This window comes from Sebastes fasciatus, chromosome 15 (genome assembly GCF_043250625.1).
Source record: "Sebastes fasciatus isolate fSebFas1 chromosome 15, fSebFas1.pri, whole genome shotgun sequence".
Classification (NCBI taxonomy): Eukaryota; Metazoa; Chordata; class Actinopteri; order Perciformes; family Sebastidae; genus Sebastes; species Sebastes fasciatus.
The window spans coordinates 8205235-8493592 of record NC_133809.1 but is presented as its reverse complement, the minus strand read 5'-3'; the positions used below and the strand labels follow the sequence as shown (position 1 = coordinate 8493592).

At 39.6% G+C, this 288358-nt stretch overlaps 12 protein-coding genes, 2 long non-coding RNA genes, 3 other non-coding genes and 1 pseudogene across 42 annotated transcripts; 9 read left to right on the top strand and 9 right to left on the bottom strand.

The window, feature by feature from the left end:
- Positions 1-21908: 21908 nt before the first annotated feature.
- Positions 21909-45076, bottom strand: rps6ka5 (ribosomal protein S6 kinase, polypeptide 5). Of its 2 annotated transcripts, XM_074661068.1 has the most exons (18): positions 44787-45076; positions 39903-39974; positions 39545-39763; positions 39224-39339; positions 39020-39121; positions 37369-37452; positions 37116-37219; positions 36870-37020; positions 36533-36694; positions 34237-34322; positions 34167-34206; positions 32184-32317; positions 31040-31133; positions 29201-29371; positions 28714-28905; positions 26332-26491; positions 25529-25692; positions 21909-24445 (listed from the first exon to the last, which is right to left on the bottom strand). In XM_074661068.1, the coding sequence occupies exons 1-18, from the start codon at positions 44854-44856 to the stop codon at positions 24149-24151; spliced, it is 2418 nt and encodes an 805-aa protein (XP_074517169.1). In that variant the 5' UTR covers positions 44857-45076; the 3' UTR covers positions 21909-24148. The 2 variants fall into 2 exon arrangements, with proteins under 2 accessions (XP_074517169.1, XP_074517168.1); XM_074661067.1 differs by having other exon boundaries at positions 34167-34322.
- A 5369-nt stretch (positions 45077-50445) lies between these two features.
- Positions 50446-60263, top strand: hadhab (hydroxyacyl-CoA dehydrogenase trifunctional multienzyme complex subunit alpha b). The gene is made up of 20 exons (XM_074660419.1): positions 50446-50596; positions 51297-51338; positions 51434-51504; positions 51606-51739; positions 52557-52695; positions 52797-52916; positions 53287-53389; positions 53590-53712; positions 53815-53933; positions 54169-54225; positions 54322-54431; positions 56452-56586; positions 57286-57457; positions 57565-57651; positions 57728-57868; positions 58060-58128; positions 58300-58495; positions 58621-58735; positions 58960-59105; positions 59546-60263. The coding sequence occupies exons 1-20, from the start codon at positions 50530-50532 to the stop codon at positions 59689-59691; spliced, it is 2292 nt and encodes a 763-aa protein (XP_074516520.1). The 5' UTR covers positions 50446-50529; the 3' UTR covers positions 59692-60263.
- Positions 60264-62103: 1840 nt separating this feature from the next.
- Positions 62104-70108, top strand: kif3cb (kinesin family member 3Cb). The gene is made up of 8 exons (XM_074661769.1): positions 62104-63640; positions 63731-63832; positions 63991-64113; positions 64802-64920; positions 66041-66157; positions 66977-67091; positions 67506-67684; positions 68687-70108. The coding sequence occupies exons 1-8, from the start codon at positions 62237-62239 to the stop codon at positions 68808-68810; spliced, it is 2283 nt and encodes a 760-aa protein (XP_074517870.1). The 5' UTR covers positions 62104-62236; the 3' UTR covers positions 68811-70108.
- Positions 70109-73961: 3853 nt separating this feature from the next.
- On the top strand, positions 73962-92396 carry asxl2 (ASXL transcriptional regulator 2). Of its 4 annotated transcripts, none has more exons than XM_074661765.1 (12): positions 73962-74150; positions 78266-78348; positions 79457-79565; positions 79829-79970; positions 81126-81244; positions 83028-83148; positions 83460-83519; positions 84065-84225; positions 84495-84591; positions 84743-84848; positions 86074-86782; positions 87955-92396. In XM_074661765.1, exons 1-12 carry the CDS (start codon positions 74082-74084, stop codon positions 89731-89733), a joined length of 3555 nt encoding a protein of 1184 aa, XP_074517866.1. In that variant the 5' UTR covers positions 73962-74081; the 3' UTR covers positions 89734-92396. The 4 variants fall into 4 exon arrangements, with proteins under 4 accessions (XP_074517866.1, XP_074517865.1, XP_074517868.1 ...); XM_074661764.1 differs by having other exon boundaries at positions 81123-81244; XM_074661767.1 differs by lacking the exons at positions 73962-74150; positions 78266-78348; positions 79457-79565; positions 79829-79970 and adding an exon at positions 80315-80398.
- A 2331-nt stretch (positions 92397-94727) lies between these two features.
- Positions 94728-133389, top strand: dtnbb (dystrobrevin, beta b). 6 transcript variants are annotated; one of them, XM_074661439.1, is made up of 21 exons: positions 94728-95135; positions 98312-98358; positions 99946-100013; positions 100270-100350; positions 100470-100683; positions 103254-103339; positions 103626-103780; positions 103890-103995; positions 104729-104895; positions 106817-106941; positions 114335-114409; positions 119781-119871; positions 121717-121805; positions 123123-123236; positions 125320-125416; positions 125780-125800; positions 127355-127514; positions 128087-128176; positions 128405-128458; positions 128626-128649; positions 129469-133389. In XM_074661439.1, the coding sequence occupies exons 3-20, from the start codon at positions 99947-99949 to the stop codon at positions 128637-128639; spliced, it is 1806 nt and encodes a 601-aa protein (XP_074517540.1). In that variant the 5' UTR covers positions 94728-95135; positions 98312-98358; position 99946; the 3' UTR covers positions 128640-128649; positions 129469-133389. The 6 variants fall into 6 exon arrangements, with proteins under 6 accessions (XP_074517540.1, XP_074517539.1, XP_074517538.1 ...); XM_074661438.1 differs by lacking the exon at positions 128626-128649 and having other exon boundaries at positions 94745-95135; positions 103893-103995; XM_074661437.1 differs by lacking the exon at positions 128626-128649 and having other exon boundaries at positions 94745-95135.
- LOC141783856 (uncharacterized) lies at positions 97808-191971 on the bottom strand. 2 transcript variants are annotated; one of them, XR_012597371.1, is made up of 5 exons: positions 191841-191964; positions 181942-182073; positions 180560-180740; positions 179687-179832; positions 97808-98105 (listed from the first exon to the last, which is right to left on the bottom strand). It is a non-coding gene; the product is annotated as an uncharacterized LOC141783856 (long non-coding RNA). The 2 variants fall into 2 exon arrangements; XR_012597372.1 differs by lacking the exon at positions 181942-182073 and having other exon boundaries at positions 191841-191971.
- On the top strand, positions 139220-187377 carry dnmt3ab (DNA (cytosine-5-)-methyltransferase 3 alpha b). Of its 5 annotated transcripts, none has more exons than XM_074661432.1 (23): positions 139220-139343; positions 140470-140676; positions 146159-146266; positions 151257-151608; positions 157764-157810; positions 159844-159984; positions 168073-168426; positions 169289-169447; positions 169714-169821; positions 170923-171079; positions 171233-171379; positions 172612-172656; positions 172992-173071; positions 173258-173370; positions 175225-175408; positions 175530-175614; positions 177052-177197; positions 178956-179046; positions 179193-179341; positions 179715-179815; positions 183350-183419; positions 183927-184045; positions 184186-187377. In XM_074661432.1, exons 2-23 carry the CDS (start codon positions 140602-140604, stop codon positions 184325-184327), a joined length of 2973 nt encoding a protein of 990 aa, XP_074517533.1. In that variant the 5' UTR covers positions 139220-139343; positions 140470-140601; the 3' UTR covers positions 184328-187377. The 5 variants fall into 5 exon arrangements, with proteins under 5 accessions (XP_074517533.1, XP_074517535.1, XP_074517532.1 ...); XM_074661434.1 differs by having other exon boundaries at positions 139231-139370; positions 179715-179800; XM_074661431.1 differs by having other exon boundaries at positions 139231-139370.
- Positions 191972-194728: 2757 nt separating the features above from the next.
- dpysl5a (dihydropyrimidinase like 5a) lies at positions 194729-207320 on the top strand. Its single transcript, XM_074661443.1, has 13 exons — positions 194729-195274; positions 195410-195680; positions 198579-198737; positions 199209-199388; positions 199524-199592; positions 199728-199772; positions 199875-199950; positions 200606-200762; positions 200866-201007; positions 201210-201352; positions 201479-201686; positions 203283-203451; positions 205632-207320. Exons 1-13 carry the CDS (start codon positions 195237-195239, stop codon positions 205715-205717), a joined length of 1743 nt encoding a protein of 580 aa, XP_074517544.1. The 5' UTR covers positions 194729-195236; the 3' UTR covers positions 205718-207320.
- On the bottom strand, positions 195304-220596 carry LOC141783855 (uncharacterized). Of its 2 annotated transcripts, none has more exons than XR_012597370.1 (3): positions 220341-220596; positions 203280-203448; positions 195304-195691 (listed from the first exon to the last, which is right to left on the bottom strand). It is a non-coding gene; the product is annotated as an uncharacterized LOC141783855 (long non-coding RNA). The 2 variants fall into 2 exon arrangements; XR_012597369.1 differs by having other exon boundaries at positions 203280-203444; positions 220341-220591.
- trnaw-cca (transfer RNA tryptophan (anticodon CCA)) lies at positions 202509-202580 on the bottom strand. The gene has a single exon. It is a non-coding gene; the product is annotated as a tRNA-Trp (tRNA).
- On the bottom strand, positions 202799-202870 carry trnaw-cca (transfer RNA tryptophan (anticodon CCA)). Its single transcript has one exon. It is a non-coding gene; the product is annotated as a tRNA-Trp (tRNA).
- Positions 204712-204783, bottom strand: trnaw-cca (transfer RNA tryptophan (anticodon CCA)). Its single transcript has one exon. It is a non-coding gene; the product is annotated as a tRNA-Trp (tRNA).
- Positions 209029-217570, top strand: mapre3a (microtubule-associated protein, RP/EB family, member 3a). 3 transcript variants are annotated; one of them, XM_074660789.1, is made up of 7 exons: positions 209029-209166; positions 211168-211295; positions 211381-211526; positions 211642-211798; positions 212808-212950; positions 214128-214280; positions 216111-217570. In XM_074660789.1, exons 2-7 carry the CDS (start codon positions 211175-211177, stop codon positions 216177-216179), a joined length of 789 nt encoding a protein of 262 aa, XP_074516890.1. In that variant the 5' UTR covers positions 209029-209166; positions 211168-211174; the 3' UTR covers positions 216180-217570. The 3 variants fall into 3 exon arrangements, with proteins under 3 accessions (XP_074516890.1, XP_074516887.1, XP_074516889.1); XM_074660786.1 differs by having other exon boundaries at positions 211642-211834; XM_074660788.1 differs by having other exon boundaries at positions 209036-209170; positions 211642-211834.
- Positions 220597-222768: 2172 nt separating the features above from the next.
- On the bottom strand, positions 222769-244478 carry LOC141783775 (otoferlin-like). 2 transcript variants are annotated; one of them, XM_074661271.1, is made up of 42 exons: positions 244287-244478; positions 243040-243110; positions 242460-242586; positions 242309-242363; positions 241489-241620; positions 241309-241371; positions 241124-241208; positions 240884-241043; positions 240595-240781; positions 240292-240478; positions 239477-239700; positions 238934-239042; positions 238397-238580; positions 237550-237670; positions 237311-237411; positions 237126-237216; positions 236911-237027; positions 236661-236813; positions 236351-236540; positions 235032-235156; positions 234818-234949; positions 233735-233896; positions 233514-233633; positions 233262-233423; positions 232936-233098; positions 232720-232793; positions 232537-232563; positions 232298-232429; positions 232096-232168; positions 230435-230547; positions 230143-230280; positions 229798-229929; positions 228793-228920; positions 228517-228687; positions 227370-227530; positions 227075-227217; positions 226856-226944; positions 226600-226698; positions 226191-226432; positions 225852-226030; positions 225627-225727; positions 224627-224960 (listed from the first exon to the last, which is right to left on the bottom strand). In XM_074661271.1, exons 2-42 carry the CDS (start codon positions 243083-243085, stop codon positions 224780-224782), a joined length of 5379 nt encoding a protein of 1792 aa, XP_074517372.1. In that variant the 5' UTR covers positions 243086-243110; positions 244287-244478; the 3' UTR covers positions 224627-224779. The 2 variants fall into 2 exon arrangements, with proteins under 2 accessions (XP_074517371.1, XP_074517372.1); XM_074661270.1 differs by lacking the exons at positions 224627-224960; positions 237550-237670; positions 238397-238580; ... (10 more) ...; positions 243040-243110; positions 244287-244478 and adding an exon at positions 222769-223296 and having other exon boundaries at positions 237311-237409.
- A 5253-nt stretch (positions 244479-249731) lies between these two features.
- Positions 249732-257325, top strand: map7a (microtubule-associated protein 7a). 4 transcript variants are annotated; one of them, XM_074660933.1, is made up of 16 exons: positions 249732-249841; positions 250030-250300; positions 250973-251077; positions 251786-251860; positions 251962-252125; positions 252236-252335; positions 252497-252613; positions 252819-252994; positions 253148-253272; positions 253982-254220; positions 254305-254473; positions 254559-254727; positions 254844-254948; positions 255112-255162; positions 255289-255517; positions 256433-257325. In XM_074660933.1, exons 2-16 carry the CDS (start codon positions 250174-250176, stop codon positions 256441-256443), a joined length of 1962 nt encoding a protein of 653 aa, XP_074517034.1. In that variant the 5' UTR covers positions 249732-249841; positions 250030-250173; the 3' UTR covers positions 256444-257325. The 4 variants fall into 4 exon arrangements, with proteins under 4 accessions (XP_074517034.1, XP_074517035.1, XP_074517036.1 ...); XM_074660934.1 differs by lacking the exon at positions 249732-249841 and having other exon boundaries at positions 249857-250300; positions 252843-252994; XM_074660932.1 differs by lacking the exon at positions 249732-249841 and having other exon boundaries at positions 249859-250300.
- Positions 257326-257458: 133 nt separating this feature from the next.
- LOC141783561 (uncharacterized) lies at positions 257459-263164 on the bottom strand (annotated as a pseudogene).
- Positions 263165-264342: 1178 nt separating this feature from the next.
- ahi1 (Abelson helper integration site 1) lies at positions 264343-275829 on the top strand. Of its 2 annotated transcripts, none has more exons than XM_074660239.1 (27): positions 264343-264422; positions 264813-264892; positions 265795-265913; positions 266082-266662; positions 266779-266867; positions 267453-267639; positions 267960-268152; positions 268230-268325; positions 268408-268590; positions 268792-268944; positions 269778-269910; positions 270075-270198; positions 270491-270720; positions 271062-271168; positions 271510-271628; positions 271791-271921; positions 272005-272145; positions 272286-272479; positions 272574-272619; positions 272743-272795; positions 273226-273343; positions 273650-273708; positions 273787-273852; positions 273941-274103; positions 274202-274272; positions 274917-275005; positions 275144-275829. In XM_074660239.1, the coding sequence occupies exons 2-27, from the start codon at positions 264883-264885 to the stop codon at positions 275322-275324; spliced, it is 3636 nt and encodes a 1211-aa protein (XP_074516340.1). In that variant the 5' UTR covers positions 264343-264422; positions 264813-264882; the 3' UTR covers positions 275325-275829. The 2 variants fall into 2 exon arrangements, with proteins under 2 accessions (XP_074516340.1, XP_074516341.1); XM_074660240.1 differs by lacking the exon at positions 264343-264422 and adding an exon at positions 264658-264677.
- A 437-nt stretch (positions 275830-276266) lies between these two features.
- On the bottom strand, positions 276267-287722 carry slc18b1 (solute carrier family 18 member B1). 4 transcript variants are annotated; one of them, XM_074660241.1, is made up of 15 exons: positions 287440-287722; positions 287153-287301; positions 283882-283977; positions 283722-283795; positions 281588-281735; positions 281207-281366; positions 280859-280939; positions 279978-280114; positions 279784-279885; positions 279600-279691; positions 278061-278156; positions 277555-277629; positions 277329-277422; positions 276892-276944; positions 276267-276771 (listed from the first exon to the last, which is right to left on the bottom strand). In XM_074660241.1, exons 1-15 carry the CDS (start codon positions 287468-287470, stop codon positions 276717-276719), a joined length of 1443 nt encoding a protein of 480 aa, XP_074516342.1. In that variant the 5' UTR covers positions 287471-287722; the 3' UTR covers positions 276267-276716. The 4 variants fall into 4 exon arrangements, with proteins under 4 accessions (XP_074516342.1, XP_074516343.1, XP_074516344.1 ...); XM_074660242.1 differs by having other exon boundaries at positions 281210-281366; XM_074660243.1 differs by lacking the exon at positions 280859-280939 and having other exon boundaries at positions 287440-287721.
- Positions 287723-288358: the final 636 nt, after the last annotated feature.

The window sequence follows — 288358 nt, the reverse complement described above, 5'->3', positions numbered from 1 at the left end:
CCATCACTGTTGCCTTTGTGAAAGTGCAAAACATCCAAAAAGAGAGCAAGGCTCATCGTTTTGACAGCTACTACAACTACTGTCGAGCAATGAAAGACTGTAAGAGCCTCCACTAAAGCTTCAGAAAACAGAAAAAATTTCACATTTGAGCAGAAACACATGAAGAACCTTAACCAACCACAGCATGTATATGTTTTAGGGCTGTCAATCAATTAAAATGTTGAATCGCGATTAATCACAAATGAATCGCACATTTTTTGTATCTGTTCAAAATGTACATTAAAGGGAGATTTGTATTAGTAAGTATTTAATACTCTTATCAACATGGGAGTGGGCAAATATGCTCGCTTTATGCAAATATATGTATATATTTAATATTAGAAATCAATTACAAACACAAAACAATGACAAATATTGTCCAGAAACCCTCACAGGTACTGCATTTAGCATACAAAATAGGTTCTAATCATAACATGGCAAACTGAAGCCCAACAGGCAACAACAGCTGTCAGTGTGTCAGTGTGCTGACTTGACTATGACTTGCCCCAAACTGCATGTGATTATCATAAAGTGGGTATGTCTGTAAAGAGGAGACTCGTGGGTACCCATAGAAACCATTTTCATTCACATATATTGAGGTCAGAGGTCAAGGGACTCCTTTGAAAATGGCCATGCCAGTTTTTCCTCGCCAAAATGTAGCGCAAGTTTAGCCTCCTTGGCGAAAAGCCAGTATGACACGGTTGGTACCAATGGATTCCTTAGGTGTTCCAGTTTCATATGAAAAAACTCTTGCTTTAAAACTGAGCCCGCTACAATCTAAAAATCTAAAATTGCGTTAATGTGTTAAAGAAATTAGTGGGATTAAAACAAATTTGCGTTAACGCATTATCTTTGACACCCCTACAAAATACGCAACAAAAGTACTTGGATTTTGTGGATATCTGTTTATTGATATTTGATATTTTTTGAACTCTTTATGTTTGTACTCTTTCCTACGTTGCACAGCAACTGCTGCACAACAATTTCTATCTGGATAAAGAAAGTTTTAGCTCATCTTAGAGTGTGTGGGGTGTTAAAGTGAAGTTTTGCGGATCCGGACCAAAATATAAAGATTTATGTGTTTGCGTGCAAAAAAACGTACAAAGAGAACAGGTGTCCGGACCGCCTGAGAAAGTGTGTGTGCGTGTGCGTGTGCGTGTGCGTGTGCGTGTGCGTGTGTGTGTGTGTGTGTGTGTGTAAGAGACAGACAGTGAGAGAGCTCTTGTGTGTATTGTAAAAGCAGGGGGTCTCTTCCAATCTCCCAAAACACAAAGAGCTGCTCAGCATGAACCCACCAGGGGGGCTCTTAGGAAACCCATCAGCTCATAGGAAGAGGGCAGAGGAAAGACTTACATATAGGAAACGGGCTGTATAGGAGGAGCACACACACACACACATCCTCAAATCCTCTCTGATGCTACTTCAGAAAACAGCACGGTAGAAACCTGGATTGGGGACACAACTGGGAACCACACTTTTACGTACTTCCATGTGTCAGAACTGGGAAAAAGCACCAACACTGTGGACTACTTGGAGGAGAAGACTTACACCCCATGTTGCCCGTTTGACTAAGATCAACATATTAGTGTACAAACTGTCAGATCTTGCGGGGACACTCGCACACAGAGGCAGGCCGGCAGACCCTCCCACCGTGTTCCCATTGTGGCGGCCATTGTAACAGTTTTGTCTGAGCCATATGGGCTTGTTTAGGGATGTGGACCCCCGGCAGCTGAGGCTTTGTCCCCGTGTCACAGAGGTCGCTGGGATTGTGTTCCCAGCTAATTCCCTCTTTCAGGGACTGCAGATCAGAGTCTATAATGATCTGGGCGGCCTAGCACAGGGATTACTGCTGCTGCCTCTGACATCAACAGGCTGGGGTGTGTGTGTGTGTGTGTGTGTGTGTGTGTGTGTGTGTGTGGGTTGGGAATGAGAAAGAGAGCGAGATAGAGAGAGAGATGACATCTTAAGATGAAACATTGTCGCTCCTCCTTAACAACAGGAATCAATTGATTCCCCCCTCACAGCAAACCCACCCACCACACCGAAATAGATCCACCCCACCTCCCTCACACACACACACACACACACACACGCTCTGAGTTTTCCACCTCATTTCCCTCAATCCAGCTTATGCAAACATTATTAGCGGAGAAAGTGAAGGCAGCGAAGGGAACGTAACAGCTTCTTGTGTCTTCACTGACCTCCATTGTCATCATATGGTTCATAAATTACAGAGTGCTGTCTGATTTTACAGCTCTAGTGTAGCTGCTTCTGTCCTACGACAAGTAATTAATCCACCATTTAAATGTTGTGATCGGTTGTTCCTTATCTGCCATGGTGGAATTAGTATTCACCACAGTGTACAAATACTACATGAAAGAGTAAAAACCCTGCATTATAAATTCCATTAGGCTAGACACCTTTCAAACCCAGCTTTACACAATGGGTTCATGATTTAATGTAAAATGAACAAGTTTTAACTACGGATCCCTTTTCTGGTTTACATTAGGGAGAACATCCAGCTGCCCACTGCTTCTTAAACTGTTCTTTATTCCCCTTATGGGATGTAAGAATCATTACCAGTTAGATTTATACCCTTGTTATTATGAGTCTTCATTGCCTACAACTTAAACCACAATTTCTTTACCATTAATTTAGTTTGGTTTGTGTATACAAAGCTATTTTACTATAATCATTATTTATTTATATATATTTAGATTTAATTAAATTTTTTCTTTCTTTTTTCCTTATGTCTTTTTGTGTAAACTAATTTCAAAGTCATATTGTCATTTGTTGTTGTCTTTTTGTTTTGGGAAAAAAAAAAAAAAAAAAAAGGGAAAAAAAAGAAGTAAAAATAGTTGTCAGCCAAATATACTTATCAAAAGTAAAACTACTTATCATGCAAAATAACCCTGTCTGTTACAATATTATATACTTTATATCATAGTATTGATTTATTAATACAGATACTTTAATATGGTTGAAGTGGAGCTAATTTCATCTTTTTTATATTAGAGCTGAATTGTATTTGATTGAAATTTGATTAACTGCACAGCCAGTGTGTGTACATGTGTGTATAATTTGTTGTTGTTGGCGCTCGTTGCAATGTGAGAAGTATAGGTACGAGTAGGTCTTCTGTGATTGTGTGTTTTTTTTTTTTATGAATTGCCTTGTGATTGTACTGCAAAGCAATTTCCCCATGGGGACGAATCTATCTATTTATCTAAAGTAAAGTATACTCAAGTAAAGAAAAAATACTTTCCAACAACTATATTTATATCGCAACACAATGATAATCTTCGAGCATGTTTTGCTGTATCACATGTGAAATGATACAAAAACGTCTCCATCTCTTGACTTTGTGGCTCAGACACAAGCTGGAGCACTCAGGCAGAAAACCCTGAATTCAAAATTAATGGCTTATTGCAAAAAGAGCATATCAATTACTTCCAGGAAAAACTACGATGCACAATTGAACATTGTTGTTATTAACAATGCTTGCCTGACATGCTTCCAGGAGATAGGGAACCAACCTGAGTAATCAGATATATGTGTTCTCAAGAAGAGAGGCATCTATATCCTAAATGAAGAGCACTCACACACATATACATGCTGAAGACGAAGGACCCTACTCTTCATGAAGGCCTCCGTTGCTTGATACAGAGTACTTTCAACAAGGCAGCTAAAAACAAACTTTTTTGCTTTCTTTCATTCCACTTTTAATTCTCTGCTCTCATTTGTTTTTGTAAGCATCTTTCCATATTTTATTCCCTTTCTTCTTTCCCCCCGGTGAAAGGGACTTTCATTGAAATTCATGCTCTCAAGGACCGGCACCCAAGCAAGGCCAGAAGATAATAGGCCGACCTATTTACCCAGCAGTTTTATTTATCTTTTTTTCCCTCCTCCTTCCCCCCCCGGCTTTGGATTGATCATGGTCGCTGCAAGATGACAGCTGTCTCCTGTGCATTAGCATTGCAAATGAAATGGAAGAAAAAGAAGAAGTGGAGCTTCAGTGTGTTGAGCCACAGGCCGGCAGTCTGTGCTGGGAGAGAGCGGATCAGCTGGCCAACTGGTGCTAGGACGCCGTGGGACGAGGAGCAGCTGACAGTGGGACACGGAGACAGCGGTGTTGACGGCAGCTTTGGACAAAAGAATGTATTTAAAGGTTCTCTCTATGATATCCAGAGCATTAATATAGCAGCAAACAACTATTTGCTATGCAAAGATATAGATCAGTAATGTCTACCTGAGCAGAGAATGAAGCCACTCTCCCTCTGTGTGTGTAGTAATCAGAGCTTCTGTGAAAAACTACTGTGCTTTGTTGACATCGCCGGGCCGGCCATGCGTGCTTTTAGTGCGTGTTCGTGCATGTGAGGGTGCCCCACTGGCTAGCTCACGACCACTCTGCACTGCTCTCCTACGGCGGTTACAGCTGATAACAACCGATGGCGCCGTTGCAGATCCTCCCCCTTAATATGATACTTGATGAATTCATTAGTGACCAGTGGCCACATGCACATATGAAATTTAAATTGTGTTTTTTTCTTTTACTACCGCAGCAACTGCAAACAGTACAGTTCTCTGAACACAGAGGTGTCTGAGCCGATGGCTAGCAGCTAAGCGCTAAGAACTTCTACAAGTGCTGACAGAGCTAACACTTAGCGTGGGAGGGGGGAATCGGAGGGTGGCTGTTACGGTTCCGCTACAACGCGGTCCCGCAGTCGTGGGACGGCATTATCAGCGGTAACTGCTGTATGAGCGCTGGGCAGTGCAGCAGCAATTAGCTAGCCAGTGGGACACACATCCAGCTTCCATTCACATGATGGGGATTGAATGAAGTACACTATTGGTATCGGTCTCACTTTAAGGGTTGCTTCGTAATTATTTAAAAGATAACCCAGTCTGGACCTTTAAGTTGGACGTCTTTTTTGGCTCATGCGCTGGACGAGCAATCTTCATCTCAAGTGAGTGGACGGCATCTTTGAGTTTCGGTATCCAGTTCCTAAAACACATTCATAGTCTTGGAAATCACAGAAAAAAAGTATTTTTTTCTGCTACGCCTCACGGTTCATGAGCTATTAGCCAAAATCGACATTTCTGGCCACATGGGGGCGCTATTGATGGTGTTTTTAATGTCTTTTTTATAGTTCGAGAGCTAAATTCCAGGAACCCTGTGTACCAAGTTTGATCTCTTTAGCATTTATAATTTTTGAGATATTTCATGAGAAAGTGCTCGTCGTAAACATTTTAAATGATGTTCTTCTCCATCTTTCCCATTGTGGCAGTTTGGTTTCAGGTGGATGGGTTGATCATTAAAGGCGACGCACATAAATTTGCTTGCAGATGGACATATACTGAGCTTTTTGTTAGGTTCATGGGAAGGTAAATCAATGCAGGATTATTGATTTCTATTCATAAAAATCCAATGCTGCAAGGACTCGGCACACATTGTGTTGAAAAGAGGGGAGATGCATTTACTTTGGCCATGTGCTGAATGCAGCTGTATAAAACCAGGATCGATTAACACAATGTATTAAACCTTCACACAGGGCACACGTATGTTGGTACCCAAGGACAAATCTTATTAATATCACTTCTGCTGGGAGGCAACAAAGGTAGGTGATTGTTCCAAACCCCCGCAAAGAAGTATTGTCATGGTAACCGGTGAGCACTTCAGACAAAGCTGCATGCATCCACATGGAGTGAGAACTCAAACACACACATGCACATGAATGCATAAGCAGGCGTACGGAAATCACAGAGCAGCGAGACAAAGGCAGCATTGTGAGAAAGGCTGTGAAAGTTTACATGAGAGATAATTCAACATGAATGTTATGCTTTATCTTTGCTCTTGTTTATGTGCTCTCAATCAGCAGTGGTGGAATGTCAACAAGTACATTTACTCAAGCACTGAACCGAGTACAGTTTTGAGGTACAATTATGGCTACAAGTTACTTTGCAGATAGAAATTTAAAGTTTATGAAATACAAACTAGTGGTTCTCAGTAGGGGTGTAAATCCAAGTTTCATCATGATACCGCATTAAGTTAATTCTTTGGACAATGATACCATATTTTCTGATATCACAAAAAGTCTGTCACGATACAGGTTCGATTTGATTAATTTCAGAGTCCTGCGATCGATATGAGACATCATATTTCATATATATTTAACACAATCATTTATATCAACTCACAAAAAGCAACTAAAGTATGATTTGACAATTTAATTAGTGGGCTCTTCCAGACATTTAAATGAAAAACAATCTATTCTTTTTAATACAAATTAAAATAGACCTCCTGTTGTTCATGTATCGAATGTTTTCACTTTGCATCGATGATATTGGATCATTGATTATTAAATCAATCTATCGATTCAGATCGATGGATCGTTACACCCCTAGTTCTCAACCTCTTTGCCTTGTGACCACTTACAAAAGAAGCAGAATCTTTTTGGGGCTCTTTGTCACTTTTCAGATGTCTTTGAGTTTCCCCTTTTAACGATCCCTTCCAGTCATATTTTAAGATATATACACTGGGGCCATTTTTTTCAGCCAAACAAGTACTTTTACATTTAATATTTTGCCGATAATACTTCAACACTTTTTATTGAAGGAATACTTCAACACAAAAATGATTGTTTGTATATCAATTACTCACCGTGTGTTACCTTGAATTCTCTGAGAAAACGTTGTTTTTCTCGCATGCCTCCACGGTGAATGAAGAATACAAAAACTGAGAAAAGTCTTGATGAATTGAAGTAAATGGAGGCCGCGTTTAACAACAGCAAAACTACATCAAAACATTTGTTTACAAACTCTCACAAACCTCATGCAGTATAATCCAAGTCTCATTTATCCAGTCCAATGCTCACTACTTCCCAAGCACATGCATGTTAAATAAAACACTACTATTTAAAACACTTCGGAGTAGCGCGCCTGCGCAAGCGTGAGACTGTTCATGCGGAAGTGTTTTAAATAGTAAGGTTTTAGCGATGATGCATGTGCTTGGGAAGTAGTCAGCATACGAATGGATAGATGAGACTTGGATTATACTGCATGAGGTTTGTGAGAGTTTGTAAACCAGTGTTTTGATATCATTTTGCTGTGATTAAACTTGGCCTCCATTTAGCTCAAGACTTTTCTCCGTTTTTGTATTCTCCGTTCACTGTGGAGGCATGCTAGAAAAACAAAGTTTTCTTCAAGAATTCAAGGTAACACACGGTGAGTAATTGATATACAAATGGTCGTTTTGGGGGTGAAGTATTCCTTTAAGTAGGATTTTGAATGCAGGACTTTAACTTGAAACGGAACATTTTTAGTTACTCAAGTAAAGCATCAGTTTACTTCTTCCACCGCCGTCAGAGAGAGTTACCTGAGAAAGATCAGTGGTGTAGCTTCTCTTCTAGAGCCCACCTCAGATTTCACGGGGCCAAAGAGACGCACAGAGGAAGCACAAGTAAACTGGCTGGGCCTTTACAAATGCTAGAGTGGCCATCCTCCCACTGCCAGTCCCTCACACAGGACCACAATTAAATTCTTCGCCTACTCATTCTTTTCCTCTTTTTTTGTCTCTTGAGAAGACACCTCACTTGAGAAACCACTGAGGCTGCTTTTTAAAGGTCCCTGTGTGGCAGGGTGACAGAGGACACCACTCTCTGCCTTTTCTCTCATTTGGAAAGACCGAAGTGAAATTGAAAAGGGGGTCCTCAGCTCCCTCCCCGAAGACCCTCTCTAGCCCTGCTCCCCTCCACCTCTCCCCACCCGCCTCGGCCTGGGTGGACTCCCTCGGTCGGTTCTCAGACCTCCCCTGTCTGTGTGATACCAGCGGTATTGTGAGAGGCTGACAAAGAACAGGAAGCCCGGGGGTCGGCAGGGCAGGCCTGAAGGTCAGCTCAATCAGTCTCTGTATGATGGATGCAGCGCGGGGGCCGGGTCACCTGAAAATGCACCGAACAAGATGGCCCAATACACACCCGCCTGCTCTGGTCCTTTTGCAGCCTCTGCTCTTTCCCTCTTTCATTCTCTCTCACACATACATGTATAGGGCTACACAATTAATAAACATTTTATCAAAATCGCAATATGGCCTACTGCAATTGTCGAATCGCTGTATTTGTTAAAATCACAATATTTGTCAAAGGGAAATTAAATATTGTGGTGCTGCAGAGATGTTCTGGCCTACACATGATATTCTACAGACTGAAGAAAACATCTTTGTTTGGTACAGATCCCTGCTGAAATCACACTATAATCAGTTCAATATGTTTTTCAATGAAAATGAGAATAATGATGTAAAAATTATCATTCACTCTCATATCGCAAATCATATCGCAATTGCAATATCAGTCAAAAATAATCGCAATTAGATATTTTTTTAAACTTGTGCTGCCCTAAACACATATCACGGATGAAAAATGTGTTTTTTCATTTAGTGATTTGGGAAACAGACCCTTTAATTGGAGATATACTGTTGGATATTGTATAAATGTGTTTGGTGCACATATTTGTACACATTTCTTATATTTCAAATTTGTATTATTATTTATATTCCCTACATATGTTGTGTTATATATTGTAGCATTATGTACATAATTTGCATGTTACATACTCCTTTATTTCTATTTTTTATTTCATGCTTTTATATAAGAGCAACTGTAACGTCCCAATTTCCACCCGTGGATTGATAAAGTATTTCTGATTCTGATTTAAAAGATCAACTCTGAACTATAGTCATTTCACTTTTGCTCGGTCCAGGTACGTTTTTCAATGATTATCAAGAAAATTTTAACAAACAAAGTGTTTTACGGGAAGATAAAAGTGACAGAGAAGACAGAGAAAAACAAGCAGAAAAATAAAGACAGAGGGATTTCTTTAAAAAACGTACACCTGACACACTGATGTAAGTTATATGAATTTTGATAACATGAGAGTCATGTGAGAGTCCACCACTTTCTCTGGCATCCCAGCACTCTGAGCGCTGTGTGTCAGTGGGTGGGACGAGGTGTGTGTGTGTGGGGTGGTGTCCACCGTCGTCATGGAGACCCCAGTGTGTGGGAAGCAGTCCAAACATGACAGGGCTGAGTTTACTGACTCAAGGTGACTGGGCCGAGGGCACAACAGCACACAACGGGGGGACAATGGCCGCTCCATTAGTGCTAATGGGGGATACATGTAACAGGATTAGGGTGAGGACACCTGGGGGGGGGGACCACATGGGGAGATGGTACACCCGTCCCACCCACCCACCCCCAGCCCTCCCGGTCTTGTCCCACTCCATCAGACTTGCACAAAACCAGCAGGAGTCGGCTGTGGAGGGACGGCTGACTTCCCACCATGATGTTTAACCTGCAGAATGAGTGTGAGTCGACTCAGTAAGCATCCACTGATGACTGCAGGGTGAAAATCAAATCACATTTTTATGATTTAATAATGAGAAGTGACTATTCTGCTGTGCTCGGATTTATGAAACTATTTCAAAACTGGTTAGATAAGCTTGAACGCTAATGGAAATCACGCCAAAAACAAAGTTTTCACTTTTATTGAATATAGTTAATCAGTGAGCAGAGGTGGTAAAAGATCAGATCATTTACGTAAGTAAAAGTAGCGATAGTACAGTATAAAAATACTGCTAGAATCAATTGGAAGCAGGCTACCCCTCCCTCCTTTAAACATTGGATCAGAGATATATTACAACTTTTGAAGCTAGAAAAGATAAGATCTGCTCTGTTTTTTCATAAAATGTTACTGAATAAACATGAATAGTATGCGGTGAAAAAGCAACGTAATTTTTCTATGGAACAAGGACGATTTTCTGAGCTTTCACAACGCGAATAAAGGCATCAACCAATCGCGCTGTGCAGAACACTTTTGGACAATCTAATCTATAATAATGCATCATATCTAATAAAATAAAATAAAATGGCCCCTGTCAGTGTTATCTTATTAAATTATTTGTTATCATCATTTATACATTAAAAAATAAGCAATACTCTAATGTTGTAGTTGGTCAAGGTGGAACTACTTTTAACTGTTTTATACACTTTTGGGCAATTTAATCTATAACAATGCATCATATTTAATGAAATATGTTTTGTATGTAATATGTTTCCCTCTAAAATGTGGAGTTGAAGTACAAAGTAGAATGAAATTAATACGCACAAGTAAAGTAGAAGTATCTCTAAACTTGAGTAAATGTACTTAGCTACTTTCCAACAACTGTCAAAACTGGTCACAGCACTAACTGTAAATATATATTTGTCTTTTTATCAACTAAAACTGGCCGAATAGTGCTTGAATCTATACAGTTAACGTATTAGTGTAATCAGAGTAAATGGAAATCAAGAAACATTTGGACCAGTAACAATGTTCTGAAATGAAATTGGGCTGTGTGACTTTTCGAATCAGTGTTTCAATTACAGCCAAAATGTGAAACTGTTAATAATAATTTAAAAGTAATAAAAAAAGATCTTTACAACTAGATCTCCACATCACCACAACTCTCACCTTCCCAGCAGCAATGTAAATCAAACAGAAATAAATCTGAGACCGAGAGGTCAATGAATCTCCGATGGTGGACTGTGAATCCTGCCAGGTCGTCCCGCCCCTCCGTCCCTCCCAGCTCATCCCTCATCCCCAATTCTCCATCTCCCCCTTCTGCAAATTCCTGCACTCTGCCCAAGACGCCCAGTCAATTAATAAGACATTGTCTCCTCCCCTTGGAGCCCGTGCACAAGAGGCCACCCAGGAGCCAGCGGGCCTTCCCTCTAAAGCTGCTTCACTGGTGGCCCCCAGGAATGCCAATCGCTTTGGGAACAGGGCAGGATGGATGGAATGGGGGGGGGGGGGGGGGGGGTCTGGGAAGCTGGATAATAGAAACAGCCCCATCATGCTCATGTGCTGGGGCAAACCAGTCAAAAATTGGAGGGCAACAAAAGGAAATGCGTTCCACTCCCAAGGATCGGAGGCACTTCACCCCTCTACAGTCCTAAACCCCACCCTCCGAAACACACAAGCAAGCACACACACACTCATTGGTTTCACCGTACTTGAGAGAACATTGCATTAGCTTACATTCACTTCCTGCTGGCTTACCATAAACTATTAGCCCCAGCCCTAATCTTAACCAGCGAGCCAAAAATCACGATGAGACCTGGTTTAAAAACAACTGCACAGGACTGGTGGGGTGTCGAGAGTCAGTCCCATCAAGTAGAGCTAAACTAGACCACCACACACACATCCAAACCCAGCTCAGGGCTCAAACTCCTCCATCATGTCCTGTCCTATTACGTATTCATCTCTCAGCTCCCCCATCTGAGAAACACGTCCTCTGGGAGGAGGTATAGACAACGGTGAGGACAACTTGTTTTCAGCTTATGGGATTCTTGGTATTTTGTGTGTTTTAATGTGTTTAGGTTATTGGACATCTGAATTGTAAACATTTAGCACTTCAACGTAGCCTTTATTTTGGTTTCAGCATATCTATATTTGTGGTACTTTGTGTATGTTCATACATTTCATTTATATGACTGTTTTTAGTAGTTTGCTGTGTTTAATGTTGTCCTGTCTGTCCGGCACTCAACTCACCAGGGCAAAAACTCAACTCAGCCCTGCTCCAAAATGAAACTCTTCTCCACAACTGCAAACATAAAAACTACGCATCTACATACAGTAACAACTCACCTAGAGCCTCAGACAGATAGCCTTAGGTCCTCTTAAAGTGAACCTATGTAACTTTGGCCTCACACCAGCAACTGTGGCCAGAAGTGGCAGTTAAAGGATAATGATGAATGCAAAACAAAAGAGTTATAAAGTCAGCAGCTGACTCAGTAATACCTGAAGTTTGCTGATATTAATTAACATTAGCCACATAAGGTAATGGTCATACTAGACCATAAGGCTGTAGCAGCAAAACCCCTGAGTGAACTGTCCGATCTTAAGTCCCGCCCCCCTTAGTTACTGTTGCTCCGGCAGAAGGTGGAAAGCTCTGTGCCCGCCAGCAGCGGCTCCTCCTCCGGCCAGGAGCAGAGCTTGCTGCACGCCGGTCCCCACCAACACCACGCTACTTGCGGCCCAGGATTGCTTGGCCAAGTGGTGGGAAGGAAGGCAAAGGATAACCAGAACCAGGACGGTGCGGGGCAGACTGTCAGACCCTAATACTGCAGTAAAATGAGAGATTTTCTAAAAGGGACTCTGGTGCTCGGACACACTACCGCTTTTATCAACACAAAATGAAAGTTCCTCGTAGTATGACGGTGACTGTATACCATGTAATGTGTCCATGAAGGTTGTCACACTAATATAATGTGACTTACATAGTAATGTTACCTTTAAACAGACGTAGCATAACGTAAAATGTAAAATGAAGAGTGCATCAATTCCTTTCAAAAGTTAGATATAGTAGTTATCATAGCAACAGTTTGGGTAACTTTTGGTAGCTTTTTCTTGTTTCAACATGATGATGGACAAAGCGGTGTCCATAAAGAAATGGTTTTGGCGTGGAAGACCTGCAAAGACCCATGACTCCAACCCCGGGAGAAGTACTAGAATATTTTACTCAAGTAGGCTAGAAGTAAAATTACTTGCAAAAAATGTACTCAAATACATATGATGACCTATAAAGAACACCTTTAGGCTGCAAAATAAAGTGTATTAGCATGTCAACGTGTACACTAGTGGAACAACTAGCTGATCACCTCCATCTAATTTTACAAGAATGAACCAGAAAAGAGGACAAAACTCAGACAGTTACACAAAAAATTACTAACAATTAACGAAACCAGTTATGGACACCACAGCAGATGCAAGCATTATTAAACCACATAAATTAAACACGTCAACAGCAGAATAAATTATCAGCAAGACAGCCACAGAGATGTAAAGACAATATAAGCTTCAATGCAGCTACAGCCACAAACAAACATATTAAAACAAAAAGAGAGCTGAACAATTTTTGAGTTACATTCTTCAATGAGTGTGTTGTTGTACTCACCTCAGCCTCTCTGGTCCCAGTATAATCAGTCCACTCAGCCTCTCTGGTTCCAGTATAACCAGTCCACTCAGCCTCTCTGGTTCGAGTATAACCAGTTCACTCAGCCTCTCTGGTCCCAGTTTAACCAGTCCACTCAGCCTCTCTGGTCCCAGTATAACCAGTCCACTCAGCCTCTCTGGTCCCAGTATAACCAATCCACTCAGCCTCTCTGGTCCCAGTATAACCAGTACACTCAGCCTCTCTTGTCCCAGTATAACCAATCCACTCTGCCTCTCTGGTCCCAGTATAACCAGTCCAATCAGCCTCTCTGGTCCCAGTATAACCAGTCCACTCAGTCTCTCTGGTCCCAGTATAACCAGTCCACTCAGCCTCTCTGGTCCCAGTATAACCAGTCCACTCAGCCTCTCTGGTCCCAGTATAACCAGACCACTCAGCCTCTCTGGTCCCAGTATAACCAGTCCAATCAGCCTCTCTGGTCCCAGTATAACCAGTCCACTCTGCCTCTCTGGTCCCAGTATAACCAGTCCACTCTGCCTCTCTGGTCCCAGTATAACCAATCCACTCAGCCTCTCTGGTCCCAGTATAACCAATCCACTCAGCCTCTCTGGTCCCAGTATAACCAGTCCACTCAGCCTCTCTGGTCCCAGTATAACCAGACCAATCAGCCTCTCTGGTCCCAGTATAACCAGTCCACTCAGCCTCTCTGGTCCCAGTATAACCAGTCCACTCAGCCTCTCTGGTCCCAGTATAACCAGACCACTCAGCCTCTCTGGTCCCAGTATAACCAGTCAACTCTGCCTCTCTGGTCCCAGTATAACCAGTCAACTCTGCCTCTCTGGTCCCAGTATAACCAGTCAACTCTGCCTCTCTGGTCCCAGTATAACCAGTCCAGTTTAGCATGTAGCATGTTAGCCATGACGTAGCTACAAGGTGTGTTTGATTTGAGTCATTAGCGGCTCATTTAGCATTAAATCAGTGATTAATTAATGTAAATGCAACCTTTTTTTACCTGAGCATAAACTGTGTATTACATAGATGGACGACGCGTCTCCACTTCCTCCCAGTGTACAAAAGTAAAAAACAAAATATGATGAAAACATCCCGAAACACTTGAGCTGCCATCTTCACAGTTTGACGTCATTAGGAGTCGGAGTCTGCGCAGTAGAGAGCTGGACCAACGGCTCTGATCGAGGTCCCGCCCACAGAAGCCGCCTGAGCCAATCACGAGCCGAGTACGGCCGCAGGTTGCTAGCGTTAGTCACCTAGCAACCTGCGTCTCTTTAGCCCCTCTCCAGTGGCTCCCTGTGGATTTTAAAAAATGGAAATGAATAACTGTTTTTTTGTTTACAGTTTAATTTGTATTGATCATTGTTATAGGTCACAATGAGGAAAAAAAATAAATCTGAGTTTTAGAGAATAAAATCATAACTTTTCGAGAAAAAAAGTTGTAATATTATGAGAATAAAGTCATAACTTTATGAGAAAAAAATCATAATATTACGAGAATAAAGTCATAATATTACGAAAATAAAGTCTGAAGTTTACAAGAAAAAAAAGTAATATTTTGAAAATAAAGTCAGAAGTTTACGAGAAAAAAAAGTCGTAGTATTATGAGAATAAAGTCTTAATATTATAAAGTAGTAATTTTGCGTGTTATTTTCTTTTTTTTCTCGTAAAGTTATGATTTTATTCTCGTAATATTACGACTTTTTTTCTCGTAAAGTTATGACTTTATTCTCATAATATTACGACTTTTTTTCTCGTAAAGTTATGACTTTATTCTCATAATATTACGACTTTTTTCTCGTAAAGTTATGACTTTATTCTCGTAGAAACCATCTTTAACAAAAATGTATTAGACGTTGCTCTGCCCTCCTGCGGCCGAAGACACACACCAAACATCGTATGTTGCCAAGAAGTGAAAGTCAATTGTTTGTTCCATTGCAACATCAGCGCCCAGCAGCAAAGCTACGTCATTTTGGACTGAAAGCGACTACCGGACGCTAGTAAAACGTCTGTCTAATAAGTGGCGTATTAAAGTAAAACAAACTGATTTCTATTCTATTGTCATATTTAATATTGCTACTGAAATGGCCTGTGTTAAACAAAAATAAAAAAATATTATAAGTATAATACGCATTTCCAAAGGTCAAAAATGACAGCTGTTGTAAAAAAAAATACCGGAGTTTCGTCCCTGCTTATGGAATCTTTGACACAACTGCAGCTTCCTTGTTTCCGTTTGAAATGTACAAATAAAGAACAAATAAAATTACTGATTTAAAAAAAATACTAGTATATTATATATTATATAATACAAGTTCGCAAAAATACGATTTTGTGACAGTAACGAGAGTAATTTGTTACTTTCCACCCCTGCTCCACCCCCAACACCTTTTAGATCTATCTGTCTATGGTGAGCTTCAATTGTTGATTTGACTGAAGTAATCAGTAATTTTTGGTTGTTATAACTTATATAAATATGTTTTTTTAGAGGCTATTTCAAAGGTTTCTCCTCCATGTCACACTTTTTAATTCCCATAATGACAAATAACCTACTTTCTTCTCTGTACACCAAAATCAATTGGTCATAAAATGAGCAAACAGGAATTTTACTGACAGATGAGGATGAGTGTTTTGGAAATATAGTTGACAACAATGTATGTGGGCATGAATGAGAACAAAAGTAAAATTGGTTCAGGTTGTTTATGGAGCGCTTTGAAGGTGAACAAAAAAGGATTTTGCATAAATAGGCAGAATTATGCTCCATAGCACAACAAACAAAGGTTCACATTGTCTCGATTCTACCACTATTGCTTGAAAAATCTTTTTCAAAATGTCTTTTGGTCTACATTACAAAACTGCTTCAGGAATCACTCCACCATTATAAGTAATATTCAATTATTAGACCATGTATTTAGGCACAAAAAAAGAAAAAGAAATCCACCGACCACGTCTTAGGCTTTTAAAATGTTGGTCTTTCTGGGTGTATTTTGTCTTTCTTGATGTATTAGTCCATAGTCTCCCTAAAAAAAAACAACTCAGTGATGGATTTTAGAGTGCAGATCTTCCATCTGAATACTTGACCACAGTATACAACACATTGTTTAGTAATGGATCGTATTTTAGTGCAGAGAGATTTCAAAGAAAATAGATATCATGCACACACACACAGAGGACACACTGTGTAATGAGTTTCTCCTGCTGAACGTCCATATTGACATCCGCACTGCAAAAATTAGCAAGGCGAAAGTGCTCTGTGAGTGCACCATCTGTAATGTTGCCTATACTGTCGTAGCAAGCGGGGTGAAACTACAATAAGTGGACTGAAAGCCATGCATAAAAAACAAGCTGCTTTGCTTTTTAAATCTTGTGAAGAAGTTCTGTATCAAGCTGATGGTGTCATGCAGAGGCCGCGGTACACTTGGCTGACTTGTCTTGAAGTGACATTCGATTTTATGATGGAAAAATCAGAAATAAAACACAGAGTGATGTCTTTAAAGCATTTCAGCTCTCATTGACCTGGAAAAAAACAAAGGAAAACAATTCAGTAAGTTTCAATTAATTTAATAGATAACTTCTATATTTTGGGCAGTGCCTGAATTGAACCAACAAAGATGCCCTAATTCAGCAGTTGCATGACATGATCATTGCATGTATCTTGAATATATTTGTATTTATATGTATATCTTGGTAATATATCTTACTACAAATGTTTTTTTGTATGCATTTCATTACCTAAATTAGGCATACATTTCCACAGTTTATACATAAATGTATATTTGGTAAATAAACACTTTTTATGTAGCTATCAAATTGTACACAAATGTAATATTGCAAATAAGCTACAAGAAAAGACAAAAAGCTTATAATATATCTGTTGACCTACAGCTTAAATTGTATAATAAGAGGGAATACCAAAGGTATTTTCAGCGCTGTTTTCTCAGCATTGAACTATGTGTTTATACACTGTAGAGACAGTTATGCAGGTGTTTAGGGGTGCACACCTAGACTCACCTGGAGGGGATGGTACACAGTAAGAAGTAGGGGGTACTAAAATCAGAAGTGAAGTACTCAGTATTGGTGAGTACCGGCCTATTTCAGGCACTGATTTTGCGTATTTTCAGACAGGATATTTTTTTGCTGTGCACACAGGTGACCTTTGACCTTTTCGATGCATTGATGCAGACCCTCTCTGATGACAAACTACTGGTTTGGTTTGGGAGTATATTGATTTTTGACACCTAAAAAAACAGGAGTTTCCCTCCTGTGTGTTCACCTGCTCAACACCAAAAACTCCCTTATTGATATGTAACTTTTTCCAAAGAGCAGGTCTGACAGGAACAGTCCAGCTGATTGAGAGCCGAAGAGCGTCATCTCCTGTCAGTATGTGGTAGTACACAACAGAGAATAAGACAACTTGTAGCTTTATACTAGAAAAGAGAGAGAAAAGAGATGCAACTATTAAAAGTCCATTAATCGATTAGTGGATTGACAGAAAAGTAATCAGCAACTACTTTAATAATCATTTAATCTTTTTGTTATTTAATTTGAGCAAAATAAAACTGGTTTTAACTTCTTACATGTGAATATCTGCTGGTTTTCTTTGTTTTCTATAATGGTAAAATGCAAAAACAAGCAATATGAATAAGTCAGTTTTGGCTTTGAGAAATTGTGATTCCAGAAATTAATCAATTAATAATTGATAATGAAAATAATAATTAGTTACAGCCCTAGTGGAGATGATATGTTATATTTCTTTTTTTTTTATTGCAACATGTGACAAACAGTTTCATATTTTCTGGAAGGATTCAAAGACCCTAAAGCCCTTAACTTCTAAAATAAACATTTCTTCACAGACATGACACTGCAAACACAACCAATGCTCATTTATCAATACTTTACACATGATCAATATTCCCTTATGACTCATAATCACCAGAGTTCATTCTGATTTTCCTCTGAAGTCTCACACTAGTATATTTATCATACAATATTAAATATGAGTTTTAAAAGAGACTGGAAACCTTTAGTCAGGTCCACTTCATATAACTATTTTAATCAGAGCACAAAAATAATAGAACTGGACATTTACAGTACTTACAGTTCACTTTTTAAAGACACAAATCTTAATTTGGTTATAAATATGCATTTAATCGACCTGGTACATAGACATTAATCTCTAGTCCTGCTAGACAACATGAAAAATCATACTTTAGTTTTGAAGCATATTTAACACAATCTTATATTTTACTCGTCTATGAATGAATCTTAAAGGCTGAATGGAGTTCATGCTGCAAAGGAAACTGTTCTCTGCGTGGCACTTTATTAAACACTGCCATCTTGAGGCCGCTCGCTGAAACAGAGTTCCCACGTCTCCACACATGCCTTTTTTCTTTCTTTTTTTAAATATAAAAAGACCTAATTATTAGTAAAGATCAATAAATGAACAGGAAATCGCACATTTATTGTCTTTCTGACAACTCGTACACACAGATCCTGGTATCACAAAATATCTTCAGTAATACACTTGAAAATACAATGAAGCCAAAATGTCTATTAAAAGACTCGTCAGGTTATTAAATGTACAGATGTATTCAGCCACTAAGTAAAGCATTTATTGAAGCAAATTCTCAGAATATCAACGGTGTGCCTAAAGACCTGAATGATGATGTTCACAGTGCCCTAAAGAAGCAGGTATGCACATGGTGTATCCTTGCAGTAAAAGTACTATTCGGTGTTGAGGTTTATATTATAGTATCGTCTCAGAAATGTTCAACACAGACACACGGATGGATAAGTTGAACATCTGAACCTGCACAAAATCAGAGAGGACATTTTTTCTTTTTTTCTACAAAAAAAAAAAAAATCAATCGCATGATAAAAAATAACATACAAGTGCAAAGTTTTGCCTTTAAAGCTTGATTGCGTGTTTTGAAACAGTTTAATATCGACCAATCTCAAAGGGAATCACTGCTACAGTACTTTTTGACACGCTTCAGTAACAATATGACCAGGATATGACAAGAATCAATGAGAATATTGACAGGAGTCAAGCGGTAGCACATGCATGTTGGTGACGAAGAGGATGATGATGTTTAAAGTGGCAGGTTGGCATGACAACTGAATGCAAAAGCATCAATGTTTCCCTCATCAATACAAAACACTGAAACGTTCTCATGTAGCATTAATCTCTGACAACAATAGAGCAACACTGAGCTGAGTAAACCTAATAAATAAATAACAATAATTAAGAAAAAACATGTTCAAGTCTAAATGTTGCTGTATAGCTGACCATGTGTTTTGACCTCTCTGGAAGGAGTAGGAGAAAAATAATAACCCCAATATGGATCTTTAAAGGGTCAATTCACCCAAATTACCCCCAAAAAACACACAGTATTTTCTTACAAGTGGTATCTAGTTTTGGTTTTATGTGGCCGGGTTGGGTGGTATCAGTGTTTGTGATGCTCCCAGCATGGAAAAATTACATTTAAAAACTGTAATTTCTATTTGCAGAAACAATGTCCCAGTTACTTTGGATACTCCACACATCATGAAGGGGACTTTTTCATTGAGACTACTTTCTGCCACAGAAAACGTTCTTATGAAAACTGTTAACAGCGTATTTTTGTTAGTTTTTTTATTTTTATTTGAGTGAACTGAACCTTTGAAGCAGCGGTTCCCAACCGTTTTTTGTCTGAAGTTACCCACAATATATATATATTTAATCGGGATGCCCACTCTTAGTCGACTAATCGGTTGTTTTGGTCTTAGTCGACTAAGATTTCTTTAGTCGATTGGTTCTTTTTATGCTTTTTAATGCATAATAAATTATTTCTAAGAGAGTTATGAGCACATCTCTGGTAAACACAAAAAGTGGTGCTTTTGTGCGATTCTTTGTGGAGAAACTCAGTTTCACAGATCTGTTGTTTACATTCAGTTTTCCCATCTGAAATACTGTCATCAACTAAATTACAAATTGACATCTACATTACTACTTTACATTTATTTTAAATGCACTATTTTATGCTTTAGATCATTTTTGCTTTTACATTAACTTGTGTGATTTCCCCTTTTATAGCTACATATTTTATGAGCATTGTTGAAGGAACCCGAGACCAAAGATTTGCTTTGCTGGAATTGACATATGACAAATAAAGAACCTTGGTCCGGTTGATTAAATCGTATGAGCGTTAGTCGACTAAGCCTTTCTTTGGTCAAGGACAGCCCTAGTATTTAATATTCTAGTATTTAAGTGTATACAAACCTAGAAGTTATTTAACACTATTAATTATACAAAATTGAATACCGTTTCTGGTCTGGTAAGCTCACTTCTTTCTAATTTAATTTTCAAACTCTTCAGCCCTAACCGACGTCGACGTGTCAGTGACATCACTAGAATCTAATTTATCAGATTTTGCCATGAAGGCTTTATACAACTTCTTTCACATTATGAAGTAGTACTCCAAAAGACCTGTAAATATACTTTGATGTGTAAAATCAGTGGGGTTTTCCTTTAAGATCGGCCTCATACCAGTTTGTAATCCAATTTGTGTGTGTTTGTTTTCCTCATTAGCAATATTTCTAGTTCTTAGCATTACCCAGATACCCCCTGGCAACTTCACAGAGTACTCCTGGTTGGGAATCACTGCTTTGAAGGATCACATTATTACAGGTTATTGTGGAAAGAAAGCCAGTTGTGTTTTGCAGCACCACCAGAGGTTTGGTCACTTCAGCACCGCGGACAGCTCCATAAGATCCCATAATAAAAGCTGACCAAAACAAGAGCCAGCAGCATCTGTCTAAAAAAATTAGCACTTTCACAGACAAAACATGCACAAAAGCACCAAATGGAGAAGCCGTGCTTTCAGTGCAAGATCACACTTTAAGTTTTGGCACCCAAATCTGTCTCTTAAGCACATACAGAAGCACAGAAGCAGGAATATCCCAAATCCAAAGCTTTGACTTTAAAAACGCACCACAGCACTCACAGGTTTATACAAAATCAGTTCAAACTACCAGCCGCTCTGATTAATGTTGCAAAAAGCTACAAAGGATTTATCTTGTCGGGCTTACAAGCAAAAAAAGAGGAAGCACTGTACACAGAAAAAAGGATTCAATTTCCAGGGAACCAAATAAACAAAAATGCATCAAAGACAACAGGACGTCAAACCAAAACTGGCTTCCCTCCCTCGTCTCTTCCTCGTGGTGGCACACTGAACAAGTTGTTCATCAAAGGGGGGAAACCTAGTTTTAAAAATGTGCCCTCGAGAGACGTGGGTAATAAACCAACCCTTTCCTGTGATACTCTGTTATTTTCCCTACAAAGAGCAGAGAGCTGGGTCCCACAGAGGCTGTGTGTGGAGTACGGTATTTTCTTTGGAACAAACAGCACTGCAGCACATCAGCTAATAGAGCCTGACTCCCAGAGGGGAGCTCAATATAGGACACTTTTCCTCTTCCTCCACTTGAGCTATTAATACACCCAAACAAAAGAAAAGAGGCTTAATGAGGCAGCAACGGGGAACTCATGCGAACTAAGTTAGACAAGAGCTTTTGTAGTGTTCAGCTCCAAGGATTCAAGCTTTTCATACGGCCGACGGGTTCTACTTTAGTATTTCTATTGTGGCTGATGCTATGAGGGTAAAAGTACAGTATGGATGTGCAGCGTGTTGCGCCCTTTTAAGCATTATGTTTGGACCCATTTGGCGAGGTCTTTTTGAAATGGCAAAAGCAACAGCGAAAAAGAGATGCATAGTTTTAAGCATGATAATGTGCTGGATGTGGATATTTTAGACCCTATAGAGAATATCTAAAGAAACACAGTTACAAAATTATCATAGCTAAAAAACATCTGGACAAAAAACAAACAGAAACCGTGATATATATGAAGCATTTCTTTGCATATTTGCATGAAAGGAAATATCTCATGCAGCTTAGAGCAGCTACCTTGAAGTTAATGCTTTGGTTCAGATTTAGAGTGCATTAAAATGGAAGAAGATGAGGGAGTGTGTTTAAATGCACACAGTAGTCCGACTAAGAATTTGTATCCTGATTGAGCAGGAGAAACTGTTTCTAGGCAGCTTCACATACCGAACACAAATACCCCTGTACATATCAACAGAATACAGTATTTCAACTATTACCATGGAAACAGACTAACACATACTTGCAAAAAACAATTAACAGAGCGCGGCGTTTACTCGCCTAACTCTCCTATTGTAACATTGGGACATTACAATATTCAGGCTATTGTAAAAAGGGGTTTCGGTGTTTACATCCAAACACCTCAAACAGTAAAAGTCCCGAATTAAATCGGGCATATTCAAAATGTGCAAGTAAACAAACTCACATTAAATCAAGTGAGAATCTGCCCATAAAAACAAAGAAAAAGAAGAGGTTGATGTTTCAGTTTACATCATGCACTGGGGACTTAATACTAACCAGATATCTGCCTCAAAGTGAGAGCTGTCACACAGTGCAAAGATCACCATTTCAGTCATGCAGTACAACATGGTACACAGAGCAAAGGGATGGCGTCAAAAATAAAAAAGAGTTTGTTTGAGGTCTGTCCTCGGGGACTTGCCGTTTTCATAAAGGGTAGATGTTTTGCAGTAGTTTTAAGACTTTGGGCGGTGACACAAGGGGCAACTTTTTGCACTATATTGCATTACAATATCCTAATGTATCACCACCCGTAACTCAGACTCTCCATTACCTGATTTAATTGCAATTTTTGGCACATAAATCTTTCCGTTTTCAAATAATTTGATCTTGTTTCATGTGAAAAAGAAGCCACTTGAAGCTGCCCTTTGGCATCTCAGAAACTTCAACTTCCTTGACGCATGCGCCTCGCACTAAGCTGATCAGAGTTTTCCGTTTGGGATATTCTGCTCAATCCAATTGGTTGTAGTGATAATGAGACAATTAAGTCCTATACCACACAAGGCAAATCCACTGCTGGGCTAAATACTGACGTGAGGATCAGACCATGTGGAACAGCAGCGATGCTGAGTCTTGAAGTAGTCACACTCCCACAGCGGAGGCAAAAATACGTCTAAATATAGCTCTTCTTGTAGGGTCACATCCCCTCAGGCAGATGTACTCCCCATACAACAATAAAACCACAGATTTGGCTGAACATATCCACATTTGGTTGTTCCTATAAAAAGATGTTTACACTTTTGCTTCTTTAATCCTTATAAACAAGGAAATCGTTTTTTGTTTTTTTAACCACTGGACACAGCTGCAGTTCAATCCCTCCATAAAATTTGGTTACATAAATATGACAACCATTAACCAGTAGCTAATGGTGTTAATCTCTTCTTGCCTATAATAGTCTTACAATGTCTACATAACTGTGTCCCAATGACCTACTTGAAGCATTGATGATTACAAAGATGAATGAACAACCATCTGACTACATGGAAACAGTCTTTTTCAGCTGATAAAACACACACATACATAAAATGTCTTATTTTTTTTCAACTGTATCCATTATTTCTCTTCAGATCAGTCTGAACCATAAATAAGTTAACAATATAGCTTATCATAAATAAATCTCAGTCTGTAAAATTCACATATAAACACCCTGCTCCATCTTGCAGAGACTTCCCAGAAAAGAGAAGCGGGCCGACGTTACGTTGCGCTGCATCTCTTCTCTCCCTTTGACAGAAAAATACAAAGCATCCATGGTGTAAACACTACGACTTTCCCTTTAAAACCTCTGGAGGCATTGGACAAAGACAGGTAAATATAGCGGAGAGAGAGAGATTTCATGACGAGACTGAAGACGTCTCTCCATTGTCTGTCTGGACCTGGGGCAGTAGGGCAGCCCTTTTCATTTTGGACACTGGTGACGACTTCTTCCTGGTCCAGTCCCTGATTGACACAGTCTGTGTGTGAACATGAGAGAGAAAGAAAGGGATAGGCTATTGCTAGTGATGATTGATTGATATTGAGGTGACGGTTGCTGCTCCTGCTGCATGCTTGGTTTTTGGAGACGTGCGGACGTCCATGCAATTGAGCCAGAGGCAGAGAGCTGCCAGGGACAAGAGAGAAAGAGGTCCGAGCCATCCTGCAGGTCACAAAACTGTCTGAATCTCCCGTTTTCCTCTCGCTGTCTCACTGTCCTTCTGAGAAGTGAAAGGCTGGGTGCGCTGGTTGGTGCTCAGAGTCCGTTCCCAGGGCCACGGGCGTGGTGAGCGGCGTGCTGTTGGAGGGCTGCGGCTTAGCATTGCCCTCTGGGAAAGTCTTCTCAGTCTGAGACTGGGAGGAGGAGGTCGAGGAATGGGTGCTCTCACTGGAACTGCTGCGGGTCTCTGTGCTGGTACTCGTCTTTTTCATCTTCCTCCTCTTGGCTAGCGGCGCCTTGTCCACCGTCTGCAGGCGGAAACCTTCCCGCTTACATTTGTTAAATGCCTGGGACAAAAAAAAAAGGGGATTGGTGAGCGAGTTATTAAGCTTTCTCTGAATTATTCATTTTTCAAGGGATGTACTGATCCTGCTCTCTCTCCTGGTACTGATTCAGATTCCTCGACTCAGGTTATCTGCTGTTATTGAGCACTAATCCTTTACCGGTGCTTAAACTGGGTCAGCATCAGTGCTAACACTGATCCAGTATATCAGATCAGTGCATCCCTGCATTTTCCAAATCTAGTCTGCACATTTTTGGACCAAAAATGTTATGTTATCAAATGTGTTTTTACAAATGAAAATACATTTTTCATGCATGAAATACAGAACCACAACATCTATTTCAACTAGGCTGCAACTATTAAATATTTACAGTGTCGATTTATCCGCCAATATTTTCTCTTTTAAACCGTTTCATCTAAATTTCACAGTAAATTGTGAAAATTGCCTATTTCACTTTGGAGAATTAACCTCATAATACTCTTAAAATAATGTTAATATCCATCTTCAGGTCAATAGAGTGATGCAGGGATGAGGTATTTTTGTAGGCCAACCAGGGAAGTTAGAATCGCCATGGGTTCCTACGACAAAAAGCCAATGGGATTTTTCAATTGGATTATTGCAGAAAATAATCTGTGGCAAACACACATTTATGATATTTACACGTTCTGGTTCAGCAACACCACTTTTATGATTTTTGAAGTGTAAATGCAACCACCGGAACAGAAGTAATAAGGCCAACGTTAGGCTATAAACGAACTACACCACAGTCGCATGAACACGAGTATACGCAACGAGGCTGTAAAGGCGGACGAGTTGGCATGATGACGTTTAGTAGTCTCATTTAGCCACTTGAAAAAATTGACTTCCAGATGAAGGAACCGGAAGTGCTAAAATGTTGACTCATTTCCAGGTTTAGGACTCATTCCTGTAGCACTCTATTGGTGTGTGTTTAAGAGTGGCTTCTGTACAGTTCATGAGCAGCAGCAGGTTGGAAGCAATTATTCAATACAGCCCAAATTTGACAACAGAAAGCCAAAAGATCCTGACCTATAAAAAAACAACTATGCACCGCCAGTCATTTCTTACATGAAAGGTAGCTTTGACGTAAGTGTGGACGGAGGCAGTGGAGGAGCCCAGTATGTCCGGGGTCATGAGTGGGTTGGAGGACAGCTGGCTGTCGTCCTGGAGCCAGGCGTTGTAACGTAGGCCGCACATCTTAATCCTCTTGTTTGGGTCTACCGTCAGCAGCTCTGCAGGAACAAGACACGGATAATTTCCTTCAGCGCTCTAAATACGTGAGGAGGTTAGGAGGTGAGCCACAAAGAGGAAGTGATTTCCTCTTCAGGTAGCTCAGTCACTGTGAGCTACTTTGTGGGTTAAAAGTTCATCAACCAGTGATCCAAATGTTAAAAAATGGGTATAGTACTGCTAACAAAACATCCAATATTTTTGGACATGTTTCACTCCAAAACTGTCCACCAGGTCTTTTAAAACAGACACCAACTCTATATACAACAACTAAATCTAAGTTTGTAATGTTTTCTAATACTGGAGAGAGTAATTCACATCAGTTCACATCTGAAATTGGAGTAAAAGAGGCCTGTATTTTCAATTATGATTAGTGAAAAAACATGCACGTATACCTGCACTTTGTATGGTTGTATGGTTTAAATGCAGTAGAGGGCATGACAAATTCCAGTATTCAAGCCGATTTACGTAGCATACACACTATAGTGAAACAATTTCCTCTACAATTAGTAAATATTTGTCACTAATACATTAAAATGTGCTCTAAACCACAGTTTCAAGGTGACATAACATCTGAAAATAAACTTCTAGCCCAGTTCAAGACACTGGGTTTAAGAACAAGCCGGCAGCTCCGTCCTCACCTTGTATCAGGTCCTTGGCCTGCTGGGACACGTTTCTCCAGGCCTCGCCTTCAAAAGAGAAGTCTCCCTGTTTGATTTTCTTCATAATTTCCTCAGCACTGGTGTGGGTCAGGCTCTTCTCCTGACACTGAAAAGGCACCTGGCCAGACAGCATGGTGTACTGCAAACAGAGGAGAATCACACAATCTGCTGTCAAAACACCAGGAATACCGTTTCCAGGCCTTAAAGAACAGTGTGTTGGGTTTAGTGACATCTTGTGATGAGGTTGCAGATACTTCTCCCGCGCGCCAAGCGTGTAGGAGAACTACGGTGGCCAACGGGAAAATGCAAATGGCCCTCTCTAGAGCAAGTTCTTGTAAGAGTAGCGTGGGTCATTTGGAGTATGTGGGAAGTGAGTGGTGAAGCAAGAGAGAGAGAGAGTGGCGGCCAATGTGTGTGATGTTGTAAATCATGTCGCCTAAGCTGAGCCGGGAAAGTAGCTGGGCATTAGTGTAAAAACTGCTGTTCAAATAACAACACGCTTTAAAAGAGCTCTTGACCGATCACGACTGTTTATGCCACGTGTTGTTGACCGTGGTTGAACCAGCACTAAACAGAAGAGCGCTCTGTGCTCAGCTGAATGAACAGGATACACTCACCTTGGCCTGCTTCCGTCTGCCCTCACATTTCTCATTAGAATGACAGGAGTTGGGAACAGCCCTTTTGGCAGTGGAAAATCTGTCCTGATCTCTCCCTCTCTCTCCCTCCCCGTCTCTGTCTGCTCACTTTGCTTCCAGGGTATTGTGCACACAGCTTGTCAGTAGCCATTTCATCAAAGCTCCATGAGGCATACTACTCCCATACCCCCCCAGGGGGCGTCGGTGTGAAACAACAACTTGCACAGAGAGCCCAGACTCTGTACGGATGACTGGCCAAGTATAGAAATCCTCCCCCTCTGTGTACCCTCTCCTTCTCTTCTCTACCTCTCCTTTTAATCTTCCTCCTCTACACAGAAAAAGGTTGAATTAGGATGACATTTCCGCTGCTGTCGGGAAGCAACGTCTCATATTAGCGCAGCTTTAACCAGCTCTGAGAGCCGGGCTGGTTTCTCTTCATTCCGTGGTGAGCGTTAAACTGTGTCAGCTCACCACAGGATGCTGAAGGTTGTAGCGCTGAACAAGAGGGGGAGATGAATATCATGCTAATAAGATTAAACATGCATACACATGCATACATGCATGTGCCCCTACACGCACAAACACACACACACACACACACTGAAAGCCTAAACTACAGCCAAAATCAGTCAAAAATAACATCTGATTGCTTAATCAGAACGGCCTACAGCAAATGTTTCATCCACAAACTGGATAATGTCAACGAGTCATCACTGTATGGAGCTCATTTAAACATTAATTTGTTTTTTAGAAATGCTGCTTCAGTTAACATTATGATGAAAAACAACTTTAAAGTGGAGATCTGAGCTGTGGATTTATTTAATCAGGTCAGTTTCCTGGAGCATTGTGTAACGTGATGGTCTGAAGTAGTCCTATACTTGATAATCAATGATCTGTTGTTTAAACTTATTCCTGACTGAGCAGCATCAAAACATCAAACTGAAAGCCTAATTTTAAGTCTCCTCTGTAACTTTTAACCTGATAATATCAAACACTAAATAGCATAATGTATAACATTCTGTGCTTGAATTATAAATGATTTGATGTATATTATAAAGTATAAAATACTCATACACTCTGGGATTTAAAAGTTAAATCCTATTCTTTCTGCATAACTATTTGCAGACGTGGATACGTTTGTCAAGCAGACTAACATCAATGCTGCCGCTAATTAATGTGATTTTTGAAACCAATAGTAACACACATTGCACACTATATCCGGTGAAATATTACAGTATGCAACGCTGGACACTACAGCGGCATAAATACCCCACAATGCAATGCGGTAGTGACAACAACGTTCATAACAGATGGACAGCTAAGTATAAGATTTCACTTTGCTAGGCGTAAAATAGTTTTTAAATTAATTCAGAGTCAAGACTTTGATTCTCACAAATTGTCGTTTTGGTCACATGAGGTTACCGTGGTTACACGTCTTCAACCGGCAAAGGAGGCTCTCAGGAAGTGACTACGTAAATTACTGCTCAGTGCGTCCGAAAAGATACATACTGCCGTTTATTCACACCAAAGTATGTTGAACGATAGCACACATATTGAGTATGTACTGCTGTAAAATAAACTACTTGTGCTAGAAGTGCTAAGATAACAGGCTGCTGATATGTTTCTGTCCCCTCAGGATAATGTGGAGTTGAATAATGAATGATTCTCCATCAGTTCATATTTTGTTTTGACCTGAGCATGGCTCTGTCGTCCCACACCCACTCACCAGAATGACCCCCAGACTCCAGAGGTCACAGGACTCATCGTAGCCGTCGTACTTGAGTATCTCTGGTGCAGCGTACTGCAGGGTGAAGCAGGGAGTCTTCAGGAGCTGATTGTCTGGTGGTTTGAGGCGAGCAAAGCCAAAGTCTATGATTTTTATCTCGGAGTTCTCACTCTCGTCTGTGAAGAGCAGGTTCTACGAAGCAATCGGAGACACGGACAGCAATCATTTCTCTACTGCTCAGCAAAACTGGTCCACTCAAGAGCTTACTATCAAGACTTGTCTGACCAGGTACTTTTGACCCATGTTAGGGTCAAACAATTTTACTCTTGTTTTATGGAAGATTGCAGAGTCAGAATGACAACACGACAGATCATAACAAGTTCAGAAAAACACAGTAGTTCTGTTTTAAAAGCTTGTGATCCAGTATGTCATCACAAAGACTGTGCTCAGAGAACAGAGAAAAGTTTTGTGCATGTGTGTCCAATACCTCCGGTTTAAGGTCCCTGTGCACTACTCCCACGTCGTGCATGTGACTGGCGGCCGACACCAGTTTTCGCATGATGCGGCTGGCCTCGGTTTCGCTGAAGTGTTGCTTCCTGCGGATCCTCTCCAGCAGCTCCCCTCCACCGAGCAGCTCCAGAACCAGGTACGTGTGGAGCTACAGACAAACACAGAATATATTTAGACTTCTCATCACCAACCTCTGTGAAACTCAGGGTTTACGTTAGCCGGCATATGACGTTTTTTTTGCCGGTATCTTGTGTAGTTCAAATTATCCATTGGGAAATATGCCAAATTAATTAATTAATTAATTAATTAATTAATTGATAGCATATTAAATATCCTAATATTATGTGACCTATAAGATATGTTGCCAAGACAAATTATAAACTATTATTATGCAAAAGTTTACATGCCTCCTCTGCGATTCTAATAAATCGAATACACTTGTTGTCAATCAAAGCTTCTATTGAGGTTTTCGAATGAAGCGTTGAATGTCTGTCATCATATTTTATGACGTTTTTTGACCGCAGTGAAAATTTTTGTTTCTGAAAGGCTAAACGCCAACAAATATGGATTGAAGCAGAATATTTTGTTAGATAAAAACATTTTGGAAATGATTACATCTATCTCTTTTCAATAAAGACTTTTGGACTTTGGACTGAGACAATTACAGAGACAAGGAATGCCACCATGCTCGCTATGTTTTGGTTTGGTATTAATAACAATAATTGGAATGTCAACATTATAAATGAAGCTTCAAACTAGCCCTACAAGCCACACAACACTATTTTGAATTTGACAAACATGGAAATCGAACCAACCAGCCCACTATTTTATGTGTTAGACCGCTTCTTCATTTAACTTATTTTCAAGTTATGCAAAATCTATTATATGGCTATTTAAAACATTTGTCCAGTAGTTGTTCTATATGTTCGTAAACCCTGGTTACCTCCAATTCCAACTTTTATTATTTGACATGCTCTGAATTAGTACTGCAGGTGCAAACATTCCTGTAGGTTTTGCAATTAAACAAATATTGAAACGTTTGTTTTTTAATGTATTTTCATCACAGCTGGAACGGCACGTTGTATTTTTAACGTGTGAAACGGTGGACGAGAATTTTACTGTTGCATAATAAATAGAGCAAAAACAGGCCATCCTTGATCCCATGGTGTTGAGATCAAACCATAATGGTATTGAGTAAAAGTGAAAGGGGCCAAACAAAGTGGGAAGGGAATAATGCGTCTGGGCGGCGGGGTAGAGTTTCTCATTAGCGCCGGGTCTGGGGAACAAAGGCAGGACTCGGTTGAGGCGAGGCGAGGCAGCGCCGCTTTGATCTGGGTCACAGGCCTCTGAGGTACAGTAATAACCCCACTGAGCTCATCAGGACTAAAGTGGTGCTCCTGGGCCTGAAGGACCGGGGCTAATGAACCTGTACACAGTCAGCCACACGGACACACCTTCCCAATAACCGAGGTAAGCTACCGTTGGAGCACATGCACACTTAGTTTGGTTCGAGTGTGCGGCTCGATTAGCAACACGAGTAAATCTAGGTTGTTTCTATTCAGCGGTATGAAATGGATGTTTTGCGCAGCTGCAGTTTAAAAATACGTTTGGTGTGAAATATCGAGCACACGGAGAGATGTTTATGGGACAATACGTGAAGAGATAAAGGAAGACCTCGAGGGCTTCCAGCATCCCCATTAATCTGCCTTGTTCCAGTTCCAGGACTTAATAAGGCTGCAGTCCCCGCAGGCTCCACAGAGAGAACATGAAAAACAGAATTTATGGTCGCAAATGTATCCGCCGCGATTAACCTTACCTGGTCGTGGTAAATTTCATGTAGCTTGACAATGTTAGGGTGACCATCGCAGAGCTTCAGGGCTGCTATTTCCCGCTGAGTCTGTGCCTCCATCCTACAGCAAACACACGCAGGAAGTCAGATTACCGTCACGAAATACAACATAAATACACATATACACAGTGTAAGAAATGGAGCAGTTTTTGTATTATTACAGGTTTTTAATTGACATTTTTTATTGATTTATGCAGTATTGCCTTTTCATTACATATTAGCTAGGGCTGTCAATCAATTAAAATATTCAATCGCGATTAATCTCATTTTTTTATCTGTTCAGAATGTACCTTAAGGGGAGATTTGTCAAGTATTTAATACTCTTATCAACATGGAAGTGGGCAAATATGTTTGCTTTATGCAAATATATGCATATATTTATTATTGGAAATTAATTAACAACACAAAACAATGATAAATATTGTCCAGAAACCCTCACAGGTACTGCATTTAGCATAAAAAATATGCTCAAATCATAACATGGCAAACTGCAGCCCAACAGGCAACAACAGCTGTCAGTGTGTCAGTGTGCTGACTTGACTATGACTTGCCCCAAACTGCATGTGATTATCATAAAGTGGGCATGTCTGTAAAGGGTATCCATAGGACCCATTTTCACGGACAAATTCCAACTAATGCCCAGTTAGAAGAAGGAACATGTGTTTGTTCTTATTAGAGCCATAATATTTGGTGCCACACTGTCAGTGGAGGAGTGGAGGAGTGTAGTGTAGGACTGCAGTCAGCACAAATGATCAAAGCTTGTTGTTGTTGTAGCAGTTTCCAGCAAAAACAACCAGGTTTGAGAGCAGCGATGTATTTACATTTATTTAACCCACGTCTGGCACGTCCTTTAACAGAGCAATAGGGCAAATAAAATCTGGGAAATTATGTAATTGAGTCAAATTCCGACATTGTTTTGCATTCATCGGTTTAAGATAACATACTAAAATATATATATACGATTTTGTTTAGAGTTGGCTGATAAGGCTCCAAGTTCTGCCAGCGAGAGGAGGGCGGACGACCGATTCATCCAGTGAAACTATAAACATCTCACAGACAAAAACATCTGGGTTAACAAACACATGTGAGCGAGCAGGATGTGAGTTTGTACCTCTTGCTGACAATCTTGACGGCGTATTTCTGTCCCGTCTTCTTGTGCGTGCACCGTCTGCAGATGGAGAAGCTGCCCTCTCCTAAAACGCTGTCCTTAAGGTCCATCTCGTAGCTCATATAAAAAGGAGAGTCCTGCAGAGGGACAACAGTGGACCAAAACAAGTCAAATATACATTGTGACTGAGAGGCATCACCACAGTGTCCAATAATTGCAAATGACCTCAATGTTGTTAGGTCTTCAATAAAAAGGTCGGTAAGTAAAATGTATTAAATTATTTTTATATTGAAGCACTTAATACTTTAATTTAATTTATGTTGATTACAATAAATTACGATTTTGTGCACTCCTGCTTTTCAAGTGATCAAATTAATTTATTTGATTAATTTATATGATCGCAGCTCTACGGCTGCTTTTCTTTCTTAGAGAATACTGTAACTACTGCTATTTACATAACACATCATGCTTGAGCTGCAGCTTTAATTGAATAGTTGTCAACTATTAAATTAATTGTCAACAATTTTGATTATCGATTCATTGGTTTGAGTAATTTTTTAAGAAAAGAAAAATTCAAAATTCTCTGATTCCAGCTTCTTAAATGTGAATATTTTCTGGTTTCTTTCCTCCTCTATGATAGTAAACTGAATGTCTTTGAGTTGTGGACAAAACAAGACATTTGAGGACGTCATCTTGGGCTTTGGGATACGCTGATTGACATTTATCACCATTTTATAGACCAAACAACTAATCGATTAATCGAGAATATAATAAACAGATTGATCGACAATGACAATAATTGTTAGTTGCAGTCCTACATCATGTCCTTGGTACATTTTCTTTACATTCCATGTCATGTCTCATTATTCACACAAAGACACAAGTCATGAATGTGAGGAATAAATATCTTCTTTTATGTCTTCTCAAATTGAAGTCTAATCTAGAGGTTTTATATACAGTATTTATATTAAACATGCAACCTAATTCAATAACCACTGACAACATTCTCCTGAAGTCCTTTGGCCACTGCGTCTTTGTTTTTTCCCCCCTAAATATTGCTTATTCTATGGGATTATAAACTTCAAACTTGTTGGTTTTGTGATCATAAAACGTTCATCACCACACAGTGATCTGCAGCAGTCCATGGAAACCATTTTAGGAGGAACCCAGTAAACTTCTCTTGTTATGCAATGTTGTTGTTGTTGTTGTGAAACGTGGAAGTGGCAAATGTTCATAGCAGCCAAACGGTGAAAAATCTACATTATCCAGATCTGTGTTAAGATATTGAAGATCACTACAAGACGAGACAAGAAACTGTTAACTAGCTTCCTGTTAGTGACGGAAAATGGCATAAAAACCTGTAGAGCCCAGTGAGCTGAGGCTTTATTGGAATAGTGGGCCCATTTGGAGCAGATTGTTGCCTGACTGCTCGGCTGAAACTTCCCATTTCTAAAGTGTGTAAGTACTAAAAGAGTAGTAGGAAATGACCAAGCTCACAGGCAAGCCAAAATGCTGATTTTCTTTTTATGAAAAAGCAATTTAATATTCAAGCATTTTGTTGATTAATCAAACATTTGCTAAAAGCTTTTTGGATTAGACTGAAAAGCATTAACATGATTAATTATAATCCTTATCAGTAATATAACAAATCAACAACCAATATAAAATATATTTTGAAAACAGCCACGTTTGCAGCAGGTAACCAGGATGTTGATGAGAAAGCGTGAAACCCAATGAGCCCACAAAAGGCAACGCACCGCTACCTCCTCAAAAAGCATTATGTTGAACAGATACACAAGTGCATTCCTGAACAAACATCATTAAATAAACAGACTCATGCCTGCAATCTGAGTGTGAGTGAGTAAAACAAGTACAGTAGGAAAAAAAAGTTCTAGTGGAGAGGAGGGAAAACATCTCATCTGTCTGTGACAGCAGCCATTAGCTTAAGTGTGTTTGTGCAGGGGGATCCAAGTCCATCCGTCTTACCTTCATCATGGCGCTGCGGGCCACCGCAGCAGAGCCCGGCCTCTCAGAGCCCGGCCTCTCAGAGCCCGGCCTCTCAGAGCCCCCACACAGCTGGACAGGGTCGTCCATCACCACATTCCTCTTGAACAGGATGGAGGGGGCCATGAAAGAGTAGCCCTGCACACAGACACACATGAACTCTAGGTGTTTACATTTTAAAGTGAGGGTTGGTCTATAACGACGGAGGGAAAGGAAACATCCACTGCTGCAGTTTACAACCTCAGAAATAGCCTGCAGCACTAAAACTCTCCTGATTATACCTTATTTCATATATTACAGACATTTATAGACACTTAATGGGTTTTATATTTTTCCATTGGGGCTGTCAAAGTTAACACGATAAAAACACGTTATCGCAATTTGCGATTTTTAGGTTGCAGCGGCTCAGTTTTATAGCGAGTGAAGATACTGGTATCATATGAAACTAGAAAACCTAAAGAATCCATTGGTAACAACCATGTCATAATAGCTTATCGCAAAGGAGGTTAAATAACGCTCCAAACTTACCCTAAATTTTGGCAAGGAAAAACTGGCATGGCCATTTTCAAGATAGAGATACTGGCATCATATAAAAAAAGAAAAAAGAAAACCTAAGGAATCCATTGGTACTAACCATATCATACTAGTTTGTCGCTCCAAACTTGCACTAAGTTTTGGCGTGAAAAACTGTCATGGCCATTTTCAAAGGGTTCCCTTGACCTCTGACCTCAAGATATGTGAATGAAAATGGGTTCTATGGGTACCCACGAGTCTCCCCTTTACAGACATGCCCACTTTATGATAATCACATGCAGTTTGGGGGCAAGTCATAGTCAAGTCAGCACACTGACACACTGACAGCTGTTGTTGCCTGTTGGGCTTCAGTTTGCCATGTTATGATTTGAGCATATGTTTATGTTAAATGCAGTACCTGTGAGGGTTTCTGGACAATATTTGTCATTTTTTTGTGTTGTTAATTGATTTCCAATAATAAATATATACATACATTTGCATAAAGCAAACATATTTGTCCACTCCCATGTTGATAAGAATATTAAATACTTGACAAATCTCCCTTTAAGGTACATTTTGAACAGATAAAAAATTTGATTAATGTGCGATGAAATATTTTAATTGATTGACAGCCCTAATTTCCATATTTACTGTAAAACTTATGAAACTTCTAAAATTGTTGTGCATTTTCCTTCAACTGTTTCTCTGTCAAACCAGCCTGTCAGCTCCACAATAAACCCTATTCTGTTAATTTGTGAGTGACAGCGGCTGTCCAGCTGTTCCTATTGTTAGACCTGTCATTGTGGAGCGCTGCCTGCATAATTCCAGCTGTGGGGAGCCCAAAGCTTTGAGCTGGCATTAATCTCTCTCTCCCTTTTTCACCGACACACACACACACAGCTGTGTGGTACGTAGTGACAGCCATGGATGGACGGAAGGATGGGTGGTGAATGAATGAGATGCCCCAAATTGCCGGGCTTGAATATTTGATTGCTCTGCTGTGAAATTACATCTTGGCGCTCTTAATGCAATTTTAATTTTGTTTTGTGAGGCACCGTGGGGGAGCAAGTGCACGGTTTAAAATTGGGATTGCTGTCGTTATCTCAGAGATTGCTAGGCTTGCAAATTATAAAGACCACAAAATTTCAGACTGTGTGAATGGCAGCTGAGAGCGAAAAAAGCCAAGATGAAGTTGGCAATCAAAGACTGAAGGCGTAACCGAGACAGACGTGGTGATGCTCTCAAAGTGTAACCTTTTATTCCATGAGAGAAGCCCGTTAATGGATCTATTGATCTGCCGAGCTCAAGGATCCAGAAGGCAATCAGAGTTGAAATTTCATGCAATACATCAGACAGCCATCAGCTGGCACAGAGTTGTGGGCCATATTATGGTTCAAAGCTACATCAAAAATAGTCATTCACATCTGTTACTTCAATAAGAGCTGCATATGGCAGCAATTACTCCAATAAAAGACTCTTTAGTTAATTTGAATACCAGTGCACACAGACAGACTCATGTTGACTTACAGCAACCTTTTGAGGACATTCACAACTTCACTTGATTACTTCAATTGCTGTGGAGTATGTCAAATATAGTCGCAGACAAAAAGTGGATAATGTATAATGCAATTTTTCATCCGTGTCAACATTTCACACTGCCTGCAACCAAAGCCCCAGACAAACAGGAGCGTAAAAGCAAATAGAAAATGTTGTCCTGTGCAATGACCTGCAAGGAGCACAAAGGAATGCTCCACTTCTGTATGTAAACAACAAAACAATGAGTCACAACCAAAAAATAGTCTGGTTGTCTAACAAAACCCTTAACGCTCTCCCACCTGGAAGATGCGGTCACAGTTCTGCGGCAGCGCTGCAGGAGAGTAGGTGGGGTCCATCTCTGTGAACTCCTCTGCAAAGTTACTGACGTCCAGCTCGTCCCGAATCACCGGCTTGAACGGGGCAGGCACCTTCTTAGCTGCCAAGTCCTCCCAGTTTATTTTCTAAAGGGAGTTTAGAAAAAGAAAAACACTGTCGTTCATCCCCGTCCTTATTAACGCAGCTTATACAAACACTCCTACTCACTCGAAGCTGCTCCATTATGTTGAGGAACAGCCCACCCTGCCATTTAGTTTTTCTAAATATTGTGAAATATTCAAGACAAACAAAGAGATCCACCTGGTAGAACGCGTGTTTCTTTACATTCTCTCCTCCATTAGGACCTGAGCCCAGTCTCTTCTTTGGGTCTTTGATGAGGAGTCGCTGGATGACGTCTTTCGCCAGAGGTCCCATATCTTTGGGGAACGGAGGATCCTTTTTTGAAATCCTCCTGTGATGAGTGAGACAGATATGGTCAGTGTTGTAGAGGGATTATAAGGGAAGGCTAGCTTAAAATTGTGGCTGATGATCAGGGAGAATCCATACTTGGCGATGTCCGTGTGCGAATTCTCATCTCCATCAACGGTGAAGGGTGATCCGCCAGTCAAAAGCTCGTACATCAACACGCCGAGGCTCCACCAGTCCACCGCCTGGAATGCATGAAAGCAACCACCCGTGACTTTGGCCTAACTCGAAAAAATCTCACTAGAGAGCGAACACATTCAAGAATACAGAGAGAGTCTGGGCTGCTTGATTTGATCAAACAGACGACAGTATAAAACATTAAACTACAAATTACCTTGTCATGTCCAGACTCTCCTCCTTCCACAATTTCTGGAGCCATATATTCAATGGTGCCACAGACAGAAAACGCCCTTTCCACCTGTTTTAACAAACACACAAATCAATAGACACATTTTAGAATCCAAATATAACACAGTTTTCTTTGTGCCTGCAGGTGGGAAGATTTCAAATCTTAAGTATTTAATATATACAAAAAGCTTTGCCAGTGTTTTATGAGGAAGGACATGCATTCATCACGTTTGTTGGACCTCAAGGATACAAACATGTTTTAGTGAGAAACACTGAATACAAACAGAACTTTTGTTTGTTTTCAAGAAAACGCTACAGGGAACATTTAATATTCATGACTAAATGAGCAACAATTAGTCCTTTTTTTTATTCATTATTTATTAGGAGTTTAACACTCAAAAACTCTGTTCGGGCTGAGCTTTCAAGCCAGAATGAAGATATTACATATATAGAATACTGGCAGCATATGAAACTAGAAAACCTAAGGAATCTATCGGTACCAACCATGTCATACTAGCTTGTCGGCAAGAACGCTAAATAACGCTGCGAATTTACGCTAAATTTTGGCGAGGAAAACTGGCATGGCCATTTTCAAAGAGGTCCCTTGACCTCTGACCTCAAGATATGTGAATGAAAATGGGTTCTATGGGTACCCACGAGTCTCCCCTTTACAGACATGCCCACTTTATGATAATCACATGCAGTTTGGGGCAAAAACCATGCCATTTTTTGAATGCAGTATAAATATGTTATTTTCACCTATTCTAAAACGGTCTATTTCAATATTTCTGCATAGGAATCACATAAATTGGATATCATGGTAAAACTGAGACTCTTGTGGATCTAATGAGCCCAACTGTATTCATGTGTGATGATGTTAGTCCCCATAGGAACCATTTCATTGTAGTGAGACCAACTTGACCTCACTGTATAAAATTACCTTTTGTGACCTCTATAATATAGAGGCTGTGATATATAATCACAGCCTCTTGAAACATTGCAGCCAATAGATTGACAATAAGGGGGTTTCTGAGCAGTTTCCAGAACACAAGTGCTCGCCATCCAATCACCGAAAAATGCAATTCTTGCAGAAATCTTCAAATGTCAAAACCTTTTGATACCAAATCACAGCATGGCTTTTTCTATAACGTTCCTCAAGGTCTTGGTGTCTTAATGTGATATTTTGGAGGGATTATTGATAATTTTTATCAATTCTCGAGTGGTAAAAAATGGTTAAATTTAGCATTAAATCTGTGGACCAAATGTTATCACCCAAAATTGCTGCTACAATTTATGAGCCATAAGTGAGCATGGGGATGGCCATCATATACTTCCATCATCATGTTCTTCACTCTTATAGACTTTCACAATTTATTTTAATGTATTCATTATTTTTTATTTCTGATTAATGGCTAGAACAATTTGACACACAGTGCTGAGCTACATCTCAAATTAATTTTCAGATTCCCAGCTTTCAGATGACGTACACCACTTCTATGTGACATATGCTGCTGATTTTTTATCTACCTCTGAACATCCCCTGTCCTCACACCCCTACCCCTCTAAAGAAAGAGGTCGGAATGGTAAGGGGTTAAGGGTTGAGAGGTTTTAATACATATTGTCGAGACATACTGTACCTGATCGAATTCTTTACTGAGGCCAAAGTCTGTGAGAACTATATGACCACTTGAATCCAGCAGAATATTCTCAAGTTTCAGGTCCCGGTAGACAATCCCAAGCTGCAACAAGAAAATGACAAGTAAAACACACAGCATGGAAGCATCAATAGATAACTTCTAGAGCAGGCAAGAGGCCTTGGTTGTGTTGAATCTGGGGGTTACCTTGTGTAGATGTTCTAGTGCCAACACAATCTCTCCACTGTACAAGGCAACTTCTTGCTCCTTAAATCGCACCCTTTGCACCAAATGTGTGAAGAGCTCCCCGCCACTTACATAATCTGTAATAAAAGATATCATGCATGTCATGTTTCATCCAAAGCACTATAAGTGGGTTAGTTTTTCTACAGGGAATTTCAGTTTATACTAATTCATTCAGCCGGTGAAATCGTTCACGGGGTTAAAGACAATCATTAACTTTATATTTTTCCTGTATAAACATAACACAGAAGGCAGTTTCCTATAAAAAAAACAAATCATCCTAACCGAGAATGAGGTGCAGCTTGGTGTCCGTCTGGAAGGCGTAGTGAAGTGTGACGAGGAATGGAGACTGGCGGATGTGCTCCAGCACTTGCCGCTCCGACCGTGTGTGTTCGGCCGTCTTTGCCTTTTGTACAATAGTGGCCTTCTTCAAAACCTTCATGGCGTACAGCTTCCCTGCATCATGTCCACTCACTTTCCTCACCAGGAACACCTTGCCATATGCTGGTTGTTAAAATAAACAAAGACAGGGGGCAAAGTTCAGTGCAGAACAAAGGCTTAAACAGAAATGACATGCTTATATCATTCAAACTATCATCTAAATGTCACATTCTGGTCAATACAAGTTAAACGTTTCACTCACCTCCTGTGCCCAGCACCTTTAATAGCTCAAAGTTTTCAATGCCCACCCTCTCTACATGGCCCGTCAGGTTGGCTGAAGTCAGAGCAGAAATAAAAAGAGAATCAGATAAACCACTCAATTCATATAACAAAACAAATGTGGCTTGAATGATAAAATACTAAAGAAAAATAAATAACAAACACCATGTTACAGTATGTTACAGGAGATCAGTAGATGTAATCCCATAAGTATCATTTATATATTTTAACATCTGTACAAAAACACTCACTATCAATGAGTAGCTAGTAAAGAATAACAAAGAATATTTTCCATATTAGGTATTTTTCCACCAACCTGAAGCTTAATCTGGAACACAGGAAAATGTATGTTTATATTCACTACACTGACAGCCCTGCTGTTTGCGACTGCAATTGCTATTTGCATTTGCATTATAAATCTCCCACCTACCGTGATTGCTGCCACATTATGAATAGGCACAAACTGAGAGCCATTCAGTAATAATGCCGAAATAATATGTACTAAAACCAAGACATTAAAGATATGAATAGGTATAAGTTGCGGACGCAGATTGGAGTATAAAAGTGAAGGGCCTGGTTCATTAAAGAAAAGTCTTTAGCCCACCTTTAATCCTGGTCCTTTTTACAGTACAGCTGTTTCTGCTACTAAATTATAAAAAGATGAAAAGATTAGGGCTGCCCCCTCTTAGTCAATTAGTCAACTAATCTGTTGTTTTGGTCAATTAATCATTTTTTAAATGCTTTTTTCATGCTGAATGACTTGTTTCCAAGAAACGTATGAGCAAATCTCTGTTAAGTCGGTTAAGAATTTCTTTGTTTGAGGACAGCCCTAGAAAAGAAGCTAATAGTTAACCAGAAAGCCAAAGAGCTGATATTTCAGCGATAAAATTACCAGCCTCTTCAGACACTCTCATTGTCTGTTGGATACCGTGGCGTTGATGCAGCCAAGCTGTACATTTGAACCTGATCAGCTGTTTTAAGCCGTCGTTGCCAAAAGCTGGACACCAGAAGGCACATTACATCACCTTACAGTCCTGTACTGTACTTTTTGTTTTGTAACTGGTGCCCATGTTATAAATAATGTATTCTTGCATTTCTTTTTGATACAAAGAGACTCTCAGCCATGAGGCGAATGAAGTCAAACTCTGCAACGCTAAAAGGTTGCTTTAAACTGGAGGATCAGCGATTTAAAACACAGGACAAGTTAGGAAAGTCTGGGTGGTGGTTAAATGAATGCATAGCCAACAGCAGCAGACTGGGCATGTTGTACGGGTGATTTTGTTGAATTGTAAAAATGTGCGACAGAATAGATGCATAATCAATAAACTACCTTCATGTAAACAGTATGAGATAATCTTCCATGCAACTGAAGGCAAACTTGCCACATTACCCAGCAAAAAAAGGTCATTATCTTCAATCAGAGATCTTCAGCACACACTGTCAGTGACTCCTCGTGTCTTTCTAAATCATGGTCTCCCGGTACAGATGACTGAGCATAGCACGCTCTTAGACATGCATGTCCATTGTAGTGAACACATTCCTTCTGTCTCACACTGTGAAAATAGGCTACTGAGCAATTAAAGCGGCTGATTTCATCTTTTTCCACTGCTTCTCCCGTTACGCACGAGAAGAAATGCTGCAACTATCTGACACTTCGATGGTGCATAGTACTGTTTCATTTCAAAACAACAACGCTGTCCTTCAAATGTGAGGTCAGGGGTTCAGGTTGCATAACACCCTTGTCAAGCTCATCTGCCAAGGCCAAGTTTGATTTCGGTGTTTATTAATAGACTGACAGAGGATTTCCTTACTGTTAGACAAGAGGGGCCTCTTTAGTCTACAGGAGAATAAAAAGCTTGAATAGTGTATTTTGGTTGGCTTCCTGAGTAATCAAACTTAAAAACCCGACTAAATTTCAACAAACCGTTCATCCAGAAAAGTGGATATTCTTTCTTTTTATAGGGATGCACCGATCTAATTTTTTCAGTTCCGATTTTGATAGCGATACCTGGGCTTTAGGTATCGGCCGATACCGAGTACCGATCCGATACCAGTGTTTAATTAATAAGCTGTATGCCTCACTGTGTGGAAGTGACTGGGATCGTTCATTTATGTGAAAGGCAACATCAGGTTTGACTTAAACATTGCTTTCTTAACTTTGTAAAACAAAATGTAACAAATAATACATAGATGACATTTACTGAATTGTTATTTATTATTAAAATAATGAATCGTACAAATCTTCAAAATTAACAAGAATTACAATTCAAGTTTAAACCCTTTTAATGTAGCAGCAAATTGGTGAAAACTAAAACAGGAATTAAAATTCAAATCTATAATGTATATTGAATATAAAACATGGAATTGAAAAGATCGGCCCCATTGTCACCGATATCCGATCCGGTTATTTGAGTCAGTATTGGCCCGATATTCGATATGGTATTGAATCCCTAGCAAAGCATCAACACAACTATGACTAAAATTAGTCAGACCGTACCAATCCTGTCCCCTGTAGCATATATGTATATATATTTTTTTACACTTTTCCATACAAATATCATTGATATATAGCAGGAAGATTAAGACAAATGAATGGACTTAGTAGGTATCCAAAGCTAGGTTAAGTTGATACAGCGGGCTAAAAATGCTGTGTGAAAATAACTGTCAACTAGACTGACTGCATATTTAGGGCAGGGCAGTAAAATGGGGGGTGCAGCATAATCATGTTGTAGCCTGAACGGCAGCACTGTGTCATTATAAACCAGTTGCAGCTGAAGCACTGTCAAACTTCATTCAGCAGCTCTCTGCAGTGGAATCAGTAGACTTGCCACGCTAATAACACTATTTAGGAAACTGTATATATAACTTCCTGTTCATTTGGAGACATGTTACGAGATGCTGCTTTGTGCACATCAACACTATATCCCTTTGCACTATACCATTCAGTAAGATCATTTCAACAAAGCACAGCAGTCACAGGTTTACCTTGAGGATGATGCTGAATAGTGTAAAGGCTAAATGTACCCGTCTACCATTATTACAGTGCCTAATGTGACTGTAGATGTTTGATGTACGCCCCCCTGCCCTGTATAATGTGCAGAATGAAACCAAGCTAATGTGTGAGACTTGCCACTCTAATAACACTATTTAGAAAGCTGTATATATAACTTCCTGTTCATTTGGAGACATGTTATGAGATGCTGCTTTGTACATATCAACTTCCCTTTGCACTATACCATTCAGTAAAACCATTTCAACAAAGCATAGCAGTCACAGGTTGAGGATGATGCTGAATAGTGTAAAGGCTAAATGTACCTGTCTACTATTATTACAGTCCCTCATGTGACTGCAGATGTTGATGTTGATTGTGGAATGGGTTAGGTGATGTGTTGAAGCGGAGAACAAATATAAATCACTTTAAAAAGCTATACAAAAAATATATTTTTGGGAGGTATATGGTTGAGGAAGAGTTGTGTTAAGAGTTGTGTTAAGGGTTGGTTTATATCTACTTTTAAACTCCGGATGGATATGTGGGTTGTAAATAAACTTGGGATGCTGTTCATATATTTAATTTGGGATGTAAATAAATCTGGGATAGTTTATGTATTATATTATAATTCTATGATATATGAGTTATTAGAGGAGAAGTGAGAAAGGGGTAGGGAATATATAAGTTTTACTTCTACCTACTCCTTTTCAGACACTATTACTCTTGTTTTGTTTATTATTTTGTATCTGTATTTATTTATTTTTATGCTCGAAATAAAGTAATTCATTCATTCATATACACCCCCCTGCCCTGTATAATGTGCAGAATGAATTGAGGATGATGCTGAATTAAGTTAACAAGACTAAATGTACCTGTCTACCTATTATTACAGTGCCTAATGTGACTGTAGATGTTGATGACCTGTATATAATATGCAGAATGAAACCAATCTAACGTTTTACTCTTTGAGACTTGTCACTCTAATAACACTATTTAGGAAACTATATATATAACTTCCTGTTTGATTCATTTGGAGAGTTATGAGATGCTGCTTGTGCAACTTCCCTTTGCACTATACCATTCAGTAAGATCATTTCAACAAAGCACAACAGTCCCAGGTTTACCTTGAGGATGATGCTGAATAGTGTTAAGTTAACACATTGAATCAGTAGACTTGCAACTCTAATAACACTATTTAGGAAACTGTATATATAACTTCCTGTTTGATTCATTTGGAGACATGTTATGAGAGGCTGCTTTGTGCATATCAACACTACTTCCCTTGGCACTATACCATTCAGTAAGATCATTTCAACAAAGCACATGTACCTGTCTACTCATTATTACAGTGCCTGATGTGACTGTAGATGTTTGATGTCCTGTATATAATGTGCAGAATGAAACCAAGCTTTACTCTTTGAGACTTGACAGCTGTCTGCTCTGTTGGAATAAGCAGAAGTTGGCTAACAGAACCAGGCAATACCTAAAACTCATTTATAACGTGAATAAAGGTGAAGTTAAGGCGTTAACAGCAGCATCAACTTGCTGTGTCGATGCTCTGATTTAGCCTAGTTCACAACTAGCTTAAGGTAATGTTATTACCTGGGTTGTTGACCACGGTTATTAAGTAGTTATCTGTTAGATAACGTTGGTAAAATGGTTAGGTAACGTTAGAGATAGCTCTGGAGTAATAAGGAGCTAGCAGTTAGCTGCCATTTTTTGTGGACTTGTTGGTAGCCCATTGACAGCTGGCTCTTCTTCCAAGCTAGCTAGCTTACGTTTTTAACATTTCCCCTGACACGTTGCTCCTAAAATATATAATATAAATGTCAAATGACAAATTGACTGCTTTAAAAGTGAAGCTAGCAGCTAACTTACCATTTTTCAGCTCATGTTTCACAGTAAAGAGGTCACCTTCTCTGGAAGATCCCTCCATCGGGGATGGCATCGTGTCCCAAATTTATGTTAAAAAAAGATGCTTTTCAGACACCTCGCAAAGCTAGTTTACAACATTAACATGTAGGGATATTAATTATAAAGCAAGAGAGTTAAAACGCCTCCAAACTTAAGCAGATAAATGGGCAGATTGTTGCTACTAGAAGCAAAGCAGCAAGCAAAGCCCCAGAAGGAAACACTTGCTTCTTCCAGCTACACCACCACTACCACTAGTGATGGGTCGTCAAGAACGAGCAGGTTCAAAGAGCCGGCTCTTTTAAGTGAACGATAAGAGCCGGCACTTTTTTTTTTTTCGTTTTTCTTTAATTAATTCAAGGCAGAATGATAGGACGATCTTCTCCGCACCACGGGCACTCCATGCACTGATGGTACGTGTCCACAGGGGCGTTTTTATCGCGAGGGGACGCGACGCTTCCCAACATTGGACGCTTGGTGGGCGTTCCAGTAGGTGGTGACACGATAGATGATTGATAGATGATTGACCAATACTGGGCGGTGACATTTTCCTGGCTTTATTTTAAGTTTTGGAGGGATAGCGGATCATAGCCAACTGTCATCTGCCATGAACAGAAGAAGGAAACGGATCTCCGCAATTGCCCTGCTTTTTTTGCGGTACCAGAGGTACCAACTCTGCCGCCGCTGGAGATTCTGGGTTCACCCTATCCTCCAGGTCCACAAACATCGTTCGAATTTCATCGTTTGGTCGCGGAACTTCGCCTGGATGATGATCATAATGGTATGTGTCCACAGGGGCGTTTTTTATCGCGAGGGGACGCAACGCTTCCCAACATTGGACGCTTGGTGGGCGTGTCACTAGACACAAGGCTGTCCCCACTTGATTGGACGAACGCTTTCCCTCCGTTGGCTGCTGCTCCCAGCTTTCAAACCGGACACTTGGCTCGTATGGAAACTTTCTTCTCTTATTTCAAGAAAATAGTTCACCGAAATGTGTTTCTGAAAACATTTGAGGCGAGAAATAAGCCATGCAGTTGCTGAATCTGTCTTTATTTTGGATCGAAAACGTTTAGTTTAAAAGATTTCTCGGGAGGTTTCGAGAGGCGGCGAGTCACGTCGGACGCCCGTGATTTGCATAAAGTAGACGAGCCCTCAACTTTATGCAAATGAGGAGTGGGCGTTGTGACGCTCCGTTTCTCTAATCGCGACGCCACAATGAACTGGGAGCGTGGAAAGCACGGAGGTTGTGGACTCCTACCATGACTGTGACTGAATGTTGTGTTAATGACGTCTGTGCCACTAATCAGGTGATGAACAGACAAAGATCATTGCATCAAGCAGGGAGGGGCGGGGTTGCGCGAGAGAGAGGAGTGCGGTGCGCGAATAGCAGACAAGATGAGTGACAGTCGGAAACGAAGTAGCATGTAAAATTATGATATTCTGGAAATTATGAGGTTTAGTATAATTATATTGAATAATTTAAGTGATATATGTGCCAATATCATAGGTCAAAACAGCGCTAAATTTGGCTGAATTATAAAAAGGCAGAAGTGGTAAAACGAAGAACCGTTTGGGAGCCGAAAGAGCCGTCTCTTCTTGGTGAGCTGAGCCAAATGATCTGGCTCACTAAAAAGAGCCGGAATTCCCATCACTAACTACCACTACCTTCGCAACCAGACAGTCCCTCGTCGCTGATTGGCGTTGCTATGTGGGGATCTGAGCTCTGATTGGTCAGTTTTGGGGTTAGCGACACATGATCCCGCCTCCCTTCAAAAGACTGGTGATGCCTTCACTTGTCCCTCGGACACGATCATGTCAAAGGTCAGAAGTGAAAAAAAATTGAAGTGCAATCAAATTGTGCATTAAAAAGATTCTTCCAAGATAGAAATAGTCAGTGGTGGAAGAAGTAGGCTGCTCTTATCTTTCAACATAAGTACAAGTAGCAATACTACTGTGTAAAAATATACAGAATGACCGTTTTTCAGAATAATATAGCCTATACATTACTGATGCATTAATGCAGGAGTCAGCAACCTCTACTATCACAAGAGCCATTTTAGGCAAAAAAAAAATAAAAAATCTGTCTGGAGCCACAAAACATTTGAGCATTGTGATGAAGGTAACACAGTTTATAGTCTTAAGTATATAGTATATAAATCTAATGCAGTGAGGGCCCAAGTGCAAATGTACTACGGAGTATTAGGGCCACATTGAGAGAAAGAAATCTGAGATTTCGAGAATAAAGTCATAACTTTCCAAGAAAAAAGGCATAATATTGCGAGAATAAAGTCATAACTTTACGAGAAATAAAGGCGTAATATTAAGAGAATAAAGTCGTACCATAGACCTACAATGATGATAAATAAAAATGAAAATGTAAACAAAAAACAGTTATTCATTTCCCTTTTTATAAATCCACAAGGAGCCACTGGAGAGGAGCTAAAGAGCCGCATGTGGCTCGGGAGCCGTAGGTTGCAGACCCCTGCATTAATGTGTATATGTTGTAGCTGGTAAAGGTCATAACTTATTGCTTGATTTTATGTTTTGTATTGAAAATTTAAATCTGCAAAAGCTATCAAATAAATGTAGTGGAGTAAAAAGTACATTTGCTTCCAAAATGTAGTGGAGTACAACTATAAAAATAGAAATACTCAAGTAACGTACAAGTATTACAAAATTGTACTTAAGTACAGTAATTGCGTAAATGTACTGTGTTTAAGTACAATTTCGAGTAAGTTATGCGTTACTTGTGTACTACATTTTACATTACTTTGTTATTCTACTCCAGTACATCTTAAAGGTACTTTTTACTCCACAACATATATTTGAAAATGTATGATTGTCTTATAAAATATGATGCGTTATTACAGATGCATTACACAGTACTGTAACAGTAATAATAATCAGATACTATAACATTAATATAACACTTGTTACTCTTAAAGGAGCTCAGTACTTCCTCCACCTGAAAGGTAGATAGCGGTAAGACGCAGTAAATTATTTGTTAAGAAACAACTTATCAGGAAAATTATCAGTTCCTGTGTCATGAGGTTAAAACATGAGATTAAGGTCATGATTAAATCATGAGTTGAAGTGGATTTGGTTATTTTTCTATGTTTTTTTTTTTTGCTTTTTCATTTTCAGTTTTCGTTTCAGGCAACAGTGAGATGTGTTTTATAAGCTTTGACCTGCTATATAAAAAAAATGCAAAATAATGCAAAGCACTGCTGGTGATGAATGGTTGCATGGATAATAGGACTGGAGCTTTAACATCAGTCTATAGTTATTCCTGTCTATCATAAAAAAACTGGAGTAAATTTCATTAACACTCATAAATCAGCTTCAATGCACCCTATATGTGTGTAGGAGCCATTTCCCAAAGAGAAGTCAATGTAATGTAGTTCATCAATTTGTACACAGGGTGTCACCTTTGTGCTGTGATCAATACAGGATATGGGAAGGAACTTTCACAGTTTTCAGACTTTTCTTAAGATTTTCTGTTTTTTTCGAAAAATTGGATAAACTCTTTGGGGCTCAAACAGAATTTTAAAAATGGGAAATGTCACCAACAACTCATATATATTTGAATCGTGAAAATGTCCAAATGACTTGAGTTTGGTTAATTTTGTAGTATGATTTTGTGATATAATGATCTTTCAATTATTGAAAATGTTGTGCAGTCAGTCTCCTAGTATTTGCATTTTTGTGTGATTTTGTATGTAAAGGAAACTGCCTTGATTCGAAACTGTGTAGTTGCAGAAACATACTGTACAGAATTAATATCTATAGTTGTGAGAAACATCTTGCACTACTAAAGCTGAAGACTAATTTTGTACAAACCTAACAACATACTGTATATACAAAGTACTTAAACTTTTTTTCCATGTGCTTTATTGTAAAATGTTCAGTAACATAACATACAGCAATGACGTTGTATTATGTGATTTTGTGTATGAAGTTGTATTATGCATTTTTATTTCTTAAAAGCCTAACTAGGGACATGGTCTGCAAATAGCTATAGCTAGAAGTCCTACATACATTGCACCGGTTGCACTTTATTTAAATGTAACAATGCCTACATGTATTGTCCCTGTCAAATAAATTATTATTATTATATTATTAATAGTAATAATAATAATAATAATAAAGTAACATAATCATTAAGAAAGAGACAGTCCAACACACCCAGAGATAAACACATAATTATGGGAAAAGGAAAAAATTGAATAAATATAATAACATATTAAATAAGATAATCAAAATTACACATTGATGATAAATTTCACATGTCATCACAGCATTCTTTTGTTTTGTAATGAGATGGTCTTAATGTAAGATTCCATATAAAGGATATAAACTTTTCAAAGTGTACAAAGTGTTTGCCCTGAAGGATAGCTAGGGTGATTGTCAGATATGTGAAAGTTAAATTATACAACAAACATCTTTCCAAAATTTTGTAGCTACAGTTAATTTTACTCTGTGTAAAGTTTAAAAGTCTCTCAAACTGATTTCTGCCTCCCCCTTGTGGCAGCATGCTGCTATTGATAGATAAATAGATAGATAGATAGATAGATATAGTAACTTTATTGATCCTGAGGGAAATTCAAGTTTCCAGCATCACAGTTCCGTAGTGCAAAACATGTTAGTAAAAAGGCAGTAAAAAAGTTAGTAGTGCAAAGTACAAAGTACAAAAAAATATACCAGATATAAAAATACAAGGAGATGAAGAAAAACTGTTAAAACTGAATATAGTGCAGAGTAACAGCTGTGATACACGACTGTTAAAAAAGTGAATATAGTGCAGAAGAGATTGTTAAAAATGAGTATAGTGCAGGGTAACTCCAGTAGCTTAGTCTATGAAAGTGCACTGCGTGCATTATTATCTGCTATTGCTTTCATTTAGTGTGATAATTATTATTTTTACATTGCAGGTTTGCACACATTTGTAATGACAAAATTTTTTTCATATTTGTTGTCTTCCCGTCGACCATGCAACTTTTGTCTTCCCGGGTCAAAATTAACCCGGTCTGGTTTGACTTTTTATAAAGAATACTGTATAAACTATCACCCAGTTCTGTGTTACACCTTTTTGGCCAACTTCATTCCTAATTATTAGGTTTTACACTTTTTGGGAGGAAATTAAGGTTAATAAACCTAATTTCCGTGAAATTATACCTAATTCTTAAATAAAAAAGAAGCAGAATTATTTTGACTAAAGTTATTATCAGAGGAACATAATGATGATGTATTATCACATACTGGTATATGTAAACTTTTAGTCAGAATATTGATTTGAGTAGGCAACCATCCATGTTATTTTGGGGCAATTAGATTAAAGAAATCCATATTTATGATATAATGAAGTTTGAAAACGGGTCAAATTTGACCCGAAGACAACAGGAGGGTTAAATATTGAAAAAAAAAATAAAAAAAATTGAATGATAAAGTGGATTTAAAACAAATACTTTCCCCTCGTCTGCGTTCAGTCGATTTCAGGCCTGGGAAGAATCAGATGAGTTTTGTAGTCTTTGAACGACCAATGAGCTGCGAGCTCCTCAGAGTTAGCCAATGGGATCCGGGTATTTTCACTGACAGCCAATCAGATTCTGATCTGACTAATCAGGAAGTGGCCTATTCTTTACTTCCCTCTCAGGCACTTTGACAGCAAGCTAGCGAGCTTCACTTTACTCCACTGACCTCCGCTCCCAACATGGCTGGTGTACGAGCCCTTGGTGTTCTTTCCAGGTTCACATCAAGGAGATACGCTCTCTTCACAGGTAGAGACTCAATATATGTAGTGTTTAAACATTAAAGAATGGATAAAGATACTGAAAATAACATGATTAATGTGACCTAGATGGATAATTAGCCTGTTAGCTTCGGAGAATGCTATACAGAAATGTGTGTTGGTGCTTCAAACATGATCTTTTCGTTTATTCAGCTAACATATAATATATCTCAATTGAAGTTTAACCAGAATATTCATTGAAAGTGGAACTTTTTTTTGTTTTAGTGAGAAAACTTTAAGTGTAAACTAACTTATGTGCGAGCTAACGTTAGCCCATTCAGTTAGCTGATTCAACATTAAAGGTTTTAAATCAGACTTTAGACTCTTAAGATGTTCCTGTTAAGACAGTTTTAAATAAGAGATATGAAGCCAGTGATTGGCCACTGTGATGGCTACTGTCTGTCTGTCTGAATGGCAGGTGGAGAATGTAGGTGAAGGGTCATTCCTCCACTGGGTTACACAGCATGGCTGAGACTGTCTGAGGTCATGGCAACACTATCTAAAAGTCTCATTAGACATGCCATGTGTGTGTTTTACGAGGACAGCTTGTGTTTAGGGCTTATATGATATAAGGTTTATAATATAGACATAAGGATGAAGCAGCTGAAGCCATGTACAGCAGGTTGAATGAGGTGTAAAGTCTGTTACACACATGACATATGGCTTACTGTCTTTTCCCTTTTTTACAGGTGGTACTTGTCGCACCTTCTCAGTGGCTCCTGCAATGCTTGGTAATTCAAAAATTCACATTTTATATAGAATTTGTGTAAAAATAGGTGACACAATTATTTCCTCACTGAACATTATCTTCCCTTTCTATTTTTAGCCCGAACCCATGTGAACTATGAAGTCAAGGACGATGTTGCTGTCATACGGATGAATGACCCAAACTCCAAGGTGTGAGCTCCTTTTAAAAAAAAAAAATTAATGTGACCTGTTTTCACTTCTGAATTATTGCGGGTGTAATGTGAACCTGTTATGGTCATTTCTCCCCCCAGGTCAACACGCTGTCAATCCAAATGCAAAAGGAGATGGAAGAAGTGATGGAGGAAGTGTGGGCAAATGATGCTGTCAAAAGTGCTGTCCTCATCTCCTCAAAGTCGGGATGCTTCATCGCAGGAGCTGATATTAAGTAAGATACATCTCATTAGTCAAACTGCATATTAAAGAGGACCTATTATGCTTTTGTGTATAGTTTCATGTAAAAGGTCTACAAAGTTATAAAGCCAAAAAGGAGTTACTATCCTTCACAGAAACACTGCTCCTGATCTGCCTGAAACGCCTTGCTTGAAGTCCTGGCTTTTCTTCCATAACGTGGTGATGTAACACATTTGTATAATACCTGCCTAGTGGCTAGTTAGGCAAAGACGTTAATACATCCACCACGATACAGGCTTACAGCATACAGCCCATGGGTGTATTATAAGATAATAAAAGTGATGAATTACAGTCAATATGTCCATTATTACAGCCGCATACAGCTTCCAGGAAGCCTGCAGAACAGGATATGTCATATGAGCGTGCAGGAGCTCAAACGGAGCGTTTCAGACACAGGGTGAAAAGAGGTGCTGCAGCACAGCCGGTATAAGAAGAGTAAAGTGTTTTTTGAACATTAAACCATGTAAACATGTGCTAGTAGAAACCCAAAATACAAGTATGCACCTGAAAATAAGCATAATAGGTCCTCTACAATTTTTGAATGTGTGTGGCGCTTTAGTCCTGTAATTGTGACTTATTTGGTTATTTCTTGTACATTATAATTAACCGGTTACTATGTGAATCGCATCTCTTTGTCTACTTACGACTTGTCTTAAATTAAAACGTTGCTGAAACACAACACTAATTTATATTATGCATCGTCTAAATTATGATCTTTTATTATATTTGAATGAATTGTCAAAATGGCCATGCCTTGGATTTTCTTTTGATATACGTCACATCTGTTACAGTATGATCCAGGGCTGCAACAGTGTAGAAGAGGTCACCGCACTTTCTCAGGCAGGGCAGAAGATGTTCGACCGGATTGAAAAATCTCCCAAACCCGTTGTTGCCGCCATCAACGGTTCCTGCTTAGGAGGAGGCTTGGAGGTAAACAAAACGTATTTCAGCAACCAACTATATGTTTGACTATATTTGACTAGGATGATTGATAATAATGTCTTATCTAATGGGCTTCTTTTGCATTTCAGTTTGCCATCGCCTGCCAGTACAGAATTGCAACAAAGAGCAAGAAAACAGTTCTTGGTACTCCTGAAGTGATGCTGGGGCTTCTACCTGGAGCTGGCGGTACTCAGAGACTCCCCAAAATGGTTAGTACTGGATTCATATTCCCTAAATTTCCTGTTTGAATTATTTAAGTACAAAAACAACACAGAAAGTGTCCTATAATAGTATCTTGTGTCAGGACCAGACCTGAAATGGCTAGGCTGTAAAGCAAAATAATCTGGTTAACGCTCACAATTGGTTTAAGATGTTTACGCGCACCGCGGAGATCCTGCAAACAGATTATTTCCCCCTGCCCATCATGTCTAGTATTCAACAACCCCGTCTTCCAAAACACAGGATTATGACTTACCTCTGTCCATCACATGACGAAATATTATAGGCACTGTACGCAGCACAACACACTCAATATTGATGATAAATCACTTCACATATGTTTTCTTTTATTACCTGCAGGTTGGTCTACCCAATGCCTTTGACATGATGCTGACAGGAAGAAATATCCGAGCTGATAAAGCCAAGAAGATGGGGCTGGTCAACCAACTTATAGACCCCCTAGGTAAGCTATCTTGACTCGCATATAATTAAATATCATTGAACTGCTTCAAATGGGTAGTTTTAAAGTATTACCACCTGTAGAAATTGTAATCTCTAGTCAGTAATTTCACCACTCAATGTAACACTGTATGATACTGTGCATCAGTTGATTTTAAGGTTAGAATTAATTGTCAAAATGTATCTTGTCCCGCTCGTGTATAGGACCTGGACTGAAGAGTCCAGAGGAAAGAACAATAGACTACCTTGAGGAAGTTGCTATCGACTATGCCAGAGGGATCGCCAATAAGAAGATCCCTCTCAGCAAAGCGAAAGGCAAGATGGAGAGTAAGTCGTGCTGCATTTATTGAGCATTTTGATTCTTTGTAGTCATTTAAGTTCATGAATATAAAAATACCACATTAAAGCGTTAATGTTCTTTCTCCACAGAAATTCAAGACTACGTTATGAGCTTTGAGTTTGTGCGGAATCAGATTTACAAAACTGTCCAGAGTAAAGTTATGAAGCAGAGCAAGGGACTTTATCCAGCACCCCTGAAAATAATCGAAGTAAGTAAAAACTCTTTCTAAGCAATAACTCTCGACAACTATTTTTTTAAAATCTGAAAAATATTGGCCTTTTGGAGTAAACCAGCATGCAACTGTATTTTTTAATAATTGGTTTGGAAAATCTTGGTGTAGACTCTCTAATTTGCTTTCCCTGCTTTGTTAATCCTCGTAGAATATTTTTAGAAAGTTGGTCTCATATTTATTTAACATGACTTGAAATTGTTCCCCTTCTCAGTGTGTGAAGACTGGAATAGAACAAGGCCCCGTCGCTGGATACTTATCTGAGTCTCAGGTAAGGAAGGGTTGTTGGCTCACTTCATTGGCAAATTCAGTATTTACAGTATTACATTGTGTAAATGAATATCACCAATTTTCATGTTTGTCACAGAACTTTGGTCATTTGGCGAAAACCTCAGAATCAGCAGCCCTGATTGGTCTCTACCAAGGTCAGGTTGTGTGCAAGAAGAACCGCTTTGGAGTTCCTCAAAAAGAAGTAAAGTAAGTTCATATCACCTTCACATACTGAGCTTGTGTTTGTGATGTGAGACAATTAACACATGTTCAACCTTCAGACCAGTTTGTTGCAGGGTTATTATAGATCCTTAAAAGTCTTGAAGGCATCAAATTAATTAATTTAAAAATAAGGTATTAAAATGTCTTAACTCAATCATTGAAAAGTCTTAAAATGCTAAAACATGGGAAGTATGATTTTATTTAACTTTTTTTTGACATTCAAATTTAAAATCTCAAAAATAAATGGCAACATCTATTTTTTTTAAAAATAATTTACTGAATGCCTCTCACATTAACGTCACGCAGATCAGGACAGCGGAGCCAACAACACTCATATTTAGAGCTGCAATCAATTAGTTGTCAACTATTAAATTAATCAATTATAATTAATTAATTATTAAATTAAACTATTTTGATAATCGATTTGAGTAATTGTTTTAAGAGAAAAAAAAGGAAAAAAATTCTCTAATTCCAGCTTCTTAAATGTGAATATTTTTTGGTTTCTTTACTCCTCTATGACAGTAAACTGAATATCTTTGAGTTGTGAACCAAACAAGACATTTGAGGATGTCATCTTGGGCTTTTGGAAACACTGATTGACATTTTTCACCATTTCCAGACTTCTTACAGACCAAACATTGATTAATCAAGAAAATAATCAACAGATTAATCGACAATGAAAATAATCATTAGTTGCAGCCCTACTCATATTTTGTATGCGGAGGGTTAGCAACAACATTGGGAAGTGCAAATTTAAAAATTGGCTTTTCAACCTAGATTTTGCACTAATTTTTTTTCTTCAATTTTGGTTATTGTAAAGTTGGTCTTAAATTTCATTCCGAATGGTATTAAAACATCTTATGGATTTTCTTGATCGCTTTGGTTGCTTTAGTCTTAACGTGCTCTAAACTGTAAGTGCAATCATCACAGCTGTTTGATGGGACATCACAACTCTATTGCATGTTTGCAAAAGGTAGTAACTCACCCAAAACACTTCATTCATGTTTCAAAATCTAGTTATTCTGTCAGTAAGTTGGTACCAACATGAAAAGTTGTTTTGTCATCGTGTGAGCAATACTGGTCATTTTTTGTTGACACAGACTACTTAGTACGCTGTACCAGGATGTCAGTTGTGTCCAGCTGAAGGCTATTGTGTATCACTCTGAGCTGTTTAGATTCCTATTTCAACAGTAGGTAAACGTTTACCGAAAGTCAATAGTCCTATTGTGGACAGAAGGAGGTTAAACACATTTATTTGTAAAGCCACAGTACATTTATTTGTGTTGCATGTACTACAAGAAACTGAAAATTCACCTTCGATCTTTCATGTGTCGTCATTTACGGAGAGCAGAAAATTTGCCACAAAATGACATCCATGCCAAAAATAAGTAAAGCAAAAATCATCAAATTTTACCTCCTCACAGTACGCAACACCTTGTCATAGATATTTATTGAATATACGTGTATGTCTTGACAGATTTTGATAATTGAATGGATAATTTTGCATGTGGTGGCTCAAACAACAAAAGTAATGTTTAGAAGTTGTGAAGAAAGTTTCAATGAGAATCAACTGATCAGTTTTGATCAGCAAGACATGTGCAAGTAGTTATTGTACTGACTCTTTTGCACATGTGCCAAGACACGTGCAATTTGCTTGAATGAATGAGAAATTAGAATCTGTTGTGAACAACACACTTTATTGTTCAGAGATTTTAAGTTATTGTTTTGATAAAAAAACAATTCTCATTCAAGAATTGAGCCAAAGTGAATGAGAAAAACTAAATCTAACTTGCCTCAAGCTGCAAGAGCCCTGTTGTTTGGTCATGGTAAAATACAGAGGAACTAATGACAAAGCCACATCTGACACTCTTGTTGACACATTTACATGGCAAACAGCAGACTATCCTGAGGCTAAGCTTTGGTTTAAAAGAAGTATAAGAGTCTTTCTATCATCTACTATTCTCTATTGGTAGATAAATTGTCTGTTTTTGTTGTGTACCACCAGGACCCTTGCCATCTTGGGAGCAGGTCTGATGGGAGCAGGTATCGCCCAGGTGACTGTGGACAAAGGTGTGCACACGATCCTGAAGGACACCGCTCTGCCTGGACTGGCCAGGGGAGAACAGCAGGTTTACAAAGGGTGGGTTATCAGTTGTTTTGGTCATTGAGGATGTTTTTAACAGCAGGTTAAAGGAATACTTGACCTACAAAATGACCATTTGTATATCAATTTTTCACCCCGTTTTCTTCTTGAAGAAAACTTTGTTTTTCTTGCATGCCTCCACGGCGAACGAAGAATCCAAAAACGGAGAAAAGTCTTGCAGCAAAACTATATCAAAACATCCGTTTACACATGCAAACACACCGGAAGTGTTTTAAATAGTAAGGTTTTAGCAAAGATGCATGTGTTTGGGAAATAGTTAGCATACGACTGGATAAATGAGACTTGGATCATACTGAACGAGTTGTGTGAGAGTTTGTAAACGGATGTTTTGATATAGTTTTGCTGTTATTAAACGTAATCTCAATTTACTTCAATTTATCAAGACTTTTCTCAGTTTTTGCATTCTTTGTTCACCATGGAGGCATGCAAGAAAAACAGTTTTCTTTAAGAATTCAAGATAACACAGGGTAAGTAATTGATGTACAGATTATCATTTTGGGGGTGAAGTATTCCTTCAAGTATTTAATTCACATCCTGACTGTAAATTTGTGTAGATATAGTTCCAGTCTAACGACAGAATAACCTTTCAAATCAGCTATGAAATATGATATTTGAAAGTAAATTTTGTAGCACAAATATGCTGTGATCTAAAATGTGCGTCTTATTTTAAACAAGGCTCAATGACAAGACCAAAAAGAAGAACATCACGTCATTTCAGAGAGACTCCATACTGTCCAACTTGACCGGCCAGCTGGATTACAGCGGCTTTGAAAAGGCCGACATGGTTATTGAAGCTGTGTTTGAAGACATTAACATCAAGCATGCAGTCCTGAAGCAGGTGGAGGCTGTAAGTGTGACTGAAAAGAGGCTTAATAGGCCTTTGTTACAAAAAATGATTTACTCACTTAGTTGTAAATATTAGTACATGGTATTAACATAAACGTTTGTCTGCAGGTGGTTTCCCCTCACTGCATATTTGCCAGCAACACGTCTGCTCTGCCCATCAAGGATATCGCTGCTGCCAGCAAGAGACCAGACAAGGTATGGACCTGGGAGTTTAAAAGTGCTTCTAAATTAAAGAAAACAATGTTGCTGAATATTTTCTGTGTATCCTCAGGTTATTGGGATGCACTACTTCTCTCCAGTGGACAAGATGCAGCTCCTGGAGATTATAACTACCGATCAGACGTCAAAGGACACTACAGCCTCGGCTGTGGCCGTCGGCCTGAAGCAGGGCAAAGTCATCATAGTTGTCGGGGTGAGTTTAGCGTTATGTTTGTTCCTTCTTTCCCTGTGTAGTCACGAACCAATCAATCCTTTTTAAACTTTTAAAATGACAACAAATGACCAACACGTTGTAAAGTGGTAGTGGTAGAAGTAATGATGATTCATGTGAATAATTTTAACATTATTGCACTTCAATAAAATATTACATTTATTTCTTTGCAGGATGGACCGGGGTTCTATACGACAAGGTGTCTGGCTCCCATGTTTGCTGAAGTAGTACGAGTACTTCAGGTTAGTAGTATTACTACAGTTGAAAATGCAGCTGTGAACACTCTTTTTGTGTACGGTAGGATTAGGATTTAGGACCTAAGATGGACAGAGTTGTCTTACTTGAGCGAAGCATACTCATTATTCCGGGATAGTTGTCATACATATTAATAATTTATCTATTTGCACGTACAGGAAGGAGTTGACCCCAAGAAGTTGGATGCACTCACCACAGGCTTTGGGTTCCCCATCGGTGCAGCCGCACTGGCTGATGAAGTCGGTATGGACGTCGCCGCCCACGTGGCCGAGGACCTCGGCAAAGCTTTCGGCTCCCGCTTTGGTGGTGGAAATGTGGAGGTTCTGAAGACCATGGTGGACATGGGATTCAAGGGTACGGGTGGTCACGTTGAAGGATTGTGCCCAGTTTTAGTTTTAGTAGATAAAGTCCTTCAGTTTGAATATACGTGTACATGTATTAAATATGCATTAATCCTTGCTTTTTTGTTTTTTCTCAAGGCCGCAAGTCAGGAAAGGGTTGCTACGTCTACACGCCAGGACTCAAGACCAAAGAAGTGAACCCAGAAATTGGAGATATCCTTGAGAAATTCAAGCTGACACCAAACCCTGCTGTGTAAGTTGACACTGGACAATTACAGAGGTAGCAATGCAGTGATTTAAGACACACTATGCACCTCGTCTTATCATTGCAAGTATAAGTACGTGCTGTTGATTTGGACAAATTGTTCCATTTGTTACTTTACAAGACAAAAGAAGACCGCTTGAGCCCTGATATTATATTACATAAGACTGATTTTAACAAGTTTACTCTGTTCTTACTTGTGACTGTTTCTACAGTTCTTCAGACTCTGATGTGCAGTACAGGCTCATTTCCCGGTTCGTCAACGAGGCTGTGATGTGTCTGCAGGAGGGCATCTTGAACAGCCCTTTGGAGGGAGACATCGGCGCCGTGTTTGGGCTGGGATTCCCCCCCTGTCTCGGAGGTCAGGGTTCAACCTTAGTCATGGTCATCTGAGCCGCTTGTGCTCCGAGGCTGCTTCCTCTGTCAATGAAAAGAGCATAAAGGGTGTCCTTTAGTTCTAGTGAATTTGAAAGCCCAGGAATTGTAGTGATAAAGCATTTTAGGATGAAATGGGGACCAATTTAGCTGTTAATGTAGTGTTATTTATAGGTCAGTAACTCAGTCTAGCCTGAAGTGAAGCTAAGCCTGAAAACCAACCTGACCCGAACAAGGCTAGTCTGGAAGAATACATTTCCAGACTTGTTGATTTACTGAAATAAGCCCGGTTTAACTAGTAATCTGGCTTTATGAAACACCCCTCTGGTGTTCATAGAAAACAATCCTAGAGCAACATCCCTATTATTTATTTAACATGTATCCTCCTGTGACAACATTTCTAACATAGTATCTTACTACTTCCAGGACCTTTCCGTTTCGTGGACAGCTTTGGCGCTGACAAGCTGGTGGAGAAGATGAGGCTCTATGAATCCGTCTACGGGAATCACTTCACGCCATGCCAGCTCCTTCTGGATCACGCGAAGGATTCCAGCAAGAAATTTCACAAGTGACCGACTCGCCGTGTGTGCCAGTAGCTTTCAATAGACCTCCAGTCTGCCACTAGAATGTGCCTAACATTTATATCACAAGTGGGGGCAAGCATACTGAAAATACACTCAATGTTGCCAGTTTATTAGGTACACCTAGCTAAAACTAATGCAGTCTAATACAGCAGTCCTAAATTCCAACCAAAACTTAACAGTATAACCTTAATGAAAATAAGATTTATTACAGGACTGTCATATTACTAGTTTAAGCTGGTGCACCTAATAAAGTGGGTGTAATGTCAGCAAAATTGGATGTTTGTTTTTTTTGTACTTTAACATTATTGATTTGCTTGATAAGGATGTATAGATTGAAGGGCAGATGGAGGTTAAGTATTCACACATTGTAGATGTAAAGAGACTGTGGAGGCAATAAAATTAAAATATTTTCCAACCGGCAAATTAATTCTTCATTATTAATGAATGTCTACCCGTATGGTTCAGTGACTGGCTTTCTTTTTTGTACATTAAGGATGTTCTGGCCTGGTTTGAACAATGTTGTAAATGTGAAGCCTAAATAAAATTGTTATTGAATCAAACCTGCTTTTTTCTCTTCAAGGTGCATTCATGTATGGAGGACCACAAGAGTCACGGAAATAGTAATAAAGCATTTAATTGATTAATGAATAATTGTACAATAAAAATAGGCATTTAAAAAATGTATTTGTTAAAAATACATTAACAAATTCATAAATAAATAAGGGAATTTAAAATTGTATTTGAAAATGCAAGTTAAAAAGATAAATAATTGGATCCACAAATTGAATTAAGGATACAGATTTTTAATCAGGCATTTTAAATGGAAACCTGTGACCGGTACTTGGCGTTCCTTCACCAGATTTCACAATGGCGGCGACGTCACAAACTTTCTCATTTTACAGCTAAACCGTGCACTACAAGATGATTCTGAAAACATTTGAGGCGAGAAATAGGCATTAACGTAACATAATATTGATTCATATTTGATCAGCGCAGCCTAGTTTGACCGTTTGGTCGGAGTTTGCGAGTGATTGATAGCCGGCTCTCATAAACAGCAGATGGACAGCAGACCTCAGATCAGCTCTTACTGCTCGTTTTCCTCCGGTATGTGAAATATGGCAGATGCCGTTAGGAGCAACGGAGGACACAGAGGAACACGATTTTTTTCAGGTTACCCGTTTCATGTACGACTGTCACGATATAGTGACCGTTTTATAAAAATAACTTTTTTTTTATCATATTTGCTCTAATCTCGCCTACTTCAGCTTTAATACATACATTTATAAACAAATTTATTAATGCCTATTTTTTATTGTACAGTTAGTTATCAGTGGCGGCCGGCCAATAGAGGGCGCTAGGGCGCCGCCCTCCCTGAGTCACACACAAAAAAAACATTACTACTACTACTACTACTAATAATAATAATAATACAAATTATACAAATTGTCAATATTTGTGTGTTTTAAATATGGAATGCACCCAGTAATATGTGTAATTTGATTATAATGTGATTATATTTTTTATTAATAATCTGAATCTGTAAAGTAACTAAAGTTGTCAGATGAATGTAGTGGAGAAAAAGTCTAATATTTCCCTCTGAGATGTAGTTGAGTAGAAGTAGAAAGTAGCAGAACATGGAAATACTCAAGTAAAGTAGAAGTACCTCAAAATTGTACTTAAGTACTTAGTTACATTCCACCACTGAGAACATGTTATACTGTTGTGTTTTCAAAGCATTATTTATTTTATTTTTATTTTATTTTACTCTTCCTGTTGGAATAAAATAATTGTTAATTATTTAACTTCAAAGTAGTAATGTGTTTTTGATACCTTCACTTTTTTTTGCATTATATCATACCGTGATGTTTGCTGAAATTGATTGGATGTGGTACAGCCCTACCTAGAAAAATTTCCACCAGCCGCCACTGCGTTAGGAGCACCGGAGAACATAGAGTAACGTTCACGTTACATGTTTCATGCACTACTGTCACGATATAGCGACCGCTTTATAAAAATAACTTTTTTGAATCATATTTGTTCCAATCTCGCCTACTTCAGCTTTAATACATACATACATTTCTTTATTGTACAATTAGTTATTAATCAATTAAATCTTTTATTTTATTATTTCCGTGACTCTCTTGGTCCTCCATACCCAGGTGCTGGTTGGAGGGTAATTAATCTCGGTTACAGAATGAGAGCATCGCTGTGAACCAGGAGGAGATTTTGCTCCAATCAGATTGGTCGCGCAGGTCACATGTGTGGTGTCTATTGTCCGCAGAGCAGGGTGTGTACAGCAGGGAAGCTGTGTGGGCTGGGCCGGCCTGTTTCTCCTCAGCATCCTCTAACATCTTGTGACACATCGCTTCTTTTCGGAGGGATGAGGGCGGAGATGATGGAGATGAGGATGAAAGAAGCTGCTCACATGAGGTAGGAAAGGAAAGTGAAGCTGCTGCTGCACGGAGAGAGAGAGAGAACCGCGCCCTAGAAGAGGAAAATGGCTTTTTATCGTTTTTATTTCTGACTAAAAAAGATGTCTAAAAGCAAAATATGCGAGTCTGTGAGGGTGGTGGTTCGCTGTCGGCCGTTCAGCAGGAGAGAGGAGACACCAGACTGTGAAAACATCCTGCAGATTGATGACAGACTGGGGCAGATCACCCTGAGGAAACCAAAAGCACCACCTGATGAGCCAATGAAAGTATTCACCTTTGATTCAGTGTACGGCTGGGAGTCAAAGCAGAGAGACATCTATGACGATGCTGTGAGACCTCTGGTGGAGTCTGTACTCCAGGGCTTTAATGGGACCATATTTGCATATGGACAGACTGGGACAGGTAAGACACACACCATGCAAGGGGTGTCAAACGACCCAGACATGAGAGGGGTCATACCAAATTCATTCCAGCACATTTTCACCCAAATATCCAGGACTCAGAACCAGAAATACCTGGTGAGGTCATCGTATCTTGAGATCTACCAGGAGGAAATCAGAGATCTGCTGTGCAAAGACAACAACAAAAAGCTGGAACTTAAGGAGAACCCTGATTTTGGTGTTTATGTGAGAGATCTGTCCTCAGTGGTCACGAAGAACGCCACTGAGATTGAGCATGTGATGAACATAGGCAACCAGTCCAGGTCTGTGGGGTTCACCAACATGAACGAACGCAGCTCTCGGTCCCATGCCATTTTTCTCATAACCGTGGAGTGCAGTGAGGCAGGGCCAGATGGCGAGGACCACATCCGAGTTGGGAAGCTCAACATGGTTGACCTGGCTGGCAGCGAGCGCCAGAAAAAGACAGGTGCGAAAGGGAAGCGATTAAAGGAAGCAGCCAAGATCAACCTGTCCCTGTCAGCGTTGGGGAATGTCATCTCGGCTTTAGTGGACGGGAAGAGCACCCACATCCCGTACAGAGACTCCAAACTGACCCGCTTGCTCCAGGACTCACTGGGGGGCAACGCAAAGACAGTCATGATAGCAACAGTGGGGCCGTCGCACAAGAACTTTGATGAATCCCTGGCCACGCTGAGGTACGCCAGCCGGGCCAAGAACATAAAGAACAAACCTCGGATTAACGAGGATCCCAAAGATGCCCTGCTGAGGGAGTTCCAGGAGGAGATTGCACGCTTGAAAGCCCAACTGGAGGAGCGAGGGATGCTGGCAAAGGAGAGGAGGAGGAGGAGGAACAGCAAAAGACTGAGTAAAAGCATGGCTGGTGTGGACGAGGAGATGTTCAGAGAGAGGGATGCGGATGTGTGGAAGGCTTTTGAGGATGAACCAGAGGTGAGACATCATGTGAAAGATGGAGGTGACATCCCCAAAGCTCTGAGCTGCCTGGGGAACGGCGAGAAGTTAAAGCACCTGAATGAAAACAGGAAAAGTTTAGTGGACATGCAGTGGGATCAAGATGCTGTGGAGAAGATCATTGAGAAATATAAGGTACTAATAAAGCACAGTGTGTGATAAATGAGACACTGGTAGAACAAAAGAAATTAACATAAATAATTCATTGTATGTCTTTGTTCACAGGTGATGGAGAGCAAACTGTTAGTGGGAGGAAAGACTATAATTGATCACACCAATGAGCAGCAAAAGATGCTGGAGCTGAAGAGGCAAGAAATTGCAGTACAGGTATAAAACAATAATAATATAATGCTTTTTGATGTTTTTTTTATTCTCCTTTACTTTTGTGTTACCATTCATTCTAATAGAAATATGATTGTGAGGATTTTTTTAAAGGTGTACTGTTTGCATTGATCTTTTACGAGAGCTGAATGTGTGATTTTCAGATAAGACGAGAGCGAGAGATGCAGCAGCAGATGATGTTGCAGGACGAGGAGACCTTGGAGATGAGAGAGACGTTCTCCTCCCTGCAGCAGGAGGTGGAACATAAGACTAAAAAGCTGAAGAGGGTAAGATGACTCACCCGATTCACAGAAGCTATTTCATTTAATCAGTTTGAAGGGAGACGTCACCAGCAGAGGTGACACTGGTGAGTCCAGGCTTATCTGGACTGATATCATATTTTATTGGTGTTTAAGAATAACTAAATTTCTCTTTTCTTGTTGGTAGATTTTTCCACTTGTCTTCTTATATATATACATACATACATACACATTTGCATTCTGATTTAGGCCCTTAGTGTGTGTTTTATATAAACATCTTACAGCTTAAGTGACACCAGTAATATGGTAATTAGGGCTGGGCAATATGACGATATATATCCTCAAAACAATATGAAAATGTCTATCGTCTATACTTTTCTATATGGTTTCTATCGCCATATAGGCTAGGCCAATATTTAATTATTTTTCTCTATAATTTCACTTGAAACTGTTTTGTTCATTTTGCACTCAATTTCTTAAAATGAGAAAATACTTTTCATTTGTAAGTATTTAATTCACAAAGGAGTATACAAAAATAGGCTTTACCATGTTGTTATTTCATAAAGACTATTTATTTATTGAATTACCAGAAAACATGCTATATTGTGATATATATATTATTTTATCAAGATATGAAAAGACCTGTATTGGGATAGAAGATTTTAGCCATATCGCCCAGCCGTATTATTAATTTATTTGTTCCTCTTCGGTACAGCTGTATGCCAAACTGCAGCTGGTGAGGGCGGAGACGAGAGATGTCATTGATGAACACGTCATAACCAGACAGGAGCTCGAACAGACACAGACTGAACTCACCAGAGAACTCAAGTACAAGTGAGTAGCCACATTAGTGAATGTGCTCCTGTACTGTATGCAATGTCATTATATCTGTCGTCTTGTTTTCTCATCACCGTCATCATATAATTATAAAACAGGAAGATGCAACAAATCCATTTTATTCCTTTAATTATCTTAATGAAGTTTAATGGGGGGGTTATGTTTTTACTTCTCTCTGTTTGTTAGCAGATTATCCCAAAGAGTTCAAAATGTATTTGCAAAAATCGTGCAACAGTTGAGCTTTTGGCAAGAAGAAACTGATTTCACACTTAAAGGAATAGCTGACATTTTGGGAAATAAGCTTATTCTATTTTATTTACATCTTCCCCATGCATGTAAAGACAAAGAAGACACATTTTTCTGTTGTGCTGTGCAGAACGAAGAGTTAACTAAAGGTATTATTTAATCATGACAAGGTGGCATTAGCATATCGTTGTAAAATATATTTTTTTACAAATAATTTTGAGCATTGATTAAAAGCAGTAAAAGCTATGTTGTACTGTATTTGCAGAATTGTGGTTTATAATATATTGTATATTAGAAATATTCATTTGGATGAATCCCTCTTTAAATTATTATTTTTTGTTATACAGTTAGAATGAAGCTACTTTATTTGAACAGTTTATGATCTGATTAAAAAGGAGCAAACAACACACTTCACATGCCTTTGACTTTTCAGACTATACCTACTGTATAACTAAATATTGTTATGATCAAGAGACAAATCAATGGCATGTCAGAGCATTTTGTTTTTAATTAGATATATTAGATATGATATTGTTCAATCAGGGAGGGATCAGGCAGAATGTAAATTGTAACTAAATAGGGATATAAAGGTTTTTTGTTGCTTGTTAAGTGAGTAAGTGTAATGGGCAGAGGGATGACATTGTCAAGAAATCTGTGCTACTGTATTATTGGATGTTTTTTATTCATGTGTACTTTATAATTTTCCAGGCATTTCATATAAGTGAAGGAAAATATTTGTTTATTACATGTATTCTTATAGTGTGTTTTATGCTCTGGGAAGTAGTTAAAGCATTTTATTTGATTCTGTTGTTGTATTAATGGAGTGCTTCCTGTGAGCTCAGCTGACACACCCTTGTATTTCACGTTGCAGATATCTCTTGATTGAGAACTTCATACCTCCAGAAGAAAAGAACAAGATCATGCACAGGCTGCACTTTGACAGGGAGGAGGATCAGTGGAGACTCCAGCCGGTCATCCCATCAGAGAGGTCAGTGATCTAATTACACATCGCTGACGTAATGTACCGTAAGTGGTCCAGTAAAGGAAGAAAAATCCTCCAAATCAAATTGTAAATGAATCACATAGCGCATAAAACTGACCTGCTGGGTGAAGCAGCAGAGATACCAGTTTCTGCACCATCAATTACCTAAATAGACCATGATGCAATGCAGCTGTAAGGCATATTGTGTTGGTTTTTATTGCTTCTTTAAAACTGGGAAAAACTTTAACTCTGCTATTGCTATTTTGACCTTCATATATTACACCTGAATGCATTTGCAGGGCTGTCGGTAAACTTTATGGGAAATGTAGGAAATCAGTAACAGAAGTATAAATAGATCAGGCAGGCTGAAGGAAAGTGGGCATGGCAAAAGAAAACATGTAAATACAAATGACCTCCTTCAATAAAAGTCATAGATTGCTGATACAACAAAGTTTACTTCAGTATAATTGTGATTATAGCATCTTTCAAATTATTCTAATAGCTCAAGTTTTTTGCATTACTGTCAGCCACAGTGTCTATTTTGGTACATCCACTAGGAGTCACCAAAGTCAGACGTTTTTTAAAGCAATCTGACCTTCCATGCAGTATCCAAACAGATGTCTTCATATAAAGAAGACTAGACCCCCTTGGTATTTTTCTTTCCTGAGACAGTTGGAAAGCTGAATGGAAGATAACACAGGGGTTAACGGGGGATTTTTCTGATCAGCCGACCGTATATGGGGCACTTAGGGTTCCAGAAGCGTCTTAACCGTTATGTGCATTAAACTGAATCTAAATCCGTCTCTTCCCTTGTCTTTATCCCAGTGCACCCACTCAGGTCAAGAGAAGGCCTCTCTCAGCTGTGGGATACAAGAGGCCAATCAGCCAATATGCACAGATGGCTGTTTCCACGGCAACTGGGGCCCCATCTAGATACCAGGTCAGTGCTCGGACAGTCGGCAAAAAAAAGTACAGCAGAGGCAGAGATGTGAAATCGTGGTCTCTTAGGCACCCTGTTTCCACGTTCACAGCCTCCTTCTTGGAAGCTGGAGGATGTGAAGATGGTTGTGGTAGCCATGGAGACCATTCACAGCTTGCAACTTATGATAGTGAACTATCAATATAATATTGCAAATAAAAAAAAATACTGTAAAAATAATAGCAAGGGAAATAATAGCAAGGGATGCAGTCTTTTGGAATAAATAAAGGTTGGGGGCGGGGGAATTAAATTACCTACCTGTATTATAGTGATTCACATGCAGTAATTGTACTTAATTATAGGCCAACTTGCATTTGCATATGTAATTCTAATATTATACTCTAACTAAAACTTGACTTGTATGTGTCCTTACAGGCTGAGAACATAATGCTGTTGGAGTTAGACATGTCTCCACCGACCATGTTCGCCTTGAACCTTAATGGCGCTCACCTGGAGAGAGCCTTTACTCCCAGGCTGTTGGGGGATCTCCTGGTAACTGTTCCCATCAGAGAGAGGAGCGCTGCATCGTCTCGGGTCAGGAAATCACAATCCTGGTGAGAGAACGGAGAGAGAGAGAGGAAAACATGATTACAGATGCTGAAAGTTCCCCTTATTTTTAGGAGCGTTAATTCAGGATAAGACTGAACATTGCAGTAGCAAAGTTATGTGAAGAAGTTGTGAATTTTTAAAGGTGCTAAATTCGATATCCATAGCATTAATATAGCAGCAAACAACTATGTGCTATGTAAAGATATAGAAGAGTAACGTCTACCTGAGCAGACAATAAAGTCTCTCTCCCTCTGTGTGTGTTGTAATCAGAGCTTCTACTTGTTTTGTTGACATAGCCAGGCCGGCCGCACGTACTTTTAGTGCATGTTCGTGTTAGTGTCTCCCACTGGTTAGCTCACAGCCGCCGCTCTGCACTACTCTCATACAGCGGTTATAGCTGATAATGCCGTCCCGACCAATGGCCTTCGCCACAGAAGCGTAGCACCGACCCTCCGGTTCCCCCTCAGGTTAACACTGTTATCTCTGTCAGCACTTTTGCCGTTGTTTTCACTATTAACGCTGTTAGCACCGTTAGCTCACCATCGCCATGTTAAGAGCTGTTGAGAGGTGATAGAAATGCTCCCGTATCCCGTATTTAGCACCTTTAATCATCATCACTCCAATGTTGGGTCAATCCTAGTTTCTGAAATACAGTTATAAGCATGTATACGTAGTGTTAGTTAAAGGGGCACTGTCTTTATGTATATATCACAATCACAGAAACTGAGTTTTAAAGCACTATACACATGTCTTTGCATGTTTTTTTCCCCTTTAACTACATACCAAATGTACTTTACATACAAATACCAGATTTTACATGCAAATCCACTGGTATATGCCTCTTTAAAAAGCCTCAGCACTTGATTAAATACATACCGATATATTACTATTGATCAACCCCATTAAATCCTGTAGATACATTTGGTTATTTTATGATGTGGGACAATAAATATAATGCATCTTAAATGATAAATTAATCATTTTCTTTTTTTTTTAATGTCCTACAGGTATCAGGCACCGCAAGCAGCATCCATGGCATCATCCTCATCATCCACCACTCTGACATCAGCACCTCAGAGACGAAGACCGTCTTCTGCTGCCTATCTTCCATCAGATCAGACAAGCCCCTGATATGTGTCAACACAACGGTACACAGGGCTGGCCTTAGTTTAAGGTGGCACAAAGGACGAGGAGGAGACATGGGAAGAAATATTTTGCCTTGATTTTAAATTAATTTCACATCTTTTTTTTTTATAGAAAGAATCACTTTAGTAAGCATGTATTTAACTTAATCGGGAAGACAGTAGCCTAAAAACTATGTAGTTTCTCTTGGCTTAGCACAGTCCCAATGGATAGCACAGTCAAACATCTGAAACCAGACATATAGTGAATTGTTTGGAGGGTATTTACAGTTCTTATTTTTAAAGGGACTGTTTGTAACTTCTTACACGTATAAATCACCCGGGTCGGTGTCCCATGCGCGCTCGTGTGTGGCTACGCTGTTCAGACAAGACTCCAACACAATCTACACGGAAGCACCAAAACCGCAAAGTTATATCTAGTGAAGCCCGTCTGTTAAACAGTGTTGGCCGCGGTCGGAGGACACGGAGGAGACCGTAGCTTTGGTCTCCAGGGCTGGAGTCTCTGCTGTACTCTGCTCCTCTGCCTGCCTGCTTGCCTTCATTTAGCTCGCTCCATCTCACGTGCATGCGCACACACTACACACTGCAGAAGACTTCGTAGCTCTGAGAATATCTAGTGAATGTATAGTGGACGTTTGTGCAGAAATAAATGCTGCAGCTCCTCCAGACCAACAGAGGTTTTCCGTGTCTTGTGAAGTGACGGGGCTCCGCAGCGAGAAATGTTATCGTCTCCGACCGGGTGCCGGTGTCTCCCCTGTTCCCTCCGACCGCGGTCGGGAGGCTGAGGCAGGAAAGCCAACACTAGGATCAGCATTGATTCATGGAGAGACCTTCGTCTGGTCAGCTAGCATTACTGCCAAGCAGCTGAAATATAGAGTGATATTGCTCGTTCATGTCTATTTAGAGCGAGCACAAGCGTGAGCCCGACTGACTTTCGTTGACTTAACGGCCACAGGTGTCACTGTTAACAATCATTTCTGATTCATACAAACAGTCCCTTTAATTTGACACAATTTTAATTATTTTTTTGGAAATGCATCTGTTATTTGCCAAAACAGTGGAGGGTGATGGAGAAAACTGAGAGCCCCAACCACTGGGGGGCCACCTTGGTTTAGCCTGTATGCTTGATGAATTGTTGCTTCAATTTATAGCTAATGTAATTGTGAGCCAAAAAATGTGAAGAAAGCCTGCAATGCTCTCTTGATTAGCTGCCTTATTTTTTCATAGTTGTGAAATCGTGCATTTGCTTAACACATGAAAAATAAAACACTGAAGTGATCTTGAACCAAGAGCTGCGGTTATGTTGCTGTCTTCCTGTGATCCTGGCCATAATTGCAGTTTATAAATATATATGTGGGGGCAGGGTCTGAAATTGGCACCCGCAACCCACGGGTGGAGGAGGCGAGTTAGTAACGTTACCTGTTAGCCGCAGGTGGGCAGCACAGTCCTGCTTGGATAAATAGTGGAGCTACTAACGTTAACAGAGGTGCCATTGAGTTATTATTATGAGGCGTTCACGGTCTGCTCAGCAAAATGACCATTGGGTGAAGGTAAATTACAACATTATCATGATGTGCTCAAATGTAATCACGGAAAAAAGTTTTTGGCGAGAAACTTGAATAAATCCAGTTGTTTGTAGGAGATGTTTTCACATCAATATAAAATAGATAATAGAGATGGAATTATGACCTGTTTAACTTCATAACAACTTACCAAGATGTTTTTTAATCAAAGCAAATATTTAAATAATCACAATCATTTGAATTGTGTGTTTTTATGCAAATAACCCACTATAGATGACAATAACAAAGTACAGTACTTTGTACAGTACCCTCCCATGCTCAAAAAATAGTGCTCCCCCAGAAGCTACGATGTAATTTGAACACTTTAAGATAAGATAAGATAAGATAAGATGGACCTTTATTAATCCCCGGAGGGAAATTCAGGTGTCAAAGCAGCAACATCAGCAAACATCAGCAAACAGAGTGAATCACAGGAGAGGTAAAGGTATACAAAAATTCTAAAGACAATAATAGAGATATAAAAGATACAGAGTGAATGGGTGAACATAGTGTGTACAGTCCGTCAATAAATAAATAAATAAATGTAATATGTACATATGTGCAGTCAGCAATAAAGTGGTATATAGGATGTATAGTGTAAAGTGAGTGTAAAGTGCGCCAGATAGTGCATGTTTAAATTTCTTAAAAGTCCTAATAGTTGTCATATAGGGGTCAGCCTTGGTTGTGGAGCCTGATGGCTACCAGCATGAAGGACTGACCCAGGCGCTTTGTGTTGTGCCGAGGAGGGATGAGTCTGTGGCTGAAGGTGCTCCTCATCTTGACTAGCTCATCATGGAGGGGGTGGAAGGGGTTTTCCAGGATAGCGTCCAGCTTCCTCCTCATCCTGCCCTCTGCCACCACCTCCAGACCGTCCAGCTCAGATCCAACCACAGAGCCAGCCCTCCTCACCAGCCTGTTCAGTCTGTTGGCATCCCTTGTGTTCATGTTACCCCCCCAACATACCACAGCAAAAAAGAGAACACTGGCTACTACAGACTGGTAAAACATCTGCAGCAGCCTATTGCATACATTAAAAGACCTGAGCCTCCTCAGGAAGAACAGTTTGCTCTGTCCCTTCCTGCAGAGGGCCTCGGTGTTATCAGTCCAGTCAAGTCTACTGTTCATATGTACTCCCAGGAACTTGTAGGTGTCCACCACCTCCACCTCCTCCCCTCGGATGGTGATGGGAGTTGGGGGCCTCTTGCTCCGCCGGAAGTCCACCACCAGCTCCTTGGTCTTTCCAATGTTGAGCTGGAGGTGATTGTTATCGCACCACCCTATGAAGTTCTCCACCAGGGCTCTGTACTCCTCCTCGTTGTCATCTGTGATGCAGCTGACGATGGAGTAATTTACCATGTATATAATGTTTCTTTTATGTAAACCATATTGAACATTGAATGACATCAGATCTAAAATGTTATTCCCCTCATTTAGTGCAGAGATTTCAAAAGTGGCAGATAAAATTTCTGAGTGGCAGACAAAAAAAAAAATACTTGTCTGTCACAGTGGCAAGCAGTGAAAAAAGTAAATTTCAGACCCTGAAGCAGTGTTCAGTTTTTATGCACCAAATATTTGGAACAAGCTCCCAGAAACCTGCAGGACCAACTCCAACTCTTGAGTTCTTTTAAATCAAAGTTTAAAACTTTCCTGTTTGCTGCTGCTGCCTTTTATTAAACCAGATAATGATCTTATATACTGCACTATAGCTTTTACTCTTGTGTGTTATATTCTAATTTAGCTTCTATCCTATAGCTTTTATTTTTTAGCTCTTTTTCATTTTCTAATCTTTAATGTTTTTTTTTTAACTTAGTTTTTATTTCAGTTTCAGCAACTTATACAATCATCATCACATTCTTTACCACTGTATTTTCATTTTACAGCTGTCTCTTTAAAACTTAAAACAAGGGGGAGAGAGAAAACACAAAAAACAAAACAAGACTTCATCTTAAACTGTAATTTTTTATGAATTCAGAGAAAAGGGGAGGACACATACTTAAACAATCCAAAGAATAAAAATAAAATAAAATAAAACAAATAATTAATTAATTAAAATAAAATCTTTAATGTCTTTATAACTGTTTTAATTATGTCTTAATGTTCTTTTGCACTTTGTTCCAATGTTCTTGAATGTTTATGTAAAGCACAACATGCAAAGTCTCTTCTCAGAGTTATGAAGAACTGAACATATATGATGATGACCCCCTAGAGCTACTATGGAAAAGTGCAGTCTTATTATTTATTTATTTATTTATGCATTTCTTTTTTTGTTCCAACTCTTAGTTCTTTTAAATCAAAGCTTAAAACGTTCCTGTTTGCTGCTGCTGCCTCTTATATACTGCACTGGAGCTTTTACTCTTGTGTGTTATATTCTATTTTAGCTTCTATCCTATAGCTTTTATTTTTTAGCTTTTTTTCATTTTCTAATCTTTAATGGGGTTTTTTTAATTTAGTTTTTATTGCAGTTTCAGCAACTTATACAATCATCATCACATTCTTTACCACTGTATTTTCATTTTACAGCTGTCTCTTTAAAACTTAAAACAAGGGGGTGAGAGAAAACACAAAAAAAAAAAAAAAGACTTCATCTTAAACTGTAATTTCAATTGAATTCAGAGAAAAAGCGAGGACACATACTTAAACAATCCAAAGAATAAAAATAAAGTAAAATAAAATAAAATAAAAAAATAATTAATTAATTAAAATAAAATCTTTAATGTCTTTATAACTGTTTTAATTATGTCTTAATGTTCTTTTGCACTTTGTCGCAATTTTCTTGAATGTTTATGTAAAGCACAACATGCAAAGTCTCTTCTCAGAGCTTATGAAGAACTGAACATATATGATGATGACCCCCTAGAGCTACTATGGAAAAGTGCAGTCTTATTATTATTTATTTATTTATTTATGCATTTCTTTTTTTGTTCCAACTCTTAGTTCTTTTAAATCAAAGCTTAAAACTTTCCTGTTTGCTGCTGCTGCCTTTTATTAAACCAGATAATGATCTTATATACTGCACTAGAGCTTTTACTCTTGTGTGTTATATTCTAATTTAGCTTCTATCCTATAGCTTTTATTTTTTAGCTCTTTTTCATTTTCTAATCTTTAATGGGTTTTTTTAACTTAGTTTTTATTTCAGTTTCAGCAACTTATACAATCATCATCACATTCTTTACCACTGTATTTTCATTTTACAGCTGTCTCTTTAAAACTTAAAACAAGGGGAGAGAGAAAACACAAAAAAACAAAACAAGACTTCATCTTAAACTGTAATTTCAATTGAATTCAGAGAAAAAGCGAGGACACATATTTAAACAATCCAAAGAATAAAAATAAAATAAAATAAAAAAATAATTAATTCATTAAAATAAAATCTTTAATGTCTTTATAACTGTTTTAATTATGTCTTAATGTTCTTTTGCACTTTGTTCCAATGTTCTTGAATGTTGATGTAAAGCACTTTGAATTGCCCTGTTGCTGAAATGTGCTCTACAAATAAAGCTGCCTTGCCTATAGAGGTAAACATGCAGACTTTGCATTGACAGCTTCATACAGTAAAAGATGACGTTTCCTTCAGGGAGTCACATGACTCTCTTTACAGTAAGTCCAACATGGCAGACGGAGTGGATCTTAACTAAAGCAACATTTCAACTGGAACAACATTGAACACTAAACTCTGCTAGAAGACACTCAGCAGCACAATGAGGGAGAGACAGCAGCAGCAGAAGAAGAAGAAGAAGGGGAGGACGTGGGCGGAAGCCGCGAAAACGGTACTCAACATGTTTATATCTGTCGTTTTGTTGTGGTTTGCTTTTCCCTTGAAGAGCTCCTCCACTTTGTACAAACTGTGTTGATGAGTTCATGACCTGCTGGTTGGACATGAGGCCTGTGTTGTCGCTGTCACTAGCTGTCACTTTGCTCAGCATGGTGTAGTCAGCTGTGTTTGCACCCAAACATCTCTGCAAAACCCCCTCCAGTGTGTTGTGTGTCCACACAGTGAGGGTGACATGTTTGCACGACTTGGAAGTCGAGTTAATCAGCATGCTAAGCTAAGCTAAGCTAGCTCAGGTTAGCATGCTAGCTATCATGCTAAGCTCGTCAACAAGTTTGTTTTGCAAAATAAATCACATGTTTAACGGTAGTGTCTGGTGCTAATCTCATTACTCTATGTTGCCACAACTCCACAGTGTGTCATGAAGTTGTTATATTATCTATATGATGTGTTGGGATGTATGAGAATACAGGAATGAGTGTAGCTAGCATGCTAGGTAGCTAGTCTTAGCTAGCATGCTGCAACATATCAACACTCCTCAGCAGCAACTAGTTCATGATGAAAGTTATTGTTTGTGAGGACATCCACTGTGCAAAAGAACATTAAGACATCATTAAAACAGTTATAAAGACATTACAAATTTTATTTTAATTAATTAATTATTTTTTTATTTTATTTTATTTTACTTTATTTTTATTCTTTGAATTGTTTAAATATGTGTCCTCCCCTTTTCTCTGAATTCAATTGAAATTACAGTTTAAGATGAAGTCTTGTTTTGTTTTTTTGTGTTTTCTCTCTCCCCCTTGTTTTAAAGAGACAGCTGTAAAATGAAAATACAGTGGTAAAGAATGTGATGATGATTGTATAAGTTGCTGAAAATGCAATAAAAACTAAGTTAAAAAAACCCCATTAAAGATTAGAAAATGAAAAAGAGCTAAAAAATAAAAGCTATAGGATAGAAGCTAAATTAGAATATAACACACAAGAGTAAAAGCTCTAGTGCAGTATATAAGATCATTATCTGGTTTAATAAAAGGCAGCAGCAGCAAACAGGAAAGTTTTAAGCTTTGATTTAAAAGAACTAAGAGTTGGAACAAAAAAATAAATGCATAAATAAATAAATAAATAATAAGACTGCACTTTTCCATAGCAGCTCTAGGGGGTCATCATCATATATGTTCAGTTCTTCATAAGCTCTGAGAAGAGACTTTGCATGTTGTGCTTTACATAAACATTCAAGAAAATTGCAACAAAGTGCAAAAGAACATTAAGACATAATTAAAACAGTTATAAAGACATTAAAGATTAGAAAATAAAAACAAGCTAAAAATAAAAGCTAGGATAAAAGCTAAAATAGAATAATAACACACAAGAGTAAAAGCTCTAGTGCAGTATATAAGATCATTATCTGACTGGCTTTTCCCAAAGGTTTCTCATCTGGGAAACTTCTCTCAAAAGGACATTGTTTATGGACTTGTCATGGACAATAACAAAGATGACTTTCTGGTGAATAACTCTCATATATAATCTATAACTTCTCATTCTTGGAAAATTTTATTTGCACAAATCCAAGTATATGAAAGTGAAACCTAGGTTTAATGTGTTTAATTCTGAGTTTCTTTCTTACATTAAAGTCATGAAATGCAGTTTTCTGCAGCTTGTTCCAGATATATGGTGTATAAAAACTGATTCTGCATGTTTAGTTCTGACTCTGGGGACACTAAGCAGACCTGATCCAGATGAACCTGAGAGGTCTGGATGGTTCATAACATAGCAGAAGATCAGAAATGTATTTTGCCCCTAAACCATTTAGTGCTTTGTAAACCAGCAGCAGTATTTTGAAATCAATTCTCAAAGAGAGTTCCTCAACAAGTTTGTTTGCAAATAAATCACCTGTATAACTGTAGTGTCTGGTGCTAAACTCATTCCTCTACGTTGTTACAACTCCACAATATGTCACTAAGTTGTTCTATTGCATGTGAAACGTGTGGGGATATATCAGAATACAGTAGTGAATTGATGCTGCTACAACATATCAGAACTCCTTAACAGCAACTAGTTCATAATTAAAGTTATTGTTTGTGAGGACATCCAAACAGTTATTTGCAGTAACTATATAGGTAGTTAATTGATATAATGTTAGTTTCTAAACACCCATAAAAGTCCTGTTTTACTGAGATGCTACTGGGATGCACCAACAGTTAACAGCTACAAGAATGTTCAAGGTGGGAGCAGAATAACAACAACATTGTTTGCTCAACACCAGATGTGTTCTTTTTGTTTTTATGATGGAGTGAAAGTTTCTGTACTGTGAGATGTTTTTGTTGACATGTTTGGCTGCATTCCCTGTTCATGTTATAACACGGTAGTGTTTCCTATAGGAACACTCAATGTTATTGAGTGTTAATACCACTTATATACCTTTTCAAACAAAAGGTGATTTTATTCAAATTGCATTTAGACTCAACTTGACAGCATTATAAGAATGTACAAGGTGGGAGCAAAATAAAAACAACATTGTTTGCTCAACACCAGATGTTTTTATGATGGAGTGAAAGTTTCTGTATCTTGCTGCATTCCCTGTTCATGTTATAACATGGTAGTGTTTCCTATAGGAAGACAGTGCCCCAGCTATTCAGTATGTGGGGAATTATAACTTAGTAGTTAACTAAGTATTTTGGTCCAGAGAGGGGAGCAACATCGTAGCAGAATATCTAAATGTATTAAAGGCAAAAGCCACAATGTTTGTGCTGTTGATTATTCTGAGCATCACTTACACCAGGGGTTATCAAACTTTTGGGGGGTTCCTTACAGGGGAGAACTGTTTGTATTTTAAAGGTCCCATAGTGTAAAAAGTGAGATTTTCATGTCTTTTATATTATAAAACAGATTTAAGTGCTATATAAATACTGTTAGACTATCAAAAACGCTCAATATACGGAGAAATACACACAGCCCGTAGTCAGAAATTGTGCGTTTGAAACAAGCCGTTTGGATTTCTGTCCATTTGTGATGTCACAAATATACATATTTAGACCATTACATGGATTTAAACATAAACATTCTAAATGTGTCCCAGTTTATTTCCTGTTGCAGTGTATGTAAATATCATCAGTTGACAAGAAGTAAACATGGACCCAAACTGTTGCCTAGCAACGCAATTCCGTTGCAATTCCATTGAAATGCACTAAAACGGAGTGTTTCAGACAGAGGGTAAATACAGGCATTTTCAGGCAGACAGTATGAGGAAAATAAATGTCCCCGGACCCCACTTTGAGAATCACTGACTTACACAGTCAAGGGCACTACTGATGCTTTGTGGAAACTTGTTAGAAAGCTTCAGTATGTGAAATATCTGGCTTCAGCTTCATCAAGTTTTATGACAGCCACTCTCAGTTGAATAACTCAACTGTAGGGCTGCAACTAATGATTATTTTCATTGTTGAATAATCTGTTGATTATTTTCTTGATTAATCGATTAGTTGTTTGGTCTATAAAATGTCAGAAAATGGTGAAAAATGTCAATCAATGTTTCCCAAAGCCCAAGATGACGTTCTCAAATTACTTGTTTAGTTCACAACTCAAATATATTCAGTTTACTGTCATAGGAGTAAAGAAACCAGAAAATATTCACATTTAAGAAGCTGGAATCAGAGAATTAAAAAAAAAAATTCTTAAAAAAATTACCCAACACCGATTAATCAATTATCAGAATAGTTGGAGTTTAATTTAATAGTTGACAACTAATCGATTAATTGTTGCAGCTCTACTCAACTGTACATTTTTTAAGAGATGTTCCAATACCATTTTTTCCTTCCTGATGAACTGAAAAAGGATATAGCTCTTATTCTTATTATTCTGTAACAGCTGTTTACTATGAACATGTATGGACGTGATATGATTACTCTCTTTGTTGTATGGCCTGGCTCAGGTTAAACTCTTTGTAAAACATGAACAAAGAAGAAGAATTGATTTCCGGTTAAACAAGTAAATTTTTTTCCGGGTTAATAAATGATGGTAAGTGCATAGACTGGCGTACTCGCTGATACCCGATCGATACCGGTTTCAGAACAACTCTACATTGTTTTTGATAATGTTATTTTTTTATTGTAGGTTTTGGAGAAGTACCCCAACACGCCCATGAGCCATAAAGAGATCTTGCAGGTGATCCAAAGAGAACGGCTTAAGGAAATAAGGTAAATATTGTCCTGTCATCTTTACTACAGCACATGCCCTTCAGAGAGGAGACATTTTCATGAGAGCAAACCGCCTTCTCCCTTTGATATTGATTGCTCATATCATGTACTTCCCTTTTTCTTGGTCACACAGTAACAATTATTTTACTCAATTAATGACTGTTTCGTTTCTTTTTGTTTCATTGTCACTGTTCTCATCCAGAAGGTAAGAAACAGCTAGCCCCCCCACCCCTTATCTTAACAAACTCACTGCAATGCCACTTTGTTTGGTTTTACCTTTTGCATGTTATTAACAATAACATGCCCTACTGTAGGTTCAGCGGCATAAAGACAGTGTTAGACTCACACTCATATATTACCTAGACTTGCTATAGCCATAACCTGTTGCATAAAAATGACGACGTTCTAACAAAGTAAAGCATGGATGATGGTGATGTTTTTACTCTATAGACTCAAAAGTTCAACAGTTACATTATCCAAAGTATTTAGTGGTGTGTAAAGATAATGAGATAAATGATGTGGCTGGCAATATCTGGAAGCCAAACTAGTGTAATTTTCTAAATGAATAACAGATGCTTAATTTTTCTCAATCTCAATGCCTTTTATTTGTAAACATTTTGCTTAATGTACTTTAAGTAATATACTGAATGTGTAAAATAACACAAATATAAGTTGACAAATTTGAGTTTTTGCTTCACTATGTACCTCTGGATACCTCCCTTGCATGACTGCTGAGGCATTATTGTGCACTCCTAATTAACTCAAGTTTGCTTTGAAAATGTTTTGACTTAACTAGAGCAGATTTTTATGCAACAGACATAGTTATGCCAGACCAGTTTAATCTGAGAATATCAGGTTCTTACAATGATTAGATTAGTCTTGAAGCAGTTTTATGCAACTGATTCTGTATAAAACATTCAGTAATTTGCCCACAGCTACACTGATGTGAATCTGTCCTGAACTCATACATGTCCTGTTGACGCATGATAGCGGTTTCTCCCCAGATATCAGACCAGCCTTTACCCCTCTTGCGGCTTTCTCCCCAGCTGTCTGATTTATTGGGGAACAGATGTGTAATTTGCGTTGTTTTTTTTCTTTCGTGATCCAGTGGAACCTCGCCGCTGGCATGTCTGAATGCAATGCTGCACACAAACTCTCGTGGCGAGGAGGGGATCTTCTACAAAGTTCCAGGCAGAATGGGGGTCTACACATTAAAGGTTAGTTAGACACAAAGCAGCTTTCACGACTGTGCTCTGTAAGGCCAAAAATGGGGGATTGGGCCACATAAATCTTGGTTAGCATAATTTAAGATAAACGTTTTATACTCTTACACTTAAATTATGAATGCTTTGGTTGAATTCTATGAGTATGACATGCGTGTGTACTCCACAAGATGTTTTTGAATTACTGCTTGACTCTTCTTTTTCTACATCTATAACATAAAGGTAATCTGCTCTATGTACTCTATGTTTTTATGTAGAAGGACATCTCAGATGTGGTGAAGGAGCTGTCTGAGGAGGACTCTGAGGAGAGCAGTGACAATCTCTCCGACTCCCAAAGCACAGAAAACAACGGCAGTTCCATCGCAGGAGAGGGCAGGAGAGGAAGGTGGATGCGAAGAGGTACTGTGCACCGCATGCAGGATTATTGTTAACCGTTTGTACATCACTGCATCCCTTAAGTTACTTCTTTAAAGGAACAGTGTGTAGGGGGATGTGTTGGCAGAAATGGTCTTCTCTGTTTAAAGTATTAAAGAGTAAATAGGCTTCTTTCTTGTTGCATAATTGTCACTGCTGTTCAACAATCATTCAGGTAGAATGATAGAAGAGAAAGATTCTCCACCAACAGCAGTAATAACGCAATGAGTAAGGACCGTAGCTCTGCTCATTAGCTAATTGTTGCTGGTTGGTTACCGAGCTCAGAGTTAACGCCCCTTACCAGCCGCTGTTAAAAGTGCAGAAACACAGGAAACCAGCTGAAGTAGCAGTAGAAGAGGAAACATAAATAACTCCTGGAATACACTGAGCATCAAAAATGATTATAGCAAAAGGTGGGTTTTATCTTTTAAGCAAACACTCTGTGTCCATAATGACGTCTGTTTATTGTCAGAAGATGAGCTGCAGGCTGCACACGACGGTCACATCATAGCAGTTTTTGTGGGTTCATATTATTGCTATATCATGAACCGCACACCTGATTGCACCGGATTGCAGAGCAACTTCGGAGAATGAGCTTTTCCTCAAGTAGCAATTATTTTGTTTTCCTCGGGCTGTGCTCTCTCTGACTCTCATTATTTCTCTCTGCCACTTGAATATTTTAAGTGACTGTTAAAACAGGAAACTGTATTTTCTCAGCATGACCCGTGACCACTTCCTCATTATGCACAAGTTAGAAACTGCCAAGCAAATAACCTTGGCTGATATCTGAGTGGGAGGACTCGGATAATGTTTTTATTTTTGAACTAATCAATGCAAGGAGCCACAAAGTCAAATGCAAATTAAGTGGCACTGGAAAAGAAGCAAGTGGAGCTGCTACAGTATGTAGAAAAGGTGTTATATTAGAAATATAGAACATAGAGGTTGTTGTGAACAATCTTCCTATTGAGGTGTTCAGCCCTTTTTTAGTAATATGATATTTTAGCAACGTAATGCAATCTGCTTCTTTGTGCAGTGTTGGTTTCAGTTTCATCAAAACAAAAGCATGATGTGATAAAGTCTGTGCACCACCCTCAGGAAGTGTATTTAGTAACATCTGTTTTGTGCTTTTGTATTTCGTAGTTCCCTCCAAACTGCAGTCGCAGCCGTCCTCTCCGCAGCCTCGGTGCTCGTCGCCTTCCGTCCCCACCAGTAAACTCATCTCTCCCTCGCAGAAACACAGCAAGAAAGCTTTGAAACAGGTACTGATGGGTTCGTTATTCTCTACTTTTTAATTGTGTTAATAAAAGCTACTTAGTGGAGTAAATAATATATATATGGGCAAACACGTCTCAGTTAGTAAACAAGTTCCTGCCACACCCTTGTCCTCACATACACCCATATAAATCCCTGCCACCCAACGCTGCAATACAAAAATACATTCTTGTTTAGTTTAGTAATGTTTTCATGTAGTTTTTCTTGCATTTATATACCAGGTGTAGAGTTTTTAAAGGAGAGTACTACGGTCTTTTTAAAAAATATATATTTATTGATATTATTGTTATATATACCTTGTTCTAATAGTTTGTCATTACTATTATGTAATCATATTATTTTTGTATATTAATCTTGTGTTCTATATAACATTGTAAAATTTTAATTAGGGCTGTCAATCGATTGAAATATTTAATCGTGATTAATCAAAGATTAATCGCCCATTTTTTATCTGTTCAAAACGTACCTTAAAGAGAGATTTGTCAAGTATTTAATATTCTTATCAACATGGGAGTGGGCAAATATGCTTGCTCTATGCAAATGTATGAATATATTTATTATTGGAAATTAATTAACAACACAAAACAATAACAAATATTGTCCAGAAACTCTCACAGGTATTGCATTTAGCATAAAAAATATGCTCAAATCATAACATGGCAAACTCAAGTGGGCCTGTCTGTAAAGGGGAGACTCGTAGGTACCCTTGGAACCCATTTTCATTCACATATCTTAAGGTCAGAGGTCAAGGGACCCCTTTGAAAATCGCCATGACAGTTTTTCCTCGCCAAAATTTAGCCCAATTTTGAGCGTTATTTAACCTCCTTCACAAGTATGACACGGTACCAATGGATTCTTTAGGTTTTTAGGTGTTCTCTTTACTAAGATCAATTGGGTTAATGCGTTAAAGCAATTAGTGGCGTTAAAGGAATTATCGCGTTAACTTTAACAGCCCTAACTTAAACATTAATTAGTTGGAGGCTTCAACAACTAAAATGTGTTTTTTTTAAAAACAGCACTGCTCTGAATCTCTCAACTCTAAACCATGTCAAATATGCACTCACACTTTTCTGTAGATGTCACCACATTTATCTAAACTTTTTCGCTGACACGTCCTCAGTAAACATGTACATAACCCATGTTGGTGTGTCAGCAGGCGCCAACTATCCTTCCATGCCCTCTGCCTGTGGAACATCTTGTGCTGATTATTTAAAAACAATGAGGCGGCAGGGAAAAATGCCTATAGCTGGTTTTACAGTATTAATGTCCTCATAATCCACCCTGTTCAACATTTTCCTATTGGCTGCTTTGTGCTTTTGTTCCATTTAATTAGATTTCACTTGATTTGTAATTCACTCCATCTGTGCTGGTGTGGAATTTTCAGCTCTATAAGACCAATTTGTGTTCATTTATTGGGCGTAGGCAACATGAGAAGATGGCGATTTAAGTAAAGTATTAGAGCTGGAGAGACTTATTGTGTATTTTCCTGTTTCTGTTTCAATCAGTGGACTGTCTTGCATTGCTTCTTTAATCTGTTGACAATGTGTTTGTGAGGTGATCAGACTTCTCGACAGATTTACAACGCAGAGTTGATTTACGCTTGTGTTATGCAACCTATGTTTCATTGCTGCGCTGCTATTTAGCTGTTATTTAACCAGGCAAGTGGCCCTGGGGGAGTCGTTGCAAGGAAACGGAGGGTTACACACATTCACACTTTTTTTTCCTCATACCGCTGCCTATTTGTTCCTTTCTTATTTTGCTCGTATTCAGGCTTTGAAGCAGCAGCAGCAGAGAAACCAGCGCAGACAGGGGGGCATGCCAACCACCTCCAGTCCCAGACTGCTTCTGAAAACCATCAAAGATATGGCTGACAACATTACTACAAAGGCTGGTAGGTGGCAGCTATTATATTGTCAAATACAATATAAAATGAAATTAGTAGTACTCACTTTGGATATTTCACTAATGTTCATTTCATGATATTATAACACAGAGTTTAGACGATAAATGACTGATATTGATGCAGTTCTGAGGTATTGTCGTGTTATTACAGCTTTTCATAACTACACAACAAAAGGCATTGTATTATCACCATCTAAACATGACTCATGTAATTGGCAGCATCAGTGTGGAAACAGTTAGATCTGTGGCTTGTTATTTTTCAAAGCTTTTCTTTCCTCTCTTTTCCCTCTATCCAAACAGACTTATGCCACCCAGTTGTCCCTAGGAAGGTTTCTCCGAGGTCAGGCCGCCTCAGTGCAGGTAAGTCAGACATCAAGTTAATCGAGAGGTTTGGAAATGTTAAAGGAAAGGTCTGGTGATAACAAATCCCATGAAAAGATTAAAACTGACAATCCTTTACTACTATCCAGTATTGCCTGTGTTGCCAAAGCCTAGTATAGCATATTCCTCTTTACTCCTGTTTGAGTACTGACTTCACTCATCCCATACTAAACTCCAGAGGTGCTGCTTAACCCTCTTCTTAGATACTCCCTCTACTCTTGCTCGTCGTAAAGTCGCAAAGTATTTAGACACAGACATATGCATTGTTGGTTTTGGTGTTTTCATCACATCTCACAATTGGGTGCAAACTTGTTTCTGCCTGCTTGCCTGGACTTCGATGGAGTTAACCGCATCCTTCCAAGAAGGAACAAGTGAAATAATCCCACATTAGCGGAACAAAAATATTACAAAGTAAAACAAATTACACGACCACAAGTGAGAGTAAATTACTCAAGATGTCAGTTGCAAAATCTGCATTGCTGGATTTGTCTTGGCTTACATCTGTTTCCTGTTTTGTATTGCAGGGCAGCTGAAACGTACCAAGTGTAAAATAGATGTGGAAACACCAGACTCCATTTTGGTTAACACCAACTTGCGGGCGATCATCAACAAGCACACCTTCTCTGTCCTGCCCACAGACTGCCAACAGAGGCTGCTCAAACTTCTGCCTGAAGTTGACCGGCAGGTGGCTCTAAGATTATACATACTTTTTATGCTTTTGTTGCATTATCTAGTACTAAATGTAGAGGGTGTAATATTGTTGCATGTAATTTCCCATCTTTCCTGTCAATACTCGTATAATGTGTTAAACTATCTCACAAAATAGTAGAATAGAAAACATCTCTGCACATGTTTAGCTGAACATCACATATGGGAAGCCGATGAGTGGATGTACTGATGCAGTGATGGTGATTGTGATGATGTTAGTCATAACATTGTGCCTCCTCTCCCCAGGCCTGCATGGACGGCCTTCTGAAGGTCACTAGTTCTGCCTTGAACAATGAGTTCTTCACATCAGCAGCTCAGTCTTGGAAGGAGAGACTGGCTGAGGGTCAGTGCGACTGTTTCCCACTGCTAATATCTGCATTCAGTTCATATTTAAATAACAATTATGTCACCAAGGTTGAGTTCTTGGTTGGAGAACTCAACACATAACAAGTGTAACTTTTCTTATTTTTATTATGTAACTTTTTTCTTCACAGGAGAATTCACTCCTGAGTTGCAGCTACGAATGCGCCAAGAAATTGAGAAGGAAAAGAGAGTTGAGCTCTGGAAGGAAGCATTCTTTGAAAACTATTACGGTGAAAAGTAAGTTCTCCTCTATGATATATTATTTATCAATTCATTAATCCGATCCAGCTTTAGAGAAATTGGAAGGCATATTTTTTTCATATTTTCCAAACACCAAAAGACATCCTTTCAAATGGAAAGCCCTCTACCCATAGGACCTACAAAACAGTAGAATGGGAGTCTTACTTTTACTCTTAAGGCTTTTTTCCCTCACGTCATTAACATGATTGAATATCTAATTTCAGACTTGCATTGTTATTAAGTGGTGGCGTGTTTGAAAGGATTATTTAGAGTTGAATGAGATTTCACATAGGATCCAAACTCCACCCTCATCTCCCGCTCACATTACAGGAGTTAGATTTCTTCTCAGGAACATGTAACTACATTTTTAGTAGAATTACAGTGTTTGACAGTATTCATCATATTGTATTGAATTGCTTTGTATCCAACAACATCATATTGCTTCAAGACGAGGCTAAATCAAATTGAATCGACCTGTTAGTTGCTTAAATTTGATCTAATTTGGAGGCTCATTGATTGATCAAAATGCCAACCGAAGCGGTCTAACTGGATGATGTGCAAAAGACTGAACAGATGATTTTCAATTTCAATATACTCGCCTCTCATACTTCATACTAATGTGTTCACACTACGAGCGAGACAGCAACAGGCTACAAGTCATTGTCAATGGAAGCCGGTGACATGAAGCTACAAACTGATGCCCGACACTTGTCGTTGCCTGATGGGCGTGACGCGCTACATAGAAAATTGAGCTGGTGACAACTTTTCCAGCGCTCCAATGATGCAGTGAAGCGTCAACTGATCATATGTTTTTGTTTCACCCTGTTGCGTTCCATCTAAAACAATGCCGTTAGTCAGTTCCCAGTGCTATTTAAGGACATAATACGTCAACAAGCGCTTGAGCAACACTTCGATGGCAATTCGCCAAAAATGTAGCTGGCCATGCTGGATGTTTTGTTGCTTTTGTTGCTCATAGTGTGAACATAGCATTAGGCCTCTCATTCCACACAGGTGTAGGATATGTTTTATTCATTAAAAATACACTTTGTGTTAATTCAAATCAGATTTAATTTTTTTTTAAGTTAAAAGTAAACAAAACCAGTATTCCTAACAATTCCTTTAAAAGCTGAAAAATCTGTGTTGCTGTCAGAAAGAAATCACTTGATTTATGGATGTATTCTTTGTCTGTCTTTCTGCCTCCCTCTTCTCTCTCTCTGTATAGTTCTGGTTTGAGCTTTGAGGAATCCAAAGAGCTGACAAAGGCTGATGTGAATCAGGAGTCTGCCCGGCCCCGGTCTCCCTCTCATCAGACAGGACCTGCCGCTCAAGCACCAGTGGATCCCAAGGGCACCAAGGACAGCAGCCAGACTGATGCTGCTGCTGCTGCTGCCGCCGCTGTGAAAGACACGAAGGCTGCTCAGAGAGAGACAGTCGCCACCACAGAGCCCATGAAGACTCGCCGCTCACAGTACGCTGAGGATCGTAAGTTGAACGCAGCAGCACAGTCTGTGCCGACACCTGCGGTGAAAACACCAGAGGTTGAGCGGCAGACTGAACGGGCCGCGGCAGGGACACTGCCTGACAAGGAGCATAAAGAGGAAGTGAAGGAGGAGAAAGCTGAACTCCCCCAGTCGCCTGTGAAGAGCCATCCACCACAGGCTAGTTCAGAGTTAAAAGAGGATCAGCCGGTGTCTGTGGTTAAGCCTGCTGAGGAGAGCGAAGAGGTCATCTCTGAGCCCAGTGGGCCCTCAGAGCCGCTGAAAAGAAAATCTCTCAGTGAGGTTGGGGATGAATTGACACCAGAGAAAAGGCCCCGCATGTCCTCAGTTTCCTCAGTGTCCTCAGTCTCCTCTGTATCTCCACCAGCGTCATCCATATCCAGCCCAGCTACACCGACTTCGGCAACAAGTCAGAGGGTTCCACCACTCAAGGTAGGAAAAATGTCTGTGAACGGAAAAGTCTCCTCTGATCTATCTGTCTCTCTGAGTTTACAAAAAAAATCACCACTTGCAGACTTGTAAGGTGGCTCTGACAAGTTTGTAGCTTTCTTCTTTGCAGAGGGAGTCAGCTTGGATTCACAGCAGTCAGAGAAAATCAAAAATGATCAAAATGATTCAATCCTGATTTTCTCTGCTGTTGATCTTTATGCTCAGTGTGTTCCAAACAGTCTCTGCTTCCCCAATAAATCCCTAAATTAGCTACTTCCACAAGGTTTTGTAGCTGTGAGGTAGGAGTGTCACGATTTTCCAAATTCCCGATCCACTGACGGCTATGCCATTGTTAGACTATGGAGTTTTTTTACCACACTAAGGCCATAGTCAAATTTAAATAATTAATTTAATATACAGTATGTAATAGAAGGCAGGAGGGAACTTTACAACAACAGCTTGAGTTTCTCAGAGTTTACGAGGCACACCTGAATGCACCATGAAGTCTCTGTCGCCGCACACATGCTTTACACTACGATGAGTATAAACGCCGCTTAACCATACAAAACGATGTAGACACGCAATTCATTTTAAGTGGAGAAAGTTCAATTAGCTGAGTGCTGTTTTCTTTGGTTTCTGCAGTCTCTAAATCTTCGGCAGCTTACAACCTGTAGTTTTTCTGTCAACAACACGTTCGTTATTTACATAATTCACTGAGAAGGCAAAATGTTGCCACACCGGTGACTTCAGGGAAGCAGGAGGATTTTACAGTTCTGATGTTTCTCCGTCATCTCCGACTCCAGCCGTTGCCATAGCGTTTCAAAGTGCAGCTGCAGGCTACCAGTAAGATACGCTTTGTCGTCTTTGAAGTGTTTTTCTTTTCTTCTTCGGACGCTTGCAAGTAGGTGGGGGTGGAGAGGAAAAAAAAAATACTGGGAGAATCGTCGATCCTGCTTTTGACTACGAAGGTCGAAATCATTTGGATCGATTTTCAATTTAGTATCGAAATCGTGACACCCTGACTGTGAGGAGGCGATATCGTGACACAGAAGTAGTTTATTTAGTTATGTTGTTACAAAACATGTAGTTTAATTTTGATTAGGTTTTCTTTTTAATGTACTTATATATGCATATCTTTAAATAATTTTCTAACATCTCCTTTTTTCACTTTGCAGATCCCAGTGTCACGAATTCTTCCCATTCCTTTGTCACCTAGCCAAGTCTCACCCAGGACTCCGCTCCCGGCCCCGCTCAGCAGCCCGGGCCGTACTGGTGCTCGCACTTTGGCTGACATCAAAGCTAAAGCCCAGCTTGCCCGAGCCCAGCGAGTGGCGGCTGCCGCGGTATCATCTGCATCGAAGGGAGCGGTGCCAGGAGCGGTGCCAGGCCCGGGGCCGGGGGGAGGCAGTGCTGAGCAGACACAGCCATCGCCCAGCCCGAGCCCAACGTCCCCACAGGCGTCAACCAGGTTACCATCCTCCAGCAGCAGCAGTCAGACCAGTACACCTCCTTCTCGCCCACTGGACTCTTTTGGCCAGCTAAGCCCAAACCGGTCTCAAACGTCTTACTCGAGCAAAACTGATGAAAACCACAAAGGTCACTCTGCTGGTACCGTCAGTGCAGGACCCGATAGCATTCAAATGCAACCCACTCCATCATCTGTGCACGCCCTGAAGGGACAGGAAAACACATCACCAACCAAGACCAGCTCCTGTATCCCTGCAAATAACCCATTGGTCACTCAGCTTCTGCAGGACAAAGAGGTCCCGCTGGAGCAGATCCTCCCAAAACCGCTATCCAAGGTGGAAGTGAAGATGTCAAATGTACCCTCTGGTAGTAAGGGGAAGCCACCACACTCTGCTGAGCACAGGGCTGATAAGCAGGTATCCCACCAGTTCATTACAGCAGGACGAGTTTTCTCAGAATACACGAGACACCACAGGGAACTTCCTGATAAGGAGACTCAGGAGCAGATCCTGCAGGCTCTAATGCAGAGGAAAGGCCAGCAGAGCCAGCCTTATGGTGGTATGGGGCCTCAGCACCCTCCGTACAAAGTCCATCAGCTGGTGCACGCAGAAGAGCGTCAAGACCAATCCAGGATTTCGGTAGGATTTCTGGGTCGGAAGAGGATGCCCAGGCCCGCCATGACGGGACATTACCTGCTCAATGTGTCCACATACGGCCGAGGACCAGAAGGCAAGAGACTGCAGCAGTCTGTCATCCCGAACACGTCTGTGTCCAGCTTAAAAAGGGAAAGCACAGAAGGAGAAGAGGCGGCCAAGGAAGAAGAACCTGCCAGGAAATGTTTCTTTCCTGTTTCTGGGGTTAAAACAGAGCAGCATGGATACTCAATAACCAAGTCTGATGAAGCAGCCGGCATTCATGTAAAGACTGAGCCTGGATCAGAGGATAGTGCAGATAACAACAGCACCAGCGCGACAGCCAAAGACACCAGCCCTTTCTCTCAGTCACACCAAAGGCACCTCGAACTCTGCAATAGTAACCAAGGAAACTCCGAGCCATATCTTACCCAAGTGGACCCGAGTCACCAGCGGCAGTCTGCCTTTCAAACCCAGAGAACGCTCGATAATCAGGAAGTCGTGGCAGCGTCGTGCTACGGTGGCACTATCAGCATGTCTGTACCTCACACTTTGAACCACGGCGCTGCCGGCATCGGCTCTTCCACGGCCTCATCGGAGGCCGACAGCGGCGGCGTCATGTCTTTCTCGGTGACTGTCACCACCATACCCGCCGGTCACTCGTTAGACCACGGCAACCAGGGCGAGCCCTCACCCGAGCAGTCGTTCATGGAGGGCTCCAACATGGAGGACGTCCAGTCTAAATGCTACTGCAGACTGAAGGCGATGATCATGTGCAAAGGATGCGGTGCCTTCTGCCATGATGACTGCATCGGCCCCTCGAAACTGTGCGTGTCTTGTTTAGTCGTGCGATGATATGAAATTAATAATAATTAGAAAGATATCGTGGTTTGATTTGTATTGAAGACACGGAGCAGAAGCAGGTCATTCAGAATCAGTACAGAATCACTGCCGGGGTGAAGCGCGTTAGCCGCACTCCAGACAAAACAACCAGCATGCGGTCGCTGTTGTAACGGCACGGATTTACACTGGATGGTCTTTTGTTTCACCAACATCTATGGAAAGTTGTTTCGTGCAATTTTTTTGCTAGAAATGTCAATCAGTTTTCAATCAAATCAGTAGTCTGTCAGACGTGTGACAAATATAAAATCTGGCAATGTTTGCACTCGGCTAGGATTAGTGCGATATATTTTTTTAAATATATATTATATATATGTGTAGTTTTAAAAAAAAAAAAAAAGGATGGAAAAATGAATGTTGCTATTTTTGTAGAACATAATGACTGTTGTGTTTAATACTGACACTTTTTATTAATGGGCCTAATCAGTTATGGTTTAAAGGCAAAAAAAAGGGCGCTAATGATAATCATTGGTTGTAGAGTACCTCCTGGCATTTATGCACGCATGGCAGGGAAGTGCAACTCACAGTAACTATTTTATATATATAAAAATGTACATTTATTACTGAACACACTCAGATTTAAGAACTAGAAATAGTTTTAGAAAGAGAATATGAATGGAGTTGTGAATGATGCCATGAAATCAGCTCGTGAGGATTGCACATCACATCGGTTTTTGACTAACAGTTACAAGGCGAAGCACTTGAAAACCACCTGGATATAGAACTGTGTATAGCACTTACATTCAAACATAGGGGAAAAAGAAGAATCATTTATATATATATAAAAATGCCTATATGTTCCTTTTGGCAAATTGAGATCTTTCCCATTCCAGGTTAAGGTCTAGAGTCACTTCCTACTGTGTGAACCTTCATTTTCTCCCCAAAAAAGCCAGTTTGTAGATATTGTCTCCAGTGAGGTGGGTTTTCTGACGCTTGTATGTCTGTATAGATAGATCAGCAGTGGCAAACAGTAAAAAAAACACTCAAGGCAAGGGGAGAAAATGAAGATAATTTTGTTTTTCCACTGTAAATATTTGCTTATTTACAGTATATGCCTAGATGTAGAAATGTATTTTATTTTATTCGTGCAGCACACATTGCTTGCGTATATCCTGTTATTTACAAAATATTTTTACTGTGGAAAGAATATGGAGAAGAGCAGTACGTTATGCTAAAACGCTAAATGCTTCATCATAGCATGCTTCAGTTTTACAAAATTATTTGGAGGTACAATATGACACCGATTAACAAGCGGCTGTAACACTTCACTTTAAAATGGCCTTTTTTTCCAGAGAATTGAGAACGTTTCTCACCATTTTAATGTGGTATGAAGTATCATATGCACAAAATATGTTTATATATTGTACAATAATATGTGTGTGATGTACAAGGATGAACCAGCACGTTTGTGGTGTGTACACTGCTGCATTATGATGACGTTAACACAGTATAAATGCTTATTTACCACATATTAACATGCAAACAGGGCCAGTGTGAAGCGTTGCCTCGGCAGGTTTTTCGGGTGTTCAAATTAAGATGCATCAACTTTATTTTGAAATCTCCTGGAGGTGCAAAATAGGCCTGTTTTATAGCAATTATTTCCAAGGTAATATGCCAAAGTCACCTTTTAAAGAAAGTAATATAGTAATCATAAAGTAATATATTTTAATTAATATATTTTAATATAAAAAAATCTATTTGCTAATTGTTTTTGAAAATCAACAGGGTATTTACTATAATAATATATTGGCTGTCCGTTTTTTCTTATAATTTTGTTTAGACTGGACAGAGAATAACTTGACTTTTATAATAACTCAAATTGCCCAGGTATCAATAATATTCTGTATGGCCCAGCTTTTGTTAATGGATCTGTTGGTCTATATTTTTCCATAGAGATGTTGTCTTTATGTGTGTACCCTTTTAGCTGTCTACATTTGTGTCATTAACCTAATGGAAACAAAAAGATATGTTTTTAAAAGTACCATTTTTAGGTCAGTGGATTAATCAAAGTCCATTTTAAATGTATTTGTTATTAAATTGGGGGGTTATGTCTTGTGGAAAATTGGTTTTAAGATCGTAGGGATAGAATTAGGAGAGGTTTCCACATGTTGAAGCATATAGTCATTTCACTAAAACTGGTGTACCAGTATTTGATTATGTTAACACAATTTTAATTTATCCCCCATAAATATTTAGGTCTTATTTGGTTGAATGTGATGTTAGGATGTTGTATTTACTCATGTGGAGTTGGGGACTGGATTGCACGGCAAAAACAATTAACAAAAACAATCAATCAACCCAAAAGGCAGCTGAAATCTTTGTTAATAAACGACTGAAACGTGAGTCGGGCAGCCGTCCCCGCTGTCATTGAAGTTACCTGTTGTGTGTGTGTGTGCATTCAGAGGAGCGGTTCATAGAGAATTGGCCAGAAAGTGTCACGGGCAATCACCACCGTTTTGAAATGTCGAGTTTATCACCAAGTGAATTTGTTTAATATGTCTGTGTCATTCTGTCTCCATTTAAACTCCGGGTGAATGTAATATAGTAATCAGCACTTGTAAACAAAGTGTATTTTATCAGAAGTTATAGACTATTATGAATAAATAATGGAAACAAAAGCATTTTGTGTGTGTTTACTGGTGCTTGTTTCACACAGAGGGTCGTAAGGGCCACCTGAAGTTCAGTTTACTCGAAATAAACACAATGAGTACGAAACTACAAAAACTAAGGCTGTCCTCGACCAAAGAAATTCTTAGTCGACTAATACGATTTTGACGTCTAATCGATTAGTTGATTTAATCAACAAATCTGTAAAACTGAGTTTTTCCACAAAGAATCACATAAAATTAATTAATAAAAATTAACCACTGTGTTAGAAAATATCTGTTTCTTTGGTAAAAGTCAAAGGCACAAGCATAAAAACATATAAAAGAAACTTTGGGGGAGAATTTAACGACATCCAAGGTGCATTTTCAATTTAATTTATATAAATGCACTGCTAATCGTCACTGTTGAGAAAACTCATTTACTGTTGGATTCTGGGTCAATTTTGGATGAATTTATCAACTATGGCGCCGTGTTTTGTTTGTAACTGCATCGCAAAGTCTTTTGATTTTGCTACTGCTCTGATTCGCATCTTTGTCTGGCTTCGTCTCCATGGCAATGGCTCATAGGCATTGTTGTATTAAGGGCCGTCCGCCATGCCAACTACTTTTCCAGACGGAAGTCGAGCCATTTTGGCTTCATGCGCCAATGAGCAACTCTCACAGGAATGACCGGGGCCCTGCCTCCAACGCTGGATCCAGTTCTTTTAATACATCCATGGATATGACTCCTTTAAGATACAGAAACATTTGAATACAGAATGGGGGGAAACTCTCAGATGCTAGTGTGTTGCATTATGGGAAATGTAGGATCAAGTGTTCTTGGAGCTTGACTCATAAAGTCAGGATATCTATTGACTATGCTGCTTTGATTTTATTCATTCTTTTTTTTTAAATCAGTCTCTTTTGAATCCCCAAACTGTCTGAAAGTGGAATATAAAATCACTGCAGAATCCCTTTAAAATAAATGTAATCTGTGTTCTTGTTTCCTCCCTGGAAGAGAACTCCAGCTCCCACTGCCTCAGTAGGTCCACAACTATTCTCAGGGACTCCTCCCACCCAGCTCATCACCTGTTTGACCTGCTGCCCTCTGACAGGCGCTACAGGTCAATGAAAGCCTGCACCTCCAGACTCGCGAACAGTTTCTTTCTCTGGACCATACGGACACTGAACAAACAATAAATCTGTGCAATATTAATACACTGAATGTGAATACATTTATCTGTGCAATATATCCTTGATGCAATACACACCTCATATGCAGCTTTGTTTACATTTTATTTATTACATCTACTCTACCTATTTTACAAGTGCAATTACCTCTGTTTACATTACATCTATGTTTATATTTTATACTTTTAGTGTAACACTTCTGTTTATATTTATTTATTACATCTACTTTACCTGTTTTATTTGCTTTATAACTGTATGTTTCACCTGTTATATGTTTTATCTGCCTCGTTTAGTCTTGTCAAGTATTTGTTTTAAAGCACTGACCAAAAGTGGCAACTGTGAATCTCGTTGTATTTAATACAATGACAATAAAGCTTTCTATTCTATTCTATGAAAATCTCACTTTATACAATATGGGACCTTTAAGATACAGGAAAATTTGAATACAGACTGGGGGAAAATTCCCAAACAGACGCTAGTGCTATGCATTATGGGAAATGTAGGATAAAGTGTTTTTGGAGCTTGACTCATAAAATCAGGATATATAATGTATTTTTTTTTTTTTTTTAAATCTGTCTCTTTTAAATCCCTCAATCTGTATGAAATTGGAATATAAAATCACTGGAGAATCCGTTTAAATTCAATCTAATCTGTGTTCTTGTTTCATCTCCTCTCTCTACAGTGGCGGCCGGCCAATAAAGGGCGCCGCTCTCCCTGAGTCACACACAAAAAAACATTACTACTACTACTACTAATAATAATAATAATAAAAATTATACAAATTGTCAATATTTGTGTTTTAAATATGGAATGCACCCAGTAATATGTGTAATTTGATTGTAATGTGATTATATTTTGTATTAATAATCTGAATCTGTAAAGTAACTAAAGTTGTCAGATGAATGTAGTGGAGTAAAAAGTCTAATATTTCCATCTGAGATATAGTTGAGTAGAAGTAGAAAGTAGCAAGTAGAAGTACCTCAAAATTGTATTTAAGTACTTAGTTACATTCCACCACTGAGCACATTTTATACTGTTGTGTTTTTCAAAGCATTATTTACTCTTCCTGTTGGAATAAAATAATTGTTAATTATTTAACTGCAAAGTTCTGTGTTTTTGATACCTTCACTTTTTTTTTTGCATTAAATCATACCGGGATGTTTGCTGAAATTGATTGGATGTGGCACAGCCCCACCAGGAAAAATGTCCACCAGCCGCCACTGTCTCTCTCTGATGCTGAGGATCATAATTCAGAGTAACAGCAGCAGCAATAATAGTAGTAGTGCGCCTTTAACCAGCGTGCGTGCGCACATGCGTAAAGTATAGTAGGTGTTTGCGCATGGGCATCTCCGAGCCTCTCTCTCTGCTCTGCTCTGCTCTGCCGTCCTCTGCCGCTGGGTCGCTGATGATGCCGCTTCTACATCTCTCTGTGCGGCTACAAACCGCAGTTACCGACACTGAAGTCGACTGAGACGCTGGAGACGAGAGGAGAGAAGAGGAGGCTGAAATATGATGATGATGGATCGTCCGAGTCGTCTCTCATCGCGTGGACAGCTGTAACGCGTGGATTCATCATCAAAGGTGAGAGATGCTGCTGTGAAATATCCTCCTTATTCACCCTGGACCACTTTATCCTTCCCATCTAATGCTGCCGAGGATGAGGAGGAGGAGGAGGAGGATGATGATGCTCTAAACGCAACCTGCGTGATTTTCCTCCGGTAAAGGCCAGCTCTCTCTGCTCTCTGCTAATCTAATTCTCACCAGTGAGAATAAAAAAAGATGCAGGATTGCCATTGTTTGTTATCACCCCCCCCCAACATTTTTTTTTTATGAGCATCACGACACACCGTTCCCATTGCGGGAATATAAGGTAAACAGGCAGTTAAAATCATCAATATGGCTGCGTGTGAGCTCTGAGGAGTGAATTATTAGAAGAAGTGTTGCAGGATGATGGCTCAGTGGGAGAAATGAGAAAGTGGATGATATCAGAGGAAGGGAGGTATACTGCAGTAAGCCAGTCTCCTTCTGTTGACTCGCCTCAAAGGATGTTGTCATTACCTCCAAGCAGCTGAAGGTGCGGTTACAGTAGAAAAATGCACCTTTATTGGCCTATAATAATAACCACACAGTCTCTTACTGTATCACAAAGGAGGCTGACATCATATTATTATGATTTTATGTGAAAATGAGTGAATGCAATCCCATGAATTCACCTCTGAATGTGCTCTGCTTTGTGAATTCATCCTCTATGAATTATTAATCTCTGTTTCCTTATCTAACATGAAATGATCAACTCCTGCATTCATTTTGCTGCCATGTACCGCTCACATTTTCCCCCCCAAACATTGCCTTGCCAATGCCAAAGGCCTGCTGAGTTGCCTACTCATGAATTTCTGCAGTTACTTCATAGGCTGAATATTTACAATGAAGCATTGTGTTATTTTTGCTGACATGTGTCTGTTGGGTCTCCCACTGCATCGCTAATGTTTTCTTCCCTTTCTCCACCCCCCCATCCCAAACTACAGCAGTGCTCCTCTGACATATTAACCCTGGAAATACAGTGTGTGTGCCATTTAATATGTAATTAGGCTGACCAAGTGTTTTCAAGTGCCATCATGGCCAAAGTGAACCCGAGTTATTATCATGATTTGACTGAGCTGCAAAGAGCCGAGTACGATTGTTTCAGAGTGACTTAAAGATGTCACCTTGAGCTCTGAGGAATGGTGTGGCTGCAACTAATGGCTATTTTCACTACTGATTAATTTTCAGATTATTTTGTCGATTAATCAATGACTTGTTTTGTCCATAAAATGTCAGAAAATAGTAATAAATGCCCCTTATAACTTCCTAAAGCCCAAGGTGACGTCTTCAAATGTCTTGTTTTGTCCTAATAACACTCCAAAACATAAAAATATTCAATTTACTATCTGTATGACACAGAAAAGCATTACATTTTTACAATTGTGAAGCTGTAACGGGCAATGTTTTGCCATTTTTGCTTAAAAAATGACCAAAATGATTATTTGATTATCAGAATAGTTGCTGATTAGTTTTCTGTTGATATAGAGAATTATATCGTAAATTAATCGGTTAATCGTTGCAGCTCTATAGATGGGCTTATTTTTATTTTTAGGCTTAAAGGTGCTAAAGGTTAACAGTGTTAACCTGAGGGGGAACCAGAGGGTGGGTGCTACACTTCTGTTATCGGCGTTATCAGCTGTAACCGCCGTATGAGGGCAGTGCAGAGAGGCGGCCGTGAGCTAGCCAGTGGGGCACGCTCACATGCACTAACATGCATTTAAAGCGTGCACGGCCGGCCCGGCTTTGTCAACAAAGCACACAGAGGGAGAGCGACTTCATTCGTCGCTCAGGTAGACATTACTCCTCTATATCTTTACAGAGCAAATAGTTGTTTGATGCCACATTAATGCTCTGGATATCACATTTAGCACCTTTAACTCTTCATAGACTTAAAGGTACAGTGTGTAGGATTTGGTGGCATTTAATGATGTGGTTGCAGATTACAACCAACTGAGTACCCCTCCGCTCACTCCTACCTCTCCAAGACTGCAGTAATGTGAGCCGCCGAGTTGCAAAACCGTGGTAATGCCGTTCGCCTCGCTCAGAGGTCATCCTTACCATAATAACACTACTTTAGGAGCAACGGAGATCAGATGCCGGGTGGCAGTACCAAGGTTTTGTACTCTGCGGCTCACGTTACCATGTCATTGAACTACGGTGGCCTTCAGTAAACGTGAAACGCTCTCTCTAGAGCCAGTGTTTGGTTTGTCCGTTCTGGGCTACTGTAGAAACATGACGGAGCAACATGGCGGACCCTGTGAAGAGGACCTGCTCATATGTAGATATGAAGGACTCATTCTAAGCTAATGAAAACACAACAATTCTTAGTTTCAGGTGATTATACACTAATAAAAACATAATTATGAATATCATATTCTATTTCTGCTAATAGATCCCCTGAAATGCTACACACTGATCCTTAAAGTAATCATTATATTTAACCCTGATTATAATATTCATTGTTTTAAATAAAAATGAAATAATGCTTGACTGCATTTCAGTGGACGGGCTCCTTTAAAAAGAGCCTCGCTGGTGCCTGTAAGCAGCAATAAAAACCACTCGACACACGCCACAGTAGTAAGTTAGTGACTGGAAAGAGGCTCTGTCATAACAGTAGAGATCACCGTGAGAAGAAACAAGCAATGCAAAAAATAATAAGAGAAATCCTGCCTGTGTGTAGACGTCCTGAGGGTAGGTGGTTTCCTCTCGCTCTGCTGGTCAGCGAACATGCATGTGATCCAGGCATGTCTGGGGCGCCTGGTCCGAGGCTCTTCGGGTCACCCGGCGCTCCTCACTCATTGGCCAGCTGTAATGTGCTCCGTGTCCCTCATCATTAAGTGCTTCCTTTGCAGCTCTCTGTCGGTGTCATTAGCCCACAGGAGGCAGTCGCTGCTGAGCGGGATGTCATGGAGAATTATCATTTGCACAGACCACGGGCGCTGGAGTGTTCCCAGGCCAGCTCACCGATATCTCCACAGGAAGAGAGGGAGGGGAGACAAAAGCACAAATTGAGAGTTAATGAAGTCCTTGAAGGAGGGAGAGACGGGAGGTGTTAATTACTTATTCAAGAGTCAACTACATTTTGTCAGCGAGGGATAGCTTATCTCTCATAGTAATGGTGACATCAAGTCCAAAGACACCCACGCTAACTCTTCCAATATGGCTTCTCTTCACAGGGTCGACGTTAAGGGCTTCACTTTGTTTGACGTTCAGCCAGCGAAAGGTAAATATTGAAATCTTAAGCTACATCTTAAGTAAGACATAGTGTATCTGTCCTGTATAGTCTAAAAACAAATAATACTATTTTCCAATATATTATACCACAAATTTATGCCACTAATATATTGATACGACTATTAAATGTCATAATTTAATAAGAACACAGAGTCATATTACTGTGAAAGAGCAACTGAAGATATCTGTTTCAAAATAAAAAGTCCCGTCACCTGAAGAAATGACTTGTACCTCAACATTAAAAGCCCTGATGACACTTGAATGAGTGAATAAATGAAATAAGGAAACCTGTATTGTTTCAAAGAGAATTTGTCTTCCACAAGTATGAGCACTATGTTGAAACAAAAAAACAGACACGAGCAATGAATCCTCTTTGAAAACACTCAACAGAGTGAACACTGAAGTTGAAACAGACGTCAGAACAGAAGTTAAAGTTGAAATAGTTCAATGGATGATGAGTCTTTGGTGTGAAACGAGATGAGTGTCCTTTTTGTTCCTCCGTAACAGCATCTGATGCTGGAGATTAAAGTCTTTGTGGGAAAGATTCATTTTTATCATCTTTGTGCGGTTGATTTTAAGGCTGAATACAGATTGACAACTCACTTTAAAGGAAAGCACATAAACTCTTACAAAACCCACAAGTTGATGTTTTTAAATGTTTAGATATAAATGAGATATAACATGTTATTTAGCGAACTTTAGAGTTGCTGGTAGGCGGATATGTTACCATTGAATCGAGCCAGGGTAGATGTTTCCCCCTGTTTCTAGTCTTCATGCTAAGCTAAGCAATCAGACTGCTGGCTGTAGCTTCATATTCAGCATACATGACCTGAGAGTGGTATCAATCTTCTCGTCTAACTCTTGGCGATAAAGCGAATAAGTGTATTTCCCAAGATGTTGAACTGTTCCTTTGAATAAAAGTCACATTCTAGTCAACATTAAATTTCCTTAGTTACCTGAACAACACTCTGCTCTGGATCCCACATCTCTAATATTTCCAGCGGTTCAAATAGTGAATTAAGTGAAACAAGCTGACAGTTTAGTCTGATTATTAGGCTAGCTTTTCAGAGTCCTTCGAAAAACAACAAACGTTTTGGTGTACCACTCAAAAAAATACTGTTAATTTCATTCCGATAGCTGGTTTCATCATCTCTTAAAAAGCCAACCAAAGCCATATACTCTATAGGGAATAGCTGCAGTGATGACTAACACAGTCCTTGATGTACAGGGTGAATAATGAAGATGAAAGAACTTATGGCATCCTTCTGGTACACCAACGTTCAGGAGCTCACGTGTACATTTTAGCTGACCACGTAACAGGCACAATAATGTACACATAAAGACCAGATCTTCTGTATTTAAAAGATGTTAATTTATGAGCTTTATGCAATCATTTATGTTTAGTCTTTTTAAAATTAGAAGTCAGAATTATAAGTCTGAAACATTTTCTTTAATTGCACTAATAATATTTATATTAATCATCTTATCTTGCATGGTTTCTGATTGATTCTGTGTTACTAATGTGCTTCCGTCTGAACAGTAAGCGTTGCATGCTCTGCTGTGTGATGTGCCACAGAATGATCGAGGAAGGCAGTAAACGGGGCAAGGCCATGGTGGAGAAGAGGCAGCTCTTCATGGAAATGAGTGAGTGGAGGCGACAGAGAAATCTCTTTTCACTATTCATAGTCATGTAATTCTTTGACTGGCTCCAAGTTGCGCAGGAGATGTGTGGTCCCTCACACGTACAGTGTAATTCCTCCCACACAAAGACACGGGTAGTGTTTAAATGTACCTCCTGTAAGCCTGATTGTGTTTGGAAAGACTTATTTTATTTCATTAAACTGCAGGCATTGGATATCTGCTTTTTTTTTTAGACTTTCTTTATGCTTTTGTTTTGCAGGAGCTCAAAACTTTGATGTAATCAGACTGTCGACTTACAGGACGGCCTGCAAACTCCGGTTTGTGCAGAAGAGATGCAACCGTAAGAGAACATTTTCCTCTCATTTCAACTGTTATGACACCGACACAATAGAAATGTTTGTTCCAACATGAATGCAGTCACAGTCTGATCACGGTCTGTCTATTCTCCCCCCCTCACAGTTCATCTGGTGGATGTCTGGAACATGATCGAAGCGTTTCGTGACAACGGCCTCAACACGTTGGACCACAACGCTGAGATCAACGTGTCGCGGCTGGAGACCATCCTGTCTTCCATCTACTACCAGCTCAACAAGCGGCTGCCCACCACCCACCAGATCAACGTGGAGCAGTCCATCGGGCTGCTGCTTAACTTCATGGTGGCCACCTATGACAGGTACGGTGGTCAGGGCAGAGGAGCCGCTACACTCTCATTGTTTGGGTAGCGTTGATGCAGAGGCCACATCAAACCGGAGGTTGAATGTTAATAGGTGCCTCAGAGGCTAAATGACTTGTGTTCACATTTCACATTTTAGAGCAGCGGGTCCCAACAAATGTAGGTCTATTTGTGAGCCTTTGTCACTGGTTTCATATGTCTACCAGTGACCAATTTAAAATAATATCTGGAGCTCTAGTATTTCACAAGGGAAAAGCAAATATGTTAAAAGAAATAAATTTAGTTTAGCTGAGATTTTTTTCAATCATCTCGCCACCCTCAGACAAATCTTGACCCACCAGGTAAAATGTTAATGCATGTTCAAGCCACTAAAGCCTCACAGGGTCTGGTATGACTATCTTATAGTAGCTTATGGTGGATAATTCAACAGTATTCTCCACTTTTGGCCACAGTGGCTGCTCTTCAGAAGAGTTATAATGTCTTGCTTTAATTTTTACATGAAAAAATCTGCTAAACCGATGCAATTTCATCATTTTGCACTTGACAAACAACTAGACAACTAACTAACTTAAATGAAAGTCTATTATTATTCAAACTAAGCAGTTCAAGGAAATTTCTTTCAACTAAAATGTTTAAGTCATTTGGCAAGCAAAAATGTAAAACAAATCAGTGGTTCTAGCTTCGTCAGTGTGAGGATTTACTGCTCTGCTCTTGTATAGTATAGTATACTGTAGTATATAGTATAGTACATTAAATATCTTTAGGTTTTGGACTGTTGGTCAGACAAAACAAACATCTTAAGGCGTCACCTTAGACTCAATTGTGACGGGCATTTTTCACTATTTCTGATGTTTTTAGGGCTGCCCTCCTCCTCTTAGTCGATTAGTCAACTAATCGGTTGTTTTGGTCTTAGTCGACTAAGATTTCTTTAGTCGATTAGTCATTTTTTTATTATTTTTTCATGCTGAATGACTTATTTCCAAGAAACTTGTGAGCCTATTTCTGGTAAAAACAAGATTTAAAGTGGTGCTATTGTGTGATTCTTCATGGAGAAACTGCAGCCCTACTCTGAATAAAATAATTGTTGCAGAACATTCTCAGTTTTCCCAATAATTAGTCCCAAATTACATAGTTCTTTCTATCCAGGAAACTTTGGGACTTGGAAATTGTTAGGGAATTACAGATCTAGGATATAAAGCATTGTCTAAATGCTGGTTTAGAGCCCTCTCCACACTGCCAGGAATTAAATTCTGGTGGAAGAAATGGAAACTTCCCCAAATTCCCTGAATAAATACCCGGCACATGACTTTAGTGTCCTCAATGGTAGCTCTGGCTCTGACTTCATTCTACAAACTATCAATCCAGCCAGATTTTAGGCCTCAGAAATCAGCCAATAAGCTGACAAATGTTGGAATAAATACACATCTGCCCGCTTTCTGCCTGAAAAAAAGCTGAATCCGCTGAAGTATTCCTAGTGGTGTTTTACTGTATATTCTGCACAGAGGTTTATTATTGACTTCAAAGCTCTCTCATTATTGTACCTTGTGAGTTCAAATTGATTGGCTGCTCGCCCCGTCCATTCATCGACCCATTCAATTGGTTTACTTTTATCTGTAAGGCCACTCTGGTCCCGCTCCGTTATTATTCATGCTGCCGTATCGCTGGGAAACTTTGTGGAAATGACAGTCTGCGATCACAGGAAGCAGTTTCGCTATCTTTCCCTGAGGTCCAAACCGAATTAAGCAGAAGAGCTTTCATGTACCGTGTTACCTCTGCTCGGAAGTCAGAGCTAAATTAATCTGAAATCAAAGAGCTGGTCTCTCTTGGCAAGTTGAAAAGATTTTAAGGGGTCTTGAGGCGACCTAATAATTACCTTAATATAACATGTTAATCTGTGGTTTAAGGCTTAGTTTACACAGTATTAGATGTCACCTCAAAAGTGCACAGATATGTTTTAGGGGTGGGAGAACATACCGATACAGAAAAGTATCGCAATATGTTGTGTGGCAATATTGTAGATACACAGACATCAAGTATCAATCTTTTATTATTAGGGCTGTCAATCGATTCAAATGTTTAATCGCATGATGGTCCATAGTTAATTGTGATTAATCACAACATTTTTAATCTTTTCAAAATGTACCTTAAAGGGAGATTTGTCAAGTAATACAAATATGCTGCTTTATGCAAATGTATGTATATAATCATTATTGGAAATTAATTAACAACACAAAACAACGACAAATATTGTCCAGAAACCCTCACAGGTACTGCATTTAGCCACCACCCCATGCGGTCTATTTGACGGCACCACTTCTGCTCCTGTCATAATTACTACAGTTGCTAGAGGTCGCTGTCGTGATCTACTATACCTCATTTCGGTGATCTACCATGTGAATAGATGACAAAACCTAATATTGGGTGAAGTAGGCCCTTATTGACCCACATCTATGGTCGTTATAGCGACTGATAACGCCTATTTAATAGCATGACATCAGTCTAATCGGCAGCCAAAACCAGTCAGAATTTAAATTTACTGCTTATAAATTCACCTTTCCTTCTACTTGCAGTGAAAGCCATGGGAAGCTGACAGTTTTCTCAATGAAAGCCATGCTGTCAACAATGTGTGGAGGGAAAATTGTGGACAAACTACGCTGTAAGTACATTTCTAAGCACCTTAAACACACAACATGTCAGAAGATATGTATGTGAATGAGCTGTATTTTTAATTAGCTTGATTTGATGAAATCTGATGTCATGGCTACCTTCATGCAGTTGCTCACATTAAACACACAGGGGCACTGTTGGAGCATGACTGCAGAATTAATTTGTTTTAACTGTTCATATCTTGACTCTTTGCTGAGTATACAGACTGTGGATCAACACATTCACACACAGCCTGTTTTGAACCTTATTTAAATCTGACATTTTCTGTCTCTCAGATATTTTCTCACAGATCTCTGACTCAAGTGGAGTCATGATGTTTGCAAAGTTCGATCAGTTCCTCCGGGAGGTGCTGAAACTCCCCACAGCCGTGTTCGAGGGCCCTTCGTTTGGCTACACGGAGCATTCGGTGCGGACGTGCTTCCCTCAGCAGGTATGAGGAAGATATTTCAACACCCCACCCTCTCCTCCTTGATCTTCTTTTAAATCTCTAACAATTTACACGTCTTGTTTAATGCATGTTTGTGTGTGTTTGTATCCAGAAGAAGATTATGCTGAACACGTTTTTGGATGTGTTGATGGCAGATCCTCCCCCTCAATGCCTCGTGTGGCTTCCGCTCATGCACCGACTTGCTAATGTTGAAAATGGTGAGATCTCAAGCTATTTGTATTCACGCTGTACATCCACATTGGAATGTCAACATTTAAACATCAAAGTTCCTCATTTAATTTGACTAAATCTCTGACAGAACTGCTAACAACTCATAGAAAATCTGAAACATGACCAGGAGCCCCAACTAGATACTCTGATTCAGTGACGGAAAGTAACTAAGTGCATTTACTCAAGGACTGTACTTAAAGGTGCAGTGTGTGGGATTTGGCGGGATCTAGTGGTGAGGTTGCAGACTGTAACCAACTGAAACTCCTCCCGTGTCCCAAGCGTGTCGGAGAACTACGTTGACAGACGTGAAAACGTGAAAATGTGAATGGCCCTGTCTAGAGCCAGTGTTTGTTTGTCCGTTCTGGGATTATACACTAAAAGAAAACATACGTAATATAATATTCCATTTCTGCCAATAGACCCCCCCAAAATGCTACACACTGGCCCTTTAAGTACAATTTTGATGTGCTTGAGTATTTCAGATTTATGCTACTTTACTGTACTCAAGTAAAGTACAAGTGCCTTAAAATTTTACTTATGTCTGACAGTTCTAGAGTAAATGTACTTAGTTACTTTCCATCACTTTCAGACGAAAACAGGTTGGGAACCACCGTCTTAAGAGTAACTGTATGCAGAGGTTTTGTTAGTAACTGTGTAAATAAAGACGTCTCTGCTTCTCTGACAGAAGATCAATATCTTTTTTGTTTTTTTACCGCTCAGTCTTCCATCCGGTGGAATGTTCATATTGCCGGAGCGAGAGCATGATGGGTTTCCGGTACCGGTGCCAACAGTGCCATGGCTACCAGCTCTGCCAGAGCTGCTTCTGGCGTGGCCATGCCAATGGTCCCCATAGCAACCAGCACCAGATGAAGGAGCACTCATCCTGGGTAAGGCAAAGCCCCGATCGCTCTCAATTTTACATCACGTTGTTCCCTTTTCAAAATAATCCCAAAGTCAATACCTCTGTGAGAGAGCGGAATGATTTTACAACATGGCAGCAGACTATTCGTCCGTCTCCCGACATTTCCTGTCCTGTCAGAGCCATTCAAGAGGGATTTTATGGGGCGTGTTACTCATTTTGGAAAATGAAGTTGTATTGATTGAATTTGCCGTGTAGCAGCATCCCCCCAAAGCTTCATCATTACGTTATAAATCGAAACATGGGAAGTCATAGGCGCTAGATCCCAAATCCAATTCCCATCTCTCACTCGGCTTTTGCACAGAAGAGAATGAATCAGGACTTGAATAACATGCCTGAGAGCATGAAACACAAAACACAGTCAGAAATATGAAGATAAAACATTTATGATGTTTATCATGAAGGTGGATGAATCTGCTCTGGATTATTTCCCACTTTTGTGACAAATTGGTGTAAAATATGTCTATGAAACACATCTGGGACGATGTTCAACACATTTTATTTGGTTTCCATCCACCACAATTCTGATTAGCTGACTTTGTTGTGACACAAAACAATGGGTGCTCATAAAGGAGCAAGACCATTGTTGTGTCTGATAGTGCTCTATACGTACTCTCCAACGGCACCTTTTTTTTGTGTGTCCGTATTATAAGGGTAAATTGCACTATATAAAGGCAAGGCAATTTTATTCCTTTAACACATTTCATTACAAGTAAACTAATGTGATTTCTATTAAACAGTTGCTGTTTTTTCCCCCTAAATGATGGCGCATGCTACACTGATCACCCTGCCTTAAGGAAGTGGTATCCCATCTCACCTAAAATGTATTAATTAGTTTGTGTTTTAGTTTGTTTTTCACTGGGGTGTTAAATAACAAAACTTTTCAGAGACTTTCTACCCTACCAAGAATGAAATTCTGGAGAGTTTTGTCCTTTTTTTGCACGACAACCAGAGCTGCAACGATTAACCGATTAGTTGTCAACTATTAAATTAATCTGCAACTATTTTGATAATCTATTAATTGGTTTGAGTATTTTTTTAAGGAAAAAAAAGGTCTAAATTTCTCTGATTTCAGCTTCTTAAATGTGAATATTTTCTGGTTTCTTTACTCTATGACAGTAAACTGAATATCTTTGAGTTGTGGACAAAACAAGACATTTGAGGACGTCATCTTGGGCTTTGGGAAACACTGATCAACATTTTGTAGACCAAACAACTAATCAGTTAATTGAGAAAATAATCAACAGATTAATAGACAATGAAAATAATCGCTAGTTGGTCAGATTTGAAGACACTGACATTGGTTATCAGTGACTCAGGCTAAAAATATATATACAAAAGTATAGTTACAGTATCATATATCAAAAACTGCTTTATCAATAATGGTACAGTATAGTATGCTTATACCACATTTATGTCACATCCGAGATACCGTACCTGTAACTGCCAATTTCTGACTTGTAAGTAACATTCACATCAATTTCCAAGTTGTAATTATGAATTGGGAAATATAGCCAACTTGGCGCTCAATAAAAGGTTTACTGTATTGCACAGTATTTTTGCAGTTTTTTTAACCAATACACAAACTCTGCAATCACACACCTGTCTTCAGTTGTCCATATAATAATAACTTGACATGAACGCAGAAGAAGGGACTCATGGCGTTGCAGTTTTGGGCCCGTAGGGCAGCCACCAAAACTGCATGTGAAGTAGCACTTACTAAATATGCACAAACTACTGCTGATCCACACTTTTGGCACAGTACACAAACTGTTGACCTAGTTATGTAAATTACTTCTGAAGCAGCTTAAAACTGTTTCTACAACACGATGACACAACGCACACACACAAAGTTACAGATACTTTGTTTGTCCTTTCGCTCCTCACAGAAATCTCCAGCCAAAAAGCTGAGCCACGCCATCAGTAAATCTCTAGGCTGCGTCCCCATCGGAGAGCCGCCCCATCCTGTGTTCCCTGAGCAGGCTGAGAGACCGCAGGAACTCACCCATACTGTGTAAGTACCATTCCACAGAGCATTTGTTACCACTAGTTGTGTCATTAATGAGGGGGAACCCAACTGATTTGTTGATTAACCGCACAGCAAGGCCCAGTATGCTCATGATCTATAGTCTGTTCTCGTCATGTAACTGCCTCCATCTTTCCATTTCGCCGTCACCACATGACTGATAGAGTGCCATCTCGCTAAGTTGTCAAACCCATGATTATTTGCTTAGGTGGAGACGGTGATATACAACTCAGGTTCAGCCGCTGCCGCCGTTAACAGCGCGGTCGTCCTCGTCAGTCTGTTGGCAATGAAACGGGGACGATAGTATAAATCTCACACTCCGGGCTTTGAGGCTCCTGGAAGTCATTATAGGAAATGCATTATATTCTGCCGCTGTCTTAAACCCTGCACACTCATTTACATTTCAGTTGAAAAATTGTACGATTTCCATAATCAATTCCGCCACTGAGATACATCCGCAGAGGTCCACGTCGCTAAGGTCACTCCATACTCTTTTCTCATCATCTGATGCTTTTGGCCTCCGCCAAATCAAATAATGTTTGAGATTTAGAAAGTGATTTATGATTTTGCTTGTTCATGGCATTAATAGGATCACAGAAAACTTACTTTCCACATTTCTCATGGCACATTTCATAACAAAATCCTCACATTCTTATTCCAGTCACGACCATAAATCTAAGCTGTCTGTATATGGTTTTGCTTCTGGCGAGTGTCAGTGAGTAATTGATAGTGAGCTCCATCATGGGGGGAGAAGCCAGCTTGGTGGATGCATGGAATAATAGACTCAACACATCAACATGATTCCCTGTTTTACTGCGTGATAAGATACCATCATCTCTGAATCCGGCTCTGCCCACTAGTGAGGGAATTTTTCTGCATTGTGCCCAAACTTATGCATTTAAGATGAAGTTCACATTTGCATAAATTTACAATTCATCACAATGTGGAGAATCAACTGTCGACCTGCATGTTTCCCTCCAACGAGGCGATTGGATTAGCCCGCACAGTAAAGGCTGAGTAACATGAAATTACATCACACAAGTAGATTAATATTGATTCAAATAAAATTTGCGGCTGAAACTAGTTTGGATTATGTGCAGGGCCCTCATCAAGCAGTAATCCGTGTCTTTTATTTATTTTTTATGATGTTGATTATTTCAAATGATGGAGGCACCGAGAATATTGAGTCCTGCTCAGTTGGAGCTATTGGTTATATTCAATTTTGTTTTGCAGGGAGGCCTTTTGTTGTTATTGTTTTCCTCAGAATAATTTTTCCATGAACTGAAGGGTCCCCTCTTTGAGTATTTTTTAGTCTAAAAAAATATATATTAGTCATTTGCAGTGGTGGAAAGTGACTACTATACGTACAACTACTCAAATATTGTATGTACAGAAGGAACAATTTTGAGTTTTTCCATTTTATAGCATATTTTATATATTTTATACTACTCCTCTACAAGGAAATGTTGTACTTTTTACTCCACTAAATCAGAAATAGTTACTTGTTACTTTTCTGATAAAGATTGAACAATAAAAAACGGTGGTTCCCAACCTTTTCGTCTTGTGTCCCCGTACAAAAAGCAGTATACTTAGGGCACCTCGTCACATTTCAGATGTCTATAGGAGCTCCGTCAAAGAGACATTTATCCTTTAAACTTCTGAGAAGGTTTCATTTAAATAACTCCAAATACTGTATGTGAAATTATTCAATATTTCACAAAAAGCAAAGATTAGAGAAAAGACCAAAAATGAAGACAGATTTTGTTCAAACAGACAATCAGATTGTAGCGGGGCAACAGACGATCAGCTACAAGTGGCATCACATTTGTGCCATCTGCTTTCATTGCCAACGACTTTGGGCCCTTTGACATTGTGACATTGTGACCACACACGCTCGAGCCAAGCAAATAAAAACACCATTTTAAAAATATTATATACAGCCACTGACCCTAAATTGTAAAATACTGTAATGACAAACAACAGCAGCAATCCAGAATTATATTAATTTCTAAGCTACTCAGTAGGCTACCACTGAAATCACACTTTTTTCCTGACCTGTTGCCTCTAAATAACAATATACTGTCCCACTCACAGGGGCCATTGTAGTCGGCTACTTGCTGATAATACTTCTATACTTCAGTACAAATTTGAATGCAGACCTTTTGCTTGTACTTTAGTATTTTTAGATTGTTGTACTGCTGGTACTTTTGCTAGAGTTGTCTGAATACTTCTTCCACCATTGGTTATTTGACACAAGTCACGTATGAATACATATAGGCCTATGCATCTGTGTTATCTCTAAAATGGAAGTTTTGAGGTAGAACTTCCAGGAACTTCTTGTCGTTATGTTCTCCTTTAAGACTGTAATGGACAAAGTGCATTCTCATGCTCTCGCAGATGGTATTTTAAGGTTTGTGGCACTGTGTGTGTTTGTGTGTGTTCACTGACTTTTAGGATAATGGATGTGACTGTTGACCCCCGAGACATCTGTATGTGTCTCTGTCTCTATTGTATTGTCAAAGTCCCCGGCGTCTTTGATGAAAAATATCTATTTTTGGTTCCAGAAGCTTTTATGTTTTTATTTGTGTGTGGTGATGAAGTAACGCCTCTCGTCAACCGAGCCATGAAAAGATGTTTTCTAAACCTGACAACCATTCAAAAACATGTATTCATCGGTGACTGCTATTCTCAATTTTGGCTCAGATTTAATACTTCCATATTTAACTGTGCATGCCTTCGAACTGCAGAACAGATTTTATTGTTAAGTCAAAGAAAATGCAAGGGGTCTATTTTGTGCATACATGGGGGGAAATTATCCAGATGTGTTTCTTTATTAGTTCGGAATATGGCACATAATTTGAGATTGAGCATAAAGACTGAAAACAGGGAGAAACAGCTAGTTTAGCTTTGCCCTAAACCAGTGACCAACCTCTGTTTCTAAAAATTGAAGCCAATGCTGAAGTGCCTGAAACCTGCATTCTATCTAACAGCCAGCAGGGGGCGACTCCTCTGGTTGCAAAAAGAAGTCTGATTGCATAGAAGTCTATGAGAAAATGAGCCTACTTCTCACTTGATTTATTACCTCAGTAAACATTGTAAACATGAGTTTATGGTCTCAATCGCTAGTTTCAAGTCTTCTTCAATACAGCATGATGTTCATTTAGTAAATTATGGTCCCATTTAGAGTCAAAAGCAGGGGATGCTTTAGGGCGTGGCTACTTTGTGATTGACAGGTCGCTACCACGGCGTTGTCCGGTCTGGGAGTTGTCTTTCATAGTGTTTTCAGTTCCTGAAATTTAATTGTAAGATTTTGGTCGCCTAAAAATGTCTTTAGCTGGCTTCAAAACGGCAGTCCACAAACCAATAGGTGATGTAATGGTGACTACGTTCACTTCTTATATACAGTCTACGCCCTAAAGTAACAAAATCCACCTATCAGCAACTCTAAAGCTCACAAATTAATATGTTATATCTTGTTAATTGTGGAGACTCTAAGAAGTCACTGCACATAACTCCCCTAATACCTCAAATTGTGTTTTTACGTGAAGACGCGACGGTGCTGTCTTAACACACTTTTAGAGGTGCTGGCAGGTGGATTTTGTTACCATAGGACAGAACCAGGCTAGCTTCGCAGCAAACACACATCTTTTAACTGAGACCGCTGTGTTGTTTTGTAAGTTATGTTAATGACGTTTGTCATGTGATTTCCGTACTTATGTTGCGTTGTTTCATATGTATTTTACTTTTATGTACTTATTTTAAGCCCAACCATCACGTTTTTCCTAAACCTAACTGCGAAAGTTACCGTAATTTTGTTGCGTGGCATACAAATGACATGTGAAAAGTCTAAAAGGCGTCCTCATGACACGCAGAATGTCTGTGTAACATTGCGCTATTTATCGGGTTGGGTTTCCCTCGGTTTCCAGTCTTTATGCTAAGCTAACTGGCTGCTGGCAGTAGCTTCATATCTAACTGATAGACCTGAGAGCAGTCTCATGTAACTCTGGCCAAATGAACACAATCCACAAAAAGTTAAACTATTCCTTTAAATCCAACATACCAATTGTAAATCTTACTTCTGCACTCTGTAGCCGTGAGCCATAAAGGAAGAGCTGGCACTAATGGAATAATTTTCACTTGTTAACGGTCGATTTCAGAGAAATTATGGGTGAATACAGTAATTGTCCGCCTACATTCCCATGATGATCCCCCTGCTGGCTACAGAAATCCTCCCTCAAACTGGATCCCTCCGATAATTAGTCACAGGAAAACTGCCAAGCCTCCAATTTTATTCTGAATTGACTTCATTTTATTGACAGAGAGAAAAATGTGCTGTTGGTATTTTAAAACTGTAGTGCAGCTAGTTGCTGATCCTGATGAATGTTGTCTGTGAGGAGGTTATTTCATGTTGTGACATCCATCAGCGTGGTCTCACAGGTGTGTGTGTGTGTTTGTGTGAGGCTGGCGAAGCGGTTGTGAGTGAGTAACAATGGCAGAATCAGGGTAGAGCGTCAGACTCGATCAAAACTCCCAAACTGAACGGACACGAGTCTCCCAGTTGTCCAAACCCCTCTCCTCCTCTCCAGACAAACTATCTATTCTGATGCTGTTTTTGAAATATTTACTGGCATCTGAAAGCCAAGACTAACAGCAAGCTGAGCTGTGAATTTTTTTTCCCTCCACTCAAACTGTCAGCGAGATTCTTGCGGATTTTGTGTTTTGGAGAGGAGTTATAGGTTTGGGATGCACCGTCTGTCTCAGAAACTTTAAATCTATGATACGGCTTCCTACCTTCAGACTTAGTGCCGCCTCTGCCAGAAGACTTTAAGCACCAAAATAGTTTAAGAGTCGAAAATAGGCATCTTACCGTACTTTGCATTAATGTGGAACACACATTAAAGTGTCAAATTCTCAGTACCATATTTAATATTTAGCAATTTTCCACTCTCCATATTATCTCCAGAAATCCTTTTACATTTTTAAAATGCCTTCCTCTGTTTTAAACATCTTTTTTTTATTCCATCTATGTCATTAAAATGGAGAGAACAGGCATATAATTCACTTTTCTGTGAGCGTGATCCATTTGGGTTTTTATGGCCGAGGCACCGGGGAAATAGGAGCACCTTTGCCAAGCAGGAGAGGATGCTTCATGTTTGGGTATTATTTTTAGCCGGCGGAGGGCGATTGAAGGCAGACGTGCATCCGTTGTTTGTCAGGAATAAGGTGAATATGTGCGTATGAAGCTCCCCTGTACTCCTGCCAAGTGCAAGGAAAGGGGTGGCACATTGTCATTCGCTGCACGCAGGTAGCACGAGGCTTAGCGCATTGCAGACTTTGATCTCTATAGTGCCTAAATGTTGTGTCAACTCTCTCCCATTTGACCTCTGAGGCACCGGCTGGATTACTGGACTGTGTGTCTTTAATCAGCATTTCTTCAGCCAGCGTACCACGGGGCTGCAGAGTAGACGCTGATGTGAATGAGTTAGGACGCCTGCTAGAATGAATCCAAATCTTAGAGGAAAAAGGAAATACTTTTACGTAAGAAGGAGCGCTCTTTTGTACAGTTCCACAGGAGTTATATTGGAAAAGGTCTGATGATTATTTATAGAAGGAAAGCTGTGAAGAGCTTTGACTTATGTAACTCCACTGAAGGTAAGAGGAAGAGTCAAGATATGTAAAATGCAATTATAGTGTTGACTGCAGAGGCCAGTTTGTTTTCTCCAGAAGGAGATTTGTGCTTTTTTTAGAAGTTGCAATTTTTGAGCAAACAGCATTTCCCTAATATCCAGTGTGTATTCATGTGTTAGAGAGAGGTGAAAAGACAGAGTCAGAGCAGAGAGCTTCAGAGAGGAGAGAGGAGAGAGAGAGAGAGAGAGAGAGAGAGAGAGAGAGAGAGACAAAACCACATCGTCATGAAGTCATGTGACCGTCGAGTTTCCTTGGAGACAGCAGCAGTGTAGTACATTGAGATGCTCGCTTGCTCAGTTGAGGGCAGATTAGGCATCTGGCAACAGCAGCAGTTGGATGTATTTTGCCAGCCGTGCAGGTGCTTTCTCTCCTCACAGAGGTAAGTGTGATGCCCCCTGTCTCCTCTCCCGTCTGCACCTCCAGGGTGGATTATTGTAATATGATATAATGAGCGTTAAATGAGAGGTTAACTTTGGAGTATTTGTGCACACAGTGTGTCTGTGCAGGAGACCAGAAGGCAGCATGTGCAGGTTGGAGTAGTGATAGTTGCTTTTTCTTTGCTTGAAACAAGAATAAGCAGGATTGTGTTATAATATAATATATAAATTACTAATGTAGGACTGTCCGTGGTTGTCTTTTGAATCTGTTGGGCTAGTCCTGAGGGAAATTTAAATGTACGAACCAATAAATAATTGCAACGTTTCTTTAAAAAGAATTCGCTTAACCCCCACGAGCATCCACATTAATGCAATGGAATATGTACTTTGGTTTGAGAACAAATTATTTGAATAGAATTAGTGATCCAGAAATTGTGCTTGCTTGTTATTTTTAGTAGCACAATAATAAAACAGAAAGGATGACTATGTGTGCTGCTGAGGCACTTTGTGACTCCGTAGCAGACAAACGCTCTCTGTGTCTTGTGCTGATATCAGTATTCTGCACAATGTGGGTATAAATAGTTTGATTTTGGCCATAAATGCTGATTGGACAAATAAGCATAACAGGACACCATACTGTTCAGTGCCTTTTATGTGATAATGAGTGCTTTAAATAAAAACAGTCAACACTGACAACTGCTACTACGAGCAGATTGAGGAGACACAACTACAGAGAAATGGAAATCCAGTGTTATTTTCTGTGGCGGCGGGTGAAGTGTGAAGCAGAGAGCACCTGAGATGTGCAGAGCGATATTTTGATCCGTTAATGAGACTCTGTGGTCCGAGGGTTTCGGGCTCCAATGAGCTCACGGGGGCCGCCGTTTCAGCCGCCAGATGGACCCCATCGCTTTGTTTACCCTCACAAATTACCTCCCGCAATGTCACCTTTCCTGCTTTTTCACAGACTTCCAGTTTAATTAGTTTCCTTGTCTGCTGTTGTTGCTCGTGCTCATGTTAATTAGGTTGAAGCTAATAGCCCTAAAAACATTTCCCGGAAAAGTCAATTATTTCGCTTCAATTTTAAGTTAACTCGGGTACAACATGTTGCCTATTTTGTGCACCACGCTCAGTAGTTTATAATGACCCCTCTCCTGTCTACCCTCGTATCCCCATTTGTACAGTTGGATTAAATTGAAGTCAGGATCGCTGATTCATGATTACTAATAAAATGCAAATGCCCTCTACCCCATTCCCTGGTGACAAGCACCACAGGCCTCTGCAGTGTAGCATTAAAGACCTCTAATCTTGTCTTTTAGTCAGCCGAAACCAGTGGCCAACAACATGAACGACACAATGCTCATGTCCTCTGGGACACCTACTCCTACCAAAAGGTAAGCACCTCCAGGCACAATGTCTTTTTGAAGCTACTACTCCACAGAATTAGCTTCTTTAACGATGACAAGATGTCACTTTAAGTTACACACATGCAAAAATAAAATGCTTTTAATCCCACAGAATCCCCTCTGTGCTCAGAATAGGTGACAGATTCCCTCTCATCAGTGGAAACAGCAAGAGCAGCGCGGAAAATCTGACTACAGATGTTATTTGTTCCCTCACACTTGACACACATTTTTGCATCCGAGCAGCATGCCCTTGTGAGTGTATTTTTAGAGGAAAAATTTGTTACGCTGTCATGAAGAATATGTGAGCACTCCTACTTAAAGGGTTGATTTGACAAATAGATTATGATAGAATTGGAGCCTCGTCGTGTAAACAGACGAGCAGAAGAGAGCCCCGTGAAAGCAGACTAATTGTCCTCTCATTTCAGTTAAAGGCCAGCTCTATTATTATTTACTCACAGTGGTAATGAACTATTGTGGTTATGAATGATAATGCGGAGCACTTTGAGGCGGCTTTAATGTATCTGTACTCTGTCCTGCAAGTCGGTGCTGGGTGCATTTTCGCTTTGAGTACAGTATCTCTCTCTCACATCTTCCCGGCAATTTATGTTTGCAAGATGAGACTGCTCAGGGACTCAGGACTTCCCACGGCACATTAGGAGGGGCGAGACGTCGCCGTCTGGTGTACAGAAAGAATAGAGGTGTGCACATCAGCCCTGTTTAAGATCAGGTGTTTGACTGAAATCCTTTGGTTGAAAATTAACAAACAGCTTGAATGAAGTCTGTGGATGTTGTTTTTCTACTTGTGGTCTTCTGGGCCGAGATATCAGACAGTACAGTACTACCAAGGACCCAGTCAGCTGAAGGGCAGCATGCACACTGCAAAAAATGTCCATCACCGCAAGACTGAACCTTAAAGGGGACATATCATGCTCATTTTCAGGTTCATAATTGTATTTTGGGGTTTCTACTAGAACATGTTTACATGCTTTAATGTTCAAAAAACACATTATTGTTCTCATACTGTCTGTCTGAATATACCTGTATTCACTCTCTGTGTGAAACACTCTGTTTTAGCTCCTGTGTCTTTAAGACCCCCTCCTGAAAAAGCCCAGTCTGCTCTGATTGGCTTGTGAGAAAAATATGGTGCACCTTTGCAAAGGTAGTTCTCAAGCTGTGGGCGATATAAGTGCTGCAGGAATGAGTCCTAAAAGCCGGAAATTAGTTAACATTTTTGCACTTTCGGTTTTCTTGTCTCGAAGTCAGTAGGTTTTTTGAATAGGTTTTTACTAGGGCTGTCAAAGTTAAAGCGATAACGCGTTAAATTCATTTTCACGCTACTAATTTCTTTAACGCATTAATGCAATTTGTGATTTCGGAAGTTGTAGCGGGCTCAGTTTTAAAGCTAGGGTGAAGATACTGGTATCATATGAAACTAGAAAACCTAAGGAATCTATTGTCATACTAGCTTGCCGAGAAGGAGGTTAAATAACGCTCCAAACTTGTGCAAAATTTTGGTGAGGAAAAACTGTCATGGCCATTTTCAAAGGGGTCCCTTGACCTCTGACCTCAAGATATGTGATTGAAAATGGGTTCTATGGGTACCCACGAGTCTCCCCTTTACAGACATGCCCACTTTATGATAATCACATGCAGTTGCGGTCAAGTCATAGTCAAGTCAGCACACTGACAGCTGTTGTTGCCAGTTGAGTTTGAGTTTGCCATGATATGATTTGAGCCTATTTTTTATGCTAAATGCAGTACCTGGGAGGGTTAGCCCAAAATATGGCCTGTGGTTAATACATGCTGAAGAAATTTTAACGCTTTCTTCTATGATATAAATACATCAGTAAATATCCCTGTCGTGAATTCTGAAGCTTTTATGTGTCTTAAAAAGGCGGTTACTAACAAGTGGTTAAATGAGACTGTAAAACGTCATCACGCAGATACGTCCGCCTTTACAGCCTCGTTGTGTGCAATTTCCGGGTTAGCCTACAAAAATACGTCATCCCTGCACCTGCACTCTATATTCTAATGAGCCTGCATGTGACATAGGAAGGAGAATCACGTTTTCTGATCTAGACAGCCCACAAAAACTGACTGGGTTGTCTTATTTCACGTTTGATGGTTGGTAGGCACTCCAGATACCCAAATGTATGAGCACAAACACTGAAAAAGTGAGTTTTTCATAATATGTCCCCTTTAAAATGTGAATTAAAGGAGTGAGGTCATGCCAATATCCCCTTTCTTCTCTCTGTTATATTACAAGTGTAATTATCTGGAAGATTTCCTATCTGTGTTTAGAAAAATGAGATGCTAACAATCAATACTAGATTAAGTTTCTTGCAGAGATGAACATTTTGTGCAGTGCAGTCTTGTCTCCGAGGGCTGACGGTATCAGGATTAGAGCGGGTTTGAAGGAAGCTGACAAGATAGGGACACCCGAGGCGGTAAACGTTGCCTTGCATCCAGACCCGTGGAGGTCAGCGGAAGACATCACGTGTTCAGCATGTACGAGAGCGAGGCGACGCTCTCCTGAGGTTTGTTCCACTGTGGCAGTAATGAAGAAGCCTGATAACCTTTGTCTTGACATTTTGCTCTGTGAATCAGAGCTGCTTTGGGAAGATGTCATGTACCGAGGATGCTGTTGCCTTAACAACTACAAAGCTGCCATATTTAGGGCAGAAATTGCGCATTAAGCCACCGTGACGCTTCCAAAATAGGTTGTGTTGCGAGTCGGCGTGGATACCGGTAGATAAGGTGTTGAATGAGGAGGGAAGGAGCAGGCTTCACTTAGGTTTGGTTGCAGAGAACAGAAGGCCAGTTCCTACCAGCCTCTCACTGTGTCACATTTGGTTTGTAAATATTAATCTATTATTATAATTACCAGGCGCCGGCCTGCCCGCTTTCACATGAAGGGCCTATGAGTCAAAGATGCTGCTGCTGAATAATGCAAAGCTCCTTGTGGCTCTGCCTCAGTTCAAGAGCCACAAACTGAGAAGCAGCACCGGGGCTGTCCTTGTTTGTTTAGATTCACAGCAAAACACAAAACACATTCATGATTGTGTTGTTGTCAGTGCAGAGTTGAAACTGAATGCACTCTGTTTGAGAAATGGTGGGTGTTGAGCATCCAGCCTCCTTCACAGTCTGTTCTGTGATACTGTCTGCTCTGCTGACATGGCATCTGCTCCCTCCCACCACGCTCTCTCTCTCTCTCCCTCAGACAATCGCTCACCACCAGCTCGTCCTCCAAGGGCGAACCGCAATTTATTACCTGTTAGTCATGCAGAACCACGGCGGCAGAAGATAAAATAAAAAAAAAGAAAATGCTGTCTTGAGCTTGATGAGTTTTAATTCAGAGTTAACTGAGGATTGACCAGGAACACAGCAGTTTGTGTTTCTATCAGTTGGTGTCATTATGGATGAACTCCTAGAAGATTTAATGAGCAACATATGCTTAACATAAACGTTTGGATTAAAACATTTAATCCAACCTGGTGAGTAAACTAACTCTGGCCCTCCGTACTTTACATCAATACCTCAAATGGAGCTAGTCAGGCTTTGCAATAATTCAATATTGTCATGTATTGATTTCCAGTGGAATTATATTGTAATTAAACTAAAATATTTTATTACCATTTAAAAAAATTCTGACAGCTGATTTGAATTAAAAACAATATTTTTATTTTATTTATTTTAGACAGAAAAAAGGTAAGGTAAGGTAATAATAGTTATAATTCACCATTAACAGCCGGTACTCTATTCATTTATAGTGCCTCTGCATTTTCCACAACATTGTCCTGTAAATATTTCAGAATAAAAGCCTTGTGTTAACAAATGAAGGGATTCTGTCCACAGAAAAAAGGGCTTTTATTTTGAAATGAAAACAGGAAGTGTTGATTCTGTGACATATTCTACAGATACAGACATTGAAACTGTAGTAATGTTGCTGGTATGATGTCAATATACAGTCAAAAGATCATTTTCACTGTCTATTTTTGCTGTGAACTGCACAGCACACGGTAAAAATAGGCGAGACCTCGAATCACACAGGCTTTGTGGCTTCTCTAACTTGGGCGCTGAAATAAAAAGCAAGAGGTTCCGTGACGCACGTGCGCTGCTCATGCATTCTGTGTGTCCTGGCCGTTAGTTGTGGTACCATTAGGCCAATCAGAGCACAGTATTTAATCTCCAAAATAGGACCAGTTGTGTCTGAGATATTGTGTTTGAGTAAAAAAAATAAAAGCTGGTATCTTCAAATGTGAGACAAAAATAAAGGAATCTGGGAAAGAGGCCAGTTCAGGAGGGCTTGAAGGCGGTTCATGCATCTTTGTCCAAAACCTGGCACAGACCATCAGGTGGTGCCAGGAAACTCCCCGGTGGAGCAGCTTCTATACTGATCGCCCAAAGATCCAGACACGCATTCCAGCTCCAACAGACCTCTTCAGGTCACGGCGCTTCCTGAGCCAACCCGAGCAGCTCCCTGACGCGCTTTAATGTATTACTTTAATTTTACAAGAAACTCTGTCTGTGCTTTAGCCTGAGGATGAGAGTAAATTATTTAGAAAGTGTCCCATTTTACAGACATTTCTTGACAGTCTAGTGCAGACCAACTGAGTGTTTTTTTAAGTCAGGTGACATTATCTTGAAACAAGTCGAATGATCCGCCGTATTTTCACTGATATCATCAAAGAGCTAAGAAAACCCTTAAAACAAGCGAGGTAGGAGCTGGAGCAGCTAAAATGATCTCATCACTCCGGCAGCTTTTTCTATCTGCTTTGGGAAAGATAAGATTTCAATATAAATGTGGATTAAAAGGCTGTTTTTCAGTGTGTTTAGAGCCGGGGTAGTCAAAGCTGCAGGGACTGTGTGGTTGTTGATGCAGCAGCGGGTTTGAAGCCAGATTGGGTGTAATGGTCTTAATCATCGCTCACTCTCCAGTCAGAGTTAGACGGAGCTCAGCACCATTTCAGCTCTCCTTCACTCTTCATTGCAGACCGCCTGCCGAGAAGGGACGGCATATGTCCCGTCATCTGTCCACGCCATATGCCACGCCCATGATCATTTAAAGTCTCATGCCTTATTTGACATTTCCAGCCAGTGATGAAATGGTCAGAACGGGCACTGGCACAGTCACAAATGCATTTGGCATCTCTCTTATCCATCTCAGTTCATTGTTACGACCAATTATCCCTCTATCAACATTGGAGTCACACATTCAGGTCACCTCAATTATAAAGTTTTACATAATCACTTTGACTCTACAAACTTTCCCCTTCTTCTTACATAAGAGCTTGTCATATTAGAGTCAGTGTGTCTGTATGTGCGTGTGATTTATTTCTCTGTCTATGACTTTGGGCAGTGTCTTGGAGAGTCCCAGCCGGCTAGATGAAGAGCACCGCCTCATCGCTCGCTACGCTGCTCGCCTGGCAGCCGAGGCGGGCAACTCCACAGTGAGTGTCTCACAGAACGGCCCGTGGTGGGCTTCAGTCGACCCCGCACTTCACATCTAATGCTTTGACAAGTCATTGTTAGGGGCTTCATTGTGGCTGGAGAACTTAAATGTATAAGACTACTCGTACTTTAAAGTCAGACTGTTATACTATACGTGCTCTTATCTACCAGCGGTTTTACTTGAAAATAAAAATCATCCGCTGTCAAAATCTTGTTTTGTACTGTAGACACATTTTTGGTGATCATGGTCAGCGCTAAGCACGGTGACAAATACAATACGTTTCCTGTGACTTCTTCACAATAAAAGCTGCCCAGTGTTTCACCAGTTGATGGCTTTTAAAGGGCAGGTCCATTACTATTATTATTATTAATTTTTTTTTAGTTTTTATATCATTCTGTAGCTTCCCAGTGGTGTTCCTTATGTATTCAAATATGAACATTTCCCAAGCCCTAATAAAAACGTTTTCCCACGTGACCTGACGTAGGTTTCTGCATGATGACGCTTCTACATATACAGTATATACTGTATACATCCTTGTATTAAATTAGATGGCAGTCGGCGTGCTCCCAGTTTGGAGAAGCAGACAAGAGTACCGCCACAGAAGCTTAGCAATGTACTGCTGTGTGGACGCCACGTTAATTCGGATCCGAAAGTCACACAATAACAAACAAATTCACCAATCGATGTAGCGGTAGACTCCGGTGTTCTGCAAGATAAAATCACTGTCTGTTTAGTGGCTTTAAAGACAGCGACATAACGGCTTCAGTTCCCCATCGGAAAAGGCTGTCTGACGCTGAGGTAACGCGGTGGAAATATATGTACTAAATATAGAGTATACTTAAACTGATTTCAGGTTGCTAAAATGCGTTTTTCTGTTGCTCCTGTCCACAGCCGCTTCACTTTGCCGTCAGACAGTCGTTATATCACTCTCTTCAAAGCCACCAGACTGCATTCACAAAATAATAATTTTACCTCGCAGAACGTGGGAGTATATAAACAACCCCACTTCAAAAAATTCCAAACTAACCCTTTCAGTTATTTCCAAACTTAGCCCAGTTAACTTTGACTCAGCTAGTGTAGCATTCACATTATTCATAACCTTATTGATTAGCTTAACTTACCTATGTCACTACTTATTGCTAAGGACTGAGAGGGCGTTTCCATTTAAAAAAACAGAAAAGAACGCAGATGGACCCGCCTTTTAATACAAAGCAACAGCTGTAGGAAATACAGTAACTTAATACAGCTCTGATATGATATAAAGAGAGTGAACACTAACAATTAAGATAAATTAGATAAAGTCGTTCTGGATTACCTGCATTTTTACTCTGAATCCCTGACACGTATGTAGTCAATGTGAATCCAGTGTGGGAATGGCAGACTCCGCCACTACCAATAAAAACTATCATATAGAGAGATAATACAGAATGTGAATAGATTATTATCTATTAAAGAATCAACAGTGTGGTTTGATTTCATAAAAATCTTGAGGATTATAACTTTAAAGACCTTGAAAACGATAAATATCCATGCCTAAATAAGCACCATCAGGGTTTTTGATAAAAAGACATAAGGTAGAAGCTTGTCTACATCAACATTTAAAAGTTAACATAAAATGTCCCTGTAGGGTTACTTTGGGTTTATTTGGATTAGTACTTTGCATCCCTTTATATGGAGGGATAAAGGAAAGCGTTGGTGATCCGAAACAGCTCCCTGTTTATGCAGAAACATAATAAGCCTCCAGCAGAGAGTCATTACTGCTCACTGTGGTCAGAAGGTGGCTGTTGGTGTTTGAATTTTGTCTTCCCACCGTTACTAATGCTATGCTAATTTTGTTTTTCAGCAACAATGTCCTCCAACAGATCTGGGTTTCAACTTCGATGCCAATAAGCAACAGAGACAGCTGATTGCAGAGCTGGAGAACAAAAACAGGTACAATTTAAACATCAGTTATTCATTGGAAACAAATCAGTATTGTTTTACTGATCGGTTGGCTGGTTGTGGTCTAAAGTAACTAAGTATTATTAGTTTATTTGACTTAAGTACTATACTTAGAAATATAGTTTTAGGTCCCTGCAATTTACTTGAGTATCGTTTGAGTATTTTGATCCCATTTTATACTTCTTGTCCACTATGTTCTATAATTACTAGTTACTTTGCAGATTCAGATTTTTGCCATTGCGACCGTTGTAGCGGGCCAACTTCCGTATAAACCTATTTGCGGCAAGTCGCGCGCTCACTCATGCTGTCCAAGTAAGAAAGAAAGTAAACCGGCCTTAATAGACGCTGATTTGGTTCTGTGACTACCTCCGCTAACCTGAACAGCCAGATGGTTGGTGTCACAGAACCGTCTGAGAAGCCGTCATTGGAAACTGTTTGGAAAACGGCAGGCACTTTCAAAACAATACTTTTACAGGTGATTGGATGAACCATCTGTCAATCAAACTCTTGCCGAAGCCAGTCAGGAAAAGAGCAAAAACATCTTTTCCATGGAGAAAAGCCTTCAGTGCCGTTCTTTGCTCTTCTTTCAATGAAGAAATACTCTCCAGTTGGGATATAACTAATTTTGTTACAGCTACGCTAACCTCTTCAGGAGCCGCCATTGTTGTTCAGAACGAAGATGTCGCCTCTCCGTTGCCTCTTACACACATAAGCCAGCTGGCAGTAGCTCCTTACAGGACACTGATTGGTCCATGGTCTGGCGAGCCAGACACCAATGCATAACTTGAAGCCTGACAAGATGGAATATGTGATCCCGCAATTCTCACATGATCTCATGCCTCGCCAGCTTAGCAGCGGAGCTACGCACTTAACGCCCCCACTGACGTGTGTTATCACCAAAACTACTAACAACAATCTTTGCAGTAAATTCCCAACTCTTTAAAATGTGCTTATTTCCCAAAATATCGGACAATTCCTTTAACATTTACTCTACCTCAACCAGCTTTACCATTAAAATGCTGCTTACATGTTAATGCATCAAAACAAAGAACCCAATAATACAACATATATATAGTAAAACTCTATGAAAGCAGTCATTCTGCATGAGTAGTACTTTCACTTTTGTTACTGTAAGTACATTTTGCTGATAATACTTCTGTACTTTTAAGTAAAGTTTTGAATGCAGGATTTTTAATTATGACGGAGTATTTTTACATTGTTGTATTACTGCTTTAACCTGAGCAAAGAATCGCAGTATTTCTTCCACCACTGCTGCTGTTTAGTGAACTGATTGATTAACTCATTCAGGGAGATCCTCCAGGAGATCCAGCGGCTGCGGCTGGAGCACGAGCAGGCCTCTCAGCCGACCCCAGAAAAAGCCCAGCAGAACCCCACTCTTCTGACTGAACTACGGCTCCTCAGGTATCCTCCCCGCTAACACCACCACCACACCTCATACCAGAGCATCTTCCTCCCAACAACAGGGAGAAGGAGCCATATATTAAGCAGATCTAGTAATAAAACCACTCCAGGGCTGTTGCATTAATGTAGGCTGGGCTCATTCTTCAAGTAGAAATAATGTCCTGCTAATTCAGGAGGGTGTTTGTGAATTAGCTTCACCGGCAGCAGCGTCGCTATTTGTCATGTTGGCAGGACACCGAGACCCCTTGGGTTCAGTTCTTGGAAGATACTCACCCTGAGAGGACGCGTTACAGCACTTATTGCCCTGAATGACTCCTTGTTTGTCTGGCCTGGCCTGAATAATGAATCAGCGGTCAGTCATAGCAGAACTAGAGATGAATTTGAATTATGCTGTCTCACTCTTTGGCATGTTAGAGGATGGAGGTATGTACAAGAATCTAATTTTAAAACATAAAAACTATAAAATAATTGGTTTATATCACCGGAGGATACATTTATTCCACTTATTATTCCTCCCACTATAATTCAAACATGTCTAAAGACATTTTTCAACTCACTGAGCCTGTTTGTGATTCACGTTTTATACCAAGACATTATCAAGTAGTCATATTTCAGCACAGACTGTTCACTGTGTTTGGAGGCTGGCTGGACGGCTCTGATGTTTCCTTTATTCAGCTCGGAGATACAGAACAGAGCAGAGGTGTTTACAGTCGGCAGCTGTTAGTGAGTCTTTGAGAGGTCGACTCCAAACAGACAGATGATTGCTACGGCTCTTTGAAGGTTTTGCAAAAATGCAGTTAGTCATTGTGAACACCAGAGGGTGATGATAAGCCAGAATCCTCACCTAAAAGACATGGCCAGATATTCAAGTCATGCTGGTCTGCGTGTTTAGAGTGAGTGAAACTGCTGGGATTCGCAGCTTTCTCCTTGCAGATGAGATCAATGATATTCACAATGAATGAATAAATATTTAATTTTACATCTCTCTTGAAGCAGTCAGTGATCCAGGGAAAAATTTTTATTTCATAAAGAGGTCAGGTGCACCAAAGTAAATAAGACTTCTGTTGGTCACAAATAGTTTTGTTGACCAGTAGTGCAGCTACAGTAGGTGCAGCTAACGAGTGTTAAATGTGGGGGGAAGCACATTTTTATGCTCCAATAATGCAGTCCTGCTAAAAAATAAGTGATAGGGTAAAATAAACTCACAATGGGAAAGATGGGCCAGATATGCCTACATGATAATTAAAGGTATTTGTAACAGTGACGTGGTATAAATACTAGAGAAATGCAGTGTAGTGATGTGATGCAAATACCATTGTCGTGTCTGAAATTCCATACTAATATGCTGTTTAGTACGCTACGTGAGATTTTTAGAATGTCCGAAACCTTAGTATGAAACCAATAATACACAAATTGCATACTGTTTCCGGTGAAATATTACAGTATGCAAACGCTGGACACCACGCCGGCATAAATATCCCACAGTGCAATGTGGTGGTGATGACGGACGTTGTCGAACAGCTCTGTAACATCAATAACGCTTAAAATGAACTGTAAGTGTAAGATTTCACTTTGCTAGGCGTAATATAGTTTTTAAATTAATTCAGACTTTGATTCTCACAAACCGTCGCTTTGGTCGCATGAGGTTAGCACGGGTTACCATGGTTACACGTCTCCAATCAGCAAGGGGGCTCTCAGACACATACTCCTGTTTATTTGCACAAAAGTATGTTGAATGATACACATATTGGGTATGTAGTGCATAGTAAGCGATTTACGACTCTATATACTTTGTGTCTGCAACTGATCCTTGACTTATTGGACCCTAAAGCAAATCTGAACCTCCTCACACACATCTGTACAGGTATCTGGGGTGTATTTGTGAAATAATTTACAGACATGCACCCCCAAACTGCTCACAAAAAAGGAAATTGATTCCCCAAAAATCTCAAGGCATGCTACGTTGTTAAAGTAAAGTATTACGTCTACGTGCGCATTGTGTTTCATTACTGTCAGCTCCAAGTAGCACTTCCTCCCCTGTGTTTTAATGTATCCTCAATCTCTGTCCTTCCTTCTGCTGCAGACACAGGAAGGACGAGCTGGAGAGGCGCATGTCGGCCCTGCAGGAGAGCAGACGGGAGCTGATGGTGCAGCTGGAGGGACTCATGAGGCTGCTAAAGGTAAGACAATCACCTGCTCCTAGATGAATTAGGTGTGATGAAAAGGCCTCTGAATCACTATTAATATCCTACCGTAGGATGATGCATATATACTTTGCCATTGTCCTAAATTATCATTTTACAGGTTTTGTACATTTAGTTTACATGATTCGGTTTTAAAGCTTTGGTGGCATGTTTGATTTAAATGAGATGTTGGCATGTTTGATTCTTTAAAACCGAGACATAGCGGTGATCTTGAGTTATGTCAAATAGCCGTACGGTGCATGCAGAAATCCCTTTCTTCTTCTACTTCTTCTGCTGCTTTAATTCTGTTGCTCTCACTCTTCTTGCTCTCTCTCACTGCTTACCTTTGCTGGCTGATAGGATGAGGAGCAGAAGCAGGCTGTAAGTTGCCCTTAATTCAGTTTGCAAGGCTAAAATACCTGGCTCTAGTCTCAGCACTTAGTTTAATGCTACTATACTCCCCCTCCTTCACACAGATGTAATTGAAGGAAGTTTTTTATTATAGATTTTAAGAAGGCTGTTAGGGAAGATAATAGGATTCCTCTATCTAACTGGGTTACACTGATCTAGTCCTCTCATCCCGGCTACTCCACCACTTCCTTGTTAGCACCATCGGGGAGCTAAAACTACAGACTGTGACATCTTTAAAACCAGGTTTTCCCAGGTCCTTGGTCCAAACAAGTTGAAAGAACTGTGTTTTTCGTTAGCCCGAATGTCAGGGACCTGTTTCTTTCATCGGCACTAACAACCTCCCTTCTAATGTGACTGCAGTCTGGCCGGCCATCTGCTGTCTGGCTGCGAGCCATCGACCTGGGCCTGCACCAGTCCCAGAGACACACAGTGATCCTTTCTCTGAGAGATACATCTCTGGTCTCAGCACAGGCCCAGCCGTTCACCCACACATGCTTCTCGTTACCCCCTCGATGCAGTAAAGGTGCACTATAGACCCACAGGGTATAGTCAGCCAGTATAGGGTTTCCTCAAGGTTTTCTTGCCTTTAAACCATTGTTTTTGTTTGTTCTCCCTACGCGGATTAAGTTCTTTTGGTCACATCTGTGTCTCTACTTGTTTTAATCAAAGTCACCTTTAGAAGCAAAAAGGTCACCTCTTCTCAAAGCTGCAAGCTGTGATTGCAATACGGCGTCTTCCATTGAAATGCGGTTGTTCCGGAGTTGGCTTTGTTGATGTGGAGATTAATCAAAAGCCCAGATTTACTAAAAGCTTGCAGATGGAAGACTGTCCAGTATGTCGTGAAAATAACCAAATATGCCATGCTATCTGCTCACTATGCACCAGCAAAAACATGCCCGATAACATTCCTCAGCTCGTCTTTTTTGCACCTGTCAAGGTCAAAAAAATAATGTGTATATCTCATTCTTTTGGTGATATAGAATATACTTTCTGACGCAACTCATACTCATGTTTCAAGACCAACTTCCCCAAATTATTGTGAGACTTTTTAGTCTCACAATAATAAGTCATTGAAATAGGCATATTGTCCTTACGTATTACGGGATGACTAAACTTGGGTTTAAAAGAATATTTGGACATTTTGGGAAATATGATTTCTTGCCGAGAGAGACCACTCTCATGTCTGTACGGTAAATATAAAGCCAGTCGGTTAGCATAGCTTAGCATAAAGACTGGAAACGGGGGGAAACAGCTAGCCTGGGTCTGTCCAAAGGTAACAAAATCTGCATACCAGTACCTAAGCTCACTGATTTTAATGTTATATCTCTTTGTTTAATCTGTACAAAAACAGGAGTGTAAAAACAACAAAATGTGGTCATGTGGTCTTACGCTCGGCAAGAAAGCAAATAAGGGTATTTCCCGAAATGCCGATCTATCACATACAGTGCAGTGAAATGGCAAATTCTAAAGGTCACATATTTTGCTGATGACACTATCAATATCACGGGTGTTTTTATGTTGCAGTCCCAGTCTGGAGGCTCCCCTCATTCCTCCCCCAGTCACGGTGCGGGCTGCTCCATGCCCATGCCCATACGCTCCACCTCGGCTGGTTCCACCCCAACTCACACACCACAGGACTGCCAGGCAGGCGTGGGAGGGGACGTACTTGAGGCCTTTGCTCAGGGTGAGTGTGCATCCAAAACAACAACTTGATCTCATGGGAAGGTGTATAAATAGCACAACATTACAAAGACATTCCGCGTGTCATGAGAACGCATTTGTATGCCTCTTTTCACGTGTTTTTTCGCCATGAATCAAACTACAGTAACGACCACAAAACCACTCAGTTAAGTGTAGGAAAACATGATGGTTAGGCTTAAAATAAGCGTGTAAACTAAGTAAAATATGTACGGAAACAACGTAACAGAAGTACGGAAAACACATCACAAACGTAGATAAAAAAACATGTCACAAAAGTCACTAAAAAAATGTTACAAACGTCATTTAAAAGCACGTCACTAACGGAAATAGCTCAACAACACCCTTTGGGACATGAACACCGGTCTCCTGAGAGTCCTGTGTTGTTTGTTTGACTTTTTTTTATCCAAACCTTCAAATACTATTTCCCATGATATTGCAGTGATTCTACCACCAGGATATGAACTTCAGCTGCCTTTGCCTATTTACACTTTCACATGATTACAAAGACTAGAAACTGCATGTGTTTTTGATTTGAAAATGTCTCTGTTTTTCTAGGTGTACCTAGAAATCTTCGGAATGATCTATTAGTTGCTGCTGACTCAATCACAAACACCATGTCGTCACTGGTGAAAGAGCTCCACTCAGGTTAGTCTACACTACATGTATCATGGTATGAGTCTAGTTTTATCATCTGGATCATGTTCCATTCAAGATGGTTTCGTTTCATGGAATTTAACATTACTGACTGAGATACCTTTCTCTGCATATTTGTCATCTCACACCTGCTTCTGATATGTTTCCCTCTATATATTTCTAAGTTATTCCGTTGTGACCAAAAACACTGTCACTAAAATCTCCGGGTTTTTTTTTAAGTTGATGACGCAGTAGTGGAAGAGGAGACCAACATGAGGAACGGTGGGGACAGAGGTAAGTCTAAATACATGCTAATAGTTTCCTACTTTAATCTCTCTGAGCCAGTCATACTATTTAGTCATACTATTTAGAGAGTATGCCACTCAAAAACAGAATTATTTGTGTTGATCATAAAGATTGGCAAAAAAATAAACATGCAGTATTTCCTTCCTTCTTTTCAGCTGAAGCAGAATGAACAACAAAAAGTAGGAATTATATTAATATTATATGCATTATATTATATGTATTGCATATATAACGTAGCGCAGAAGCCGTGGTTGTAATAACTTGATTTCATTCTTGAGAGCATGAGTTACTTCTACTGTTATTTTGAGATATGACAATTGCTTTCTCGTGATATTGGGTGACTTATCGAGCTGTTGATTCCCAAGATACAACAACAGCAGGTTGTTTTCTCTCGTTAATATAATTACCTTGTTTTCAAAAGTAAATTAAAGGCAATTTTAATGTGTTAATTATCCCATCGCCTCAAAAAAACATACCGTTATGTCGATATATTGAGATAATTAACCCGTCATCACGAGAAAACAACCTGCTGTTGTTGTATCTTGACAAACAACAGCTTGTTTTCTCAAGATAACAAGATAATTAACCCACCATCATGAGAAAATGACTCTGACATCCTGAGATAAGGGGATAATTAACTCAGGATCTCAAGATTGATGGGATGAAATAAAATTATTGCAATCACGGCCGTTCTTGGCTTCCGTACATAATAATTTTATAGGAACAAGTTGCCTGAAGTACATTTTTTTGGACGAAAAGTAGTGGGTGCTAATTATGACAGCACTTGTTGGATTGGAAGAGTTGGCTGCACCTTTATCAGCCAATAAAATACTTGTTTGGCTCTTTATAATGAGCGTCTGCTACAACCCGCCATCCAAAGAAGTAAAGCACGATGGCACATTGCCACACAGTCATTTCTACTTTTTGTTTTTACAAATTAATTCAGACTTTGCAGGCTGTCAGCAGCACTAAATTGTATCTCCTGCTTGTGTATCCAGGCACATTGAGAGTACAGAAGCACTGAGGACAACACCATTCCACCCTGTAAGGACATACAGTCATCAACTGGGAAGAATCAGTAACAACAACAACAACAACCCCTGGCATTAGCACGTAGAGTAATGCATGCTGTAATCTAACAGGATTTCACTATGTGAAAAAAACGTCTCTTCACACCTTGCAGGTAGCAAGATGTGTCTAATTAGCGAGTGTGTATGTTGTCCTGTAAACAAAACCTGCTGTAATTAATTAATGATTTCCCTCATGACTGCTAAGGAATGGCTTGCTGTGCTTTCTCCCCCAACTGTTCCATTGCAGCAGTTCATTCTGTATATAAAATACTGTAAACACAAAGGGGGACGCCCCGACATGAAGGTGACAACATGTTCCCTGTTATTGCTTTTGTATAATTAGTATTTGTTTTGTTTTTGTTTTGTTTTTTTATCATTTTTGCATGAAGTTGCACTCATGTCTGGATTTAGGTACTGTACCATGCTATGCCAGCTCTCTGTGGGTTTATGATGACAGCTGGGGCGTCAGAAGTGTCTTGCCTCAGAATTCACGCTGAGTGTGTTAACTTTCACGAACATATTCTGGAGTTTGTTATTTAAAAAAAAAAAAAGTTTAAAGTTTGTAAAAGCAGAATTCTGGATATGCTCCAGTTTCAATTCATAATAGTTTGACATTTTGGGAAATACACTTACTCGCCTGATGGCTGAGAGTTGGATGAGATCGATACCATTCACTTTCTGGAGCCAGAAAAGGGTTATGTTAGCTCAGCATAAAGACTGGAAACGGGGGAAACAGCTAGCCTGGCTCTGCCAAAATGTAAAAAAAGTGACTTCTTTGAGCCTTGCCGTCACCGTCAGGGTGCCAGATAACCAGCAGAGACTCCAGGAATTCACTGAGCTGGGCTTGTTTGATTTCTTACCAAGAGCTAGATGATATCTGTAAATAAATATGATGAAGAATATGAAGCTTCCACCAGCAGCCATATATCGTAGCTTAGCATAAAGACTGGAAACGGGGAAAACAGCCAGCTTTGCTCTGACCAGAGGTAACAAAATCCACCTACCTCCACCTCTAAAGCTCACTAAATAAAGGTGCAGTGTGTAGGATTTGGCGACATCTAGCGGTGGTGTTGCAGATTGCAACCAAGTGAAACTTCTCCCATATGCCAAGTGTGTAGGAGAACTACGGTGGCTGACGCAATAATGCAAATAGCCTTATCTAGAGCCAGTGTTTGGTTTGTCCGTTCTGCCAATAGAGCCCACTTATTGCTACACACTGTTCCTTTAACGTTTTATATCTGGTTTGTTTAATCTGTACAAAAACCAAAGTGTAAAAACAACAAGTTGTACTTTTACAGGATGTTAAATACTGGACTATTTCTTGACTTGAGTCTTGTCGTTAAAGTGCGGTTGACAGGCAAAACCACAACTTGTTATTTTTACGCTTTGTTTTTAGACAGATTAAACAAATGAGATATAGCCAGGCTAGCTCTTTCTCCGTTTCCAGTCTTTATGCTAAGCTAAGCTAATCGGCTGATGGCTGCAGTTTCATATTTACTCCCAGACATAAGAGTGGTATTGATGTTCTCATCTAACTCTTGACAGTAAATACACTTTCTCACAAAATGTTGAACTATTCCCTCAATCATTAAAGAAATGAGTTGCAGCTATCGTCAGGAGACACTTGTGTTTCCATGATAATACTCTTTCTATGAATGTGTGCAGGGATATCTGTTATTACAGTATGAAGACACACATTAACAAGTTATTCTCATTCAGACCTTAACCAGGAATAATAGCTGGTATCCAGAATACAGTGTGCATGTAAACACACTCACTGAATCACGTACTGTACTGCTGCTACTGCGCTCTCAGTGAGCCACCCTTACAAACAAGAGGGCTGTACGATTAAAACTAAAAAAAAAACGAGGGGCTACTGTACTACAAACACAACAATGAGCCGAGTCTCGTCGTTTCCTCCTTGTGAAAACTTCACTGAACACACCTGACTAGCTGGCAGCTTAAGTATTTATTGTTTCAAGTGTAGGGAAGCACCTCAGGATGTTTAAATAGTAATGAATTAGGCACTGAGTTTTAGTTAGACAATGAACACTTGTACAGTATGTGAGGATGTAAGGTCGTAGGAAGCAAGTGCTTTGATAGCTTTATTAAGTTAATAAAGGAATATTGAAAATGTTTATGTGCAATGAAAGTAGGTGCTCAGGGACTGCTAGTTAAAACATGGTGGTAATGTCCTTTAACTGATAGACGTTATTGACCACAGACTGAGAGGTTAAAGATCAACGATGATTAAAAAAGGAGGGTTTCATTCTAAAATACACCCCCGCTGTTATTCACAGATAAAAGTTGTGATCCCTGTTGTAAGGTTTAGTTGTCCTAAAGTAGTTCAGTTTATTCTCATTTCACCAGTCGATTAGTCTCATTTTGGAATGAAACTCTTTAATAAATAACTAGAGGAAAACAACAGCAAGTGATGAAATGCTGGGTAAAGAAAGTGGATCAGTAGAAGGAGAGACGTTTTTCTGAAGTGCTATTTGGTGAAGCATGTTGGATATAGTTTGTCTGTGTGTGAATTTGTGTCTTTCACGGAAAAGCAAAGTGATTACAGAGGTAGCTGTCAACCAGAGAGGATGTTCATTCACATCTTTACATTTTTGTCTTCTGGTTCAATGTTTTTTGTCCTTCAGGGTTGCCATTCATCTCAGAAAAATGAGCAATGTTTGGTTTTTAGTCAATGTGATAAAGATCTGGGAGCAGTTTTAGAGCGATAAGCTCTCAAAGGAAGAAAAAAGCATGATGTTTTTTGTTTTGAGATGTGTACAGTAAGCCTCTCCTATAAGCTAAGTATAAGGTTTCAACAACCTGTTACACTGTGTCAAGAAGAACAAAAAGAGGCTCCTCTGTTATCGACATTTTAAATGTGATGTTTTTCAGTTCTCTGTATGTTATCATTATTGTTTAGTATTAGTGGAGTACAGTCAATGTAATGAGTTTGTCAAAATGGAGAATCACGTGCACACTTATGCCCAAATATAAATTAATACGAAGAAGGTGTAAAAACTGAAGTACCGTCGTTTAAAATTCTGTGATCGCCGCTGTTGAAAGGTTTAGTCTATTCAGTGGAAAAAGTCCAGAAATGATCAAAACTTAAAAAGTTACTGTCTTCCCCGTCATTCTGCATTTGAATTCAAAAACGTTCGTTTTCATTCTTTCAGTTTGTGCCTGTAGCTGTTCTGTAAAGTGCTGTATAAAGTAACCATTCAGCAAATAAGATGATCTATCAGCCTTTATGTCTGTGACTTTGTAGAGATTTTATTTATTTATTTAACGTGTTCTGGGGGAAACTCATGCTCAGCCTTTACATTTGTGCCAAACTGTTTGCAGACATTTGTGTGTGTCATACAAATTACAGGTATATATCAAAGTATATCTGCGTTAGTATGTTGTTGTTGCCCATAGTTTATTCACTTGAATGCCTGGAGATGTTAACGGTTTCCACCGCTGGAAAAAACATTTAATAAAGACAGAACACACATTCCAGATCTCCTGATAGACTCACTGATGTCATTATAGCCAGTGTGGAGGCAATACTGTCAGACACCCCGTCAGAAGAACTCGGGGTAACACCAATAAAACACAGCCGGTCATACCGAGGTGCATCCATTGTGATCCTTTTATTGTTTGCAGAGAGACAATGTGCAAAGAGGACGACCTCGACCGCCGACGCTCCCCTGATGTTATTTATCTATGTCTGTGTTCTGTACGGTTACGCTTCTGGTACACATTTGTTTCTCATGTTGATTTTACAAAACATAGTTTTATGTCACAAAGCCACTGTCTTTTGTAAATAAATCAAATGTGAGATATATTAAAAAGATTTAAAATATGGCTTTGACTGGTCATGTCTATCATTCACTGTGTTAGAGGTACTTATACTTGATATTTTTCTTTTCTTAACTTCTACTTCACTACTTTTCAACAGGAAATATTGCACTTTTGATCTATTACATGACAGCTGGAGTTACTACTTTGCAAATATTGTATTTATATATAATGCATTATCACCTACTAAACTACAGAATTGTGTATAAAATAGTTATAGTGGGCTAGAAAGAGCTGAATTTCTTTGTTGTTTTTGTGCCCAACCTGTCTGTCACAAGCTTCCTCTTTATCAGCTTCTTTTAACCCATTTATGCCGAAAAACTATATTTAGTAGGAAAAATACCACAACATTTGTTCTGATTGGTCTAAAGTCTTAAATTCTGGACATTTTTAGATTACATGAAAAATCACACTTTTATCAATAGTCAAAGTCAGGATTTTTTAAAAATTTTAAAAGAATGCTTTTGTTTTTATCAAACGTTATCTACATGAAATATTTTGTTTACAGTGCATATGTGTGCATATCTTTGATATTCGATACAGATTCAAAATACTTGATTGTGCTCCTTATAGTTTCTGAGATACAGCCATTTTCTTATCATACTATCTCTAGTGTTTGGGCATATGGGACTACGTTTTTTTCCTAAAATATAATGGAGTATATTGCAAAAAACAGTAGAAAAACTCACTTTTCAGCCAAATGGTTTCTACGTTTCTTCAGATTTGTGCTTAGGCAAGCCCAGATAACACTTCCACCAAAGGAAATTCAAAATTTCAGTTGCGGCAACACTTCCTCCCAAGAGATCAGACAAAAAGAAATCCCCTTTCCTGCTTCACCTAGAAACCTAAATCAAAAATTGGCCTTTTTTTCTGTTGCTTCAGGCACTGAGAAAGACAAAAACTATTCAGGTGAGATGAGGTCGAGACACTTTGATCTATCAGCATCCTCCTATCAAACAGAGTTTCCGTCAGCTGGTAGCACACATAGTCCTATCTGTAGGTCATGTGGCATCCTCTTGCTGCTGCTGAGGCTGCTGTCCTCAGATGAACCACTCAGAGCCATTGAAAGAGGAGACGCCGTTGCTTCCAGATCAGTGAACCACATCCGCCTGCTGCACACACATTTCCTCTCTCTATCATCGCCCCTAAAGAGCTCAATCTGCCTCAGAGGGAGCTCTTCAGTGAGCCTTTAACCCTCCTGCATCTGTTACATTCACCTCACTGTGTCTCCGACTAGTGGGCGCGTACGGGATGGATGGATGGATGGATGGATAGGTAAATGGATAGATAGATAGCTCTGTATGGGTTAATAGTCCTTCCTCCCTATACACTTCATAGCTGTTTTGTGCATATATACTAAGCCTGCTTTTTAATTGCACCGTTAGGTTGTGAAGTGTTTGTTGCAGCGGTCGGCTGCTATAGGGTTAATGGAATGAATGTGATAAGAGATTTGATATCTTGTTCTGGCTGCACTCTAGGAAATGAAATGAAGATGTGGAGCTAGATAAAGATCCTGCTCAGAGGATAAAATCTATGAGACTGCAAGAGATGAGCTGCATGCTCTTACATCCGTTCTGATATAGAGATTTAAGCAGAACCGAGAGGATGTAAGGATGGATAAATGGATAGATAGATAGCTCTGATAGATAGGCCTGAGTGGGATAGGCCAATGCTAGGGGCGTCAACCATCCATACAGGCGCCTCAAATGAGGGGAGAACAAATATTCAAAATGTATAACTTTTATTATTTTTTACTAATACTATTTTAATACTATTATTTCAAAATATTACAAAACTAGAATTACCGCATCACGGTTGTATGCCTCCGCCAACCAGTCTGTCCGAAATGTCGACACTTCATCATTTTATGTTATTAGACATTTGTGTGAAAATGTCATAATTAGCATAGGAATTCTTGAGTTATGGCCAAAAATGTGTTTTGTGAGGTCACATTGACCTTGACCTTTGACCACCAAAATGTAATCAGTTCATCCTTGAGTCCAGGGGGACGTTTTAACGGGACGGGATTTAAGGCCAAATAAATGATTAGCCCAGTGCACCCAGGAATGTAACTGGTTTGATTATCTACTTCAGAAGGTCCAGTACTGTTTGTTGAGCATGTTTGTTACTAAGAAATGTGTAAAATGCTTTAATATACTTAAAAGGCACATGACATTTTTTACATTTTCCTATTAGTACAGTGTCATTATGTTGTTACACAGGAAAATTGTGCAAAAATGGGGATGTTTGCATCCCTCACTTTTATATGGTTTTCAACAGCTGCCATTTTAGTAGTAGTCCCAAACGTCTTCTGTCATCATACCTCTTTCGGAAGCTGTATTGCATTTTTATAAACCGATAACAATACTCAAGAAACTAGCAGTAAATGGAGCTAAGTTGAATTTGACTCAAATACTGTAACACGATTAAAGACATGAATTGTGTCGTCATGCATGGTCCTTATTAGTTTCTGTTATGCAAATGAAAAAATCAGGTTAAACTTTAACCAAACTGCCACAGTTTTTACACTCAAAAGACACAAGAATGTCCTGCTAGACTGACAGTAACTCCATTGTTTTGGATTTGGCTATCATGTTTGCTTGATGAGCAGCAGCATCTTGTACTTTACATTTTGTTTTACTTTTTAATATATTTTTGAATGATAGCATCAAAGGCACTCTGTTTCTTTACTGTTCCTCAATTAATCCGATTTATCAAACACAGCAGACATTTTTACTTATCATAGCAAGGAAAGCACAGGTGTTACTAATAACATTAATGATGGTTCCGTTCCAGCAATTCATGCAATGCAATGCAGCAATAAACAACGTTATTATTAGTTACACCTGTAAGTCAGAATGTCTGCTGTGAAAGCGGTCAATTCAAGCCGAGACAGGATAAGAAGACAATGTATTTTATCCCTGAACAGAATCTCATGTGTCACAGCAGCCAAAGAGTACACAGAACAACAGAGAAATATATGAAAAATAAACTAATTTGACTGACAAAAATATGTCAAAATGTATAAATGTAACCGTTACATAGATAGGAAACAATGTGGTGTAATAGTTGAGGTTTGTGCAATGGAATTTGCAGAGTATGCAAATGCAACCACATATACATAAAACACTTTACCACACTGTACTGCATGTATTCGAACATCTGAGCCTACACAAAAGTAAATAAACGGAGTACTTACACAGTAAGCTTGTACTGTAGTGTGAGTATGTGTAGAAGAAGAGACATTACATTCAAGTGTCAAGAAGTAAATATGCAATGTAGTATTATGAGAACAATAACTGCAGGAAGCACATGTTTCGCTTCACTAGGCCTCAAAGCTGGCCTGAGGCAGCAGCTAATTACATGGCTGCTTAGGGCCCCACAGCCACCAGGGGGCCCATAAACGCAGCAAATTAAAAATGGGGAAGTCTCCTCAGGTTCCTGTGTTCATTTTGTCAACATTTACATAAAATTACTTTGTGTGTGTTGTACTTGTATATTTTATGCAGAGATTAAAGCTGCACTAAACACATTTATTTGCCTTTCAGTTATTGTAATTGTAATTAATTGTATATTAATTAATACATTTGCACCACGCAAAGATCATTTTGAAACATAAAAGTTACCTATAGTTTTAATGTACACCACATTTCAAATGACACTGGTGATATATTTAAATGTAATATGACAATATCATGGCAGCTCCCCCTTATATTTTCACATAGGTGACATGGACTGTTGTGTTGCCATGAAGAGGGGGTCAAACACATATTCCCTATAGTCCCATGCTCCAAACAGGCCGGGGCTGGCGGTGCTTGGCCTCTACATTGGCACCTTAGCAATAAAATCGACATACACCAAATCTCTAAGGGGAAGTGGTGAATATAAGAAAAGGTTCTTGGGTTTATTTCAGCCCTGGGGTCACATTAGAGGGACCAGAGTTGTACTTGGGGGGGCTACTGGGTAACTGGAACGTCTCTCATGTATAACATGAGTTTAAACATTAAGCGTGGAAGTGCTTCAATTGGGCACTAATGTTTAAACCTAAAAATGTTGAGGCATACCTGTGGCCTAGTGCAGTATATCCTTTTTTTCTGGTGACCCACTTTTTTAAAAATGACAAACCATCATGACCCAGTTCCCAACAGGCCTTATTTATAAATTGTGAGAAGAGTTCCTGACTATTTTACTGCCATTTCTGCATCACCTCATATCATCTTGGATAGCTAAACCAGCCATTTCGAAGAGATATACGTTAAAAATCTCAACTTTGCTTTATGCATGTGTTTTTGGAACCATATACACGTGTTACATACTTTATAAATGAGACCAAATAAATGCATTTAGGTGGAGTTAACAGGCTCTCGTTTTTTCTTCTCATCAGTAAAACAAACAGTGTACACTAGCCTTACATATTAGATTATAACTACGCTATAATTATCAGAACAATACAAACATTCAGGCTCCATCATGTGGCTCGAAGGTATATTGCAGATATAGATATTAAATAAAAGGCTAAGGAAGAAATTCCAATTTATTTGGCGACCCTAATAAAATCTCCATCCCACTCTTTGGAAATGACTGGCCTAGTGGCCTAAAGCCAGGGACGCATCAACCCAACATCAGAGAACTAGCGTCGATGAAGGCCGCCTGTTGCGTCGCCACATGTTGCCTTCGTTTTGGCTGACAAGTTGCACCCAGACACACTGCCGTCGCTACAGCATCGCTCAAAACAGTGAGGGGACACACGTCAGCTAAAACCACAATATCACTCTATATTTCACCTGCTTGGCAGTAATGTTAACTGATCAGATGAAGGTCTCTCCATGAATCACTGCTGATCCTAGTGTTGGCTTTTCCTGCGTCAGCCTCCCGACCGCGGCTGGAGGGAACAGGGGAGACACCGGAGTTTTGGCCGGAGACGACAATGTTTCTCGCTGCGGAGCCCCGTCACTTCACAAGACACGGGAAACCTCTGCTGGTCTGGAGGAGCTGCAGCATTTAATTCTGCACAAGCGTCCACTTTACATTTACTACATATTCTCAGAGCTAAACTAACTCTTCTGCAGTGTGTAGTGTGCGCGCATGCATATGAGGTGGAGCGAGCTGAGTGAAGGCAGGCAAGCAGAGGAGCAGAGTACAGCAGAGACTCCGGCCCTTGAGACCAATGCTACGGTCTCCCCCGCGTCCTCTGACCGCGGCCAACACTGTTTTGCGAGACGGGCTTCACTAGATAGAACTTTGGTGCTTCTGTGTAGTTTGTGTTGGAGTCTTGTCTGAACAGCGTAGCCACACGCGAGCGCGCATGGGACACCAACCGGATTGATTTATACGTGTAAGAAGTTACTAACAGTCCCTTTAAGGATTTGGGGGGCCCATAATATATCCTCCTGGGAACCGAGTAAAATTTCCAATTACTTTTTTTGTGTGATTTCCTTCCTATTTAGTGTTAAAAGAAAATCTTACAATTTAGGCTTCATAAACTTTATTTTTTATTTTACAGCATGTCCACTGTAGTGGACCACAGGACCATTTCAGTGTGAAAAGACTATGGCTGTAGAGTGATATTAAACCAAGAATACACTTCAACTTGATTAAAAAAACACATGCCATATCACTGGAAAGCCCATGATGTCCTCTTTACAATACACCAGGGGTTGATAGAGTAAGTTAAAAGAGTAAAAGGATATGCATGTGGACAAAATGTCCACTACAGAGGACACATGTCAATGGGCTGGGTCTCAGGAGGATATATTAGTCTCTCAGACCTTCTTCACCTCCTCCCCTCTGCACACTGTGGTGAACCGGCAGTCTCTAGGACCCGGTGGCAGCCGGCAGACAGTCTGCAGGCCCCTGCAGAGAGAGCGGTGCATCTGGAGGAGAGCTGGCCGGCTGGAGGAGGTGGAGGACGGGGAGAGAAGAGGAAGGAGGCTCCGGGAGCAAAGCGAGAGACAAAAAGGGTCAGGCCTGGGACTTGGGAAAATCGGGTAACGAAACACACAGCAGCGATTCACGCATTTAAATCCGTTTAACCCGGCACTGCTATAACCGTGCAGGAAGGGTAACCTTCATGTGCACAAAAAAAACGTGAGACTGAGAGCGGAAGGCGCTCGATGGAAATGGGGAAATAGCTTTAAATGTTGCATTTTTGCAGATGTGCTGATTAGACATCGCGATGTGCATTTGAACTTGAGCGAATTTACAGTACGGATCCGCGGCTCCTGCAAACACTGGCCTCATTAGAATAAAAATAATAAATAAAATATAACGGGGATTTATATAGTTGTGGCCTGTAAAAAGAGCCACAATCCCCTGGGTCATATTGCAGACTTCACTCTGCTGTAAAGACGTCTATAACTTTGCAATCGGAACGCATAGACAGAATGATAAATGCATGTGAGCGTGTTGGCCTGCTTGTGCGTGGATGTGCGTGGAAATGCGGTGGTGACATTAAACGCCTGCATGTGTGGCCCTATAATAAATTATTTTTTAAAAAGATAAAACGTTCTGGTTGTTGCTTGCAATTAATCTATTCAGCCTGTTAGACATTTTAGATTAATCACAACCGGCTGTCATCAATCTTGACTTCACCCCTAAGAGGAAATTAAACCCATCCTAGTTTATATGAATATACATATAGAGGCTTTTTTATGCACATTTCCACGAGTGCAACTGTGGCTCTGCTGTGTGCACATGGCTGAGAGTAACTTTAACTTTTAAAATTAAATATTATTAATTAAAAAAAACACTATAATAATACTGGATATATTTTTGCAGCGTTATTCAGATTATGGGGCGCACATCAGCAGCCATTTAATGTCGACTACCCATGTGGTGTAAAAAGGCCCTATAGGCGATAGTAGCTATACAGTATCCTATAGAAGCCTGAGAGCTTCCTATACACATGACGTGCACTCAACAAAAGGAAAGCTGATGCCCACATAGGAGGCTGTTTATGACAGAAAAATACAAATTTAGTGGTTTGAGGAAATGTGCACAAAATGTGCTGCATCATGAAAGTGAGTGAGAGCATCCCACTAATGCTATAAACTAATGTACAAGTTGTCCCTTTTCTTTATCTTGCAGGAGAGCGGAGAGAAGAGGGATCATCTCTCATTTCTTTTTTTGTTGTTCCTTTGAGTTTATTTTCACCTCATCACCTACATCATCGCCCCATTATCACCCCCATAAGTCCCCCCCCATATAAGCCTCTCGACGATGCCGTCCAACACTGTCACCAACACCACTGCACTGAAAAGCTCAGACTACGGTGATTCACCTGGAAACAGAATGGTAAGAGAGAAACACGTGTGAAATGTATATTAAAGTGTGCCTCGGGTATCTCACGTCAGGTATTTATGAGAGTCCTCTGAAGCTTGGCGTGTTGCTGAATGACTCGGGATTTCTCAACTTTATAGCTAGTGGGGTCAAAGAGTTCACTCGGTCATGTTTTGGCTTTTTGAATGACTTGAGCTAAGCTGATGATTAATATTAGATTTGAGTGTGCATCATTGTAAAATGCAATTTTTTTTGAAAGCCCTCAAACTCACCAGATTTAAAAGGAGATTAGTTTTATGCAGCAATGCTGTGGTAGAGTGTGTCTTTTGTTTTTCCTAAAAAAAAAAAAAAAGTATATGCATGCATGAGTGTGTGTGTTAGTGTTATTACCTTGATGTTACATTGATGGTGGTTTGTACAGTCATTTCAGGTCAAAGCCCATTAAAGCCTTTCCCAATTTTATGAATGGATTTAATCATTCAACTCACTGTCAAGCTAATGCCGTATTGATCTGTGCAATCTAAAGACTAACTGGAGTCGCATCAATTCCTCCCGTTTATCGAAGACATAGTCCGATTTCTACTGAAGAATCCAACAGCATGTGTAGTGCCGTGTCACCTTTCATGATGGAGACAGACTCATTATTGCAGTCAGTCTGTGCGTAACTGCAGCATCACTGGTGCTCCACGGAGGCAGCGATGGCAGCATCACTGAGGAGGCTGTGGCGAGATGCAGCTGTATTATGTGACATTCGCTGTTGTAATGGTGGTTGGTGACGTGGGCGTTGGCTGGTGTAGGTTGAGCTGGAGCTGGAATGGCTCTACCGCTTTTCTTTTTTTTTTTACTGGGGGGGGGATCTGTCCTCTTCCTCTACGTTCCCATTACACAGTACTGCCCTTAGTCCTGTTGCCTGGCAACAGACATTGCCTTAAATAACTGGCTACCCAGACGGAAATAGTGCAGGGATATTGACAATGAGTAGGGTTCACTCGAGGCAACAACAAATCATATTTCAGGCTTTTCTGTTGTTGTTTTTTCAGAAAATATTAGGGTGAAGCTGTGTGTGAAAATGGCGTGTTATTTCCACTCTGAGCTCTCGGGTTGGGAATTGGATGAACGGCGGCGTGGTGCATGTAGGCTGCTCCTGCAGAGATAGCCAAGCACCACTGAATTGTGTCATCCATGTAAGTGGTTCCCAAATGAGCCTGCACACCAGGCTGCATTCAAAACGTGCTATTATCTATGCAAATTCTGCCGCCCTGTAAGGAAAAAAACCAAAGCACCAGGCTCTCTATTAGTAATCACACAATGAACCGGCACCATCTGCAAAACACATGCTCTCACAAAAAGCATCGATATCTACATTTGAAACAACCTTTTAAAGGCTCGGCGGTAACCTCAGCATATTTATCCAGAAATTCACTGATGAATATTTTATGATGGCTTTTCCAGCATTATTTATCAATTATAACCCTCTGCCCATTAATCACAGCATCAGTTACTCTGATCACATCTATCTCTTTATGCAAATCAGTCTATCACCCTGAGACACTAATGGTTGATGGATTTATTCCATTTTAGCAGCAACAACTCTCAGGACGTAACACGGCCTGACCTTTGAAATTCCTGCCTGCCTGTGTTTATTGAAGTCCTCCATCTTTTAAATTATTTAAGAAGTAGAGTCTATAAGAGTCAGTGCGAGCTCGAGTCCAGTTTTAAAGCATATTTTATTGGTATTTTTGCCTCCACTGGACAGTTGATGGAAAAAAGAGCAGAAAGAGAAGGTGATGAGATGTTACAAAGGTCCCTGGTGGTGTTATAACGTATACTGTGACCCGTCAGATTGTGTGACCTGAGCAGGTATTTTTGCCATGTCAAAAGCTTTATTTTTCGTCGCTGTTAGTTGTGTCGTCTCTAGTTAGTTAGGTAGTTATGTTATTTATTATGTCATACACATACAAGTGCCAAATCCACATGGACTGTGGTAGATTTACAGTATATGACTTCTTGCATGTAACATTACATTGCAAACAAGGAGCTTCTTGTCTTCTTTCCCAAATGCTACAGTATTTAGATATTTTAGGTTACATATTTTGATAGCAGTTACAGATGCTAAACTCATAATATTTAGATAGAGTGACACATTTTGATAGCAGTGATATGTTACTCCAACCTGTCGAATGAGGCGTGTGAATGACATGATTATGCACAAGGCAAAAGTGCGTTCTGCCGTTCTTGCTTTAGGTGTGTCATTTGTACGCCACATAGTCGGACTACAGCACACTGGATTTTCAACCAGGAGACTGGTGATCGAGATCAGTGTGTTGTTTTGTAAGTTACGTTAGTGACGTGTTTTCCATACTGACATTACGTTGTTTCTGTACGTATTTAACTTCCTTATTTTAAGGCCAACCAAGTGGTTTAGTTGCCTAATTCTAAGTGAGTGTTTTTTTTACCCCCTGCTGGTAGGATACTGCAACTATATACACGTGTGTAATATTCACACCTCGGCGAGGCTAAATGTGACATTGACACGCTATCCTGTGCTGGACAGGGGGATCTATTACTCACTTTGCCATGATATCGGGTTGCAATTTTTTTAATCAGTGATTTTTTTATATAGTAGACCCTGTAGCGTCACAGATTCTGACGGATCACATATTTCAGTGCGACACCGTAATCTCACATTTTCCTGAGCAATTTACAGACTTTTCATCCATGCTGGCTTAAAATATGAGGTTCATTCTTGACCTTGGAAAGAGCAACTGGGGAAAAAAAATCTCACCTCAAGCCCCATTTAGTAGCTTTTGATCATATCACATGATCTTCATGAGCAGATGGAGTTTGCCAAAGGCTTAAAATCTAAAATGGACAAGATAAGTCCTTAAAGTGCTCAGAAAAAAAGGCAAAATGAACATCTACAATTCCACGACAACTGTGCAAACTCTATATGCTGCTGCTGATGAAGGAATTATTTGGCCAATGTTTGTCATTTTAGTTTGCTAATTTAATGTTCCGCCTCCGAAGAACGAGAGCCGCTCTGCTAGGCAGAGAGGGATACAGCGGGGGAACAACAACGTGTAGTCGGCATATTTTCAAATCTAACTTGGTGTGATAAGGCTTCATTTAGACCAAACCAGAGTTAGTGATTGTTGGAAAGACTAACCAAGACTGTTTTGGTGAGTTTTATTTGGTTTCAAGTATGAATGAAGTGTGTTTTACGATGCTACGCCGCTAGAACAGCTGATCTCCCAGCACACATACGCGAATATATCAGCAATCGCCAGTTGTTGGGCTGATAATGGCCGGTTGGAAAATTGTAATATATTGTCCAAACCTAATGGATTCATGTCTAAAATACACCAGTGATTGGTCTGTAGCCTGGATAGCACAGTGATTTTGTATCATGATAAGATGCAACATAAAGGCATGACTACACGAAAACGCGAAATACTCGCCAGGAAATATTATATGTCTAAGGCTTTTATTGTGAAAGTTAAGAACGAAAGGAGTGGATCTGGTCTGCGATACCATTGCCGTGGTTGAAAGGAGTAATAAAGTTTGCCGTCCTGGTTCGGACTACGGAGCCTCCATGTTATTGTTTCAAAAATATAGGCACAACTCAACCGGTTCCGTACAACATGATTGGTCTTTATTTGCAGTGCAAATGCTCAGAAAATCTACCTCATTCCGGGGGGAAAATTACATTGCTTTTTCGCCAACTAATATTCAGGAACTGTGCGAAAATACTCACAAAACAACAGTTAGAAAAAATATACTGACGTGCAAATTAATCATACAAAAAAAACATGCCCCCGGTATGTAAAGGCCTTAAGTCTTACACTCAAATGTAGTTATACATTTCAACTTGTTTCCAGATAGTTTTGAGATAATGTTCTAAAGCAGGAAGTGTTGTCACTGTAGTTTGCTTCTTATTGGAGGAATTAAAGGTGTTGCACCTGTTCCTGGTCTCCTCTACTTTTCTTCTGTAATTAAGTCAGTGAATTGTGCTGCTGTATTTAACACCATCCATTATGCAAAGACAAAGTCATCTTATAGTACTCTTCTGTCATGTTATCCCACGCCTAAATGACTGAGGTTATAATAAAAGTACTTAACAAGTCAGCAGAGGGACTCTGCAGCAGAATGCCTTACAGTGCGGAGAGCTCATTTATCTTTGAGGGAATCTCACATTCAACACTGAAGGAATTTAATAAGGACCCAGCCCTCCGCCCCCCACCGCAGCTGTCAGGAATGGCCTTGCAATCTCATTTGCATTCAGACCTGGTGCTGGTGGTCCTATTCAGTCAATATTGAAACTCAAAGCATCTACATTAGGATCATCTTTTCTCCCATCAACCCGAGGGGTACTTGGTGGTGGCGGACATGGGGCTTTGTTCACGGGGGGAAGACACTTTTATTAATCAAAGGGAAATTGCAGCAGGGTTAGGTGGGGGCCGGTCGACGTCTTTGTAACGGTGTCAAGAGGGGATTGTCTGTGGAAGGTCAGCGCTGCGTCCGTGGAGCTTTCACTTCAGCCCAGTTCAAAGGAACGTGCCATTCAATTTCTATCTGTCTCATTGTCCACTCAGCCAAAGACACTCAAGGACCCCCGCCAAATGTTCAAGTGTTTCAGTGTGGTGCAGTTTTGTGTGTGTCCTGCAGATCTAGTATCACTACTGGTGCATCTTTGGCTGAGGTGAAACCACCACTTAGCTAACTGTATATTCAAATACAGTCTTTCATTACCTGGAAAGATACGTATGTGTATCAAGGCCTGAAATGTAAATTTGACATTTCCGATTTGTAAATTTGACTTTCCAATTATTACAGTATACTGAGTTGACTTCTGTAAAGCATAATGCTCGAAATTAAGGCGTTATCTTTGATTCCAATTTAACTTTTGATCATCATATCAAGAAGGTAGTTCCGTCCTGTTTCTATCAACTTTAGATCATTTCTATCATTCTCTGACTTGGAGAAAGTTATTCATGTGTTTATTTTCTCAAGAATTGATTACTGTACTTCACTCTTTACCTGCCTAAACAATAAAGCATGTTCAACGTCTACAAAATGCTGCAGCCAGACTGTTAACTGGATCAAACACATAACCCTCATTTTAGCCTCCCTGCATTGGCTTCCAGTTAACTTCTGGATTCATTTTAAGGTTTTACTCATTACTTTTAAAAGCCCTTCATGGTCTAGCCCCAGCATACATCTGTGAACTTTTATGCCCCTATCTTCCTGCGCGCAATCTCAGACTGTCCCCTAGACAGTTTGAGTCTAGACTTAAAACTAAAATTTCAGTTGCAACCTCGTTGATTTCTTTGAAATCGCTACTAAAAACTCACTTTTATAAACTTGCCTTTTTGTAATTTTGTTTGACATGTTTCTTGTTATTTTTAATTATTGGTGAAGCACTTTGTAACCCTGTTTTGAAAGGTGCCGTACAAATAAAATAAGTCTAAATCATGATGTGTTTTTTTTTTGTTGACAGGGTGAAAGCACAATATTGGACATGGACCTGAAGACCGAGGAGAAGTCAGCTAAAAGTAGTGCCTCTTGTAAAGTTGGCAAGCCTGGAAGAAAGCGCAAGCAGTTTCCAGTGAGTTTTGATCTTGCTTACTTGTTTTACAGTGATCTGTTTTCCAATATATTGGCTAAATATTGCTCAAAGTCAAGATTAGATATCAGCTACACTAGTCTTGAGCACAGCAAGTTTGTCCAGTAGTGCTTTTTGTCAAATAATTCCAATGTTGTCCTGCTATCAAAGCGTGAGTTAATGCCCTTAAGGAATTTCTAACCCTTAAAGAATTCCTTTAGCCAGGGTCTTAGTTTTAGTGTCCCATGCTGGTCCAACAGGGTTAAGGCTGGGGTTAGGCTCGATAAGACCTACTTCATACGTTTCATTCATGTCAAATGAAAGACAAAAAAAACCCACGTCCAGTCACATCTTAAGGCAGCTGTTCCAAATATCCACGCTCGTGAGGTGAAAATCCTGCTGTCAGGGAGAAGGGCGAGACGTGATTAATCTTTTAAATATGGGGATAAATGCACACATTTTTTGACAATCTTGGCTGGAAGGCCTTCATCATGTTGACAGAAATGAAAAAAGACAGCTTGAGAGAGAAGCATAGACTGTATATAAGAAGTGGACGTTGTCACCCATTGGTTTGTAAACTGCCATTTTGAAGCCTCGAGTTCGGCATTCTGGCCGTCGCCATGTTGATCTTTTGCAACCAGAAGTGACACGAGAGGGTGAAGCTAAGTACAAGCGAACGTTGTATGAGACATTTTTAGACGACCAAAAAGGTTATAATTAACTTTCAGGAACTGAAAACACACTGTGAAAGGGTTAAAGTTGTAGACAACAACACGGACAACTCCCAGACCGGACAACGCCGTGGTAGCAACCCGTCAATCACAAGGTAGCCACGCCTTAAAGCATCCCCTGCTTTATGGTCTATTTGACTCTAAATGGGATCGTCATGTACTAAATGAACATCATGCTGTATTGAAGAAGAGTTGAAACTAGTGATTGAGACCATAAACTCATGTTTACAATGTTTACTGAGGTAATAAATCAAGTGAGAAGTAGGCTTATTTTCTCATAGACTTCTATACGATCAGACTTCTTTTTGCAACCAGAGGAGTCGCCCCCTGCTGGCTGTTAGAAAGAATGCAAGTTTAAGGCATTTCTGCATTGGTTTCACTTCTCACTTGTCCACTGGAAAGAAGTTCAAACCTCGATCACAGCTGGCCTATCACTGCATGAAGTGGGTGTGAATGTCAGATTACAGAAATTGTCAGACATGGGAGAGGCTGTTTGACCATCCGATGAGCACTTTGGTTGGAGGATAACTGTGTAGTATCCTTCAACAGAGAGAGATAGAAATATATATATATATTTTTTTTACTGTATACTTCATGAGTTACATAACAAATTGGAGATGTTGGAGGTCATTTAAAGGTCTGGAAACAGGCTGCCCCTCCCCCACTTTCCGACATAGTAGTTGCAGAGGCTGCATTTGTAACTTTTCATAACCTACAATCGGACTTTCACACCCACTTCATGCAGCGACAGGCCAGGTGTTAGTCAGTATATAGTGTTAGTCAGTGTGCAGGCTCTGTCAGGCTCTCTTTTTTCATTCTTCTTCAAAATGAGCGCAATAGTGAATGCCTTTGTGGAGAGACGGTCCAAAAGTGTACGGTGTTATCTTGACTGGAACGATTATAAACGTCTCCCCCATCTCTATGACAGCAGACCTTTCACCACCACCATCAAGTGAGGCCGTTTGGAACAACTATAAACATATTTGCCGTATGACATCATATGAACTAGTTTGTGACATGATGGTCTAAATGCTAATTTAGAGGCTTTAAATAGTAAAAAATCTTGCTGAAACATGGCAAATTTATGCAAAATTGCCATGTTTTTGTTGAAAGAATTAAAAAAATATTGATAAAACAAAGGTGTTGTTTCAGCTTACCACAGATACCACATGTACTACTTACTGTACTCATGCATAAACATCACACCAAACGTCTCCACCTTGTTTCACTACACCAACGCCATTTCTAATCTGTTTGTTGATGTTTTTTGCGGTTAAAAGCCCTGATTTAATGATGACTCTTGGGTCTACATGTATCTGGGTATTTTTTTCCCTGAGATGTTATCATTTGCATAAATCTGTGCTTTAAAATCCTGTTAATTCTCACAGTGTGATTCAACAAAACAGATTTACAGATATTGTATGGTAGGGAGGGATATGCCGGTGTGTGTATTAGAAGCAGCTGAGCGGTGCTACCAGTAACAGATAGAGAAAAGCTATACTCAGGGCGTCTTAGCGATTGTTTTCACAGCTGTGGGGGATTGACCACATGTGCCTGACAATCCAGACATTTAGGTGTTTCGTTGTTGTTATTCTTCTTCTCTGAATGAGTAAAAATGTACTTGAAACCTTGATATGCTGTCTAGAGGGCATTTCTTCAGTTTGAATCCTGAATACACTCTGACATGGATTGAATGTTGCATTTTTTTGTCTTTGTGCTAATTATCAAATGTCAGCTGGTGTTATTATTCAGGAGGAAACTCGTTGTGAAAATGGAACACGGCAATGCAGATAATTCACACCGGACCCGATGTGCATAGTTGTCAATGCGAAAAAATGTGCATGCGGATATTCCGCATTCCTACACTGCATTTTAGCATCACACTGGTGAGAAAGAGAAATGGCTTTTAGTTTGTTTTTCAGTGCATCTGCTTCTCTCTTAATATAATGCCATTTTTCTCACTTGTAAAATTTGAATCATCCCAACCTTTTAATTACAATATAACCAAATAGCTAAGAAAAATTCATATGATAATGTGTAATTTCATCACATACTATAGCAACCCGCCAGCAGTCTCACAAATAAGGATAAAGACTTGCAATTTTAAGAATTGAGAACACTCGTTTTAGCAATCCTTTGGGTCTTTACCAACTCCTGAGGGAAATATCTGGCTCTTTAGCTGCTAAATGCTCCATTATGTTCACCAGCTACTCGCTAACTTTGTTTGGTACTGAGCAGGTAGTGTACAGTGGGTTTATCAGAGCTTGTTTGGCAAATTGATGCGGCCTGAAATGACGCCGATGTGGCTGTAAAACCAAAACAACTGTTGGATGATAATTATCTGTGGGTTTGTCAATACAAGTGATGCCGTTCACGTTACACACAGTTATTTGATCCATTGATAATGTGAAAATATTAATTAGTGGAGCTTTAACGGCTTATTAATGTTATTATGCGTTAAACTTACTATGTGTGAGCTGTAATGCTGCAGCAGTAAGTTGGATTAGGTAGCCAGTGTTTTATTTTGACCTCTGTCCGCCTGTCTGAGCAGTCTGATTTACTCACTGTGACATTTGACCTCTGGTAGGGGCCACGTGTAGTTCACTGGGTCACTAATCTGTGGCGTAATTCTTTCAGCGACAGTGGTGTGCACTGTTTGTGTGTGTGTGTGTGTGTGTGTGTGTGTGTTTGACTTTCTGTTTTTGTCTGTTTGCCTAAACTCACACACACCACAGCCTCTTTTTCCAGTTATGAATTGAGTGAGAATATTAATAATGCCTGAGCTGTGGATTTGTTGTTTTCATTCATCGTGTCAAACAGATTTAGTGGAGCGCCGCTGTTTGAGTGAGTGCAACTGTTTAACATTTACAGTTAATTTGTTCTCAACTGCTACAATGATGAAGTCATTTAGAGTTCTGCGGCCTGCGAGGAATGCTGAAAAAACAACTTTGGCTTGATGTAGCTTTGTTTCCCAATACACTACGACTTTCATTGAAGTTTATTTTACATCTCTGCAATGCATAATTTGCATTGCATTCATTTCGCAGATGTTTTATGTGTCTCTGGGTCACACTAAAGCTACTTTTACATTGTGTTTTCTTAATCAATCAGCAAGAACGAGATTACATTTGACCCTTTGGCTTCTAGCACAGCATGTTGAGTGATCTTGTGTGTGTTAAATATCGTCTGCTGAAAGACAGATGCCTCCTGAGGCTCCTGTGCTGCCTTAAATGCAAACCGCTGTACCTACATCTACAGGAGATGAAAGCTTCGGCGCTGCTCTCATCAGTGTTGACAGTCTGATCTCACAAGACATGCTCTACTTTCTGCTCCCAGTAACCCAGTAATGGGATTGTCTGAGAAAGTGTGTTTTTATGGCTATTTTTAGGCAGGAACAGAGACACTATCACATTTCTTCAAACTCGTGTAGTTGAAATGAATCTTTTCAAGGTCTTACAAGACAGCTGCTGCTTTTTTTTAGGTAAGGGAAGGTGTCTGTCTCTGTAACTTAAACTGCAGCTTTAGACAGGTCAGCGCTCTTTGAATGCACTCCTCTGCACAGAATGAAATAGTTTAACTGGGCGTTACAAAACTGGACGGAGAGAAAAACTTCTTTGTTGTCAAACAGCCAACATTCTTGACATATTTCCGTGCTGCTGTAATCGTGAATGCGCCACTATAGGAAGCTCAGTCGTGTACCTGATGAACTTTAATGTAATCCCTCCCTCACTTGCAAGTTAATAGCTGTACAGCAGATTTACTGGCACCGCTTTGAAGTTTACAACTCGAGTTTAACAGAGCTGAATAGGAAATGCCATAATTCACTGGCTAATAAGTGTAGAAGTTGAGCTACGTGTTTGATTCTGTCCTGATAGAGCTGAGGCGGTTTAAGGGATGGAATTAAGCTGATCTAATATGAAATGGATGAATGCTTTAATTCATATTTTGTGTCAAATAGCCCGTTTATCCAACAGAGACTGCTTATCCTCACTCTGATAGTGCCAGCTGTTTTATTGTTGCTCACTGCGATGACCTTTTCTCAAGCGTGCCGGATGATTTGTTGTATTTCCTGAGAGGTTTTGTTTATTGCACAGCCAGCTACAGTATATCCAGTGATGTGGTGTAGCCGCTGACAGGCTCAACACTGTTGTACACCTAGAGAACATCAAATTGTAACATACTGCTCGAGCAATAACAACCTCTGAAGCTGATAGATTGCCAGGATGTTAACATTTCGACCTCCTCTACCCCCCCGCCTGCAGGTCGAAAGCTGTGGCTCTCTCAAAGGCATTGTGGGCGTGGGCAACAGCTACACCGGAGTGGGTAGGCCGTCCATGGCACAGGTCCACAATGGAGACGTGGGCGGGCACAGAGACAGGACGTCCGACGCCTGCTTCCCCAAACAGGAGAAGAGGGAAGTGGAGAACGGGATCCCCAGAGACCCTCCCTTTTGCCGGGCAGAGGACAGCTCCCAGGGTCAGAGCCTGAGTCCGTCCCCGGAGAACGGATTCCTGTCCAGCCGGGAAGACCAGGACTCGGAGAAAGACAAGGACGACAGCCTGACGACGCCGTGCAAGAAACGAGGGAGGCGGAAACTGGAGCGCCCAACGAAATGTGAGTTTTTGGCTTTCAGCTCGTTTGGCTCGGCTATCTTTTGATCCAGCAGGGAAAGTCACGTGCATGTGGCTAGTACAAGATGTTGAGTAATGAACTGTAAATGGATGTCAGACTGTCACCGCCAGGATTAGTAACACTGAGGCTAAAAGTGTTGCATTCATGCTGCTGCAAGGAAGGAAAGGCACCAGTAAATATTAGGGCTGCAGTATAAATCAGAATCATAATGTTTATACTATTGATATTCATCTAATACTTATTATACTGAATGTTATGAATGCCATATTTCACTTCTTTTGAATGCCTCGGTGTGGCGGACCAAACGCTTTCAACACGCATTTGTGCAGAGACCATGTGACCAAAATAAGATTTATGATGGAGAAACAGGCTGCTGCAATGGAAGAGGAAGAGGAAGAGGAAGAGAGAGAGAGAGAGAGAGAGAGAGAGAGAGAGAGAGAGAGAGAGAGAGAGAGAGAGAGAGAGAGAGAGAGAGAGAGAGAGAGAGAGAGAGAGAGAGAGAGAGAGAGAGAGAGAGAGAGAGAGAGAGAGAGAGATATACTAAATAGATGATCTTTAAAATGTTGTAGCAAAAAGGAAAGTTATTTTCGTAAAATAAGCATTTTAAAAGCAAACTGTACACAATTTAACTATAATGCATAACTTTTAATTGGGTTTTGGTCCAACTGAACTGTATCTGCACCAGCGTCAACGGTGCAGCAACAGATAACATCAGCATCTAAAGATGATATAATTCAGCGGGGCACTATTATTGGGAGTGAGAGGTGCTGACAGGTAGTTTTTAGTCTAAGATGGAGATTAACCATATCACTTAGCCGCCCCTCCACTCTCTGGTTTTAGTCCTATCTCTCTGTCTCTCTCTCTCTCAGCCACGTGTCTCTCTTGCTCCTCTCTCGGCCTCAGAGACACCGGCTATGACCTTGATGAGAAGTGCAGTAAATAAAGCCAGGGGAGGAGCGAGTCGTCTCCTGGCAACGAGCCTCTGTTGGGAGCTGGCAGGTCTCTGTTGTGGCCGCCTCCCCGTCGGGGGCCCTGCCAGGTGGATGGCGTTGTGCCCGGAACTCTTTACAAACTCAGTCTGCACTCTGTATTCACCTGATCTGGGCGTCCAGGATCTGTTACTTCACTTTGAAGCAGAAATCTGGGATAACCCTGTTAGCTTTTTGGTGTAAATGGCTAAAAACTGGTTTTCATAACAAGGTCTGTAACTCTGCTCCCTAATCTGTTTGCCTCTAATGCTGCTGTGTTGAACACGGAGGGCATAACACAAATCTAAATTCCACACTTTTACCAAGCTGATTCATCACAAATGTTTGATAACTACCATCAGGGTTCTTTAATGACGACAAGTCTGCTTTATATGATCTGCGTAAACATCCTGTTTTAAATATGCTAAACTGCTGAAGCGTCAACACTCATCATGTTGCACCGTGCTTTGTTTTAAGTGAAGATGTAGAATTAAAGCAAGATGAGGCAGGAGAACGTGACTGAATGATGTTTTAGTTTTTAGGGGACAGATCACCAAAGCTGTTAAAGGGGCACGCCGCCTATTTAACATATGAGGATCATTACAGTATTAGTCAGCCTGTGAAAACATTTCTAAAGGCTCTGGCTCTGTCAGGTCTGAGAAAATAACAAGTATCGAGTATGGTCTAGACCTGCTCTATATAAAAAGCGTCTCGAGATAACTTCTGTTATGATTTGACGCTATATAAAAATAAATTGAATTGGACAAGTAGAGAGGATCTAATGCAAATATGGCATTCAGTTGCATTATGGGAAGTGGGAAACATTCCCTCAACTCTCAGATACTTTCACACAAATCAGCATCATACTGACTGTCAAGCTTCTAGTATCCTCATCTCTCTAACTGAACTAGCATCTCTAAACACAGTGACACTCATAAAATAACTCCTAACATGTCACCCAGTTTGTTACAATAGGCTGGTTTAAAATGTCAGTACATTTATAGACACACAGGAAGTGTCTTTTACATTTTAAACAGAAGCAAACAAAGAGCAGACTGCTTGGAATAAACAGATAGAGGAACTAAGTTGTCAGTATTCACAGCTTTAGCCACAAAATCAAAGAAAAGACTAGATTAGAGGTCTGTGCGGGGGTCTGCAGGTCCCTCAAGACCTGCAACAGATGTCAGCGAAATGCTTTTTTTTTTCTTTCAAAGCTGCGGGCGGGCAGTGGCCATCACGTTGCCATGTGTGAACATAGTTTGCTGTTTGCAAGCCGCACACACACAAATTTGCTGTTTGGCATCAGTTTGTGAGTAATATTTAATGCCTATGAGACGTTGAAACAACATTTGTAGGATCAAAATAATCTAGAGGATTAAGAAAGTAAAAGGCATACTGCACAGATTGCAGGTTAGTGAGCAGCAGGCTTGGTGCAAAGCATTAAGGGAGCAGACTGGAGCAGAAAATGCAGCAGCAGGAGGTACCACGTGCAATGTTTGAAATTTAGATCACATCAGCAATACCACAGTACTGCTCAGAGTTTGATGCTGTATGATGTCCTGATTTACCTTAAATGCACTAAACAGGAACAATATACAGGCAAGGAGATATTAATCCCGTTACTAAACAAGTTTGAATATGGGGAGCGTTTCATCTCAGAGAGGCGAGTCCTTGGTGGGGGGTCACTGTGGTGGATCGATAGTCCCCTAAACAGGGTTTCTGTTATCCATCTGGAGGGCACAGGAAGGATTTGAGCTCCGGCTGGAGTGGAACTGAGCTCCAGCAATACGAGAGCTGGAACCCGCTCAAACTGGCAAAGTATACTCTCTGTGGGCAACATTAGCCAGCTCCCCTCACAAACCCAATGACCTTGGCAGTCCGCGCCGCCTCACCGATTTGTTATATAGTCACTTATTCCCGATGAGGACCAGGAGACCAGGAGAGAGGGATGGAAAAAAAAAAAAGAGCAAGGGTGGAGGGAGGAGCAGCTACACATGGAACCAACTTGAAGAGGCTGCTAAGAGAGCGGACTATTGTTTGGACAGGTCTGTAGGGTACTTCACCGACAAGCTGGTGTTGGCTGTTCAGAAAACATGCCATCAAAAGTTGTCCGTAGCCTCTCAGAGCTCAAGTGTTATGATAGTGTTCAGGCTTCGACTCAGCAGATAGTCGTGTTTACTCAGGCGGTGCCATCGTGCTAATTTAAGCCACAGCTGCTTGAATGATGTGTATCTAATCCACTGGTGTCACATCACAAGAGACTTTTACAAACACTTGCTTACACTGAAATTAAACATTGTGATAGTAATACAGGAGGTGCTAATTTTGGCTTCCTTGTCTGTTTTTCTGCTGCTGCCGCGGGTGAAACTCTTTTCATGAATCATGAATCCTGACTCTGCTGTCTTAGTGTTTCAGTTGGGTGCTATCCATGCTCCCTGGCTAACCCCTCACTGCTCTGCTAAACACAGGAAAACAACGCTGTTAAACAATGAATAACATGCCCTTTGTTGTTGATGTGAACCTCCACATCTTAAATCTATCGCCAAGTTAATGGGAAATCCCAACTGGAGCTTTTATTGTGTTTAAGACATTTTTATTAGACTGCGGTTTCACTGCACATTTCAACAAGTATTTTCCGTGCTATTTTTGTCGATCTCTACCCCGCCGCTGCACCTCTCGCTTCTGGTTTAGCAACTTCCTCTCTACAGTATGTATGGGCATTTTCTTTCCTGTGGAAAATATTTGTCTTTCTAAGAAACTGCAGATAGTATTCAAGAGTTCTGAATCCTTACAATACATCAGTGTTGGAAGAAGTATTTAGATCCTTTTCTTAATTAAAGATATTAATACTGCAATTTAAAAATACTCCATTATTTGTTAAAGTTCTGAATGAAATATTTCACTGACGCAATCCTCTTTAAGTACAACCGGCTGAATATATTGAAGTGTCACAAGTAAAAGTACTTATTATCAGCACTTTGGTCAACTGCAGTTGTTTTTAAATGTGCTTTACAAATAATGTTTGACTTGACTTTGATTAGAGCTGAATCGATTAGGGACTGCAGAAATATACTACTAGATTATTAGTATTAACATGTATGAAGCATTTTAATGCTATAACTGGTCATGGTGAAGCTCATTTTAACTACTTTTTATGCTGTTGGGTAGTTAAACCCATAACATTACATTACATTATATTTTACAAGTTTTATACAAATGATGTTGTATGGGTAATTATTCAATCATTTCCTAGGAGTATAGAACAAACAATGTCACCTCAAGGTCCATTTAGCAGCTGTTGTGGGGCTTTCAATCTTATCACATGATCTTTATCAGCAGATTGCGTTAGCCCAGGTGTCATGGTTGTATCAGGGACTACTCGTCCATGTTGTAACATGTTAAAGTGCTCTGAAAAATTGGAAATCTGAACATATATTTCCATGACACCTGGGTTAACTCCATCTGCCAAAACAGCTACTAAATGTGAGATTATCTTGTCAGCCTTTTTTTTAGGAGAGAGAAATACCAGTTTCTATATTTCTCCACCATCCAGTCGTACATAACTCAACTGCAGCAAGAAGAGATAAGATATAACTTTATTTATCCCGAGGGAAACTGCTGTGCAGCAGTTGCCATACAAAGTGGGAAGAGTGAAAATATAAAGAGTGCAGTATAAAAGTCTAAGATAACAATAAGGTGAAAATCAAAAATATATACAATCTATACAAAATCAGTATGGATCATAAAAATATGAACAGGTTAATGGGAGGGATCAGTCTAGGCTGCATACAGATATATATGTACAGTATCAAAAGTATAGGTAGTGTAAGATTACATACACTATAATACAGAACGATCAAGATTATGTCCATGATATTGCACTTAAAGGTGCAGTGTGAAGCAGGGTTTCCGCCAGAAAAGTTGTTAGGACCGGCGGTGACGGTGGTGGGGGATGGTGCTGAGCAAAATTCAGAGGAGCAGCTTGTTATAATGAGAATAGCGCTGGTCCACCTCAACAGCAAACCTTAAGCGAGCCTGAGCCAAAGTTGTGGCTAACTTCGGGGCTAACCCCCTTCAGTAAACAGACTGTGGCAAGCAAGACACGGGAACTTGGCTTGTGTCTTGAGGAGTTGTAGTATTTCTTCACCGACAGCCTAAACCGTACACACACTGCACTGCTACGCTCACTGCTTTACTGTTATCTTCATACTCGCCGACATCAGTCGGTCACACATACACAAGCTCCCTCGCTCTCTCTCTTTGCCTCTTTCTCTCTGGCTGTACCGCACACCAACACTCGCTAACGTTAAGCACACAAACTACGAAGGTTCCTTAAAGGAGTTTGCTAGTTGTATGAAACATTTTAGTTTAAAAAACATCTATCTGGCCCTATCTAGAGCCAGTGTTTGGTTTGTCCGTTCTCCCTATGTAGATATAAACGGCTCATTCTAAGGTAATGAAAACACAACAATTTTTATTTTCAGGTGATTATACACTAAAGAAAACATACTTTTTAATATTACATTCCATTTCTGCCAATATTTCCCCCTAAATGCTACACGCTGCTCCTTTAATGTCCCATAATTGCACATTAGAGCCTCATGTCTTGATCCTGTTGAGGCTTTGGAGATTATATACGGTCCCAGAGTCACAGTCAAGTGAATCAGTACGTTGTTGCCTTTACGGCTCTGTGTCGGCGGCGAGGGAGGGGCAATGCTAATAGCAACCAGCTGTGTTTCTCATGAAGGGGGATATAAGGTCAGAAGTGTGACATTTGCCAAAGTAAACCTGGCCCGACTCCACACTCATCATAACCTGAGCAGCCACTCCAAATCCTCTGGGTTGCATCAAACCCTCACATGGCACCTGAACGCACAAGCTCCCGCGATCACACACGATTTAACACTCTGAGCGCGCTGAAGGAGTTTCCTCGAGCCAATATCTCTCAGGAGTTTTATTAATTTGACTTGGATTTGATCAAACATGCAGTTAATGGTATGATGTAGAGGGCGAGCTGAACAATTTTGGGTTAATAAATGTATCATGTGGTTTATTGATGAATGCGAGGCCACTTCAGTTTAATACAGATGCAAGGATAACCGATGTGGTCAATTTCCACTCTCCTATAAATGATTCAGGCCATCCATTGTGTCGCTGTCTTCTCTCTAGATGTGGAGCACAAGGAGGAGGACAGGCGTGATGCAGTCAAGACCGAGGTAAGATTTCTGCTCTGTTCTATCTTTTTTCTCTGACTCTCAAAGGTGTCTTTCACACTTGCCAGGGCTGTAGCTTTCTTTTAGGGGTGAATCACCTTTCCTGTCACAAACTGTGAATCCTCTGCTTGCCAGCATGATAGATGGTGGCGGTGCAGCTTGAACAGAAGCAAAAGTGCTGTTCTTAACTTGAAAAGGGACAGTTTTTGTAGCAGAACTACTGAATATAACTGGATTCTCCACCTGACTCCAACATACTGGTATGTTATAAATACATCAATGCATCCAGAGTTGTCACAGCTATTTTCGTCTTGTGTCTTATGACTTACTCTTGACATTTTGGGATATATGCTTATTTGTTTTTATGCCAAGAGTTAGATGAGAAGAATTTAGACAGTTAACTTAGCTTAGCATAAAGACTGGAAACAGGGGAGAACGACTAGCCTGGCTTTATCTAAAGATAGTCCAGGACATAATCCCCCTTTAAAGGAACGGTTCGACAATTTGGGAAATACGCTTATTTGCTTTCTTGCCAAGAGTTAGATGAGAAGATTGATGCCACTCTCATATCTGTCCGTTAGATATGAACCTGGAGCCTGTTGGCTTAGCTTCGCATAAAGACTGGAAACTGGAGGGGGAAACAGCTAGCCTGGCTCTGCCACATAATGACAAAGAGCCTTTCTCAAAATGTCCCCTACACCTTCTCCCTACCCACTTCCACTCTGTTTGCGCATTCACATGGAGGGTCCGCCATATTAAGTGTCATCCCAAACCAATTAGTAGGGAGCGGAAGTGAGTTATATAACCCTCCAATAGTGAGCCTCCATCGATGCCGACTTACTGGCCACGTGCAACGGCGTTTTGTGTTTGTCATGAAACACGCTCCGTACAAATGTAGTTTTGTGCGACTATCCGTACAAACATAAACTGTTCAAACTAAATAGACATTCAATGTTGTCGCACAGACGTTAACAACTTAAAGTTACATTGTATTTAGAATTAAATGTCTAGTCTAGAAAACGGTAAACGTGTTCATTTGATTATAAAGTGTTGTATATTTACAAGGACCAAGTAGCTCATAAGCATCAGTTTTAAAAACGAGAAGATGTTTACAAAAAAAGAAACAAAATGCCCCCACTGAAGCATGGGAGTAATTTAATTATTTTTACTTTTAGTTTCTCTGTATATTCTTTATACAGGGGACCTTTGCACATACCCTTCGCTTGATAAGAAACCATGGTTACGAAACGGTACAACAGTTTCCGTCGGAGAGAGGGAAGTTCGTCTCAAAGCTTGCCGCTGTATTTATACCCTACACCTCCTTAAAGAAGGGTGCTTCGTTCAGCTGTGAGTGTGTCTACAAACACAGTTCACTCCGTCACAGAGTGGGAGTGGGGAGGGTCCGGTTTGAGAAAGGCCCAAAAAACCTCCTACCAGCACTTCTTCTCATCTAACTCTCAGCAAGAAAAGTGAACAAGCGTATTTCTTAAAATATCAAACTATTGCTTCAAGCTTATTTCTGTGTATCGTTAAACTTTTTTTCCCACCTACTCTGCCATAAAGAGCTTGCACTTAAAGTAAACTGTATCTGCTCCATTGCTAGACTAGAAGCTTTGCATAGTCGCTCATCTTCAAGGTCCAGAAAAACTGAGTAGTTCTCTTGCCTTTGGACTTGTGAAAGAAATGGTACCTAATGGTGTATAGATTTGAAATATCAAATACACTTGGGAGCTTGTTGTATCAGTTGGTGCTGGTGACCTTGAGACTGTTGCCAGGGAGTTGTGATTAGACACCGTGGCATCACTTCTTGCTGCCTGACCAATCACAAGCTGATGGCACCATACGGCACACCAACATGTGTCTTCCTCTTTTTAGAAATCAGACAACCCCATCGCCTCAAACACAAATTAATCACCCAGAGTCTGTCTCATTTGACAGATCAGAAGCACAGATTTACAACAAATCTGGATGCTTCCTTATGAGAGAAAAATCAAAAACAAGTAGCTAACTTTTTTGTTTTTTAACACCTTAAACAGGGAGGTCGAGGCAGGAGGGGAGTTGGTTGGGAGATCAGCCTTCGTCAGAGGCCCATGCCCAGAATAACCTTCCAGGCTGGTGACCCTTATTACATTAGCAAGAGGACCAGAGAGGAGTGGCTGGCCAAGTGGAAGACGGAGGTGAGTACCCCAGCCACTGTAGATTACAGGGTCAGGTGTGGACTAAAGGTGCCAAAGATAGGGCTTGTGGTGCATTAACGGCCAAGTGTATTTGATGGGTCATTTGATATCTCATGAAGGTACCATTTATTTCAGTGGATTTCCAGGGCCTTTGGCTCAGTTAGCTCCTGCATTTCCTGACTTTGTTCTTGTCTATTGTAGCAGAGAAAAATGCCTCAACCTGATTCATGGTTCCCGGATGAAAATGTCGCTGTAAATGTAGATTTGCACCATTCTGACTGCTTTTTTTCCTCCCAATTTCATTGAGACTATTTCTTTGATGGGAAGTAGCATAGTAACCAATGTTGAGCAATAATAAAAAGTTAATTCTCGACCTCGGAAACAGTAGTTGACAGAACAATCTCACCACAAGTTCTATTTCAGATACTGAACTTTGTTTTGTCAACTTTCCAAGGTCAAGAACACTAGAAGTCCTTTAGGTATTCAGAGAAATTGAAATGTCTCTATGACAACTGAGTAAACTCCATCTACTCATGATGATCTTGTGATTCGATGTGAAGCTACCAAATTATGGACCTTGCTTTGTCAACAAACTGGTATTTTTTACTGCATTCAGAATGATCACACAGCACTTCTCAGCAAATGTGGTAACTTATCCAAGCTCTGATTTCTTTTTGGACCATTAAATGTACAGTGTGTAGGATTCGGCAGCATTTAGGAGTGTGGTTGCAGATTAAAACCAACTGAGTACCCCTCCGCTCACTCCTCCCTTTACAAGACTGCGTTAACGTGAGCCGCCGAGTGCAAAACCGTCATGCCATCCTTACCATAATAGCGTTACTTTAAGCTAAGCTCACACTACATGACTTTCTGTCTTGTAATCGGGAGTCTTGAAGTCATTGTGGTTTTCACACTACATGCCTGACCGGTGACACTACAAGATCTTTCACCAGGAGGAATCCCAGATGACATCTCCAAACTATGTTTTGTCACGAAAACACGCAAGAAATACACAATAAGTGGCTTCAAGCGCGAGACACATTGCTGATGTTGTTGTTGGCACATGTTTAGTTCCACACTCTTTTTGACTATTTATTCATCTAGGAGCAACAACAGCTTTGCTCCGTGTTACAAATGTAACAGATACAGTAAGTTCCTATTGTTACAGGCGACCCCTCCTCCCTAGGTTTTCCCTCAACCCGTGTCCTTTGCTCTCATTGACTGTAGCTTGTGGCCGGAGTCCCTGACAGGTCCAGATATTTAGCCTGCTCGATATCTGGAATGTGTCTGCCTGCATTAGTGAGTGTCGGTGAGCCTCTTGGCTCACGTCTTTCAGCAGTTCACACATGATGCTCGAGTGCCGATGTGCGAGTGGGGAGTCAACGCCGATTTGCCTCTGATCTTCGGCTTTTGTCGGGGAGCTCCAAAAAACTGTTGGCGAGCAGAAAATCAGGGCTAAAGTCATGTAGTGTGAACTAGGCATTAGGAGCAACGGAAGTCAGACGGCATCTGGCGGTACCACGGTTTTGCACTCTGCGGCTCACGTTACCGCAGTTTCACAAGCGTGTTGGAGAACTACGGTGTAATAACGTGAAAGACTCTTGCTAGAGCCAGTGTTTGGTTTGTCCGTCCTGGGCTACTGTAAAAACATGGCGGTGCAAGATGGCGGACTCCGTGAAGAGGACCCGCTCCCTATGTAGATATGGAGGGCTCACTCTAAGCTAATGAAAACACAACAATTCTTAGCTTCAGGTGATTATACACTGAAGAAAACATAGTTACGAATATTATATTTAATTTCTACTAATAGATCCCCCAAAATGTTACACACTGTTCCTTTAACAGAAGCTCCTAATGCAGCATGATGTTAAATCCTATAAATATGAAGAAGTTCCCGACATTGCCCATTACTTAGTCATATAAAATATGACTCCTGGTAGTAATGTGATGGAGTGCAACTTCATCTGTTACATAATGAGGAGTCTCCGAAGTATCAACATGGGGTCTTCCATTTCTTCTGCCTCCCCGCCCCCTCCGCTCCACTCTGGAGAGGGCTCGGAGAGCGGCCATAAAAACGTCTCCAGGGAGGAAATATTGCCAAATTAGCAGGACATGCCGGGGTCCCACAAGTGAAATGTCGTAAAATACGAGGCAAGTAGGCAGTTCACGTTCACCAAACAGAGGTGGATTTTCTTGAACAAGTAGCTCTACAAAGCTGAGGTTTAAGGGGATTTGCAAGATGCAAATTCTATGTATGCCTGTTTTTCCCCTTTTTTTCATGTGGCGTAATGCAAGCTTTGATATAATTTGCACAAAGACTGATTTGTTTTGGCATCAAAGCTCTTTCCTGTGGAGTAATATGATGCATAGCTTTTAGTTTTAGTTCTGCTCTTGACACAGAGCTTTTGCATGTTTCTGCAGCAGGGAGGACATGGTGGCTGAAAGGGTTACTGCCGTCTTGCACTTCTCCAGGATCGCTCTCTTTTTTTTTTTCATGTGCCTTGTGTTACAGTGGACTTCTCCGTCTCTCCCTCTCTGTTTCCCTCCCCCATTCTTCTCCTGACCCCTCCCCCAGCTATGGAAATGAACTCTGTGCTATGGATATGAGGGTGAAGATGAGGTTTGCAGCAAATTTCCAGCCCTGCTTGCAAGACAGCCTCTTGGCTCGCTGCCAACATTTTGCAAGTCCTCTCTAGCCAACCAGAATTCCTGTCGGCAATCACCTGACCCTGAATTCCCAGACAAAGAAATGTTCATGCTTTCTTTTTTTAAGCGATCTCTTCTACCCTGAGAGTGGGGGTGAAAAAAACTCAAGCCCCACACTGGATTATGAGGGTTGCGCGCTGGTGTGTATGGGTATGTGCACTGCATTGTTTGTTTGATAACATGGAGGGATAGTGTGCATGTCTGATTAGCCTGCTTACAGCGAGGGGAGAATATGCTGACTTCAGGTATTTTCCACGAGAGTTGTCGTGGACCATCTGCTCTGCACGGCTTAAAGGGAAACCGTCTCTTTAAAAAGAGGAAGAGTGAGCTTTAGCTGTGTTTGGGAAAAAGTTGCTTGTATGAAAAAAGTTTTTTCCCGTGGGGGGAATACGTGCAGAAACTATTTCCTGTTTCATAGCAGCGCCTAGAAATGTCAGAGTGGCATCATTTTCTTTTTAGGTCAGATATATTTACCTCAAGAATGCTGCTGTTTTGTGAGCCACCGTGATTTCACGTTACATAACATTTAACTGGGAAAAAGGTGAAGTTGTTGTGTAGGCCTCAAATCTCTTTCCTTCCTGTCATTGTGTACTTGGTTCTGTTTGACTCAGGTCACGGATTTACAATAAGAAGAGTTATTTGACAACTTGAAAAGATTTTAAAGGGCTTTTGGAGGAAGCCGAGCAGCCTCCTCAGGGAGCTTTTTTAACAACTCCACTTGTGGATTCATGGGGAATTCTGTTTATGTATTCATGGCTGACTCTGTAATATTCCTAATTATCTCTTAAAAGGACGCAATACAATGAGAACCAGATGGCCTATTTGGGTGTGACCCCCCAAGGCCACTCATGAAATACACAGCCTTTGTAGGGATCTGTACTAAAATCAGGCTAATGAATGCAGTGGCCACATCGCTGCACAACACAACCTGACACTTGTGCGTTTTCAGACTGTATTTTTTCAAGGTTTAGATTCAGCTTTTGCAGCATTCCTGGCATCTTGAGTTACCTACACCTGTCGTGACTTAAAGAAGTTCTTTACCATTTGTTCCCGCTCAGCAGATAAGCTTAGGTCTTTGCGCTGAAGACATATGTCACTGTATAATCCATCAAACAATTACACAAAACAGTCCCCGCTGCGCTTCTCCTGCCTGTTGCGCATGAGAGACTACTGCATTCAAAGGTCAAACTCTTTTGTGTCGCTTCAAAGGCTCGCTGTCACGTTGTGTGAGGAAGTAATGTTCAGTGACAGTTTATTTCATCTAACTTTTACCTTTAGTCAGAGTCTGCAGAATGCTGGTTTGTTTTCATTCAATGGCACCTGAACTGCTACTTTAACATTTTTCTCTAATGTCTGATTTGTTTGATGCTTGTTGTCTTCGTCCCTGTATTACATGTGAGTTTTCAGGGCTTATGCATCACGGTGTTTCATCTCAACAACTGCACTTTTGACTCTTGAGACTAAGAACATTTCCCTCGTAATGTTAACAGCTTTATAATAGGCAGTTGTTGTCTTATAAATAACTGATGCTACGCTGTAAACGTGACCTTTTTGTTAACAAGCACAGCCAAGATTGGATACTAAAGTATCATCTGCACTCCCCAGAGACCAATATCTTCTCTTTTTTTCTGCCTCGCAGTGCACTCTGTCACCCCTTGAGCCCTCGGGGTATCATGCTGCACAGACCTCCAAGTCAGATTATCCCTTATTGTGCACCCAACATGTCTCCACACTCTGCCAGAGGCCTGTAGAGCGTCTGCTTTCACTCTATCCATAACAAAATCCACGCTTACGTCAGTACGGTAACTTACGTCAGTACGGTAACTTACGTTTGGTTTTCCATTGTATTCATATAGTTTTTCCTAAAGGGGAAAAAGTGTAGATGTGATCACTGTGAGGTAGTTTAAACACATGTGCTCTGTAGGTCTGCTGTCATTTTTGGTATTTGTCTTCAGCGCGGCGTGACAGCGGATATAAGTGGTGGTATTTCTGAGCTGTCAGTGACGGGCAGGCGTGTGTAAATGATAAAGACGGCATTGTGTCTCTGCTACCTCCTTTCCTATTTTCCCCTTTAGACTCGGAGGGCCTGTCTTGCTGGTGGAGCTGCACACACACTGTGAGGCCCCCAAAAGGGGGGCATTTACAACTGGGAAGAAGTCCAGAGACAAATATCTGGTTCTTATAGCCACTGTACTTTCTCTCCTCCCCCCACTGGCATTTCCAGCGTCACTTTCTCATTGGCTCCGAGGAGAAGGAACCCTGGAGACAGTCTGACCCTAAACACACCAAAACGAGTGCAGTAACAGTAGCGCAGCCGCTTTATTGCCATTTACACATCTCACAGTATACTTGTGATAACTGGTCACCAGAGATGAAGTAGCTCAGTCTGGAGTAAATTCATAAAATCGCACTTTCTCCATCAGCCCATTTCTTCCAGCAACTGCCCTCCTTAGTTGCCAACATGATTACAGATTGTTTCTCCCCAAACACATTTAGCAGTTTAATTGACATTTGTTAGTTTTTGTCCGTTTACCATCTGGAACCACACATCCAAGCAGGCTGTCGAACACTAACTCCAATGTGCTTGCGCTGGAGCCAAGGAGCCTAACACATATGGCCGAGGGCTTTGAACCATCCATCCAGCACTACAGTACAGATATTTATAAACCACAGCAGAGCCTCTTGATTGAAGAGCACATGTTTCTACTCTTCTGCGCCGAAACCCCTCCCCACGCCGTCTAAGCACCACCTCCCCTTAAAGGCGCTATTGTTTACGAGTCACACTGGGAGAGAGGACGGAGGACTGTGCTGTACTCTCTCTCAGTCTTTCCCCTTCTGGCCTTTTTCCTCCTCTTCCCACACAGCCAGTCCACCTCTGGACATTTACAGTGTGTGTGTGTGAGACCTGAGAACCTGAGAAGGAAAGTAAGCACAGCTGTGCAGCGCTGCTCTCACATGGAGCCTATAGTATGACTAACACGTGTTTACATATGGGACTGCAGATATACTGTATATTCTGTGAGTGTGTGCGTGTTTTGAAGAAAAGGAGGAGAAGAAAGTTAACATGCGTGTCCATGCGAGTCCTACCGTGTGTGTGTATTTGAGAGAGAGAGAGACATCAGAATGAGTGCAGCTGTTGGGGATTTACTGTGAGAGGCTTAAGTCCCGGCTGCGTCTCGTCCTCTCTGATCGACCTAGCGGTTCAGTGTCAGGTACCACAAACCCAGTGAACTCTCCGCGGCAGCTCTGGACACTATAGAGTTACTGTATACTGTGCTGTAGATGAATGGGCCTTACAGTCGCAGATAAAGCCATGTTTACAAAGGCTGTCAGGCTCCCACAATCAGGATTCTGCACTTACACTGCAGAGTGCACAACTTGCACAAATGAATAACTACAAATGCTGTCTGCCTCTATTTATACTGTATCTTTAAAGTTTATTTTACTTGAGAAGGTACAATGCAAATTAATAAATACACATGGTATAAAAAAATGCCATAATTAGCCCAAATTAAATTTTTCTTCTGTAGTCCCTGGCCAAGGTGTTACGCTACATGTCTACCAGGTCCGGCGAGGATGCTAGGGGACGCGCTGTTCCACTCAACTGTCTGTTCAAGCGGTGACGTACCCTATCGTGGAATGCATGCGATTGGTCCCTGGTTTCAAACAGGAAGCAACATAACAACCTGCTCATAAACTTTTTGTTATTTTGTCTAAACAATCCACCAAAATCTATTTCTGAAAACAGGCTAATAGGCACAAATAGGCTATGCCACTGATGAATCTCATTTCATTTTAGAACTATATCGCCTAGTTTGTCAGCTTGGTCCAAGTTTCGAGAGCCGGACGCGTCGCGCTGGACGGGCTCATTTCATATAAACCCCCTCCAACTTGCCGCAACATTCCCACCCCACCCCAAATAAATGGAAAGCGTTGAGACACCCTCTATCACCGGATCAGGTGGAAATGCGCTGTTAAAAAAAGACTTCCTAAAATACATCAAAAACAGAAACAAAAACAGCACACCGTTTAAAAGGCTTCCTAAAATACATCAGGACATAAACATGAAACCGGGCATGCAGTTTAAAAGGCTTCCTAAAATACATCAGGACAGACACATAAAACAGGCAGTTTAAAGGTTGGAAGCAGGAGTGACATGTATACATATAAAACGACATTGCATACAAGCAGGACATCAGCAGCAAAAGATCTATAAGTATTTAGTTGTCTGCTCTGAATTACCTCTGACTGACTAAAGGCACTTTTTCGCAACGGAATAGTGCAATCTCCTCTTTTAGACCCCCCAGAGACACGATTAGTAACGGTTCTTCTGTTGATAGAGGTCATGGATGATTTTGTATACCAAGCACAAGTTCACATATTGTATTAGTTCATCCCAACTTAAAATCTGATGAGCAGTGATGGAAGTGCTTTGATTTTTTTATCTGACATTTTAAGTGCTTGTTTGTAATAATACAATTTTAGAGAGTCCTGCATGGCCATGGTACAGGTAGAATTTATTACATATATTATATGATCATATAGCATGCATTTCTACATAAAGCTGCATTAATCAATATCGAGGATTATCACCCGTCTCTGCGGTGCCCCTCAGCTCTATGACAAGTTTTAACATGTTTCAGCTCATTGTTTTGGTTTTACAGCAAAAGTTGATTTTACCTGCTATGTCGTGTTTATTTAGCGTTGCTTGTGGGACAAACCTCAATACTTTTGAGTAAAAAATTGCGTGCATAGCACCTGAACACTGTCAAGTACTCAAAGATTGCATTAAGATTGCACTTAATGCTTGATACTACTTTCTTTCTTCCTCCTTGACTTATTTCCTGATTCATTTCATCCATTTTCACCCTTCTCTTCTTCACAAAGGTTTGTGTTAACCAGGGAGAAATGGTTAGCTGGACATTGTGGCCTACAATTAGAGTTTTGTTAGGGTTTTATGAGGTTGTTGTTTGGGTTTTGAGTTTGTTAGGCCTGCCTTTTGTTATGGCCTTATTCTTTCTATTCCTTTCAGAACATTTTCTGTCAAGCTTTATCACTTTCAAAAGGTCTTTTTGCTAATTAGTGGGAGAGAATTTTCCCCAACTGCACCATTTGTAGATGTGTAAGCAGAGGCTAGACATTTTTTATTTAAATCGTCATTTCTTTTATATTTTACTGTACACTGCATTTTTGTGCAAAGTTATTATACAGCTATTTGTATTAACACTTGGATTTGAGAATTTTTTGTTAAATTGGAAGAGTATTCTTTTTATATAAATATAAAATTGTTTATATATAGAAAAGTTAAATATCCCTTAAACACTGGGCACATCATCTGAAAAGACCTGTCCTCATCGCTGCTGTCACTGCGCTGTGTTTCAGGCAGAGAAAAAGTCCCAACTGATGTCAGTGATGAACGCGATGAAGGATCACGAGGAGAGTGAAACAGAGGCCCAGAAAGAAGAGGTCTCAATAATCAAACACCCATCGCCTTCAAAGCAGCAGCAGCAGCAGCCTCAGCCTCAGCCTCAGTCGCACACTCAATCACAGCCTCAGTATCAACAGCAATCACAGCCGTCGCTGCCACAACAACAGCATCAGCAGCCGCCTCAGCAGCAGCAGCAGCAGCCTACTGACCCCGCTTCCCCAACTGTGGCCACGACCCCTGAGCCCGTCGCCATCGGAGGTGGAGACAAGACGTCCCCCAAACCTGCAGACACTGAGCCTGAGTATGAGGTAAGATAACAATGATTCACACTGATTAATGTCCGGCTGTAGACTAACAGGATTTTGCAACAGAGAAAACGGATTTAGTTTAAGGCCAAGGTGTCGAGTAAAGCAGCAATTTGGGTATTTATTCACTTCAGGTGTTTCACAACGGTGTCAGCCTTAATGAAATGTGTATAAAATGATGCAGAAGATGCACAGCACATTTACATTTGATGTAATGCAGCATAAAAAAAACATTATGTTGTTTGTGTTTCATGGTGGGTTTGGATATTTAAGTCAATGGCAGCATTATATAGTTTTGGCCATATACTAAATATATACATACTATCATATAGTGTTCATTTTGTTTCTGACTATATAAAGAGGGACGTCACTTGAGTAAATTTCCCAAATTTGTACAGGCTTTATACAACCGTTTATAAAACTTTTCTCACATAATTCAGGGCTCAAAAGGATTGCCCGCTTGCCCAAAATATCTGTTTAGTGGCACCAGGAAGTTGCTCGACGTCCTCCCTGATCCATATATGTTTACAATCTATCTATAATTTTGTCAACGTGATTGACATTTATATCCTGAGAGAGGGATGTTGCTCTTCCTGAGGTTTCTTTTATTATTTTTCCCTGTTAAAGTGTTTTTGGGGACTTTTCCCGTATCTGAATCGAGGGTCTAAGGATTGAAGCGGCCGTATTCTGTACACCCCCTTGTTGCAAATTTGTGATATTGGGCTTGAAATATATAAATAATATTGACTTGACTTTACCCTCCCAAAGAAAAACAAACTGAAACAGACAGTGTTTAAAAACAGTTTCACCATTATGCCCAGAAGTTAATACAGAGTGGATGATTTGTCCTTTATTTTGGCTACAGGACGAGCGTGGTTTTGGCATCGGCGAGCTGGTTTGGGGAAAGCTTCGAGGGTTCTCGTGGTGGCCAGGCCGCATTGTATCCTGGTGGATGACGGGACGGAGCAGAGCCGCTGAGGGAACCAGATGGGTCATGTGGTTTGGAGACGGAAAATTCTCAGTGGTGAGTGTTCAGAGCCAACGTTAATATTGCTGTCAGGTGATTATTTTATTTTTTTTCACCAGAAATTAGGCAAAACAGCCTTTCGTTTATAGTAACAACCACACACTTTATAATGAGCTTTTTTTTGTTCCATTTGCTCAACTAGTTGCTCTTTTCCAGTATAAACATAAAAGTCTTCAATCTCCAGATTACTTTTTATCTCAACAACACCATTTTTCTAACATGTGAAGTAAACAATTACATAAGTTTTCTGTGTATTTTTACAGGTTTGTGTAGAGAAACTCATGCCTTTAAGTTCCTTCACTAATGCCTTTCACCAACCAACTTACAACAAGCAGCCCATGTACAAGAAAGCCATCTATGAGGTGCTACAGGTGAGTAAAAGAGCAATGGGTTTCAAAATCTTACTATCAGTTTAAATGATCTTTAACAGCCTGATTCACTCACAAAAAAACTGCCTATTAAACTGAGCTCATTGGTTCAGACATTATATAAATTAAGGGGGTTGGGGCAAAAATGCCCCAAGAAATCTCAGAATGCTCCTAAAAACCGTAATCAAGGGGCAGAAATTGCCCTCAAGATTTCGAGTAAAACAATTATATTTACCACTTTAGGCCAATATCCTAATCCTACATTAAACCATCAGTTTATTTTAAATGAATTTCCATTTCCGTCTCTAACGTACAGCGTGTACAAGTCCTATGACTCTAAAAGTCTACTGTTTCCACCCGTACAACAATACAGCTACATCAAATGTCATTTCCTGACATGCACGTGCCGTGGGTTATTAGTTTATGCCAGAGCTTCACGCCAGTGGGTCAAATTATTCTGTATTCTTTCCTGACAATTAAAAGTAAAATTAAAAGTATTTAACATACGTACTTATTATTTTGTTATTTTCATTCTTTAAGTCACCAGAATGCAGTTGCAATGCAATGCAATGCAATTTTTTAGTTAGCTGCAGTAATACAGTTACATAGATACACTTATGCAGGCCATTTCGGCGATAGCACCGTACATTTGTTTTCACGTCTTTAAAAGAATAGTTCGACATTTTGGGAAATGCACTTATGCACTTTCCTGCAGAGTCGGACGAAACGATTGATATGTCTACCCAACAGACAATAAGCTTAGCTTCGCATAGGGGCAAGCAGCTAGCCTGGAATTAGTACTGGAACTTTTTTTCTCATTTAATTCTCTGCAATAAATCGTATGATGTATTTTCCAATATGTGGAACTATTCCTTTAAGTCTTTCCTGAGCATCTGTAGCCAGAGGCCTTACGTGCACTGACCATAAAACCATAAAAATGGTATTGAAATTCAGTGTAATCAGCACAGGCAGACAGTAAATGTAATTTCAAAAGAAATGCTTACATGAGGAATAAACATTGCCCACACTGAATCATTAGATGATTATTTCTGTACGTCTATTGAGGAAGAGCTTCAGTCATAAATGATTTTTATGTGTTGGCAGGCGGCTAGCAGCCGGGCAGGCAAAGCCTTCAAGGCCTGTCCCGACAGTGACGAGACAGAAACCTCCAAATCAGTGGAAATGCTGAACAAGCAGATGATTGACTGGGCTATGACCGGATTTCAGCCCACTGGACCCAAGGCTTTAGAGCCACCGGAAGGTAACAGGAAGTCAATATTAGGAAACTTGAATTGTTGGGCTTTTGTCTAAGTTTGTTGCCAGCAACTGGGAGTCTTATGTCTCTTATTTCTCTGGTTGAATAAGTCATAATGTGGCCTGTGATATTAATGATTTGACATGCTGTGCACCCCAGAGGAGCGTAACCCATACAAAGAGGTTTACCCTGAGATGTGGGTGGAGCCTGAAGCAGCAGCCTATACGCCTCCTCCAGCCAAAAAGCCTCGCAAAAGCGCAGCAGAGAAACCCAAGGTCAAGGACATCATTGATGAGAGGACACGAGGTAAGGTGCCTCATTTATTAGGTTAAATAGGAGTCATGAACTCTATATTCCTCCCCATGGGGTGGACTCACGCTGCAGAGTAAGTGGCTGGAGAAGTAGTGTGTGGACACGAGGTCCATTACAGTGGCAGGTTTAAGGTGGAAGTGAGTGATGTGACGAGGCAAAAAGACTCAGGCTGTTCCAAAGACTATAAATAGATGTTTGTTTGAGTTTATTCCCAAACACGCTTTATTGATTATAACAATACAGATATAACAGACGCCAGTATCGGTGTAGCCTAATTTTAGAAAAGCTATTGCTATTATTAGTACAATGGTTTTACATTGCTCTTTCATTTCTCTCTGTTTGACCATTCATGTTATTGCATTCTATGTGCACCTTGTAGCTCTGATGCTACAGATACAGTTTACTTACTTATTGATTTATAATTAATCAAATGAATGCTCTTTCTATAAGTTAGTGTTGCATAACAACATGCACATCACCTCATATATTAAAGGGATTGTTTGTAAGAATCAGAAATGCTTGTTAACAGCGACACCTGTGGCTGTTAAGTCAACGAAAGTACCTTAAATGTACCTTTTAATTGTACTGCTAGGGGTGAAAATGCTCAATCTTACCTACATGAAAAATAAGTAGCCATGATGGATTTAATGCCAAACTGGACCCAAAAATGTATTCTTTAACATTTTACGATATTAGCTCTGCCTAGAATTTGGTGTACCACAGGGGTCAATTTTGGGGCCTTTGTGGTTACTAATTTACATAAATAATGTGACTAATGTTTGTAAATTGACATCTAATATTATATTTGCTGAAAACATCAGAAACCTCGGGTTGTTGCAGAAAATGTGACATTTACAGTAGATATTTCTTTAAATTTTATTTTGTGTAGAGTACAGGGAGCACTGCAAATGTGCAGTTTATACGTGGCTATTAAATCGTTTTTTTTTTGTGATTTAATGCATTTAGTACCTTTCACAACCACCAAAACAGAAATAGTATATTATTATTATTAATATTTACAACGGTGGTTGCATGATGATAGTTGTAGTTATGTTATTGTTTTTTCTTTTAATGTACAGTATGTGAATAAATAAACTAAAATAACTAAACTAAAATTGGAGGTTGAAAGGAGACAAATTTCGAACCGTTGACCTCACAAATGCATTGTCGAGTGTTGATTTTCTTAACCTACATTTCTCATCTGGTGTCTCGTGTTGTATTTTCAGAGCGGCTTGTTCATGAAGTGAGACAAAAGTGCCGCAGCATAGAGGGTAAGTGATGTGCCCTCTAGCTTGTAGCAGCACCGGGGGGGGCCTCTAGGGGGATGAACACCTAGACGTATTGCAATTACCCTTGTTGTTGACAAGCAAAGCAGCAGAAATGTATGCGTCAGTGTTAATAAAACTATAAAAGATTCAAGATGTAGAAATAATATATTTCCATGCTTTACTGGCTCTCTTGTGACATCTCTCCATGAATGTACCAGCTAAGCTCATTAGATCTTCACCTCTGTCACAGCTGTTCAAATGATTTCATTGAAGTGTGAAGTTCACACTGCTCTGATCTCCCTCTGTTAAATACTGACATACTGCACTTCTCTCTCCAGACATCTGTATCTCCTGTGGAAGTCTGAACGTTAGCCTTGAGCACCCGCTGTTTGCTGGGGGAATGTGCCAGAGCTGTAAGGTAAGCTGTGATAGAGGTCATTAAAAGTCTGGGACTCAACTCCAACTACTGTGTCGTAAAAATTCACAGCTCCTTTCAAAGCTAATAATAAACTGAGCATATTTCAAGCAGCGACTGATCTGACCCCCAGGAAAGTTTGGGTTTTAAATATCTCAAACTGCTCGCTGTTTTTTCTCCTTTTCACAGAACTGCTTCCTAGAATGTGCGTATCAATATGACGACGACGGCTACCAGTCGTACTGCACTATCTGCTGCGGAGGACGAGAGGTGCTCATGTGCGGAAACCACAACTGCTGTCGGTGAGATTTCTACTGGGATTTACTGTGTCATGTATGAGGCTGTCCTTGACCAAAGAAATTCTTAGTCGACTGACACTCATACGATTTTGACGACTAATTGATGAGTTGATTTAAGCAACAAATCTGTAAAACTGAGATTCTCCACAAAGAATCACACAAAAGCACCACTTTAAATCTTGTGTTTACCAAAGATGTGCTGATACGTTTCTTGTTAATAAGTTACTCAGCATGAAAAAGCATTAAAAAATTACTTATAGATAAAATAAATCTTAGTCGACTAAGACCAAAACGACCAAAGAGGGGGCAACCCTGGTAATGAAGGTGGCAGGTGGTGATAGAAACCACAAAAGCCACAATGTCTTCATCAACAGTGTAGATGTAAATCATTTTGCACAAAGAAGCAATATGCTTTATGTGTGTGTCGTGGTTGGCAGTGTCATAGTATCTAAAGTGTCTTGTTAACTGAATTTCCAGAAAATCAGCTAAAGAAAATGCAAATTGATGCACGTTTCCATCCATTACTGCTATGCAAATAGCAGGAGTTGAATGGATCGAGATAAACTGTTTATGGCGGTAATTATCCAGTCAGATGACATTAAACTGCTGCAGAAGAAGAGGCTGCGACGAGATGATGTAATTAAAAGAAGAGCGCCTGACAAACCTCAAACAAATTTCTGGCATTTCCACATTTTTAAAAAATGCGCATAAATATAGCTGGATGGAAATGGACTTACTGATTTATATGAAAGGACTGACACAAGTATATTTTCACATTCAGGGTTATAGGAGTAGACACTATTACAAGATCACAAATATTATTTAAAGTGTGGTCGTATGTCCGTTGAATAGACCACTGTTAACTATAAAGTCTGATGCAGTGTCCTCACACAGACTACGAGATTTAAGTCTAGAAAAATACCACTGAGAACAGTTTGAGCCTTGTCAGTCACATGTTGGACAAATCAGCAAACAATGGTCCGCTGTGCGTTGCATTTGGATGACGTTTGGATGATAACTCTTCGCCTCTCAAAACTCGATGACGTAAAACGAAGACTAATGCTGCACTTGCCTGCCTGTTTCTGATCTCTGATTGATTTACTAATTTTGGGAGGAGAGAGCGGTCAATCATTTATCATACACCTTATTTTAAAGGCTTATGATACTATATGTTTTCGTTATCGTCAACCCATGAAAAGACAGAAACCAACAATGCTTTAAACCAATCCCCAATAAATTTTACACTTCACTTCCCCGTCTGTGGCGCTCAGCCCCAAGCCCTACTGATAACTTGGTGAATGGTAAAAGGACTTGCATTTATATAGCGCCTTTCTATTCTTCCGACCACTCAAAGTGCTTTACACTACATGCCAACATTCACACACACATTCATACACTGATGGCAGAGGCTGCCATGTAAGGAGCCAACCTGCCCATCAGGATCTGATCTAAATACTCATTCACACACCGATGGCACAGCCTCCGGGAGCAATTTGGGGTAAAGTATCTTGCCCAAGGACACTTCGACATGTGGACTGGAGGAGCCACTATATAGTTTCATTTTTAAAAAGCTTAATAATTTCCTAAAACAGCGGGAAACTGTTATTTATGCAAGCATTACTAAGACAGGAGTAAATTGTGCATTTGGTGGAAACTTGCATAGAATTTACAGCAGCAGGATTGTGTTTGTGGGATTGACTCAAATAATTGTTTATTGTAATGAAGGAACATGTCACCCGATGCAACGGTGCGGCTCACTAATGTGTTTTTGGACAACAAAACTGAACACTATCTTCTACTAGATACTATGTAGATATATCATCACTTGTACTGATTGACCTCTTGGCCCGTGTCCAGGTGTTTCTGTGTGGAGTGTGTCGACCTCCTTGTCGGTCAAGGAGCGGCCCATGCAGCCATTAAAGAGGACCCGTGGAACTGCTACATGTGTGGTCAGAAGGACGCGTTTGGTCTACTGGGGCGTCGTACTGACTGGCCCAGCCGTCTCCAGCACTTCTTTGCAAATAATCATGACCAAGATTTCGTGAGTAATGGACTTTTAAGGCTATAAATCCCACTAACTGTCTCACTGAGGCGAGGAGTCTTTTTTCCTGTGCGTCTCATTTTCTTCCCCCCTCTCTCCTTCCCTCTCTGTTGTATTTCAGGATTCACCAAAGATCTACCCCCCAGTCATGACGGAGATGAGGAAGCCCGTTCGTGTCCTGTCGCTATTTGACGGCATAGCAACAGGTGAGACAATAACTGAGTCCCCTCTCTCTAATCAAAGGCTACGTTCACATTACAAGCAAATGTGGCCAAAATCAGATTTTTCTTGCCCTCATGTGACACAGATCGGAATTTTTCAGCAATGTGGACACAGAAATCAGATTTTATCCAATCAGATCTGGGCCACTTATATATGTGGTCCCAAATCCGATACATATCCGATCACTCGCAATGCGACCGCTGTGAGAACGGGCATACATTAAAACTACAGAAGAAGAGCCTCTCTTATCAGACACTGATAATGTTTGTTACCTGACAAAAAAAGACTTTTTCTACTGAGTTCTGCTAAATTCGCCGTCATGTTTCACTCAGTAGAACTCTGTTTTAATAAATCAGCAGTTCTAAAAATTCGTAAACTGCGTCGTTAAGGCAGACGAAATTCATCTGGGAAACATCACATTTATTCACTTTACATGCGGCTAAATTAAATACAGAATTATGCTGAATCATGTTCACAGAATGAGTTAGTGTCTGTTTATGAGTCGTAAGAAATCATAAATTATCTTTTAGAAGGAGTAGATGTTTACCGGTAAGCTTGGCTCCATTAAATTTAACAACATGTTAATGAAGGTTTGGAGTGGATGCTTTTCACAATTCACTCAGTTCATGTGATAAATTCCTCATGTTTTACAAAATTGTGTGGACGTGCAGACTGGCGGTGTTTCGGGATGTCTTCGGGATGTCTTCGGGATGTCTTTAGTTTATTTAACTTAATTCACAGAAGAGCTGTTAAAGTTAAATATCAGCCAAAATGAAAAGTCTTTCTTTAGTAGTCATACAAAGTCATATGTAATGATTTAGGAGTCTCATCTGTGTATCGGGGAACCCACATCTGTTATATTGAGCAATATGTTAACAGAGTCTGGCAGTCACTGGACTCCAACAACTCCAGTGTGTATTTTCAAACCAATGGGCCGTCGGACAGCAGTCCCCTCTGTGTGTGACATTATTGGTTGCATGTGAGGCATTTCAGGGCAGAGATCTGTTCACACTGACGTCAGAAATGGGTTACTTCAAACATGAATGTGAACAGTCAAGGCAGAAAGATCAGATCTGGGCAAAAAACATCGGAATTGAGCATTAAGACCTGCAATGTGAACGTAGCCAAAGTCTGTATGAAATGTTCCGTTTGTATTGATTTACACCAAATGCCCCCTTTCTTTTTTTAAACACAACACAATCATTTTGGTCTCAGTAAAATGAAAGTCATCCTTTTAGTTGACTGAATATATACTCTTAAATGGAGGATTTGAGTGGTCATTTTCAGTACTACTCAGCGTATGATTTGTTTTTAAATCAGAACTACACAACAGTTTTTGCTATTTATCGCACACAGTTCATTGGTTTTGGTGTCCTCAGTTTTCTATGTTCTGTCTGACCTTTGACCCCCGTACTTTGCAGGTCTATTGGTGCTGAAAGAACTTGGCATCCAAGTGGATCGCTATGTAGCTTCTGAAGTGTGCGAAGACTCCATCACTGTAGGTATCGTCAGGCATCAGGGTCGCATCATGTATGTTGGCGATGTGAGGAACGTCACACGCAAACACGTGAGTTTGATTTTCTTCCTCGAGTTTTTTTGCCTAACTACTACTGTTTTATGCATGCACAGATATTTTTTTAGTCTTAAATGTGGGACATGTTGAACGACTGAGTAAATACAGGGACAACACAATGAGTGATAGTTAGCTATGATTACAGATGTCTTGCTAAGCAACCACAGAAATCCTGCAATAACATGAATTCTTTCATGTTCCCGTACTAAAACAGAAACACACATTCATCAAAAAGAGAATCTGTGTAGAAGAAGGGAAACATAGACGAAAAATGCAATATTTGAACGAGATGGTGAATGGAGACATGAAAGCAATACGGACTGTAAACTCTAGTGAGATACAGGTTATGAAACATGTTTAAAACATCATAATGAGAGAACAATGGGCAGCGTCTGAATCAGAGGACAAAGTATTAGACTTTTTCAACAACACACACTGTATCATTTATCTCCTGACTGTCAACATCCAACCGACACACACTGAAACAGACTCTGTCCAGCTTGATCTGATCAGTGACAACGCCCAAAGTCCTTCGAGTCCTAACGTGTGTCCATGCCTTAAGAAGCTCTGGTGTCGTTAAAACTATATTAGAAATGGCTTTAATGTAAAAACTACAAACAAAACAGGGCTCCAACCTACATGCAGGTACCCCCAATGAGGACGTTATATGTTCTCCCTGCTATAAATTCTGATAATAATGTACAGATGTTTGCACGGACCGCTTTGCTTTAGAAAGACGTTATTTAGCATCAAACCTCATGCTATACTGACACGGCTAAATTTGATTGCGGATCTCTGACGGTAGGACTTAAAGCTCCGCGGTGTGAAATACCATTTTTGTTAATGAATCTTGCCCACAAACAGAGATGAACATGTAGCCTTAAATAGCGGTTTCAGGGGTGCTAATGATCAAATTTCACAAACGTGCACCTCCTCAATCTGGCACTCGGCAGACTGAAACAAGCGATTTATGACAAGTTTGTGCAGTTAAGAGAGTTTGATGTTTGGCGAATGAGAAAAACTCACTGAAAAATGTAAAAGAAGTTTAGCATAACAATACAAAAATGTTCTTGCATGAGACCCAGCAGTGGGTCTCCTTATCCAACACTAGGAGAACCAGAGAGAGTTGGACCCTGAAGCTGCCTTAACATGATAAGGAACACCGTTCACTGTTTCTAAGAAACAACAAAAGTTGCAGCTGTTCAGCGGCAATCAAGGCCAAAGTTTAAATAATTTGAGCTTTGAGCGCAGCGATCGGTGGCAATTTTGAGCAGTGCGCCATGCCAAGGGTAGCGCTTGCACCTTGTCGGGCGGCACCGCTCTCCCAGTAGGAAAATAATGGCACAGCAAGCGCAGAGCGATTTTACCACCGATCATGTGTGGGCGGCTTAACCCTCCCAAATAGAACATTTGTAGTCTCCCTTATGCCTGACTATCAAGGTTCCCTAACATGCCGGATATACTGCACAGTTCACTGACATCATATTACATCATTCCTGGCCAATATTTTCAAAAGAAAAACCAAAATGTTGCCTCCTTGCCCCATTACCACAGTGCATAAAGTTATACAGGAGAAGACTAGAACACAATAAAGACCACCAGACTCTACAAGTACAACTGAAATGGTTATTTTTTTCAACAGTATTTGTTGGAGTGAAATGCTGGATCACTTTATCTTACAACTTATCCTTATCTATACTGTCTCTTGTCTTTATCTCTGTGTTTCTGACTCTGTATCTTATCTGTATACAGATACACGAGTGGGGTCCTTTTGACCTAGTTATTGGAGGAAGCCCATGCAATGACCTCTCTATAGTCAATCCTGCTAGGAAAGGTCTTTTTGGTAGGTTCACTCTTCATTGTTATGACTTTATTTGTGAAGTTATGCCAACAAGTTGATTATCTGAATAGACAAATCACCAAAGTATCATCAGAATGTGCCCCTTACTGTACCAACAACACTGTTCAATGACTGTTTCTGTCCCACAGAGGGCACCGGACGCCTGTTCTTTGAGTTTTACAGGCTGCTCCACGAGGCTCGGCCGAAGGAGGGGGAAAACCGGCCTTTCTTCTGGCTCTTTGAAAACGTGGTTGCCATGGGTGTCAGCGATAAGAGGGACATATCTCGCTTTTTAGAGGTCAGCTTCTCTCTGTCCGCTAAAGATTTATCTAATCCTCCATGGCCATAACTAGTCATAACTTCTAGATACAGTATGATGTGACACCAGTGACGCAAGAATTGATGGTTTATGAATGCCCCCTTGTGGCACTAATTAGACCAATATGTCCAGTGTACTTGCCTTTTGCTCTACATATTGCGTTTTGTCATGTGATGACCTGGTCAGCTAAAATATTCTCCACTTGATTTTAGTAAATCAAAATTATACAATGTTTTTTTCCTCCAATACCAGTAATACTGTGCTATTAAATGGTAACTGTACTTAACTGTACTGTAATATACTGTATGTAAAACAGCATCTTACCTTCTCCACTGCTTTACTTTAATTTCAGTGCAACCCGGTGATGATCGATGCCAAGGAAGTGTCCGCTGCCCACCGCGCCCGTTACTTCTGGGGTAACCTTCCTGGCATGAACAGGTTGGTGTGTGAATGGTGAGGGAAGCAGCAGCCTGTGTCATACACAATGGGGGACTACATTTACAGAGTTGCTGTGTAACATAGACCAAGCTTTTAACAATTACCACAAATATTAAGACAGTCACTATGCCAATCATATATTGACTAAAATAATAAATGACTTTAGTATCAGGATATGTAACTAACCAACTTTAGATGATGAGATGCATGCCACCCCTCCATAATCCCGAACCTTGTTTACAGATATTGAAACTAGTTGTTGGAGATATAAAATGAAGCATGATTCCGGTCTATTCTGAAACTGATTTTGGTGGATAGTTTAGGAGAAATTTACAAATATTCAGTACAAATATTCTCCTGTTTAAAAATGGCAGAAAATGACCATTGCATATGGAATCAGATGAGTCACAAATGTACCTCGTGATGTATATTATAAATGACTCTCTCCACAAAAAATATTTTTCGATGCAAAGATATTGATTGTTGTACGGTATATACATGTAAACAAAATCCACATACTGTATAAAAAAATAAGGTTCATAAATGTATTTCAGAGATACACAAATATTTCTTGGTTTAAATAAATGTATTTAAAAGAATTGTATTGTTTAAAAACCCTTGCGTTTGACGTCAACTTCACTTTGTGAAATTGAGGGCTATCTCAAATATCAGATGTTCTTACATCTACAGGACTAATATTGTTGTACTACCAAATGTAGGAATAAAATGTTAAATCCTAAAGTAAATTAAATGCATTACCTGCACGTGGCTTGCCTCGAACTAGTATTGGGAGGCATCGTAGTGATGACGCTGGCGGGCTCCAGCCTTAACTGCTGTGCTCTCCGCTCACTTCAAGAGATGCGGTTGGGGACGGGGACAGCCCCCTAACCAACTGCTGCACAAAAGTCCGTTCTGCTGCCTCGGCTTGAGACGAAAGCCCCTGTCAAACATGTCAAACAGTCATTTCATTTTCACTAACGTTGACTTCATTCCAGTGGTGGAATGTAACCAAGTACATTTACTCAAGTACTGAATTGGAGGTACTTGTGCTTTACTTGAGTATCTCCATTTTATGCTACTTTATACTTCTACTCCACTACATTTTTCTGTCAGCTTTAGTTACCTACAGATTACAATTAATCATACCCTTCCTGTCCAGTGAAAACCACGTATCTCCAGATTTGGTGAATTTGAATGATTTGTAATAAACTTTAGGATGAAGTGTTCCTTTATGTGTTGAGGAAAATCTCCTACTTCTTAAACTGAATAAACTATTTTAAAACCCTGTTGGATCAGGTGGAAAATGCATCGTCACAAAGCTGAAAACAGGGCTGTTTTTCTGAGATCATGACAAGTTTCTGAGATCATGACAAGTCGACAAGTCGGTGGCTCATGCATTACTGTATAAGATAAGATATTACTATATTAGTCCCGCAGTGGGGAAATTTGCAGTGTACAGCAGCAAAGGGGATAGTGCAAAAAACAAGCTGCATCAGCTAACACAGTAAAAAAAGAGCTAAACAAAGTATAACAAAATATGAACCATTTAAATAGAAGGAAGTATAAAAAATAGGAGCAGTATATACAGTATTGACAATAAACAGACTATTAACAAAATTGCACAAATTATTATTATTATTAAAATATCTAACAGTAAATAAAGGAATTAAAATTAGCACAACCTTAAACATCTACAGCAGTAAAATGCAGTAATATTAATCCAGACACATCATATATATATAATAGTAAAACACTGACAGGGAACATTTTACTGTACAATGAGTACTTTTACTTTCAAAACGTTTAGTAGCCTACATGTTGACATACTTTTACTTAAGTAAGGTTTTGAATGCAGGACTTTTACTTGTATAGTGGAGTATTTCACAGTGTGGTATTAGTACTTTTACTTAAGTATCTTAAAGAATCTGAATACTTCCTCCACTCACTGATTCACTCCAGGATGTTAAAGTTACCTTACTTGACATAGCAGAAGGCTCATTAACTTATGTAACAACACAGTTAGCTGGCTAGCCAAACCGACTTAACAGGTTTCAAATAAGTCTCTAACTAAATTAATGTCGCAATTTAACAAAACGAGTAATTTTCATCACTTGTGATAAGTTAACATGTTATGTTTTCACCTTCACTTGGAGGGTCGCTACCAGTCGCCATGTCCCAGCAGCTGATTGACTTTAATTAACTCTTAATTGAGTGCGCAGGTGTAACAGGATGTGACGCTACCGTCGCCTCGAGTCTAGCTTTAAGGTGATTGGCTGAAATGGAAGGAGACATCTGATTGGCTGCAGATAGTTCCCTTTTGAATTTTTTTTTTTTTTTTTTTAAATGACAGTTTACATAGTAACAGCAAGAAAACATTAAAAACATTTAAATACAGAAGAAGCATAGCGAAAATATAAACAAAGGACAACAGAAATTAAATAAAACCAACATAAAATAAAAAAATTTAAATAAAAAAAAGACCACGCGAGAGTATGACAATAATTTCACTTAAAAACTTTAAAGTTATATTGCATACATTCATTGTTTTCATTGCTTTTTTTGTTTTATGAGGGAGAAATTGTTGACAGATATTTCCAGTTCTTTCATAAATACAAAGAAGTTAGGCTTTTTTTTTGGTAAATTTACACTTGTGAATGTGGAACTTTGCAAGAATTAAAATTAAATTAATAATAAAAAATGCATTACTGTCTTTGTCACTGTAATCATAGCAACCAAATATAATATTTCTATAGTACAGTGCAAAATCTGAGAAAATGTTAACAAGTATAACATTATTGACATCTTTCCACAATTCACATAAATTTCACATAAGTCCTGCAGTGGGTACATTTGCAGTGTACAGCAGCAAAGGGGATAGTGCAAAAAACAAGAAGCATCAGCTAACACAGTAAAAAAAAGAGCTAAACAAAGTGTAACAAAATATGAACCATTTCAATAGAAAGAAGTATAAAAATAGGAGCAGTATATACAGTATTGACAATAAACAGACTATTAAAAAATTGCACAAGTGGAAAAAATATATTGCACAGTGAGAATGAAATGAAATTCCACCTGAAAATATTGCACAGTATGAATTACAACTGAGTAGTAATGATATTGCACAGTCATTATACAGTATAGTGCAGTTATTGTCAGTATGTGGTGTGTAAGTGGTAAGTGGTCTATTGGGAGCAGTGCTGGTTGTGGAGTCTGACAGCTGCAGGAAGGAAAGACCTGCGATAGCGCTCCTTCACACACTTTGGGTGAAGCAGCCTGTCGCTGAAGGAGCTCTCCAGTGCTGAGATGGTGTTCTGCATGGGGTGGGAGTGCTGATAAATCACAAAACACATTTATGAAACCTTCTGTGTGCATTACTTAATATTGAGACCCAACTGATTCTATAAGGTGTATGTGAGTTTGAATATACGAATTGGTGTGAAAAGACAATGACAATGATCTTCCCAGATCACAATCAGCCAAGCAAAAAAATGTGCAGTTACTTTGCCAGTCTTAATATAAATGTTGGCTCCTGTTCTTTCTCTTTTTCAGGCCTTTGAGTGCTATGTACAATGACAGGGTGGACCTCCAGGACTGTTTAGAACATGGCAGAACAGCTAAGGTACTTGTGTAATAATACTTTGATGGAACAAATATTAATATATATTAATATATCACAACAGAAGTGCATGCATCGTAACATTCCTTACGTTACACTGATTTGGTAGAGGCTTTTGTCTAAAGCAACCTATAATAAGTGCATTCAAAAACCTGGTGGCAGTAAGATACATTCTCTCTATCATCTCATGCTTTCAAAAGCAGGAAACCAGTTTGTCAGAGCTGTAATTTAATCAGAAAACCACAGCAAAACATAAACTAATAGAAGAAAAAACATATGACATTTATTGTAATTGCTCTCAGCAGAAGTAAGCAACTTTGCACATGGGCGGCTCCCAGTGGCAGCAAGAGGTTACAGTTTCAAGACTGAGAACACACACAGACAGAATCCTCATGTTTATCAATTGATCTGATCTGTTATGCAGTTATGAAAGAGGCAAAACAATGAAAAAGATAGAGCTAGTTAGACTCATGTAATAATATTTCTCTTGTTCCCTTTATTCTCTGTCAGTTTGGCAAGGTGAGGACCATAACCACCAGGTCTAACTCCATCAAGCAGGGCAAGGACCAGCACTTCCCCGTCTACATGAACGAGAAGGAGGACATACTCTGGTGCACTGAGATGGAGAGGTATGTAAACACTAAGATTGTCCTTCAAACTACTCGTCACAGCTCTTTCAGCGATCAAAATCTCAATATTATCTCCCTATGTCTGCCCCTATTCTGTCCGTCCTGCTGGTTGCTTTGTGTCTGGCTGGTTTCTCTGTCAGGATCTTTGGCTTCCCAGTCCACTATACGGACGTGTCCAACATGAGCCGACTGGCAAGACAAAGGCTCCTGGGCAGATCATGGAGCGTCCCGGTCATCCGCCACCTGTTTGCACCACTCAAAGATTACTTTGCCTGCGTTTGAGCAGCAAGAAAAACTTGCTCTGAACCATTTAGGAACTACAACTGTACGTTGTGACATAGAAAACAAGAGCCTTGATCCTCAAATTATACTCTCGTATAATTTGCAAGCGACACATTGACGTAGATTTCACATTATTTCTTGTATTTGAATTGTAATTCTTATTCTTATTTAATTTTGATATGTCATTTTACCTTTTAGCAGTGTTATCAAGTATTGTTGATTTGTTTGTGCAAGCTATACTTGAGACTATGCTTTCTTCTCAAGACACTGAGACAGAAAAGTGCTAAACATGTGTTTTAAAAGAGACGGCGATGCGATGGGAAAGACCCGAGAGAAAAATGGTTTTCGAGATATGTGAAATGTTTCTGCTGCGTGAGCGTACTGTACGTCTGGGGGCGGCGAGATTCCCAGCGTGCAGTGCGGCCATGCTTCCAGCTACTGAGCCTCACAGAGATGTGAAGAGAAAGGCGGTTTTCTTCAGTGTCAGGAGAGCTGTGTCTCTAAGAATCCAAAAACACCAGATCACATATACCTCTTTGTTTACAGTTTCTATACACAACTGAACGTAATAAAGGTACTACTGTAATATGGTTACAATACCATGGTGCTCCTAGATGATGAGAAACATCACAGCCCATGTGGCACTACAACTTTAGACAATACGGAGCTCTTTAACCTGTTGCTGGAAAACACGTGTGTTTGATGTTGATAAAAACAATTCTGTTCTGTGACGTTTTGTTCACTTTCAAAGTTAAGTGACAGACTGCAAAATAGAACATATTCTGCATTTTACAGCTTTTATACAGTTTGTACTGGTGCTCATTTAATCGCTCAGCCTTGCCACAATCTGCACAAACAGAAAGTGAAGCTAGCCACATGGGCAATGATGTTTTCTGTCATTCAAAAAAAAAAAAAAAAGATCAACGTCTGTGAAACTATTTTTTTTATATTTAGTTTCATCTTGACCAATGATATTACTGTACAACTGTTAGTAGTGTGGTCGCTGGAGGGAGGGAGGGTGGCCAGGCCGGGTAACTCTCCTCATCAACTTCCACCTCTCTCTAAACTGAAAAACTGTCAGGTGCAAAATCCTCAAAACAATATGGTGCGGCTTCACAAAGTTCTTCTACCTTTTTATAGCAATTCTGTGCTGTTTTATCAACATTATAAAGCACTTTTATATGTATACTTTATTTTTTTTTCTTGATATTTTAAAAAAAAATATTGGTTCTTGTGAATTTTGTTTTATGATGTGAACTGATCTACCCTCGTGTAATACTTTTTGTATACAGTAGGGCTGTGCCAATAGAAGTGAAAGAATGGATTTTGATATGTGAAACCCATGTTATTTGACTCAGTGTACAGTAGATGGATTGACATTTGTAACTCCTTTTCCCCTTCATCCATCGTCCATATTGGTCCCTGTTTTAAAGCAGCGATACAGTATGTTGCTACCCAGATTCAAAGAATGTCTATTTCTATTAAGATTGTAAAGACAGAGTTAGGGAACTATGTCATGCGCTTTGTATAATATTTTGTCCCTTGTGAAGGACAGTTGCCATTTCCCTGATAAATCGTAGTCGTCATGTTGACAAATTTAAGTGCTGATCCAAATTTGGATTACATTCACAAACTAAATTCTCTTGATTGTAACCTCTAAAAGATAAATATGGAGGATTTAGGCTGCGGTTTGTCAAAACGTAAAACTGACACAGTGTTTGACGAAGACGTCGGCACTCAAAGAGTAAAGAGGGTAAAATAAAAACAGATGCTATCGCTTATCTATATCATATTTAAGATTCTAAATTTGAAATTTAATTTCTTAATGTAATTAATTTCTTAAGTGACCTTATTGACATCATTTTTGTCCATGCACACATAGCTCAATATGAGCGCTTGTGCTTTGTGATACTTTAACCAGATGTTATTTCCCCCCCTCCTCCTATAATACTTAACGTCCCCTCATGTTTGTACATTTTGTACATAGAGTTTTCGGGTTGCTGTTTTCAATTTGTTTTTATCTTTTTTTTTTTTATTACGTATGAGATGTACAAATATAATTCTTTGCTAATATATATCATCAAATTAGGAAAAAAAATAGGTTAAAAATGAAAAATCAAGTGACAAATTTGATTCAAAACTTGCTTTGAGCATTAGTTGTAGGGAGACTCCAAGTCGACTACTTTATCGTACTGATTTGTTTGTGTCAAGTGCATCCAGATTTAATGTCATGTGATCTTAATAGTGGCCTATGGACAGCTTTAAGATGAACGGTCTCAACTTCACTGCACAGCCCTACATGGTGGTGTTTTTTTGCTTCTGTTTCCTTTTGTAAGACTTTAAAAAGAGGGATTGTCGGTGTTTCTGATGGTGCTAAACATTTTATCTAAACAAGAAAAATATATTTGATTGGAAGAGAAATTATGTCTTGACAATGACTGTTTTTAAGTTCCTTGTAGTACCGGAAAAGAACTATTATTTCACTCATATAAATATATTAACAAAGGCATTTTAACTTTGTACTTGAAAAAAATAAGGATAACAAATAATGAAAGGTTTCCTATATTGTTTTAGACTAGAGATTGCTGTAGTTGGTGCTTATCTGTGGGAAAATTGTGTGAGAAAAAAAAACGGTAATAACTTTTACTGTAGCATAATGTATGCTTAATACGCATTGCTTCTTAATCCTACATTCCATGCCGTAATATTCTCCATGTCTGTTTTCAAAAATGTTGTTTTGAATTGATGTTTTGTTTTTTGTTTTTTTATCAGAAACAACATTTGAGTTTTACTGTTCAAGGCAGGTCAATAATTCTATATTCGGTGATACTGTTGACACTGTGTGGCTTTCTTTCTGTCATAACTGTTAATGGCCTATACGCTTTTCCTCAAGACCAGTTCGTACAGCAAATGTAGCAGTCATTCTCCACTTCGACCCCCCCACCCCCACCCCTCCAATACTTAAGTTTAGTGTCCAGAGAGAAGATAGAGGCTCCGTATGTACTTGTGCTGGAGAACACTTGAATAAATGTATTGTTTTTGTGCAAAAATCTGCCACCTCCTGTCTGTTTTTATTCATATTTGATTAAACGCACCTGACGTTTGAATTTAAGCCCCTGAAAATGTGGTTTCCAATATTTCAAATAGTTCTCTGTAATATTAAATATTAATTATTAAAGGTACAGTGTGTAGGATTTGGCGGCATCTAGTGGTGCGGTTGCAAATTGCAACCAACTGAACACCGCTTCGCTCACTCCTCCCATATTTGGTGCGGTAACGTGAGCCGCCGAGTGTAAAACCGTGGTAAAGCCTTTCGCCTCGCTCAGAGGCCATCCTTACCATAATAACACTACTTTAGGAGCAACCTAAGTCAGACGGCGGCTGGCGGTACCACGGTTTTGCACTCTGTGGCTCTCATTACCACAGTTTCACAAGCGTATGGTAGCCTTCAGGTAACGTAAAAACATGAAAGGCTCTCTCTAGAGTCAGTGTTTGGTTTGTCTGTTCTGGGCTACTGTAGAAACATGAATGAGCAACATGGTGGACTCTGTGAAGAGGACCCGGTTCCTATGTAGATATGAAGGGCTCATTCTAAGCTAACGAAAACACAATAATTCTTAGTTTCAGGCGATTATACACTAAATAAAATATAGTTATGAATATTATATTCCATTTCTGCTAATAGATCCCCCTAAATGTTACACAATGTTCCTTTAAATGTTCCACAATCAAAGTTAAAGTTTTTTGGGGAAAAAACAACAACAAAAACATCAAATTTTGATTAAAATTTCTGATTGTTGTACAGCAATACATGACGTCCTGCCCATGTCAAGCCAGTGAGAGGAGCACATAATACAGAAAATCTTTTGTGAAAAATACCAAGCGGTTTACGAATAATAGTGGGCTCATTTAGGACACCATTGCTCAACAAGCTGAGATTAGAAAAATAAATGTTTTCAGGGCCTTTAATTGTACAATTAGTCCATTAATGGTGAATCTGTGTACTGTATATACTACGCTCACAGGTGCTTTGAATGAATTAAATTACCATATTTTAGCTAATTCAATAGTAATTTTGACGTGTCACAGTAGTAAAAGCCCAGCTGTGAATAATACATTTATTAATGATGGCTGAATTCCATTTAGCTGCATCAGTTTAAAGGTTATGGTATTGTGCATGCTGGCTCACTGTCACACTGGAAATCAACAGATTAAACAGTTTTATACTAACAGGAAACACTTCTGTCAGAAGTCTGTCAAACTGCGACTGTATAATGACACTGCCAATTAAAATTTACAACGACACCACATCAGTATTCCTGGAGCTGTTTCAACATCATTAAAATTGAGTATGCGTACCGACTGTTGTGAGTATACTGCAGCTAAATTAATAGCTTACTTGACACACACTTGAATAAAAGAGAGCCATCATTAATGTTATTAATAAAGTGTGCTTTTCCTACTATGACAAGTAAAAAAGGCCATTTTATTATTAGTATTTTTTTCTCATATTTATGACTTATTATCTCAAAATAGTAGATAGACTTAGTTTCACATAAATATGACAATAATTATATAATATAATTATGTGATACCACTTCATAATTCTGATTCAATTTTCTATCATATCATTATGATAGAAAAACATGTATTATTAATAATAATAATAATAATAATAATAATAATAATAATTGTTACAAACAAACATTATGTGTATACGTAATAGACCTTTCCTACTATTACATTTTGACTTGTCATAGTAGGAAAAGCACAGGGGATTACTAATAACATTAAGGATGGCTCTTTTCTACTCAAGTATGAGATAGCTGCATAATAATTGTCATATTTATGAGTCATAATCAAAAGAAATTGTTATCATGGGAAATTATCTTAAAATGATACAATAAAGTCAGAATTATGAGGAGAAAACCACTTGATAATGGCAGAAATGATCTTCCATCGACACACGGCCCCATTATGATGCTAATATTTTGGATGTTGGACAATTCCAACCATAATTAATATTCTCATTACTCTGTTTTAGCTGCTTAATTGTCAGGGGGCTGCTAGAGGAGGAGATGTGGTTATTGATATTCAGCTCCAGTTTCCATGCCATCATGCCCTCCAGCAGGGGATTAGTTGCTCAGCATCTTGACACCTGGGTCTTCTTCACCACCTCCCCGTGCTCTAAATCTGGGTGTTGCCCTGCAGCTCCTTTCTGATCAGACCTGAACCACTCTACAGCTTTTCATTCAGCCATCAATCACTTACAGTTTATGGGCATGCATTTACATTTTCCTACTAATGCCATATGCTCATAAATATATGATTTATCTTCTATTATCATTGTTTCAGATCAAACCCAGGTCGTGTTAGATAAGATATAAGAAAGACTACACTGATAAGAATTTCCCAGTAAAATAACAGTAAAGAACTGGCAGCAGGGTTGCCTTTATTTTACTGTAAAATTAACATTATTATACTCTCGCTGAAATTTACAGCTTTGTACTGTTAAAGAAAAATACAGTTTGAACTGTTTTTTTTTAATTTCACAGTATTTTACAGTTAATTTACTATTTAAAGATACATTATATAGCTGCTTTTCACCTTTCTTTTACATTATCTTACTGATTTGTTTTAATGCACTATTTAGGTTGTATTTTTTACATACATTTTAATAAACATTATTTTTTTGCCTAAATAAATGGACTTAGCAGGTTACAGACATAGGAATCACACTAAATACAATTAAAGGCGCTTGTTAGGAAAAAGGCTATAATAGACTTGTTGACACTTATCCCAAAATGTATGTCTGGCTACAAACACAGAATGCAAACCATAACAACATGTGAGTGAAGAACAATAAAGCTAATTCACTAATTTTCCAATCATGTACAATGTACCAGCCTCACATGTGCAGATCAGGTCCCAGAATTAAAAAAACACTGCATGAAACTGTTACTGATGATATTTCAGACAGTTGATCAGCAGTAAAGTGCTGTTTTTTAAGAATGCATTATAGTTCAGTTAAAAAACGGCCTATAATTTAACAGGTTTATCTTTTGTATTAATAGTAAAGCACTGTTTTTAGCAATAACAGGTTAATACTGTTGAAATCCTGCTGTAAATGAACAGCAATTGTTTACAGTGTATTAATATGTCCAGTTAAAGCTCGTAGAGACATTTAAGCCACCAAATCTATAATAATAGTGATGATAAGACATGATAATACTCTATTATGCAGCCTCACCCTACTGTAATCTTTGTGTCACCCCCCCTTCCTCTGATAGTGGTACAGCCCTCCTCACAGTGGACACGCCCTACGCCCAAAGTAATTGGTTGCTTAGGCGACCGAGGCGTCACTCAGCGCTGCTGATTGGAGCGTCACACCGTCTCGCGGCCTGATGCTGCGAACTGCATCAAGTTAAACACACAAATGATGGAGCGGTACCGGAAGACTAACGATTAACCTACAAAATAAGAGCATGGAAATGTGTCCAGAAAGAGGCACATTGAAAGTATGTACTTGTAGTCAAACACTTTAAGATCACCAATGCTAATGCAATGCTCTTATTCTTCAACAAAAATAATAATAATCAAGCCACTTTGTATTTGAAAAATTTGGCCAAATTATTTACATTAATTTTTTTTTTTGCTTATTTGAAATTATTTTGAAATTATACATTTCAACAGTACTTAAATTTGCATATATCTTAACCAGTGATGGAATGTAGGCTAAATAAGTGCACTTACTCAAGTACTGTGCTTAAGTATACATTTTAATTATTTGTACTTTACTTGAGTCTTTTCTTGTCATGCCACTTTCTACTTCTAATCCACTACATCTCAGAGGGAAATATTGTACTTTTTTACTAGAGTAAAAGATAGACGAGTAGAGACACCAAAAATATTCACATTTAAATGTTCAGTGTGTAGGATCTGGCGTTTTTTAGCAGTGAGGTGAAGGAGATTGCAACCAACTCAAGCCTCTCCCCGGGTGCCAAGCGTGTTGGAGAGCTACAGTGGCCAACGCGAATGGTCCCCTCTGTAGAGCCAGATGTTTAAGAGTAGCGTAGGTCATTTGGAGCAAAGCCAGTGCGTCGAGTGTGTGCACATTGGAAGTGAATAGTGAAGCAAGAGAGAGAGAGCGGTGGTGACAGGAGTAAGTAACGTTATCGACCCTGGCCCAAGAAGAAAAGTTAACAGAGTTTGGTTTGTCCTTTCTGTAGAAACATGGCGGACTCCGTGGAGAGGACCCGCTCCCTATGTAGATATAAACGGCTCATTCTAAGGTACTGAAAACAGAATGATTCTTATCATCAGGTGATTATATACTAAAAAAATATACGTATTATTATTATGATTAATCAATTAATTGTTGCAGCTCTACAGTGATTAAAATAGAGTGAATGAAGTCAAACTAAATTGCATTTCAGCCTGATTATCAGGGTAGTTTTGTCAAACAGGAACAAAAATTTGATTTTATTTTGAAAACCATAACAGGAAGTCTTACTTGCATATCCTCGCTGACTTGGTGGTGATGATGCTGCGGTCTGCTGGTCCCGGACCGGCCAGGAAGGCATCCATCTGGTGTGTGTATCTCCTTGGGAAGTGCCATCTACGGGTTGTGTTCCTGTAAGAAAGTAGCAGAGAGCAGAGAGGAGCAGCAGCAGCAGCAGCAGCAGCAGGAGGCCCAGAGAGAGGAGGTATGTGCTCCACCATCACCACCTCCTTTATTCACACTAGGTGTCTCCTGCAGCCTGGACACTTTGTCTCCATGCCCTCCGGCTGCCTACACGTCTGTCTGGGAGTCTGCACTGCCTGCTGTTCATGCCACCCTCCCAGGAGCTACACACACACACACACCCTGAAGTACAACTACACCTCTTAACCTGGCAGCAGCAGGGCTGTGTGTGTTATACATTTATAAATATATAGATATAGTGTGAAGCCACTAGATAGATAGCCAGCGTGTCTTGGTTGTGGAGGAGAGAGGAGAGAGGAGGGACTGTTTCTAGGTCGCTACTGAAACGCTGTGCAGCCGGATGGAGACCGGTTTCTTTGTGTCAAGTCGCACAAGTGGAAGTGTCATCATCCCACTGAGATCATGCTTTTTGCAGTCGAATTACATTTACTTGCATGTATTCTGTTTGAATTGATATATAATTGCATTTGATTTATAGCACGGATTCAATAGATTTAATAGACAAATGCAATAACTATAAATACATTTGATAAATATAGTACCAGGGCCTATAGTTTTACTCCAAAGTGAACATTTAAAACACTTCATACTTTAGTTGCATATTGAATCTGTAATCGATTCATATTTGTTATTGTGCACGTCTTAAAACATGTAACTCACCTGTTTATATTGACAAACCGGTGTCAACTTGCATAGTGCTAACTGAGCAATAGGCCCTATAATAATAATATAATAATAACTTTATTATAGCCTGTAGCTGCTGCAGGCTTTGAGGGAACATATTGCATATTTCGCCTTCTAACTTGTGGCTTGTTATTATTATTAATAACTCGTCCTCTATATTATTATCAAGCATCAGATGTGGATGTATGAACTGGAGGAGTCCATGCCATGCAGTAAAGTTGCCGCACCCTCATACGTACGCATCCTGCACGCACGCAAGCACGCAGGATGGGCACACTCTCACATACACGCACACACAATACATCACATCATTACTACAGTGGTGTAAGAGGGAAGGGAGGAGGAGGCAAATCTTGGAGATTGTTTCTTTGTTATTGGTGAGTAGATTAATCACTGACAATGATCACACCCAGTTTACCCAAGAACTGATATGAGGAAGATTCATTTTTGTATTATTTTTCCTGTTATTTTTGTGTTGTTTTAGAATAGATTATAAAGTGGAGCACGGTAGAGTAAGGTAACCTTTGTGGTTGTGACCAGGGGATGTAGCCAGAATTGTCATGAAGTCATGAGACCCCAACACACCCTCACAAAATCTGGACATCACACTAACAAGAATTAAAAATATTATTATTACAATAATATTAAAAATAAATAAATAAATATTGATAAATTCAATTCTGCAAATGCAACAACATTAAGGTGTAAGTGCTGTTTCAACTCTTCACGTTGCCAGGAATAAAATTCTGGATAAGTAATTCCTTTTTTGGGGTCTAAAAGTCGTCCAATTTAAATTTACTGAGTCAAAAAATACTGGAATCAATCTACAACATACCCACCATGTGTATGCTTTTAATGGTAAAATGTAAACCAATTTGCTAAAAAAAAAAAAAAAAATTCCCAGAAAAGATTTTGAGGACAAGACTTGTTTGTAGTGGTAGCTACAGCCCTGGGTGTGATCCCTTAGTAAGTCACATCTACCTGTGACCCCTCATCACAGGTTGTTTTTTAATCAAAATTTGCTTTGTCTATGAGTTGTGAGCAGTTTAATTCAAGAAGTGATTTTACCAGAGGTGTGAACACGACACACCTCACATGACTTGGACTCAAGTCAGAAATGTTATGACTTAAAGGCCCTGAGACACCAAGCCAACAGTCGGCCATCGGACAGTTTTGGGCCGTCGGTGAGCGTCTGTCAGCCTAGTTTTTGCAGTGTGTCCTGCACTGTCGGCTCTAGTCTGCCCGTGTCGGGGTTTTTTCGGCTGATTCAGCATGTTGAATCTGCGGCGGCGCCTGTCGGTGAGAGAAATCACTCTGATTGGCTGTTGAGCTTAAACAAATCAGTGCACGAGAAGAGAAACGGAAGTGAGGAAAGCAAGCCAACGAGAGGACGCACACAGAGGGCTCTTTTCGTTTTTCATATTTATCTCATTCTGATCATTCCAACACACGGAGATTTTCACAACGACATGGCCATCTGGAACAAGGCTAAGTGGTGAGTGAGAGTGGTGTGAAAGTGGTCGGCAAACGCTGCTTTGTTTCACGTAGGTATCATAACAACGGCTTGTATATCCGCAATCCCACTTTTTAAATGATGAAGACAGACTACCGCCACCTGCTGGTGTGGAGAGTTATTTCATCTCACACAGGCACAGAACGTACGTGGTAGTTGGCCGTTGGCTGTAGTCTTTGAGGTGTGTTCGAGTGCAACTTTTTGGCCAAGACAAAGGCGACACGAGGCAACTCCACGGTCGGCCTTCGTCGCCGCTAGTTGTTTGATATCGGGTTGGTTTGTCTGGGCCTTTAGACTCGACTTGACAAAATCAAAAAGACTTGCAAATCGACTTGGACTCCTGGTGAAGAGCGCATTATGACTTGGGACTTGCCTGTCTTGACTCAGGGCTTGAGTGCAAAGACTTGAGACTCACTTGTGACTTGCAAGACAAGGACTTGGTCTCACCTCTGGTTTTACCTACTCAGATTATTTCATTAGAAGCACTTAAGATGCTGAAGAGGTAAAACTGAGTCCAGTATTTCACAAGAAAATAGAAAAGAGTCGAGAAAAGTCCAGAAAAAATAAACCAAATTTCCTATAGAAGAATTTGTTTTTATTATAATTTCCTACCCTTGTAATCATTTGGCGACCCCTGAAATTCATCTGGCGACCCCTTTTGGGGGTACTGAACCCCAGGTTGGGAAGCACTGGGGTAGAGTAGAGCTATTGTAATAGATTGATGTAGTGGAAGGGAATGCACCTCAACTTTCTTGGTTCATATTTTTCAGCCACTATGAATCTTTCTGTATAGCTTGTCAGTGAGTGACATCATTATTAGTAGCTTTGCTTTAGTCTTTTCAAAATAATGGCCTTATTGACCCTTGTCTGCCTTATTGTGATCCACAACTGGACTCAGCTTCTTTCTATTCACCACTACGTCACTGTCGGTGACTGACACAGCCTGCTCAGTCTCGTAGCTGATGTCAGTCACAGCCTGACTGACTGGTCACAGGGCAGCATCACTCATGTCTCTGCTAGACTCACTACACGGTCTCAGGATGAGGTACTGTAAAAACTTAAAGAAAAACTTGCTTTAGCTGTAACTTTTCTTTTACTTTTAAGGCTTTAGCAGCTGCTCACAATACCTGACAGAAACAGGGTTTAAAATCATCTTTTTCTCTCTCTCTCTTCCTTACAGAGCTATAGCCATGTCTTCCAGTGCAGCGATGGTGCGGATCCTGATAAAGGGCGGAAAGGTGGTGAACGACGACTGCACCCAGGAGGCCGACGTCTACATCGAGAATGGCATCATCATGCAGGTGGGGAAGGAGATGATGATCCCAGGTGGAGCCAAAGTGATCGACGCCACGGGAAAGCTGGTCCTCCCCGGGGGCATCGACACCAGCGTCCACCTGGAGGAGAGCTTCATGAACGCCACCACGGCGGACGACTTCTACAGCGGCACCAAGGTAACGTCCTGCTGGGAATGGCAAGAAAGCAGAAGAGAGGAGGGTTTGGTTTGGAAGTAGGGCAACTGGCATCGTCCTAATTGTAGAACAGAGCAAAAGCAACACTTAATGTCACAGCTTGTTTTTCAGTCAAAGCATGAAATAAGAACTGTGTTTCTGCACATTAAGCTTTTGGTTTTCTATTTCTAGCCTTTGTGCTAAATTTCACTTGACTCTCTTGGATATCCCCCTAACTTTAATACTGCTTTTGATCACAATATGTGCTGTTTTCTCTATCAGATAGAGATTAATGAAAGTTCTTCACTGATGCTAATTTTAGCCGAGATGTCAGAGATGTTTCTTTAGCTTGGTTCTGATAAGATGAGACAGCTTTCAAATATGTTGGTTATGTTAGACACAACTAGTCTTGGTGTCAAAGTAAAATGATGAAATTAGAACATAATGTAAACACTAAAGCTGCAATAATAAAATAATATTTAATATAAACCATTAAAATAGAATGATGACAGCATGTTAAAAGTTATTTAAATTAGTCAGATGAAGATGACAATTTTTAACGGAATTATGGTCAGTTATTTAGTAGTTACATATTTGGATGTTCTTGCAGTCAAGCCATCAGTCGGGGAGGTAGAGCCCCACCCATTAGTTAATTAATCAATTAGTAAATGGACAGAAAGATCACTTGAGTCGTTTTTTAAAAGCAAAAATAGCAAAACCTCTCTGGTGTTAGCTTCTCTAATGCAAAGACTTGCTGGCTATATTACTCTTCTATGATTGTAAACTGAATATCTTTGAGTTTTAGACTGTTGGTTGGACAAAACACCTCGGACTCAGATCAGTAAAATGCTCCTCGGAGAGCCAGATTTCAGAAATTTGCAAAATGGTAACCATGAACCAGATAAAAAGTGTCCAGAAGCAGGATAATCGCTTAAAACATGCACATAAAATAGAGAAGAAGCCTTTAAATATAAGAACAAGCTGCGAGCTAAAGTGCAAACCAGACGCGACTTGTGATTGGCATCTTTCCCAAATTTCTGACATTTCACAGACAATCAATAGCAGATTTATAGATATAAAACTGCCAATTAGGGCAGTTTTATATCTATAAATCTGCTATTGATTGTTTGTTCTGGAGGTGTCACAAGGTTGAAGAGTCTGTGTTTCACCAACATCACACAAAGATGCTGTTGGCGAGGCTGCCAGAAAGTGTGGAATGAAGTCATCATGGCGGCTGATGACTGGGATACCCCACTCTGCTTCAGGGCAACATGATAACTCATCGGTCTGTAGCACTTTGAGATGATGGAGTATGAGCCATGACGGAGGGTTTAACTTGTTTTAGTAACTGGATAGACAGACCGTGACTGGTAGACGCTGGTGACAGACACTATTCTCCTCATTCCTCTCACCGTCTCCCTCCTCGCCCCTCCCTGCCTGCTCCGCCGCCGCGCTCCAAAATAAGTCCGAAGACAAATGCAGATCAGTATCTGTTTCCATGGATACCGGGGGGCTGCTGCAAAGACTGCTGCAAAGCCTTTTCACTCACGCCATTGTGCTTGGAGACAATGGTTCTCAGACCCACGCCCCCCTCCTCCCCCCTCCCACTGCATAGCACTCCACTCTCTAGGGTCAGCTGACAGATGCTCTGTGAAGCGTGCACTTATACACAAAACACACTCTGTCTTCACTAGTTGAGGTTATTAAAATTTACTGTACTGTGGGTTTAAAACATCTCAATCTGTTTTTGCAGAATAATTAGTAAGAAGTGCTGATGCCTTAGAGAAATTATACAGTTATTACTTTGATTATACCGTGAGGGCCAGTCAATCCTGTGCTTTAACTACTGAGGGATTTATATTGCCCTCAGCAGTCATCAGCAAATAACCATAAAAATCTGCATTAATGGCAATTGAGGCTACTTTTATGCTTAGAGCAGGAGCTGTGTTGATCAGGAGATTACAGTACCGTCAGTATTTACGGGCTTAATAAATCAATATCTTCTGCTTCATGTCACTTAATGCCTCAGTTTAATGATCATCTCAGTTAACCTCAGTTCATTTTAGTCTTTGATGGCAGTTGATAAACTAGAATTACTGCCTCGTGGTTGTGTGCCTCCGCCAACCAGTCAAGTTGCAGTTTACATCCATGTCTGTCCAGACTGTAGACTGTATATAAAGGTGGATGTCATGACAGCTCCCCAAAAGTGAAGCCAAAACATCTTGATGGCCTCCTGGTGGCTGGCTGCAGTATAGGTCGTAAATCCCTCCTCCTCCATGTTAGCGGACGGGACATGGGCCAAACTAAAAAGTCAAAATACATGTCAAATACATTTTCCCAAAGATGGTTTCTGTCATTTTAGGTAGTTCCATCCATATACAGTCTATGGTCCAGACTCATATAATATATGTAGTGAAGACTTTAAAGGAATTTAATAAAAAATATTAAGTGTAGTTTTTGGTGAAGTGGAAGATATCACTATATTGACGTATGATTCCAGTGAATCATTTCCAGTGAGAAACCTGCTGTCTTCACTTAGAGACTACTTTTACAGTACAGAGGACTGATAGAGAGCTTTGTCACATGGTGCAACGACAGTCACCTAGTTCAATATCCATAAAACCAATAAGCTTGTGGCTACCAGAGGAACAGGAGGCCCCCTCTCCTGGTTGTGATCCAGGGAGAGGAAAGGAAGAGGAGTGAACTTATACAAGTTCAAGTATCAATAAAAAATTGGACTAGACTCACAACACTGAAGCCCTCTTCAGGAAAGGACACGGCTGTTGCGGCGCAGACGCATAGAAACACACTGAAAGATGTGTAAACAATACAACATCATAATAATCACAGAATTACATCCTACAGTTTAAGTAACTTTTGAGCTGTTTGCATCTCTTCTAGGCTGCACTAGCTGGCGGTACAACAATGGTGATCAGTCACATTCTGCCAGAGAAGAATGAGTCTTTGGTGGAAGCCTACGAGACGTGCCGCAGCTCGGCGGACGCCAAAGCCTGCTGTGACTATGCTCTGCATGTGGGAGTTACTTGGTGGGGACCCAAGGTATGCCAACACTGTGCCTCTCTCTCTCCACATGATCAGTATTTTCAGACTCATTTCTTTTTATGGAAGTCTCAAACTGTTAGCAATGAGCAGCCTGTAATTTTTCTTAATTCTGCTGTACCTCTGCTAGGGACTTCCTACAATTCCCAGAATGCTTTTCGACAGCCTCCAAAGACTAGACATGTCTAGATGTTACTTTCAGCTCTTTATATGTGAAGGTGAAGACATGGAGATGAGTGAGAACAAAACCTAAACAAGAAGGTTTATTTATTGCCAGGACAAAGTGAAAGTTGTATCATACTTGCGGCTGTGTTGCATTCTGGTTAATTGAGGCTGGTAGAGACATTTTTAGACTCTACTTATCCACAAGAATAAAAGGAATATACTGCCAAATAACAAGGAGGACACAAAATAGAGGTACACCAGTTGCTCAAAGATTCTAGATCTCATTTGCACTTTCCCTTCTTACAGGTGCGAGCTGAGATGGAAAAGCTGGTGAGGGAGAACGGAGTGAACTCCTTTCAGATGTTCATGGCCTATAAGGACACGTTCATGCTGAGGGACAGCGAGCTCTTCCAGGCTCTGCAGCACTGTAAGGACATCGGAGCTATAGCCAGAGTCCATGCTGAAAATGGGGAACTGGTGGCAGAGGTGAGGGGGAATCATTCATCATTCTGTCTATTATATCTATTATAGTATGCACAACTTAAATGCTGCATAAATGCTTGTGTTAATGAACTCATTTGTTGTAAACATAATTCATGACATCCTGTTGCCTTTTCCCAGGGTGCAAAAGAAGCATTAGACCTGGGCATCAGTGGCCCAGAGGGGATTGAAATCAGCAGGCCTGAAGAGGTATTATAGTCAGCACTACTTTTATTATATCCAGACTCTCGTCTAGACTATTAATATTATTTCTGTGATTAAATAAATCCAATCTCTATCTTAGTATCTCACTATGATTCCTCACAGTCTTCTATTTCTTTACAGTTGGAAGCAGAGGCGACCCACAGGGCGATTACCATCGCCAACAGGGTGAGTGAGATCCAGCACAAATAAATGAATATATAATGGTGAAAAGACGAGATCAGTTTCTCTATATTACATGCTGTACCTTGTGTGTGTGTTTTCTGTTAGGCCCACTGCCCGATCTATCTCGTCAATGTGTCCAGTATGTCTGCAGGAGATGTTGTAGCTACAGCCAAGATGCAGGGTAAGGCCTATTTTCTGTTGGGAAGCAAATAATAGCCTTTATTAAATTACAGGAGATGTACTTTTGAAATTGTAATTTTCTAAATTATACAAGGGTAGCTCCATCAGAGAGATTTATAATTGAAAAAAAAAAAATCTGATTTGGTTCTTTATAACTGAAGAAATCTAAATGAACTGGGACCTAGTACTCCAGCTGTGGGGAGTGTGGCGCATCAGTGGTAGACCATGCCCACATATTTTGGAATTGCAAAAATAATCGATCCATAATGACTACTCACAGACACTGATTATTTTCCCTCCCACACACTATTCTTTAATATTCCTCTTTATTTCTCCTGTTTGTGTTCAATACTAAAGGGGCAATGGTGCCTAAATGGTGCCTCCTGTGAAATGAACTCCCATCCAATCAATTTCCATCCTAGTCCTCATATTTTTATTCTGCATTCCAGTTTCTCTGTTAAATTTAAAGTGTTTTTAAAGAGATTTTTCATTAGTCACTGGTATGTTTTCCCAGAGTGTTTTAGAGTGAAACAAGTCTTGTTTTGCCTGCTTAATCTTTTAATCTCTTGCTTGCTTAATCTCTGCTCCTCTTCTTACAACACTCTTTCACTATCATTTGATCCAGTTTGCATCCCTATTGTACTGTCTAACCACAGGTAAGGTTGTCCACGGTGAAACAACCACGGCCCACGCTGTGCTCAGCGGTATGCAGTACTACCATCAGGACTGGGCCCATGCTGCTGCCCACGTTACCGTGCCTCCTCTCCGCCTGGACCCCAACACTCCCAGTTTCCTAATGAGCCTGCTGGGAAAGTGAGGATAGCACTATAAACTCATATTAAATGTAATAATGATGTCAGGGTTTCTGGTTTCTTCCACCGCTGCAGTAATAAATGTGACCTTCCATCTCTCTCAGTGACACTCTGAATGTGGTGGGCTCCGACCACCGTCCATTCACCATTCACCAGAGAGCCATGGGTAAGGATGACTTCACAAAGATCCCCCACGGGCTTCCTGGCATTCAGGATCGCATGAGCGTCATCTGGGAGAAAGGAGTGGTATGTGTAGCTCTTTTGTTCCCGTCGGGCTGCCAGAGAACTTCCACAAATAGGACATCTGTTTTATTTTGGTGGTTATCGATTTGAACTTTAAAAACAAAATAAAATACAGACAGTAGAGGCAAAAAAAACAACATCTGCTTCTGCTTTTGGAGCATCAGTCGATTCAGCCAGATGTGTGTGTCTTTGTTGTAATTCACAGATTGGAGGGAAGATGGATGAGAATCGCTTCGTGGCAGTCACAAGCTCAAACGCAGCCAAGATCTACAACCTCTACCCGAGGAAAGGAAGGATCATCGCGGGAGCAGATGCTGATGTGGTGGTCTGGGACCCCGAGGGATCCAAGTATGAAACTCGATCCATCCATTCATCGACCGGTTCGCCTCGCTGCAGCTTTTATCTCCAATCCTTCAAGCTGATTTGTCTGATTTAACTGGGTCATCTTTTTTTCTTTTCCATCTCTGTCTGCAGGACCATTTCAGTGGAGACCCAGGTCCAGGGAGGAGATGTAAACCTGTACGAAGGTCTCCGTTGTCATGGCGTTCCCCTGGTCACCATCAGCCGTGGCCGTATGGTCTATGAGAATGGGATGTTTACATGTGCTGAGGGCTCTGGGAAGTTCTGCCCCCTGAGGACCTTCCCAGATTACCTCTACAAGAAGATGGTTCAGAGGGAAAAGGTAGCTTTCCTTCTTTTGTGTCCTTCTTCCATTCCTTCCTTCCTTCCTTCCTTCCTTCCTTATTTCTTTCTTTCCTTTTTTGTCCTTTCCTTTCTTTCTTTCCTACCTTCTTTTCTTATTCCCTTCTTTTTATTCCTTCTTAAGTTTCCCTCTTTAGTTTCCTTGTTTCTCATTCCTCCCTTCTTTCCCTCTTTCCCTCCTTCCGTCTCCTTTTTCCTTCTTTCTTTCCTGCCTATCTTCCTTCTTTTGATTCCTTCTTAAGTTGCCCCCTTTAGTTTCCTTCCTATTTGTTTCCTTGTTACCTTCTTTATTTTCTTCATTCCTTTCTTCTTTTATTCCTCCCTTCTTTTCCTCTTTCTTTCTCTTTTTTCCTTCTTTCTTTCTTTCCTGCTTTTCTTCCTTCTTGTCTTATTTCCTTCATTTGATTCCTTCTTCACTTTCCCTTTTTCGTTTCCTTGTTTACTTCTTTAGTTTTCTTTTAAAAATTGTTTCCTTGCTTCCTTCTTAGTTTTCCCATTCCTTTCTTCCTTCATTCCTCCCTTATTTCCCCACCTTCTGTCTTCTTTTTTCCTTCTTTCTTTCCCCTCCCTTTCTTCATTCGTTCTAATTGTCGGTAGAATAATTAGACTTTGATGAGCCTGATGTGCGAAGGAAAGAATTCCACAAGGCACATGTGTCGGTCCACAAGTGCTAGAAAAGTAAACTGGACGCTTGTTTTGTGTATTACATTTCCCCCATCCATGGCCCTGTTCTCATCAAGTGGTTGTACACATTGTATTCATTTCTTTTCTTTTTTTTACTTGATGAACAAATAACAAGTTTTGACCCTGACGTGATTTGAACACGCAACCTTCTGATCTGGAGTCAGACGCGCTACCGTTGCGCCACAGAGTCAGTGTGAAGCAGTGGGATAAAATAAAGAGCAATTGAAGCAGAATGTCTTCACTTTGATTGAGAGTGTGCACAAATTAAAAGCATAAACAGGTTGATTTAAGATGATAAATATAAAGGTGTTATGAAGAAGATGAAATGAGGGGCGATAGGGTTGACATTCAATAAAAGTCAGTAGTTAGACTACTTCTTCAGAATAGTTTCCCACTTTCATTTCCCTTTGACCCTGATGTGATTTGAACACGCAACCTTCTGATCTGGAGTCAGACGCGCTGCCATTGCGCCACAGAGTCGGTGTTAAATAGTGGGATAAAACGTTTTTTTGTCATCAGACTTTAACCTCCGACAAAGCTCACCGTTGTTGATATTGAATATACAGTATGATGAATCTTACTGTTTTCCGGCTAAGCTGCTATCTTGGTTGTCAAAAGAGCTACTTTTGGTCTTTCACATAAGAAGTTCTCAACACAAATAATCTTAATTGTACTTGAGTAATATCACTATGAAGTAAAGTACCTCTACTTGAGAAGGATATTCTAGTACTCTGCTCACCCCTGCTGTTACTCATGCTATTACTACTTCTACTTTACTAGTTTTCCTCACGTTTACCAGTCAGTATAAAACTATTTCAAACAAGTTGCATTCACATGTTCATTAACCTGTATGTGTAATATATATATATGTGTATGTGTGTTGACCTACCAGAGCCAGGCTGTGAAACCAGTTGAACGGGAGCCCTACACAGGGGAAGTTGTTCCGGTGCTCAACTTAGGAAAGAGGGACTTTGGGGTTTCAGATCTGGACACTCCGACGCGCCCCTGTACCCGGCACGGAGGCGTGAGGGACCTCCAAGGGTCCAGCTTCAGCCTGTCTGGTAAGAAACAACAGATCAAGTCAGATATCAGGAAACATTTAGATTTTTCTTTCATATGATGTTACTACGAGTGTAAGAGGCTGTATTCTTTCATACACTGGTAACTGGAGTACTTTTGGTGAAACTTGGAGAGATGCTGTATTTTGTCACTGATTTTCCAATCTTTAAAAGATACACTACTTGGCCTGATGAGGGCGCCATATTTAAAGACATTTGGAGGGACAGGGCTTCTGTTTTTTTCATAGCACTTTTAAAAAAAGAATGTTATGAATTGCTTTGCCAAACCAAGATCTATAAAAGGCTTACACATCCTCTTTTTCAGGATTTATACACTTCACATTTATACATATTCAGACCTAGGAGTTGCCTTGTACATATTTGAAAGTATTTTTATGTCTTAATTAGAGAGCTGACAGGAAATTTGAATTTATTGAAAGTATTGCAGCTTGAGATGTAGCATCTAATTTTTGAAAGAGTCGTATAGACACAAATACAAAGCTATAAAACACATACAGACAAAAAAAGCATTACATAACATTGGAGATGCATCAATAAATCGATTAGTCGCAGACTTAATAAATTAATCGCCAACTATATTGATAATTGATTAATCGGTTCGAGTAAATCTTCACGAAAAAATTTAAAAATTCTCTGATTCCAGCTTCTTAAATGTAAATATTTTCTGGTTTCTTCACTCCTCTATGACAGTAAACTGAATATCTTTGAGTTGTGGACAAAACAAGACATTTGAGGACGTCATCTTGGGCTTTGGGAAACACTGATCGACATTTTTCCCCATTTTCTGACATTTCATAGACCAAACAACTAATCGATTAATCAAGAAAATAATCAACAGATTAATCGACAATTAAATAACCATTAGTTGCAGCCCTACAAAACATCACATACACAGACACACAACTGTAAATACACAGATACAGACAGCTCGCTAACTCTCTACCACCCACCCACACTCCCAGCCCTCAGCTGTTGTACAAGAAAACAATGACAATGACCCAAATAATAAATCAGAAGACGTTTATCTTCAGTTTGATTAAAGGTATGCACAAATTAAAAACATAAACAGATTGATGAGATAATAAAAGTAGGATGTTATGAAGAAGAAATGACAGGAGATAGGATTGATTTTCAATAAAGGTCTGTGGTCAGACTCAACTTATTTATGGTCAGTGCCTTAACCTCTTAACCCTTATTTCCTTCATTTGATTCCTTCTCAAGTTTCCCACTTTAGTTTCCTTTTGACCCTGACGTGATTTGAACACGCAACCTTCTGATCTGGAGTCAGACGCGCTACCGTTGCGCCACAGAGTCAGTGTTAAGCAGACTTCAACCTCTGACAAAGCTCACCATAGCTCATCAGCACCTGAACACCTAGGCTACTAGGGAAGCCCCCCTACACATTTAGGCCAATGAGGACTATTATTTTTTGGCATCAAATGTACAATATGTTGGTGCCTGGGGATTTGTTTTGCATTGGAAGTTGACATAGTTTTCTGTGTTTGAGTAAAACCAACAGAGGGCCAGATTCTATACCATAAATATATACTTTACACTCATATACTTGCCATTAATAATAAATGATTTGAGCATCTTTTGAAGTATACTGCATTGCTTAAATCAGCCTAGAACTTACATAAGCTGTTTGGAGAACCCTTTACAATACCCAGCCCGTTCTCATTCCCATGGCGTCAAATACCGAGGCTTTGTCACGGCCATCAACATTCGACACCGCCGCACAAGGGACCCGTTAGCGCCGGTATGAAACACGCGGTGTGTTTCCATAAGTAAACCGGGAGTGTGGTGACGTAGTTTAAAGAGTGACAAGACACACACCGGACAGGCGGATGGAGAGGTGGATGGGTCCAACAAAAACAGGGCTTTCATCCAGGAGACCGCTGTTTTTGTCCCGTGCGTCACGTTTTTTCACTTTACAAACGTAATAGTTTTAAGCCCAACCATGTTCTTTCCTTAACCTAACTATAGTAATGAGGGTAACTAAAGTGGTTTTGATGCCGAAAATAAAGGGGCGTGATAAAGGGGCGTGATAAAGGGGCGTGATAAAGTGGCGGTATATGACGAGTCGGGATGAGAAAACACGATTGAGCTGCACATAAATACTGCTGAACCCATGCTCATGATCCCGTTCCCTGCTCCTCCAGGTGCCCAGATCGATGACAACATTCCAAAGAGATCCTCGGCCCGGATCCTCGCTCCTCCTGGAGGGAGATCCAGCGGGATCTGGTAACCAATGAGACGGCCCTTACGTGAAGCGGAAGAATGACACCCGAGGGAAACATATGGCCAAGCCAGATGACTTGTTTTTCTTTCTGGAAGCTTAGAATATGTGTGGGGTAACAGAGTCATGTTTTTATTTTGAACTCAGCACAGTTACATTTGCCGTAATAATATTGGAATATGGATCAAGGAAAACTATAGCTAACTGGTTATAGCTACCAAATTTCAGTCAAAAGTAAACCAAATATAAGCAGCAAAAAAAGGATGAGTTGCCAATGGATTACTTTGGTTGTTGGATCACTTTTAGGGGAAATATCTTACTAATAGTTTTAGGAATATGAAGGTGAGTCATGGTTTTTATGATGCGATTGTGTTACCTCACTGTAAAATACGATTTTGCACTTGTATCATGTACTATTTAGATGCCTTTTTACATAATTTAATGTCACAAATATCACAAATGTCTTTTTACTGCGAGCCATGGTGAATGAAATGTAATAAATTATTACAAGGGTGTCGGCATGACATTAATATGTCAGTTATTAAAAATAGAGTTGACCAATTGATGAAAAATATCATAATGCAAGCTAACCTTTTATATGCGTTTTGTTTATTTATTATTTATATGGCATTATTTGTACGGTTTTCCGTCGATGCTACTGTGTTAGAATGAGGTCTTTGTTCAGTAGTTCATCGTTGTCAGATTAGCATTTCAGATCATGTTTACAGCCTTATAGCAGAATAGACTTCTGTTCCACCCCCCACCAAATGTGAATGAACCTATGCTGTGTGTACCTTGCATGGTAGCAGAGTTAGAAACTGTAATAAGAAGCACTGATGTTGCTCATGTTACGCAGCATTCTTTGTGATCGTATCCATTTTCCACAGAGAGCAAAAAGTCTCACCCAAACTGCCTTTTTCTCACCTGAGAACACTGACAGCCACAAACACATAGTCCCGCACTGCCGCCGGCACAGATCATGACATGTTGAACTCTGTCGTTTCTTTTAGAGCGAGCACTTTTTACTGGTCTGAAACGGCCGGGTTGAAAAGGTTCCTCTGACTGACACTTCCGATGTAACACGCCACTGTGACGCATATAGAGAAGCATTCACAGAGTTGAAGTTTAACAGCAGATATGTTATGTCAATTAACGCCATTTCTTCAGGGGATCAAATGCCTTCACACCACAGAAAGCTCAGCATCATAACCGGAAGGCATGCTTGTTTTAGCAACTACAGAAAAGCACTGATACTACTACTGTATTTTTATTGTTTGTTTTTAGTTTGTCTTGTGAATAATTGTCTCAGTAATTGTTTTTGTTGTGTTTTTGTCAAACCTGCAGTGTCAGCAGGGATGCACACAAGATTTTAATCATGTTTAGTTCTGTTCAGAAGATTATCACACTATACAGTAAAAGTTCTACAGCATTGTTTGTTTTTTCAGATTTCACTTTTAGAAGCTCCAGTGAATCTCGTTGTGTCTTCCTCCTCCCACATGTACACTGGTGCTGATCAATGTGTCCTCACATTGACTTCCTTTTATCTCTTGTTTCTTCTTGCAGCTCTTTATCACATGATTTGAGTGCAAATAAACCACAATGAAATCTCAAAGGGAATCCTGTGTCTGATTGCTGACCTGCGGTGGAAAGTAACATTTACTCAAGTACTGCATTTTAAAACTTTAGTTTTATGCTACTTTATACTTCTAATTCACTACATTTCAGAGAGAAATATTATACTTTTTCACTCCGCTACATTTATTTGACAGCCATAGTAACTTTGGTTTCAAACATTTTTGGCTTTTGACCTCTAACAAAAAAGCAGTGTCTTGTTTGGCTCCCTCATTTCACGTCTATGAGTTGTTAGCAGTGTCACAGATAACTGATCTTCCTTCTATACAACCTCACATGTAGACATTTAATGTAAATAACTATGTGAGGGCTGCAGATGTAAATCTCTTCAAGATATCACCAAAAAGGCAAATACAAAAATCTATACAAATTTGTATAGCAGTGCCTTCTTTTTTCTTCTTTCCCATTTACAGTAATCATCTCACAACCCCTCCGATTTATCTTGTGACCCTTAGGAAGGGGCCCGACCCCAATCATGGGAAACACTGGACTAAATTATTGAAGTGTATAATATAATAGTATATCACCACCTTGTTTTGTGGAACAAGCATTTTTACTTTTAATACTTTAAATAAATTTGACTGATAATGCTTTCACTTAACTAGGACTTTGAATGTAGGACTTCTTTAGGCTTTAAGAAATTGGGCTGAATGGATGGCTTTTTGCTATTTTTTAAAACATTTTAGACCAAACAATTAACTGATTAAGGAAATAACCGCAATCAATCAATCAAGAACTTAATTGTCATTATGCAAGGACAATGGAAATTGCAGTTGCCTCAGCCTCAAATGGTGCTTTATATTAAAATACTTTACGACACATATTATTAACAAGGAATAAATAAGGCATGTATAAATAAATATAAATATATCAGCGATAAAGCGTACAGAATCTAAGCAGTATAAGTACAAAAACATAATCAATGTGAAGTATAATACAATAACAATAAAATCAGTGTTGGAAATTAACTTTTTTGCCCACTTGACAATGCCAATCCATATTACCATTGTTTTTTTGGCTGGTGAGTGAAGCAAATCTACCAGCCACTTGCATATTTGGTGGCTGGTGCTAATTTCCAACCCTGAATAAAATACAACTAACTAGTGTGCAAAGCATCAGCAGCAAGAGTCCAGCAAAGTCATAGCAGTATGACAGATATGGAGTGATGTGTATTGGGTGTAAGTAAATATTGCACATGCTACTATATTCAGTTTTCTTCATCTCCTTGTATTTTTATATCTGGTATATTTTTTTGTACTTTGTACTTTGCACTACTAACATTTTTACTGCCTTTTTACTAACATGTTTTGCACTATGGAACTGTGATGCTGGAAACTTGAATTTCCCTCTTGATCAAAAAAAGTTACTATCTATCTATCTATCTATCTATCTATCTATCTATCTATCTATGATAGCACACCAAACTGTTGTATTAGGATCTTCTTCCACTACAGACATCTTTTATCCAGCAGCAGATAAAACATTAAAGCATTTTTTTTTTTATAGCCTGACCTCAGTAAAACCTCAGTCACCAGCACAGGGCCTCTAAAAACCCACCCTGACACACATCATGTGTCTCTCTTAGCTGTAACAGGCCAAAGTCCTATTTATAATGAAACCTTTAACAGCATGGAGTCAGGCGCATGCGCAGTAGGAGCTGGATTGTTGCAGCCCCAGACAGGGCGGCCCGTTCCCGTTACCAAGCACCAAGCACTGCTGCACCGCGCTGGGTCTGCTGACAACGACGACAGCTACGGGCATTGACAGAAGGAATACTGCTGCCAGCGTGATAACAACACACACACACACACACACTCCGGAATACTGTGAGTATCAACGCACCAAAGAATTAACTCGCTCTCTCTTTTGTTTCTTCCTCTGTTTGTGCGTGTTTTGCGGGTGAGCTGGTGTTTTATTCCCATGCAGCGAGGATATTATTATAGACAGAGTGGAGGAGTTATTCTGTGAGGCCTGTAGAGGGGGTCGCTTGGAGAGGAGAGCAGAGCAGCTCCAGCGTTGCGGGTGTTTTTTAACCGAGAGGCAGCCAGCAAACATCCACATTTATTGTTCTCAGCTCGGGCTGCAAATGTCAGACCCACCGCCCCATTTCTTCTGTTTCGGGGTTTTGCACCCAGCATTTTGCTGCAGTCATTATGGGAGCTTTTCTTTCTCTCATAAAGGCCCAGCAGCTTTTTTGGATAGAATAGATTGATTTTGCACGATACAATACTCCATATTTATTAGAAATAACACCCCTGCTGCAAGGTATGCGCCTCTTAATGGAGCTTTGTCCTATAAACGCTTTTATTGTTGTAGTTTATAATCATGTAATTGTAAGCTAGCCAAGCCCCCATGGGAGAAGCTGCACGCTGCTGAAGCTGAAGGTGCATTCACAATATTATTAGTGATATCACCAGAAAACACTGCTTTACTCTGCAGCTACAGCTGGTGTTTTTGTAATTTACTGACACGATTTCTCTCTCTGGTTGTCACCTGCAGACACAGAAGTGATATTTATGACCCTTATAATAATCATTTACAAACAGTTTAGGACTGGTTTGCATTTTTACTGCAGCAGGGGATGTCAACGTGTTATACAGGCCCGTTTCTGACGCGACACCACTGGAAGGTTTTAGCAGGCGAGCAAAGTGAGCACAGAGAAGGCTGCATGCTGCCAGATGTGTAAAGCTGCTCACAAACATCAGGATATTTTCTGTTTAATCTAGGGAGGATTATGCTCACAACACATCTGTAGATTAAAACTGAAACTGTAAAGATGCTTCTCATGCACTGTGTTTACAGTCAAAACATCTAGTGGCATGTATCACCAGTGTCAGTGGGTTTACCCAGTATAAGGAAAAACTACCTCATGAAACCTTTGGACATAATGAAAGAGTGGTTTAACCCCCAAAGAGAGACCCCCCCTCTCCTCCACTGAACACTTTATACAGATTATAGTGGGGTCTAATACTACTGTAGGACATCCCACATCAGAAATCCGGGACAATTATAGATCAAGAAATGGGTTCATTGAAATGAGTCCAGTAAAGTAGGTTAAGTATAGAGCTGAAACTATTCAACAAGTAACGATAGAAAATTATTCAGCAACTATTTTGATTATCATTAATTATTTAAGTCATATGTTTAAGTAAAAACACCAAACGTTCCCTTGTTCCAGCTTCTCTGTGAGGATCTGCTGTTTTTTGTCTTGAATCAGGAAAGTATTCAGCAGATTAATCAATAATGGAAATAGTTGTTAGTTTCAGCTAGGGCTGTCACAATATCAGATTTTCACTACATGATTATTCTGTCCAAGAGAATTCACGGTAACGATATTATTGCAATGTCTATAAAAAAAAATGTTTTTTTAAATGTTATCAGTCAAATTCATCTTTAACTTTGTTATTGTGCATTTTGTCTCTTTTTTGGCAAATTGATTACACTCAAACTGTAAGTGTAGGAGGTGGAGAGAGAGTCTGTAACCAGAACTGTATATAGAAAATAATTGAAGAGGCACTGGATTATTTACATGATATTATCATATGTATTATTAACATGATATTGACATTTCATTTCTCAAATATCATGCTCAGTGGAGGATGTGGTTGGCAGCTTGGTTTAGTAGAGAGTGGGATATCTTGGAAGATGGATATGATAGAGCAATATGTGTCAAATCTATTAACATGCAGGAGTCAATCAAAGACAGATGAAGTATTTGGTTCGAAATATTGTGATTAAATAACTTTCAGCCAAAAGTTTTTGAGATTCAGTTACCAGACAAAACCAACTGAATGTGTATTTCTCTGTTCTCATGTTGTTTGTTTCAGGTAGGGTATGGCAGTGAATGTGTACGCCACATCTGTGTCCATTGACAACCTCAGCAGACATGACATGCTGGCATGGGTCAACGATTCTTTGCACCTCACCTACACTAAGATCGAACAGCTATGTTCAGGTAAGTCTAACGTTATAATCAAATACTTCTCGACAACTAAAGACAACAAACTCTAACTGTTGTGTCTTTTGTGTTTTCCTTCCAGGAGCGGCTTATTGCCAGTTCATGGACATGTTGTTTCCAGGTTGCATCCTTCTGAAGAAGGTCAAATTTCAAGCCAAGCTGGAGCATGAATCTATACACAACTTCAAAGTTCTTCAGGCAGCTTTTAAAAGGATGAGTGTTGACAAAGTCAGAACACTTTTTATCATATCATCATTTACTCCACTATATTTTTCATCGTATTTAAAAGGTGTGTGTTATATTACATGGAACTATTCAAGCATTTCCTGTTTCCATCCTCCAGATAATCCCTGTAGAAAAGCTCGTAAAAGGGAAGTTCCAGGACAACTTTGAATTCGTGCAGTGGTTCAAGAAGTTCTTCGACGCCAACTATGACGGGAAGGAGTACGACCCTTTAATCTCCAGACAGGGGCAGGACGTGGCCCCCGCCCCCAACCCAGGTGATCACTTTATCCACAGACCAAAGAGAAACCCAGGTAAACCAAACAGTTTTGCCTCTGCTGCACGGTCTTGCTGAGCTTTGGATGGCTCAAAAGCGCTCCCTGCAAGCAAGTGGTGTGAGCAGCACGATTCACAGACTGACCGCTGTCTTCCTAGATCCATCTCACTGCCCAGCATTCACAAGCAACATGACACCCAGTAGGTACGACTGAGTCACTGGTGGGATTGTAGCAATCACCTCAGTGACTAGTGGGATGGGTTGAAAATCCACAACATGCAACTACCAATTGTAACTTCCCAATTCGGATTGATCGTGACCGGCGGTGCCAGAAGACCAACAGAAATATTCATTTTCTCCAGTGTCCTGCATCACGCAGTTGATGCAACACTGCTGCAGCTCCATCTCTCTCTCTGAAAGCTGGACAGATAAACTAGAATGTTTGTCTCGTTTTACTAACAAGAATAACATCAGCCTGAGCAGCCTTGCTATGTCTCTGTGAAAGCTTTTCGCTTGGAAATCATGGCGAACAATCTAATTTGTAGCGTGTCATAAGCGTGTTTTGTGACTTTATCACTGGTAAGCAGCAGTGTGGTTGTAAATGGGCATTTATTTTCAAAACTGTGATTAATGCGTGTTGGCATGTTTTGACTTTGAGTTTAACACCTCTGCTGAAGCACTTATAGAGGTTTAGCAGGATGCAGGGTTTTTCTATTTTATAGATTTTGACTCAAATATATGTGTCATTCAATCTTTTTAAAATATTGATTTTTTTATTTATAATTTGGCTTTTTAAAATCTGGCAATCCAAATGTGTCTTTTATATCAATTTGAAATCCTTTCACAAAAATGGCATATCAAAGGCACAACATTATGCTATAAGCTGATAGCATTCAGCTCTATAATGTGCTATATCCATCGCAACAACTGCTACAAAGCAAGCACATAAATGCAGTAAGTGTATTTTAATTCAAATGATAAACATCTCTGATCATCTCTGACCACTCCAGGACCACAGAGGACATCTCCAACAGTTCCCAAAATCATACCAGCACCACAGCGGGTCCAACACAACACTCCAGCGATGAGGAAGAACCCATCTTTGTCTAGAAACGGGGGCGGTGATGCTGAGATCATGGAGCTCAATCAACAGGTAGACAACACGAGTACTCTCAAACCATGACGTCATCTGTCTCACCCCTTTTTCATAGAAGACATTTTGACATGTTAGAGTAGGAAAAGCACCGGTGAAAATGTTAACAACACCTGTGCTTTCCGTTAATGACAAGTCAAAAGTGTCTGCTATGAAAAAAGCATATTGCTTTTAATGCTAGCGATGTTGAAGTTCAAGCTAATTTTCCTGTAATGTTTAAATATATTTTAGAATTGTGCCATTTAAGACGAGACACCCCAGGCAAAAACATTGTTTTTTCATACACTGGTCAATTTTTAGATTTTGGGCTATTTTGCTTACATGACATGTTTTCTTTCAGACAAGTGGAAAGAAAACATCCAAAATACACATTTAGGTGTTTATTTAACGACACTTTGTCTGTTTACGTCTGTAGATTTCTTCTAAATTCACCAAAAGTTAGCATTAGATAATGCCTCTTTGCATATTTAAACATCAAATTTTAGAAAACTTGTAATAGAAAAAAACAGTTGTCTTAATATAAGTAATGAACTGAGGAAGTTTCATGGTGATATATCTATTAGTTACATTTTTTTTACCCTATTCACTTGTAGTGTGTTAAAAAATGTATGGAATTTTACAATACATATCTTTAAAGGCCGTTTTCTCAAAATTAGTTTTTTTCTCAGACAAATCTCCACTTTAGTAACACTAACATACATCAAACTCTCCAGTTTCATTCCTATCTATACTCTGAAGGTTTTAACAGAGGGGTTTGTTCATATGTCATTCATAGCCTGATTTATAGAACATTTTATTCTTAAAATTGATTTTCTTTATGGCTGTTGACAGTATTTTCTGATTTACGGAGTGATAAAAAGAGATATCCAAATCCCCTCTGTAGAAACCTCTGACTCTAATATGTTGACAACATGAAACAAGAATATTGAACCTGGCTTCACATATTTAATAATATAATGCCTCATTTGCATATTTAAACAAACATTTTCAGAAAACATGTAATGCAAAATATAATTGTCTTAACATAAGTAATCAACTGGGGAAGTTTCATGGTGATATCTATCTATTGGTTACGTCTTTTACCCTATTCACCTTGGGTGTCTCCCCTTGAACCGGTTGTGAGCCTTATTTTTTGGATTTGCTGCCTTCTTATATTTGTTTTTCTTTCCTTTCTTAGTTGATGGAGCTGAAGTTGACAGTGGACGGACTCGAGAAGGAGAGAGACTTCTACTTCAGCAAACTACGGGACATTGAGCTGATCTGCCAGGAACACGAGAGTGAAAACAACTCCGTCCTCAGCAGTATAATCAACATTCTCTACGCCACAGAGGTATCTGTCCTTTATCAGCACCAAATGATGTCTGCACTGCACCATTTCAATCTGCATGTGCTTTACTCAGATTGAGTTACTATAGAGAGACAGAGAGAAACCTCAAATTCCAAGTTCTGGGGCGTCATTACAGAAAAATATCCTATCTTAACTGAAGTTTCAAAGACAGGAAAATTCATATTATTTTGAGTTTAGAACAGGGTCTATGCCTTGCTAATTTAGGATTCCTAACTTGGGAAATCCCTAAATTAGGACGGTTCTGTAACAGCTAAATTCCTATTCTAAGTGATCCAAAATGTCATCCTTAACTGAGATAAGATGGAATTTCAGTCTTAGGAAATTTCTGTTCCAGAAGTAAGTAAACCTCATTCAAAACCTCATTGACATTTCTAATAAAGTGAATTAATAAAATCCAGCCTTGGATTATAACCATATTCAACAGTATGTCACGTGGCTCACTTCATATATTCAGATTAGATTGGTAATTTAAAAAAACAACCATTTAATATCATAATTTCTTCAATATTTCTGTTTTTAAACACCATAAACAAGAGCTATTTCCCATAAGTCCTAGAGAATCACGGGTTAAATGTCATGGCTTGACAGATGAGACAAGTCGATGGTGAGTCGAGGGAGAGGGGCAAGTTCAGACATGTCTGTAACATAGACTGTATCTAAAGATGGACGACATGCCAGCTCCTCAAAAGTGAAGCCAAAATGTCTGGACCCTGGTGGCTGGCTGCAGTATAGGTCATAAATCCTGCCCAATCCATGTTAGTGGATGGGACATGGCCAAACTAACATGTCAAAGTACACGTCAAATACATTTTTCCCAAAGTTATTTCTGTCATTTTAGGTAGTTCTTATCACGCTGATGTATGTTCAAGTGTTCATTTTTCTAATAAGTTAGGTTTAATTAGTTATTTGATGCTATGAAAAGGGGGTGAGATGTCATGATTGACAGCTGCTCTGACTGAAGTAGTTACGGAGCCAGAGGCTTGGGAATTGTAAGAGAGAGGAGATGTAACTTTAACTTTCCATAACCGATTACAGTGGGGCTGTGGCTGTGCTCGGCTTGTGATTGGCTCGGGCGGGTGTGTGCTCTACTGCGCCGACTCCGGCTCCTAATGACATCAAAATGTCAAGATGACAGCTCCCATACCTAGCATCCAGGATATTTTGGCTTCACTTTTGTACAGTGGGAGGAAGTGCAGAAGTGTCGTCCATCTATACAGTCTGTGGTCTGTAATAACAGCAGGACCATGGATGTATTAAAGAGAACGGGGCCCATTCAGTTCAATGAAAGTTGCTTACTGGGCGCATACAAATCGCTTCACAGCCCAGCTCTGTTCCTTAGGGGCTTGATCAGGACAGAAAGGACTGAACAGTGTCCAAGTTTTTAGACAGCAGAGATTACAGCAAAAAAGCTGAAACAACTACAGTGTTGGTGGATATCATATATATAGACGAAACCAAGTTATGATGACAGAAGCACCCACATTCGTGTGCTGGTAAATTTTTATGGTAACTTTAGTTTTTTTGTATGCAAACAAATGAATTGTTGCTTTGAAGGTTTCAGTTTGTAACAGAGAGTGCTGTTAGTAGATGCCAGTTTGTCTCAGTATGGACAGTAAACCCCAGGAACACATTTATGTTTCCAGACTGACTGATAAATCAAATGCTCAATGAGAGTTTGTAATGAGTTACAGAAGCTAGGACATTGTTTATTTGTTTGTATGTCGTTTTTGATCAGGACATTTCTATGGTTAACAGCAAATACAATAAAGCAGAAAACCTGAATAATAACTTTTTTTTTGCCCTGTTTGTCAGGATGGCTTTGCACCTCCGGAGGACGAAGAGCTTGAGGAACAAGCTCACCTGGACCAGGATGAATACTGAGCCCTTCATTCCCCTCTGCCCCTAACATCTCCATCTTCCCTTTCCTTTTCTTTCTGCCCTCATTTATTTTCTACTCTCTCTGCACGCTCTCTATAAATACTCACCATTATCCCTGCTCTCTCTCTCTCTCTCTCTCTCTGTCTTTTCTTTTCTTTCTCATATGTATATCTGTTCTTAACCTCCCCCCATCCACCCTCTGGCCGTCTACACACTATACACAACTACTCTGCATCATCATCATCGTCATCTGCTGCTCCTCCTCCTCCCTGCCTCCACTTACACAGTAACAATAACAGTAATGTACAACATATCCCAGTTATTTCAGCATGAGTAACGCAGAAAACGAGCCAAGCCTGGCATGGAGGTTGTTATAGTCAAAAAACAGTGAATTTTAAGTCTGTAAATATTGCCGACGTTGTGATTTCTGAGAGAACAAGGTCTTTGCTCTTTATGGAGTTATTTATTTGCCTTTGGTGCGCTGTGATACTTCTATTAGAGCACGGAACAACGCTGCTCCGATGTGCCATCGAGACACTCCCAGAGCTACTAAAACTGTAACAAAAGTGACTTTTTAATAACAATTTCTTATTTATTTAACTTATATTTAATTTAGATTTAACTTTCTGTAGCAAAAATTGGTGCAAAACCTACTGTACATGAATTGAAAGCTGAGGCCATGTGTGTTATTTCAGTTGTGCTTGAGTCAGCATCAAGCTTTTAGTCTCTGTTATGGTGGTTCATGGCATGTAGTAAACGCTGAAGGAAATTCTTTGGTGTAATAATGACTCAAGGCGTATGATCAGTGCTCTGCGATTATTCATTAGTGATCAGCAACATATCTGAGCATGAGAATGTTACACATTGACTGTGAATGAGTGATATTTTGTATATGTATTTTGTGTGGAGATTTTGTCCGATGTCGCACGATCCTGGTTAATTGCAGTCGTATCTTATAGGCCGACATAAGCCTATGAGTTTGAAATTTAGAGGTGGAAAGCCGCCTGCAGACTGACAACATGGTTATAGATTGTAGCAGTTCTAAAGTTTTATTCTAAAATATAAAGGAGCCTGACACTGAATTAATACAGATACATATACACATGACAGGTTTTGTCATGTTTTTCCTGCTAATCATTTACACTTTTAATTTGCTGTTAAGGGTCGCCCAGGGTAAATGAGTTGTAGTTTGGAGAAAAAAAAGTCAGTATTAAGAAACCTGTGACCAGTTGACTGGTCATCATAAGCATCCAGTTCAACCAAGGAAGTCTCCTTATCCTTCCCCAGCTTTTTTTACTTGCAAACTGGCTGTCGTCCGCTCTGCATTCATCGACCATGTAAACATCTACAGAACACTCTTTTGAGTTTTGAATAAATAAACAGTTGTGAAATAAGTGGTGGTGGTGGTTTATTTTGAGTGAGAGTGAATCTGTAATGCAAGCTCACATAGGCCATGTTCACTTGTGAATAATGAATGAACCCTACAAAATATACAAAATCCCATTGGCTTTTTGTTGAGGGAACCCAGGGCGATGCTAACTCTGGTTGGCCTACAACAATACGTCATCCTCCATTGATGGATTACTATGTAAGGAATAATGTGCAGCCGGTGATTATTGTGAAAGAAACCCCGAGGGGAGTTGAACCTGGACCTGAAGGGGTTTCTTTCACAAACAATGACCCGCTAGCTGTACATTATCCCGCTTATTACACGGCTACTTACTTAAGAAATAAATAATTTGACACAAAAACAGTCCGCGAGAGTCCGACATCTGAACTGCGTCCATAGCAACAGTCTGTTATAAAGAAATAACAGACCGCAGAACGTGATTAACCGATGAGAATCAAGTATTCAACAATGCCGTGTAATAATTCATTTTAAATTATTTTTATAGTTCCCATTAAATTGTCAAATAATTAATTACCATGTAATTTAGTCCATTTGTTCATAGATTAATAAATACATTTGCAAACCAATTTATTAATGCCTATTTTTAGTGTACAATTAGTTATTAATCAATTAAATGCTTTATTACTATTTCCGTGACTCTTGTGGTCCTCCATAAGTTTAGCTTTATATGAGATTATACTGTATGTGGTCCACACTAAAGATAAGATAAGATAAGATAAGATATTCCTTTATTAGTCCCGCAGTGGGGAACTTTGCAGTGTACAGCAGCAAAGGGGATAGTGCAAAAAACAAGATGCATCAGGTAACACAGTAAAAAAAAGAGCTGAACAAAGAGTAACAAAATATGAACCATTTAAATGAAAGGAAGTATAAAAATAGGAGCAGCATATACAGTATTGACAATAAACAGACTATTAACAAAATTGCACAAGTGGAAAATGATAATGCATAGTGAGAATTAAATTAAATTCCAACTGAAAATCTATGACAAAGTAGTAACATTGATAAGAGATACAAAAAGTAGGAAGACTATGAGCCTGACATCTCTTTTGGTGTGCAGGGCAGAGTTTTAATGTGCAGGGTAACACTGCGGAGTCGTGGATTCGCGTCCCACCTTTCCACCTTCTGATACCAGTACCGTTACAGTCAAATATTCAACTCATCATAATCACTTCTTTACAATATTGGAAACGCATTTGTGTAACCGTAACCGAAACAGCGGCAGTAAGTGTTGTGCAGACACCTAAACTAACATCATATTCCGTTAACTTGCTTCTACATTGTAATTTAAATTGAAAGTCTACGACTGTATGTCTTTGTACGGGGGATTAGCTCAAATGGTAGAGCGCTCGCTTAGCATGCGAGAAGTAGCGGGATCGATGCCCGCATCCTCCAATACCTTTTCTTTCTACTCGTTTTTCAAATATTATATTTTAACATCCATTATTGTCAAACCAGCTTGCCATTTGCCAATTATATTCTATTCTATTTATATTTCTATGGTAACGGGGTAGCAAGCAACGTGTACATTGAGGGGTACTATCCTTCCGCATAAGCGCACTACTTTTTTATACAGTAGGAAGAAACTGTCAGGATAACTCTTTAAAAGTTTAAAGTTACTTACAATGAAAACGTGTTTAAGGAGAACCTTCGACCAAAAATAACATTTATACGGTGTTTCACTGAGTTTATACAACATATGAAGCATGTAAATAACGTCTTTGCTGTGCTGTTGTTCTGCTCCAACGTATAAGTCAACGTCAACTGCCAGTCAACGGTCCAGGGGGCGCATCACTGCCATTGAAAAGGCATAATTCTGATGATAGATGTCTGTAAAATGTATAATAAGATTGAGCTGGTTGAATATCACATTATTATGAGGGAATTAACCAGCTGTATTTAATCCATTAAGGACCAGCAGATGGCAGCAAAGCATCATGTATGTGTTGGAGCTGCTGCTTCTTGGACTACTAGCTAGTTGCTTGTAGTGATGTGTCGTCGCGAACGAGCCGGTTCAAAGAGCTGGCTCTTTTAAGTGAACGATAAGAGTCGTTTTTTTTTTTTTGTTAATTAATACAAGGCAGAATGACAGGGTGATCTTCTCCGCACCACGGGCACTCCATGAACTGACTGTGACTGAATGTTGTGTTAATGACGTCCGTGCGACCAATCAGTTGATGACGGACAAGGATACCATCAAGCAGGGGGGGCGGGGTGCGGGACAGAGCAGGAGGGAGATGAGGAGAGAAAGAGAGAGAGGAGTGCGGTGCGCGATTAGCAGACAAGAAGAGTGACAGTCGGAAAAAGCAGCATGTAAAATTATGGTATTCGGGAAATTATAAGGTTTAGTATAATTATATTGAATAATTTAAGTGATATATGCGCAAACATACTAATCAAAAATCAAAACAGCGCTAAATTTGGCTGAATTATAAAAGGCAGGAAAGGTAAAACGAAGAGCCGTTTGGGAGCCGAAAGAGCCGGCTCATCTTGGTGAGCTGAGCCAAATGATCTGGATCACTAAAAAGAGCCTAAATTCCCATCACTAATAGCTAGCTGCTTGGCTGTGAGAGGGCCAGTGAAAGTTACATCAAAGAACCGTCTCTGGTTACACTATAATAGGATGCAATATACACGTGAAATAGCAGCCAGAGAGGTTTTAATTTAGTAGTAGTTGAATAATTGGTGATTTAAAATGCCTGTAGTGATTTTGGAGGGGGATTAATAGCTCAAATGATTAAATTTAAACTCACCGTTACATTTCCAGCTACCAATCAACCGCGGAGGGATACCAGTAGGACCTCAAATGTTAACTAGCCGTTGAGAAAATTGTGTATTTCCAGTTCCAGTGTTAGCATATTATCATGCTAAAAGTTTTCCAATTCCCGAAACTAAACTTGTAAACCTGTCAAACTAGCTCTACGTCCTGTCATTAATAATGTACATCCATGGTGGAGGCTGGCAGATTTAGATGATTAGCTAGTTGACAAGCAATTTTCAGGAGAGCCGTTAGCTCGTTTTGACCAATCACATGCGGGCATTCCTTTGACGTCATCCATTTTTAGCAGCGGATAGCCAATCACATCGCAAGCAAAATGGACAGAAAATGGATATTAACCAATCACTGTAGATGTTGATATTCGCTGGAGGAGGTTCGAATCCCAGGCTCGCCAGGTACAACTTTGTTTGCACAAAAGTAGTATTTTCCTATATTTCTTTAAAATTTCATTACAAATTCTTTAAAAATTATATTGTTTAGTCACTTAAGAAGACTGATATTTTTTTAAATTGTCAATAAATAACTTTGGAAGGAAACTTCATGTGTTTAAAGGGACTGTTTGTAACTTCTTACACGTGTAAATCAATCCGGGTCGGTGTCCCATGTGCGCTCGCGTGTGGCTACGCTGTTCAGACTCAAACTCCAACACAAACTACACGGAAGCACCAAAACCACAAAGTTATATCTAGTGAAGCCCGTCTTGCAAAACAGTGTTGGCCACGGTCGGAGAACGCGGGGGAGACCGTAGCTTTGGTCTCCAGGGCCGGAGTCTCTGCTCCTCTGCTCCTCTGCCTGCCTGTTTGCCTTCACTCAGCTCGCTCCACCTCACGTGCATGCGCACACACTACAACCTGCAGAAGACTTCGTAGCTCTGAGAATATCTAGTAAATGTACAATGGACGTTTGTGCAGAAATAAATGCTGCAGCTCCTTCAGACCAACAGAGGTTTTCCGTGTATTGTGAAGTGACGGGGCTCCGCAGCGAGAAACGTTATCGTCTCTGACCGGGTGCCGGTGTCTTCCCTGTTCCCTCCGGCCGCGGTCGGAAGGCTGAAGCAGGAAAAACCAACACTAAGATCAGCAGTGATTCATGGAGAGACCTTCGTCTGGTCAGCTAACATTACTGCCAAGCAGGTGAAATATAGAGTGATATTGTGCTTTTAGCTGACGTGTGTCGCCTCACTGTTTTGAGTGATGCTCGTTCATGTCTATTTAGAGCGAGCACAAGCGCGAGCCCGACGCTGACTTTCGTTGACTTAACGGCCACACGTGTCGCTGTTAACAAGCATTTCTGATTCTTACAAACAGTCCCTTTAACAGCCATGTATGTGAACAGATGACCATACAGATTGTGTTAAGATTAGAAACGTTTGTAGTTCTTTATTCACAAATTCAAAAGTCAGACAAATACCACACACTGTTGAGTTCACAATAAATCAGCACAAAGATGACAGCCTTACCTTGCAACAGCAGCAACCACAACAACCACAAGAACATCAACAACAATAATAATAATGATATTTTAAGGCAAATAAAACTAATTATAATTCTGAAATAGTAACAAATCTGCACCACTACATTGCAGTAATGGATTTTAGCGATTACATGTCAATATGAGGATAAACTTGCCTTATTGCGTACTATAGCCATTCTGCTTATAATCTACTTGATGGTGTCTTTTGTCAAATGGCAAAAAAACTTTTCATGAACACAAGGGCAACTTACAAATGATGTCTTTGTGTGAAATAGTAAAAGCCAGCAGATATCTCAGGCCCCCAACATTTTCTTCACCATGTAACCAGGCATGTTGTAGAGGAAAAGAGCCAAGATGGCCAGGAACAGGAGAGCAGTGACGATCTTGATGGTCAGCCACCTGTACTGGTCACAGATCAGGTGTTTCGCAGCTTTGAAAGGGATGAGGAACCAGAGGAGGGCGATGTCTGGACGGCTGGTGGAGCACAGAGACAAACAGTGTGTTAGAAATTTGACAATCTAAATTAAAAAATCCATTGGTTCCAAATACAATGTATGTATGCAGACTGATACAACTTGAGGTAATAATCACTTCCTCTCAACCACATTCGAAGGCTACTGATTTCAGAGAATCTCCTTATTGCAGTAGTTAGCTAAAATTTATGTTTTTTAGAACATCTAATACAGTAATTTAGATTTCACTAGATTATGATGAAATAATGTAATCAAGGGCCATAATAGTCGTATAGTAGTGTAGTAATGGTGTGATAAATGAGGTGAATGTTCCTTTTAAAGGTGCAGTGTGTAGGATTTTGCAGCATTATTGAGGTACGCACTTCTGAATACATTCACACATACATACCACACAAACAAGGGCACATACTGTATATACAAATGACAGGACTACCAGAAAATGTAGGTGTTCAGAGGTCAATTTATGCACAATTTGAAATATCATACACAGACACATAAACAGGACATGACAAAACATTGTTCGAGCAAGAAAATCTGAACTCCAACACAAGCCAATTCATAGGGGAGCAATGGACATGTCATGAATTTAATGTGACTAATGAAAAGAAACAAAACAAAAAAAAACTGCAGTTACCAAACCAACCATAGCAATATGTTGTATTTGTACACATTAGACTACATTAATAACTAATGATGGATGCACTCTATTTTGTTAAAAGGTAAATTGCAAAAAAAACACAAAACAATTCTTATCATTACTGAATGCACCCCCTTTGAAACAGTGATGATCTGCTGGTTTGAACTCAGACTCCCATCATTTTCTTCACCATGTAACCAGGCATGTTGTAGAGGAAAAGACCCAAGATGGCCAGCAGCAGGAGAACAGTGACAATCTTGATCGTCAGCCACCTGTACTGGTCACAGATCAGGTGTTTTGCAGCTTTGAAAGGGATGAGGAACCAGAGGAGGGCGATATCTGGGCGGCTGGTGGAAAAACAGAAACGTGAAAACAATTACAGAATGCCAAAGACAATCAATCTCAAATAATGTACACAGAAGGAGGTTCCTACAAAGCTCTGATATAACCTGAGGGAAGACCTGTTTACCTCCACACCAGGGATGATATTCCTTTTGGTGTGGAAGTTGGATCGGCAGAAAACATTTGACAGCAGTGATGTGTTTGAGCCCTGTCATTATAGACTTTATGTAAAGGTCACTGTAGCCAATCAGTTCTCTTCCAAGTCCACTGAAGTAATCACTTCATTGTGACTCTACTGTGAGAAAGAGAGGACAAAATCCTGTCCTCATTTCATGAAAAAATGCATTCATACGTTCAGCTGAAGCTAATATGAGGCCATGGTTAAGACAAATCAAGTGGGTGTCTTCCAAAGTCCAAGTCTTTTTAGTACAAATCTCCCTCTGTGTGTTCCTATCCATCCACCACAGCTCAGCATGAAAGCAAAACAAAAAGAGTGAATTTCACACTAAAAATACAAACTTTGGAAAACACCCACTTGATTTGGCTACTCAGACTGATGAAGCCTCATGTTAACTTTGGTTAAACATTGAAAAGCATTTTTGCACAGACCGAGAACTGCAGCGTTTGTCCCACATCTCTATCATTGGAGTTGTGTTACAAGGGCATCATTTCACAGCCACAGTACGGAGAAGAGGAATGATTACAGTGACCAATAACTCTTTCAATGTGCATATGGACTCGTGAGTATTGTATTAAGTTAGACTTGAAAAATCGGAACTTTTTAAGACTTTTTTTAAGACTGTCAAATTGCAAACCGAACCAGGATATTGACAAAAATCACTTAAAATAACTCAATTCAAAAGTAAGAAATCCAACTCCCCACAATAGAAAATGATGTTTAATTTCATATACAGTAAGCATCACTATGACGATGATTAAATCGCTTGTTTTCATGGAGATTTGGTTCCAAGCTTCGGCTGCTTTCAGTTGTTGCTTACAGTGTTCTTTCATTACCTCTCGATCAAGTAAAATACACTCTGAATTTGATCCTGGATGAAGTTCTAACTTCCCCCAGTAGTAGTTTGTCTTCAAAGCGCTGCATACTGTGATTTTGGACTGCACAAATCCTTTTTAGGAGCAAATGATGTGAATATTATACCTAAAATTAGAAAATCTACTTCAAATCTTTTACTTCATATAAACACCTTTATCTGTAGGAAATCAAATATGTTGAAATGTGGATTGACTAGAGTAGATTGACTAGCATATATTTTATATCTTTTGTCTAATTTGTGCTGGTTTAGCGGGCGCATTAGTTGCGAAACCCTTTTGCGAATTTGCCCGAGTATCTTAAATAATCTACTTTTTGTCACCTGATAGCTGAGAGTCAATACAAGATGGACAGCCAAAAGTAGGAAAAGAGCGAGTTAGAAGCCATACGGTTAGTGAAACTACTGGAACCTTCTGCAGAGATGTCAGAGCAACATCTCAAGCTCCCAGCATTTTCTTGACCATGTAACCAGGCATGCTGTAGAGGAAAATAGCCAGCATGGCCAGCAGCAGCAGAGCTGTGACAATCTTGATGGCCAGCCACTTGTACTGATGGCAGACCAAGTTTTTTAAGGCCTTGAAGGGAGTGAGGAACCACAGAAGGCTGGTGTCTGGACGGCTGGAAGGACAAAAACACAGATGCTCAGTAATATATAGACTTTAAGCTTTATGGACTATTATTGTTGCTCTCATTCTAAGACAAATTTAAATGTATTTATAAATAAATGTAAATATAGCTGACATGAAACTAGGACAAAGCAAAAGACAGAAAAATGATTTACAGTATTCTGAGAACTTAAAGATGATTCTAGGTAAAAATATACAAAAGATATGACGAAATAGCAACTTACCATGTAAAGAAAGAAGATCCTACTGAAGGTATAAGTCCAGAACTTGGTTGAAGTAAATTCATAAAAATGTCTTTCCTCATTTCGGGAAATTGCTTTATTATGTCATTTAATAATTGTTTAAAAATGAGTTTATGCTTGTTTTATCTTTGAGAATTCACTTTTTTTTTTGTTTATGAATGATTTATGTTCTTATTTATTCATGTATTTATTATGATTTTAGTTTGTTTATTTAGTTAGTTTTGCATAAGACCACCGTTTGGAGTTTTTAGTGAAGCTGGACAATATGTATTCTGTGTGTCTGTGTGTTTATGGTGAGGATGAAAGGCAGCAAAGCCATAGAATAAAATGAACAATGTCATTGAGAAACACAGATCAAAATAGTGGTCAGTATTAAACATGTGGATAGTGTGGTGATAACAGAACATCCTTCATACTTGGGTTTCTCCAGCGGCTCTGGTTCGTTGCGTCCTTCACCAACTGGGCTTCTCTCTGCTTCCTCTCCTGTCAGGAGGTGCAGCTCTGCTTCCACTTTTCCCTAAAAACACAACAAAAACACTCTCATACCCCTTTTTCCACCAAACACTTGTATATGCAGGTTTTAAGCTATTGTCCAACTCATTCAGCTAATGTCTTATTTGAGGTTTAACATTTTGACCTACCGTGAGTTCAAACTCGTCGTCTTCATTTCTGGCCACAAATGGCCACCAGCCTTTGATCCTCTTCTGTTTGAAGATGGAGACTGTGGGCATCTCTCCTTCATTTGTCACCATCTCAAGGGTGCACTGCTTGGGAGTCTTCGCACCACGTGGGAAACGGTTCAGGTCCAGCTCAATCGCACCTATAAAGAGACATTTTTTTAACTCAGTTAAATACAAGAAAGCTTGATTCAAAAGTAGTATCTGGTCAACGAAACTCTCAAGTTACCCCATAAACAGCAACTGTTTTTTAACAGTGATTCATGAAGCCAAATGTTATCATAAAATTATTGTCCACTGCACCTAAGAAGTCATCTGCAGAGAAATGGTCGGCGTCCCACACTTGCAGATTAAGACGAGCTGGGATCTTGTATTCAGTCTCATCCCAGGCGAACATGGACTCCTTTTTTGAGATGACGATCTTCTCTTCAGCCATGAGATAGTCGAAGGGGTAGACGAAGCGCCAGTTGAAGTTGCCCTCCCCAGTGATGGAGTGGTAGTGGACGTCTGTGTCCTGCTTGTCCTCCTGCTGCCCCTTCAACCAGCTGTTACAGGAAAAGGTTGTAGCTTAGATTCACAATCTTGAACATTGTTTTTCCAGATAATTTGTGTTTCAATGTATTATGCCTTAGTCTAGTTTTGCCCAAAAATGTAAAGGCAGGGATAAATTAGCAATAATACAAAAAATAAAACATATAGAGCTTATAATTACCCTCGCACAAATATGTCACTGGATTTCTCGCCAGTGAAGATGTCATCATCCTCTAGAACGACCTCATCTGTGTTCCAGACGATCACCCTCAGTTCAAACCTGGACACAAGCACAAATTACAAGATTTACAACGAAACACTGATCAGTAACAACGACGAAAAGCTTTCCTTGATTAAACCTTAACATTTCTCAAGGAGCCTCTGGCTGTTGGATTTTATCAGCACCGTTTGCCTAAAAATGTATGTAGTGGACATACTTCTTTGGTTTCCTTGGTGAAATATCAAGAGCAGGGCCAGGTGCAGTCATATCCTTAGGGAACATATCCACCCACATCTCAATTCTCCCCTAAAAGCAATTGAACACAAGGAAATAAGGTCTTAAAGTATGCAAATAAAACGTTATAGTATACATTGATTTGATTAGAAGGTGTAGTTGGCTGGAGTAGAGCCAGTATACTGTATACTGAATGGCATACTTGTTCAATTCCTGGTTTATCGGGGTGGAGCAGCGGTCTGGTTTCCACATGTTCTGGGACGAGTTTGCAGCCGGCCTTTGGGATTTCCTCCCAGTGCTTCAACACGGTCAGAGCCAGATGGTCATCCGTCTGCTTCTTCAAACCTGACAAACATCATCAATTGGTAGTTTAATACTGATTTAAAAATCCCACTTTTGTATTTTAGGTAAGTAGCTGCTGCTCCGGTGTAATTTAGAACAAAGTAAAATCATGATAAAGGTAGGTTATTAGTTTAATGAGTGAAATGAACATATACCGTTTTCATCCTCTATCTCAGTCTGTGCCATGAAGACGCGGTTCTCCACCTTCACTCTTCCTGCAGGGCCGTAGTGAGGCCCGTCCAGTTTGCCGTCCTTACACAGCTTAGCCAGGATTTGTGTTGGTTTCATTGGGTCCCGCCACACATTGTAACCATGGCTACAGAAAAGAGCAAAAGCAGTTACAGTTACATGATAAACAATGCAATATATAAACTTATGATAACCCTACAATGTGTAATATAAACATATCTTGCTCATGAAATAGGTCAGGACCAGTGGTGGTACATTTACTCAAGTACTGTACTGAAGTATACATTTCAGGTACTTCTATTTTACTTGAGTTTTTTCTTTTCATGCTGCTTTTCTACTTCTACTTCACTACATCTCACAGGGAAATATTGTATTTTTTTACTCATTACTACATACATTTGACAGATTTAGTTACTTTTCAGATTAAGATTTTTAAAAAGCACATAAAAAGCAAATGAAGAGCTTATAAAATATGTTTTAATTTAAATTAAACTACCTAACAGTTTATACAAGTGCAGCTGAAACGATAAGTCGATTAATCAATTAGTTGATTGAAAAAAATAATTGGCAACTATTTTGATAATCTTTTAAACTGCTTTTCTTTTTAATTTTCTAATAATCTTAATTTTTTTTTTTAATAATTTGTACAACAGTAAAATCCTGCTTTTACATTAAAGCATAGGTAATGATAATCTAATGATATAATCAGAATAATATAACAGTAACAGGGGAAATTTCCTGCAATGAGTACTTTTACTTTTAATAATTCAAGTATGTTTTCCTAATTATACTTACATACTCTTACTAAGTAACATTTCCAATGTACCACTCTGTGAGTATTTTTATAGTGTATTAGTACTTTTACTTAAGTAAAGGACCTGAATACTTCCTCCACCACTGGTTAGGACTGTATATTTAAGAAACAAAAAACATGATATGTGTGGTTTACAATATAGAACTATTTGAAATTTGAAGTATTTAAAGACAATTTCATGTGTTATTCTATTATCTGAGTCATCCTGATGCTTCACCTCTCCTGTACTAAATAATTAACCACTATTTTTCCACAATCTACCACACACTGCTCCAGGGAGCTCGGGCTTTGATTCTTACATGGCGTAGTTACTTGTAATTCCACACGTGGCTCTGTGTTTGCTGTAGAAACGGTTCTCAAGGTCGAGTTTAGTTTCTCCAATCAGATCGTCGGTTCCCACCAGGTCCCAGTCATAAATTGACACAGAGAGCGTGGAATCCATTGGGAATGTGGCCTCCACGTCAAAGGATCTGAGGAGATGAGAAATTCAGCATTTGTCAGGTTTATAGTCCTAACTTTGTCAGATCAACAGTAAGTAATGACACTTTTATTAGAAATAAAGCTTTTCTACTTACTTGCCAAACAAAGGGTTGAGCTGTTTAGAGATGTAGTTCTCTTTGTCTTTGATCTCCGTCTTTCCCAGTTTGATTGCAATGTACGGATCAGCTTTCCCATTAATGTCAGCTGGATGTAGATCAGTTGCCTAACAAAACAAATGGATCATTTAAGAGGGAAATGGACAATCTGAGCGTCTCCTGAGATATCTATAATGGTATGCTTATTAAAATGCAGTAAATCCACTATAACCAAAGTTTTCTATTTGCACTAAACAGTCATATTACACTGATATTACACATATTGTATATATTTTTTGTGTGTATCAGGGTTCCTACACATTTTCCATTTCAAAATTCCATACTTTTCCAGACTCAAATTTCCAGACTTCTCGGAAGATTTTTCAGACGATATTTGACATCTGAGTACAAACAGCTAGATGTTTATTATGTAAATTAATAACTTTAAAATCAAACTATTAGAACTATGCTGTTATGTTGTCAAATCATTGCCAGAAGACTGTAGCTCAGTAGCTCATACAGATCAGTTAACACCAAACCCAGACAAGTTCAATGCACAGCATTATATTCAAGCTGCAATGTTAAAACAGTGCAATATTATTCAGTTTTTGTCATTTAAATTTAAATAACTGTATATCTGTAACCCCTATAGTAACAGTAAGAACTATAAAAGATCAATCAAGATGATCCATTTATTTTTAGAAACACAAAAATGTTTTTTCATTCTCTTTTTTATTTTTTCCATACTTATGCTGGATATTACTAAAATCAAATTCCATACCTTTCCATACTGCGCAACTACGTATATATATTCCATGTAAATATAATTAGCTTTTCCTTTTTATTTATTTCTTTAGTGCTATATTTATATAGTTTGTTCTATTTTATTGTTTATATTCGATTCTAATTTGAATATTTTGAATATCTGTTTATACATTGTATTGTGTACGGTATAATTACAATAATAAATCCTTATATCCTTTAAGTGGAAAACGCATAGCCTACCCTGATAACGTAGATGCGGACGAGGATATTAATGGGATCGTTGTGAGGAATGTTCTGGAACATTCCCATGTTGGAGTCAAAGCTCATGTCTCTAGTCATGTCATCCGACACTTTGTACATGCACATAGAGCCCTAAAGGGACACAGTTAAAAACAAATTCATGGTTATATTGCGAAAAATATTGGGAAAAACAAAATTGTTCCATAAGATGTAATGCAATCTGTACTGTCTGCAACTGTCTTATGATAGCTAAACAAAAGAGCAATCTACGACAAGCTTGTTTTCAATAAATATCAAAGGTTTATACAGACAATTGATGTAACTAAAGAATGTAATTGTTCTTACTTTGAATTTTCCAACAATTCTGTCCTCATCCGTCACGTTTTGGTCGTCATCATCGCCACCTTTTCCCCTGAACAGGTTAAAGGTGTGGAGCCAGTCTTCAAAATTGTCAAACTCACCTTCCAGTTCCTTCGGGTACACCTTGTTAGAGAACACACATTTATCAAAACATAAATTTCGCTTTGAATTATCTTTTTTTTTCTAAGAATGTGGCACTTTTTTTCCCATTTTATACCCATCCCAACTTGTAAAACCAACAAGTACACACAACAGGTGTAGGTGCTGAGTCCAGTACCTTCAGCTCATCCAGCTTTTTCTTTTTCTTCTCGAACGGATCGAATCCCGGCTTCTTCTTCTTTCCTTTTCCTTTCTTGGTGCCTTTCACAGGAGAGTCATCAGGTTTGATTTCTGAGTACAGTTTAGTGGTGAGGACGGAGTGAAGAGGGGGAGCAGGGTGGGGCGGGGGGGTGGAGGAGCAGAGCACTCAAGACATGAATTCCACATGAAAGTTGCCAAAACCAGCTGTTACTGTACACAACAAGCATGCCATTGAGCTGTATACTACTGATAAGATACAGTTCAGTGGGGATACTTGGTGGTGTGACAGGGTCCTCCAGAAGCTGTGTCGTCTCTGTAAAGCTCATTAAAGACTTGACTGGTTCTTGTCATTATCACCTACAGTCAAATCATTTCAAAGTATATGCACCATATAATATAGTGTATATTGCATTTGCACGCATAATATATTTTGTCACATTATAAATAGTTGATTCTGTGCAGCCTGTTTGGCACAGCACAGAATCAAACCTGTTTCAAATGTATCCCTAAATAAATGCTCATCATGTCATCATGTGTTTTTTGATTCACTGTAATTTTTCATTGACAACTTTCATGGCAAGCATATAGCTAATATGCACATATGGGAGAGAAAAAAAGCGGTTGTCCCACGTATGGAAATTTGGATTCATGTCAGCTTCTACATGGAGGCATTCTCTGGCTACGAGGTTCACTACGAGGTTCACTACTGCACTGTAGAGGAAAACAACAACCAGAGTTAATGAGCACATAAAAGATGAACATGCATAAACACAATCTGAACGGTCAAAGTGTAATAAGTACCAGGGGTATAATACTTAAACTAAAATGAAACTAAAATGAAAATACGTTTTTGAAAAATATTTGTAATAATATCCTTTAAGAAAAACTAAAACTAAACCGAAACAATATTGCCTGGTTAAAAAAATAAAATAAATGATATAAAATAAAATAAAAATGAACGTTTAGTTTTTTTAAGCTAAAATATATCAAAACCAAGAAAAGGAGACGGCAAGAATTTCCGTCAACTCTCGTGACATTGAACCACAGATATCGAACAGACTTGACATTCCAAGAGGTGACCCTATGCCGCAATCGCTTCACTAAAGTAGAGTGAAGATTAAATATTAAACATTATGGCCATTCCTTCACAGTTCTCCAGTCATGTATTTGTATGTATATAGGTACATACTTCTGAGATATTATAGCTGGCCCTAACAAAAGTAAACTAAAACTATTATAAAACAAAACGTAATATAAAAACTAAAACTAAACCTTTCTGAAAAATGTAATCTAAACTAAAACTAGCAAACGCACTCTGAAAACTCACCAAATGAAAGCGAAAAGTCAAAACTAAAATAAAATAAAAACTAATTGAAAATTCAAAAACGATTATAACCTTGAAATACTGTGGTTCTGTGTCAGATGGGTGGTGCATTCTGCCAGGAAGTTTTAGGACCTTACTTAAAACATCACAACTACTCCACCACATTAAGACGAGGAGTACTTGTAGCTACTACTTGGTTAAGGGCTGACAAAGAAGTAAACGAAAGCATGCTGGATCATATAAAGCTCAAATGTTTGGCATAAACCAAACACTGGTCTTGTGTGTGTCTTGTTTGCCGTTTTATCTGGTTTTACCTCCACCATCTGCAATGTCCATGTCGTCTTTGTCCTCTGAATCTGAAAGAGCAGCTTCTTGAGCCTTGAGAGTCTGTAAGAGCAGAACAAGGACATTTCTCAAAGTTATTTTTAAGTCAGAGCATTTCATTTCAGCCGCCTACTGCAGTCAGTAAAGCAAAAGAAGACTCAACATGGCTGTGCTGTTTTTTCTGTTACTCACCTCTGTCAAAGTTTCAATGGAGGCAAAATATTTGGACCACCAGTCCAACATGCTCTCGTCAAGTTCCTCCTCTTCAATGTCATCACCCTTCTTCCTCTTCTTCTTTTTCCCCTTTCCATCCTTGTCATCATCCTTTTTTATACAAGATGCGTTAAACACGCTGTCAGTAAAGCTTTGGGATTTCTTGCAACATAAAATCTTTCATTTTTGATTAATTAAATGTAAAAAATGTTGCTTACCTCAACTTTGACCACAGCATCAGAGCCCTTGGAAGAAAACCGGATTGCATAATGTCAAATAATGTTACTTTTGTTGGCTTTCTAGTGTGCAAATGCTGTCTGCTTTAACCACGTGTTTCATGTAGAATTATTATTCAAACTAGATCTAATTCTTTGAATAAAGGTTACATAAATGAAACTCACAGAGTCTAGTTTGACCACAGTGTCCATCTTCTTATAACCAGGCTCAGGTTCCAAGTTGACAACAATTATTTCCTCTGAAAGATAAACAGAAACTGTGAATGTGTTTATCTATATAAACGTCATTTATAACACATACTGTACTTTTTCTTTTCAATTTTGATTTCTGCATTTTGTTCCTAAGTAACGATAATGTAAAGAAAATGTTTTAGTTTATACCTGTATTGGTCCAGTTGTTGGCCTGCTTGTCTGTTGCCCTGTAGATGAACTTCCGCAGACTGGTGACAGCGTTGGAGCCAACCAGAGTGTAGCGGCCAAAAGCCCTGCAGTCCACCACTCGGATGTTCAGCGGCGGGTGAAGCAACTCATTCTCAGGCAGATCCTGACACACAAAATCCAGAATTAGTTTGCTTGACGAGAATAATTTTACAGGAATTAGTTTTTGAATACTCCTCAATGCTTCTTTTCCAATGTGCATGGAATGTAAATGTGTCTTTAATTTAATAAAAGGTGATTCAAAAAAGTAATTTAAAAGTTATAAATACCACTTCAAACCACTTGACAAGGGTGCTGAAGTTGGGGTTTTTCTTGTAGTTGGGGATGAGGGCTGACTGTACTCCCTTTCCGGCACATTCAATGTCCACACGAGGCCGATCCACCTGGGCCAGATTCACCCTCTTCAAGTCCCTCAAGCCCCAGAACAAAACCTGAGAGACAGAGAGGTTCAGTTTTTGTACTTTCCTTTTCTGTTAATAAATATATCACAGGTTAAGTTAAAGCTAAAATGAAGTCTTCACCTCAATCCTGTATTTGCTGAGCACTGGTCTGATCCCAAGTGGTACAGGCAGGATTGGGCCGAGCTCAAAATCTGTGGGACCGTCTATGGGAGGCAGGTCAGCTTTCCCATTGGGGCCAATCTAACAGACGAAACAAGGATTATAAATCATGTTTTTTTCAATATGATCTGACAACTTGAGTCTTGTAAAGTCTTGTCTCGTCTTATCCAGTACAGTCTAACCTGCAGCAGTTCAAAAGCTGCCAGCATTTCTCCGGCGGTGCAGTTCCCGCGGTAGATCTGATAGTACTCCAGTTGAGGAGGGAAGCGTGGGGGACCGTAGTGCTCGTCCGCCATCTTGACCACAGGCTTGGCAAATGTTCTGCCCATGAAGTCCGCTTTACCCTGGAAGCATAACAGTAAATTAAACCTTAACTATCCACACCACGAAACACTGTGGTTTGAATATTTGAAAGAATGGTCTTTTTAGCCTACCATCTCCAATCCATCGGTGTTCATATTACAATGGCTTTATGGTGTAATCATGAATTATTTGATTTGTCCTATCAGCGGGAAGAAACATGGCTTGGAGATGCACATGTTTCTCGGCAGACTAGATAAAAAACCATTGAAGATAAAAGAGCCCAAAAGAAAAAATGAACAAAAGCAACATACCTAAAATAACCAGTGAACTGCAAAACAGACTATCTATGTAATGTCAGAAGATCATTAAATTATTACTTTATGTTTCAAAAGTATTGAATCTCTCTTGCAGTTAGTGGTTAAGAAGAGTCCAAATTCTCTGTTGGCCACATACAAAAAGCACAAAATGTCAGTTAAAGGAATGCAACAGGTATAAGTTCATCCATCCTTATGGGACATATCTTACTCCTCTTGCATGCCTTTCAATGCAATCTACTCTGCACACATTACAGTGCTTCTACAGTACATCAAGCCATCAGAATCCACACTCTACTTATCCAAAGGGTCATCCAAAACAATGGTGTTATTGGCAGGAGCAAATATAGAATCATCAGTCAGCAAAAGCATTCTTTCAAATATAACTCATATCAGGTTGCTATTGACAAAAAACACATTACAGAGGGCATATCACACACACTGGCTTAGACTCATTAGGTGTTTAGTCTCACATTTCAAGCGAAAGACAGACAGACTCTTAAATTATTCGGATGATTAGAATGGAGGAGAATGGTAAGACTATTGCTATCTGGTAATTCAAGCTGTGCGAAGGCAGACTGTTTGCTCACATTAATTAATACAAATGGAAAAAGAGAGGCGTCTCTATTTCAGAACAACCCTTACCACTGTGTCTTGATCATAGATTTCAATGACGATAATAGGAGGGTCGTCTCTCAGTTCAGTGGCCTCTCCAAACAACTCTACGTTCTCAAAGACCAGCAGCTGGTCCCATGTCGGGCACAGAGTCTCAGGCAGCACCTGGATAGAAAAGATTTGATAAAGATACCGGATGTGGTGTTCAATAAATCAAATCTTAGGCTGACAGCTGACTTCTTCTCACCTCAGTGACCTGGCTTTGTGTTGAGAAGAAGACTCTTGCAAAGGGATCAGACAGACCTGTGCTGTCAGCAGCAAACAGGCTGCGAGCTTGGTACATGTGGACCCGCAGCTGGAAGATCTGTTTCACTGTAGACAGATAAAGACACTCATAAATCAATCAATTAATTAATAAATTAAATTTGATAATTCTATATCTCTAAAACATGGAGAATAAAATATCATTATTTTGTCAATTGACAATTTAACATATTGTTAAATAATTTGTCAGATATTTTGAATGGTAGATATCTACTCCGGCGTATTAGGGCCTTTGTAGACCGTGGGAGTAATATTCAGAAAAATCAGAATTTACAAGATTAAAGTCATACATTAATAAGAAAAAATGATATTCTCTGATATTAAAGTGGTAAATTTACGAGAAAAAAACTTGAATATCCTCTGAGATTATAAAGTCATAAATTTGAGAGAAAAAAACAAAACAAAATCTCTGAGATTAAAGTCACAAATTTAAGAGAAAAAACTCAGAGGAATTTTTTTTTTTTTTTGTCAAGGAACCACAGTGCTTCACAGCAAGGTTGGATCAACCTCATCCCACCAGAGACGCTACCGTTAAACACTGCGGTAACGTGAGCCGCTGAGTGCAAAATATATTAATTATATTAATATTTATTTATGGTCATAAAAGAACACAGAAAGAAGATGTAAGAAAACTTCTATATGGATCTTCCAGGACTTTCGCTTTGCTCAGCGGCCGTCCGTCAGAGAGGACATTTATTTAGAAAAAGCAATCTTTAGGATTTATCTGATAACCCATTGGCAAAATAAAACGTAAAACAGGTCTAACATTAGGATAAAGTACAATGCATACCAATGTCAGTATTATGTTCATAAAATAACACCGAAAGACAGTGGCCCTAATATTCTATCATAGATATCTAATTTATTAGGACAGCCTTTATTTCAGTGTAAAGTTAACACAGAAGAAATACTGAACTGGTTGATGGTCTTAAGATAAGATAAGATAAGATATTCCTTTATTAGTCCCGCAGTGGGGAAATTTGCAGTGTACAGCAGCAAAGGGCAGACAAGAGGCATCAGCTAACACGGTAAAAAAAGAGCTAAACAAAGTGTAACAAAATATGAACCATTTAAATAGAAGGAAGTATAAAAATAGGAGCAGTATATACAGTATTGACTATAAACAGACTATTAACAAAATTGCACAAGTGGAAAATGATATTGCACAGTGAGAATGAAATGAAATTCCACCTGAAAATATCAGGTTATTGTCAGTTTTTGGTGTGTAAGTGGTCTACTTACTCATGTAGGTGAGGCTGATGGGAGGTGAGCATGGCATGCCAGGTCCTTTGGACAACTTGTTTTCCTCAAATCCATTGGGCAGGCCGTTCAGGTAGTCTTTGCGCTGTTTAGTCAGACCCAGCCACAGATAAATCTCTATCTTGGACTGGACTGTCCAGCCAGCAGGCCCAAAACCTTTCTTACCAGGGATCTTTAGTATATGAGGGAAAAAACTAAATTATGAAATCATGGCAAAACTGCAGAAATTTGAAAACATCAAAAATACATAACAGATTGACTGATTATCTTATGATATTTAGTGTAAACTCACCCTCAGAAAGATTGTCTTGACTTTGCCACAGTCCTTTCCGGTCTCCTCCTCTGTGCTGGAATAAAGGATGTCTTTGGAGGGAACGCGTGCGTAAGCAATGCGTTTCCCATTACTTATCATCCATATGAAAACATCAGGAACGCTGTGTTGAGGCTGCAGTAATATCAAACATGAAATGACCACAATGAAACCAGCATGTACAACACACAAAACCATTTGTAAAAGGTGAACATAATGTTGTGGATCTCACTTCATCAGCCAGGAAGCGCAGCCTTGTGAGGAAGTTCTGAGCCAGCTTGATTTTATCTCTCACGGTGCTTTTCTTCACCTGCGACCTCATGGCTTTAGCTTGCTGGCCGATGCTCTCCTGAACCCAGAAAACAGCCCAGCATTTAGCAAGACAAGTGCAAATATTAACAATCAACAAGTAGAAGAAAAAACATAGCTCCTTTTTAGTTGACATACCACTTCTGACATGCACAGCTTCAGTCTCTCCCTGTCAAGTTTGGTTCTGCCAGACTGATTCTGGTCCTTGTTTGCCAGTGAAAGAAACTGACTGGAAAAAGAGGAGTTCAATCAGTGTCAAAGTCTATATTAATCTATTACAGTTAATGTTCAAAGTGGCTAGTTTTAGGTTTGTGACTACAGACTTGCAGCCCTGGCTGAGTTCCTCGAGGACACCTCTCAGTCTGCGTTCAGGATACGTCTTCTCTGTCTTGATGATCTCTTGCACGTCATTCAGTCCATCCTCCTGTAGGAACAACAGATATTTAGGCTCATTCAGCAAAAAATCAGAAGCTGTATTCAACTGCCAAAACACAAATTAATACTATGTTCTAACTTTTTTAATACTACGCTCATCTACTTATTGGTAAAGTGCATGACTTGCCAGTTTATCTGCAATGTTGTCTATGATGTTGGCATTGTACAGCCTCCTTCTCTGGTCCTGCCACCAGCTCTTGATGTAGATACACGGCTTCCTCTCAAAATACGGCAGGTGGAAGTAGTTTCTGAGGAGACAAATAAGGCATTCATTTCATCAAAATGGGAAAAATAAATCCCCCGGCTGCAGTGGTGAAATGTATCTAAGTGCATTTACTCAACTACTGTACTTAAGTATATATTTGAGGTACTTGTACTTTACCTGAGCCTTTTCTTTTCATGCTATTTTCTACTTCTACTCCACTACATCTATAAATATTGTACTCTTTATTCCACTACATGTATTTGACAGATTTAGTTACTTTTCAGATTAAGATTTTTGCACACAAAACATACAAAGAGCTTTTATAATATGTTTTTTTTTTTTAATGAAACAACCTAACAGTTTATACAAGTACTGTACAGCTCTAACGATTAGGCAATTAATCAGTCGATTGACAGAAAAGTAATTAGCAAGTATTTTGAAAATTGCCTCTTTTCAATTTTTCTAATGATTTTAATATATTTATAAATAATAAAATAAATAAAAAATCCTGCTTTTAAATTTTTTAGGTGCTTATAACAAAGTGAAGTGAATCTAATATGTCAAGTTTTCCATTTCATAAGGCGATGAATAATTCTGGTCTAGTAATATTCTGTATTGTAAAATAAGTATTAGGATTATCTTAACTACTTTAAACTTAAAATCACAATACAAGAAACAGCTTAGGTATCAGTTTTTCTTTTTTTAGTAGGATATATTCATGAATCTCTTTCTGAACTACAGTGGTTTGTTGTCATGTTTTTGCTCTGACCGGTCAGTGATGACAGGTTTCATGGGAGGAGTAGTCGCCACTGAGGTCAGGGTCCCGTCATCATCCATCTCCTCCTCGCTGGAGTTGTGGATCAGGTCAGTTTCCTCTTCGTCACTGTCTCCTCCACCCTTCTTCCCCCTCGATTTTGGCCTGCCAACCCCATCAATCTCGTTTCCATAGTAACCTGGCACACAGCACCTACGTTAGTAGTCACACCCTCAAATGTGCTGCACCTTCAACTCCTGAAGATAATACTTGGTCTCCAAAATGGTTTGATTTCATATGAACTACAGCAACAACACTATAATGTTAATAACTAATGGTAATAAACTGCTTCATGCAACTTTCACATGTTGGAACTCCTCTTACATAATGAAAGTTAACCCTTGTTCCTCACTAGGGACATTTTTGGCTTTATAATTCTGCTCAAAGATTACACTGAAAGTGAGCTTACTGTAAGTGTTCAAAGATTGAATTTGAGACTCAAAATGGGACAGTGAGAGACATTGACACAAAAGAGTAGGCAATGGAAAATACCTATGGTGACCTCAAAGCTGATGGGCTTATCACCAATCTTTCTGTCAATCATTGTGGCCTCCAAGAAAGACCCAAAGAGGAAAAATTCTTCAACCTTCCCAGTAGCGGTCTGTGAAATAGACAAACAAGTGTGAGAATGTGGGTAAACCTTCTCATTTGTACACTTTTTTTTAATTAAATAAAAGTTAGAAACTTAACAACACTGTTGGATTCACAAAATTGTGCCAGCTGTCGCACTTTGATGACATATAAAGTAACGTACTGGTCCTGGCAACCCTGTAATACAAGCTGTCGTACAGCGAGAACTGAATCCCAGAGGACTCGGGGGTTACGATCCCCACTGTGCTCAATTGAATTTGCTGTGTGACTTACATTGTCCACCAACAAAAAGAAGCCACATTAATGCAACCAGCGTGTTAATAATGCAACAGGTGGGCTAAAAAAAGACAGTTAATAATTCACAACAACCGCAGCACAATGCCCCGGCAGCAGGAGAAACAATTGGCTTCCTCTGCATGGCTGCCCATCCAAGCAGGGACCCACCTCTGAGATGTTGGGTACTCCCTCCAGCTGCACATCTGTGGAGCTGGTAATGTCAGGTGAAGAGGGGTCCAGGATTTCCACGCCCAGGCTGATGAGCAGACGGGCCCTGAAGGACACGCCCTCTCCGAGGCCCTCGTTTAACTCCTGGTACTCGTCCATCAGGGAGTAGGTACGAGTGGAGCCGTACATGTTAACCCAGGCAGGTCCCAGCGTGGGAAGGAAGCCTGAAGGATAAAGAATAAATACAATTTGTATCTAATAATTAGCAAATTATGGATAGAATACCTAACAGCACTGAGTAGATCTGATTGCAAGTGCAACTGCATGCTTATTGTTTACAACTGTGTAAAAGTTGCTCAAACTGATCCCACATCCAAACCAAATCTTCTGCAATTAAATGAGATAACAATTAACCTGGAGGAAGCTTCCTTGTATTGTAAAAGCCAAAATATTTCAGAAATTCAGGAGGGAGAATTTATAGGAAACATTTTTAAAAGAGAAAATTAGAGCTGCAACTAACGATTATTTTCATTGTTGATTAATCTGTTGATTATTTTCTTAATTAATCGATTAGTTGTTTGGTCTATAAAATGTCAGAATATTTCTTGTTTTGTCCACAACTCAAAGATATTCAGTTTACTGGCATAGAGGAGTAAAGAAACCAGAAAATATTCACATTTAAGATGCTGGAATCAGAGAATTTTGACTTTTTTTCTTTAAAAAAAATCACTCAAACTGATATATCGATTATCGAAATAGTTAATTAATTAACTAATCGATTATTCGTCGCAACTCTAGAGCAAATGGTACATCACCTTTGTCCCCATCATTGGAGATCTTCCGTAGGTCCAGGAAGTGTGTTCCTATAGCAACATCATTCACTTTATCCGAGTCGCGGATCTGCATCTTGATGCGTTTGCACAGTGGTGGAAACATCTCAGTGAAAACAATTTGCTCGTTCCAGATAGGCTCGTAGCAGCTCTTTTGAACTGATGTCTTCCCCTGTAATCACACATTACAACCACATGTAAACTTAAATCTATATTTTGACCTGGCTGAGATGAAACAGATGCAAACACAGAAGGCAATGAATGTTTGGGAACCTTACTACTACTCACTTTCTGCCCAGCAAACAGTACTTGGACATAAGGATCCACCAGGTCCTTGTTTTCTCCAATGAAGGCCTTTTTGACGTTGGCCATGATGCTGGTGTTCATTCTGGGGAGTCCCTCGGCTCTGTAGATCTTCAAGTAATAACGAGCCCACTGCCGTTCTGCAGGCACCCCCTCCGGTATTAAGAGATTGCTGAAACAGAAATGGGACACGATGACATAAGATAACAAACGAGACTCCTTGACAGTGAATATTTTTAGAATAAAGAATTATGCACGATAAAAATCTAGTTACCCCTCTATGTCATCTTCATCTTGATCATTGGCCTTGTGTGGAGTCTTTATGGTGTCTCCTTTGGCCACAACTGCAATATCACACTTAATGTAGCCTTTACAACCCGCTGAGATGTCATCAGGGTCAGACAACAAAGCCCACTTGTGGTAAAACTGATGCTCTGCAAGACAAAAGAAATGAATAGAAACACCAGCTTCATCAATTCATAATAACAAAAGCTAGTTTTCATTGATTCTTTACCAGGCTGGAAGTAGATTGTGCCGACATCCAGTTTAAATGATCCAACCAGTGTTCCACTACGCAGGAGGTTTTTGGAGTGAATCACCTAAGGGTTGGTTCAGGGAAGTAAATATGGTAAAATTAAATACACTTGTATTGTGGCATAATATGAATCCATTTTATGTTACACATTGTTATGAACTTACAGACAACTTCAGGATTTTGTCAAACATAACGTCTGGAGGGACGTGGAAGTCGAACACAAAATACTGGAAAGAGAAAACAGCGATGATATTGTTAGTTTCGACTCTGTATTTAGATACATGGTAAGCTTTTTCCCAAAATGAAATGAATATAGATAGAATATGTTGTGATGGCTGACTCACTTCATTGTAGTATGGGCAGTTGGTCGATTCCTTCATTGAGGTGTACTTTTTATCTTCACCGATCTCCACACAGACCATCGGATCCATGTTCAGTCCAATCAGCTGCCTGGCTTCAACCACTGTCACACTGATCTGAAATTAAATTATCAAGTTTTTGACAGAGTGACTGACTGATTATTAGGGGTGGGGGAAGTATCATGATATTTTTTGTGTGGCAATATTGTATGGCTACACGGACGTCAAGTATCGGTCATTTATTACATAAACTATCAACCTCTTAACAATCCCGTCGCTATTCTGTCTTTCAGAGATTGTTGCAGGCTCATTCTTCAAGCTAAAGATGAAACTAGAAAACCTAAGGAATCCATTGGTCATGTTATGTTAGCTTGTCGGGAAGCTAAATAACGCTCCAAATTTACGCTAAATTTGGAGAGGAAAAACTGGCATGGCCATTTTCAAAGGGGTCCCTTGACCTCTCACCTCAAGATATGTGAATGAAAACTGAGATGAACAGAGTGAAAACTCTATCTTAGATAAAACAGATGTTGACAAACAGCATAATTTGCAGTAGAAAAAAAGGTAATAAATCGCAATATATCTGAGCACAATACTCAGCATTTTGCAAAATGTTGAAAATCGCAATAAGATCGTATTGTGACTTAAGTATTGTCATAATATCGTATCGTGTGGCCTCTGGTGATTTCCAACCCTACTGAATATGTACTTATTGTGTCAGACAAAAAAAATTAAGAGTCAGTAGTTCATCAGCACATACAAAATTAAACCGGGCCAGTAAAATGATGGGTAAGATTTCTCTTACTTGGTAATCTACTGGTCTTCCAGAACTGGGCTCCATCTTTATGTCTGGTTTTGATCTGTAAGATAATGAGGTGTCAGACATTAGTGGGTTTCACATGATTACCAATAGCAAAAGAGATGTTTAAAATACTGCACAACAGAACAGTGCTTGCCTCTTATTTGATACATTGGTGGTGACAGCTGTGACGGAGGCCAGTGAGATGGTGTCGGGGTCTTGGCCTCCTCCTATGAACATGCCCTGACGATCCAGGTCCTCTGTCTCCAGAATAGCTGGTTCATCTGGAGATCGTATGAAAGACACACGATAAGGACAACTTGTTGTTGCACCATGCAGTGTCCTGCTCAAAGATGTGTTTTATTCTAGAATTCATCCTGGGGAGCTTTTTATGAAAGTCAGTGTCAAGTGATGAGGGCCATACATGAAAGAAGATGTAATATTTGCAGTAATGCAGAATGTATTTTAGTCTACTGCAGGGTTGGTTTATAAAGGCCTAAAAAGATACAAAGGCTTTTACAGCTCAACAAGATCAAAATATGGAAAGTCAAGTAACTGCTGCATTTGTATTTTTCACAACAAGAACAAATGTAGAGAAAATCATTGGTACTTTGGTTTGACAGAATGTTCTCTAGTGGGCCGAAGTGGGCTGTATGCCAACAGGAGTTTGTAATATCAGCCAGGATTTCCAGGATCTTATTTGACCTAATCTTCTGTCATTACTTAGTTACTGATACCTCCGTTTCTGTCCTCCTTGTGTCCACGGTGCTTACTGCGCTTCATGGCTCAAAACAATTCTTTGTGTGCTCTGTGAAAGAAATTTAAAGTGATTCACTATTTCATAGATAATCAGTTTGCACTCTTATGAAGAAAACATTGGTATAGACTTTCTTGATGCAATAACTTAAACATCTGAATTATCAACTACTTTCCATTCATTAAAAAGACAAATAAGTTAACTATTTATTTATGCATGCTTATCGAATTTTCTATGCACCTTCTGCAAACCTCCCTCTGTTTGAACAGCCACAACAGACTATACCATGACCAACATCTTGCAGACAGAAGGAGGCCAACAACTAATTGCTTTAAAAAAAAACTCTAAGAGCAACTGGAAAATGCCTAAATTATTAAAAGCATTTAAAACATTGAAAGCACATGTATTCAAAACCAAAACAAGACTTAAGACAAATATTTCTACTAAAGTACAGCCTGTATACTATCATTTTAAAAGGGGTGTCTGTGTGCCACCACACCCTGGATTAGCCTTCAAAAGGGGTTTTCAATTATTCAAATCAGCTGACCTTAATACATCAATTAAAGAGGATACATTTCACACGCATTGTGAAAAATAATACACTTAAAATAATTAATAAGCTGTAATTAATCAGCAAAGTGCCCTTTCCACAGGTGCATGGTGTTAATCTAAAAAGTTCATTATTGTTTTGACGTGATCAAATGTTAATTATTTCCAACATTGGCATTTTTAAAAGTACACAAAAGCTCTCATGAAGGGCTGACGCTTTTTTCCTAAATGTTTTTTTTGCTTCTTTTTGAACATTTTCTTTACGTTTTCAGATTTGTGTGTACTATTCAAAAACAGAAAACAAAGAGGAACATATCAAAACTATGCACCTGACATTTTAAACATGTCCTAATGCTTGAAACTTAGTCAAAACCAAGAGCTGAGTGAAATAATGAAATACCCTTATGAGCTGCGTGTTGCAGACGTTTAGAAGAACCAAAAAGCATGCAATTAAATATCTAGAATGCAAAGTTCTGACTATTTCTGTGTTATCCAAACGACAAAAATCTACTCAACATTTGAACAGAACAAATAGTCATCAGAGAATTCTTCCTCAAAGAAAGTCTTTCAAGTATGCTGCAAAACACTGAGGCCTAAATTCCAAAGCTCTGCTTGTTACATCTGATCTTTGCTTAACACAACGTCACAGATGAAATAATATAATGTTATAATACATACCATACAAGAAAAAAATGCTCGTCTCCCTCCTTTGAGTAGCTCCAAGAGGTTTCTTGCAAGGGGAAACAGCAACTTCTTTTTTCCCTCTGAAATGGAAGCAAAACTACAGAAACATTTTAGACATTTACACAGCAGTAAGGAATACGGCTTCAAAGTAAAGTTGTACAGAAAAGAATTGGGTTTGTCCAAGTCTGAAGTTGGGCAGGAGTGATGTGATACACCGATGAATAGTGCATGAGTGTTGAACCCGAGACTGGTAACTATAACTAGGGACTGCTGAGAGACGTCACTGTGAGCAGAGTCTGCCAATCAACACAGGCTGTGCACAAAACAAAAGAAAATATGAAACATATTTTGTCTTGAATCGTAAATACTCCTTTAAGATGGTCGTTGAAAAGCCGACCAGCAACTTTTACATACAGGGCAAAAGGCCATCGAATTAATCCAACTGATAAATTGTTATTGTATAGTGATTCTGCACAATGGAGCTCAAATAGCTTCATCCTAACTAAATAATGAACAGTCACAACGTACAGGATGTTACCTTTTGTAATTTTCAGAAGTATTAAAGTATCGAGCATGCTACAAAGTGAAGAGAAACACAAATTAAAGTCCTTGATTTGTTCAAAAGAGTTTGGCACTGCTCATTGTAATTGTAATATAGAATATATATGTGTGTAATATGTATTGTAATGTTTATCAAAACAGTATTTCACTGGAAAAGTTTCAAAATGTGTGCACATGAGGTAATCAATATATCGCCATGTCACTAGTGATATAATTTCATGGAAGTAAACAAAATGTCAGCCCAGCCTAGTTGGAAGACTGCTCCTATTTAATCTTTAATAGGGTGCTGCTCCAAACTGGGTCTTGGTGCGGACAAACTGTCTTTTGTCATGGAATCACCAAATGTCATCAAGTCCTATTTGCAGTGTCTTGCATTTCAAATACTTTCATCTTTGGGCCTTAAGGTTTAAAAACTGACCTCAATTTTGAGTCACAAAAGTTCTGTTGATACATTTTTGCAAAAGGCTATTTACTTGAATAAATAGGGATCAAAAAAGGAAAACATGGTATGACGTGTTTCCCCACAAAAAAAGAAGTGTTAAAAGCACTGATTATGTTGCACTATTTGGCTAAGTTGAGGCATGCTTTAGCAACTTCTATTCAATGCAACTTCCACTGAATGCTGAAGTACAACTCATCATCTCATCAATTACACATACAGCCAGTCTGTAAGCCATACGTCAAAGTCTAATGTTGCTGGTATCCGATGAAATTAGGCTCTAAATTATTTAAGCGCTCCAGTCAGGGTTGCATGTGGCATCCTCATTATGTGAAGGTATCACTATTCACAACAAAAGAAATAGATTTAGCTTAGAGGGAATGACAGGGAAACATGTTATCATTATTTTCAAATTGGGAAAATATCTTTATGTTTTACCAACTTAAGAAACTTTTAGCATTCTACGTTCAAGGGTACATATATAACCCAATATTTAGTAGATGTGTATCAAACAAAACATCATGCTTAACTTTATGCAACTACTTTCCTTGTATTTACCTAGAACTGTAAAGGATGCATCCTTTTCCTGCCCGCTCAATTGGAAGTGTGTGATACTCTCAGTGACACCAACCTGACCTCTCCGTTGAGGGATTCTGCCCTTAATTACATGATTCAATACCGGCTACGAGGGGTTGAGGAGATCCTAGTTCCTCCAGGATGGCCGGTAACCATGTCAGCAATCGTGCAAAGTTACTGGTTGCCCCTGTAGTCTCATATACTAACCTCCTTCTCTGATGGATGTTGTCATCAGACGCAACTTTAAACACTTTGAAGTTGAGCCACCCAACCGTGCCATGGTTGACTTTTCTAGTCTGATAAAGAAGAAAAACTTGATTAAAAAACAATTATAGGCAACCATACTTTATCAGAGAATCTCTCAGTAGAGATGAGCTGTCTCTGGAGCAACATATCAGCTTAAAAACACAAACATCTAATATCTATGCAGTAAAAAAAGAGTTTTTATTTATATTTTGGATTAATATTTAGGTGACACTATTGAATATGCATGAGCAGGCAACCAAGCCCTTAAATTGACACCTTTGACAATGTCGTCTAGGGTGAACCACAGAATGACTTGATACCAACCATGCAATCTTATCCCATGTAGGTCCAGTGTCCAAAGGCTTTTTTTGGCTGTTGGTTGTAGACCGGTTATCACCATCTTGTTTGTGCTCCAGTGACTCTGTGGGCACACCACCTGACAGTGGTGTCGCGTATCGTTATGACACTTTTCTCTCGAACTCTCGGTTGGGGGAGTTTGGCCAGCTTCATCAGTGAAACACAGCCAAAGAGCATTGTTATTGTTGGTGTCGGGGGGGGGGGTGTATTGTACAAGGCAGCAAGCACGTAGGACCTGAACTCAAGTGACCTCAGGAGCTTTCTTAAAATGAATTACTCAAAATCGGAATGATTGATTTGTTTATTCTATAGTTTGTAATATCTTCTATAAGATAAGATAAGATAAGATAAGATGAACCTTTATTAATCCCCAGAGGGAAATTCAGGTGTCAAAGCAGCAACATCAGCAAACATCAGCAAACAAAGTGAAACACAGGAGAGGTAAAGGTATACAAAAAATATAAAAACAATAAATAGATAAAAGATACAGAGTGAATGGGTGAACATAGTGTGTACAGTCCGTCAAAAAATAAATGTAATATGTACATATGTGCAGTCTATAAAGTGGTATATAGGATGTATAGTGTACCACTTTATAGACTGCAGATATGTACATATTACATTTATTTATTGTCAACACACCACTGCATCCTATGTTACTTAAATGGACAAAACTGTTCAGCCTAGTTTTGAACAAACTGTGTGCATACATTTTCTACAATGCCACATCACAAGCCTCCCTAAGACAGCTGTAACCTACATCAACAACATCCAATGCCATTATGATGAACATAGTTAGGTCAGCCTAAAGCCAAAACACAGTCTGTCTAGACACATACTCTAGATAATATATACCATACTCACTGTATATGGGATACCTGTTGTGGCCACAGTAATGAATGGAAGCACCACCTGGTGGCCAGAGAGCTCATGTTCCTGGAAGACAGTTTAAATAAACTTATTTCACCTGTTCATCTCTAACTGGAATCTCCGGTGTTTTTGACAATAGCCGCCACTCGCTTATTTTTTTGTACAACACAGGCCATTTCGGTTGTCTAGACCCCCTAGACACCTAGTAGTACCACCAAAATTACTTTACACATCAATGATCTCCTCATAGTTATACTACAACACTTAGTTTGGAAAAATATGCTTTTGCTTAATTTTGGTGAATTTTGAATGGGGAAAATATTCAATAACTTCACTTTTATAAAGTGAAGTGCCATCAAAATGTCTTAATTAGTTTAATAAGTATAATCAGGAAGAGACCATTGATGTGTGAAGTGATTTTGGTGGTCCTACACTGCATAATACTGAAGGTATTGAATATTTTTCCCATTAAAAATTCAAAAGAATTATGCAAAATAATAATTAATAATTTCTCCTCGGGGGGCTCCGTACGGTTCAATATGACAATAGAACAGAAATTATTTTTGTTTTACTTTTGTATGGCACTTTTTAGGCGGACGTTTTACTGGCTTTTTAGTTGCTTTCAGTCCAAAATGGCTAAAGGATACCTTTGCTGCTGAGCACTGATACTGCAATGGAACAAACGATTGAGCTTCACCTCTTGGCAATATATGCTCTTTGATGTTACTAGCAGAGTACTAGCTACAGACTGTGGTCTTTTTGTGGCTAAGGATAACAAGCTAACTTATCTAATTGATAGAAAAGTTTACTCTCATACGGGTTGTTTGCTTTTTTAATGAATGACATTTTGCTTTATTTTACAGGCAGCATCATGGCAGCCCAGACAGGATGACTCACGATCAACCTTTGCCCCCCCAAAAGGTCAGAGGTGATTATCAGTATCAGTGGTTTATCAATAACAGCTAGCTAGTTATTCAGACAGTTATTTTGCAGTAGTTAATAACCATCTTCTTTATTTCTTGGCAACTAAAAGAATAACAACAAAACATGTTTACACATTTAACCACGTTTCACACCTTTCGCTCTGGTTATCATGAGCATGGTGTTTTTTAAGCAATGCCTCAAGGAAAGATAACACAAGATCTTTTTAATGTTCAGTTTGGTTTAAAGGACTGAATCATTTAAAACAGCATGTGACAGTTCAATCAATCCCTTACCAAACAGACGTTTATTCAAGTGTGCTATTAGTTTACTTTTTTAAAACTTAAAATAAGAGAGTATACGTTCAGTTTACTTTTTATGTACTTATCAGAGATATACTTAACATAAGTACACATAAGTATACTTGGCACATACTGACAAGTATACGGAAAAGTCTAAGTCTACTTGGCTCATACTGACAAGTATACAGAAAAGTCTAAGTATACTTGGCTCATACTGACAAGTATACATACAAGTGTAAGTATACTTGGCTTATACTGACAAGTATACAGAAAAGTCTAAGTATACTTGGCTTATACTGACAAGTAGACAGAAAAAGTCTAAGTATACTTGGCTCATACTGACAAGTATACATACAAGTGTAAGTATACTTGGCTTATACTGACAAGTATACAGAAAAGTCTAAGTATACTTGGCACATACTGACAAGTATACAGAAAAGTCTAAGAAAAGTTGGCTTATACTGACAAGTAGACAGAAAAAGTCTAAGTATACTTGGCTTATAGACCTACTTGTACGTAATCTTTTGATTGAGATATACTTAAGAAAAGTATAATTAAGTATTGAATTAAGTGTGTGAGTCCATGCCTGATATTAAACATGTGGTTTAATGAATTGTCACACACCTTTGCCCCTCCATGTGCTTATACTTTGTGATAAAACCTGACTAATCAGGGGTTTTCAAAGTCGGAGACTGTGGGCTTCCCCTCAGACAAAGCTTGGAAATCCATCCAATAGTTGTTGAAATATTTCTCAACTTGACTGATTCTTTTGTTGAAAATGAATTTGGCTGTTCTTAAAGAGAGGATTTCTTCTTTGAATTTGATTGGGTTTTGCTCATTTGGCCCTGAATAAAAACATAAAACTTGTCAAAAAGGTTTTATTTTTGTGAATGAAGCTGAAGCCATTTAAAGGCAAGGCTGACTTCAGCTTGTTCTCCAGAAAGAAAGACCTCCATCTAGTGGTCTTACCATTTCATTCATCAGGGAGGAATCATGGGTAAAAAAAAAAAAAAAATCCCATTTGTGCCTCGTCTATTGAGAGCACCGACTCCATCAGAGCGAGTTAATGTCCAAGCCATGTATGTCACTGAATATTACAGCACCGTTGTCATGGTAATTATTCATGAAGCAGCTTCCATTTTTTTTTTTCTGTCTCCAGGAAACGCTGCATCCCTTTGGCCACATCCATCCATCCAGCAAGCAGGAAGGCAGTGTTTGGGGGACTTAAAGTGACACAGCTATATTATGTGAAAGTAAAGCAGAGCAGCTCACAAGGGGTGAGATCTTTAAAAGGGGGTGTAGCCTTTAAATAGACAAGCCTCACTGAGGATCTCTCCAGACTTCCACAGCCTTAAAGGAGACAGGATAAAATTTGTGGATAACCTTTTAATTTATCTCTAACCCATTGGACAGAGGGGATAACTGGATGCTTTGTTTTCATGCTTTTCTCTCTATTGGTTTAAAGGGCTCTGATGAACAAGCAGCTGATGCAAAGGGCAGTTATCTGCACGGCGTACTCGGAAAGTGAAGGACCCGAAGGCATCTTGAAATAGAAATTTAAAAGAGGAGGAGGAGAGAAAGGAGGGGGTTTTAGAGTGAGAGCATTGGTATGCCAGGCTCAAAACCAAGCATGGCTGTGCAGAAGAAACACAGTGACGTCCCTCCATCGCAGGGACCACTTTCTACACGTACCATCGAGAGCCAGAAGAAGAGGAATGGATCTGAAAGAACAGGAGGTTTGTAGCTTTTATCTATGCTTTTTATTTACAAAGGATTTGTATGGTATCTGATCAAAACAAGCCTTTCATTGAAGCAAAGCCAGAATGACTGTAAATCACAAACACAGCATCATATGATCATATTGATGACGCATGAATAGAATACATATATTTGCTTTGAGAAATCTTTCTGTAATGGAGCATGGATACCATAAACATGAGGAAATCAGGTGATATCTGTGGACATAATACACACATAGCATCCCTGATATTGTTTAACCCTAAAGGAATACATGTGATTGTTTCCCCCCCTTTAAAGAAATTGATCATCAGTCTTGTGTGTCGCCTTTCGTTGTTTGTTTCGTCTCCATGAGGACTGATCAGGTGCTAGCATGTTCTCTTCGCCTTTTCCAAGCAGGCAGTTTATAATGGCTCTTTCATTTGCAGCTGACCCTAAGGCCATCCCAGTCCACAACAGCCACTATTTGGGACCAATTATTCAAGCTCATTTTGTAATATCTAACTGCCCCTTTCATATCATCTGTTGTGCTAAAAGATGCATTTACAGATTTACAGAAAATCCTAAATATCAAAGGAATATTGAGTGTCAGATTAGGTTTTATTAATAAAACCTGCAAGATGTCAGAGGTATTGCTTCTTTTTTACCTGCTGTTTTTTCCTCACTTTTAGACAATGGTGGTCAGATCAAACCAAATCTACAGGCAAAGAAAACAGCCTGTTCTGTCAACAAGGCTGCCCAAATCTGCAACACAGCCACTCCACGGGCCGCTGCAGGTCTGATACAGCACACACATTCACCATTTTATCAGGCCGCTGTCATATTATGAGGTTATCAGAGGTTATCCTTTTTACAAACAGTCTAGATTCTGGTTTTAATGTTTAAATCACAAGGTACAGGATGTTGCCTTTTGTATAATAATATATAATATATAGTGTTGTTCCGATACCGATACCAGTATCGGAAATGCGTCCAATATTGCCCAAATTTCAGGATCGGTTATCGGTGAGTATGACAGTCTACGCACCAATCCGATACCAAAATGTATTAAACCAGAAAAAATCAACTTGTTTAACCAGAAATCAATTCATCAATAGCTGGTAAATATGAATAATAACTATATAATTTTTTATCACGCTGGTATCGTCTCGGTACTCTGTATCGACCGATACCGCAAGTTCAGGTATCGGAATCGGTATCGGGAAGGAAAAAAATGGTATCGGAACATCTCTAGTAATGTATATCAAAACAGTACTACACTGGAAAAGCTTCAAAATGTGTGAGCCTGAGGTTATCATCTAGTGATATAATTTCATGGAAGTAATCAAAAGGCAGCAGCTGTCATATTATTAGGATATTGGATAATGGCTTTCAGCATGAAATGTCTAGACTGAATGTCTAGATTTTGGTTTTAATGTTCAATATAACTTATATTTATGTAATTTATGGCATCAAACCAGTGACTACAAAGTCTTATTTTCTAGTGGCCAATGGAGCAAATATTGATGAGAGGCTGAAAGCAGCACGGGAAAGAAGAGAGGAGCACCAGAAGTTACTTGGTATGTGACACTGTTAATGCATTGTCCTCAATTTCTAATAAGATTTAACATACATTAATGAGTTATCTATTTATACTGGTTCACTCTTTTTTTTCCCTCAGTCTCTCGGGAGCAGGGCAGGGTGGAGCGGGAGCAGCGCGCCAGGCAATACTATGAACAACAACTGCAGGAGCGCAAGAAGAAACTCCAGGACCAGAGGCTCAAAGAGGAGATGAAGCGCTCTGCCGTGGAGGGGAAGCGCAAGCAGAAACTGAAGGAGGAGAAAGTGAGTTTTGATGGTGGATATAAAAAACATTTATTTTTAGTGAGGCCGATGCTTGCCCTAGCTCGGGGTTGAATCACACCAACAACTGAAGCTTGTTTTCCTGAATCAAGGAGCGATATGAATCTGCAGTGCGTAGGACGGTGGAAAAGAGCCAAAGGGCCCAAAACGGCCTCGGCCAAAACTCAAGAGGAAGGAAGCTCACCAAGAACGGTGAGTAGAGACGAATTTACTTTCTATTTTTCCTCTCTTTTAACATCTTTTTAAACTCATAACACCATACTTAACAGTATCTGTTCTCTGTGTAACACAACAATTCTCGGAGTGCCTTATCTTTTTGTTTTTGCTGCACTTAAAACTGATCAATACGCTAGTTCCACGTCGCTTGCCACTGACAACATGGGAGAAGAACTTGGTCAGTCGCCTGCTTACCCCCACATGCTCTTATCTGGCCAGGAGCAAGAGTGCTGCTTGTCAGTCAGGAGAAGAAGGTACTCTCCCCCATGATAACAGCTGCTTTAATAATATGGCAATACTAATTTTATGTAGTGCATTTGTATGATACTACTATAACTAACCAACTGCTCATTTTCCCCTCTGTTTACGCACTGATTCACAATTCCATCACTGTTTCCACCATTTGTGCATATTTCCTCCAATTTCCCACAATAATTATGGCACAAATCACTGGCTCAGTTGTCCATATTTGTCGCCGTGCAGTTTCATTCCACTCCATGAATTCCACCACCACCACCACCACCACCACCACCACCCCTCCCAAACCCCAGCGCCAGTCTGGTCCAGTCCACCCCAGGCCATCTGCCTCCCCGAGTCCCAACAACAGACAGCAGAGAAGCGTCAATCTGGCACAGGTAATTCTATCTGCTCCTTTGGTCTTGCATATTTTTAGGATCACCCAGCTGTCTCTTTTTTCAGTTTTTACTTATTTAGATTTTTGGATTGAAAGAGGAGAAACATTATGTCAGAAAGGAATTCTGATAATCTTTTTCTTCTTTTTGATTTAGATCAAAACAGCGAGACAGCAAGACGCTAATAAGAAGAACTCAATTACTAGATCACCTGCCGTCAAAACCAGTGTGAAACCAGCCAAAGTTAAACAAAGCAGAACAACCTCCCCCTCACCTGAACGGTAGGTGAAATGTTTGTGACCAAAAACAACCTGGGGGTCTTGATTTTAAGGGGTGTAAAACAACCTTTTTAAAAAATATACAGTTGGCCTATATCTCAGCATTTCATTCATTTCTGTGAAGAAAACTAATTGAAATTGTTTTTTTTAAAGTTTGGATTATTATTTAAGATATAAATAGGATAGTTAGATTCACGGACCCTTCCCTCTCTGCTAAACAGCCTCGTCCTGCATTAGAAAAGTACACAGTTAAAACAATCAAAGAGCTAATAGAACAATGGCCAAGCGTCAGAGAGAAGAAAACGCTGAATCTGTCAAAAAAGAAGCCTATTAAGTATGTATGAGTGTTAAAAAATTTTAAATACACAATTCAGACAGAGAATTGTATTAAAGGTTCCTAAAAATAACAGGAAAACTTATCTCTGATGCAATATTCACAGGAAATAATCTGCAAAATTCATCCAAAATCGCTTGTTTTACATAAACTTCCTGCAGTTATTACATTCTCTGTTTGGGTTAATTGTTCAGTTTATCAGTTGTTCTGTACTGTTATTGTTATGCATTGAATATAATATGAAATATCCATAAAATGTGTCACTTAGTCAGGGGTCGTCAGTTTACTCAGTGATAGAAAATAAATCCCTTGAGGGGAAAAGGTATGGAACCACTGAAACAAATTGGGACATCTGCTCTCTTCTGCTGGATCTTAAAGGACCCCCCGAAAAACAATCAGCAGACACTCAACCCCGCTGCAGATCGAGCTCCCATCGGTCCCCGAGGAAGATGTTACCATTTGTACTTCTGCCCTCTCTCCTGGTAACTCGAGGCCTGTCAGGACATCAGCTGAAGGTCAGAGTGAGATAATGAGGGATGAAAATCCACCAGAGGCTCCATGTTCGGTCCTGCCCCACAAAGAGACGGCAGCTGTAACCACAACAGCAGGACATGGAGGTAAGATAGAGAAATGCTTTTAAAAAAGTGCAGTATTTAAAGTGGCATTTCATTTGTATTGAAGTTGATATTATCTCTCTTCAGAAGCGCCTCCTCATCCAGCTCCACAGCCTCCTGAAGTCATGAGTAGACCTTCAGCCGGGACTACAGACCGAGTGGAGGCCTCACGTCTCCTGGCTGAAAAGAGAAGAGAGGCCCGACTACAACGGGAGAGAGAGGACCAGGAGCGTCTGCAAAGAGAGGAGGCCGAACGGTAACAAGCATGTCCCCCTACGAGACAGAAACACTGCAGTAGCAGGACATTAAGACTGTTATATTACAATTTATGACATGTCCAGGCGGAGTCGTGAGGAACTGGAGCGCAAGAGGGCAGAGGAACGAGCGCGACAGCAGGCCGAAGCTCAGCGTCTCATAGAGGAGAAGATGAGGAGGGAGGAAGAGGAGCAGAGGAAAGCTGAGGAAGAGAGAGCTCAGGCTATGATGGAAGCCGCCCTTCTGCAGAAACAGGTGGGAAAAGCAAACACAGGTGGGAATTTGCAGAGAGGTGTCCTTGTGGATGTTTTTTGTGTTTTTTTTACTCTTTTATTTTGAATTGATAATCACTGTTTTGCCTGTTTCTATAGAGAGAGGAGGAACAAGCCAAAGAGATGGCAAAAGCAGAGCAGATCAAACAAGAGCGAGAAATCGTCGCTCAGAAAGAGGAGGCAGCACGCCAAGTCAGAAAAAAGGTGACAAGATAGACAGTGTGTCTAAATAATCTCATCTAAAAATGTAAATTCTGTACACAACAATGTCTCGACTGTGTTCATGAAAAGCGCTGACTTATTAAGAGACTGAATGGTTGCACAGAGCCTACTGTGACGGTTTCATAAAAAGTGTTTTCTTTTCCAGCGACTGGAGGAGATCATGCGGAGAACCAGAAGGACAGATTCTCCTGATACGGTGAGAGTTACGGTTTACGGTAAAAGTACATTGCCCCACGGCTCCTACAGTGTGACGCACATCCAGCATTCACTAATAACTAACCAGCTCAACTTCTAAAAGCTTTTTCTCCTTTTTTTAATGCAGAAATCTGCACCAGTGAGGATTTTGCCAAATGAAGCCCGACCAAAGGAAAACACAGAGCCTGTGCACAACGGCACTACAGAAGACGCCGTCAAGCTGCTGGTGGGGACGAAGACCTCACAGCTGGGGCTGAACAACGAGGAAGACATGGTACCTGTTGTGGCCTTCAAAGAACGCAGGTCCCTCAGGACTCTCACAGGCCTCGAGGAGATCCAGACCCACCAACGAGCAGGTGAGACACAGAGAACGCTTGCCACCAGCCAGATCCTGATCGATTTTGGCTCTGGCTGGTGACTTTTTAGAAGTCAGGCCCCTTGTGGTCCTAGAAACTTATGCACTAACATACTTAGAGCTGTCCACTTGTGATCGGATCACCCAACAGGGCCTTGCTGACATGTTCCATCATACGTCATGTTTGTTCGCAATCATCTTTAAAGAGGCACAGCAGTGTTTACGGACCACACAATTAGGACCATTCATTCATCTTGAACTGCGAGCTGTCCAGGCAGGGTCTTGTGCATCAGCCTGGAAGCTGTATAGACCAGGTGTCGGCTACCTTTTTAAATTTTATTCCATCCATATATGATATGTCATATCAGGACATTGTAATATCACGTTGTCCATAATCAGGACATTGTAATTATGTATGAGATCACTATACGAGAAGGCTTCCATCGTTATGAAAACTCCTTCTTGAAAACTTTTTGATCTGGTTCTTCAGCAATAAACTTAACAAATTAGGCGAAGAAGGCAACGAGTATTAGCCAATCAGATTATTATTCGTTAAATCTATCCATTAAATTTGTGTACTAATAGGAAAATAAATTATCATCAGACATAGGCAGTTTAAGTTTGTAAATTTTTTTAAAAATCCAATTTACCCAGCCACCCACTTCCCAAGTTCTCTTGACCCAAGTTATTATTAATGCAACATTTCGTCCTGCAAGATCTTCGTCACGCAATACCTGACAGTATTCAAAGCACAAAATGTCTTCATCAGTGTGCTGTCAGCCTCCCTTTTTCCTGTATATGCAGTATCCCTTAATGAAAAGTATAAAAACACATCATAAATGTTCTCTCTTAAGCTGCTCTGAAACATTTGATTTAATATCTTGTTTTTTTATCTCCCTATTTGTGCGTTCTTCAGAGGTCATCTGAGCAGCTGCGAAGCGGGCAGACGGTCAAAGACTTCGTTGGAGAGCTGTGATTTCTCTGTGAAACACAGACAGGAGTTACTGCAGTACAGCCATTTTGCTGCCCTTCGGCACCTTGAAAGAGCATGTAAGATTACAGCCTTGCCTCGCACTGAGGACGTCAGCATTTTGGTCACTTTTCTGTGTGTAACCAGCGGCACAAATATTGGGCAAGTTATTTATTGCTTTCTTCAGTACAGCAGGTATCTGAATTAATAACGACTATCCAAACACCAGTAGATGTAGACAGTGGTAATGGTAGTTTGCTGGGAGTGTTGTTGCCTCTGTGAAATAATAGGAATAGCCATTCTAACAATCACAACGTATGTTAGCCATATGCTTTTTGCTTATTCCTGATATTTCTTGCAATCTAAGCACTTTTCCTTCCTCAGTTTTGTCACTGTGGGATTAGAATAGCTCGAGTGGCTGTTTTGCGCTGAGAACACAAGAGTTGTTGTCGAAAGTTAACTTCCTACTCCCCGAATCCCCATCTTACCCTTTGATTTTGTGACGTATAGCAATCACATATTTCAAAGCTGCTAAGGAACTTAGTTTCCAAAGACTTTGCTTCAGTTTTGTGAGTGTTGTTTTAGAGAATATAATGCACAAAGCATTCATTGCACTGTTGACAGTTGCTTTGTTTGATATATCATGTATCACTTTACAAAGCAAAGTATGACGCGTAGAGATTAAGCGAGTTTATTATAATGAAAGCATATAAAAGCAAATGTATCTGATCATCAATATTTGATCTTGTAGTTTAAGTACTGCTTATAACTATCACTTGTTAACCTGTTAAAATGTTGAAATATATGCCATATTTCATTAAAGTTGATACTATGCCGCATCACTGCCTTGTTTCTCACTTAATGTTTTGACTGTAAACATAAAATCAATGAAATAAAATATTAAAACACAATATAAAAATGCTGCTTGTCCAAACAGTGCATGAATGTAAACACTGAGCACATCTCTCAGTGTTTGTGCTGAGATAGTCAGGGGTTAACGGAGGATGGAGAGAGGGGCTGAATCATTTGCAGCAGCCGTCTGGTTTCTTCCGTCTGCGCATGCACCTTCCAGAGCTGAGCCTCCAGCTCGCTGTTAGCCAACAGAGAGGAAAAGTCTCCATCTGCAGACGAACACGGCACAAAGCAACTCAACTTTATTTACATACCACCCAAAGTGCTTCACAGAGCAAGATTAACAGCACAGACAAAAAACAAAACAAAAAAAGGACATCAATTAATAGAATTTTGCAAGACTAAACAATAACATGTTAAGATAAATAAAAGTCACTAGAATAAATAGGTCCAAGAGACAGAAATAAAATTAAAACCATTGATTAACACTTAAAAACTAAGGCAATAAATGATTAGGCACCTTAAGTAAAAGCCAGGCTAAAAAGATAAGATTTCTTTTTAAAAGTGTCCACAGAGGTTAGCAGGCTAAGTATTCCTGAATTGCAATGCCTGATTATTTTGAATTTGTTTAGGGACATCTAGTATGATAAGTTAATTTAAATGGCTGCAGAACCCTTAGTTGCTTAATAGGTAAGGGGACAACAAATACAAACCTTTCTCTTTTTTCCCCGACATTGTTTATTAGAAAAAACGGAAAACATTTTTCATCTTTTTTTGTTAAGGAAACAAACAGACAAACAAAATTGAGTAGAATAAGATAATCCCCATATTAAAATAATAATAATAGTAATAGTAATAGCAATAATAATATTACTAATAAAAAAAAACTAAAAAACCTTTACAAACCTTTCTTGAGGTTGAATACTGTAACTATGCCAAGCTGCTGCAGCTTAACATCTTTCTTTTTGAGAAACACCAACAGGTACTCCGACATGGTGATGTAGTGAGGTCTCAGCAACTGGACCACCTCCCCTTGAATGGTGAATAGTATGAAAACACACAGAATATAACTATATTTATAGTTAATGATATATTATTTAATGTTTTCTATCAGTAAGTAATACTTGCACTTACCAGTCATTTCTAGTTTGCTGATGATGGCCGCACTGTTGTAGGACAGCTGGGGATTTTGTATTTGTCCCGACAACTTCACAAGTCTTGAAACTTGCTCTGATGTTATTGTCACCGACACATTAGACTGACATGGTGACAAATTATGAAAGATTAGGACAATTATTCATATAAAAGATTGATCTCCCCCTTACTGCCATTCTGGGTCTACGAGTGACATCCTGTAATAGTGGTAGCTGTATATATGTCTACTTAGTTGTTTTATACATTTACTTTTTCTCTTTTTGACCACCTTGCCCATTGATGTGTATACAATTCCCCAAATAATTTTAATTGTACGTTATTTTACACCGCTATAAAGTTGTTATTTTAAGAAAAATGGAAAAATAAGATTGACTGCAATAAAACTATTCTTAAAAAAAGAGGGATCTTATCATGCCATTTGAGTTGTATTCCACAGCAAAAATTCAGACAAACACTAATTCACCACTCACCCCAGGTCACGAGGTTATGTAAGCATGATGTCACAAGAAGCAGAGTCTCATCTGACAGGGACGGAGACAGAAGGACCCCGAGGAGTCCTGATAAACACTGACTTTCCATCACAGCCTAGATAACGATGACGGGGTTAAACACGACCGTGCACAAATAAATCATGTATTCACAACAAACATGACATGAAATGATGAATTGTAGCCTCGGCGTACCTGCTGACCCGCGCTGGAGCTACACAGGTCGGTGATTATCTTGCAGCTGTGTGTGACAATGACAGAGCTGGATGTGTGATGATGAAGCAGCTGACCGATTTCCTCCAACAGTCCTTCACTCACAAGGACGTCCTGGAATTAAACCACGGAAATATCATCGACATTGGAATGTAAACAGCTCAGTCCTCATATAATTTCTTTATAGATTACTAGTTCAAGGAAACGAAAAGGAATTTCCCAATAGATTCATAAATCATTTTCGTACTACTTCAGAGCTGTAACACATCACAAACAGTTACCAACTTCCTCGTTATTATGATGCTGCTGTGTAGGAAACCGTACATTGTTTGGTGGGTGTGCCGACAGCGCAGACAGTAGTGTTATGGCTGATTCTATCCACACAGGAGAAGAGGTTTTCAGCAGAACCGCCTTCAGAGGCAGCACACAGTCGAGCTCCATCAGCTGCTCCTGGATCAGAACTACACACACAGAAAAATGACAAACAGCATCTGCTTTGTGTATGGAATCAATCTCTGTCTTTATTGTGTATAATTACCATTCTTTGAGAGAGTTTGTAGGCATCTGCATGCTTGGGTTGAATTCTGAAAAGGAAATAAATATTTTTATTGAACATTGTTGCCGATTTCTCTTCAAACTCAGCCACTAAAGTTCACATTTACCTTTTGCACAGAGGAAGACACAAGAGTCAGAAGAGACTTTAACAAAAAATGCCCCCCGAAGCTGAACAGCTTTGGGTGATGCTCCTGGACGGCGGCGATGTTGCACAGAGCGCTGCAGCTGTTAAACTGAACCTGTGAATCTGAGGACTGCAGCAGAAGGACCAGGATGGGAATGGCTCCTGCTTGACACAAGATCCTCGTTGACCAATCTGGAAAAAGAAAATTTTGGTTTCCATGTTGTATTCAAGCAAAATAACACTGGAAAGAACATTGAGGATTGAGATTTAAAGGAAATGATCCCACCTGACTGTGTGAGGTGTAACAGAGCCCAGGTGGCGTTCTGTTGCACCGGTGGCTCGTAGGATTTTGCTAAAGCCAACAGTGGCATGACTCCATCCGCCATGATGGCTTCCCTGTTTGATTCTGTATGAAAAGAAAAAAAAAACTCCACACATGTTGATGATCTAGACAGATCTATAGTGGTATGTTGTGTCTCTGCAGTCATACACATGATAACATTGGACTGGAATGCTGACGATGCAGAGAGGCATTTTATTTCTTTAAACTATTTAAAGACTTGACTTGTACAAACCTGAGGAGGCCAGCAAGGCGACGCAGGCACACGAGTGACACTGAGCGGCGGCATCACCAGACTGGAACAACTCCAGTATGGGCACCAGCATCCCCATTTCAATCACCAACTCTTTGCACACTGAAATCAGATTGCATGGGCAGTAATTATTATGACCATCTGACCATGACCATCAAAATAAAGAGGATAGTTTTAAGGATTATGAATCAGCAAAAGACAATACTTTAAATACCTTGTGATTGTTATCTCTTACCATTATTCTTGACTAACAGGTTGACTAAGGAGAGAGAGGTAGTCTTTTGCACATCTAGGTCAGTTGATAAAAGTAAGGTCATAACTGGCTCCATGAAAGCGTCTGGTAAGGGCGATTTCACTGAAAGAGACAAAAATCATTGTGGTTGAAGAGGCAGAATTTTATTTCTTGACGCCCAAAGTATTTCTAGAATAACCATGAATGATCTACAAGTTAAACACAATCTTAATTAGCTTTCAGACTCATTATAAGCCAGATGTTAGTTATAAACACTGGTGGTGGGTTTTAAATTCAAATCCTGAACAAAATGTTTTTTTCTAAAGCGAGAAAAGATTAAATTTACACTGAGGAGATCTGTGAAAAAGTTCTGCTTGAAATGGGAACCTTTATTGTCATACTTCGAGAATCTTAAGGAACTACCAACTGGATGAAGAATGGCTAATGTATTGTAACTGAGTGTAACACGTTATAGATATGTGTGGGTTTGTGCCTTGGAGGAATGAAGAAGTATGGCTGTGAAAATGTGCACTTGTACTTGTGAAATGTAGTATTGTGATCAGCTGCCAAGGTGTGTTCGGAGAAGGTGGGTGAGGGGAACCTTGTTAAAAAAAATAAAAACAAAAACGGAGGGTAATGTATTAACCAGTCCTTCGATAAAAAAATATATTAAATTCAAGTCCTAAATGAGATGTCCCACCTGTGTTCTATCAACCTCAACCAAGTAAACAGCAATCTGTCAACTGCCACGTTTATGCAAGATATAATGTGGTCATGCTTTTGCATACTACTGGAACAACCTGTACTTAACTTATCAATACAAGGATCTGACAAAAAAGAACTACAGGTAATACTTTATATGAGTCATCGCTTATGGAGTTACCAGTTTGGTATCATACTGTAGGATTTCAAAATGAAATCTATGTATTATGTCTCCATAATGACACTAAAGCCCACACATGCTGAGAATTATCTGCCATCCCTGTACAAAAATACAGTTGGAAATTTGCATGATACCAGTCCTACCCGTTAGAGAGCTTATCTCTGTACAGTGAGTGATATGAGAAACCTGGAGTGAAAACAATAGTCTCTTTCTGTGCGCCACTGAGCTGCAAGTCATTGCTAGAAATGAAGATAGTCAAGCAACATAAAAATCAGTTTGATTTCTTTACTCACAATGATGACTGAGGTGTAAATAGTACACGGCTGCAGTCATTTGTAGATCAGTGTTCTCTGAGGTTGCAAGTCTGCTCAGTGCCTGTAGACTTTCCTGATTTAGTGGTTCATCATCTGAGAGAAGGAACACATTAACAAATATGAAACATAATTTATTTTATTATCTTACAAATGCACTGTTGATGTAACTGCCCTTACAAAAAAGAAGTATACTTCAAGTTTATTTTATGAAGTAAACTTAAGTATAGTTCAAGTACTGTATATTCCCAAGTATTCTTTATGTAATAAGTATACTAATATCAATGTACTAGTAGTATACTTGTAAGTGTACTATTTCAATACTTCTTGGGACTAAATTGGCCCACTTTTTAAGTATACTTTAAATGTAAGAGTAGTAAACTTTGAGTACACAACTAGTTTACATCCAAGTTGTATTTTGTACTGCAACTATAATATGAAGTATACTTCAAGTGAACTTATAGGTATACTGTTAGTTTACTAGTTATACTTGTATACTTTAGTTTATGAAAGTACACTTTAAAGTATACTCTCAGTACTTAAGTTTCCTTAAGTGAACATATTGTACTTTGCAAAATATACTTTTCTCTATACTTTTCAGTATAAGCCAAGTATACTTTTCTGCATATTCGCCATGTACACTTAGACTTTTCTGTGTACTTGCCATGTACACTTAGACTTTTCTGTATACTTGTCGGTATAAGCCAAGTATACTTAAGTATAATTTAAGTATAAGTTTATCTCTGATATAAAAAGTAATCTAAAAGCATACTATCTTATTTTAAATTTAAAAGAAGTATATACTAATAGCATACTTGAATAAACTTCTTTTTTTGTAAGGGTGTGTCTACTCTTCTAAATTTAAATGAAGGATTTATATCAACTGGGTAGACTTTGTCAGATAAAGTCTGTACAGGTGTGTTTGCCCTCCACCACAATGCTTTCTACAACAAAGAAAGTGAACAGCTTGTTCCTACCATACAGCAGGTGTAGAGAGAGCAACTCTCGCGTCCTTCTCCTCACGAGGAAACTCCTCTCAGGTGTATTCTTCCTGAAGCAGGTGCACTGACAAAGTTCCCTGAAAACCTCCCTTATTTTCTGCTCGAACTCTCTGCAAACTTTCCTCAAATGAACGATGAATTCTTTGAGCAGTCGGGAGCAATTTTCACAAAAGCCAGAAGCCATGACCACATCTTCAGCAGAAAAGAGGTACCTAACTGCCTCACCTGCCTGTCTGTCTGTGTCACACAACCTGCACATAGACACGCCCACTGGAAAGTCACGTGACTGTAAGGTAAATTACAGTTTTTTATTATTGTACAATCTATTGGCAATGTCTAGACACCCAAAAATGTGACTGGCATAATGTACTGTTTGGTTTCTACAATAACTATAGTTTAAAAAAAGAAAAGAAAAGAAATATATATAATAATCGTGATCATGATTTTAGCAAAATTTCATATTCATAAATCCAAATTTAGCCACTCTAAACCCTTATACATACGATTTGAAAATGAAATCAAACTGTAAATTAAAACCATTTTAACTAAAAAAATGTCAGGCTCTGACATTGTTTGTCTATATTAATGACTGTATGTGCACTATAATTACAATAAAGTATTCTTTTTTTTAATCATTTCATTGATCAGACCCTCTACACAATTTATTCAGAAGCAAAATCCTAAATTAAAAGTAAGGTGGTTTATTATCAGTAATGCCTTTTAAACCCATATCTCACGTGTTTCTCTGTTTTTTGTAAAATCTTTACTCACATATTAGCTTGATTATATATTTACCTGTTTTTGTATTTGTATTCTATTAATATATTTATCTTTGCTCTTTCTTTGTTGGTATGGGTTACAGCCTCCTCTATATTATGTACAACTGCAGTGTATAACTGTATATATTTTGTATTGTCTCACTCTTGGGGGGAGTTTTTATGTTCTAATTGTAAAACAAAATAAAATAAGTGAAATAATGTTTAAAAATCTTTATTTGCAGCTGCCTCACGTAAATATGATGGAAAATATTTTAATAATGGAACGTTTTTTTTAATGATATGTTATGTTATTGCTCAGCCATATTTTAATTTTTGATTTATTATTATGTTTTAATTAATAATATAATAATAATAATAATAATTATTATTATTATTATTATTATTATTATTATTATTAATAGTAGTAGTAGTAGTAGCAATTTTATTTATTTATTACTTTTTTTTAATTGCTCAGCCATATATATATATTTTTTTATTAATAATAATATACAATGATAATAATAATAATAATTATTATTATTATTTTATAATAATAATAATTATTATTATTAGTAGTAGTAGTAGTAATTTTAATTATTTATTATTATATATATTTGTATTTTCTCAGCCATTGGTGAATTTGTTGTTGTTGTTGTTGTTGTGTCTACGTCACCAACATGTCCGTCAGGCTCCGCCCCCTCTGTGGTTGACTTGGTAACCGTCTCAGCGTCGTTGTTGGTTGAAGTTGGAGGAGAGCTCAATCACTGCAGGGTGAATACACGCCTTAACTAACTCATAACCAGCTGTTTAAACACATTTATGTGTATTTATGTTTATATTGAGGCTTAAACTGTTTGTTGAAGAAGCTAAATCCCACTGTAGTAAGATACGTGTACGATATAAGTACGATAACAATGCCACTTGTGCTAGCTAACGTTAGCATGTAGCAAGCTAACTAGCTAACTGTTAGCATCTCCTAAAGGCTTTTCCTCAGAACAACTAAGCAGATAAAACTGAAAACACGATGTGAGTTTGTTCCACTGTTTTCATCCACATTTGCTAAACTAATTGTGCTCGTTAACAAACCACCGCAGGCTGATCCAGCAGACAGTGTGTGTGTGTGGTTAACAGGTTAACATTATCCCCGTTATGTATTTATAGGATGAAAGCCTTCCTCCATGGATTACTCCTTTTGCACTCAGAATGATGAGAGACATCACGGTGCCTGAGGATGCCTGTAGGTGAGTTTACCTGCTGCTGTCTCCTCAACACACCTGTGGTAGAAGAAATACTCCATTACTTAGCTGAGTAAAAGTAGTAATACTGTACCACAGTGTACAAAAGCCCAGTCCTGCAGTACAAGTTGTACAGAAGTGAACTTGATCAAAAGTAGAAGTTGTTATAATGCAGAATACCATCTTTCAGAGTCCTATATTATTATATATATCACATAAGTGGATTATTAGTGTAAACATGTAAGCATTTTAATGTTGCAGTTGATTCACAATACAGATACAAAAAATACAGTTGAGTGTAATTCATACTGTGCAATATTTAAAGGTGGAGTTTCACTTCATTTTCACTTTGCAATATCATTTTCCACTTGTGCAATTTTGTTAATAGTCTATTTATTGTCAATACTGTATATACTGCTCCTATTTTTATACTTTCTTCTATTTAAATGGTTCATATTTTGTTACACTTTGTTTAGCTCTTTTTTTTCACCGCCTTTGCTGCTGTACTCTGCAAATTTCCCCACTGCGGGACTAATAAAGGAATATCTTATCTTATCTTATTGAGATGGGGCTAATTTTAAACTATTTTACACACTGTTGGGTAGTTAAATCTATAAAAATGCATCATTTTGTATTTGTTGATTGTGTTTTGTATGTATGTAAATAGATGTAGTGAAGTAAAAAACACTATTTAAATCTGAAATGTGGTGGTATAGAGAAATGAAATGGAATTACTTAAGCACAAGTATCTCAAAATTGCATTGAAGTTGAGTAGTAAGTAGTGCTAGTAGTAAATTTACCCTTCACCACAGTAACACACTCTGCTTTGATCACATAGTATTAACTGATCTCAATGCAGCCAGCCCAGGGCCACTTTGCCCATGGATGACAGTGTAACCTTTTTACAGGTGAGAGTGAAGACCGGGCAAAGACCCGAGAAAGATTCAACGAAGTCTTCAAGAAATACTCTGGATCAGAGAAGAAAACGTTGAAAAAGAAAAACACTGAAACTCAGGAGACTATTGTGGTATGTGCTCCAAAAGTTTTTTTACTTAATTTCGTTCCTCCAAAGTACACTGCAACGTAATGCAAACTAATTGAAATGATCGACATCTTATTAAAGGAAAGAAGATTTACATACATACTGTATATATATTGACATTTCTTTCCTCTCCCTTCTCCCTTTTTCTTTTAGCTTCAGAATCTAAAAAAGAACCTCAACCTTGAGAAGGACACAGAAGATAATGAGACCATCCTCCAGAACACATATGACCCCGAACAGGGCAGCCCTCGCTACACCAAGAATAAACGAAGAGAGCGGGAAACAGTGGAAAAGGTTAATATCAACAACAGTAGGAACCAAGAGGAAACTCCAACGTCAAAAGGCAAGAGGAAAAGCAAGAGGGAGCTTCCTTCCCTCCCTGTACCTGAGGATACCACAAGCTACATCCAGAAGGATGCTGATGCTTCCAAATCTGAGATTGCTTTGGAGCCAGACGATGTAGGTGGTGCAAAGGAGTCAAAGCGAAAAAGTAAGAAGGGGAAAGGCAAAGGAGATACAGAGGACAAGGCAAAGAGTCGGGTGGAGGATGCAGAGGACAAACTGCTGCATCAATACCAGCAGCAGATTGCACAGGAGGAGGAGAGGACTTTAAAGAAGACAAGCGCCAAGACTGGGGAAGAGAGTGTTGTCTCCCAAAACGTTTTGCTGAATAATGATGTTGGAAAGAAGAAAAAGAAAAAGTTGAAATCTGTAATCACACAGTCGGAAGAAAGGTGTGTATATCTACTAGTATGATATAGATTTGTTTTTGTTTTTTTTACATTTAGTAATAAGGCCACTGCTTTAAGCAGCATATTGAAGTAAGATTTGATACTTTTTGGTCCACTAGGGATGAAGATGAAGATACCGACCAGGATGCTGATGTGGACAACGAAACAGAATCCAAGGGAAAGAAGAAAAAGAAGAAGAAAAAACATGGTAACTAACTGGATGTTAATTGTCAGTCTCATTATTATGAGAAAATAATTTAAAGAGGACCTATTATGCTTTTGTGATTTTTCCCTTTCCTTTAGATTGTTATATAGTTTTTTGTGTCTGCAAAGTTACAAAGCCCAAAGTCCACGCCAAAGGGAGTTACTCTCCCCCACAGAAACACTGCTCCTGAACTGCTTAAAACGCATTGCGGAAAGTCCCGCCTTTTCTTCTGTAACGTGGTGATGTCACAAAGTAACACATTTGCGGCTGGTTTGGCACAAACTGAAACAAAGCTGGTTAGAGCAGAGCTGGAGTGGAGACCAAAGAGATGGTTTGGTTAAACAATCACAACAGCGGGCCAGCTGGAGCTCAAACAGAGCACTTCAAACAGAGAGTGAAAAGAGGTGCTGCAGCACAGCTGGTTTGAGAAAAATAGTGTTTTTTGAACATTAAAGCATCTAAACATGTTTTAGTAGGAACCCAAAATACAAGTATGCATCTGGAAATTAGTATAATTGGTCCTCTTAAAAAGTTCCATTAAAAATTCTTCTACATTGTTGATAAATTTCATGCTTTTTAATTTTTCAGTTGTCAATGAAGAGAGTGAAACTGAGGCAGAAGTACCACCGAAACGAACATTTGATGACAGCCTTGTGCTGGGAGTGTACGTCCACAGAACGGATCGCCTCAAGTCGGACCTGCTGATCTCACACCCCATGGTGAAGATACATGTTGTCGATGAAAACACTGGACAGTACGTGAAGAAAGAAGACTGGTGAGAACGGACACTCTCAGACACCTACATTACTGCAGTTCAGTTCAGTGTTTAATTGTGTTTTCACATCAGTATTGGTTTGGTAACAATTGTGTTTCTATTGTCAAGTACATTCTTTCGTTGTAACTGTAATTTGTAACATTTGTACCATAGTTATTTGGGTTTTAGTTCAATCTAGGCATCCTAAGATCCCAAAGTAGAGGGTGGTAAAACCTTTGAATGAACACAATAAACTGAGAAACCCCTTAACTGTATGGCTTCACTTTCAGTATTTTTACATAATGTATTTGCTTGAACGTGAAATGTCTTGTTCTTCACAGCCATCGACCAGTCTCCTCGTTTTATGAGCAAGAGAACGTCGACCACATCCTCCCCATCATGACTCAACCTTTTGACTTCAAGAAGAACAAATCGATCATCCCTGAGTGGCAGGAACAGATCATCTTCAACGAACGCTTTGGTTACTTTGTTCAACAAAACAGTGAAAGCCCCAGAGTTGTACTCTTCTTTGAAGTAAGAGACACTTTATTTAGACGTATCTGTCCAGTTTCAATGTAGCTGTTGTTAATAATTGTTTTCATTTCGTAAAGATCCTGGACTTCATAACCATGGAAGAAGCGAGAGCAAATGTTGATGTTGACAAGCACGAGCGAGGATTCAGAAAGATTGCATGGGCATTCCTCAAGGTACTATAATTAACCCTGGTCATTTAGAATGGTTTTGTTTTTAATCGTTCTTTTTAATAACTATTTCACAATTTCTATTTAGCTTGTAGGCACGAATGGTGTGCTGAATATCGACAGTAAACTTCGCCTCCAGCTCTTCTGCCCTCCAGCTCGGGCAAAGAGACAACCTAAAACGATTGAGGTGGTCGAGTGGTGGAAGCTCCTCCGAAACAAATACGGATCCACCCTTTATGTTACGGTGAAAGGCATTAAACTCCCTGAGCATGTAAGTTAGCTGTTGCTTTATAGCTGCTATTATTTATCTTTTATCTTTATAATGAATACTTCTGTCTTACATTTCTATTATAGGTATGTAGATGTGTAAATGGTTGACGTGTTACGTATCAGTGATAGATAATGTTTCAGATCTTCTGGTGTAAAGTGGATTCAGTGATATGTTGTAGCTGAGATGGTTTTTGTTGTGCAGGTGGACCCCGGTATTCGGTCCATGATGGCGCTGCAGGAGGAGAGGGGCAGCACCTCCTACAGTGAGCTACAGAATGAGGTCACCAAGAGGAGCCTGACTCAGCCTCTAGACAACAAACCACCAGCCTTGAGATGGAACAGGCTGCCTGGACAGGTTGGTGGAATTAGGAATATTTAAAAGAAATCTTTGCAAAATATAAATTGTAACAGTCTTAGCAACACATTCTTACAAGTTGGTTGTTTTCTTTAGCATAATATTCTCTGTCCAGTAGAATTACAAATCATTTCTGTTGATTGTTTTAATGCAATGCATCATGATATATGTGGGGATGATAGGGTTCACTGCATCAGCACAGAATGGATGACATAAACAACACTAACATGTTTACATTCAAGCTGTTTCTGGTCACTGTGAATCTAGAGCTGCAACGATTAATCGATTAGATGTCAACTATTAAATTAATCACCAACTATTTTGATAATCGGTTTGAGTAATTTTTAAGAAAAAAATGTCAAAATTCTCTGATTCCAGCTTCTTAAATGTGAATATTTTCTGGTTTCTTTACTCCTCTATGTCAGTAAACTGAATGTGTTTGATTTGTGGACAAAACAAGACAATTGAGGACGTCATCATGGGCATTGGGAAACACTAATTGACATTTTTTACTATTTTCTGACAAAACACCTAATCGATTAATCAAGAAAATAATCGACAGATTAATCGACAATGAAAATGATCATTAGTTACAGTCCTGCTGTGATCATTCCTCTTGTCCATAGTGTCTATGAAGTGATCCCTTCTTCATGCAATGCCAACAGTCCAACAGACCAAATCCACAGTCGTTCTATGTAAAATAACGATGATGTAAAGTTCAGCTGACGCCAACATATAGGCATGTCAGTTGTGTTTTAACATAGAAAAAAATGCAACCCTCTTCTTGAAACGCTGTTGATGGCACAAACCTTACCAGAGTCTCTCTGTTAAAGGTCTGTCGGATTCCTAACAAGTCCTTGCACTCATTCCATGGTGGTCATATGGGCTGCTTCACAGTGCTCTTCTCTCATACCGGGACGATGCTGGCTGCTGCTTGTGCTGACAGAGATGCTTTCCCTGTGATAGGTAAGAAACACCTCTTCCCTGCTCCTCTTCACTCCTCAGCAGAAATCTCCAGCTAATTAACTCGCTGGTTATGCATGAAGAACTCTGGGGAGATGATCTCAGGACTCTACAACTTCCAAGCATATACAAAAAATTAAAAAGAATCCATTCATTTTCTGTTTCAGTGTATGAGATTCCCTCTGGCCAGGTTCTGGCTGCCTTCAGTGGCCATCTCAAAATAGTCTATGATCTCTGTTGGTCCAGAGACGATCGCAGCCTTTTGTCGGCCTCCTCTGATGGAACTGTCAAGTAAGTTTACGCTTGTTAGATGAGAAAATAAATGAAACTGATCAGGTGTGAAGGAAAGAGTTGGTGAGGAGTCACTGCTGGTGACTGAATCGCTGTAATAGCTGTTTGCCGTAGCACCTCCAGGGGGAGTAAGTACCCTTCGTAGTAAGTGGCTCACTATGTCTTCATGTTGCCAGTGACACAGCAGGTTTTGGGCTGCAGTGGTGAATCACAAGTATTATTTAAAGAACATACTTTCTTTGCACAAATGAGTGTTTTGCATTATTAAATTTTTCTTGCTCTCCTCCGTCAGGGAGTGGAACGTGGAGAGGCTCCAGGGAACGGCCAGGAAGGTGCTCCCTCATCCATGCTTCGTATACTGTGCTCAGTACCACCCCACAGCCCAGAACATGGTGGTGACGGGGGGCTACGACGCTCTGCTACGAGTGTGGAGGCTCGACGTCGATGACGTGAACGGCCAGCTGCTGCAGGAGTTTGAGGGTCACGACGGTTTCATCAACTCCGTTTGTTTTGACTTTGAAGGTATTGTATTTTCAATGTTATGTGTAAACCCCATCGTAAACTGGCAACCTGTCCATGTTGTGTACCTCTCACTTAGTGCATGCTGGGATAGGCCCACAGCCAACCGCTACCCTGCACAAGATAAGAATGAATGCAGTCTCTTAAAGAAGTATTTCCCTCATGTGAATGTTATTGTGTTTATGAAGAATGTTACATAAAACAGAGCTTTGAAAAACAGAGTTGGGAGGGGATGCTCTGTTTATGACATGTGAGGCTTGGCTTCTTCTGTAATGTAAATGAAGAATGTTAAACTTGTGTTTTCTCATAGCTGATGCTCCTTTTGTTGTATTTGTTGTAATTAGGAAGGAGAATGTTCTCTGCAGACAACAGAGGCCTCATCCTCGTGTGGAAAACTACAGTAAACGACAGCAAGCGGCGTCAGCTATGTCATCGCTGGTGCATAGAGAAGGTACAGATGATAGATGATATTTGTCATGTTTGATCTACATGTACATATCATAACAGGATACTTTAGATTTGTCAGATGGTGGTCTGCTTGTGCAATAGGCATGTCATAGCAGGGTGAACACAGGTGTAATTGATCAAATTAATTATGGTCCCATTCTTTCTTCTTTAGTGTGTCACAGCCATTCCAGTGAGCCAGCATTCAAAATACCACAGCCATAATTAACGTTATGAATTACACCTGTGTTTAGTCTGCTATGACATGTCAAAATGACTGTTGTGAAAATGGCCTATAGAAACAAAATTGGAAAGAAATGTGAAACTATGCATGTTTTGTCTTTGCAGAAAATAGATGAGAGCGACCTCAGTGGCGTCCCCATCAACATGCTGCAGCTGCATCCAAACGGGCGGTGCCTGCTCATCCACGCCAAGGACAGCGTCCTGAGGATGATGGACTTGAGAATGTAAATAAGATAAGACATAACCTAATTAATTACAGGAAACAGTGACCTCTGTTCTGCTTTTTGAGTGCCGCTGTTGGTTTTGCGGTTTGCTATAGAGCCACTTCAGTCACCCAGTGCACATGACCTTATGACATTATCCATCTCTTTATCCATCCCTTTCAGCCTGGCTTTAAAGAAGTACACCGGAGCCACAAACTACAGAGAGAGGATCTATAGCACTTTCACGCCCTGTGGGACCTTCATCTTCTCTGGCAGCGAGGATGGGATGGCTTATGTCTGGAATACAGACACAGGTGAGATTATCATGTTTATCGTCTGTCAGCTTTAAAAGTATTCTGCACAGTGGCTCCAGCTGTCAGCCGTTCTGTCTTCTCAGGTGACCAAGTTGCTGTCTACTCTGAGCTTTGTTACCGCTCTGCTCTCCACGGCGTGGCCTTCCACCCTCACGAGAACATGGTCGCTTTCAGTGCCTTCGGTCAGAGCCAGCCTGTCCGCGTGTACCGCTACGATGGCAAAGGTTTGTGAAAACTTGAATCTCTCATCAACTTCGCTCACCTCCTTTTCAGATCTGAATGTTATTCCAGTCAGCTGAGCTATTTGATTCAGTTGATACATACAAGGATTAAAATACAACCTATGTCATGCTGTGTCACACAGTTTCCCAGCTGGAGGTGCACAATATAAAAGCTACGAGCAGATCAGCGTCTGCAGACACCAGAACCTTCAGAAACACACCGGACCCGCAAGCGTTACAGGACACATCTGTTGCTTCAACCATGGATCAGTTCGCCCAAGCAACAAGACTTGCATTGAAAATGCAGTCTGTTAAGGAGCAACTGGATTCAGTACTTGTAAATACTCATCCTCTACTACTTTGAAATAAGTGTATATAGAAATATAGAAATTCAATATACACCAGAACTCACTTTTTTAAAATCATTTTAGGAGCCACATCAGAGGTCTTCAACTTCTGGATACATGTATGAGCAAGGTACTGTATGTGTTTGAGATTTTTACTGTTTAACTGCATTACATCTTGATTAACCTGTTTTTGCAACAGTGCTGTCTCTGTATTATTATTATTATATTCTGGTTTTGTGTGTTTGGTTTGCAGACAAAATGAGCATTACTCACACAGGGAGGAGCTTCACAATAGATTCCGGCATGGTGAGTCTTTGTAAACACACCTTTGTATACTTGGTCTTTATTGAGGTCATTTATGGTGATGTAACCTGTCGAGCCCTTTATGCCAACATTGATTTTGTGATCTCTGTCGTTTCCTCTCAAGTGCTGAGAAAGGAAACACACCACATAAATATGTCTATAAAGTTATACACTGTGTATTTTTAACTCAAATCTTGATTAGCACAGCGTTAGAGAAGTGTGTTGCATTTCCACTGGGCCGTATCCAGGTAATCCTGCTGGCTGCCATTGTTGTATTTTAAGCCACATGAAACTTTTAAAGTCTAAATTTAATCTTGACATTAACTTGCATTAGGAGGCCTGAGCAGGTTTACATGAAAAAGGAAGCAGTTATTAAGTTACTGCTATTTTTAAATGAAACAAATTGCTAGAAAGTCCAGTTTTTCCTTTGCAGACGGGATTAAATGCGTCGTTGCCACCTCCATCTCGCCTGTCGCCGCACTCCCAGCTGCAGTTCTCTGGCTCTCTGGCGGAGCAGTTTATCCCCCAGGCAGCTCTGAGCACCCAACACCGTGAGTGGCTTGTTCAGTTAATCACACTGTTATTTGTCTTTAACCAGTGAGTGACTTTACTGCCGCTCTGTGAAATGCGAGGTCACATATTTTCCAAGATTATAGCTGCACAGAGTAAAGAGTAGTGCTTCTAGCGTTGTGGTTTAGAGTCTCCTGAAGTATGTACACCGTACACAGAGACAAAGATGGACCGCTTGTGATTTTCACTTGTGTCCGTAAGTGATCTCTGTAAACTCACTGGATTGTGTTACAGTCTAAGATTAAATATTTATGCCTGCTTTTGTTTTGTTTTTCTTGTACTTTCAGGCGGGTTCAGTCCAGTCGGCCAGCGTCTAAAAGGAGCTTCATCTTTCCGGCTACAGACGGTAAGGCTGTTAAAGGTTTAATATGGAACTTTTCCGCATTAAAATGTATAAAAAATTGATGTTGTTTTTCTCCATCAGAGCCTTCCTGACCACATCTCTTCAGGCTTCCACGTCGAATCAGAATCTGACCCCGTTCAACAAGTAGTAAGTATCCCCTGTAGCTGCGAGCTCAGTCGAATGCAACCTTTCCCCTCACATATTCAACACGTCCACCTCTGTGTTCCTCTTCTAGGTTGTCTCGCTCCATGACTACAGAGCTAATCGGTCTGATGAGCTGACAACACGCCGCGGTGATGTCATCCAAGTGCTGTACAAAGACAATGACAACTGGTGGTTTGGGCGTCTGGCCAATGGGCAGCAGGGATATTTTCTCGCTGCTTATGTAGCTGATCAGAGTGAGTGAATTATAATTTATTATGATAGACACCTAGTGGATCATGAGTATGAAACTTCCAGATGTGATGCAAGATGCTGAGTTTAATTTTTATTGTAGGAGATTTCAGTGAAGATGCGACTCACGCAGCCATGTCTGAAGGGACGGTTGAGAGGTCAACACCAACCAGGGTAAGAGACAGAATAATACAGAGGCGTCTGTCCTGGATTTGAATCTGATCTTTCTTTCATCAGTGATGAAGGTGAAACAGGGTGTGCCTGGGTGTACATTTCTTTCACTTCATATGCAGGTCTTCTCTCTCTTGTGTCTGTGGTGTCTGTGTTTCTGCTTGGTAAAGTGATACTCCACCTCAATCTTTCTTTTGACCATCAAACACCCTTGTTCACAATTCACAACTACAGTACCACTGTGCCAGCCTCACAGAGCTTTTAGCATGGCTGTAGACTCCTGTTTTGTCTTTTTCTCCCATTATTTTGGGGGTTTTGTGTTGATTATTGCCACCCAACACCTGCAAATAATAAGGATGTTGAAGGTTTCATGACAAAGTGTCATATCATTCGTAAAGACATCACGTTCACTGTGAAGTGAATAAGAATTCAAGGTAACACGGGGTGATTAATCAATATACAAATGATCATTTTGCAGGTGAAGTGTTATATATACATCTTTGGGATTTTGGGAGAAGTATCACTTAAATGTACTATATAGTTTTTGGTGCATAAAAGAATGCATGATGATCTCTTTTCCAGTATCTGTGGGACGATGGCTTTTCCTGTCATTTTATCTCTTCTCCTTCCTTCCTTACTTTTCCAAGGTATCTGCTGCAATTAGTTCTTCTGGGGAACTTCGGTTTCTTTCTGAGCCGACTCTTTCTGACACTGAACCTGAGTTGATGAATGCAAGGTGAGTAGCTTCACGGGGTCATGGTTACTGAACACTGCATGAGGCTCCATGCAAGACAACAAAGGTTTATAACTGACATGTTATATTATGGTTTTTAGAAATAATGAATACTGATTGTGAATGATGGTTTTCCCGCAGAACTAGAAGGAAAAAGAAGGTGAAGAAGCTAGGAGTCCTTGCACCTTCATCTCAGGCCACATTTTCAGATGCAGATGCTCCGGCTTTGACGAGCAGCAGGAGGAGAGGCAGATCAGCAGACAGACCTCTCCCTAAGAGGCCGACGGGTCGGACTAATGGTGCCTTCGAGCCTGATACATAAACTCACGGACATATCGTTGTTTTCAACTCGAGGGCTTTCACCCTTATTCTTTTTTTAAAATATAAAATGCATTTTTGCAGTGACAATAACCTTGCAGGTGTGTTGTATTTTTACCGTTTTATATTTGAACAGTCAGTATGTTCTGTATTCTACTTAATACAGATCGATCAATGAAATGTAAATATTTCCTCATGAAAAAATTGTCTTTGTATCAAGAATTGTGCAATTCTAGGAATTCTTGTAAGTTTTACATATTTATTGACGCAAGCTTGAAATTGACTATTATGTACATTTTTACTGATGTAGAAACCAAATGACTGTAATATTGTAGTTTTATTTTCTTAGCCTGTAAGAGATTAATCATGTTTGTATACGCCACTTCTTCACAGCTACAGTATATAAAAATCCAGATAATTAATTTCTCTTTCTATAAATCATATGTAAAGTCACATTTTTGATATCTAAAATGTTTAAATAAATATGCTTAAGGGCTTTTTTGATTATGCATGCCTTACATTTTTGGAACGTGCCTGTGAAATGATTCAAATAGGACACTAAATATTCAGCTTTTTGCTATTATTTTAGAGAATTACTTGAGCCAGTCAAGTGGAGTCACCTATAAATGAATGTGAGGAGTTCATTAGCATGATGATGATAATGATTTTATAGCTTATAACTTTTGGATATGTAAATGTATTTTCATTCAAGATTCTAATAGCAAGAAGATATAGATTTTGTGTGTGTGTGTGACACACTTGGAAATTATTTTACAATACAGCTAATGTTTCAGTGGACAGCTGGGTAACTATGATATTTTGTCTGTCAAATAAAATATAAGCAGGCTATGCAATGCATGATGTCAGCTTAACTTTAAATCATGCTACTTGCATGGCGTGCACAGACATGGTGTGGAAGGATAGAGTGAATGAACACACAGCTGAGTGTTTTTCATTTACATATTTACAGTTTTTATTCAAATCAGTGCAAAAATCTTGGACGGTCAGAAAAGAAGGCATATAAAATCACCAACTGCAGTGAGATGGTGACACAATACTCCCTGTTATATTGAATTATATAGCAGCTCTTGACTTGTGTTACTTCAACCTGAAATCCAGGTCATGTGATGTAAGAAAACTAAGATCATTAATACAGCAGAGCTTCAGAACAAAAGGCACATTTAGTTTGTGATCTGCACATTCCAGTGGTTGACTACAATCATGTTACATTCATTCAGCATCATGTACAATATGAAACTATTTAAATTCTCAATACAGTTGTAACACTTTGTTTTTATAAATATTTCCATGACCCAAGTAGAAAGCATTACAAGCAGCTGACACATTAAGTGTATTTTTGTTCGGTATGGCGTTCTTTCACGTGTTGCCGACGGCTTCATTCAGTCAGGAGAGGAGTGCTTTCATCTGTTCGTTGACTATCTTCTCGAACGCTTCAATTCAAACATAAAAGTGAGCGTTACACCCAGCATGTTCTTGGAAAGTGTAGTATACAGTATATATGAGGTATCTAAATATATCACATAAATCTGATTATCAGCATTTGAAGTTACCTTTGTTGTCGTTGTGGGGGATTACACAGGTAATACACAGCGAGGAGAAAGGCCTGAGGACAGAGCGTTCATTGAGTTTCATGCGTGTAACTGCTAAGAAAAGACAATCACACGCTTCTTTCTCCATCCTTAAATAAATGCCGTGCAAGTAAAGCGGCAACTTTCACAGTCTCATGCTGTCTCTGTCACACTGACGACATTTTACAGGCTTGAAAATCAGCCGTGTGACCGTTGAGCCTGACATAAAGCTGAGTGCACGAGTAACTAATCATTTATTTCTGATGATATGGTCATAAACTGTGAACTGGGATCTTTCAAATACAATAATAATGCTAATATGCCTGCAAGTGAGCAGCAATTTTCACTGCTTCATGTGTCTGCTTCCTTTCCTCACATGGATCATGATGGACCTGAACACTGCACAGACTGATACTTACACCCAACAACGCCAAGCCGCCTTGGACTGCAGCTGCCCACTCGAAGCTCAGATGTTGCGTGATAAGGCCGCCCACTGTCGGGCCATAAAACATCCTTTTAAAAAAAAATCAAAGGGCAGGAAATCAGTACCAACCAGCGAGACAATTGATTTCATATCTGCTGTCATTTTACAGCTGCTGAAAAGCAAATGGCTTTTGGATGTCAGTGAAAACCAGAAGGACTTACCCGAGGGACCAAAATGCCCCAAACAGTCCAGACACCATTCCAAGAGTGCTCAGCCCCTCTTCAAATCCTTGTTCACTACAAAGAAGAAAAGAAATGTGGAGTATGTGTTTCCCCTTGCATTATATATATTTATTACACGGCTTTGTTGAATACTCGATTCGGATTGGTCAATCACGGCGTTCTACGGTCTGTTATTTCTTTATAGCAGACCGTTGCTATGTATAACAGACCGTTGCTATGGGCACAGTTCTGATGTCAGACTCTGGCGAACCGTTTTTGTGTCAAATAATTGATTTCTTAAGAAAGTAGCCGTGTAATAAGCGGGATAATTTACAGCGAGCAGGTCATTGTCGTGAAATAAACCCCTTCAGGGTGATGCAAGACCGCATGTGCCACATCACCCTGTCTGGGTTTATTTCACAACAATGACCGGCTCGCTGAACATTATCCCTTACATAACAACTACAGGTCATGAATGTAGTAGCACAACATGTGAAGCCACTCACTATGCACATGTGATGATCTCAGGGAACGTGGGGATTGCAGTCATGCCAAGAGAAAACCCAATTACACCAAGCATGAGGATCAGCAACCACAGATGACTACACATACAAACACACAAAAACAGAATGAAATATAAAGTTAGTACAGATAGTATTGAAATAACACATTACTTACTGAGTACTGCTAGTCGTGGAGGAAGAACTCAAATCTTTTATATAAGTAACTAGAATTACCGTCAAGTTTCAGTTTACATCCATGTCTGTCAAAAATATCATAATTTTTATCCTATTAGACTTTTGTGTGAAATTTTAAATAATTAGCATATGAATTCTTGAATTATCGCCAAAAACGTGTTTTGTGAGGTCACAGTGACCTTGACCTTTGAACACCAAATTCAAATCAAATTTGACGAAATTCACTCGAGGCGTTCCTGAGATATCGGTACAGACGTGACGTAACAGTGACCTTTGACCACCAAAATCAAAACAGGTCATCCTTGAGTCCAAGTGGATGTTTCGTGCCAAATTTGAAGAAATTCGCTCAAGACATTCCTGAAGTATCACGTTCACTAGAATGGACCAGTGATAAAAATAGAAATATAGTACATTAGATTAGCTCAATTAAAGACTCAAGTGTGTTTTATTCTGTTAATGTTCTCGATAATAGCTCTAAATACACTGAAAAGCACAAGATATCAATTTGCTCGAGCCAGACTAGTTGTTTCCCTTTGTTTCCAGTCTTTATGCTTAGCTAAGTTAACAGGCTAGTCCATACTAAAGGCATAGTTTTGGTGTTTTCAAGTGGGGTTGTATGAGATAATTATCCATAGTAAGTGTTTTGCCTACAGTAGATGACGGTCGACACCCCCAGTTTGGAGAAACAGACTGGAGTACCGACACCGGAGCAAAGCAATGCAGTATTGTGGACGGAGACGGCAGAAAAATGTATTCTATGTAAATGTTAATGTAAAATCTATATCCATCAAGCTATATTTAGAGCTTTATCTTGCCGTCAGACAGCCCTCTCCTTCTCCTTTCCGATGGGGAACTGAACTGAAACGTACAGTTTTGTCATCTGAGCCTGCTGACTTTGGAGAGAGCATAGATATGTTTCACTTTCAGATCAGTTCCCCATTGGAAAGGAGAAGGAGAGGACAGTCTGACGGCAAGATAGAGCTGTGAAAATATTCTACATATAGCATACACTTAAACTGATATCTATTTTTTTAGGTGAGCCTTTCTTTTAGTCGGCTAAAATAAGCTTTTCTGCCGTCCCCGTCCACAGCAGGACATTGCTTTGCTCCGGTGTCGGTAACTCCTGTCTGTTTCTCAAAGCTAGTGGCGTACCGACCATCATCTACTGTAGGTAATACACTGACTATGGATAAATACCTCATACAACCCCACTTCAAAACACCCGAACTATCCCTTTAAATGGACAGATAATAATAAATAGAATAGAATATGCATATTTCCAAAAATGTGGGCTATTCTTTTAAAGTAGAGGGTCTCTGTTTCTTTCTATCTTCACCACATGCTCACCTCGGGATGTGAAGGAACGGGACGGGGCCGAGCATGCAGAAGGCAATCGCTGTGGCGGTGCCTCCTATCACCATGAACCAAGGCCTGATGGACTGATACACACCAACACACACATGAGGGATTTAGTTCAAAATGACAAACTTAAAATTCTGAGAGAGTAAACCAGGTTTGCTTTAATACTCACAGGATATTTATCAGTGATATAGCCCATCAGCGGTGACGCCAGGCAGTATGGTAACGACAAACCAAGCATGATGAGTCCCACGTAGCCGGATGTGAGGCCAAACTAGATCCAACAGAGAGGTGGAAAAACTCACATGAAGCTCAATAATCTTTCTTTCTACAGTAAGTTGACGTTATCAGAAAAAAGGAAATTACCCTCTCCATAGCAAACAGGGACAACGTGGCATCCAAGAAGCCCAGACCTGAGCTAAGAGTGAATATCACGTAGCAGATCAGGACGATTTTCACTTTGGAGAGAAGTCGAAAGAATGAATCCTTCGAGGGGTCTGACTCTAGAAGCACAGAATAACGGTTACAATCCGAGAAAGCAAAATATTACTTTATTAAAAGGTACAGTGTGTAACATCTGGCAACATCTAGCGGTGAGATTGCAGATTGAAACCTCTCCCGTGCGCCAAGCATGCAGAAGAACTACGGTGGCTGACGTGAAAACGCAAATGGACCTCTCTAGAGCCAGTTGTTGTAAGAGTAGCGTAGGTCATTTGGAGAATAGCACAGCCAGTGCGTAGAGTGTGTGTGTACGTGGGAAGTGAGTGGTGAAGCAAAAGAGAGAGAGAGTGGCGGCGAATGTGTGTGAGCAAACAAGTGATCTAGTGGAGCAGAAGACAGAGATAGGCTGCATTCAGACCAGATCAGGCGTTGTGGCGTTTCGTCGCAGAGTTGACAGTCACTTTAATGTTCAAAAAAATTAACTGCGACAATTAACGTCTTTTGTTCCCTCGTGGCTGGGTTGTACAGCTCTGGATCGCCGGCTACGTCATTGGCCACCAAAGCATGACGTCATGTTGCGTTGCTCCAATAGTTGACTCTGTTTCTACTGTTTTTTTCGCTAACCCCTGTGGCTGCCGCAACTCAAACACACTACCCCTTTTCAAAAAGGAATGGGATAACCTGCGTTTTCGCCGCAACGCCTGATCTGGTCTGAATGCAGCCTTAGTTCAACTCTGAGAATATCAAGTGAGTGCACAGTGGAAGTTGCAGTTTGTGCAGAAATAAATGCTGCAGCTTCTTATTACCAACAGATGTTTCCCATGTCTTGTTTCTCGGCGGCTGAGTGGAGTGACGGGGGTTAACTCCAGAAAGAGTAACGTTATCGACTCCGGTCCAAGCAGGAAAAGTTAACACAGTGGTTTGTCCTTTCTAGGCTACTGTAGAAACATGGTGGTCATCTCCATGAGGGAGCGACCTGCTCTGTATGTCGATATAAACATCTTCGATTCTTATTTTCAGGTGATTATACACTAATGAAAACATACTTATTAATATTATATTCCATTTCTGCCGATAGATCCCCTTAAATGTTACACACTGTTCCTTTAAAATGACTGAAAATGAACAAATAATATGTTGAAATTTCAAACTACTACCTATGTTTGGCAGGATGTATATGTTGAAAGGAACCATAATCAACAGGAAACATCCAAGAAGCATAAAAGGGACTTCATATCCAAACGACTGGTAGAACCAGCCTCCGACCGGTGGCCCCAGAATGAGACCGAGTCCTGTGAAAATCTCCAAACTGCCCTAAACGGAGAGAATGGCAGCAATTTAAAATTATGCAAGCACAGCATCTGAGCATTTTTCCTCAGTTTTACGACTATTACTACACATACCAGAGGATGTTTATTATTTTCCATGACACCGGGAGATACAAAACAACCCGAACCATAATGCTGTTTTTGTTTTTCTCGTGATCCTAATGTCTAAACAACATACCAGACGCACCGAGAGTTGTCTGCACTCACCAAAACAGTTGCCACATTGTTTGGGAATATTTTTGCTGTCAGGGCAAAAGACGAGGTCATCGCACCGGCGAAGCCTAAAGCGTCTATGGACCTCACTACAAAGCACAGGATTATGAAGGGGGGTCCTGCAGGAACCCGGTTGAGTAACCTGCGAGAAAAGAAAGCAAAAAAACAATCAATTAAGACAGGAATCAGGAATCAAAATAGAAACGTTGAAACACAATGACTGAATGGGCTGTTAGTTTGGTCTTAAATAGTCTGACTAAAGACATTACAACTAAGAATCATAGTTTTTACACCAAATGAAATCATAAATCTTCATTTATTCACATTATAATAAAATGGAGAATAATAATACATTCACAAAGACACATGTACATTGCCAATACTATACTGTGCTATATGACATTTTGTGACCTTGCAGTTATATTTTTTCATAATTATCTTAAAAGGTGAGGCTGGTGTTATTCTATATTTTTCTTTTTTAAAGATTTTTTTTTTGCATTTTATGCCTTTATCTGATAGCGATAGTGGAGAGAGACAGGAAATGTGGGGAAAGAGAGTAGGGGAATGTTGTGAAGCAAATGGTCCAGCCAGCTAGGAATCAAACTTGGGCTCGCTGCCCATGAGGTGTGTGCCCAAACCACTCAGCTATCTGGTCTCACCATTCTATATTTTTCTTATTGTCAACAAATCCCATGAAAAGACCAACAATGTCTGCATTAGTGTGTGTCTCAATACTTTCCAACTTCCGCCCTGTCTGTGGCTCTCAGCGCCAATTCCATTCATTCCTATGGAAGATGTAAATCTGTAAAAATTGGTCACAAGTGTGTTGTTTCACCTTTTTAAAAAGGATAAATATTTCCTAAAACAGATGTAGGCGCTGTAGGTTTGTCACAGCCATGGCCGTGCTCCGGCGGATTTCCAAAGCGTTTGTTTTCATGAACGGCAGAATGGTGCGTCGCTTTAAAAGTTGTGGCTGCAAGGAATTGTGTGATGTTATTCTCTCCTTTCCTTTTGTAAAGGATGTTCCAGTGTATCCTATGCTAAAGGAGATAATAAAGGAAGCACTGAAGCACCTTTCCTTAGCAGTTATAGAGAATTCATACAGCTCTTATCATGGCTGCTACCTAGATACTTCAAGGTCATTTCACTGCATTAGGAACCTTCCCAAACAAAAATGTTTCGACCGCAGCCCAAGTGTTTCTTTTGTATCCCTCTCCCCTGTGTTTCCAGCCCCTCCCTGTCAGTGTCTGTGTGTGGACGTGGTCCTACTGATTCTCTCGGCTCTGCTCATCATACACACCTGTCAGCAATCAGCCAATCATCCCTCCCAATCTGCACGCCAGCTTGTCATCAGTCTCATCAGCCTGCAGTATATCTACGCCGGCCTGTCAACCACTCCTGGCCAGGATCATTGCTTCAGCTACTGTGGTAGTTAATGCGTCAGTCTGCTCTCCATTTCCTTCTGATTGTTTTTCTTGTGTTATTTCCTGGGTTAATTGCTAATGTCTTTACCTGCACCCCAGGACCATTTACCTGCCTGCCTACCTGTTTTACAACTTACTCATCTGCCACCTCCGCTCCTGCCTGCGTCATTCTCCCTCATTCTTCCATCCTGCTCTAGCCATTCCTCACCACCCACCTACCTCACAGCTCATTCCACCTCCTTTCCCCCGCAACCCTTCCAATAAATCCTCTATTCATCTTACCTCTGAGTCAGTAACCTGCGTTTGGGTCCTTCCCTTGCAAGGTTTTAGCAAGCGCTACTCAAAAATAAGACATTTTTGCATTTGTTGGAACTATTTTTATCTGCATATTAATACACATTTGGTGGTCTTTGTCGTCTTTTCATTAGATTTGTTGACAATAAGACTACAGAATATTTCCAGCCTTCATTAATCTGCAGCCAAACAGCTCAAATATAAGTTTAGCACAGATAAACTTCTGTTAAGTGAGCATATCAAGGTTTTAGTGACAATCTCTATTGTGATTCTATTTCAGTATTAGGGTTGCTCTCTGAGTGCTTTCAAACTTACAAAAATATGTTTTGGTTACTTTAATATATGAGCAACTGTGCGTAATATGTTTCTGTGGCTAATATCATCATTATTGACACAGGACAAACACTTACCCAAACATAATGGTGCAGCCTGATGACACAAACAGCCCCATAACAAGCATGAACTTTGCACCAATCTGGACAATCTGATACAACAACAAACAGAGAGTAAATACACCTGGGCAGCAAATTACACTTCACATGCTGATAAGAACTAGAGCCATATACTTACATATTTTCCCATTATCAACGAGCCAATTAGATTGCAGACAGCGTAGCAGCCGAATATGAGACCAATGACAGTTTGACTGGCTCCCTTCTTTACTGCCTGTGTAGAAACATGCATGTAATGTGTTTATTGGTCTGAGGAGAAACGGTTATTTCACACCATATAAGTAACATAAATAAGGACATGTAATGTAAAGTGAATAACACAAATAGCCAATAAATGGAAGATGTATTGAGAAAACAAATTAATGCAGTTATTACAGAGCTGTTACTATGAATTAATCCCTCAAATTATTGATTAATTCCTTATCATATTTTTTACTCCATGTGCCCTAACCTTTGCTTAGCAGTTATTACATCTATATTGACCTTACCTGAACCAAATGAGTATAATAGAGCCAGTCATTAAGTGGCCTTCAGAAAGGGATGTCTATCAGGCACATGATTACTCATGCATTCATCCAGAAGACACTAGTACTGACATGTTAAAGGGAACTGATGATGGTTGACTCACCTACATGAATAAGGCCATGACCTCGCTTTCAAATGCTGACACTTCTCCAATCAAAGAAAAGCATCAGTTTTTAGCATCAAATGAACTATGAATGAACTTCTCTTTCTAGTTTGTCTCAAAATACAAATATGACTATCGTATCATGAGTCACCAGAACATCCTATAAGGTTGTGTCCTGTATTTCAGTGTCATTTGTTCGCAGCTAAACATTGTCAACAATGTGTATTTTAAAGGTCCCATATTGTAAAAAAAATAATTTGATTTTCATGTATTTTTTATTATAAAGCAGGTCTAAGTGCTATATAAATACTGTGAAAGTATCAAAACGCTCAATCCACAGAGTAATACAAACAGCCCGTATTCAGAAACTGTGCCTTTGAAACAAGCTGTCAGACTTTCTGTACATTTGTGATGTCACAAATCTACAATATATTTAGACCATTTCACAGTTTTAAATTTAAACGTAAACTTTCTAAATTTGTCCCAGTTTATTTCCTGTTGCTGTGTATGTGAATGACGTCAGCTGACAGGAAGTAAACATGGACCCAAGCTGTTGCCTAGCAACGCAATTCCGTTGCAGTTCCATTGTAATGCATTAAAACGGAGCGTTTCAGACAGAGGGTGAATACAGGCATATTCAGGCAGACAATATGAGGAAATTTTTTTAACAGTAAAGCATGTAAACATGTTCCAGTAGAAACACAAGATACAAGTATGAACTTGAAAATGAGCATAATATGGGACCTTTAACATTTTCTGTTATTAAAATTACTAATTTAGTGACCTGTGCAGATGCATATTACCAGGATTGAAAGTATGCACTCTCTCAGTATTTTATCTATATCTATGTAATGATGTAAAATGATAAAAACTTAGTGCAAGAGTCAGTACTGTATGTTTGAAAACTGACTCAGTAATGTAGGCAAATATCTATTTAAAGTTTGTAACATTAGCCACCTTGGTCATAGATCAAGTGAGGCTGCAGCAGGAAAGTCCCTGAATTAACCCTTTATTTAAAGGTCCCACGTTATGCTCATTTTCAGGTTCATGCTTGTATTTTGTGTTTCTACTAGAACATGTTAAGATGCTGTAATATTAAAAAAAAAAACTTAATTTTCCTCATACTGTCTGCTTTAATATGTCTGTATTCACCCTCTGTCTGAAACGCTCCGTTTTAGTGCATTTCAAGGGAATTGCAACAAAATCCCATGAAAAGACCAACAATGTCTGCGTTAGTCTGTCACTCTCAATACTTTCCAACTTCCCCGCCCTGTCTGTGGCTCTCAGCGCCAATTCCATTCATTCCTATGGAAGATGTAAACCTGTAAAAATTGGTCACAAGTGTGTTGTTTCACCTTTTTAAAAAGGATAAATATTTCCTAAAACAGATGTAGGCGCAGTAGGTTTGTCACAGCCATGGCCGTGCTCCGGCGGATTTCCAAGGCGTTTGTTTTCATGAACGGCAGAAAGGTGCGTCGCTTTAAAAGTTGTGGCTGCAAGGAATTGTGTGATGTTATTCTCTCCTTTCCTTTTGTAAAGGATGTTCCAGTGTATCCTATGCTAAAGGAGATAATAAAGGAAGCACTGAAGCACCTTTCCTTAGCAATTGTAGAAAATTCATACAGCTCTTATCATGGCTGCTACTTAGATACTTCAAGGTCATTTCACTGCGTTAGGAACCTTCCCAAACAAAAATGTTTCGACCGCAGCCCAAGTGTTTCTTTTGTATCCCTCTCCCCTGTGTTTCCAGCCCCTCCCTGTCAGTGTCTGTGTGTGGGCGTGGTCCTCCTGGCTCTCCTGGCTCTGCTCATCACACACACCTGTCAACAATCAGCCAATCATCCCTCCCAATCTACACGCCTGCTTGTCATCAGTCTCATCAGCCTTCAGTATGCAGCTAAGCAGGAAAGTCCCTGAATTAACCCTTTATTTAAAGGTCCATGCTTGTATTTTGTGTTTCTACTAGAACATGTTAACATGCTGTAATATTAAAAAAAACAACTTAATTTTCCTCATACTGTCTGCTTTAATATGTCTGTATTCACCCTCTGTCTGAAACGCTCCGTTTTAGTGCATTTCAAGGGAATTGCAACAAAATCCCATGAAAAGACCAACAATGTCTGCGTTAGTCTGTCACTCTCAATACTTTCCAACTTCCACCCTGTCTGTGGCTCTCAGCACCACAAAATTGTGTTGCCTGGCAAAAGTTTGGGTCCATGTGTACTTCCTGTCAGCTGATGTCATAAGCATACACTGCAACCAGGAATAAAATGGGACACATTTAGAATGTTTACGTATAAAACCGTGTAATGGTCTAAATATTGTATATTTGTGACATCACAAATGGACAGAAATCCTAAAGGCTTGTTTCAAATGCACAACTTCTGAATACGGGCTTTGTGTATTTCTCCGTCTATTGAGCGTTTTGATAGTTTAACACTATTTATATAGTACTTAAACCTGCTTTATAATGTAAAAGACCTGAAAATCTTAGTTTTTACAATATGGGACCTTTAAAACGGAGCATTTCAGACAGAAGGTGAATACAGGCTTATTCAGGCAGACAATATGAGGAAAATAAAGGTTTTTTTAACAGTAAATCATGTAATCTTGTTGTAGTAGAACACAAAATACAAGTATGAACCTGAAAATGAGCATGATATGGGACCTTGAAAGGGTTCCTTATATGGTACCCAAACCCCTAAAATCTTGTACTTTAATGTCATTTTGTACACTTTCATGTGGGCTTCTTTTGTCTTACCTCATTGGGGAAAAATGGGCCTAATATGGAGTAGCACATCATTGAACTGAAGTTGACAGATGCCATAGATATTAAGGTGAGAGTCTGCTGTCTTGTCATCCTCGGAGGAGGAGGAGGAGGATCTGCTGGTTCATCTGGAAGACTGGTATCTGTCAGAAATGAGTACAAGTAACAGAAATAAGAGATTTAACCATGTTGAATGTAAAGAACATGACATTAATGATGGGATTAATCACAATCAAACAGCAGTTAGGGGTTAATTCACTGCTGTTATTAAAGTCACAAACCTGAAGCCTGAAGATCAAGTTGCGTGTCCATTTTTAATCTTTCAGAGTTTCGTTTCCAGTTTATTCAGAAGAGAAATGAAGAGGGTGACATAACGACACACAGAGGAAACACACAGCAGGCAGTCAACCGGCTCCCTGACTGTCTGTTCAGCGACAATAAACCACAGTCTGGAGTCAGAGGTGAGTGTTTCTCAGAGTATTTCCTCAACGAAGTTAACTTCAACGTTAAGTGACACAGAAAACACGCGTTCCTTTCAAAATAAAAGCTCCGATACGCAACTTCCGGTGGCTCGCTGTAGTCACCGGAAGTTGCGTGTCTTGTTTTCTTTTTTCTGTGTTACATATTTATCTTTAAATATTGATTTATTCATCTAAATTTTTTTATTTTTATAAATAAATATTTGTTTATTTTATATTAAAATAGTGACACTGCCTTTTTAAAAAAAAAAAAAAAAATGTATATGGGCGAGTTACACTAGTTTTATGATTTACTTACTAGTAATTTAATTTGTGGGTTTGTTTATTCAATCGCTTGAATTAATGTATGTTGCAGGTGCAGGAGTTTTTATATAATAACAATAATCATTTAGTTATTACATATGTTATCAAAATAGATACATTAATACAATTGTAAATGAATGAAAAGGTACACTAGTTTTATGATTTACTATGTATTTTAATGTGTGGGTTTGTTTATTTAATTGTTTGAATAAATGTATGTTTGTTCTGTATTTTTTTTTTTTACATAATTACCATTATAAATTGGTACTGGATTTTTTATGAAATAACAATAATCATTTAGTTATTACATGTGTTACCAAAAAAAGAAATCACGACTCTAGACCACCACGATAGCAAAATAATATTAATATATAATGAAAGAAAATAATATTAATATAAAATTAAATATATATTACAA

Coding starts and splice junctions, on each gene's coding strand:
- rps6ka5 (XM_074661067.1), bottom strand. CDS start 44,856: ATGCCATCCCCGATGGAGGGATCTTCCAGAGAAGGTGACCTCTTTACT. Junction 36,695..36,869: donor AGAAACACGCGTTCTACCAG/GTGGATCTCTTT, acceptor AACTCCCTTTAG/AAAATAAACTGGGAGGACTT. Junction 31,134..32,183: donor GTCAAGATTGTCAGCAAGAG/GTACAAACTCAC, acceptor TGTTTGCTGTAG/GATGGAGGCACAGACTCAGC.
- hadhab (XM_074660419.1), top strand. CDS start 50,530: ATGGCTGGTGTACGAGCCCTTGGTGTTCTTTCCAGGTTCACATCAAGG. Junction 51,505..51,605: donor TGAATGACCCAAACTCCAAG/GTGTGAGCTCCT, acceptor TTCTCCCCCCAG/GTCAACACGCTGTCAATCCA. Junction 54,226..54,321: donor GATACTTATCTGAGTCTCAG/GTAAGGAAGGGT, acceptor TGTTTGTCACAG/AACTTTGGTCATTTGGCGAA.
- kif3cb (XM_074661769.1), top strand. CDS start 62,237: ATGTCTAAAAGCAAAATATGCGAGTCTGTGAGGGTGGTGGTTCGCTGT. Junction 64,114..64,801: donor AGACTAAAAAGCTGAAGAGG/GTAAGATGACTC, acceptor TCTTCGGTACAG/CTGTATGCCAAACTGCAGCT. Junction 67,685..68,686: donor GTCAGGAAATCACAATCCTG/GTGAGAGAACGG, acceptor AATGTCCTACAG/GTATCAGGCACCGCAAGCAG.
- asxl2 (XM_074661764.1), top strand. CDS start 74,082: ATGAGGGAGAGACAGCAGCAGCAGAAGAAGAAGAAGAAGGGGAGGACG. Junction 74,151..78,265: donor GGGCGGAAGCCGCGAAAACG/GTACTCAACATG, acceptor TTTTTATTGTAG/GTTTTGGAGAAGTACCCCAA. Junction 84,226..84,494: donor TGCCTGAAGTTGACCGGCAG/GTGGCTCTAAGA, acceptor TCCTCTCCCCAG/GCCTGCATGGACGGCCTTCT.
- dtnbb (XM_074661437.1), top strand. CDS start 99,947: ATGATCGAGGAAGGCAGTAAACGGGGCAAGGCCATGGTGGAGAAGAGG. Junction 103,996..104,728: donor ACTTGCTAATGTTGAAAATG/GTGAGATCTCAA, acceptor TTTACCGCTCAG/TCTTCCATCCGGTGGAATGT. Junction 121,806..123,122: donor GAGCTGGAGAACAAAAACAG/GTACAATTTAAA, acceptor TAACTCATTCAG/GGAGATCCTCCAGGAGATCC.
- dnmt3ab (XM_074661432.1), top strand. CDS start 140,602: ATGCCGTCCAACACTGTCACCAACACCACTGCACTGAAAAGCTCAGAC. Junction 171,080..171,232: donor GGCTTTAGAGCCACCGGAAG/GTAACAGGAAGT, acceptor TGTGCACCCCAG/AGGAGCGTAACCCATACAAA. Junction 175,615..177,051: donor ATTTGACGGCATAGCAACAG/GTGAGACAATAA, acceptor CGTACTTTGCAG/GTCTATTGGTGCTGAAAGAA.
- dpysl5a (XM_074661443.1), top strand. CDS start 195,237: ATGTCTCTGCTAGACTCACTACACGGTCTCAGGATGAG. Junction 201,353..201,478: donor TGGGACCCCGAGGGATCCAA/GTATGAAACTCG, acceptor CTCTGTCTGCAG/GACCATTTCAGTGGAGACCC. Junction 203,452..205,631: donor GTCCAGCTTCAGCCTGTCTG/GTAAGAAACAAC, acceptor CTGCTCCTCCAG/GTGCCCAGATCGATGACAAC.
- mapre3a (XM_074660786.1), top strand. CDS start 211,175: ATGGCAGTGAATGTGTACGCCACATCTGTGTCCATTGACAACCTCAGC. Junction 211,835..212,807: donor CAGACCAAAGAGAAACCCAG/GTAAACCAAACA, acceptor TGACCACTCCAG/GACCACAGAGGACATCTCCA. Junction 214,281..216,110: donor ACATTCTCTACGCCACAGAG/GTATCTGTCCTT, acceptor CCTGTTTGTCAG/GATGGCTTTGCACCTCCGGA.
- LOC141783775 (XM_074661271.1), bottom strand. CDS start 243,085: ATGAAGCGCAGTAAGCACCGTGGACACAAGGAGGACAGAAACGGAG. Junction 226,945..227,074: donor ATAAACCAGGAATTGAACAA/GTATGCCATTCA, acceptor AATTGCTTTTAG/GGGAGAATTGAGATGTGGGT. Junction 226,699..226,855: donor TCACCAAGGAAACCAAAGAA/GTATGTCCACTA, acceptor GCTTGTGTCCAG/GTTTGAACTGAGGGTGATCG.
- map7a (XM_074660933.1), top strand. CDS start 250,174: ATGCCAGGCTCAAAACCAAGCATGGCTGTGCAGAAGAAACACAGTGAC. Junction 250,301..250,972: donor TGGATCTGAAAGAACAGGAG/GTTTGTAGCTTT, acceptor CCTCACTTTTAG/ACAATGGTGGTCAGATCAAA. Junction 254,221..254,304: donor CACAACAGCAGGACATGGAG/GTAAGATAGAGA, acceptor ATCTCTCTTCAG/AAGCGCCTCCTCATCCAGCT.
- ahi1 (XM_074660239.1), top strand. Junction 265,914..266,081: donor AAACTCAGGAGACTATTGTG/GTATGTGCTCCA, acceptor TTTTTCTTTTAG/CTTCAGAATCTAAAAAAGAA. Junction 273,709..273,786: donor CATCTTTCCGGCTACAGACG/GTAAGGCTGTTA, acceptor TTTCTCCATCAG/AGCCTTCCTGACCACATCTC.
- slc18b1 (XM_074660241.1), bottom strand. CDS start 287,470: ATGGACACGCAACTTGATCTTCAGGCTTCAG. Junction 287,302..287,439: donor ACTTGATCTTCAGGCTTCAG/GTTTGTGACTTT, acceptor CATTTCTGACAG/ATACCAGTCTTCCAGATGAA. Junction 276,772..276,891: donor CCCCCACAACGACAACAAAG/GTAACTTCAAAT, acceptor TTTGAATTGAAG/CGTTCGAGAAGATAGTCAAC.